Source organism: Struthio camelus, chromosome 5, assembly GCF_040807025.1.
Source record: "Struthio camelus isolate bStrCam1 chromosome 5, bStrCam1.hap1, whole genome shotgun sequence".
In the NCBI taxonomy this organism is placed as follows: domain Eukaryota; kingdom Metazoa; phylum Chordata; class Aves; order Struthioniformes; family Struthionidae; genus Struthio; species Struthio camelus.
The window spans coordinates 28,507,234-28,795,591 of NC_090946.1; the positions used below are offsets into that span (position 1 = coordinate 28,507,234).

The 288,358-nt window shown below is 37.4% G+C and overlaps 2 long non-coding RNA genes across 2 annotated transcripts; one reads left to right on the plus strand and one right to left on the minus strand.

Moving 5' to 3' along the window:
* The first annotated feature begins 10,032 nt into the window (after positions 1-10,032).
* Positions 10,033-231,192, plus strand: LOC104147078 (uncharacterized). Its single transcript, XR_011141417.1, has 6 exons — positions 10,033-10,115; positions 62,837-62,916; positions 137,937-138,062; positions 224,695-224,818; positions 226,416-226,480; positions 229,194-231,192. It is a non-coding gene; the product is annotated as an uncharacterized lncRNA (long non-coding RNA).
* LOC138067314 (uncharacterized) lies at positions 16,535-31,169 on the minus strand. Its single transcript, XR_011141188.1, has 6 exons — positions 30,994-31,169; positions 29,493-29,574; positions 22,449-22,495; positions 21,952-22,066; positions 16,811-16,967; positions 16,535-16,623 (listed from the first exon to the last, which is right to left on the minus strand). It is a non-coding gene; the product is annotated as an uncharacterized lncRNA (long non-coding RNA).
* Positions 231,193-288,358: the final 57,166 nt, after the last annotated feature.

Here is a 288,358-nt window from a genome sequence, read left to right on the forward strand (position 1 = left end):
GAAGGAAAAGGCCCCAAAGCAATATGCAGGCAGCATCAGGCTGGATGAAGAGGCTGAAGTACGTGATGATCAGGTTCACGAGTCAGTGAAAGGAACTGCCAGCTCCCATATGGGTGATGATTCGTCTCTTCCGTCTCCCCCTCGGAGGCCCATGCTTGTCACTCAGAAAAGCTCAGCCTCTTCCACGTTGCCCAAAGCGGTTCTCAGGTGGCGGCATGGAGTGAGGGGTACCGAGCATGCAGGCAAGGGGCTGAGGGGCAGCTCTGGAGCTGTTAGCCAGCCTCTGTGTGCCAGTACTGCTCAGCAGGCATGAGCCTGCTCCTTGTGTAGCTGTAACTGGGCTTCATGCCCACTCAGTAGGAGAGTCAGGATAAAGAACTAAGCATTCGTTGACATTCTTCCTTAAGAGACTAGGCAGTTGTTTCTATGTTATTCTTTTATTGCTGCGTGCTGGGAGGGTGCCAAAAGGGGTAGATTACTGTTGTTGATTTCTGTTTGCTATTATGATAAATCAATGTTTACAGCTGGTGGTAGCTGCAGCTCATTTTTCGCAGCCCACAGTGTCATTGTACGTTCCACCGTTTCCCATTGTCTGCTTACTGTTTACTGTTTACATTTCCTATTTTTATGTCTTGTAATACACTTGTTCTAGGGCCTTATCAAGCAGCATCCAATATCCAAGTTAGTATCCATAACGGCCAGTTGTGGAATGCATTGTCAGTACTAAGGAAGACTGGGATATCAAATTTGGGTGATCTTTGGAATTCTGCATCTGCATAAGGCCAGATATTTCCATCTGAGATGAGGGAGATTTAATTGCGGTTGTAAAGAGCGCTAGCAAGAGCCCACTTGGAACGTTACTAGATAGGTGGACTACTAGACAGGAGAGTGGAATACGTTCTAAGAAGACCCACTATGGTCAACAGAGCATTTCATCTAAGTATAGTCTAAAGGAGTTTGGCCTGTTTAATTCCAGTGTATTGGAAGCAAGATGGCATGTGATTGGGCTGTGTCATTACGGTAGGTTTTTCAGAGGAAGGAAGGAAAATGACTATTTAAATTACAAGTTGACGTAAGAACAAAGAGGTCTAACCTGGTCATGGATGAATTTAGGCCGGAAATTGGAAGAGGTACTTTGGAGCAATGACAATAGTGGATGGACTTGAAAACCATAGTTTTAGGGTGTACCTTGACAATTTTAAGAACATTATCTGATGACATGTGTGTGATAGCAGTGAACAAAAGACCTAGCATATCCTGCTGGTACTCAGCAAGGAGAAAATGGCTTTAGCTCAGAAAGAAGTCCTCTCTAAACTTCCTGGTCTTGGGCAGGGAAATAATAACAAATGAAGACAGATGTATTCTTTCATAGTTTTGCCATTTAGAAACAGAATATGAAGTGCTCCCTCATGACAGCTATTAAGGCATATAATATATGCTGTGAAAATACATCCTTGCTACTCCTGAGAGCATTTTCCATCATATGATACTAAAAATATCTCCACATCCACAGCTGATGAGTTTAATTACTCATCAGCTCTTTACATTACAATTCATTACCCTGAGGTAATAAAGATAAAACAGAGCATTTAGAAGCCATTGTGACAATATGTTCAGCAGAATGTATCTAATCAATGCTGCTTGTTTTTGTGCAGCATAATTAACAAATTTGAACGGTCTTGAACAAACCAATTTCACTGGGTGCCTGAGCTTTTATTCGTTTTCTTTCATTTTATGAAAGCAAGACTAGTTTAATTACAGGAGCATAATGAAAAGCCTTTACTATTTTACTTTATTTAAAGTCCCACTGTAATTATTAACTATGATTATTTTATTATAAATGAAAATAAATGAGCCTTAGAACAGGATACAGTTTAATCTGGAGTCTGTTCTTTACGTCTCTCCATAGTAAAATTTAGATAGAAATTGTATTGTAGATAATGAAGCTCTAAGGAATCAAAGAACATCATTTCCCAGATCAGTTCTATTTCATTGTCTTATGCATAACTAAACGAATTTGTACATGGCAGAGTTTATTCATTTGAGGGTTGGTGAAATCTGCACAGTATATCATAGCTAAAATAAAAGTGGTAGTATAAATAGTAAGACTAAATCTTTCCAGCTCACCAGTGAACTCTGATGCTTTCTTCCAGGTGAGATCACTGTAATCTGGAATCAGTTACTTTCAGCCCCCTATTGCTATAATCCATTACACTGAAGTTGAATAGCAGGTGCCAAGTACAACTAGTGCAGAACTGACTTTGCAGTGTGGTCCATTGAGCACATCAGGCCTTTCTGCAAGTCCCTCTGCTGATCTTACTTAGCCCCTAACACCATGTTAGAACCTGGATCCTCATTTTTAGAGCAAGCAATAGAACAAATACTAGATGCATCAAAGACAAATGCCACTTTGTGAAGCATCTGTGGACCTCTGGGAGAAAGCCTAGGACAAAACGTGAGAATTAGAATCAGTACCATTTCCACCATTAATAGCACAAATCAAACACCTCTTTTATGAAGGAACAGCTAAGAATTATTTTCCTCTCTTAAAACTAAAAGCTCTATCCCAGTAAAATTCTGATTCCTGAAAGAGGAGAGGAGCTGAGACTGCTAGAGCATTAGTTTATCACTTTTGAAATCACTTAAACAAATCTTTCCCTTAATTCTAAATGGCACAGTATACACAGGGATTTAATGCTGTTTAAATAATCCATTTTAGAAATTAATTTAGATTAACCTTGAGTGTAGCCATGAATGCAAGAGACAGCTCAACGAATATTTATTAACAACTGATTTCTTTTTCAGTCAGGAAATCACTTTTTTTTTTAGGCGTAAACTTCTTTACCATAAATAATGTCTTCTTCACCATTTTTAGAGCGGTGTCCTTCCTATTAACTCTCAGCAAGCATGTGCTTACCAATTAAAGGCTGACCTGGTCTACCCGTCTTGCTGTTTCATGCACTGCTGTTATTATATACCATTTACTCAGTCACTTTCAGCACTGAAATCAATAGCTGTGATCCCACCCAAGGATGTTAAATGACTATATGACCCAGATAGATAGAAAATTCTAGGGAATAAAAACCTAACAGTTTGGAGAGCATTCTGTCTTGATTTATTTTGCACTAGGAAAAGTGTTTGCTGGAACAAGCTGAAGATTTTATAGCTTCCCCACTAAAATCCTGAGAGGGTTGTTCTAAACTAGGCTTCTGACTTACTGCGCTGTGAACATATATAAGGGGACTTCATTAAAACAGAGGGAGGAAACCTTATTTTGGCAGTCCATACAAGGTTGCAAAATCCCTAAGATATTTATTTTTCAGGGCTTTTGCAGCATGGCTGAAGCCATGACACAAGGCATAATTCTGATCTACACAATGGAAAATACTGGGCCCAGAAGCAAGCTGTCTCCTATTCCCCATTCCTAATCCCCATTAAAGACAGTAGGGGATGTGTGAGTGGCATAGATGTACTAAATATTGGAGATACAGCATTTGTTATAAAACACCAGTTAATCTCTTTCTGATCCTAGCCTTTTTCATCTGTATTGTGCTCTTTCATTAAACATTTTCACTGTAAATAAAAGACAAATAGTCCTGCTGGGTTACATAAAAGGATATAATTGATAACAGAAGTCTCTACCTGTGCCCTACTCTATGATATGTTCATACTGAGAATAAGTCCATCATTCTGCACTCGGAAATATTGTAGGACACAGCTGGGGAAAATCTGGAAGATACTTGATGTGGCTAACATAAAAGAATGTGATTTGGGGGACAGCCTTAATGTTTTATTTATAAATAGCATGTCGTCATATGCATTATTTACCCTACAGTGATATTATATTAAATTAAAAAAAAAATCGACCATCGTGTAAAGGGCACATGAAAGATTAAATGTTTGGATAAGTTACTTTGATGTAAAAACACAGAACATAGTGCTAGTTAGTCTGACTACTTTGGGTTGAACGTACAACATTCAACAATCTATTAATACTTTGTATAGACATTTGCTAAATTACCCCTTCTGCAGATTGGTAGGTGATTAGAATGTCCCTAAAAATAAAAGCTCCATTTTAAAATCTAGATGACATTAAGCAATTGAATCACCATTAGGGAATAATGCTGTAGAAGAATACATGAATATACACATTGCATTTTCTGGCCTCTTACTTGCACTGAAGGTACCCAAGGAAAGTGCAGACTGGCGCTGCATACAGACCTTAGTTCCTAGTCACCCTTACTGACTTTCTGGAATAAGATTTCCTCTACTCAGCCTCTCCTTCACATTTGATTTGCTCAGCTTACTCCCAGGTACAATTTTCCCTCTCCATTGGTTTCAGATGGAGTATGCAAGAGATTTCCACAAACTCATCCAGGCTGTTTTTAGTAGGTATGTATATCTTCAGCAGATATATTATCAAGTTTGGGATATGTGCCCACATAATAATATGCTGAATTATCTAAGCTAGCTCTAAAAGAGCTAGGTTGGGTGCTGAAAGTGTTATAGTTATGCTACCATGCTCATACACACTGGAGGGATACTTCCTCTGCAATTGTCAGTTGCAGTAATCAAGGTGGCTCATTCTGAGTTAACTGGGATATTTCTGTATGCCGCTGAACTTCTGCTATTAGGCATTTACTGTCTTCTGCACTGATGACTAGTTCTTTACCCAAGGGCAAATCTCCCGTGATCCAAATCATATAGAAATTAGGGAGTATCCCCATCAGCCTGAATGTCTTTGAAAGTATTGCAAAGCCTGGGCTCAAACTGGGGATCCTTAGATTTTGAGTTTAATACTCCCCAAATGTGGCTATTGCAATGGTATACTCTACTTCTTGTATAGGAAGTAAAGAAATATATCTATTGAAGTCAATTTATCAAGTCACTGTAAGAAAAAATGGCAAGTTTCAGAACGTGACTCAATGCTATCATTTTATATTCTGGCCTCTATTAAACTTCATGTCACAGAACAGGCTTAAGGCTTAGTGAAACTCTTGAGTTTATTCCATGAGGTTTTGAAAATATATAGAACTGGGCTCCATATGACATAATCTTTTCTTCAAGAACAATATCTGAAGTGAGTTATTTCATTTTGGAAGTGAACTATTGCATAAAACCCTCTCCAGAAAATAAGAACATAATAAGGTTTTTGGCACATGGATTGGAACAAATATAGTGGTTTCAAGTCATCAGTGAGCTCAGTAGTTCATAAGTTCAGCAAGAGTGAGATTCTCAAACCTCACCATGTGACCACCAAACAAGCAATTATTAAAAAAAAAAAAAAAAGCACTGAATTATTCTGTCCTTGTTAACTGAAACAACGGTACACATCCAGTGCATTGCATCCCATAGAAAATCCATAAACCCTGTTGACTGGTGAGGTGGGCTTGCTCTGCCTTGAGAGAGAAATGGAAACACACTGAGTTTAAACTATGATTTTGTAAGATGTAATTGATCCTGTACCTTTGACAGGTTGTGTTGCAAGGGATGTCTTTTCCATGTAGATTATCCTTTGTTCCTAATTCAAATACATGAAAGACTTTTCTGTTTTTGTTTTATGGCCTGTCAAAGGCCTTCAGTAATTCAAATGGGCACCATGCATTTCTGGCATACATTCCAAGCATTCACAGTGTTGAAACCTGTAGTGCAATTGGACAGCAATGACTTCAATTTTTAATTTCTTTTACGACTAAAGGATACATCTTATCCACTTATTTATAGAGAGGATCCTAGACAGAAGTATATGGTCAAATTCATTTTGATATCAGTAAAGTTCCACTGGGAGTGCATTTTTCATCTCTAGGGTGCGTCTTAGGCTTCAGTCATTAAAATAAGATAGTAGATCAGTACTATTGCAGTTATTAAATGCCATTGATCCTCTTGGATTTTAAAGCTGTCATCCAAAATCTTAATTCAAAGTAACTAGATTTGCCTGTAGAGAATTTATCATTAGTAAGCTAAAATAATTTTACTTACTTTCCAAAAATGATTTTTTTTTGCATTCTATGAAATCTTCTAATTATTTCTTGGTCCTCAAAAGCATCATCTATAGCAAACACCAGGAACCTAACTGAATACCATTTAGGAATATTCACTTAACATGGAAACTTGTGGCTAGCTTGGCTGGGGAGAATCTCATTTTTGGTCATGCTGAGACTGGGTTTTCCATACGGCCTCACAGAAGTTCAGCGCACCTTGGAAAATTTGGAGGCACGCACTTTGCTTCTTACTTGCTGTTACTGCAGATGTATTCTCTTTGCCTTTCACTTTAGCTGGGAACTAACCCACCCAGAGTTAGCCATGGCTAGTACAGTGTGTCATCCCCTGCCATCTGAGCAAATTTTGGAGGCTCTGAAAGGTATCCACCGTTTTCAAAGAGGAAAAGAGATGATTCTGGGACAGGAGACAGAGCGGTGTGCTGGCCAATAAAGTCTGCTACCTGTGTTTATGTGAGAGTGATGTATGAAGTTAAGATAAAAAATATATCTTTAATTTTTTAATTTCAGCATTCTTAAGTTCTGCTGTTGAAAGAATAATAAAAAGAAGAGCTTAATAAGCCTTGTATTTCTGTGCCTAAGCACTATTTTTATTGTAGAAATTCTTGATTTGGACTGTTGACATCTTGAAATAAGTATTCTTCTGACTGAAAAAGAGCATGGTGTTTTAATACAGATATTACTTTAAGCAAGAGAAGACACATAGTTTAAGAAAGAAATGGAAAGGGAGCTCCTTGGCAACAAGCATATTAATGCTAACTGCTAAAATTTGTATGAAAGTGTTAAGAATTAGCCAATATGAGACTGTACAATCACATATTCCTTTTCTTTTGGTTGCTTGTGATGTTACAGTATCAGTGCTTCAGGCCATGTGTGTAACGCAAGGCCTCTTCTGTAAATTCATTTTAGCTGACAGTGTTCTTAACAAGTGACAGCTCTAAATATAGCCTGATGAGTAAAAAAGACATTGCCCTTAGGTTGGGCTGATCACATTTCCACAGCTTTTTTTTCCTCTTCTCTGTTACAAGTTCAAATACCAAAAATAAAAAACGAAGAAAAAAAGTATTTCTCTGAGATTTCTCTCATTGTTACAAAGAATGAGAAAGACGTGTGTATGACATAGTTTTATTCTGGGTTATTTTTGCTCAAGTTTTGCATCAGTTAGCATGACTGGAAATGAAAAGTGTGCTATTGTACAGATGATGAAACGTGCAGTTTTATTGTGTGCAAGTGCATGTTGGGGGGATGAGGAAAATGCACAATGGATGCATGTATATTAGCTATAAACAGCATGAATCTCAAATGGATAGATTCTAAAGTAGTGTTTTACAGATATGGTTTTTCTAACCGTGCATTCATTTCTTCTGGACAAAATGAGCAGCAGTCAAAATGCGGTGGGTGTTGGAGAATTTTCAGGACAAAGCATGTGGGTATGCTTGACTTGGAAAAAAAAAAAACAGGTTCTTAAAAGCAAGCATAAAAAATATGTTTAGAAAATAAAACTCTACAGTTCCTCATGTAACAAACTGTAATTGTACAAATTACTATTCTTTATGCTCTTAAGTGGAAACAACACAGAAGAGATGTCACGCAACTTGTAAACACAGTAATATCTACTGGTATTAAGAATTTATTAATTCTATATTAAAATGTGCTACCAGGCCTATGAAGTTGTCTTTAGAAAGTTTCACTTCAAAAATTAAAAAAGCATGCAGATCCAGCCACATGTGGATCTGTGACAAGCACTGCAAATGAGAAGGCCAGTCTAATTTACCTCAGCGATTACCGTTGCTTACCATGTTAACAGCTGCATACCATAGTCTAAGTAATCTACAGCGGTTGAAAACTTTCCTCCCTTTCCAAAGCTTGTCTCTTCTGAGAAGGATGCCAGGTATGGTTCCTGTCTGTCCAGCTGTAATTTGGGGTCCTAGTTTCTGACCTGTGACATATGGGTTGAATGCAGTGTGTTTGTTAAGCCCCCCATATAAAGACTTGTTGCCATGACTTCTCACTGGAAGTAGCAATGTCCTCTGCAGACTTTCAGGCTGATTTCAGGTTCAGCTCAAACTTTCACTGGATTGGGATTTTGGTTAAGCATTTGTATTTACACAGGGGAAAGTGCGTTGTTGTATGGGAAATGGAAATAATACACTGAAGGTTCAGCATTAAGTATTACGTACTACTTCCCTGCACCATCCCTTCACTGATCCCAGGCGATTCTGCAGAGCTTCATGACCGAGCACTGGACCTCTGGGCATGTTAAGAGCGGATCATGTAAACAACCTAGTAAAAGCACTTTCCCTGCCCCTCGTTTGTGATATGAGGTGTACTTTCAAAAAGTAGTTTCATATGTTGCTGCATAGTCTTGTATTTTTCCATGTTTGGAAAATGTAACCAAACTTGTGTTTAATGTTTAGAGACATATGCATGGTTGGCTTTAGGGGTTGAACAGGGGTAGCATCTGCATGTACACACTTTCTTCTTTAATCATATTTCAGCATCTAACTATAATCCTCCAGAAGAAGGAAGCCTGATTTTTAATTTGCAGATAAATGCTTGTATACAAAAGCTATGTATTTGTGAACATACACATACAGATACAAACCCTTCTGCCACTAGGCCATCTTTTAATTGTGCACATTTCTCTGTGCTCATAAAACAGCGATGATGCCAGAAATAGTAATAATGATAAACTATTTCAAGTTCATCATCCTAACAGCAGGAATTCTGGGGCTATCAAAGTACATTTTTGATTAAGTACCCTTTTTAGCCTACTGAGCTGTAGAGAGGATCTGAGGGCACCCTTGTAATGCCCTGACATAGCTGAAATGTGGTCATTCCCTTCAGAATCCGTCATAGAGGCTTTTGCAGGCTCCAGCTTATGCGTTCGTGTGGAAGTGCTGAGCCAGGTGTAGCTGGCCAGAGGCTTTCAAGCTGCACGTGGCTCACGACCTGAACGGGTGAGATACGCCACCAGCAGCAGGAGCCACCGAAGGCCACAGATCCGCGGCTGGTGGAGGCAGCGCATCCGAATTGGGCACCGAGCCTGACGTCGCCTGGCTGCTGTCAGGCTCAGTCTGTACCCAGCCCTGAACCCTGCCGGCTTGTCTGCCACTCCTGCCCTGGCACAGGCCGTACGGATCTTGTGACTTGCACAAACCGCCTTCCAGTGCACATCCCAGGGAGCGCTCTCCGCTGGAGAAAACTGGGAGTAAGCGGATGCGCTGCTTTGTATTCACAAACATAACCACTCCTCATCTGGTGTAGGCAGTCTGGGAGTGCTCATGGGTTGTGGTCCCGTATGAAAATTTTGTTATGTGGCTCACAGAAAAGCAGGATTGGGTACTCCTGAGCTGTAGGATATAATAGGGGTTATTTTCACCAGAAATTAGTTGAGCACACCTCCTATTGGCCTGACTAGGACTGGGCATTTGATTCATGTGATGAATATCCTGTTTATGCCTCATCAAGAGGATTGAATCAAAATTCAAAAGGATTTGAATTTTGGCTGTGGCGGTACATCTACAACTGCCATAGGCAGCAGATGGGAGGCTCTACCTCTCCATCAAACCTACATAGTGTCTGTCATTTGCACTTCAGTGGATACGAGCTGGCAGAAACAACACCTGGTTCAGCACAAATACGGGAACGGCTCCAGGGTAACAGAAAGCGCTGCGATAAGGTGTCCCTACTGCTGGTACAATTGATGTTGAGTCATTTCCCTGCCATTTTATTCCAACGGGAGCCGTGCCTGCCTGCAGCCGCCGGCGGAAACCTGCCCCGCGGCTGCTCCCAGCTTCGCGCAAACCAGGGCGCGCCGAAAGGGCAGCCAGGCCCCAACGGCCGCCGGCCAACGGCCGCCCGCGCGCTGCCCCGCCGGCCCCAGCCCGCCTCGCGCCGCGGGCGGCGCACGCGGCCGCAGCGCGGCTCCTGCCTCCCTTGCGGGCCTCGGGGCCGCCGAGGCGCCGCTTGGCCCCGGGCGTCACGTGGCAGGCGGTGGCTCCGCCTGCGCCGGCCGCAGCGGCAAGTCTGAGGGGCGTCGGCGGCGCGAGCGGCAGCGACCGTTGGTGGGACGGCGGCGCGGGCGGCTTCGGCGTGGTGCGCACCTTCCCCGCGGTAGGTCCCTCGCCCTCTCCTCGCCGCCCTCTCCTGCCCGGTGTCCGTGGCTGGCTGCCGTGGGGTAGGGAGCTCGCCGTGGCTGAGGTGGTGGGAGGTGGCGCGTTCCCCGGCGAAGTCCCGCGGTCAAGGCGTGGTCAGGCTCTGTTGTGGCCTTGCTGAGGTGTGTGAGAAGCTCTGGGACACCTCTTGCTCTTATATGAACCTCAGCTTCTTGTTTGTGTATGAAACTGGCTGTGAATAGATTGAATGAACCGTTTCTGCACGTGTGTGTACATACAAGCTTTCATCGGTCAAATGCGTGCAGGAAAGCAGGGTGTTGAAAGTATTCGTTTGCAAGTTCAGAACTGTCCCCTGAAGGGGCTGCCGCTGCCGAATCGCAGCTGGCTGCATTTGCACAGTATTGCACCTATTTTGAGATTTTCAATTATGTGGTTTGTAATGGAATATGTTGACCCAAGGTGGAGTACCTGGCAAGTACTCTTCAAAGTCATAAGCTAGAATCTATGTGTAATTATAGTGTACGCAAAGCAAACAACATAGGGCCCTTTTGAGCAGTGGGTAAGGATGGAATAGCTAAAAGGAAAACTAAAAATTGCAAAATAAATATGACTGAATTTACTGTCATAGAAAAGTATTCAACTCTCGAGGAGTTCAGCTGAATTCAGTTCTTTGAGATCAATGGGTCTACTCAAACACAAGTTCTCAAAAAAACTAAGTGTAGCAGAATGTGTCCTTGTAAAAATATAACTCACAGCAGAATGTTTCACACCATTTTTTTTCCAAGTGGTGTTTATAAAACCCACAGTACTTTCCTCCCTGTGTTTTCTTTAAAAAGCCTAGCTTTATACATACCACTGCTGACAAGCTACGTTGTGATGTGTCAGTTTATATTTTGTCAATTGCCTCCCGTTATGTAATGTGCCATGACATGACTAATGCAGCCCAACATGAGTCACCTGTCGTGACAGCTTTATGCTCTCAAAAGAAACTGCTTGCCTTCCCTGCAGAACACTTTTCCCTTTTTCTTAAAGATGCAGTTTTATACAGCTTACTGTTTGTTATTTTGAAATTTTACAATGAAATGGCAAAAGTGGGCATATATATTCAGTATAAAGATATATGAGTAAATGATTATTGAGGTGGTGAATAGCATGGGATGCTCTCACTGTTTGCTGTGAAGAGAGTTGGTTACTTTCACACTGTAATATTCCTACTGTATTGCAGCATCATATCCAAGGAAAAAGTTATGATGGCTGGGTATTTAGAGGTGACTGACTTTAATCAGGGCTTATTTATACCAGGGAATTTTATATAATATTACACTAAATTGTTAAAGTAGGGCTATGGTTATGTCATTAAGGACTGACGTATAGTAACATAAATGCTCAATAGAGACATACTTAAGATGCGTATACAGCATAGATGTAGGTTTTTTGCATGTTACTCTTTCAGAAGGCTTTAGAAGATCTTATTCATCATAAGAAGAAAACACCCCTCGCAGCTCAATATTAAAGTCAGATTTTTTGTTTTAATTTTTAAACTGATATTCCAAGTCAAATTTGTTTTACATCAGTTTCCATAAACTGAGAGATGTTCAGACACTGTAAACCATTGCTTATGAGCAACCACTGTAAGCAACCGTTGCTTACAAGCAACTGTTTGCAGTGCTTTGGTGCTTGAAACAAAACAGGTGGATATTGTAATTTTGCAAAGGTAAGTAGTCCACGTGTACAAATTAAGTCATGTCACGTGCGCTCTTATTACATTTTTCATGTTTTTGGTTCAGTGACATCACTCGTTCACAATGAGATCAGAAAGTGGCTTGTGAGTTTTTTGTAACCATTGTATCTTCCCCCTTCTGTCTGCATTAAAATCAGACCTCCTTCACATAAACAAATACGGTCTCTCTTTTTTTTCCTTCAAAAACACACTGTCTTGATGTCATAAGAAATTAGACTCTTGCTTTCCGTAATAGGTTTAACGATTGGTATAAGTAAGATAGATGGCTTGTGTAATCTTGTGCTTCTCAGGATATACAGAAAAAAGGTATAGCTCAAAACCTACCAGGCTTCCTCAGATGCTAAGGGGTAGTGAAACAAACTTGTGTCCTTCCTCTAAATGGACAAAGAAGACACAAGTAAGTAGAGTCTGATACAAAACCCTCTGAAATCAACTCTGTTGACTTCAACAGGTGAAGAATCAACACTGCTAATTTTACTGACAGTAGAAAAAGTCTAAAGGAGTATGTTTTAACAGATTTTTATCACAAGTTTTATCATTAACTTTTGCCATATCTTATCAGTCCTGATCATCTGTGTTTCAATAAAATTCCATGGTTACCCTCTGATGTCGGAGATCTGGGAAGACTCATTAATTCTTTACCTAAGAGCTAATTGTGAATACCATATAGTACTTTTGTCCTTTGAAAGACTCTTTAATGGTGATGTGAAAGCACTTCAGAAGTAGGTCAGAAAGAGAATGGAAGAAAATTTGGTTATTGCAAATATATACTGCAGTAATGTTAGACCTTCAGATTTTGTATTATGCTAGCATTGATTGTGTGTTCTTAGTTTCCCTGTGTCCAGATAGTGAATATACAGAAAGCTGTAAGTGCAACTGGAAATCTGCCTTGTGCATGATATAGATGTCAAATTGGCCAAATATGCTGAGCATGCAGAAGAGCTATCCGGTATGTTAATGTTGCACATGACAATGCAATGTCATGTGCTGTGTTAAATAGCCCATGAAAATGAGAAGCGATGCAGCATGACAGCTTCTTAACTGTCCAGCACAATAGCATGTCTAGATTTATTGTAAATGAAAGACAGAAAGAAAAAAACATCTAAACTGGTTTATTTATGTACTTGTAACAGTTCTCCAGCTATTCTCATGCGCTAATCTCATCTTCTCTTCTGTTGGTTGTGCTTTCTCTCTGGCGCAGGGAGGCCGGGGCCACTGCTTTGTGTACCCTTTTCAGCAATTGATTGATACCAATACAGTTTTCAGTTGCCATTCTATATTGCCTACATTGGATTCAAGTGTTATCAAGCCCAGTCACCTCCTTTTGGATAAAACAAGCAGAATAATGACACACGTTTGTTCTTTATTTAGATCAGTTAAGCCCATAAAGCTTAGGATTTTCGCCCATTTTACATGAATTTTAGGTCCCATGCTGGCCCTTTAAAGAACACTACTCATAAGTAAATTTATTCCCCCTTCCCTTTTTCCCTCGCTTTGTGTAGCTTTGCTATTTGTTGCTGTAGATACAGAAATAAGTGTACCTGCCTAGTCCTTTTATTTTCTTTTATTTTCCTTGTGTACAGCATACAAGCACTTCCAGTTCTATCATTTTTGTACAGTGAATAATAATACCATAGTTTATTATAATAGAAGCAGCTTAGTTTCTGAATTTTCTGTGGCTATTATGAACCAAATTCATAGCAATGGGAACTAGATTTCTCTGTGGAAATATGAGTCTGCGCTACTCATGTTAAATGTTTACTGATCCTTCTTGTGTCGTTCCCCTCTGCTCCAAGCATGCATGTGCCTTTGAAGAAAGGAGTGAGGCTGTTAATTCACAGCATTAACAGGTTGCGAAGAGTAGCCACCAGAGGCAACGTGATGTGTACTTCGACGAATATACTTATAACCTGTACTAACGAACCTGTGAGATCTTCATGTTTTTGAACAATTTTTGATGACTTGACGTTCATTCCATTCAGTGCTGTCACCGTTCAGCTAACTTAATCTCTGTTCAATTTACTGGTAGCAATTGCTGGGTTTTTACTTATGAACTTCACTTTGTGTTCCCCAGCTCCCTAAGATAAAGTAGATTGCAGTCTGGCCTGATGCAGACTCTTCTGTTCAATAAAAGTGTGCAAAAGCGTTGAAGGTTCTGTTTTATACAGACTTCACTATAATTATCCAGTCCTTTCATTGGCTTGTGAATAGATTCCTGTGACCTTTTTTGCATGAAGATATGCTTAAGAAATGTTTGGAATGGCAGCTGCATACCGTGCTATTAAGATGAGCTTCACACAGCACATTGCACTAGTGCTTTGGGAACTGTATTTTGGTTCAAGTGTAAGGTATAACTTCTGATCCATATAGCCTCAATTGGCTTATGTCCTGCTTATCCGAGAAGCTACTTCTGTTTCCTGTGGAGGAACTGGAAGAGTAACAGGAGTGAGAGACTGAGTATTGACTTCTTATTCAAAAGCAACAGCTAGATTACTCTTACTAAATGTGGAGAATATGGTAATACCTGAAGTGGATGAAGTGTATTGATAGGGTATTTCTTCTGAGGAAACTTATCAACTTGTCCCCATTTTGACAGTCAGATAGTGATAGTTGCATGACTTACATCCTGAAGTCTTTCACAGGGCTTGAGTTTGAGAATTGTAGATATTAGTGCATGAATCTTTGCCACATGATCAAAAGGAACAGCTCTGTCACTAGCAACAAGTCATACTTTTAAGGGGAGTAGCTGCTATATGGTAACAACCATTCAGATCCACCAGATTGCTTTTTTTTTTCCACTTGGCTTGTGACTGGGGGGAGGGGGAACAGTAAAGCAAACCTGGAGGGAAAATTACTTTGTTGAACTTTCTTGTTAGTAACTTCCTCTAGATTGTACTTTTATGCTAAACAGTGTATGCTGACCAAATTTTAGCTAGAATACAATGTTTATATTACTAAAAATTGTGTAATGCTGCCAAACAAAATCTTTTATTATAAAAGTGCTGTGTTTTCAAATGCTACAATTTGGAATAGCGGTACAAAGACTGAACAAGGACTGAGACTATTTTGTAAAATAGTTTTATTCCAATAAGCTTGAGTATTATGATTTTTAAGACAAACCTACAGTTTTGTTTGCATTTTAGCAAATATAGCTGATATGTATTACCTGGTACCTTTGCTGCGAGCTTGTACTTAGTGTGTATTTATGTGATTTAGCAGAATAGAAACAACCTAACTATTTGAAGTAATGGTAGAGGATGACATAGCAGGAGTGTATGTGGCGTTCTTCTGGACGATTGCGGAAACTGTCATATCATGATACGTGTATTATTCAGGGAGTTCTTTCAAACATCTCTCATACCTGGCTATTCCTTTGCTAAGCATCATGAAGTGTGTAACTACATCTGTGTTGTTATAAAGGGCTAAGTATGATCTGGAGACTGGGTTAAAAACGCAAGTTCTTTGCTTGTGATTAGATGCAAACTGTGTGGAAATAACGTCAGCCTTCCACAAGCTGACAACATGATTTTGGAGTCAACTCTTAATGTGTGTGCAGAAAAGGGAGAACACGCTTTTAGTATTTATACTTTACTCAAAATTAAGGACAATGTTACAGAGTGACATATTTTACATACAGAAATGTTATCTGTTTTGATTCATCTGCTGAACAAACAACTCATAAATATTTATCATTCCTAAATATGTATGACTCTTATGCTGTGCTTGTGCTGAGAAATCCATTCAACAGGTGACACTATTACTTTGTTACTCAACTGATGGACCAGTATGGACTAGTCATTGCCTATGAGGAGAAGTTAAATAAACTAGGAGCCTTTAGTTTGAAAAGAAGGTAGCAGAAGAAGAGTATGAAGTGTATAGATTTCACATATAAATCATAATGAGAAAAGTGAGCAGAGAAAAATAATTCCCATCTCTCACAGTATAGAAAATGAAGGTTAAAAGAAAAAAATTATTAAGAGACAAGTTCAGAACATACTAAAGGAAGTATTTTTACACAGCATATAATTAAACTGTCCCATAGGTAAGAATGAATTTGCATGTAGGAAAAGTTTATCAGGGATGTACAAGTAAACTGTGACTTGGGAAGTCTCTAAATTGCGGATTCCATAAGCCTCAAGAAATACTGAAATAAATGTCACTGTATGCTTGCCATAACCATCCCGTACTGGCCACTGTCCTTACTGTTTTCCCTTTTGTAGTCCATCCCTAATAAATCCTCAGATTTCTGCTTGACTAGAGGCAGGGAGATTATCAGAATCTACCAGGGAAAAATAAATTAATTCAGAGGACAACAGATGAACATGGGGAAAGGGTGAGCATTAAAGAGTAACCCTGCACCTCAAAATAGGGCACCAGAAGGGGACTTGGAGTATAACCTCCTGAGAGCATCCCACTTCCCTTGAGGGGCCCATAGAGCTTATGGTCGGTATACAGAGTGGTGTTTACTATCCGGAGAGTTGAAGTATTCTCCACAATTCCTGGAATCCATCTGAATGTTCTTGTCACTACCAGAGACACTGGACTAGAAGGACCTTTTGTCTTTGCCAAAAATCTTTTTATTTCTTTTGTAATAAGATAGAACACCCACCCACCCACCCCAGAGCACTAAATATTAGCATATTTGAATTACTATTCTTGAAAGATCAAGCAATACAAATATTTTCAAGTAGAGATGCTGTTAATTTATTGTGTATCCATAGTGTTCAAAGAATCTCAAACTCTTGACATATTGTAGACACTGTTTCTGGAGAAAGAAATTGGATAGAAATCATGTATCTTCAATAGCTGCCTGTAAAATTAAAAATTTGCGAAGAGCTACCCAATAGGTCATATGGGTAACTAAGGACATTCCAGTATGTTTAGAATGTGACACATCTGTGTTCTGGGCCTGTCCTGCAGGCTGGTCCCCCAGCTATGTGCTGGATACTTACTAGAGTAAGCGATGGTTCTCTTTTGACTGCACGGCTGGGTTTCCTTTCCATGGAAGCTGGCTGTGAAAGGGCAGCGCTTGGCTGCGGCACATATCTATAGCAAGAAGCAGGGGAGCGTTCCATGAGTTTCACAAAATAGCTGGAGACAGCTCTGATCCTGTAAGAAGAACAGAGCTATCTAATTTATGCTTCTCTTGCTTGAGCACATTGGTGCTGCCTGCTACCACTTAGTCAAAAGTTTAAGAACATTGCTCTTGTGCAGCAAAACTGGAAGTATTTCAGAGTTATAGACAAAAATACCAGTAGCTGACTGCTGCATCACCATATTGTGTAATTTATTCAGTGCATCATTGTCCATTGCACGGAAACATCTCTTAGGGGGTAGTTGAGTTAAAGGGGCTTTAGACTGTGTAACATTAGCTAGTGAGCTGTAAGGCACTCTGGAATGCTTAGGGCATGTGTTACACCATTCTGTGAAGAGAACAGCAAATACTGTGAAGGGAACAAATTTTTACTGCAGTGCAGATGGAGAAGATTGCCTTTTTTCTAGAACTATTTTTTAAAGGTATTCTGGGAGCTCAAGCTTAAAAATCCTGTGTTTCTGTCATTAATCAGAACCTTTGCACACTTTGCACAATACATGCCGGCAGGCTTAACGGAAATTTTTAGCTCTCAGTATCCCAGGCCTTTTAAGCTGATTCTTTTCTAGAGTCTCTCAATTATTATTGAGAGCTCAACAACATATATTATCATTTATAGAAAAATTAAAGCTTTTACTCCTAGTTTATCTTCTGCACCTGTGATAGCATAAACCCCACAACATGTATAGGTTAGGTATATCTTCAGTACTCTGCCTGAAGTGACTGCACACTGATGTTTTTGCATGCTCTTTGCTTTTCTTCATACCGTTCATATTGTGCAAAGGGGAAAAAAAGGGCTAGGAGAGAAGGAGTAGAAATGCTTTTAAAAAAAATATTAGAAAAGCTTGCCAAAAATCAGTGGGAAGGAGTGAGAAAAGTTGCCATGACAACCTCCAACACTGTACCTCTGAAGAATTGCTTTACACATTTGACACACTTGGAGTTTTCTCTTTCTGCAGTGATTATGATGCAGTTTCATTCTTCTTAGCTTAACTTACTTCTTTGTAGTCTTTAACATCCCAGAGTGATACTCTTTCAGTATAAAGGCCCTTTTACTTCTATAGCTGTGACACATACAGGAGCTTAATAATTATGGACTTAATTCTCCCTGATTTTACACGATGAAAATGCAGGGTAGTTTCTCTGACATGAACGGATCTGATTTCTATTGCTTTCTTTCTTTTATAAAAGAAAGTTGAGGATGGAGGATTGTCAGTATTTTGTGATCTTACAGAAGAACATATTTAGGAGGAAAATATTTGGGTTTGCCCTAGTAAGATTAGAAGGCTATTACCTTCCATATGGGGAATATAAAGTAGGAGAAAAAGGCAAGGAACTTTGTAGACTGGCAATAGTCAGAAGGTAGAGAGGATAGTGGAAAACTGTGCGAACGAAGATCTGAGAAACAAGTCACACAGGTTTATAGGCCAAAGACAGTACTTAACATTTGATCCTTGCGAAAATGAGATGGTGCATTTGGAAGTATTTGAGTAGGTCTGAGCAAACATTTTTGACATATTTTTTCAGAAAAAAATTATGTATTTTGTTCTTTAAATATGTTGTGTGTTAAATGTATTGCATTCAAGCTTCCCTTCCCCTTGAAACTATATATATATTTGAAAGGCAAATATCTTTGTACATTTACTAAAAAAAAAAAAGTTTTGTTGTTGAGTTTAATTTAAATAAAATTAAGCCCTCATTGCTCCAAAGTCTCCTAAATGTAACTTTCTACTTTGTGTAAAATGAGAATGCTCCCACACTTCAAAACAAATTTTTGTCCCACTTTTAAGTTTTATCAGCAAAGAGTGTTTAAAGAAAGTTTTGGCGTGAATTAAGCTTCTTTTCAGCATCATATTTTGGACAATTAACTAGAGAAATAATTGTGCCTGGCAGGTTTCCACAGCTTAGATTTCTTACTTATTTTTTCACTGCGAGCATAAAAGATCCCTCTAATTTTATAGGCAGAAGCAAGCTTACAGGACAGGTGGCAGCAGTTTACTTATGAACACAAATAGAGCCTGTTCTCCAGCGTCTCAAATTCCAGAGTGCACTGCAATTGTATTTTGCTACTATGGACCATTAAGCTAATAGAGTTGCTGATTGCCATTATGAAATCATGAGCAGCTAGTTTTGGCCCTGATATTTTCCAGTAGCAGCATGCACAGAATTCATTTGAGAATAGCTGTCCTCAATCTCAGTTATAATTTTATTCTTCCCTATTTTATGTCAGGTACATGTTAGAACGTTGAACACTAGGGCCAAATTCTTGGGTCAGAAATTGCCAGCTTTCTCCAGATGAGAAGCTGAGCCACTATTTTTTTTTTTATTTGGATCATTTGGCTTCTTCACAACTTCTAGGTATACAACTAGTTTAATTACCAGCTTAATATTCTTTTTCTTAGAGAATTGTGTCTCCTCTACAATACAATAAAATTATTCACTAGCCCCAAATAAATAAAAATTAATGTGTATTAACTACTGTCTGATTATTCCTGTTATCTGTCATTACTTGGATTCCTCACTGAGCTTTGCACTAAGATGTTCAACACCATATGGTATTTACTTTGGTAAATGAAGGATCAGTATATGTAATGTACTAATGAATGTGATGCATGAATATAAGCAACTCTTCTTTCTCTGATAATCTGTAGGGACCGTAATGTTTCCCTATAACATTCAAATGGCCAAAGTTTGATACACCTTCTTCTTGTGATTTACAGGTAAATTATTCAGCTATACTCATAGTTAATTCCCAGAAAAATGCAGAAAGCTTGCTTCACTTAACGTGATAGAGGCAAACAAGTTGTCAGTTTCCTTGCCGTGAAGGCCTACATCAATCAAATGAGCTCTGTGCTCTGGAAGTCTTTCTTTGCTTCCTCACTTGGTCACACAGAAAACTTCTCCTGAATTTCTGCCTTTGCTGGGAAGCACTTTGTTAACATCCTTTGACTAGTGCAGCACGCTGCATTTCTGATCAGGATACGTCTCAGGCTGTGCAGATAATTCTTCAGTGCTGTCCAGTGCAAGTACAGCTGATGTTAACAGGCCTCGTATTGCTGAAAGCACAGCTGGAGTCTGAGTGGCTCCTTCTGTAAGATTTCTGATGGTTGTGTTGTTCAGACCCTTCCTAAAGAAGTTTATTTTTATAGTTAAGGTCTTGATCTCTCGATCACAGCAGTAAATGGGAAATTTATTCTTGGCTTTTTTGTAGTAAACCTTTTGTAAGGCTTGGCCCTGTCTTTTCTTCTTGAAAATTATCAAATGATACATGTATAACCTATATTTGTAGTTTATATTGTGTCTGGTGGTCTTTGAGATAATGATTAGTCTAATTAAGAGGAGAAGAATCTGTAATAGGAGATAATGACGTTTTATTTTGAGTAGGTAGATAACATTTATAGCATTGAGGGACTCAGGTTCAAACCGTGCACCTTAATCAGACAAGCCGTTGTCTTGTAGAGGATATATCTGCAAATTCACTGAATGTATATAAACCTTGGACATTCAGGATGAACACGGCGGGGGGGGGGGGAATCTACGCTTGTCAAAACAGGCTAGAAGTTTCTTTTAACTAATAACATTGTTCCTCTAGCTGTACTAGCAAGGGTTCTTGATTTTAATCATACGTTCAAACCTCAACAATGATAGAGCCTTTAGCTCAGATTTTACTAGCTATTGTTCTGAGAAATACTTTTTGCATACTCTTAAAAGGCAGACTTAATTTCATATTTTTCATATGAGACACAAATGCCTTGCCCCAAATTATTTTTGCTTACAGATGAATTAATTGCTAGTGCTGCTTTTCAAAGATGATTGTTGTTTTTATACTACACTACTTTATTTTGAAAAATATAATAGGAGTCACATGGTAGATTTTTTTTTTTTTTGAAATAGTTGCTCTTAAAAGAATTCCTTTGTTCAGAACTATTGTTGCTTAGTTAAGAGACAAATTAAACGTTTTTAAGCAGTTTGTCTTCATGTAAGAATTTTCCCCAAAGTAAGCTTAGAACAGTTAATGAGATCTCCTTTGTAGAACTGAGCTAGAAAAATCAGAGAATTATTTGGGAAGAGGAAAAACCTTAAGCATCTTTTACACTGTAATAACTTCGAAATGTCATAAAACTCTATGACTATCTATATAAGTACTATTTGGTAGAAGCGGGGTGTGCAGAATCCCAGTCAGTGTTTTTAAAGATAACGTTTTATATATGCCTATATATGTATGCTTGAAACTTACTGCCTTTGCTACTTAGAAGCTTAGAAATATAGAATATAATTTAATAGAATCAGGTAGCTTTTGTTTCTCCTTCAGGTAGGCCTTATTTTTTTCATTACTGTCAGAATTGTATCATTTGATGTGTTTCTCCACCATGAATACTTTGTAAGTTCACCTGTCTATCACTTTGTCAAACTGTTTTGCATGTGGTTTAGAGATGTGGTAATAGTTTCTTAGCATCCAGGAGGACTGTCAGTTGAAAAAATTATATTTGTTAATTAAGCCTTTGAGGAAAAGATACAGGAGGTCAAATTTAATGTGACAGACAATAGAATATTTAAAAAAAAAACCCCAAACCAAAAACCTAAAAAAACTATGGGCCTCTCTTAAAATCTCAGTATAAACTCATGCAAATTTTAATAGTATATAAATAGCTATTGTTCATATTAGTGGCCTATACTTATCCTTTCACCATAATGACAATGTAATACGAATGAAGATGATTAGAAAATTAACCATAAATGACCACAAAAATATAAATGGAATATTGTGTTCTGTAACCTTAAATAGCAATCTCTGTGAAAAATATTAAGTTTGCTTTCACCTAATGAAATGAAGTGGTCTGCCTAATTTAGGGAACTGTGCATGTTGCTTGCAAAGAAAATGATAATAAAATTGCAGAATTAATGCAGTATTGGAAAGATTAAGCCATTACAATTTATAGCGGCTCAGTATCTGTGCAGCAGATTCCCACAAGGGCTAAGGATCATAACAGCCTACCTTACCTTTTGCTCCAAAAATGAGGCATGCTTCATCTCTAACTGAAACGGGCAACATCACATATGCTTAGACTCCCCTTTTTCTTCCCACTCTTTTCGGCCAAGCTTTAAATGTGGTAGTCTTCATGGAGAGAGAGGAATAGAGAGAAGAGAAACCACATGTGGTTAGTCATGTCTTTTAAAGGAGATTTGAAATACTTAAGTAAAAGATGCAATGTGAAGCTGCACAGAAATGCTTATTAAAATGAAAGGTGTGCTAAGGGCTATTTACAATAAGCAAATCTACTTAAGCAGTCATTTTTTAAAGCTTCTGTGCTGTTTTGAGTACAAATACACTTGACCTAAAGACATTCTCGATTAGCTAGAATGTTTCTCATGAGAGCTACTGTGAACCAGTTTTACAGTGTTTTATATTGCACTCATTATACTTCAAGATGCTCAGATTTCCAGAATGAAATGTAAGAAGAATCCATCAGTACTGGCTAACAGGTGTTAATGCTTACCAGTGTGCAGCTTGAACTTTGTCAGCAGGACAAGAAGAGCAGGTTAGCTGTTAAAAACAAAATGTAAATAGCTTCTGAGGTGCAGAAGTGCAAATAATTTTTTCTCAGCCTTTCCGTGGAAGTAATTTTTTTTCCTCTTGCATTGACTTAGGGCTAACATATGTACTAATGTCACTTGGTGATCTTTCCTTGTAACTGGCAAAACATCAATTAATATGTGTTTATATAGGCATTGCGTTTTCTTTCTTCCATTTATTCATTTCCTACAATATTCAAAAAAGTATATTTTTACTTGAAAAAATATTATGGGAGGAAAAAGCATTTTGAATGCATTTATGGAAAGAATATTTCTCTATATATGTGTATGTATGTGCTTACATGTACACGTATATTTATACTGGAGATGTTTTATTTTCCCTGTCAGCTTAGGAGCAAAGCAGTTAGAAAAGAGAATACTGTGCAATAGTTAAACATACTCTTCTAGGCTGTGCAGTCTATGTCCATAGAGGTTTTCACAAGACCAGAGTGAATCAAGCCCTGAATAACATGATCCAATCTCATAGCTGACCCTGCTTTAAGCGGGAGGTTGGACTAGAGACCTCTTGAGGTCCCTTCTGACCTGAATTGTCCTATGATCCTACGATTATGCCAATAGTAAACTATGAAGACAGACATTATAATTTTTTAAATGGCCAGTAGTTGAAATGGTCTATGAGAATATGTTAATGAATATGAACTAATTAGGCATTTATTAAACAAAAACAAAGTCATTAGCCACAAAATGTATAAAATAAATGAAGGGACTCTCAGTTTCACACAGTTGTGGAAAGAATTCACACATTATGGTTCCTATTTTTAGCCTTTACAATGCAGTCTGTGTACGCTACTTTCCTCATGTTTTTCCACCGTTGTGATGTTGTTGAGCCTCATTTTAGTCCAATCCACTGCTTGAAAGAAGCAGAGGCTAAATTGAGAGCTGAAAAAAAGAGGTTCATACCATATATTTAATTTTTTATTGCCAGGAGTCTGCCCACCCTTAGCTATAGTGTGGCAAAATCCAGTTTTCTGAAGGGAGATGATTAAAAACACCTTAGTGCCATTGAAGTTTTGACTGCTTAAAGTATTTAATGACTTAGATTATACCTTTGTATTCTTAGGTATTCAGCAAAGCCTTATTATTAAGAAAGGTGTTAACGGAACACATTCTAGGAATGGAAAATGTGATCAGAAGTGGTGCTTTGGATTTGTGACCCAGGCTGGGTCGTAAATAATGAAATAAGGCATCCTTGCTTGATGAACACAAGAAGGCGGAGTTATAATATTTTATCTCCAGTTTACATACACGGTTGTAGTGCTTCATGAAGATGTCTTACACCCCAATTCTTCACAAATTGATGTGTTGAGATCCACTAATTGATGGGTTATACAAAATTTTAAGCATTTAATACACAGAATGTATAAACTAGATTAAGGAGTCTCAAAAGACATTCCTGCATTCAGTTTTTCAGCCTAAAAAACATAGTCTTCATATGCTATGTCTCCTTGTCTTTCCACCCCCGTGATAATGTTCAGAGGATTTCAATTTGCTCCAACCCACTGCTTGAGACGCGAACATTTGCTCTTATATAAGACACTTTAAATTGATGTAATTTTCTGTTACATTTCATCATGTTAACTTCCACTACTTTTAGATGATCTTTTGTTGAAAGTAACAGAAGAAAAAGGTAGTGAAGAGGTGGGTTCACCATGTGTTCCTACAGTCATATTTGCAACAGGTGATGCATGGCTTTGCAGCATAACATTTCCAAGAAGAATTTGGTTTAGCACTTAATAAACATAAATAAAATCATCTACATGTGCATTTAAGTGGCTTCACGGATGTTAACTTTTAAGAGTGGTTATGGGAAAAAAATTGGCAAAAATTCTATAAATTTCTATTTGAAAGGCTTTGCTTGAGAAACAAGTGAATAATGGTTGTTGATGTAAATGTGGCTGTGGTTCGTGGATGTGTATCTTAAAGTCTTGAAAGACTGTTCTTGTAACAAAGCAAGGATTCAGTAACCAGTTAAGCTGTAATATGATGAGTACAGACTTTCCATTAGAATTATATGTTTTAATTTAGTAGATACAGAGGCATTTTTTTCTTTTCTTTGTGCAGCTAGTACATACTAACATGCTGTGTCAGCCTATTCTTATGCCCTATTGGATTGACGTCCGAATCTTTTGCCCAAGCAGCTATAGCTGCACATGCTATTGACAGTGATTCTGGAAACGGCCCTTGGTTTTAAGCTTGGCATGCAGCTACCAGCACAAAAGTATATAGTGGAATAAATTAAATCTTAGAGATCCTCATTCTCTAGGGTGTGCATGAGCTGTAAAATAGAACATAGAAATGAAGCAGAGTCCTGAGGTTTGCCACGTGGGGCTCTAAAAACATTGGCTTGAAAAGGACTTCTTCTTCAAGGATTCTTGAAAAGGACTTCTTCCTCAGTTCTCCCCTGTGGTTCTGCCGCCAGCCATAACAGCACAGCTGAGGTAGCAGCTACACCGTAATTACCGTGTAGTCTGTAGTTGTGCTTTCTGACCCTACTGAAGAAGAGAAAAATCACAGAGCATGCAAGAAGAGTTAATGCTGCTTCACATAGCATTAACCTTACATGTTTTACAAAATGCGTAGAGATCTTTGAATGATGTTCAAAGAAGAAAAAAGAGAAAATAGAAATCTGAGAAAAGTCTTTCCCCTCCTTCTTTCTTAAGATGGCATATGCTAATCTTTTATTAGAATTCCTTTATAGACGAGATTGCTTGAAAAATGTGACTTAATTATGGCAGTAATTCTTTCATTACTCCTTTCCTTTTCCTATTCATTTACCTATCTACATCTTCCTTATTTATTGCTTCAGTAGTGAGCAAGTAGGCTTAACTGGAGATGTCTGCAGGTCTTCAGGTTCAGCGGTGGCTTCCGTGGCATCTCAAGGATCTCCGATCCTACGATTATGCCAATAGTAAACTATGAAGACAGACATTATAATTTTTTATTATATCTTTATTAATCTCCGATCCTTGAGATCTGGTGAGTTAGCTGAAAGCGCAGTTGTATGAGGAAAAGGGCCAGCAAAGGCTGCTGAGGTAGATGTCACTAGATTGTTCAAGGAGGCTTTTGCATGCCTGCTTTCACCTGATCCTCAGATTCAGGTATGGGCCTCCTTAGCAGCCGTTCTCATGTCCAGATTGCAGAATGCTCTTGGAGGGATGAGCTTCTTTAACAAAGGCATAAACACCACTGTCCAAGAAGGGCTTAAATTTTTTTATAATTATGTTATAAAATAAATCCTGAATAAAATACCTACCAGTAAATGACTGAAAAGCTTGAGGTTAGTCAATAGCATCCAGCAAAAAGTGAGAAACTTTCTATAAATGCAGGTTAGAATAACCCCTTGAGTATTTAAAAAAAATAAACAAAAAAATGTTATAATGCCCTAGCTTTTCGGGGTAGAGTAATTCAGCTCGTACTTTATAGTAGTGTCCTTTCTTGTGTATTTGCAATATTTCTTACATGCAGTCATATTTTCTGAAACTATTTTTTTTTTTCTATTTTCATTTCAAGCTATTTGGCCAAGTTTACAGAGGACCTTAAAGTCAGAACTTGGCTGTAATGGGTAGGGGGAAGGCATGGTGAACAGAGCCAGTGGCTAGAATTTCCCAGTATAGCACAGAACTGATTCTGAAGCGGGAAGGCCAGATGCTGGACAGGTGCTTGACAAAACCATTTGAAAATCATTTGGAGGCTTTTATAATAAAGGCTCGTTTTGCTTACATCAAAAGTCATTCAGATCTCATGAAAATAAATAACTTGATAAATGTTTAAGTTAGATATTTATGGAGAGATTATTGCCTTGCTTTCTTTTCCATTGTGTAATGATTTTCAGGACTGGTTTTGCTGCTAAATAAAGAATTACTGCCATAACACAGAAGTTTCAGGTTATGATTTGAGGCATGTGGAAAACTATGCTGTAGCTTTTGTGTTTCATGCTCTTTGTGCACAGGGATGTCCCCTTGATAATGTAACCACATGAAAAAACACATTCCTATCTTATAGATGATTGTCTCAGTGTTTGTTCCTAGGCTTTGAGTAGGTCTTTACAGGTGTGAGGGGCTGAAAGATGAAAGATAAAACATATGAGCCCAGAAATTGCAGTCTCTATCAGATGGGCTTTGACACAGTTAGTCTGAGTCAGCCTGAGAAGAAATGAATGTGTGCTTTTAACGTGTATTGCTCCTCACACAACCTCACTTGATCTCTTCAGCTTCATCCTGCTCTACCTTTTCCTATGACAGTCTATTTATTTTTTAAAGGCACTAGTATAATACAAAATATGAAGGCTCATAGCTTTCTTGTTTTATTTTGTCTCTTTATAGCTCCTATTTTTCATTTTTGCCTCTGTTGCTTTTTAACTTTGGGTCTGTGCTTGCAGTCTCACTATGCATTTCTAGTGAGGTATCTGAAAGTAAAAATGCAGTTGTTCCAAATCAGCCTACTTTAACGCAGTGGTCTGGCTGGTTTTCACAGGAAGAATAGGTGAGCTTGTCTCCATGCCCGAATTCCACTGAATGCTGGTGGAGAGCTCTTTTTGGATTCAAATCCTGATATTAATAAAATCTTCACAGCTTGGACACATCCCTTCCCTTTGTAAGAGCTGATTCCTGTAATACAGATTGTCACCCGCTGTAATAATGAGTTGTTTACTTTCTTGTTCTTGCGTGACTCTCCCTTCAGCTCTCACGTTCAAACTCTGATTCACTTGCTTTAGTGAAGTATATAATTCTATATCGTCTCTTTCCCAGGTGTGTTCCTTTCTTTCCCTGATTTCCATTGCCTTGACTTTGTTGTGCTGTACTGAGAGACTGGCCACCTTTCCCAGAACATCAATCGTTTTCTACGTTTTGGGATGGCTTTGGGGGAGAATGGGGATGCCATCTGCTAAGGGTAGAAGAGTTTAATATTCTACCTCTCTGGGATACACTGAAAAATTCTTACCATCTGCTAAGCAGATCCAGGACCACATATGAAAGAGGAAATGAAGTATTTTATTTACAGCAGCTGAAGATCAGACCTTAGCACTTTTATGTTCCCTTGGAGAGATTTCTGTCAGGCTTATCTGCACAGCATTACACGTTCACCTGTCCTAAGACTCCAGCGTATGTTGGAGGATTATACATATAATGTATATGGATCATATATGCATACAAAAGTCATGTACACTTACTAATGCAAATGCAGTAAAATAGCAACTAGAAGAATAATCATGTCTTTTTATCAGTAACTTTCAGCAGTGTTAAAATTACCTTTCCAAATCCGATCTACTTACAATAGCTTGACAGTTTTTTGCTAGCGAGCAACAGTATAATTACAGCTTGGAGGTTGCTACTGATACTTTAAATCTGGAAATTAAAATGAATCAAGAATCTGCAGTTGATTCTTTATTTAGAATGTTACAGTGACAAAAGGTGCCAATTTCATTCTAGTTACCATTCTCCATTATTTAAACATACAATAAGGCAAGGAACAATGTCTGAAGAAGATAAATGACGTGTGTTTTTTCACACCATATCGTGCAAATATCAACGTGTCTCTTGGTCTTTACAGACCTGTGGCTGGCTGCTGAGTGACTTGCGTTTAACTCCTCCCCCTCAAGCATATTGCTTTACTCTTTTACTCTACTCACATTCTGAGTCCTTGGCTGCTTTCTGTCCTTTGTCTGCCAACTTCTCTTCATATCCATGCACAGTGGTGTTATACTTCTGGCTCTTTTTTGATTTCTAGCATGTTTAACTCGGATTTATTTTGTCTGTCAAGGACCAGCTTATCACACAAAATATGTAACTCTTTCTGTTCAGCGTTTTCTATTTCTATGGCCCTTTTACTGAATCAGTCTTCGTTTGGTATCTTCAGGTACCACCATTTTGTTAGTAGTGAATGACATGTTAAGTTTCTTCTCCTATTACCTTTTTTCCCTCACATATTTCTCTCCAGATCAATATCTTATTCTTAACTGAATTTCTTCCTGTAATTCTAACTGTTGTAGTCAGCTGCCAAATAAACTGGTTGACCATGGAATACATGCTGCTAGCACAAGCTCTTCTAGTCCCAAAATATTAGGCAAAATCATTACAAGGACCTTAAAATCATAGGGCCTGTAAAATAAGGGGTATAATGGATATTTCAGTTTCTCCTTCACAGATCTTATGGTAATCTTGTTTGGAAATTTCTTCAGAAAGTAGAGTCCGTATCCAAAACGTATAGATCAAATCAAGAATGTGAGCCATGGGATGTGATACCCCTAGTAGGTTTGCTTGCTTTTCATGATCAAGGACTTTTGAAATCACTAGTGACATTGGTATTTATTAATAGATGCTCTCCATTTTATTAGTAACAGTCTTGCTTTAGTGGAGTATGACTCTTACCAGTCAAGCTAAGGGGCCTGTGTGCTGAATAAATGTACAGTTTATTGTAGACACTCTATTGCAGACAGTGTAAGTTAATGAGCAAGTAAACACAAGGTGTAGAGAGGCTTGCTGAGGATCACGTTTTCATGGCAGAGCTGGGAACAGAATCTCCTGATTTCAAGTTTCTAGCCTATTGTGACTCTGTTGCAGTATTTGACTTGTAAATAATGTTGTCGTCAACTAATAGTTCTTCTGAATTAGAGTAGATGTATATCCAATATAATTTAAATTCTCCTTTTTTTAATGAATCATGTTAACCTAATTTTACTGCTGTACAACATGAGCAGAATATGCATTCATGTTCTGCGAGATGGAATGTGAAATCCTTGCTTACCTTTCATATACTTCTTTCTATAATTCCTAATGACCCTCTGCAGTCTCTGGTTCCTTTGAACCCAATTCCTAATTGCTAAACAAGTAATACATCCTTTTCAGGTCATACCCTATGCGGAACCCACAGTTCAGTGTGTTGTATCATCACAAGACGCTGTTAGCTTCATCATGGTTACTTTAAAAGAGTACAGCCTGCATGCCTACCTGTGAGGGAAAACTCTGAGATGATCTTGATACTGCATGTTCAGTGATTTGATGCAGATTTAGCTCCAGCCTGTGAGAATTCCTTAAGAAGAAAAGAAGAATTCTATCATGTTTATGAAGTTCGTGTTAGATACAGAGTACATATAGAGCGCTTTGGAGAGGGTTAATGACATCTTAAAAAATAGACATTAGAAATGTTTAGCTCTGATATTAATAAACAGATTTAGAGACATAAATGTACATGTCTTTTCACAGACCACAAAAAAGACAGAGTTGATTAGAGTCTTCCTGTGACGTTGTTCAGCCTGAGCTTGGTCTTCAGCACCAAAGAAACTTCAAACAGTTGATGCTTGTAGTAAGACCAGTGTTGCTCCCTGTTCACTCACTGATCCCCTTTAAGAGATTTCTTCCAGTCACCAACAAGGATCCTTAAGCCAAAGAAAGAGGTCAATTTGAAAGTATCAGCCCCTGATTTTCTGTAATGGTCCATTTATGGTTTCAAAGACATGAAGACATTGTATTAGAGAGTGCCACTTCTCCGCTCTTTGTTTTGTGAAGAAGTGCTTCCCACACCCAGTCAGTAAAAGACAGAATGGCAAAGCACCACAAGGAAAAGCTATGGGAGGACAGACAGCAAAAGGCAGCTCTGAATCAGAAGACAGTATAAAAGGCTGATGTGGAATATATCATTGAGTAAAAGGCCACATAACCTTTGCTGCCTTTTAACTCCCTGGTGGCTTTCTAGTCAGGGATGCATAAGCCTCTTGGAATTCCAAGTTTCACAAGCCTTTTGACTCGTATTTGAGCTGCAAAAGTCATTAAATTCACGAATTGTTTTTTCCTCCAGTCATGAAGACACAGTAGAAGCATGATTGGGTCAGATCAATCAGACCTAGCAAATGAGAAACTTGAAGACACATTAGTGCTGAAAAGCCTCCACGTCTAAACTGGCACAAATAAGCTTTAGATTCTCTCTCTGTTTTTCTTTTTCTTTTCCAGAGGTTCTGTGTTTATCTTACTGTGCAATTATTTCATCTTGTTACTGATATTGAATTTTCCTAACATCCTTGTGCAACAGAATGAAAATTGAGTAATTACACTTTTAAGTGAATTCAAAATGATTCAAAATTATTGTTCCTCTCTTTTAAGTTTTAATGAATCTGTTTTCAGGCACAAGTATTAATAACTTGCAGATGAAGCTGTTAGATTGGATGTATGTTTTTAGGACTTAGTTGCATATCTCTTTAGGATAATTCAGGACCCTCCCCCCCCCCCCCCCCCCCCCAATCCCAAACCTGACCCCATCCTTAGGTAGTGCAGGAGGAATACATCGAAATGATTCACACGTACATGATGTTAATATCATTTTAAAACATTATTATTTTTAGTCAGTTATCTTTTGTTAGCTTTGTTTCAGCGGTTCCACATAGCTTTATGAGGGAATATCTGCCTCTTATTAACCACACAGAAATCAGTAACAATTTTAATAGTAAATACTTACATTATGATATCACCCGAAGACACCTTTCAGGATTTGGGTCTCACTGTATTGGTGCTTCAAAAGCAGAGAAGACTGGATCCCTTTTTATGATAACTATTTTTTTTATTTAAAAAGGAAGGGTGGCTGTGTGTAAACACTCAGGAATGTGAGGATGAGTCACTTTACTGGAGGTATGCACTGTAGCTTTGCTTTGTTACTGCTTTTAACTGACTGCCAATAGGGAAGGAGGAGGGCAGGAGCAAAATAGGCGAGAGGTGATGTTACAGTTCTTCGTTTGCTAGTGATTCTAATACATACCTTAAAATACTGCATGTTCGGAATTGAATACAACATTACTGTTAGATTAATAACACCATATTTTCTGGGTACTGAGAGTTAATATATTTTTTTATTTGAAGAGATTTTGTAAGATCTTTTGTTTTAGACCTCTGAAATTTGTACATGAAATTATACTCTGTTGCCCAGTTCTTGGCAGCTCATCTGTTGGATCTGCCTGAGCTGAGCCTAGTTTATTTCCTTATGATTTGGCTGATGCAGGCTGTCAGAAATTGCTCAGACTAGTAGCCTTTTGTGACAGGCCTTATTTTGGACTTTGAACTTACTAATTACTAAACAATAGCATGAAAAGTGAGTAATTCTGTGAATAAAATTAGAATAAGTGAATCTAGCTTTAGGCCCTAAATCGATTCGTTCTGCACTCCTTTATTTTCTATAGTGCAAGTTCCTCAAGATATTATTGGTGGACCTCTGATACTGTTCTGAGCTCAAGTGACCGTTGCTTTTTTTTTTCCCAAATCACTTCAGTAAAGCTAATAAAAAGCTACTACAGCCATTTCAGATCCATTGCCATTCTTGGCTCATTAATGAGAGAGGTGAGCAAATATGATGGGCTGGCAGGAGAGAATAAACGACAGATTCTTCCTGCACATGAAAGTAGGGCAGTCTACCATGACATGAAGAAAGTGAAAGAGGAAAAAGGCAACTCTCTGTGTGTGTTGGTGGTGTGGTTTTTTTTTTTTTTTTTTTTTTAAGTGAGTACAGGAGACTATGAGGACTCTCATGCACCAGTGAAACCTTCATTTCAATGGACAGACATGGCAACTTCTAAGAATAACAGCTTTTAGGGTGGTTAGCGCTAGATCTGAAAATTATCTTTAATGTGCTAGTTGAGAATAAATATATATATAGCCGGTATCTAATCTAGAAAAATACTCTATATTTTACCTATTACATTTTTGTTAAAGATGGGCTGGTAACCCCATAGCCCATTCAAATACTCAAGACTGGAACTAATTAGGAAGCTAGAGCAAGATTTTGTAGCTAATGATTCTGAGAATGCTTTCAGTCTTGATCCAAACCAAAGCATTGTGGCTTACAAGTCCCTCCTACTTTTTTTTTTCCTCACCCGTAAATTTTTTCTGATATTATAGTTGTTATTGTGTGAGATTCTGTATTAGTTTACTAAAGATATAGTGAATTATTCTGTATCAGGCATAATCTAGTTTTCTAATCACAGGACCAGTTCTACGTTTTGAGTCCCAAATTGTCATATTTGATGCATGGGGCTACCTCCTACCAAGTAATAACTCCCCTGATACCTCAGAGACTCATGGATCTTATTGTAGAAGTAGATTTTAAAATATAAATAACCAAAAATATAAACATCCAGAATAATTTTCTCATATACAAATTATAACTTGTATATTAAACCATCGCTCATCTCATGCTGTGGGCAAAATATATCTTGTTAGGAGTCGGTTCTGAATTTTTGTAATTAGTGATTAATTAATTCTTCCTCAGAAAACCTTTCTGCTTCCCTCCCTCAGAACTCATATTAAAAGGTATATGGGGTGTTAGCATCTATTTGTCGGGTGCCATATTTTCCTACTCAGGCCTGGATGTTGTCTTTTCATGTATTAAGCTGTTCATAAGAATTTCATACTTGCTCCTATTGCAAGAAGTTCTTTGGAACTGTGCAGCATATTGTAATTCATGGTACCAAACACAGAAAATAAGATATTAGCAGAACTAATAATATTAAATATATTGTACCTTTCCATAGTCTATGGCCAAGGTATGTTCACTGCACTGGCTTTTTGTACTCCCTCTCTGTGATATGGTATAAGACTGAAATATATCAATGGAAAGAAGCATTAAAATTGATAGTTGCTTTGTTGCACTTTACTGCATTTCATTTCCTTCCTTAATGTATTCATGTCCCAATGTGCCCTGGCCCCTCAATATCCGGGGTAAAATCATGACCCATGCAAATCAACAGGTAGTTCCCACTGCTTCAATAGGATTGTGGATTTGTTTTAACCAGAGGGGTTTTAATAGTCACAGAGTGAAGTAGGAGTTGCAAGGCTATGCAGCCCTCACAGTGACTTTAGTTCCAGCCGCTATTTTTTCCTCTCTTTAGGGTGAATCTGTGGGGGAAATTCCTTTCTTTAGAAGGGAAGTCCAGCATGTAACTTTGCATACTCTGGAGTATGGGCTACAGCTTTCCTTTCAGTCAAACTCCCTTTAAGCATTTATCTTTCAGCATGATGTAGGTGTATGCACTCACATATAATGTATATGCCAATGTTTTCTTTCATCTATCCTCTTGCACTAGAGAAACAGAATGAGTTAGGAATATATTGTTTCAATAACTTCAGCGTAGGGTCTCTTTTTATTAAGCAGTTTCAACAAATAAACTGTTCGTGTTTGATGTCCCTCATGACCCCTTTTTTGTACTTTCCTTACAAGCAGCTATTTGACTCATGTCTTATGTGTGTGTTGCAAGTTCCTTGGGGAAGGGACCAGCTATAATTTGTTTCTGTTTTCTCATAGAGTGAGAGTATATGAACACAAGTGATGAAAGCTCCAAATTGGTGGGAACATACAAAAACTAGTCATAACCATATTCCACTGGTTGTAAAGGGGATATGTTTTCAGAATATGAACACAGCCTTGTAATGGAAGGTTATTTCATGCTTTATCTTTTTTCCACACCTACAAATGTGAGTCTTTCTACAATTGAAATACCTATTACAGGCTATAAACCCTGTAGGATTCATTACTACAAGTTAGACTTCACAGAAATTGCTTGAGCAAATACAAGAGCTACAGAGTCCTAGGAAGGAGGTAAAGATAGATGCCTAAGAAGTACTGATGAACTTTTTTGCCCTTTCTTTTTCTGTTGCTTCTCCAAAGACAGGAAGTGGAAGCTGAATTTTTACATTTTCGATGTAGTAAGAAAGACATTAAGAGGGGGAAAAACGTTTAAGAGGAGAGAAAGTAGAAGTCTCATGAAGGTCTATCTCTGTGAGGTGCCTTTTGACTTGAAAGGGAAAACCGTGGGGGCTTTTAGCCATTTTTCATTTTAGGAAGAAATATTTCACTTTCTTTTTTGTACCCATAAAACTCAGCTCTGAGAACTTTGCTTTTGCAAAGACAAGCTAGGAAGTGGTTCTCTACTACATTTGATCCGGAGTGCTGAATATTTTGCGGTGTGTACTTTAAATAAATGAAAGGTTCTTTTTGAAACAGCACTGTAATCTCTCAGGAGTTTTGGTGCTGAGAACTAATACGTATCTTTCTATAGGGATTAATGTCTCTATAGAAGTATCTCTACAGATTTATTTATCAGACAAAATAAACCTAGGCTGTATTCTTCAGGTGGTGAGTGCTTTTCAGGGTCTGTCACTGATACAGAAAGATGCTCTGCTGTATTCACATGAGAAAATTTAGTTGGTGTCAGAAGTAAATCATGCTTAAAAGGTGCACACAACTTGTAATTCAAATCAAGAACAGCAGAAGGTCTAAAAATAGATGTTTTGTCAGTGTAATTTTAGATACAATTTTAGTTCACTTGAATCATGATTCATTAGGAAAAAGCTATTTACTTTGGAAAATAGAGATGGTAATTAACTAATGCAAAGGAGTTAGTAAATCATAAATGCACTTAGAGTGTTTACAAAGCCTATCTTTGTATCTGCTGTGTAACTGTAGAATGCACTTATTTCTATCGGCCTACTCGGCTTACCTCTGATGTTGTCTCCATGAATAGTTTTCATTTCTTATGATTGTAACTTAAGACTGCTTCAGACAAAGTCTCAGCTCCTGTTTCACTTCAGCCATGCTGAACTGTTTTTATTGCCAGTGAGGCTGTATATCTCACAAGTGTTCCATGTGGGTTCAGGGCATCTTGTTAGTTTGCCAACCAAAACAGCAAGATGACAGGCGTAAGATGTCTGCATGGAAATTATGAAATCAAGAGATCAGCTGTAGTCTTATGTTTTAGTTCCTGTTGCACAAATATTTTTTAACTTAAGTCAGTGTTGTAGATTGGCAGCTTTTACATAGGATTTTGTTGTTTGCTTTGTGGCATTATGTTTTAGTACTTTGATCATTCCTGTCCCCACTGGATCATTTTGCAGGCATCGTTATTTCTATTACTTTATGTCTATTCAGGGAAATAAATATTTTATAATGCAGATAACTTTCCAGAGTAAGGTATGCAGCTGACAAGCTACTATTATACTTTACATGCAGGGACACTCAGCAGGTCTAAATGTTTAGCCTTGTTGTGGATATGCTAAATAATTAATGGATAAAAAGTGGGTGTATGGTAGCGCAGGTAATTATTCTCTCTCTCAGGTATGCATTTCTCCTTTATAAATGCCTATATTGTGAAAGACAGAACAGTTACAACACAGCTAGGTAAGGTATGCTGTCTTCTAAATAAGTCTCTTAAAATTTAATAACTCGGATGTCATCAAGATGCGTGCACACAGGAGGTTGTAGTGCAAAGCCATATTGTATCAATGCCCTGAAATTCAAACAGACCTCTGTATAGATCTTACATTTCTTTTTAAAAATTCTTTGAATTTTATTTCCCTGCCTACGTGAGGGAGCAATAAATAGAGTATGGAAATTAAGGGAGATGTTACTGCTGCACAACTTAGCAATTAAAGGTCAATAATGTGACACAAAAGTCCTAGATAAGATGTCTAGTCTCGATGGACTGTTGCAAGTATTACTGTTGGGATGAATCTAATTCAGTCTCTTTGTTCTGAAATCTGGGGTTACAAAGCCTGGCCAATGTTAGGGAAGTTGTTAATGTGAAAAAGTGTATTTCCCTTGGAGGATCCACTCATGATGTGCCTGAAGGTAGATGCTGATTTACCTTCCCAGTGGAACTTGCCAACTATTCCTGTTGCCAAAGGCATCAAGCTGTCGTAATAGATTTTCTTTCAGGAGCTGAAAGAAAAGGACATGAACCACAGGTATTTGTTGGAAGTTTCCTCTAGCAATGAAGCGATATAACTGAATGGAGTTCATTTAGGGGAGGCAGTGACCAGAGACTGTGTTATGACACTGATGGCTATACTGAAACAAATAAATCTTTTCTGAGTACCCTTGTACTAATATATTTTCCTAGTGCTAGAGTTGGTCCTGTTCTAATCAAAGGGAGCACGGATCCACTAACAAAGATGAGTCCTTTGCCATTCCAGAAAGGGTGATTTTCGCCGCCTAAGTAGCTTCACATGACAAGAAAACATCCTTAGCATCATGTTAACAAAATGTAGTGCATTCAGTTACGAGAACTGATTATTTTACGGTCGGATGGTAACCTGTCCCGAGTGCCTTTGAACTCAGTGAATGCTTTAGCATGAACTTCATTGAAAGAAGCAGCAAGACTTTAAGGTTGTTGTTGCTGTTGTGAAAACAGCTATGTTTATGCACTTGCTGAAAAAATATAGTATAACTGCGGAGCTGGTAGAGGAGAGATATGAACCTAACCCCAAGGGGAAACAAATTATGCTACAAGACAAGTAAAGATGGACTATGACCTTACATTTTATTTATCAATTTTATCAAGTAATCTTCAGCTGCAGTCGCCTTCATCTACAATCTCATCTTAATCATCATCTTAAAGACAATAGCAATCCCATAGTGGAAAATTAAGTATGCCTTAAAATGAGTATCATTACTCTCAGAATCCATGGGACAGGACTGGTATCCTTCAACTTCTTCCCATTTCTCCAGCTTACTGAATCACAGAACGGTTGAAGTTGAAAAGCACCTCTGGAGATCATCTAGTCCATCCTCCCTACTCAGGCAGGTTGCCCAGGGCTGCGTCCAGACAGCTTTTGAATTTCTCCAAGGATGGAGACTCCACAGTCTCTCTGGGCAATCTGTTTCATTGCTCAGTCACCCTCCCAGCAAAAAAAATTTTTTCTTAGATTCAGACAGAGCTTCCTGTATTTCAGTTTGTGGCCATTGCTTCTCGTCCTGTCACTGGGCACCAGTGAGAAGAATCTGGCGCCATCCTCTTCATGCTCTCCCTTCAGATATTTATATACATTGATAAGATTCCCCCTTCAGTCTTGCCTTCTGCAGGATGGACAATCCCAGCTCTCTCAGCCTTTCCTCATATGACATATACTGGTGCATGAGGTTATTCTTCCCCCGATGCAAGACTTTGCACTTGCCTTTGTTGAACTTCATGAGGTTCTTCTCTGCCCCTTTCTTCAGCCTGTTGAGGCCTCTCTGAACGGCAGCACAGTCCTCTGGTGTAACTTGAAGAGCTTTGACTCATCCGCACAGCATTTTTGATGTTTTTATTCCAGTTTTATTTTGTCTAGAATTCTTCAGGAGCAGAATCTGGAAAGAATCTCCCCTTCTCATTCTGTCTCTCAAGTGCTGTGCCTTCTTGATAGAGCTATGTTGCAATAATAGCAATAACAACAACAGTAGTGCAAATCAGACTTTGTGGCTTAGCTCGTTTTATATTGTTATACTGCGTCTTCCTAATACTGCACTAGTTATCTTCCCAAACACAGCATTTTTGTTTGAATAAATTGTATGTAGCTTACCATTCAGCTGAGTCACATAAGATTGAGTTCTGCGTAGCTTTCCTTCTCTCAATATTTAGTTAACAAAACGCTTACACCTTACTCTACACAAAAAAATCAAAAGTGAAATCCACACACTGATATTCAATTGAAAATGAAGAACATCTTTTAAGAGAAATGCTTCCTGTCAAAAGAATAGCAATTATGCTTCTTTCTTATCAATAAATAATTTCTTACCATGACTAACTGGACACGCTGAAAGGAAGATGAGAGAAACCTCTGTGGAGGAAGAAACCTTTGAGAAAGGAAATCCTTCCAGAATAAAGAATGTTCAGGAAAGCAGAATTCCTTCAAGTTGACTGCTGTTTTGTCTGCTTCAAGTTCCTCCATCCGAAGGTGCAGAGAATACAATAAAGGCTCTACATACTGCTTAATTCCCCTGTTTGTATGGCTCCATATTTATTGCCTTATGGCAATAGAACCCTCTTGGGTGAGGACAGAGATGGCACCAGGAAAGGGCTGACGGGGCTAAAGAAAAGAAACTAGCTTACTAATGGGAATTTTTACTGGTCCAATAAAGTAGTCAGGGATAAGCCTCTCTTCATGTTGCAGCATAGGCGGTAAAGAGTTCCCCACATGCGTGTTTAATCTTCAGCAGAAAAGAACACAAGAAGAAGCTAAAGAACAGAAGCCTTTAATACCGGTACTAGGTATGTATCATTATAAATGCAATTCTTATGTGTGTGTTCCCCTGCCACTCCCCCCAGGACTGAGGCTAGGCTTTTTGCCCCTTTGGATCCAATAGTTAGTTCAAATTCTGGAAGGCAAATTTCCCTTTTTTTTTTTTTTTTTTTTTTTATAAAAGATAATGCAACCAGAAGCAATTGCAGTGCTGCAGGCAGCCTCTCAAAAAACAAGACAGAATTTGTTAGCCAACTGTAATACAACATGCAAAGCCTTTAGGGCAGTGTGGCTGAGCCATTGGGGAGGTGATGTAGATTTCAGTGTCATTTGCATACCTGCTAAGTGGAGGACAGGGCATCTCTGCTAGAAAGACCCAGGAATATCCATACATTGACTGTTCTTGTTCTTTTCCCTTGTCCTACGTCCTGAAAACACTGTCCACATTCATGTGACAAAATCAGATTTCTAAGAAGGCATAACTTTTAACCTGGTACTGTGTCATTTAAAAGTACTGTCCATAAAACCCAGTTTTTAAATACAGTCCAGCAAAAACAGTTCAAACTAAGCCATTACTACTTACAATCTGGGAGGCTTAAGCACACTCCTTGCATAGGGAAAAGATGCATTAAAAAAATCTTTCCTTAAAGTAAAACAGTATCATTAGCATGCCCCATGAGGAGGCAGTAGACTGTTCAGGATCAAAGCATCCTGAAAGTTTCTGAACTGTGCTCTCATACCCCTCTGCGAGGCTCTTTCCTTTGCTCGTTCTTGTTTACGGATTGAGATGCTGCCATTCTTTGAAGACCTTGAAAATCCCTGTATCGTATGCAATGGGCATGCTATTAAAACAGAGATACTCCCTTTGAATGAAGATCCGAGGGCTGCGTTTACACGGGTTCTAGGATACTAAAGTGATGTTGTATGAATGTATTGACTCCTTCTATTCAAATACGATTAATGTCAACCAGCTGAAGATACCTGCGTAAGAAACACTAGTGGATTTACTGCCTAACAATTTTTTGTTTGAAGGTGTTATCAGACTGTACTGTTTCAATTTACAACTTGTGCATGTGGTTGCTTTAATGTGTAACTGTATGGTACAAATATAGTTTAAACTGAACTTTACATACAATTACTTATGATACTTAATGTTGTGTAATGTTTTTGATAGAGTTGTTCAAGGACAAATTTTATCCATCTAACAGGCGCAATGAGAAAAAGGGTGGTAATAGTTGCAACTAGTGGTTCAACATCTTCCAAGGCCTACAGTACATCTGGAAAGGGGCAAAGACAAGAAACTCTGGTGAGTTTCATCATTTCTCAGCTACATCATTCAGGATTAGTACTGTTAGTACCATTCGTTGTATATTTTAGGTTCCATCATGTTACCATCATGAATAGATTAATGAATCCCTCTTGGAAACTATTCAGCCTAAACTTGCTGCCTCCCTTTTGCATGCTATGTTCTAAAATGCCTGTTTCTCAGCTACCATTGCAAAATCTTGGCTAGGTCTAAGTTGCTGCTATATTCAAATCAAGTATGCCTTGGGTTTTGTACCTGAATTCCTTCCAAATGTATAGATAAAACCAGGAAGACCATCTCTGTCACTGGCATTAAGCGGAATTACATGGTCACCTCTAGTATTCTTGCTACCCTCCTAGCAGATATGAAAGGAGAACAAATTCGTGCACAAGCACATTGACTACAATGTTAGTAAGCGGCTTCTTGAAGAAATCACAATCTAAAAATGAGCACAATGTGGAAATGTGCTAATAAAACTGCCAACTGGAAGTATGCTCCTGACTTTCAAACATTACATGCGTTTTTCCCCCAAGGCATGCTTCTCTCATAACTCAAGGGATAAGCATTGAATGCTGTCAACAAGACTTTTTGTAACCTAATAATTATTTCTGACTTTACTCTAAGCAGCTTTGTACTGGCTTGTTAACTCTACTAGTTCTATCATTATATATTTCAGGCTCTTTTAGCTTTTGAATATTTACTTTTCAATTACTATTTTAGATGCAAAGCTGTCCCCATAGTACTCCTAAGTATGAAGTTTAGCTGTTTTTCACCCTCATAGTTTTAGGTGATTTTACTTCTGTTTATTTATAGCACAGGAAATCTGCAATCCCAGTCAGGAAATTCTTGGTTCAGAATTCTGAACCGCTTTTCTAAAGCGTTGAGTATGATCAAAGATCTAGAAAATGCCAGCTGCAAAGAATGGTTTAATGAAGGGATTGCTTGGTCTGAAAGAGTATGAATGGAAATCATAACGGTTTTGTAATGTGTAAAACTTCAAAACGACATTAAAATGTCCTTTCTCCACGTCCATACTGGACAGGACAAGAAGCAATGGGGTTAAACTTCAGCAAGGAACATCCAGATTAAAAGTTAGAAAACCTGGCTGATTGATAGTACAGATACTGAAAGCACTGGAAAGATTGTGGATCTCCCTCATTATAGTTTTGGAACTGACTAAACAAACCTTTGGTTGCTAATGTGTTGGAACAGCCAATTATATTACAGGACAGGAGAATGAATTAGATGACCTCCTTCACTCGAGCCAGAGGACTAAATCTAGATCTCATTCAAATTTGGTATCCTGAAGCATATCTCCTGCAAAGCTATGGAAAAAAGTTTCCTCCTCCCTCCAGCCCAGCCTATCTGAAACGATAGTAGTAGCTATTATTGGATAGATCAAGATCATTTGGGAAAAGAACAAATATCTGTGAAGAAATATGTCTAATTATAGAAAGATGTAATCTGATCTAGTTAGAATTTCTCTTGCTTCTTCAGTATTCCCTAAACCATTTAGGCTTATTAATTTGTAAAAGAGGTTCCGAAAGGCCTTTCCTTCGCAGTATTCCAATCTTGTCTGTGAATGGTTGGAGTGATAATTTTCCGGATAATGAGAGTAAACAATCATCGACGTGGGAGCTCTGCAGATAAATTCTCATAAACGAGAATTTTACTTCATCATATCCTCACCACGGTGGCTGATGGTGACACACAGTTCAGTACGGTGATGGAATGTCTTTGCAGCGGTCTGTGGTTCTGTGAAAGGAGGATTTTTGCAATGGGTGGAAGAAAGAAAGGGGGGAACAAAGCTGTGGAATAATAGTATGTTGTGGAAATGTGTGATATGTTATGGTTGTATACTGAGGTACACAGGCTACTACATGTCACTGTAATCCCTTGCTAAATAAAGGGATATCTCCCATAGAAAGATTTCATTAAAACCAGACCCAGGCAAAACCTGCTTAAAACTGCAGCACACAGTACACGAGAAACTTCACACACCATACGATTTAGTTAGCTAATAAATCTTTTCTTTCCCTGACATACTGTTTATTTTTCCTGAAACATACTTCCCTTCGACTTCAGTGGAATCAAGATTTGTCCTTTTGATTCAAGATTTGAGTTATGTCCCTTTGCAAGTTGCAGAACCATATGCAGATAAGTGAACAGAATTGCAAGAATGCCAGTCTTTGTGCAGAGTTACTTTAATAATCCTAATTATGCTGCAGAAATTCAATTCCTGGAAGTACTGTCCTGCATCGTTCAAGCCCAGTCACTGTTTTACTGACCTCAAATCTTACAGCAGTCATACTCTTGGACCTTTGATGCTAATGCCCACTCCGACTTGGGGAGTAAGATAGTGGTCTAACGCATTTGACCTAGTTTACTGCTGAGTAAAAATGAAAATAACACTGTTACATACAATAGTACCTGTTACTTCATCTTTCTTGGGCTCCTTTGCAAAGTTTCATGTCTAACATATTACTTTTCGTGAAGCCTAAGGTCAAAATTAACTAACATATTGTAAGTAAAACATTAAAAATCAAACAATGCTGTTAAGAGCCAAATCCTCATCTAGTGTAAAGCAGCACTGCTCCTTTGAAATTGGTGCACTTATGCTAATGTATAGCAGCTGAGTTCTGGTCTCTATTTATAAAGTCCTCTATATCTGCCTGGTGAAAGAAGAGAGAAGGCTTACTGAGTTTATGTGAATCTCTTCTTCCAAAAAATTACATGCAGACGGAGACTGGAAGGAGATTTCCATTTCCAGGTAATGCTGTGGAGCATATAATGAGAGTTCTGTAAGCTTTAGTAGGGTCTCTTTGATATCACAGAATCGTTTAGGTTGGAAGGGACCTCTGGAGATCATCTAGTCCAACCTCCCTGTTCAAGCAGGGTCACCTAGAGCATATTGCCCAGGATCACATCCAGACGGGTTTTGAATATCTCCAAGGAAGGAGACTCCATTACCTCTCTGGGCAACCTGTTCCAATGCTCTGTCACCCTCCCAGTGAAGAAGTTTTTCCTCAGCTTCAGATGGAACTTCCTGTGGTTCAGTTTGTGCCCGTTGCCTCTTGTCCTGTTGCTGGGCACCACGGAGAAGAGGCTGGCCCCATCCTCTTGACACTCCCCCTTCAGATACTTGTACACGTTGATGAGATCGCCTCTCCATCTTCTCTTCTCCAGGCTGAACAGGCCCAGCTCTCGCAGTCTTTCTTCCTAGGAGAGGTGCTCCAGCCCTCTAATCATCTTGGTAGCCCTCCGCTGGACTCTCTCCAGGAGTGCCATGTCTCTCTTGTCCTGGGGAGCCCAGAACTGGACCCAGCACTCCAGGTGAGGCCTCCCCAGGGCTGAGTCACCCTGGGCAGGATCACCTCCCTCGACGAGCTGGCAACAGCCTAATGTACCCCAGGAGACCATTGGCCTTCTTGGCCTCAAGGGCACACTGCTGGCTCATGTTTAACTTGTTGTCCACCAGCACTCCCAGGTCCTTCTCAGCAGAGCTGCTTTCCAGCAGGTCAGCCCCCAGCCTGTACTGGTGCCTGGGATTATTCCTGCCTAGGTGCAGGACCCTGCAGTTGCGCTTTGTTGAACTTCATGAGGTTCCTCTCCGCCCAGCTCTCCAGCCTGTCCAGGTCCCTCTGAATGGTAGCACAGTCTTCTGGTGTGTCAGCCACTCCTCCTAGTTTAGTATCATCAGCAAACTTGCTGAGGGTGCACTCTGTCCCTTCCTCCAGGTCATTGATGAATACATTGAACAAGACTGGACCCAGGACTGACCCCTGGGGGACACCACTAGCCACAGGCCTCCAACTAGACTCTACACCACTGACCACAACCCTCGGAGCTCGGCCATCCATCCAGTTCTCAATCCACCTCACTGTCCACTTATCCAACCCACACTTCCTGATTGTGCCTATGAGGATGTTACAGGAGACAGTGTCCAAAGCCTTGCTGAAGTCCAGGTGGACAACATCCACCGCTCTCCCCTCCTCTACCCAGCCAGTCATTCCGTCATAGAAGGCTATCAGATTGGTCAAGCATGATTTCCCTTTGGTGAATCCATGCTGACTACTCCTGATCACCTTCTTGCCCTCCAGATGCTTAGTGAGGACCTTCAGGAGGAGCTGTTCCATCACCTTTCCAGGGATGGAGGGCAGGCTGACAGGCCTGTAGTTCCCTGGCTCCTCCTTCTTGCCCTTTTGGAAGACGGGCGTGACATTGGCTTTCTTCCAGTCCTCGGGCACCTCTCCTGATCTCCAGGACCTTTCAAAGATGATGGCGAGTGGCCTAGCGATAACATCCGCCAGCTCCCTCAGCACTCGTGGGTGCATCCCATCGGGGCCCATGGATTTATGGATGTCCAGTTTGGACAAAAGATCTTTAACCTGATCCTCCTCAACCAAGGGAGAGTCTTTCTTTCTCCAGCCTTCCTCTCCTGTCCCCAAGGTCTGGAATTCCTCAGGACTGGCCTTAGCAGTGAAGACGGAAGCAAAGAAGGCATTCAATAACTCTGCCTTCTCTGTATCCTTTGTCACCAGGGCACCCGCCCCTTTCAGCAGCGGGCCCACGTTTTCCCTAGTCTTCCTTTTGCTATTGATGTATTTGAAGAAGGCCTTCTTGTTGTCCTTGACATCCCTTGCCAGATTTAATTCCAACTGGGCCTTAGCCATTAAAGCCTAAATATGCTTTAATGCAATTCCTCTATGCCTGCCTTTTGTTTATTTTCTTTTTTAAGCTGGTTCAGTGTTACTTGAATAGCACTGTAATACTTGATCTAGTGCTAATTTAAACCACTGCTATGTAACTGTCTCACATCATGGAAATGCGGTCAGTTACATGGCATCATAGTTTTAAGTAAAGTCATTATGCAGTTAAATTGCATGATGAATTTTTTAAGCCTGTCTTAATATGATTTAACTAACTAGCTGATGTAATAATGATAAAAATCAGGCCTACTTAACCCCCTAAAAAAATCCAGCAAAATACACAGCGGATCCAGCTAGATGAAATTTAGAAAAATACATATTTATGTAAATACAGGCTAGGTGATAGAGTTGAGGCAACATATGTGACAGTCTAAAAATTAATGTCTTTGACAGATATATGTAGACCTCAGGATACCAGTAATTTGTAAAAAGAGTGAAAGTAATTTAAAAAAAAAAAAAGGGAAGATTTACGCTCTAACTAGTGACTGATTAGGGTATGGAAATGTGCTATGAGTATAGTGGCTTTCTCAATTGAATACATACATAAGTAAGATCTTGGAGTATAGTATATTCTAATTTTAGCAAAATATTTTATTTTTCAGTTCTGCAGCAGAATGCAGTAAATGAGTAATTGGTATACTCAGCGCTTAACCTAGTGCTTGTAGAATAGGAACTACTGAAGGAGTGCGTATCTGCTCTCACCTCTCTTTCCTAAGTAGTGATTGCCCCTTCATTTTATACTGAGATTTTATTTTCATCATAGTATTTCTTACTAGTTTACTTGGACTGTTAATTTGCACTGGAGATGTAGATTCATGATATATGGGTTAGATATGCTTATTAATGCCAGAAAGAGATCCTTTTTACTTAATGAGAAACTTTTTGCACAAGGAATGTTTGCTTTGTCCTACATTTTTCTACACCTCATGCTGTCAAATTGAAAGATAAGAGAAGTAAAAGCCATTATGGAGGTATAAAAATTGCTTTCTCTCTTAAGAGTTTGAGGTATCTGGTAGCAGAACAATCTGTGTATTCCTGTCTGGATCAGGTGCTAAGAGAACAGAATGATTGTATGCAGCCAAAATCCCTAACAGGAACAGATTTTAAATTGTGGAAATACAAAACAAGATTCAGTCTTGTTTCTTAAATATAGCCTATTAAAATGTATGTTTTGTCAGACTACTTTCCCCTGAAACTTCCCTGCCTGGAGTGACTTAGCTTAGTCTCTGTCTGATTGCAGTGCCTTTGTAATTTGATTAATTCACCCTAAGACACAGCATAGTCCCACAATGTTGTATTGCAGCACCACAGCCGTTTTATACATTTAGGGAAATAAATGTAGAAGCTGACTGAGTAAGCAAATACGTATTTTTAGACACAATTAAAAGCAGGCAATATTGGTCTAATCCCTGCAGGCCCTCAGAAGAAAACACTATACTGCTTAATTTGTAGAGAATAAATACAGCTATTTTACATTCTAATTCAGGCAAAGTACTGGTGGCTATAGACCTTACGTTTCCTACTGAATTTCAGCGAATGCTGAGGAAGTTGCTTTTAACTGTGTTTCACAGCGTTGCCTTCACTGAGTTAAGAATTGGAATATTATAAGAAAGTTGTAAACTTCATTCCAAAATCTTGTAATAGTATTAAGATGGCTGCCTAAATGTTTTACCTGAGTTGCTCAGAATGTTGGACTGATGCTAAAAAAATATTGGAGAAAAGAGATTGAGGGTGTCAGTATGACATGCAAGGTCATATGGGTGTTAAGGTTAGGAAAAAGAATGTGACAATGTTAATGAAGTCTTGATCCATATTACTGAATGCTTCTCACTTCTTGTGGGCTTACACTGATCAGCAGATACGTTGCTGTACGTGGTTTATTTTGGTCTACAGAGACTGCTTAACTTTATTCGGTCCAGGGACATGATTGCTGGCCATCACATTTGAGTGCTAAAAAGTGCTGCAAGAAAAAAAGATGAGGGCACTAGAAGAGAGAGGAAAAGTTCCAAAAGCTTTTTGGAATCAATTAGTAGGAAAAACTCCTACTAACTCAGGATTTCAGTGAATGAATGAATTAAAGAAAGGAGGAGCACTGAAAATGGAACAGAACAGGAAAAAGAGGAGGAAGAAGATGTAGAGCATAGAAAGAGGAGCAGAAAAAGCATAAAGGAAGATTAAGTGGTGCAAAAAGCCCTAGCAAAAGCAGTAGGGCTATGAAAAAATAACGCTGTACTAACACACTGATGACCAGGTAGATGAATAGCAGTACAACTCTTTACCTGTTTTTATCAGGAAAACCTATTACTTCTTTAAAGTTAAGGTTAAAGAAGTGTATGTAAAAATAATTGATGATTTTATTTTAAAGCTAGAACCCCCCTAACATTTTACCTATTGAGAATAGCAGTCTCGGGAGAGCACTCAAGAGGTTCTGTGTATCCATTCTGTATGCAGTCATGATGTAAATCCAGAGTTTTCTTGCACAAAATTGTCAGAAATGTCTCACATGTTGTAGAGTAAGGCAGTGGAAAGTTTGTAAGGTGACGGGACTGGAAATGTAACCGGGAGCCTTTCACTGGACATGAGACTCGTCCAGGTTGCTGATGGCCATCTGACAGCTAAACAATGCCTGTGAAACTAGCTGATGGACTCGATCCAGTTTCTAATGGGACTCTATCCACATCACAAGACCTGCTATCAGGAATGGCACTAGTGAATAACAAGAGTGAGCAGTCCCAGAAGAAATGCCAATATTGAGAAGGGATAAATCAATATTAGCAACAGATATCTCTGAAGAACGAGAAACACTGCAGCACTGAAAAGGTGCTGTTGAAGAGAGCTATTCCACATCAGAGGAAGAATAAATCACATGAAGGACTTGACTTTCAAATAACCTGCTGCATGTAGTAGGTTTATTTATTCACTTGCAACCACATGTGTGCATGTGTGTGCACAAAACACAGAAGTTTAGCTGTCGTTGGTAAGCAGATTCAAATACGGTTATAAATGCTAGAAAAGATCTTTAGAAAAGCTTTTGCAACATAGTTGTTATTTCCAAGAATTTGAAAGTCACAATTCTTTAATAGAATGTCTACACTCCTGTGAAAAACTTGATGCATTCGTTCGTGTTGTAATTACTCATCACATTTGATAGCACTTACATGAGTGATTGCAATTAAGCTAATAGCATTACCCACAGGAAACAGCACTTATTCCTGAATGTAAATGAATTTGACCCTAAATGGAAACTGAGGAAGAAGGTTAGGAAGTTGGGAAGAATAAGGGAAATTTTAAGTTTCACAGTTCTGCAGGCAAGCAGATTAGTGGAGAATGAAGAGAACAAAATCCTGAATGGCAAGACAACTTCCTGCAGTATTTCTCATTCTTCGGAGATATCTCTTGCAAATAGTGACTCATCCCTTCTCCTCAGGTTTGTGGGACATGATCACGTTGCAGGATAATAATAGTATTGGTGCTTACGTTAAATGAAATAAAGAACAGAGCTGTCCTGTAATTGCTACATTTGGACTTTATGGTACAAGCTGCAATCAGGGAAAAAAAAAAAATCCTCCTTCAGACTTCATAGAATTGCTCCATTATGAGGAGCTTATGCTATCCTCCAAAGCTGCTATTGGCCTTTTTTGGAAGCAGAGTAGCAGACTGGGTGGACTGTTGCCTCGTTCTGATATGGCAGTCCTTCGGGGTTTACATTCAACAGGATTTCATTTGTTCCAGGGAAATATTAAAATATCATCCTTCTTGCTTAGAAGGTTTGGTTTTCCCTTTAGAGCTTGTATGATAATCTTCTGTGGTTGGAAAATAGCAAGCAACTTGTGAAGAGTTTTCCATGAGGAAAGATGAATGTTATGTTTATCTTGTTTTTGCCAGTGTATTAGCGAACAGCTTTTTGTCCTTTCCAGAAACCGTTCAGTAAGTGGAGCGTCAATGATTTCAGCATTGGCAATGTCTTATTAATGTCATCCAACGTATCTTAGGCACGGCAGATAGAGCAATTGTCATTTGCGCAGAGCAAGTTAGCCACATTGTGCTTTGAGTCAGGACAAGTTGAAACGTTATAGATGATGTCTCCAACGCTATGATCTAACTGCTGTTCTCTATCTTCAAAAAGTACTGCTTGCCAAGTCTCCTATCAGCTTCGTCTGTACAAGCATCAGATGAGTCTACTTCTATTTATGTAAAATTCCCAACAACTTACAAAATGGTTATTTGTCTGTAAGATCTGTCTATATTGGGGGGTTTTGGATCAAGAGTGTGCTTTCGAATTAAATCTCATTGTTTTTGCTACTTCCAGAGCTTTGGTTCACATTGTGTAGTGTTTTCAGCTCTCGCATAGAACTAAACTGGAAAACGCACTCAAGAACATATTTAAGCACCCTAGCTGCAAATGGTCGTTCATGTGGGTAACAAGACCAAAGCCTATTGAAGTAAACTCCTTTAAAACGTGTGGAGTGTGGACACTGGGTCCTCAAGACCAACTGCTTCCTTCTGCAGATCTGTTTTTATTGGTCCTCATTACTTCCTTATATAGATATAACCACTGCACATTCAATAGCAACAATTGAAATGCAGAACAAATCTGGAAGACCAAAAGAAGATCGACGTTAAGCTTAGGAGCTAATGTTCAACTGAATGAGAAACAGTAAATACTTTGAAAAAAGTAATCTATACTTCTGAGACAGATGGCTGCTGTGCAGGTTAAATTCCTGCATTGTGGTCCTGCACTACTCCAGTGCTGGGCTTTGGGAGTCTATTCTGCTTTTAATTAAGGCTTCCTATATTTCTGGTGACTCCCTTGGTAAACAACAGCTGACCAATGCCCTGTTTAGTTCTTCCTGAGGCAAGGTTATTGATTTTGTGGAAAACTTTTCCCCTACAGCCTTTGCAATGTGTTAGCAACTGGCACCAAGTACAGAATTCAGGTTCTTCCCCCATCTCAAAGCCTTTTTAATTATTGATTGCCCTCTGGCTTGAATCCATGAGAGAGTATGCATGTGAACCTAGAATATTAAATAGAGAAGACATCTGAAAGGGATTGTATGCTGTTATTGATGTCAGGAATGAAAGACAGTATGCAGAGGTTCTAGGAATCTTTCTTTATGGTCTCAGTTTTTGTACCAGATATGAAATTCATTCTAAATCTATCAGACCCATGTTCACCTGGGCCTAAATTGTCAGGGATTTGTTTGTGTATGTACAAAGAGTTAACACTTCAGCTGGATTTCATCTGGAGGCTTTAGCTTTTTCCCTCTTAAATTGGAAAATGTACCTTTTTCCAATCATAAATCAAAACTAATGATGGGCCTTTAAAGTGTGACTTAAAAGTAGAATGCTTCACGCTTATTAATCCACATTTAAAATGCTAGATGTTACTGTTCAAATTTTGCTCGTGAGGGGGAAAAATAAAACTATATATTGCTCTATTCCTTTGGGTTTCAGAGGCAGTCAGAACTTACAATTTAGCCTGTTTTTTAAGGAAAACCAAACAGAATTTTAACCCAGTGTCTGCTGAACAAGTCTGGTGTTGTCATTATCCTTCAGTAAGAGCTAAATATTAATTTATAGATATTCTGTTTTCCCAGAGAAACCTAGGTGACTGGCTGTTATATGCGTTCTTCTGAATTTATCTGGCAATAAATCCAGGCACCTTATAATTATCTTTTCCAGCATGGGCATGCTGTTCTGAAACCTTGGTGCTAGAAAACATGATGACTAAGAGATCCTATATGGCAAAAAAAGATATTTAATGTTGGCCTATTTAAATATGACTTCTTTTCGCTTCTATCTGAAAAAAGTTTTTGTTGTATTGTCAATTATCTTTGAATATGTTGTAAGTAGACTCTTCATTTGACCTTTTTTGCAAATCAGTTTTCCCGGAGAACAAGACTTATGATGCACATTTGGTAATTTAATACATAAATCTAGAGGAACAGACTAATTGTTGTCTGCACAAACCACTTGCATCAACTCCGTATGTACAGGCTATACTTTTTAGAAAGCTTTCTTTCTTTTAAATAATAATAATAAAATGCTGATTATATCCGAGCCCCCACTTTTAACAGCCAGAGTAAGATGACCATAAAATACTTCTTGCATTGCAACAATGCCTATAGACTCTAAGAACAGCTGAATGAAGAAAAAAAAAAAAAAAAAGATAAGTTAGAAACAATTTAAAACATAGGAGGATAGGAGAAGGTGCTCGCTTTTTTGTTTCAGGCTGAGGCCACTAAGATTGAGACCAAAGGCTGATAATCCAGAAAGACTGAGAAAACATATCTAAAATACCCCAAATAATTGCAGCTTTTTTTTTTTTTTTTTTAAAGTGGCAGGATAACTCACTCAGATGTAACTCCATTGTGACGTTGTACCATGGACTCCACAACCTTGTACTAGCATCATTTGACTTTGTTTCATCTTGATAGGGTAATGGGTCCTCCAAAGAGCTGTATTGGCATAGGTTTGTTTTGATAGTAGAAATCACCTCCAGAGACTTGCATTAACGATATCTCAAAGGGTTTCTAGTAACGATAGTTGCTTTCGTAGGACGTCTGACACTGAACGGAAGTTTATTACGAGATTACAAACAGCAAAGGCTCAATCCTGTAGGGTTTCTGCATCTTTTGCACCTGCCAATTTGCTCTTATTCTGTCTTTACAACAGGGAAAACATGGTATAATTTGCATGCAAAGGGCCTGTTTCCCCTGCATATGTTCAAAGTCATAGGGGTTTGCATCAGTCTGAGCCAGCAAGATCTACAGTAGTGTAAGAAGTATCCCTTGGGAATCCCACAAAATTGTTTCTACGGTCTCGCTCCCTCTTGCAGTTAGAGAGCAAGGGGGCAGCTGCAACGTATAGTCTCTCTTCAGGAATTATCTGAATAAATGATGGTACAAAATCATACTGAATCAAATTATTCTCCTGCATCTAGGCAGCTAAAATCTCCCATTCAGGCTGTGCTGTAAAGGTGTAGAGTCTTCAGCGGCACTGCATCACTGTCCTTTTTCTCACCAGCTTGGTCTTTCTGCTTGAATGAAGGTCTTGCGAAGTCACTGGTACAGGCAGGATTTCAGTAACCCATCAGTGATGGGAAACCGCGGTCGTCCCAGCACATGCAAAAAGTAGTCAGCTTTCATAGCTATAGTGAAATCATTTTTCTTTCTTGTGAATGACTCACTAAAAGTGGAGGCTGGCTGTAACAAAAATACATATGGTGCCCATGGCTCATTCAAGCAAAAGCTTGAATTGGTTCCAAACATAATTTTTAGTAAACATATACTGTACTTCCAAACAAAAGTCCTGTGTACTTCCAAACAAAAGTCCTTAAACTGTCTCTTGTAGCGTGAAACAGACAACAGCAAGTTCTGAGTAAACTGGAAGACGGAATAACCTTTTTCTCAAATTACTTCCAGAAAGCTGTCGTTAATGTTAACTGCCCAGCTTACTGCCTAGCCTCTCATCTTTAAGCCTTAAACCCTTGAAATTCTCCACCTCTCCTCCGTACCTAAATATAACATTCATAAAAACAAACTCATGTTTCCCAGAATTATTATAACTTCAGTTACTGAGTTCTACACAGCTGCCTAAAGCTTCATTGCTATTTGCAGCACTTAGCAGATTGCTGATACAGAGAATGGTTTCTAAGGAAGAGAAATATTTTTCAATTGTGATACTGAAGTTTCTCTTTATGAACAATTTCTATTGTTTTTGACTATCCTTTGCAATTAAAGTAACTGTATTTAGGGGAAACAGTGGAAAGCAATATTGGTAGTATTCTGCAGCTGTACAACTACTTCCATGTGGTAATCTACAAGTGTTTTACAAATATACATGTGGTGCACCCTTCAGTTGTAAGGAGGTATCATTTTACAGGAGAAGAGAATGAAGAAAGGTGCTTTTACTGTTAACCGTGCTATGCCACACAGTATTTAGGACACCAGATCATTCAGAAAAGCCACATTTTGCACTGTAAGCTAAGATAAATCATCTTACCTGATGTTTATTCATGTTATCTCTTGAGATTTCATGAGAGAATAAAGTTGCTTTTGAAAGTATTCTTAGTAATAGTGTTCTATATGGTAACTTTCAGGGATAAGAATTTACTGGTCAGCTAGGTCAGTGTCTGTTTAATATCGCTAAAGTTAATGCTTTTAAATGTACAAAACCTTGGTTATCTCAGGAAATACAGATAGGAGGTTGTGATAGATGACAGTTTCACGCTTAATAAATCTCATCCATCCGTTGGAAAGAATTTGTTGCTGATTGAGAAGCGGGTATATACATATGTACCAAACAATAAAAAGAAGAATTGGATTCCTTGTAGTCTGTCCATGGAGTATACTGAGGCAATTGAAAGTAGCTCACAGTTACTACCTAGACAGTCAGTTCCTGTGGCAATGCTTGTCCTAGCATTTTGCACGTCACCACAAACTAACATAAAATGACAATGGAAAATAATTCTTGGATGCTGTGAGCAGATATAGCTGCAGTATACTAGGGAGGCCTTACAGGGCCTGAAGCATTTTAGTTTTATGGCTAGGAGATTTCTTGTCTATATATTTTTAATTGTTACCAACAGGTTCATTCATTCATTGGTTTTGTTACTGTTCCTTTGCAGAAATGGATTAAATTTTTAAAATATTGAGAAGGGAGCTACCACACCCCTGAAAGCAGTTTAAAGCTAATTAGTTCTGTGTGATCTTTCTTAGTTTTCCTGCTAGTTAAATGTGGTGCATAGTGCCATGAGTACAGCCAGTTTAAATGGCACAATATACTGTAAAGTTTTGGAAAAGTTTTGATACCCCATTTAGTTTAGTCCATTACAAAAAAAAGCTGAATTTTTGAATGCATAATAGAAGTGCAATTTCTTCAAAAGAATGGGAGCAGAAGGATGGGTATGACTTGGTATTTTTAAGGGCTCTGCAACACAGCTTCAGGAAAAAATAGGTCAAGTGCCTGCTCCTTGCATTCTGTCTGTCTCCATAGGTGGCAAGTACTTTGGATTCAACGTTTTTTCATCTATTTGTGATGAATCTGACAAGCTGCTGTATGACTGCAGCAAGGAAGGCTGACAGAGAATGTGAAGAAGATAAATTACCATTCATAAAATTGATCAAGAGAGGATAGTGTTTTAGGAGTTTGTAAAGCTTGTAGGAAATATACCTTGAATTTGTATTTCTTGTCTGTGGAATGTTATAGGAGTAAAAGGTTACTGTGCATTCAGCTGAGGGCACAGTGAGGCTGATACCTACAAGATGTAGCTCCTCAAAGTGTATTCTTGAAGAACTGTTCCATTTTTTCTGAATTAATATGGTAGAAGCTTATTTAAATGCCTCTTTTTTTGTTGTTTTTTCCCCCATCATAGATGCTTTTTTTAAAAGAAAAAAAAAAAAGTTCAGTGACAAGTAGTTTGGTGAATCTGCTGAACTCTCATAAGAAAAGCAATTTATACCTTTATGCTGCTGTAAATGAGAAGAGCAAAAAATTCTTATTTTTAAAAATGCAGCATACTGTTTGTACTAAGTCAAAACAAAGCATGTGTGACTGGGATATTATATTTAATGCCTTAACATTAAGGCTGGGGATAGCAGGAGAAACATCCGTAGTAGAGTACCCCAGCTAACTTACAAATGCTGAGACCTCCGTGGGATACTTAAACTTTTTACTGAAAAAAAGGAAATTCTTTCAAGGTGATATTCTGACTTGATTGGAAGGAGAGATAGATATGCAAAACCAGATACATGCATGAGGTGCTGCTGGTTATTGTGTGGAGTTCAGGACCATACTTCTCTTGGCTGGTAAAACACTAGCTCTAGCAGTACTGTTAAAGGAAACTGTTTATAAATCTCTATGGGAAGAATCTGTGCCAGTGTAAATGGAAGGCCATTACAGAGACAAGCAGGGAGGAGGAGATTAGACTGTATTCCCTCTGCATTTTGTTTAAGAGGAAAGATCCCAATCAACGTGAAGGAGGACAGGTAGCCAGCACTTCTTTCCCTTGCCTGGTGCATTGAGAAGGGTTGTGACTAGAGGAGTGACAATCTCTTCTCTCCACCTCTGTTTGAGACAGATTGCAAGCTGTGTTATGTGGGGATTCTGCAGTCTTCTGTACTGAGTCAAATTCAATGTCCAGTAAGTCCTGTGTCTGTTCTGTATCGGTGTCCAACATCAGATGCTTCAAAGGATAAAGGAAAAGATTTTGCCTTCCATTAAAGTCTCATCTTAACCCTAACGAGAACTGAATTTAAATTCTGAAGCATGAGGTTTTGTAATTTCACGAACACCTTTTTAGCATTAACGCTTATATTTCTAGATATTTTGAAGTCCACTGAAGTGTCCAATGACAGAATTACATTAATGTAATGTGGCTTTATAAAATATGATAATTGCACCAACACATTAGTTTAAGAGAAAAACCTGAGAGATTTTAGGAATGTCAAAAAATCCATATGAACATTTTCAGAAGGAAATAGTTTTATTGGATGCCTTCTGAATTGCTTTCATTTCAAAACATTTACAATCCTGTGTTACCTATAATAATAATAGTAATAGTAATACCTATAATAATATAATAATGCCTATAATAATTGAATTATTTTCTCACATATTTTCTCACTTGGGGTTTTTTCCAATTCATTTTGAGTTAAAATGAATACATGTCAAAATTCCTTAAATAAACATAGTTATTGTAAATATTTGGATCATAATCACAGAATAGGAAGTCTGATTCAGTAGAAGAAACAACAGTAACAAATCCTTAGCCAACCTCTTTGTTGCTCTTTGAACCAAAGTGTTTTTGAAGATTTGACAAAATAGATAAAGTAACAATGATAAACTTCCAGTATGAATTTTCTGAAGGTGTCAATCAGGCTAATTTAATGTAAATGAGTTCATGCATTTAGATGCATGTTAGGGAGAGCTGCGAGTTCACAGTGCCTGTATATAAATTAAATGCACCAGAGAAGAATGTTTTTTCAGTGAAATATAAAGCTGTCCTTACTGATGTCCATGCTGATGTCAGAAACTTTTTTTATCTTTAGTTCTTCAAATTTAATAATTATTAAAACATCTCATTTCAACATTTTTTTTTTTATCTCTTCTAGAGGGCAGGAAGGTAGTGCCATACCCAGTAGCTTCCAGTGATATATTCTTCTAATTGCTGCTTTCTGTAGTTTCCGTAAATCCTTATAAATAAGGCTTTGGCAGTTCTGAGATAGGGTTGCTGACACTAACCATACCTTCTCCAAACACCATTCTGGATTCTGTAGCCTAAAAAGAGAAAATCAGATTTACTGTATTGCATGGGGTCTGGATTGCCAGTTCTTAAATTTTAAGAAGTCTTGCCATATTGAAAATTTTTGTAAAATCTCAGCTCCTATAGTCTTGTGATTTGTAAGATTCTGCCATGATTTTTTAGAATAAGTTCTTATTTCTTAGGCTTTCAGTGGAAACTTGAAACAGAGCCAGCGTCGGCTAAAAACTAAAAAGCAAATTAATAGCCTTTTCTATTTAGAAAAATAAATCATGATTTAGGGAAGAAGGCACTTGGTTTGTGTCCTATTCATGGGTGGGATGGCGAGGTATGGGTGAAATCAGTGTTTCTGAAGAGTAGATTTGAAACTTCCTGGTCCCTGGGGATGTCCCGAGGTTAGTCTTTTGTATTTGTGCAGTGTCATACACGAAAAACATGATCTCTGCTTGTGGGCGTTGTAGGGGGAATTGTACCTATTAGTGTCACACTTAAGTGATTAATGACATGAGAAGCTACTCATCCTATAGCTTCAGTGAGATTGTTCCACCTCAAAGTCATGTGAGTGGAGTACCATGGTCTGTCTCATCTGAGGCCTCAAAGTATGGATGATGGATGAGGAGAAACATTGCAGTTAGCAGTATCATTTACGTACAACAAGAAGTTCTTGACCCTAATTCACCCAGGACAGCTGGGAAACTTACTTGGCCTATTTTTATACTACCTTTTTTCCCCTAAACCTCGTTTCACAGTAAACACGTACTAGTTTTGTAGTGATCATATGTCTACTAGCAAACTACGAATTAGATAGTATGTTACATATAAGGACCACTATTGTGTGGTCTCTTAATGTACCACCTGTCTGGTTGTTGGTGTAAGGGAGTGTCGTATTTATACTCTTAAATATTTGTGCAGCAAATATGGTGTTAGCACAAGAGAGAGATTGCACAGTCCTCCTGAAGAAGGCAGCGTGAACTTCAGGTATTGAAAAGTTACTGTAAAACTTATAGCCAAGTTACTAGCTAAGAATTATTGACAAACTTTATTCTATGAATAATTCTAAATAAGAGTGTATGTTAGAGAAAATTGTGATTGTTTTGGGGACAACTTTTAAACCGAGATGAAATTCTTTGTAATTTGCTGTATAATCTACTCAACAGTCTATAAGAAATAGTATTCAGTATCTGTTACATATGAAGAGGGAACGTTATGTCTAGCTTCAATGTTTCATGCTTACAATTGAGGCAGTTTACTGTTTATGGTACAAGGCTAATAGGATGTAGTTCATTCCTGTCTAAACAACCTGACCTTTTAGGAAACATCCTCTGTATGTTACATTCTGTAGAGAGAGCATCTCTATGACTTTTAACCCTTTACATTTTTAAAGTATTACATCTGCTGTCTATTCTGAGCAAGATAAGATTCCCCATGCTGTTGCTGTTTGTGCTGGGCTGAGTTTTTGTTTGTATTCAAACAGTTGATTGCGAGTAACTAATGCCAAAAGCATTTAGTATGATTTCAAGTTTCTGCCAATGAAGGCTGACCTTGTTTATTTCTGTGGAAGTAGCTGCAGGGTATAACTGAACGTTTGCAGTTCAGTCAGAGTGCTGGAAGAGCAGTCTAAGCAAAGTGCAGCATACTGGAAAGTAAAGTCTTTTCTAAAGGATTATCACTATCAGTTCCTTTTACCTTTCCTCCAGCACCTGGTTGACAAGCTAAATATTTCACCCATTTGTGTATTTTTACAGAGTTTGGAAAACCCTATACTCATTTGTAGGCTGAGTCACTTCTTACCTTGAACAAACATTAAAGGCGTGGCATATCACTTGAGTGCGCTGGTCAGTAATGCTTTTCTTGAAGAAAAGATATTCCTGAACCGTGTGTGAGCTTTTGCTGATCTTCTAATAATAACTGTATTCTCACTACCACAGCCCAGTTCACAAGACATAAGCAAGCATCTGAATGATTTTTCTCATTTATGTAGAAATAAAGTCAGTAGTAGTCCATCAAAATCATATTTGACCCAGTCTTACCTCAAATTCATCACCTTTACTTTATCTCACAACTATCTGTTCTTTTTTTCCCTTCCTGTCTTTTCCCTTATTCCCTTTCTTTAAATGGACCCTAGGCTTGGCTTCCTTATTTCCACCCAGATTACCATCTTCCACCTCCCTATTGGAAGAAGTAAGATGTTATTAGGAAATATGATATGATACTGCCCTTACAGTATTAATTCTGCTTGATGTTATATTTACTTCCCCTGGCTGCAGGTCTCACTTGCTTCTTGACACTGTTAGCTCTTTGGATCAAGGACTAGCTTCTTACTATTCTTTGCTGCACAGGGCTGTACAGGCTATAAGCGTTGGCCAGATGTATTGTTCAAGAACCGTATTAAACAAAAAAGTAAAATAATCTACCCGTAGTTAGCATGTTAGGGAGGAATTAATGGTAATTCTGAGTTAATCATCTGTCACACAGTAAATCGGGGGCATTTAATGCGATGATGACACTCTGATTTAATACTAAGTATTTTTTTCTAGTTAGTTCTCTTAATCCTTTTAAATTTCTTTCACAGTTGTCTGCTTTTTCACTGTTGAAAGGTTGTTTTCTGTGTGCCAAAATAAGGGTTCCTCAGGCTCTCCATTAGAATCAGTTATCTTTCCCTTTTTATTCTTCTGAATTTTCTGAATCATGTAGTAGAATTAAGAGTTGATTTCCCTACTTTTGAGGAAAAATTGAGACTGACATGCCTCCCATTTGAAGCCATCGCCAGGAATCGAGAAATCTCTGTATCGCTCTGGAAGATAGAACAAATACATCAATGAGAGTAAAATTGAACTGCAATTGACCTCACTGAAACTGAGTTGATTGCCCAACACCATGGGTTCCATTGACCTTCCATCCTGAGAAGCCTATCTTCAGTCAGCAGAAGCTTTAACTTAGTTCCATTTAGCTCAGCCTACATCTATGTTATCTTAAACAGCTTATGAGAGATAGCCATATGACTCATGATGCTTTATATGCCTCACTGGACCAGTGGTGATGCTACATAATCACTGTTAGGGGAATGTTTGCTGGTTAAAGAAGCTGATGAAGAACCCTGGATTTTTATTTTTGGTTGAGAAAAACATGGTAGTTGCAAGTTTACATTTTCTAAAGACTTATGATTTTTTTTTTCCCCCTTTAACCATTTAATGAAATGATATTGCTGCAATGTGCTTTTCTGCTTCATGTTTCCCAATACAAATCATCTTTAGAAGTCAAATACACAGGAAGATTCTTTCAACTTTAAGCCCAGTTGAGAGGTAGGTATATTTAATCCATCTCACAGTCATGATAATGTGACTGTATTGTTTCCATGCTGAAGCTGGCTCATGTCCTGGCACATCTGAACTTGGGCAGAATGCACATACAACTGTCTGCAGCCGTCCAGCTAGGCGAATCCTATGTTAGTCCTATTTAGTGCATTCATCTGACCTTTGGAAACATATTCAAGAGATTTTTTTTTCCCTTTAGCATGAATTTTGCTGTTTTTTTTCTGGGACTTTCAGTTTGTATGCCCTATTTAGATGCTCCATTTCAAACCTGTTTTCATGTATAACTGATTAGAAAAGAATGGGGTTTCATACCCGTACTCGTGAGACTTTCAGGTTGTTATTGCTATTACTTTTCTGTAAATTTCAGAGTTTCAGATGTGTATCTTGCTGAAGAGTATCCTTTTCTTAGTAGTGCTTCACTATATTGAGCTGAAAAACACAAGTTTTAACGTTCCCCCTGTTTCCAGAAATGATTGGTGAATACTTCTGTTGTTGCGTTAGTATTCCCATTGTTACTACTGTTTAACATGTGTATGTACACAAGTTTATAATCTTGAGAAACTCAAAGAATGAGGTTCATTCAGATCAATGAAATTTTATCCGACCTGACTTTTCCCCGATTAAATTTACAAATTCCTTCATGAAGAAAAACAAAAAAATGAAATCAAGACTGAAAAGAGATTGTTGCATGTTCCACCAGTGTTCTGAGTAGGTCTTTGAAAAGCGAGTGATATTCGATATGCTTTCACAACGGCCTCTTTAGGGAATGAATCACAGTGAACTGCCACTGAAGTGTTCCCCCCCCTCCCCCAAAAATGACTCTCTTTAATACACCCTCAACAGGACTGTTACATCCTGCAGCATTTCACATTATCACGAAAACTAATTCAAGCAGAAAATTTACCATTACAGACACGGAGTAATACCCTTATTTTTTAGGAAAAAGTAAAAATAATTCTAGGTCTACAGTCTGAGGTTTTGTGTAGAGGTCCTTTTTATATTCAGCCTTTCCCCTTCCCCTCCATCGTTGTCCAAAGCCAGATACAAAATTTCAGCTAATACCTTTCCAGAGCCTATCAGAAGGAACAAACTGCTTTCTGAATCTTATGCAGAGTGCTGCTTTTTTTTCTCTCCCGGTATGTTTTGCCTTTTCGTAACAGCCTCATTTTGTTGATAAATGTTCAATTTAACTGCATACATGTTCAGTTTAACTCCAGATTCTTTTCTGAGGACTTTACAGGCCTCACTGATGTTGTCACGTATTTATACAGATGATCAGTTCATTCTATGCATGATACTTTGTTTTTGTCCTTCTTCTTCAGGACACTTGCTTAGTCAAGATGAGTTTGAACTCTTACCGTGGCCTTTGAACAGTTAACAGGCCCTTTCAGCTTGATTTTTATCTGCAGCTTTAACATTTGTAGTTCTTGCTCCATCACTGCATAGCCAAACCAAATTGGCCAGACTCATGATCTGGCTGAGATAAGGAGGTGACTCATCCAGCAGAGCATTAGCCATCAGGTTCAGGGTTTCCAAGAAAAGAGAACCAATGTTATCTTACTGTATAGAGGCGAGAACCTTATCTGTAAAATATATAGCTCTCAAGTTATTCATGACGTTGAAGATGGTAGCAAGTACTATACGTTGCTGCTCTAAATGAACTGCTTATCACAAAAGAAAGCAGGACAATTGTATAATATGCTTATTGCTGTGTTCTACATCAGCAGAAGCTTCCTTTTCATCAGTAATTCCTAGTTTGATACTCTATGTTTCGGAGATCGGAGCGTGTGAGAATTGTGACCTACCTTGGCAATGACCAAGAAGGTAGACTGTGGTCCTCTGGCTGGAGGTAGTGTTGTGATGTATGGGAAAGCAGAGCAGAAGCTCTGTAAATCCATCATTTCTGGTGTATCCAAGCAGATCTAACCTGAATTTGAAGTCTCAGCCCAGAGTACTGTGATCTTTGAAGAAAGGATGAGACATACCATAAAGGTGTATACGGGAATGCAGCAACATTATCCTTTTTGTGAGCCCTTCTGAACGCATTAGGGAGGTTGTTAGTAGATTTTGCAGATGCCCCTGACGCTCTCGATTTCACGTTAGCTGCCGTAACAAGGAGTTATGTTTTTAAAGTTTGTTTTCCCCCATGAATTACATTTCCTGCCAATTTGTGAGCAACATTGATAAAAAGACAGTAAATGTCTCATAGAAAGCACAGAATTTTTTTTTTCCAGTGCTACTCAGAATGCATTGGGGTAAGCTATCTGTCATAACCTGGATATGTTACTTTTTGAAGCTGTCCAGAAACATCTGTTTTGAATGCTTTGCTGGTTTCAGTCAGTTTTATCCTCTAGTTAAAATGATACACTTGAAGCAACATATTCATATTGGCACCTTGGCAGCAAAAAGAGGGATTGATATTGCAGTGATCTGAATTACTAGTATTTTGGTAATACTAGACTGAAAGAGAGGCTCCCAGTAACCTGCAGTAGGAGTGAGAGGCACGTTCTCTATGAGGACTGAGGTGCGGTAGGCTTGTCCCAGAACCTGGAGAACCAGTGGCTGCGCAGTTGAGTTCCGTCTATTACAGCACTGCTAATTAAATATTGTAACAGTTGGGGGAGTGGGACAGGTGTTAACAGCAGCCACAGTAGAAGCATTACACTTTTTTTTTCATGTTGCGTAATAAAACAATAATGGCTGTGTTTTCATAATGCCTTTCATTGGCTGATCATGCGTTGTTCTATGTACAGACATCACAGGAAAACTGAAAGTGTGAATAAGTAAATAAAAAGAATATATTTCAGCAGTGTAAGAATGTTGTCTGCAGAATGGAGAAAAAAAAGAAAGAATAGATTGAAATAGGTAGAGATCAAAAGTCAAAGCTTATGATATAGAACGTAGCTGCAGATCAGTTCCATGTTCTTAAAATACTGGAGGTATAAGACCATTTATTTATGAAAGTTAGCACTCAGGATTGTATTCTCTCATCTCAATGTGATCTTTTGGAGCAGATGTTTACAAGGCAATTCGAGGACAGACTAGTAAAGCTAAGATAATAATGAAGGTAGTTGGTGTCAAGGGACTGCTGCGTTAAAAATATAGTATGTACTTGTGTTGCCAGTGTTATGGCTAATTTAGTATTTCATCTTTAGCACCTTGTCTTTCATGCCAGTTTCTATTGTAATCGCCCTTTACTTTTCTTCTTTTATAGCATCACCCACCACTCTCATTGTGCATTCTCCCGTAGAAATCTTCAGATGTGGTGAGCTGGCAGTACAGGAGGGCACAAGAGCTGGGGATTAACACTCTGAATGAACAGCCAGGCTGTCACTGTCTATTTATTGAAGATACACTGTGGGTCTCACTTTTGGAATGCATCTGCAGCCATAACTTTTCTCACTCTTTGATAAATGTTAATTGTCTTATCTTGAATGCATCTCTCTAAAGTCTTCTTAAAGGTATAAGAATAAATAGCATGTGGGTCCCAAGATTGTCCTTTAACTGTTTATGATCACAAATATACAGGTTTGGGAGACATATATGGGGATTGCTGGGGAGGAAGAGGTTGCCTTTAGTTTTCTCTGTACGACCTCTCCTTGACTTTTTTCTAATATCTGCCGAAAGCTAGTTTTAAAACCTAACCGTTTATATGGTTTTGGTTGGATTTTCTTTGCCCGTAATTACTGATTGCTGTTGCTGTCTTTTTTTTCTAACGTCTCTTGTAGTTGTGGCATACTTCTCCTTGTCTTGGAATACTGAAGGCTGCTCCATTGATTCTGTCATCGCATTTGGGAAACAGCAAATTGTGAGTCTTACCCTTCGTTTTATTAACTTTCTGACATGATCTGCAAGGCATTGTATAATCATGGAAATTGCTTCCAGAACGTTTTCTAAAAAAGTGTCAACTGCACTGTGAGCGTAAAACTTTTCTTTAGTGGAGGCATGGCTGTAAGATTATGCAGAAAAGAGTACCCAGTGGTGGAAAAATGCATACCTATAATCTGCAGCTTACAGTTGCTGTCAGACAGGACATCTATGCTATTCATATATAGCTATTCATATACGTGTTACAGACATATCCTTAACGTCTGCAACAATCCACTCAAAATATGGTTCGAGTAGAGCAAGAAGTGGTATATCCAAACAACATGAATGGTATTACTTTATTAATATTAAAGGAAAACATGCATATACCTATATATGAAATAAGTATTTTTTTAAGAGGTCATCAGAAAATCTTATTCTTAATTTATTTGACACTAGGCTCATGAAAATCAAAGGAGATTTAGATGAAGCACTTAAAAAGGAAATACACGTTTTATTGTACTTATTCTGACATTAAATTTGCTCCGAGGAGTATTCAGATACAGGTCTTCTGTTGATAATACTATCTTAATCCACCTCAGTGACAAAGCTTTTAGTGGTCTCACTTTCATGCATTTTTCCAAATGATGGTGTGATGGTAGTGATGGGATGAACCCTCTAAGGAAGCATGACATCCTACTGCTGTGGAGTTGTTTGCTGCTGTCAGGTGTGTTTCTCTGTGGTTGAACTCCATTCCTGTTCTTGCTTCACAGTCGTAGAATTCCCGGGAGGAGTACATAGTTCCCAACGTTTTTATTTTTTTTTAATTAATATTACTTGTATTCATTAAGATAGGAAAGGAAATAAATTTGAAAGATAATTATCAAGTAGCTTCATTTCAAAGAACCATCCTATATAAAGCTGGTTTGGTATCTGAATTATATGCTGTTTACATGTGTATTGTGAAATACAATGATTAGTAGTAGAACTATGAAGTTAACTGTAAATGCAATAAAAACTTGTGTTCTTTGGAAAAAAACTGTGACTTCTGCCTATGCTTCCTATTCCATTTTGCATTACATAAGGAGTAATTCTTTAGTTTAATCATAAAATGAGGAAAAGAGGGTATTTATCCCTTTCACTTTGAGATCCCTAGATGGTGTTAAATTCTGTAGTTTTCAAAATGAATAATTTACTGTAGGATTCCCCCTCCTTGATAATATCTAGCTGCACGCTTGGGTAATTTCTACTGTAACTACAGGTAACAGAGACAGACTTTTTCACTGATAAGTTAAAAAACTTGTCTGCGTTTGCAAGGTTTGCTGCTAACAGAACAAAAAAAGCTATTGTAGCGTTCCCTTTGGAATGGAGTGCAAGCATAGTTTACAGTGAAACAGGGGCTGTTGGTTCGTTTCTTTTCGGCCTTTATAGGTTAAACCTGTTCTTAGAATAGAATAAGTTAATACAACGTATTCAATTTTTGCTGCCTTAACAACATAGCAATGCAATTTGATTTTTTTCATGCTGTCTTGTTATATATCCAGTGCTAATAGCTTGCCTTGAATATGTAGATTGTTTTCTGGTAGCCTGAGCAGTAACTCTCTGGAGGCACTGAAGAACTTTGATAGAAGAAATCATGTTTTTGAGTTCTCTGTGTGTATTCAGGTGGTCTGCACTTCCAGCATAGCTGATAAAGGATCAGGGGACCAATAGTTTGTTCAGTGGTGATCATTTCTGTAAAAAGATCCCACTGCTTCCCCGTCTCCTGAGATGTATTGAATCAATATGAGGATAAGTACTTTTAAATTTATTGGCCAGTGATTAAGGGTCTTAAGAAATTGGACAGAGCTTAGGAATAACAGTGGCCTCACCGGAACCATGATGCAAGTTCAGAGGAGTTCCTCACTGGGGAAAGATGATTGGGGGCAAATCTTGCTCTCCTTAGCTAGTAAAAGTTCTTTATAAACTCACCAGAGGTTTCTGTGGAGTTGAATAGAGTTAGGAGGGTTTGGTCGCATTCAATGTGCATGGTCTTAACAGAATCTATTGTGGAGGTAATATTTTGTTTAAATAGGCCTGCTCTTGAGATTGTTCCTATGCTTGACCCTATCCTCCCCTCCCCGGCACACCTTTGAAACCTTCACAATTTTATTTTTTTCCTGTCTTGGGATAAGACCTATCATTTAGGGGGAGTGACATTAGCTCTAAATTTTATCCATCTCAAAGATGCATATCTAATTTTAGTTCATTGTCATCCTATCCTTGGATGATGCTAAAATTTCCCATTCTCTTTGAGATACTAGTGTCACCAAGTCTTTTTCTCCATTTTGCCACTTACTGTAGAGACACAAGTAGGTGTTCTTTTTTTTCCACAGAAAAGGGAGCAGCTTGAGAGCTAGTACAGGTCCTGCTCATCTCTGCTTGTTAGATAGGAAAATTCATTGCATCTGTAGTTCTTGCTCTTAATACATCTTGAGGAGGGAGGTCAGTGCTGGCTTGCCAGTGTTATGTAGACATAACCAAAGTCTGTTATAGCATAATGATAGCTCCTGAAACAGAACAGAAGGTGTTTCTATTTTTAGGCTAGTAAGCTTACTGCTGCTGGTCAATTGCTCTACTTCATGCAGAATCCAGATGCAATATGCCCTAAAGGCAGCTGAATCTGGCTGTGTGAACACTAGCTCCTGTGTTCACATTGCTACATTTAGTTACAGTATGTTTGAGAGAACAAATGCATAAAAAGAAGTTCAGTGAATGATTTGCAAATGTTTATTTTTGCAAAAGCTTAACATGTTATTGTTTTACACAGCGACGCACAGCCAAGTGAGTGTGATTGCTCATGTTGTTTAACTGGCGGAAAACTATAAACACCTGTTCAAAATCAAACTGTCATTTATAAAGGAGGGTGAGAGTAGTGACGATTAAACTGGGTTGTAGATGTTTATATTTTATGTTTAATAAAAGAAACGTGGATCAGTGGGATGGATGAGTGATCTGTACATGGTGTCGAGGTTTACTGGCTACATCCTGACTCTAAACTTCTGACCTTCAAATACTCATGTAGAACTATTTCTCCTCCTGTGCAACATTAAAAGTAACATTTTCTTGCCTTCAAGGCACAGAAGTTAGTAAAAGTTATCCTAAATCTTCTCCATTGCTGAATGGCACACTGAAGGCCGCATTTGTAACATTTTGCAGGTATTGGAGAATGAATTAACCACGCATGCCAGACAGCATATAGAAGGCCAAAGAAATGAGTTGTCTGCACCTGATCTGATCTATGCATCACTATTTCTGTTGCTACACCAGCTATCCTACTTCTAGCCTGTCTTACTGTTTATTTAAGAAGGGCTGTATCTCTTTTTTTGAACCCATCTTTTTTGATAATTCCTGAAAGGCAGACTGGGGATCTTGGTCCCAGGTTCATTTTCTGTCCATGATCTTAATACAGGTTGACTTCATTAGATGCTTATGTTTTCTGAGAAAGCAGCTGACAAAGGAAAGTGACCCTTGGTAAAGTTAGAGTGATTTTTCAGCCAACTCTTTCAGCCCCCTCGCATGAATCCCATCCAGCCCCACGGATTTGAATACAGTCAGCTTCTCAAAGGAGTCTCTAACCTGTTGCTCTCTCACTGTTGGTTCTTTTTCTTCCCAAAATGAGCTGGTTCACCTGGAGGTATAGGAGGAGGCCTTCAGAGACTGAAGCAAAAAAGGTACTAGGTATTTCAGCCTTCCATGTGTTGTCTGTTACCAGGTTGTCTCTTCCATACAGCAATAAACACTCATTTCCCCCAAATTTGCTTTTGCAGCTAGCATACCTGTAGACTCCCTTTTTGTTATGCTTAGTGTCTGTTGATAGTTTTAGCTCCAGCTGGGCTTAGGCCTCCTTGAGTTTGTTGGCCCTAAGTATCCAAGCAGTGCTTTTGTACTTCTCCTTTATTGTCTGCACTTGTTTCCAGCTCTTTCTTTTCATGTTCCGGTGTTTCGGTGAAAAGCACCTTGCTTAACCAAATTGGCCTTCTTCTATACTCTTCAATCTTCTTCCACACTGAGATGGCTTGTTTCTGAGCTCTTTATAAGTTTTCTTTACAAAAATTTCTACTGGGTACCTTTCTACTCATGGCAGCTTCCCATGGATTCACCTTAAACAAGCTGAAGTCTCACCAGAAACACTGATTTTTGTACCAGGAGTTTTGCACATTTTTTTAATTTCTAAAACCTGGTATCAATTGGTACTTACATCAGAGATAACAAGAAGCTTGTTTTTGTCACTTATATTTGTGAAGTTCCTCTTAATGATATCCACCAGATAAGGAAACATTTTTTTGGATGTGGGGAGAGTCAAATTAAAATCATTAGTGTTTGATAATGAAGGCAACTGTGACACTGAGCAGAAATATAACAGCTCTGCTATTAGCTTCTGTTAATGTCTTGGTTAATATTCACCTCCCCCCCCCTACTTCTTCTAACTCATCACCATTTTCTTTTTCTAATAACTCCCAGCTTTCACTTTCTAAATACTGTCTTTAAAAAAAAAAAAAACCCTCTAGTGTGTCTGCTTTTCCACTGCTTCACATGACAAACTGGAGCAGCTCAGCAGGTGTGGGAAGGATCTGTGTAAGAAGGAGTAGCTGGCTTAAATTAATTCTTACTGTTATATCTAAAGACGTCAGCAGATGTCCCAGGAGCCCACTTTTGCCTGCTATTGCATGTTAATATTGGCATTAATTTGACAGCTTTCTGCTTTGAAGTAACTTGAGTAGTAGTTTCCATTAATGTCTTTATATTCTGTTTCCTGGAAACTTCATTTTTATACCTGTATCACACCTTCCTACCTTGCCCCTGTCCTCTACATACAGCACTGTCCTAAATGCTTATGAATGCCTATTACGGTGGATGGTCTGCTTTCAAGACCGAACCTTTTATAGGGGTCCTAACTAGGCTTCTTATTTTTCACTATCAGTCAATTAAAGATCATAATTTTGTTTTAAAAAATATAAATTGTAAAATCTCAGGCCAGCTCCTCCACTGACAGAAGTTATACTTTCCCTAATTTCATTCTCAACACTCATTTCTCCAACAGAGGCTGTTTGTCTGGTGATTTCATTGATGTATGGGTACAGTGCAGTAGAGTAGACAAGTGGAGTGCTTACCAGTGTAGTGTTCTCATTAATATACAAATACAGTAAAGTAGGGTAGCAGAAGGGTACTTGTAATTGGCCTTAAGGCAAATAGAATTTCATCTTCAAATTTTATAGTTTGTTTATTCTCTGCAGTTGATTTGTTATGCATATGTGAATTTAGCAACTGTCTCTTAGGGACTGGCCCTTAACGTAATGAATAATTCTAAGGCAAGCATCTTCTTTTCCTGCTTTGTCTTACTTTGAGAGAAATATAAATCTTTCTTTCTAACCCTTTTCCATTGAGAGGGGGAGAAGCGGATTTCGAATCACCATCTGGTAATGGCAAAAGTTACAGTTGAAGCTTTGAATGTAGCTTCAATTTTGAAATGAAATGGAACTTTTCATTTTTTCACACAGGCATTTATAACATTATTTTTGCTTTTTATTTATGGGCTTCTTATGCAGTTATTGCTACATTCATCATCTTTGCTGTTTCAAGAATTTCCCTTGGCGCAATCTAATTTTCAGCACCTGTGGTTTTCTTCTTGTGCCCCTACAAAATCCAGTGAGTGAAATAAGTCATGACAACATGATTTCTCTTTAACCCTGTACATGTGCATGCTTCTTTTTATGTACACAAAACTTCCTATTAGTATCTATGGAGTTGGCATCTGGGTAAAGTTAAGTTCATATCTAAACCTTTGCATTGTTGTGATATAGCAGTAGAAATGACTCTAGTTAACACAGTGACTGACTTGATATTTCCCCACTGTGTCAAGTTTGTCAAGAGTAAGCCTTCGTTCTGTTGTTATTTGAACTTGGTCTCTTTTCCAACTGTGAGAAGTTTTCAGTTTTCTTCTTCAGGGCTGAAATTTTCACTGTCAGCTTTAAATGAAAACATCTACCTGTTTATTTGGAAAATGTTTTGGGGAATGTTTTTTGGCATCAGTATTTTTGAAGGTTTGTCTCTTAGAGTGCAAACTTGACCAATTTCTTCAGATACGTAGAATTAAGAGAAAACAAATTTTTCCTAAAATATTTACTTTTTATAATGAGAAATATCATTATAACTTTTCATGAAAAGTTAAAAATAAAACAAAACTAGTTGAAAAAGGAATTAAATTTTTTTCCAAAATTGTTACTGTTCTCTGAAATTATTTTTCTTAAGATGAGGTGTATAAGAGAGCTGGGGCACATATTGTTAAGTAGGCATGTATCATGAAATGTGGACAGTAAGCAAACATATTTGTTTCATATCTTTTACAATCAAATTTTTGGGAGAGAGAGCCTGGAACGTTGCTTGACTTACTGTAATTGTAAACAAGCATTCTTTTTGTGTTTTTATCCAGGCAAAAGGAGATGCTTGCATAACGGCTGGCTAGTTCAGACAGCCTATTCATAAAACCATTCACTGAGGGTTTTTTTTCCGAAAATATAGCTTAATGTTTGTTGATTAAAGCAACTCGCTTCCCCCCAGATGGCAGAGCTGAAGGTGCATAAGAGCAAATGAGAAGTTACAGAAGTGTAGGTCTGTTACATTTCAGGAAAATAACAGTGCACAAAACATATGCTTAATATTTGTTGCCCCAAACCATGCCTCATTAGCCCTGAGAAGTAATGACTGTGGCTTGAGAGTATAAATAATGAATTCAGCTCATTTGAAAAAGGAAATATTTCTTTTGTTATGAGCTATGATATTCCAAATAATTGGTCTGAAAAGTTATATGCATACATATAATGCAGTTATTTAAAGATCTAAAACCAGAAACTTTCAGCTTAGCCCTTTTATATAGCGATATAGAAATATAGATAATAGGAAAATTTGGGCAATTGAAATTTAAGATCTTTTTTGGCAAGGCATCTGATTCAGTTCATATTAAAGTCAATTTAATTTTATCGCTATGAGAGAAGGAAGCCTATTTATGTTGGCGAAGGGTCTTACCCTTTGTGTTGTCTACATGCTTGGTGCATACGTTGCTTTTACCACATGCGAACTGAGACGAATGACATAGAAAGTGACAAGGGAGGCTTGTCTCAATGTTTGGTTGCTCAAATTAAATGATATTACATTTACTAATATAAAAATGAATGTTTCCACAATCATGTAACTCTTGACATCTGCAGAAACTTCTGTCAAAAATTCAGACAGAAGGATATAAATTTAAATACAGCCGGATTCCGAATGAGTGGTAAACTTTCCAAAAGAATCGTGTCATTGGTAGAAGCAAGCAAAGGAAGAATGTCAGTAGCAGAAACTTCAGTATCAATGCTGAAATTTGATGCTAATTCCAAAATTGCAGACTTCCATCAAACCTCTGAACTATTTGAACTAAATTTGCTGATATTCAGATTTTATATAGATAGATTTATTTTTAGAGGAGAAAAAATATAGTCTATCGATGAATATATGTGTATTGATTAATTTTATTTTTTACTGCTAGATATGGAGCTCCATTTTAGGGCTCTGCAACAGTTCTCTCTGTTCTAGAGAGAAAGGAGTGATTTTATAAGTATCTGACAAAATTATAATGCTTTTCAAAATTGTGACATATCGGGGCACAGAAAGATTATAAATTCAATCTATCTCAAGTTCCTACAGTACCTGAACTGTATTTAAATATAGAAGTGAAATATTCCAAGGAGTTTTGCAGCTGCATATTTTATGTAAGTGGCATTAGAAGAAAAACAACAGTTTTCTGTTATCTCTAGTTGTGTCTTGTTACTTCTTATCTGTTATAAATAAGATGGGAGCTATTTTTGCAAGCACAAACCTTTATTTCAAGGAGTCCTTTACTTGGGAGTGGTTTCAGGCTGATTTAAGGCCGAGTACTTTAAGGACTATTTTTGTAAGATAACTCAGTGGAAGAAGAAGGTGAGAGAGAGCATACCTGAGAAGCTAGCACAGAACAAGGTGACTGGGAAAAACTTAAGGTCACTCAAGTCAGACAAGTATTAAGATCACAGGTTAATATAATACTTGTCCACAGAAGGAATTAGTGCAAAATGGTTGGGCCACTGCAAGTTATGAAGTTCCCCAAGGAGAAGCCCTTGTGCGGGGCTTTGGCTCATGTCAACGCTGTAGGGGCTAAGTATGGAGCACAAAATCATTCTTATCCTGTAGTTGCTGGGGCCCCACCTTTCCAGGCAGTCCAGTGACATACTACCAGCCACTAGAGTTTCTGAGTCTATTTTTCAAAAGTTGATTTGGTTTGTCTATCAGAATAGCGGCACCTGGAAAAGCTTTGCCAGAAGCAAAGCTTTTAGTAAAGCTATAAATAAATATTCTAGACCTTTTAGCTGGCAGAAAGACACCTTCCTAGTGGCAAGGTTCTTTTCCCTATAGTGTTAAGATTTTAGGTGAAATTTAGATGTCATCTGTTAGAATTTTTGTTTCACTTTATTGGCAAATGAGGAAGAAAAGAATTTTTCATTGGCCTGTTCTATTTACTATCTCAGGATACTGCAACACTAATTTAGAGTTCCAGAAAAAATGCAATCTTTATTGCAATTAATAAAATATCTGTGTTCTTCTTAGTTATTTTAATACTTTCTTTGTAAAGTAAAACCTAACACTCAGCCCCATGTAACACCTAAAGGAAAACTGGGGCCACGTAATAGCAGAAGAAATGAGAAAAGAAATGATTTTGTTACAGAGTGACTATCATCTGTACACAATAATTACTGTTTAGTTTAAAAGCCAAGCTAATGTTGTTCTTAATCCTTTCTAGTGAAATAATGAGAAATGTACGCAGGAGTGAAGAAGCCATAAAGTTAAGTTAATGTGTTGTTTAGATATTCAGTGTGGTAACAGATGCTGAGATTCACACTTTCAGCTTTGGAATATAATTTTTAGTCATTAAGATGCTGCCTGCTCTGAAGGATGAGCATGGAAGGCAGAGGTGGTCTCTTTACGTGTTGATCAGCTATTTCATGCTGGGTCTACAATGTTGTTCTGTTGAGTGCACTGAAACTGGCACCGCTGTCAAACTTTGATTTTTACTATAACTTTTCTAATAAAAACTTCTAATAGATGATGATTAGCAAATTCCTGATCAACTTTGACTAGAATCATTGTTAATATACGGAAACCCTCTGCATCAGAGGTAGGGCTAAGTATATCAGACAATGAGCTCTGCTGGTGATTTCTGGAGGCTCCAATTTGGACCAAATCTTAGTGATTTCACTGGGCAGCAAGGAGTGTTAGGTGTTTTTTCCAAAGTCTGAGATCTCTTAAAAATCGTACAGAGAGTATTTTTTTTGTAGTTGACAGTTACCTGTTTTTAGCTTCCTGAAAAAGCCGGAGCAGTTTTTCCTGGTGTTTTCTTAAAAATTCCCCAGAAAGAGAGACCAAGCCTGGGAGATGATAACCTGGGAAATGAGAATGCAAAAATTCTAAGCAAGAGATAACTATTGTATACTTTAACTATATACATCACTATCACCCTCAACTATAGTTCTGTACAAACATATTTTCCAAGCATACTCTGCTTGTATAAGGAATAGCATTCTGCAGATGAGCCACAGAGTGCCAGTCAGCTCATGCTGTGCATGCTAATATTTTATAATGAAACACCTAGAGATTTGCTTTTTTTCCTGAAACATGGATATAAATTTGCATCTGGAAAACATACCCATCTCATACTGTGAATGAAGGAAGACTGTATACTCCATATTTTATATTTTTATATATATATATATGTATATATATATTCTCTCTGTGTATTAATCACTGCCTGGAAACCCAATAAAATAAGGCATGCTTTCACCACCCCCCCCCCCCATTTTAAAGCAATGCTTTTCTCATGTTTATGCTTTTTTTTTTTTTAAAGTCATCAAGATTTAATAGTATAGCACCTTTATCTTTAGAAAACAGTTGTCTAAAGATTCAAGTTATTTTTAGGCTACTGTTCTGGAATCTGCAGCTAGGACCAGAATTTATGGTTTTTAAACTAGATTCTTGGTAGTCAGTGAAGCAAAGACATACAGATGTTTTCCAGAAAAATAGGAAGTGAGAATTGGAAACATAAATATAGGGCTGTGGAGGTAAGTAAGGTTAGATGCAACTAAAGCATATATAATGGAGACGAATTCATTTTAAAAAGACTGAGGAAGAAACAAACCTTACTGCTGAAAGAATGAAGTATGCAACCAATTATAATGGGATAAATTGAACAACAGGGTCAGTCATTCATGATGTCACAGTGAAATAATGCTAAATGAACTACTGCACATGTCTTTAGAAAATTATACTTGGTTTTTACAAAGTGGTGAGAGAAATCTGACAGAAAACAGGATGATTATTTATCTAGGTATCTTATCCTTAGTATGGAAGGCTAAGTTTCTGCCTGTGTATCAAATTATATCTATCGGATTGAAAAGAGCCAGGGTGATTTTAGATTTCTCTTATCTCCATCATGAGATTTTTTTCTGCTCACCTCAAGCTAAAGCGTTGCCTGCTTGCCACCTACGTTATCAGCAATTGTTGATGGATATGTAAGATCTCTCCTCTTCAGCGAACCAATTCTGGAAGAAATAGCACAATACACAAATAGGGGATTCTGTTTGGGAAGACATTTCTTACAGTTCCGTATTGTTTGCGAGGTCTGTATGCATGAACGGAAGCTTTTATTTCTTTTGACTGTGGTAGGAAAAAATGGTAGATATTAGGGAAAAGTGGTTCTCACCACAATCTGTGAAAATTTTCATCAAATACATTCTAAGTTTAAATTTTTCTATTATGTGCCTATTGTGCACATGTCAAGATTTGTATATGCAGTAGAAACCACGTTTTCTTAAATATTTTCCAAGAAGCTCATGGAAAAAAAAATTCTCAATTCTTTATCTCCTAACTTTTTTTTGTCTCACTGCATTTATATGCCACAGTTCAAGTTGTATTAGAACAGGGCTGAATCCCTTATGCCTTCTGCTATTTTTTCCCTGAGATATAAAAAGAAGTGCTTATGATGCTGTAAAGGTCAGACTGAGGATCCTGAATTCTCCTTTCACTTGCTTCGTTTTTACTCTAATATTGTTCCATTGCCTTCTGTGTTTTACTTTTGATTTACAATTGTGTGTGAGGAAATTGAAGCCATAAGATCGAATGAAGAAAGTGAAGCAGCTCACTTCAGAACTCAGAGCTCATCTCTACAAATAATTTTTATATGCAGGCATTTGTATTTTTCATTTTGTGTGCCAAAACTTCAGGTGTACAATGATGAAGGCAGCATGCAAACACAGAAAAGTATATTTGTTTTCAGTTGTGGCAAGTGTTCTGTCAAACATCCCACTGGTAATGATAATTGGGAAGCTTATTAATAAGGACACAATTCAGCAAGTATGTCAGAGATTAGGCACACAAGTGATTTTATTACTCTGAATATTCAGGTATGGGACCAGATGTTATTCCATAATGTAGCAGGATGTGGAATTATCTGAAACAACAGTGTTAGTTCAACTCCTGAAAACAGTGTAGTTACCTGAGTGTAACACTCTGCCTTGGCTAATATACCCAGTTGAGAATTCAAGCTAAGCTTTTTTAAGGTTCTGCTTTTACCTATCTTTATTCTTTGGCAATGGACCATGAGCAGAGTGAGCAACACTGTAAGCATTGTAAGGAAAAAAGAACTTTGATCCTATGTCTCCTTCCCCCTATCCCAGCCGTAGCCATTTTCTTTGATGAAATTTAACATTTCCCTTTGCATTCACTGATGATGTCTAGAGATTCAGTCTCTAGATCAGAATCTAGCTGTTCATAAAAGTCAACTAATTAACTCTCAAAGGCCTCTGGTAGGACCCAGAAGTACCCTTCTTCCCTGCCCTTAGAAAACAAAACCATACCAATCACAGACCTTAAAGCAGGGAGATCCAGTCATTATATTAGAAGTTAGTGTTATAGTTACAAATGGACCTCAAGCTTTGATGGAATATGGGCCCCTTGTGATCATCTAACATGCACTGTCATTGATTAATGAGGTAGTTTAGGACAAAGCTCTCCCTGTGGAGTAAGTAATCCAGGTTCTCCTATTGTACCAACCTTGGCAGAGACAAGTAGAAGATAATTCAGCTCCTCCCAACCTTTGTTGTGGAGACTGCATTCAGTAGTTTGAAAGTTTTGAGGTGATAGAAGGCATGTAAAGAATAATTCTTGTAATACCAGTGTTTCTAAAAGCAGGAAGTTATATATCTGAACTATATTTCTAAATGCATTATATTCTGCAAAGGTTTTATGAGTAAAGCCATGAAAAAATACCAGAGGGTTGGGTGTACATTGGCTAGGCTGGGCATCATTAAGCATGCTTTGTCTGGAATCTCAAAACCCAGCTAATATGTCCGTAGCAAGTGTGCCCTTGGGGATGATTGTGTTCCGTCAGTTAAAGGGACCAAAGGTTGAATTTAAGAAGTGACTTTGAGTGCTGATGGCTTGAATAACTGTGATACTCTTAATAGTCTCCTGGTATACTAAAAGCAGATTAAAATAATATTTTAATTCTTACCCAAATTAGGGCTGAATTATCCTTACAGATAAATAACACTTCTAAACTAGCTGTTGACCTACTGACTTGAATAAAATTAGGCTTGATTTCCAACCATAGCTGATTGTGGCTTAGGGGGTAGTCATATCCCTGACACTTGTAAGGAGACCCTGCTTTATCCTTACTTGTAAAATATGTCGATGATTCTATTTTTACTCCTTCTTTTTTTTCTCTAATATCTTGCCTGAATCTTGCTTCTTTCTTGCAGTGCAGGAGGGGATCCTGCTCACTCTGAACACAGAGAAAGATTCTCCTGAAATAGTAGGAAAGGGAATCTCTAAATTGAAATTTTGAGAAAGGGAACACATATGGTTGAGCAACAGGACAGGTAACTGGTGAGCAGCAGAACAGACTCGGGATGAGATTTTTCAGAGAAGCTGTCGGAGTGTGCTACTCCTTAGGGAAATCCATGTTCCTCTCCTGTCTTGCTGAAACTGGAATCTCCCTTCTGCTGGTTTGCCATCCTTAGGATTCTCTAAGATTGTTTTTACTGTTAGCAGTAGGAAAACACTTCATGGAGGCTTAATGCATGGCTAAGGAAGGAAAAACAGGATAGTGCTGGCAGTTCTGCAATATGGTACCTGCTTCAAGGGGGACAGAAACAAAATTTTGTTACAGGTTGCAAATTTCCTTCTGTGCCCTTGAAAATCTCCACGTGAGCGCATACGATGCCCTTCATTTTCATACTGCTGCAGCTGTTACCTTTCTGGCGTTGCCTTATCCTATCCTAATTTCTTTAGCTTATGATAACTGTGGCCTATTTACTTTTAAGGTCTGAAACGTTTTGGTTTAAGAGAGGCATGGTTACCTGGAGCAGTTTCTATTCCCTCTAGAAGCACAGTTTTATGATTGTGATGTTTATAAGCCTCAAGCAAGTGGCTGGGAAGACAGTGCAGCACTCAACTCCAGATAACCCAGTTTTAATGCTGCTAACATATGATTCGTGGATTTGGAACAGCTATTTCTTTCATATTTGCACATAATGTATTTTTTGCAAAAAATGATTTTCCTGTGATTTTAATTTTATATTGAGATATTCTGAATATTTTTTGCTTCATTCATTATTCCTTCTTAGATAATGTGACTTTTTAAGACGTTGGTATCTAACTAATTTAGCTTCTGGAATATATGAGCTGGGTAGCCTGTAAAACCCTTAATGGCTCTCTCTTTTTCTGAAGGCATGAGAACCTTGCCAGACTATTAGAAAATCTAAGTAATGATGTTTTACAGTGTGTCTGCTTTGTCAAAGTGCTGAGCTAGACCTTTTTTTGCTTATGGAATTCTGCCATTTTATGTCTGCTACGGTTAAAAACAAGAGACATCAACTAGTGCTGAGGATGGGCTAATAAACCTCTAGAAATATTTTTCCCCTCATTTTGCCCCCTTAATTTTAATATTTCATTCCTGCTCTCTGCCTAGTTGCAGTCCATTCGTATCACAAAGGTAGTGGAAGTCAGTCACAATCCTTGCTTCCACAAGTGCACTGATTTCTGCCTGGGATGAAAAAAGCAGCAAGAGCACTGGAGAGCTCTAATAAAGCCACGCACTACTGCCGTGGTCTATTAAGAGCTTTGTGTGAGTGGCACAATTATAATTGCTTCTGAATGTTTCCTGGGATCCCTCTCTCAGGAGTAAGTGGAGCTGTTTTGGCTTAAAGACTAGTTCTGATCTTCTGCGTTTCAGTCTTGGTTTCTTATATTCTTAGCTGTATTGAGTTCTTACGAAACTGTTCATATGTTACCTTTTTAAAACACATTAACTCTGCATCTCTTCTCCCTGTGAAAGAATTCTTGAATGTCTCCAGCTGAAGTTCTGTGGATATTTTTTGACATCTTTTTATCAGATTTCTTCTGCAGCTGCTTAACGTTGAAGTAGAGAGACTTGCCTGACAGAATTGTTTTTTTTGTGCAGTTTTAGTTGTATTTATTGTATTATACATGTTCAAATCAAAATTAGAGATGTGTAGTATGTAACCAGTTTCACGCACACTGGATTTACCAACTATTTGTTGTGACATCTGATTAAATTCCCCATTTTCTTAATCAAAGGCTAAAAAATACTGTGCATCCGTGTATGAATAGATCACAAAGATTATTTACTGTATTTTTAAAACCTTTTCTGACATGATGGACTGAAATCTCCACTAAAAATCTGTGCACTACACAGTGTGATTATATATATATATGTGTGTGTGTGTGTGTGTGTGTGTGTAGTGGTCTTTCCATTTGATCATGATCTCCTCTTAGGTTGTACTTTCCTCAACATCGTCTTCAACCTGTTACACAGAGGTCATACAACCTAGTATTTTCTCCTAGGTGTGTTGAAAGATAGCCTTATTGATGAAGTGTAAACTCTAAATCTTGCTTTGGGATTCATTTAGTTTAGGAAGTGGTTTACAAGCCAAAGGGAATTAGTATTACTAAAACAACTCTGCCAGCTGGCAGAAATCTTAATTCTAAATTATTGGTTCTTTGAACCAGTCAAATGATTTTGCTAAAGAGCCAAGTAGCCTCTGGATATTGTTCCTTAAGTAGCCTTTGGATATTGTTCCTTTCAGCATCTCTGTTCTGTCTAACTTGATGAGTTGTATGCTGCTTCAGTTCCGTTTATCCTATGCCTGAGTGGCAAGGTAGTCATCACCTTTGTTTGTGTTACAATTTGATCTAGTCACTAGAGCTAGAGCCTTAGTTCTCTCACTGTCCTTTCTAATCCCTTCCTTTGCCTTTCTGACTCACTTTCCTCCTCCTTGTCTCCAGCAGGAATCACTTGGAATTTTATATCTTGTATCAATTCAGGGGTTGAATTGTTTCTTTGTTTTAGAATTAGCTTCCATTTTCAACGGGGTACCCTTCTGAATAGTTTTGGCAGCCACTGTGTCTTGATGGTTTTAGCTGAGGTTCTGATGTTTGGCACAGGTTATCTCTGTCCATAGTATATCTGTCTTCACTAGGTAGTCCATTATATGAGTTCATTCTACTTCTTTTCTTACCAGCTGCTTGAAAGAAATGACATTATACGTATTCATTCAGTCGGTATTTCCAATGAAAACAAATGTAATATTTATTGTAAAAAAAAAAAAAAATTCAGAACAGACTATTCTTTATTTGATATTCATTGATTTGTCATGTGACTGCAGTGTTCACATTGGAGTACCTTCCTGAATAACAAAGTATGGTATATAAGGAAGAGGTATAGGAAGTGATAAAGAGGTTAGAGGCAGGAACATATTTCTAATTCTGTTTCAAGGAGGAGATAAATCAGAACTGGCTTGTTTAATATTCGTCATTATTTCATTTATTTTTTGTGTGTGAGATGTCATTTTTCCTAGCACAGACATGAGGAGCAAATGAAGTATATTGGAAACCTGACTGAATTAAATAGTCTGTCTTTCATACGTTTGCAGAGAATGAAACCACTAGCTGCCTAGGTTTGAATTCTGGGTTGTCAGTATGTCTCTCTGAGGCAGCTGATACTAGCCACTGTCACTGAAAGCTATTGGACCAGATGGGGATATGCTTATTTTGCAATATTTCTTCATTTCTCTGTGTTGAGGCATGCATTACAAGTGAATTTGAACAGGCATGTTCATATATTAGCATTATTAGAATTACCACAGAGTGCTAAAGATGAGGATAAATACACTCATGTGAGCAGATATAAATTCAAGATGCTGACACGTGTTTTTTTTATTTTAGTATTTTAAAACATCACCTTTTCTACAATCAAAATGTCGAGGGGAAGGCCAACAGCAGTGTTGGCCTTCAAAATGCACCAGAATAAAAATGCAAAATGTTAGCACCTTTTGCTTTCAGATGGACAAGAAAAGGAAAACAAAATTTGACAATATCTTCATAGGTTTCTCACAGCATATTTGGGCAAAAATAATATGTCTTATCTGCACATATAGCAAGGAATGTGGGCAGTAGGATTTTCAGTGTAAATACATTTTAGCAGTTGGATCACTTCTGTTTGGTTACGTTCAATGCCTTCCGGACAAACCAAAGCTGTATTCTAGATACTTTCCCCGGTGAACACTCTGACAACTCACCCTTTGTTCTAAGAAGGGTTTATCAGTGCTGTTGAAAGGTTTCTTTTTTGTGAAGTCTGATTTTGTAGATACTTTCTGAGAAAATCAGTTGTGGTGAGCCTTCCAGGTGTGACAAATGAATGACTACTTGAATTTACAACTCCTGAAGGACCTTTTCATGTGAGGTAAATTCAGTGCCATTTGGTCCTGTCAAGCTAGGGCATACAAGGAATGCTCCTGATCCAACATATAGATTTGAGTTTGGATTGCACTGAAAGCGAGTGCCAGAATATACTGCATCTGCTCCCACTTTACTGGATAGTCTACATAAGTCAGATGCATGTTTAGACCTCACCTACAGGACAGGGCTCCTGCAGTGAGTGTTCTCACTTTGAGAACTTCTCTTCTGGGCCTGCGAGTATCTTACTTGCTGTGATGTAGCACCAGGACATAATAACTGTGAAAAATATCAGAAAATGAGGTTAAAGTGGCTTTTGATTGGTTTTCTTGGGAACGTAAGTGACAGCTAAATGGTGGATTTAAGGTACCCTTGCAAGACCTGTAGTTGCTTCAGCATAACAAGTTCATGTCTTCCATCTTAAATCTTGTTTAAGATTAGGAGAGAAATTAAATGACTCACAGCTCAGATAAGATTCATGAGAACAATCACTTGGCCCTCAGCACACCTTCTTCCCGTTTACAATGTGCCCCAAGGAAAGATGGACTTGCATGAATTGGTCCAGCCTTTCTCTCCCCCTCCCGTTTCCCCCCTCCCCCCCCATCTCCCCTTCTGCTCCCTCCCCCTCTCCCCTCCATTCTCCTCACTCTCCCCCAAGCGGCATTTTAGAAGCTATCACTGCTTGGCTGTTCAACGGTAGCATAATTCTTAGAGGTCAGCAGAAGTTGTCAGTTCTGCTTGCAATCATCTTGTGCCAATTTGTCTTCTCTAAGTGCAGATAGGTCTTGCACAATATAGAAAAAATTATATACCGTATTCTGATTGATAGAAAGATAGATCCTGTCACAGCATGGTTATTTATTTTCATATTTTTAATGTTTGAATGCACACCAACCAAAAATTTGCACTTAAAAGAATGCTTGTGTTTAATATTGTGACACATACATTATCATTTACTTTTGCAGTTCTTCTGGCTAAATTTAGGAAGACAGTTTTAGGTCATGAAATCTATAGAAATGTTGCAAATACTAGAAAAGAAGACTATGTAGAAATAATTTACCATGTATGAATTTATATGGATTTATTGGGATAAAATTTTGAATGGAAATTGTACAGCATACTTCAGATGTACCTATAATGGATCTTCATTCGTTTTGGAGTGTTACACATACATGTGTATGCATGCGCATACACATTTTAACAATAGTGTGTTGAAGAGTCTCTAGTTAAGGGACAGAAAATGCTGGGTAATTTTATTTTGTTAAACTGAAGCTTCAGAACTACATTTGATATAGCATTGTTACAGTTGTTAAGTAGCCACTTTGTGATATTTTTATACTGCTGCAGAAGGCCTTTCTGTCTTGCCCTTATTGAGATGATAATATCATGTGAATGATGCAGATACTGTTTTGGATAGCGTGTTGTTACTGCATTTTACTATGGGTTGCAACCAGCTAAAATGTTTCTGAGTGACTTACTTAATGTGAAAACCACATGAATAGGAAGAAAAAAGGTTGCAATACTCTGACTTTAATTTGAAATATAAACTGAATTTTCTTGAATAACTTCTAATTCATATGTTAATAAAATGGGCTTGATCCCGATTTCTGTTCTAAGGTTATGAATACAAAACTCAGCAAAACAACTGCAAACTGAAAAAGATGAAAACTGAGATCAGAATCTGCACAATGTGGAAGACTTTTGTCTTTAATAGGCAGTAGCTAGTCACTATAAAGCAGAATCAAACACCGTTTAATGGTTATATAGATACTTTCTTTCAGATATACTTGGGCCCAACTCACAAAATTCAAGTCCATATTCTGAGCCGTTCCAAATGTAGAACTGTTCATGGAGACTTAGTTAAGCTGTTTGAAGATACTGTCCGGCTGTGAAAAGCTCTGACATTAAGAGATACCGGGTTAAGAGAATTGAGTGCATGGCCCATTTCTGATGAAGTATTTGAAGTATCAGATTTATATCCCCGTTAAAACACCTGATAGATCCTGGCACTTCTGATACCATTGTTGAGTTCTCTTTATTGCTGTCAGGGTTTAGGATAGATTTAGTGAATCAGGTATTGATTTACCAAACTAGGAATACTCCAGGAAGGATCTGCCATGCCAGCCCAAGAGAAATATGTTAGCCAAAAACTGGTCTTAATTTTTGTCTTACAGCACATTTATGATCTAGCTAGCGTTTATGTCTTAAGAGCAACAGTTACTATGTTCTCAGTCATTTTGTCTGTAGAGCAAAGAAACAGGATAGAATAGACTGCAACAGAACAAATTGAATTGAGAGTGGTAACAGTATTGAAATCAACACTAAATGGATAGTGGTATGTGAAATGCAGAGGTTAAGGACTGTTAGGTGAAACCTAAGATCTTCTTAAATCTTAGACTGCAGGTAGTGAAGTCACTTATAAATTACCTGAGAAAAGGCTTTGAGCTATAAAATCTGCACTGAAATTAAGGTTTCTTCTTTTAGAAGAGATAACTCCAGATTTTTCGTAAGCCCAGCAGTAATAACAATTACTATATTTATATTTAATTCAGACTAGTTAACTGGAAGTTCTTATTTCTCCTCCTGTTTCAGGTCTATGTATTATTACCACTTCATGTAGATTTGTCAGAATCCTCTCTGCGTTACGAAGAACATATATTATCTTCTACACACATGTGCATACACATACATACATGTACATATGTATACACAGACATACCTAGGCATGTGCGTGTCAGATCAGCGTAATTTTTCATATGAGAGAATATTTCATTATGCCTCTTATAACGCATTGTGACCTGCAGAGTCCTTCATGTCAGTTGTAAAAATGTCAAATTCTGTAGATGAAAGATTTTGAGACGAGCATTGCTGGGAAAAGGCATTTGGCTTTTGGAAAGAAGTGCTAGTCATCTTTTATTGTATAAAGGAGTGAAGAAAGAGCAAGGTATTTCCTAAACACGTTTCAGTAAAAAAGAAACTGTTCTAAATGTGTACTCCCTAAATAACATTGCATGAACTAATTTTAACTCAATAGAAAATAGTAGAGGGAAAGAAGCTTCTTTCAAATTTTGAATGGCAGATTATCCTTCTTCCTCTGACAGGCTTTAGTACGGAAGGTCTCCTGCCCTGTCATGTATCCTCAGTTGACTCTCATGTATGTGACCATGAAAGAAAGGACTTCCCTTACTTAGAGGGATAGTACTCTCTTAGGACAGACGTTTACAGTGAAACTGAAGTCAAAATAAACTTTAACTAGCTCTGGCAGGCCTATAGGAAATATTTGCTGTTTTGCCTACTGTGAGAGCTCAAGTGAATCACTTGACTTTGAAATTTGCTTTTAAAAATTGGTTTATGAGCTCCAGAGAGCTAAATATTCTGGGAGACAGCTTTTTCTTCACTCCAGCATCTGATAGTGCAAGGAAATGTCGCACACTTGTATTCTTAGACCTTTCAAATTGAGTCATGAAGAAAAATCATGCAAAGGCATACTGTAAGCTCCAGGTTTTTTTCTTATAATAAATTATAGTTCTCATTTGCATGCTTTCCTTTCTACCTGTCAGTCTGTGCACTGAAGCTTTCAATTATTTGTAGTTTAAATGTGATGAATTTAAACTTACCAGTTCACATAACCCAGCAAACCTCTTCTATGACTGTCACTTACTAATGTTTAATGCAGTACTGAGAACTGTCTCTTTGTTTCCCTCTGCTGCTCAACTGACAGATTGCTTATTTTTCCATGTGCGTATAGGTCTCAAGCCCCATGCTTAGGAAAGCCCACTTAGCTCTCTGACCCTTCACTTTAAATCCAAGTTATACTATTACTGTGTTCTACAAGCATGTACCAGAAGCTCTCCAAAGCCATTACAAACACATGATTTGTGTTCTATTCGCAATATATGAATATATTGTGAAGCAGACCTGCAGAAGAACACACCTAGTGGGACAAAGGTTGACTTTTTTGGACTGTATAGCCAGTAGTGACTGCAAACGCATAAAACTCATGTTCCAGTTGCTGGGTGAAATTTCGAGAGAAGGTGAGATGAGCTTAGAGGAAAGCAACAGAAGCAAAACACCTGTTTTTCCACCTACCACTCTTCCACTGAGGATGTCCAGAGAGAGTCGGAACTTGCAGTTTGCAAGCCCCTGCAAGACCAAGGCAGGATATGGAATGGGAAGTAATGCAAGAAGGAAGCTTGTATGTAATTCCTGCAAATCTGTTGCCCTGTGGTGAAGCTTCCATTTTTTTTTGGTAGAAGAGAAAACTTTCCACCTGAGAAGAATAAAAATGTCCCTCTGATTTATTTTCATTTTGGAAAGGATAAGATATTTAGTGAGGACAGAAACATGAACAGTTATTCAAAATAATCTTTGGTTTTACAAACATAAAGTTTAGATTGGGCTGGTTGCTGAAATTTACCTTGCTTATCTTGCCCCTGCCTCTGTAGTCTGGGTATCTAAACTACTTGTAAAAAATACTGGTTGATAACAGAGCAACTTGCAGATTTCTGTTGATGCCAGCACTAAATATGTAAAAATCTTTGATCAAGTATGTTTGCTCTTGTACCCTGGAATATGATTGTGTACGTATTACTTGAAAGTACACTTTGGACCATCCATTTTTTGAAAATCTTGGTATAATTTGATGTTCAACTCTGTATTAGTGTCTGGTCAGCTCTTTTAAATTTTTTTGGTGAATCTTTTTTTAAGATTGCCAAATATTTCAGTTGGTCATACATACGTGTTGAATCCAGATTTCTATTTAACAAGGTATTTACTTCTAAAAGCAACTTCACTCTAAAGTTATTGTGTTTTTCTACTGCAAGTATAACCTTTTAGGTTTAGCTTGGTGTAATTTAATATTTTAAACTCTTCCTCCTCCAAATTCCAAAGTTTACTGTAATGAATCTATTTAAAAGCTTCTTCTCTTCCTTTTTCAGTATAGGACAAGGTAAGTTTTTTGCCCTTATCTGTCTTGTATGTTTGCAGGTGCAAGTTTCTCCCTTTTTATGTGGAAAAAAAAATTAATGGTGTTTGCTCATTTAAAGTAATGATGTCTCTTAATACTAACACATTTTTTAGTAAGTCTCTAAACCATCCTTATTAATAGGGAAATACGGAATACAGTCTCGACAGTTAACAGATTAGTCTTCAGTAGACTTTAGTAGTTTACCCTCATTTGGGAACTGAATCATTGTTTTCAACCGTCCAGACTTCTGAAATCTTTGTGCTAGTAGTTTTGTTGATAGAATTCTTTTCTTAGTGGCTTTCCTAATTCTTTGAAATTGCCAAAGAACTTATTTTTTCTCCAGAACTGTACAGCTACACATTTCTATCATTTTCTGATTCCTCTATCTCAGAATTGTGCTGAATTCCTTTATATTTCAAAATTCTGTTAATTTTCTTAAGTCCTCAATTGACTTTGATTTGCAAAAATTAAGAGTTATAAAAGGACCTTTTATAGGGTCCTATAAAAGGACCTTAAGTTTCTTGATACTTTGCGAAGAAGTAAACTTCCAGAGAATTTTAAGTGCAGTATCAACTGCTTTTGCAAGACATCTGGGTGTGGGGCAGAACCTTGACAGAGAAGTATGCAAGATTTCAGAGCTATCAAAAACTTAAGTCTGTTCCTTGTGAAGTCCAGACGCTTTACCGAAACCTACTTGATAAATTATTATGTTTCTGAAAAGGGTATAGAGGAAAGGGAATGGTAGTTTTATTTAAACTGAATTTCTGAGCAGATGCCATTCTTTACGAGCAAAGTAATTCAGGCCATTTTCTTCTTTGTAGCTTGAGGCAATTAACTGTTACCAGTATAAAAGATAAACCAAAGTAACTTTTCATGTGACATACAAGCTGATTAAAAGATTGAAGCAACAGTTACAGATATTCACCACTAGATTTTCACAGTGTATATTTGTTGAGTTTTCTTTTGTGCTTGATTGAATACTTTCACTAATGTTTTGGTCAATAGAATATTTAGAAAAATTAGCTGTCATTGAATTAGTCATTAAGCTTTCTTGTAACATATTCAAATAATTATACAATGTATTGTAAAATGATTTTCCACAGACTTGAGCAATTGCAGTGAGATATTTCTTTTTCATGTGTTTTGTTCTGGCATTTTGGAAAGTTTCACATGCCGGAATATTTTTCTGCGGTTGAGCACTTCTCGGGGCCTCAAGCTATGGCAGGTTATAAAGCCTGGCGACTCAGACTGTCTATCCTACGTCCTGTCAGGATCACCAGGATCAGAAGAGTGGGGAGTGGAACGCAGCCACTTGAACCATAGGTCATCCACTCTGACTTTCAGAAACCCGTTGTAGAAAGCTGTTCTCATGTCTTTTGGCTGATGCATGCTTCAAACTTTGAACTGGGAGCCTGCCTTTTCCTCGTTTCTATAACTTTAGTGCTGGCCAGCTAAGGGGGTGGTAGAGAACTCCAAATGATTTGTAGAGAGCTTTAAGGGTGTTTTTGATGGTCATTGCAAGGAGTCAGGATGCACTGTTGGTTGCATCTTAGGGACAGGGATGCCTTCAGACCTGCTAACTGACTCACTTGGAATCATCTGCTTGTGTCCTTACTTGAAATTTCTGTGTATAATTCATGTCTGCTTCCTCCATCTGTCATGTACTGCCTGGCACACAGCCGGGATGCCTTCTTAATGGAGTAGATTGCTGTAGTGTAAGGAACGGAGACTAGCTGCTGTGCCAGGAAATCCCTGTGCAAAGCAGAGCAAAGCAAAACTCAAGGAAGTTTAAAATTAAGAGCAGGAGAAAACGAATTAGAATATCCAGTCATCCTTCTCTGCTTTCTTTTGGTAGGAAAGCACAGTTCTGCTGAAGGAAAAATTTGATCCTACTTTGTTTACATTAAATAACATTTACCTTTCTTTGAGGCACTATGAAGGGCTTGATTTTTCCCAGTGAGTTAGAATTACATGGAGGTTCTCTCTCTCAGTGTTCTAGTAGTTCCACAAAGTATTTAGAAATATCATTTGTACGAAAATTGCTTATTTTAATATTAGTTTATTTAATCACTTTATAGCATTGCATGAAGTGATGCCTAAAAATGAACTTTGGTAATCAGTTTTAAATTAAATCAAACATGAAAAGAAATGTAATCATCATCTTAACTAGTGCAGATTGTAGTAAATAGTGCATTGAGATGTTACACCATTGGCAGTTCAGAAACAAACAGTTCTCTAAAGCACAGACAGCTGCTCTGCCCATCTCTGACTGGCCTATACTAACTGATTTTTAAATAATAATAATAAAAAAGCAAACCTTTAGTTATACAGCCTCCAAAATGTAGTTTTCATTAAGTGAATGGATTAAGTGGATATGTTTACAGAATATAGTGTATAACACAACTGGCACACCTGCTAGTCTGAAGATTATCTGGCACACCTGCTAGTCTGAAGATTATGAAGTCACTGGCTTGGAACCAGAAAGCCTCTGCAGAAGCAAGTCTTCAAAATGTATGTGCATGGTCTTTGCAAGACATAAATATATTTTAACAATAGTAAGAGCAACCCACTTAAGAAGGACAAAATACCGGTCCAGTTCTCCAGACTCCCATGCAGTTAGTCCAGTTTAGATTATTTCAAGGACTAGTCCATGTGACTTAACAAACTTGGCACTAGCAAATAAGTAACAATGAGCATTAGTTATTTTGACCAGAAATAATTTACAGTTTAAAAGCAGGAAAAAAGTTTATTAAAATAGCTCTGACATTTTTTAGGAATATATAAATTTACAAATATGTATGCATCATTCAGGAGGTATAAAGAAAAATGGTAAGTGCATGTATGTATGCATACACATATAGAGGTATGCGTATATTTGTATACTCATACATTCTACGAAAGTAGTACAGTGGTGTAAAATCACTCTGTTTTTATTGAAATTTAACGAAACCATGACTATCTGGGAAGCGAGAAATGTACGAGGTGTTTCAAAGCTGCATGGAAATTAACAAAACAAAACAGAACAATAATCTTTCTTTGCCTCAGGTATTTTGCACTGGCAGGAATTCACATTGGCACATGCACTCAGGACTCCCTCTCCAAGCCAGGTTCTCTAACTAGCTTAATAAACTTGTGATCCCTGCCCAGTAAATCTTTTTTGTTTTTCTGCCACATAGAGTACCTGATCTAGGAAGGATGTTGAGTGATACCTACAGTTTGATATTTGGGCATTGCCAAGTGAGGAAGAAGGTATGTTTTTCACTCCTATCAAGCCCAGAAAGGAATGAACTCAGGTTTTCTGGATCCAGTAGCCGTGACTGCCTGGTTTGCAGTGAGAGAGTGCCACTTCCTTTGTGTCCTAAGAGAAGTCTGGTGCAGTGCTGTGTTTACAAACCATGTGCCTGCAAGCATTAAGTTTCTTCAGTAGAAGCAGAGGACCAGGGGCTCTGACCAAGTCAGAAGCCAGCTATGGCTTGGAAAGCCATAATGAACTGTAGTGAGCTGTTGCTGTGAGAGAAAGCATATTTTGTATGGGCACAGTGTTGTGCTTTTATGGCTGCAGGACTTGCAGAGAAGATCTGGTGGTAGCAGAGGGAGAGGTGGGTCTGACTGCTTCTGACCAGGTCTCTGTGGTGTCTGGACACCAACTAAATTTGAGTATGAGATATAACCCAAGCTATTACCTTGTTGAGACTAAGTTAGTTCTGAGCAAATCACGAAGCAAAACTTCAGATGGTCTTAGAAACAGAAATGGCAAAAATTGTGGTGCTTCTAGACCTTTATTTCCTCTTAGAAGCAAGAGATAGGATCAGTATTTTAGATTTATGTGCATAAATTCTGTATATAGCCTGCTCTTGAGGCTCAGCTCATAGAGAGGTTTGACTCTGACCTTCCTCTTTCTTTCTGTATTAGCGTTTTCCCCTTTGTACAAGAGACCAAGCTTTTAGAAAGTAAATAGATATCGGCTATGAAGCCTTTCTGTCTTATTTCTGGTGCTTAAATAGAAAACACTCCATCTTATGAATTCTTAAATAATATTAATAGACAGACCCATTTGTATCCCACATATTTGATAAATTAATAAATTGTAAAAGGAAGCAGTGAAGAGTAAAACTGGTGAGGATGAAAATTAGTCAGTCTTGAAATACTTTTGATAGAAAATGTAGGCTTTTGAGCTGTCTAGTCTTGTCCAGTGAAGAACAATGAATGAATGACACAATCAACTTGAAACTCTTATCCATCGTTTTCTGTTTATTGCTATTACAACGTATGTGGGGATAACTATACTGCTCTGTTATCTCTATTAGCTTTGAATTTAAATATAAACTGATAATATGGTTTACCTTGTTAAATCAGACTGTAAAAAGTAACATCCTTTACTCGACACACATGCATTTCAGCTAAAAATAATAAAAGTAGTTAAAAAGCAAAATACATATTTTAGAAGATGAGACATAAAAATGATTATTGAAAGTACATCTTCTAAAAATTATGTACATGTATAATCTAGATTTGTATGTCTAAAGGATTTAAAGAAGCCTTTTGACAAATCCAGAAGACAATGGCTCCAGGAAAATTTTTAAGTGTGAATGGAACAGTCATTTAATGAAACAGGCACGTCCTTATGTGTGGACTGTGTGTATACACAACCTTATAAAGACCTATGTTTGTGTCTATGAATGTATTCAAAGAGTCAATTCATATATACATTTTGCTTCTAGCCGTGTATGTTCCTAAGGCTTTTTAACAGGCCTCTGAGGAGGTTGTCACGTAAGACAGCAGCCTGACACAGTGAAATCAAAGTGCTCGTCAGAAGTTGTTTGCGTTACTGCCAATGTACAAATTTAGTAAAATGTTCTGTTTTGTTTTTATATTAGTTGAACAGTCCCATTCTTTTTGTTACTTCTTCCCTCTCCCATCCCCTGAAGAAAGCACAGAGAGACAACAACATGAAAATCCTGCTAATAGATTTAGTGCCTATTTTCTTTGGAGATTTTTCTGTGTAACTGAATTTTTATTAGAGGTGCATTTAACTGCATTTTTTTCAACTCTCCCTTCTAAATTGTCAGTATCTCCATTATTATTATTATTATTATTTGGACTGGGTTGTGCCTTTTGGGAGAAGTTCAGAAGCTGATCATTTCAAGGGAGCTTTTATGTGTGTCTGTGTATTTAGATAAACATGCATGCACACACTAGAGATAGGTATACATCTTAGCTGTGAAGGAATACAACCAAAATAAACAATGAACAGCACAGAATGTCTTTAGTCAGAAAGAGCAGGTAACTTAATTTGCTGTTAATTTTATTTGGGTATTGGTCATTAACATTTTCTTCTTGCCTACCTCCCCCTGCCCCCAATCTGAAAAAACAAAGTGCTCCAATAGCATTTCAGTAATTTTTCATCTGTACGCTATGCTGAGTTATGGTCCCACCACAGCCCAAACAGAATTTCCCTAAATTGGCCACAGTAATACCAACGTGGTTACCATGAAGTGCAAGCACCCTGGCAGGCTTGTTTGAGAATATTAGGTCAGAAAAAAGGAATACGCTTCCTACAGTGATCTTTATCTACAGTTGTTCTCATGTGTCACAGCTCTTTCCTCCTAAAGTGTCTATTACCTTGTTAATACTAGGTATGATTCCTTAGGAACATCTAGGGAATGACTAAGATATTTTAGCAGGGAACACTAACCTATGAGAAGAAGTTCACCTATGGATAAGCAAGGGAGGTTTCTTGTGTTTACAGAGCTATGAACCAGCAGTAATGTATGATAAATTTATTCTTTGTCTTACAACAGGAGCAGACTTGGGTATTTTCTTTTTTGAACTTAAGTATGTAAGTTTCAGCAAATATACGGCTTACAAGCTGTGTGATACATGTGTTCCTTTGTGTAATTTCTGTGGGGAGTGTATGCTATCTAAAGCGCATGGTATTATCATTAGTGTAAAATTCTAGCATTAAAACAGCAGCGGTACCACTTATGCTAGATGCTATACAAATACTTAAATAGGCACGATCCTGATTTCAACTCTTACTGTTATCATAAAAACAAGATAAAATGAGTAAGTGGGGCAAGCAATAGCTAGGAGGAAGCAGGAATTTAAAAAACAAAGGACAAGGTTATGTCTAATATTTTACCAGAAAATACACAGAATAGAAACAAGGACTGATCAGGCTCCCTTTAGGGATGTTTTCCTGCCTCTGACTTTCACTTTAAAGATACCCAACCTCAGTATAGTTATTCTTGCCAGCTCTGGCTTCCTAGTCAGTTCAATTCGCCTTCCCTCAGGGCCTTCATGTTGGCATTGTTACACTGTAGCTAATGCAAAGGGGAGTAGTGGGGTGGGGGAGTCTCCTCTTAAAATATTTTTTGTTCTCCCTTTCAAGAAAGAATTTGGTACTGACAAAGGAGAAGGTTGATTTAGCATCTTGCCTCAGTAGGAGATCCCATTGTACAATACACTGTTCACTAAGAGAAGTCTTTTTCTAATAGAAGGATGCTGGTTGTGTTCTGTGATCTCTTGCAAAGGTATGAACAGAAGACTGCGAAATATGTGATATTCAGAAAGCAGAAATAGTATTTTGAAAATCTGTGACATGCAGCAGATTATGTTGGGTTTGGACTCTAGTGAGGAACGATAATTCAGACCTTTGTGTCAGTGAAAGGAGACTTACTGTTGATGAATACTGTCTATAATACCCAGTCTTCATTAAGCCTTATGGGATGACATTCAAAAGAACACTTTCAAATGCAAATAAGAAGTAAATTATGGCAATTTCTGCCGACCTTTGAGGGCCTACAGTCATGTTGTTTCAGTGCTTTTTTTGCAACTCAGGAAAACATATCTCCTCACGGTGCCCCAGCAGCTGGGGGAACGCGCCAGCACTCTTACTCTGACGTACACAGAGGCACTGGATGTCTCTGCCCAAAAACCTCTGGAAATGATAGTAAAAATAAGTGCCTTCACTGAAGACTCTTTGGGAGTCTTTTGTTCAAGACATTTTAATGACCTGAAATATCCAAGCAGTAACTGTTAAATAAAACAAATAAAAAACAAACTCTCAAATAATGAAGGCTACTAGGGTTGTCTGATTGGTGTGCAATCAGCCACCATGACTATTTGCTGAGAAACAAGAGAAATATCTCCTAGAGGGTGAAAAGGGTTGCTGAGTGTAATAAAAAAGCCATGTAACAAGGGAGATCTCTGCAGAATTACAAGTGCTATTTTGCAGTAACTGGGACACATCAGTACATGAAAACTCCACTGGAGTAAATGGCAATTTCATGGTAATTCATGCAAACATTAATCAGAACTTCTGGCAAGGTTATCTAGGACAAAAGTTATAAAAAGAAGATATTCAGATGGACTGCTTATTTTAGTTGACTGGAGAGCTTTAAAATATCTATCTTGCTTATTTCTTTGCCTTTGTACATAAACAAATGTGATATTAAAATGATCTCTTTTTTGCATTTAGAAGATGAATTAAGAAACAAAGCACTATATTTTATTACGCAGCAAAAAGTTGAAGGGCTACTTATTTATGCTATTGAATGACTCATTGTCAAGCTTAGAAGTAAGTAACCCTTACATATTTGTGAAATAAGAATGAAAGAAATACGAAATGAATTGGCTGGCAGAAAGACTCCTGCTAGAGTGGACTAAATAAATATTACTGTCATTTTTAGATGATTCTTGACAGGTTTTTTTTTCTTACTGGCTCCATTTTTTAAAGAAGAATGAGAAACAATGTTTAATACTTTTCACTCTGCGTCTGCCAATCTTAAGATTATTTTATAAATGTGAAAATGCTTATAAGAATACCAGACATTAACAGATTAGAACTCTTTGCTGTGCAATAATCATTAGCTATTTTAGGAAAAGATGCAACAAACCTGTGGTAGATGTAGATGGAATTACTTTATTTTTCTCCTGCAACTTATTTGACACTCTCTTGGAAGCTTCAGGCTGAACCATTAAAGCACTTTCCTTCTGGCAGAGAAATGCCAATGTTTTGCTATGGAAATGAAAAAAATTAAGGCACAGATTGGCCTCCTCTTCTTCTTTCTCCTCCTCTTCCTTTTCCTTCCCTCCTGCTGCCACTCTTCTCCTCACTTTGCATCTTTGCATAGGTAGATAATAACTGCTCACCAGCATGTTCACTGCTGTCACGTAAGGTAAGCCTAGGGGGCCCAGGTCATTGCCAGAGAGCTCTTGTCCCAAACTGTACAAAGTAGCGGTAACTGAGTGGATACCGCTGATACTTGCTGTGTTCCTTTAGGATTCTGGCTTCAACTGGGATAAGCACGTTCTCTCTGGATGGAAGATGCATCTTTGTCAAATTTAGCATCTTCCTTTCTGGTTGAGGAAAAATCCCCTAAGGTGAATACTTATATTTCCTGCTTCTTATTTCCAGGTATTTCCAGGTACTCAGTGGCACAAATATTCTGTATTCAACCACAACATAACTTTCAGGAGGAAAGAATAATTTGTTTTTAAACAGTCAAAGGATATGTATGAATTGGCCCATATTTCATATCACACGGTATTCATTAGTTTGGCCAAAACTGCTATACTGTGGATAGAATCAGTGTTAACCTTTGGCAATACGTGTGTTCAGTGAAAACTGTTGGATATTTATTCAGAGGGCTTTGACCTCCCTTCATTTGATGCGAAGGTTATTTATTCTAATCCTGAAATGGGTGTGAGGACAGATGAAATAAATCTGTGGGACTATCTTTGTAGTGAGGATCTCCTACCAGTCACCTGCCCTCACTCCCACACTTCTTGTGCTGAAAGGCCAGAAAGTGTTAGCGTAGAAAGAGCTGTTATTTTCTTCAGGATTCCCCTACTGAGAAGAAAGAATCCTCATAAACCTTCTCACAGCAGCGTTAGGATCCCTCTGTACTTTTCTTTTGACCATAATGAAAGGCAGAAGGTGGATCACAGGGCATAGATATATGGCGGTTTGTTCACAATGCCATCTGGTCTGATAGGACCAGAAAACTTGCTCTGTATGCAGCTGACATAGGGTGGCAGGCATGACTGATGTTGCCATTTTACTGAGATCTCGCCCTACTTAATAATTTGCACTCAGACTGTCTGGAGTAGCCTAATGTCTTGAGAATAGCTAAGACGAGTAGTTAATTAGAGAATATCTTTCTTTGGGAAAAAAGAAAAACAGAAATGGTTAATGAGACTGGTTCTTGGTCTTTTAACACAGGCAAAGATACATTAGAGTGATGAAGACTGAAAAACCAGGAGTGTGAGAAGGTGCTTAGGAACTGTGCAAACATGACTTTCAAATAGTGGGCAGGTTATGTCTAGCGCTGCATTGATGGAGGCCACCTTTAGAAATGGCAAAGTACACTATGTGTTATGGAACGTTGCTACTAATTTTGCAGGAGTATGAAAAGGGTGAAAATAATGTCAGGTGATGACAGAGTATACAGATGCCTACTTATAACCTGCACTATGTTATACAGGAGAACTGAAGTGATAAAAAGCTAGGCTTACACTGTGCAACAGGAAGTGAAGGAAAAATATGATAGTAAGCACACCTTCATTTTTCCACAATACATTTTTGGTTTTTGATTCTTACCCTGTTATCTCTGCAAGCATATTAGACAACTTAATACCTTAGAACAGCTTATCTTCATGTATGTTAAAAGGATTTCAGCAGAATTCTTGTGTGTGTGTATATATAGCTATATACATTAATGCAAAATGGGTGTGAGTAGGAGAGAATCATTTCCCACATTTCATTCATAATTTTCACAGCTCTGGGCAAAAGAGTAGTTTCAATGGAGTTACACTATTCCGTCTGAATGCATGTGCACGTACATAGAGAAAACTGGGAATTTTAAAATTGGGTGCCAGTTCCATGACACAGCTCTTTTCCTTCTTTTCTAACGTAACTATTTTTTCAATCAAATGTCTTGAGGAGAGCATTAGGTACAGGAATGCATTAGTAACACAAGCGGTATCCTTATTCTTCTTAATTTCATTTTGCCTTGTGAATCTAAATAGAAATTTATGAATGGATCTATGCCTTTGTGGATTACAGTGCTTTACCTCTCAAGTTCTCTCTCATTGCCCAAGCTATCTATTGCAGATACCTAAAATATATATTTCTGTTTACATTCCCTCAGCAGTTGAGTTAGTTCCGTCTATCATTCTGAACGCTTTATTTCCAGTCACTACACAGTGTTGGACAGCTATGTGTTCTTAGGGTATCCGTGGCACAAGACCTTAGTATCTGAAGGACTTGAAAAAATAATTTTCTCACATCTCTCTCCCAACTTTTGCAACTGGAAAATTGAGGTGCAGGAGTTACTTTACCTGAAGCCACATGGTGTTTTTCCTCACAGAAGCTGAAATTAATATGCAGATTTCCTTACTTCTAGTAGAATGTCTTAATATCTGAATAACTAGTGAATCACACATGACAGCTAATTTTTTTTTATGAAACTCATCTTAAATTTTCTCTCTTTCATCGTACCAGACATTAGTCTGGTATATTAATCTCCATTCTCTGCCAGTTTCCATCCTGAGCTTCATGGCAAACTGCCCTTTCAGCCTGATTTTCTTCAGTATTGCATCTACGTGTTGCCAGTCATCTCTTTTCTTTATCCTTTAAAGTGTTTTGCAAGGCACACAATGGGATCTTTGACTCTTCTGTCTATCACTGAATCCACTATTTTTTTTGTAATATTTGAGACAGTCATGCCATAACATTTGTCATACTTTTGGAGGTATCAATACTGTAATATCTGGTTAAAACGAAACAGTCCAAGTTAGCTGAAATAAGCCAGTAGCTGGCTTTTAGAGTACTGTTGGTTATTCAGGATCACAGTTCCAATTTCTGTTCTGCGCACCTTGCAGGTGGTCTGATTACAAGCTACACAGTCAATCTCTGTCTGTCCCACTCTGTGGAAACAGAGAACATTTATAGCAGAAGAGCCTATAAAAAAGATACAGTATGGCAAGGTATGTTTTTTTTTTTTTTTCCCTAACCAGTTGGTTAAGGAACTTCAGTGTGATTTGCTAATTGGCTTATTCCTCATTTTGACTCAGAGCAGTAATACACCATTAGTTTTTACTCAATCAGAAAACAAACAGTCAAAAACTTGCATAAATTCTGTTTTCATTCTTGTGCATGATCAGTCCCCTACAGTTTCTTTCTGTCTGCAAAGTGTTGTAAAAGAGTATATAGCGGATCTGTAAGGTCCCCTCAAGATATGTGCCTTTCTCTGAGACACCATTGTTACTCAAGTAAGCAGATTCTGTGTCTGACCTAACACTCACTTTAGTCAGTGGAAAGATCAACTGTATCTTTTATCATAAGTGGATAATGAGGGGAAAATACTTTCTGGAATCACAGTCAAGAAACTTGTGCTGCACCCATCCCTTTTCAGCTCCATTAGCAGTATGTTATACACTGTTTTTTTATTTTCCAGTTGTTCATTACGTTGATACAATTTCCACAAGCTCCACAAGAACTGAAGATTAGATTTTAGAGTCTGACGTTGAATAATGTGTCTAATGAATGAATAGCAGTGATCATGCAAGCTTAAAGTAGCTCTGGAATGAATAGTGATTTTCTTAGGCAGGTTTTGCAGGTGGAAGTAACTTCTGTTATAAACATTGTCCTGCTTGTGTACTTAGACCATCACAGCTATAGTAATAGCGTATGGTGATTGGAATCAGATTTTTATTTTATTTCTGCATTGACTGTCTGAGACGATTCAGAAGTCTTTGCATCTCAGACATCTTCTTCAGGCGAACAGAAATACTTCCATAAAACTATTTACTGATGCCAGAAGGATTAAGATCTCCACTGGTTACTAGCTAGATCTGGCTGACCTGTGTTTGGTGCAGGAGTCTGCAGGAAGGGGAAGAGAGGTGACTCTTGCCCACTCTCCTGCTTCCTTGATTCTGAGGCCAAGGAAGAGAGAGATTTGAGGGGTTCATGCACCCAGCAGTCTGCTCCAGTGGGCACATACTCGCGTAGATAGTGGGAATGGCACTCCAGTTCATAATCTTGTATAACAGTCTAATGTGCCTTTCCTTCTATTTACAGTCGTATACTGGACTGTGAATGACACTGAGTGCAGAATAGGCATGTCCCTGCTCTCCTGTTTCTACTGTGGGTTTAGAATATCAGACAGTAAGCACAATATTCCAGTGCATTCACTGAATTCATAAGCAGCGGTCACAAAAGTTGTTAATACCAATAATTGATTCTGACTTCAAAGTACTGTTTTAACCTCTGAAACGGTCTTTTTCTACATCATACCCTTTAATGAGAATAGGAGGTGTGACTGTGGTAGAAACTTGATGGTGTATCTGCCCTGCAAGGTGATTCTTCCAGTCAGAAATAATTTTCTGTGAAGTCACTGTCAGCAGATTGGCAGAGAGCAGGATTATTTTGTCTGCCAGGTCTAGTGTGTTTTTAGTTGTTACAACTCACATGGATAGAATTAGGTTTGCGTACGTGAGAACTGGACTTCCTTTCTCCAGGTCTGAGTTCACACATGTTACGCTATATTCTTTTCCCTCAGCCAGTGTGGGAATAGCTTCTACTGCTTTATCATTTTTTAAATGTAGATAGGTGACGTAAGTTCCTAGGTCTGCCGTTTAGTATGTATCCTGAGCATGTAGTTAAGAAAAAATATAAAACGATACTCTAAACTAGATGGTATTTTATATGGAGAGATTTTTCATATGCAGTTCATAGAAGGGTCTGGAGTTCCTACAGAGGAGAACGAAACCTAGTGATAAAAACTGTATTATAGACTTTAAAAGGCTGTAGATGGCATCTGAGGACTGGAGAGTAAATCAAGGCACTGGGCTAATTCAGACAGAATACAAGTGGTAAGAGTGGCTGTTTTAAATCATTTCTTACTAACTGGAGATTATTTCTTGTGAGCAAGTAAGAAGTTTACAGCAGCAGTATGCTGACACCCCCCTAAGAGCAGAAACTGGCACTAAAATGCATTTATTGTTGTCAAAGTGATTATAAGCACTGTACCTCTTTGTCAGCTCCTCAGGGGTTCCTGAGGTGAGTGAATGGGTGCAGGCAGGGTCAGAAATCTCCTGTAAAAGCAAGTTGTAGTCAGTACCTCAGCAGGAATCTGGCCAACTCATTCATTCAAACTGTCAATATGGTATTCTGTTTAAAGACCTGTTTCAAACTTTGGTTTCCTTAGTTACATTTTTCAAAAGCAGTTGAACAAAAATCTACATATTTTATTGAATATGATAACTGTTCACATTTTTCAAGCTGCAGGTTAGTATGTATTATTTCCTGCCATATCTTTAAGAGCTATACTGTAATAAGAGGCTTTTACAAAAGTAGCAAAGAATTTGTTGAAATAGTTCATATTTCGAACGTCTTCAAGAGAAATTTCAGAAGCTGCCATAGTGGTATTTTTTATTAAAGAAAAAAATACTTAACCGTCTTCGTGAACATTTTCAGAAGTGCCTAGAATTTTTAGTTACTTGAATTTTTGTGGTATAGTTTAATACTCAGTCTCCTGTTAGAAGAATTCCGCAGTAGGGAATGGTAGTTAGTCGTTGTCAGTGGGTATTACTTGCTCTGTATCATAAAACTTTCTAAATTGTGTCACAATTGCTATATTTTCATCACTGAAGCAAAGATACTCAGTTTTGAAAAAAATAAAGGAGGCATGAGGAGATTGGAAATGATTCTAAATGAAAGGAAAGGAAAAAAGTGACATCTCTTAGAAGTTATGAATAAAAGATACCAAACAATTGTGACAGTTTTTTATATTACTGGATTATGGGATAAAAGTGGGTCAAAATCACATTCATGAGTCAAAATCGATTGAAAATCTGTAGCAAGATTTGTGGAGATGAAACTGATTTTTCGCAATCTACACTGAGTGTTCAGGAATCACGGGTCAATTTATGTGATGTGGAATTAGACAGCAGAAGAGTACACATGGTTTGTGTCAGTGACGTGTGTTTTCAAAATGGTGAGTTTCCATGAAAAAGCTAAAAAGTATAAAACATTTTGTATTCCACTCACAATACATGACCATCTGGCTATTTGCTGACCACACCAAGCGAATTTTTTTTTTTTTTTTTTTTTAACATATGGCAAAAAAAGAGCTGACAAATGTTGCCATCAGAGACGAATGTTACTTTTAAGGGAACAGCAGATTTCTGAGTTCATTCTATAATGACATGAGTGCCTTATAAAATCATTCCATGAGTGCAAGACAGATGTAGAGTGAGGTCACCTAGATAAAATAATGTGGATATTTTTGTTTTTATTTTTTAGATGAGTATCTAAACATTGCCCTTGTGATCATGCAAGAGTAAAAGAAATGTTACCTTTATTTGTTAATTGTTAATGTAAAACCATGGAACATTTAAAACATTTGGAATAGGCCTTTTTTCTTGTACATATTGCACATATGTAGTAGTGAGAGCACCTGCGGATGATGTGGCAAGGAGTCGGTGACTGGCAGAGTATGTGATAGCAGCCCCAGAGTGTGCTCTCTACACACTGACTGAGTTCCTGTCAAGGCCAGACATGCACATTCCGATTTGTCAGCAATGTCTAGCTGCTTCTCAGACAGTAGTTTCTCATGTTTAGCCCAGCGGAAGTAAGGAAATAGTTCTAGGAGATTTAAGGGGCCCTTAGGATACAACGAGCTGAGTCCCACCTGGGCGTCCAACCTGTGCCTCCAGCAGCCTCTCATCAGCGACCCATCTGCGTGGTTCCTGGGGCTCCCCGCGCAGTTTGGAGTGTAAATGCTCTAGTAAATCTATCCTGTTTAACCCCTCATGAATTCTGAGTGTCTCTCTTTGTTGGTATCTGACCCTCTCTTGCCCGCCTTGTGGTCATATATGTAGGGATGATATTGCCTTGTCTACAGTAGTTACTTACAGTATAAAGGATAAAAGTGAGTGTGTTTTCCAAAACATATATTCGGTTTTTTTCTCTCTCTGTTTGGTTGAAATGATTGTACACAAAAAGAGTGTAGCAGTTCTACAGGCATTCCAAACAGAAAGGATTAAGAGTGCTAGCTCCCAAGATGTTATTTACATATAGCCCAATATAACTATGATATTATATGTAGATTTTAACCAAAACCCCAAATGATGAGGCCCAGAGGGAGTAACTGTCTATACAGAAAAGGAACCAGTGACAGAGGTGGCAATTAACCTTAGCTTCTTGGCAGATTACATAAATTACATACATTCACAGATTCCAGATTTTTTAAATCAGAAATTATTAATTCAAATATTAATTTCTATCAGGAATGCTAAGAATACTTTTTCTATTAATTTTGGCTTTATTCTATTTTAAAGTGTTGTCATCTCATGGAACAGCACAATTTCATGCAGTTTTGATGATGTGTGACATACCAGTAGTAGGAAATATTCACAGAGCTGCTTGAAATCAATTCTGGCCTGAAAACTTCTTGGGATATTTAATAATGCATATATCTGGAGAAATTGTGATCCTCTAACAGTCATTTTAAAATGGAAAAACAAAGGCTGAGCTGATTGTAAGTATTAATGGCAAGAACGATTCAACTGTGATTGTATTTTATGTTCTGGATACATACAGTATTCTACTTGAATAGATGAGAATAAGAACTTGGTTTTCCATTGTGAAATGATCCCTTTTCATTGCTTTAATGTTAAAATTTAAAGTAACCCCAAGAGATCGAAGCACCTAAGAATTGCTGGCAGAAGAAAAACAAAGATGAGGTAAAGACTGACATAAAGTTGGTAGATTGTATCTAACTTCTCTTAGAAGCCATCATTTCATTCAAGTTGACCTAGGAAAGGGGATTTGGCCTGAGAGTCATGTAACAGCCAGTGATGATAACTGCAGATTAGCACGTTAGCTTTTTCCTTATCATATTAAAAAAAAGCTTCTCCGAAGTTAAGTGTGTAGGAAGTGCAGTTCTCATGGAACCAGATGTTCTCAGCCATATGCATTCCAGTGAATGGAATGGCTCAGAATGTATGCTTTCTGATAGGACAGACTGGGACCCAGTGATGCAACTTTATTGACTGTAATTTTCTCTGTACATTTCAGATAAGCGGTTCCAAAGAGATACCCATATTTGATTGCAAAATTTATTTGCTTGTTATGCTTATGGGAAATATCATGATATGTACATCATACTATTGCCAAAATGTTTCCTGCCACTTTTTCTTCATTCTCCTACTAGTCTGAAATGTTTACTTACAAACAAGAAAATTCTCAACTTTGTGATCATTTGTTGAGTAGATGATATCAGTTTTTTCCACTGGACCTGTATCTGTAGGGATATACATACTGATATATATATATATATACACACACACACAATTTTAGTAAGGAGCGTAAGTCACCTTTAGAAATTAGATTCATAACTGACAAGGAAAGACCTATTTATTGGTATGCTAGTTGAAATCAGTGAGGCTATATATGTTCTTAAAATAGCTCAGTACTAACATGTCTTATCGTTCTCATAGTGGGAGTATTTTGTTTCTGTGAAAAGCAGGGCTTTTGCTGAATTTGGAGCTCAGTAGGAGCTGTGAGCAGGGACTGCCAGGAGATGCTTTTGATCAGCTGCCTTGCCTCTGTGATAGGCAGCGATGCCCAGTCAGGAGCTTTGTCTCTGACCGTGACTTGAATCACGGCTATATCTAGCATGCAATGGTATGCAAAGTTTGTGTCTGGAGCTCTGACCACATCCCCTAAGTAAACAATAGCTTCTGCTCTTGAATTTCCAGTTAAGTATGAACGGGAAGTTTCTCCGTTTAAATGCAAAGTATGTTAGAGAATGTGTGGATTTAACAGTCTGTGTTGACTTGTCCTGCAGGACGTTCAGTCAGACTCCATTTCTTAGTACGGAGGCATCCACATCACAGATCACTACCATGACGCTACAGGCTTACACGTGTCAAGGAACAGCCTTCAGTTATCAGTTATTTCATTTGACCTAGATACTGTAGATCTGGATCAAATTTTAATTAATGTGAATTAGTCACCGATTCTACAAACACTTGTGTTATGCTTGTGTTCAGCCTTATATACGCTAGTAGTCCCTCTGAAATCGAGTGGTATTACTGAGAAGTCTCAAGAGTGTAACTATTTGTATGATGAAAGTCTTAATGGTGCAGGCAATTTGTACTTATTAGTCCCATCTGCATCCTTTTTTATTTTCCAAAATGCAAACCTCAGATAAGGAAATTTTGAACCAGGCCACTGGGTCAAAATGCAGATAATGGAGCTTTCACCTCTGGCCTAATGTGCAAAGAGGCACTCTAATCTGTTTGCTGTAAGACTCAAGTCATTGAAGATGTCCTATCCTAGTGGTGATATGTTACCAGTTATCATGTGTCCCCTATGCACCTAGCAAGGTATCAGGTACCTAACTCTCATTGAAATCTACTCAAGGCCTTGGCCAGATATTCAAACAACTAATAGAAAAAGTCTTCCACTGACACCGTATGACTCATCTTCTGTATGTCCTCCAGGCAGAAATTTGGAATATTATACTCTGCTTTAAAGACGAGAGTAGAACATAATTAAAATATATAATCACAGAGTGCATAATACCAACAGGAAGAGGAAAATATTAAATGAATAAATATATCTGGAATTAAAAATTGTCTAAAAATAGAACGAATAGTACAGAAAGTAAAAAGTCAAAATTACGGAGATAGCATATAGAAAGCCCAGGATTACAAACGCTGTATTTTATTGAAGTAAGAGCTAGTAAATCATAGAAGATACCACAGAAGCAATTAATACAGGTTGTAAATAAAACTAGACAAGTTAAATTTTTTGAAGAGCCAAAACATGTAGGAGTATTAAAAGTAATTTATAAAGACCTAATGATGCATGTATTAGCCTTTCCATCTGTCTTGTATAATTATTTTCATAATTTAATTTAGATTAAAAGTTCTTTTTAGGGGGGAAAAAAACAAAATAGAACTTTTCCTCCACAGCAGAATAGTTCCACGATCTTGATTAAGGATTTTTAACCATACCCCGATGTTTTACGTTATAGTACATAGAAGCTGTGGTCCTTTACATGAATACAGGATCTTAGTGTAAAGCCATGTTAAAGCATGTTGCTACCCAACACAGAGAGATGCTGTAAGTTAACTTTCTGTGTAGTCTTCCTGGAAACAGCAAGCAACTGTGGAAATTAAAGATAACCTGGACAGGTCTAGTTGACACAGATCTCCATTTCAGGTCCATGGTGGCAAAACTTCCTTACTTTCAGACAAAGTAAAATGGTTTTTTTTTCTTTGCCGTAATTGTCTATTAATCACATAGACGCAGGCCAGCATTTAGATGAAGTCACAGTAATACAGATTTAAACCACATACTCCTGAATGTTTGTGAAGTGAAACTCGGCCCCCTTTTCTGGAAATACTGTCTGCTATTACAATGGCTGTGCAGTCAGGGTCCAAAAACGATTTATTTAGTCTGCAAGTACTTGCTAGACATGCTTGCTTTTGTGATAATGTGTTTTTCCACTCATACAGCTTGGGCATAGCCATTATTCTTCATTAAAATTGTTAAGAAAGGATTATTCTTGTTTATCTTATTATGTGTTGAAATATTGTGGCTTCCACCCCAGACAGTTCTCCCTATTTCTCCCCTCCCTTCCACAAGTAGATGTATTTAACGTATGTGTAGATGGGGAGGGTTTGGGGGCTATTATTTTCTGAGAGAAACAAGAGGAACTAGAAAAAGGCATGGTAAAAACCTTTGGATTAAGGACATGCTCGCATTTGCCAATCCATACACAATATTTGAATCGTAGAGTCTGACTATTTAGCAACTGAGGGCTAAGCATAGTTCATCTGATGCTAGCTGTTTATTTGTCAACCATCTTTGCTGTAATAATAGATAAGAGGATTTGGAAAAGTCATTCTCAAGAGCTTATGGCAGTGGTGGAGCCATCAGAAAAAAATGGAAGCTTTATCTGTAGTACAGTCTTGATACAGTGCAATAACTGATAATTTCAGTAGCATGGGTCAGTAGCATGAGTGATGTCCTGGAGATGGATAATGGCATCTCATTGCTGTCTGTGACCTTTAGACTCTCAGCCTTTTTGTTCCAAGAGAGCAAAAGGAGCTAGGTCACAAGTGCCCTTTACTCCCGTCCCCATATCGGTATAGGATTGCACAGACGTTTACCTCAGAACAAAGAAAATTTAGGAGAAATATAGGGAAATCTTGCTAGGTATGCAGATAGCATTCATGTAGCATTAACTTCACTGTATACTGTCAATCTGTTTGTACTGCAAATCACCAGTAATGTTTTACAGATATTCCCTCTGTACCTACATACCAGTTTTTTCTTTTTAGCTAACTCAAGTTATTTACTCTGCTTTCAGAATTTTTTTTCTACTGCTTTATTTTTCTAGTGAAGTATTTGATAGGAGATAAATGCAGTTCTGCCTATGGAGTGATTCAATTCATGAATAATATTCATTGATTAGTGGTCATAAAGGAAACTTCCAAAATTGTCAGCCTGATTATGTGAAGCAAGGGGAAATGGAGTAATTTGTATTTTATTTTTATTTCTGCTACTAATACAATCCAATATCAGCACTGAACAAACACTTCAAAAACCAAAGATGTATCCACCATCACAGAACAAGATTTAATGCCAACTGTTTGAGCTGACATAAAGCAAAAAACCTCTTCCTTTTGTTTTGAAATGATTGTAAAGTGCAGGGTATGCTAGGATGCGTGGATCTATACCTTTTTCGCTCCTTTTTCATTCAAATGTCTAAATGCCAACTTGCAAAGCAATAATTATCTAACCTGCACAACAGAAATGTTATATTTGATTAGTAAAGTGAGAAAAACATTAAGTAATTTGATATTATAGTTTTAAAACTGTTCTAGTCTGTTAATTATAGTACACGGTGTGAGAAAACCTTCAGGTTGTACTTCTCAGTAGTTTGTAACATACGATGGCAAATGGGAGGTTTGAAGTTTGAAAATCACAATGCATTTCCTGGCACAGAAAGCTTATGATGAAAATGTATGTCGATAGGTGGATGCAACAGAGAAGTGGAACAGAGTATTGGAGAACAAGTTAGCAATGAAATGCTCGTCTTTTGTACACGAAACAGCGGCAGTAACACAACAGCTGCTGAGAACTACTATAAACAAGACAGAGGACTTAGGTATTGCTTCTGTGCCTGCACAGCACAGCCTTATGAGTCATATATACTGGATGTGCATAGGTACACAGAAAACGTTTACAATGTGTGAATTGCATGTGTACAACTAAACTTAATGCTCATGTGATGAAGTCTTACATGCATGCATGAAGAGTGTGTGTAATGCATACTACAGATGTCTCGCATCTACCTGCAGACCTTCAATGCTGGATGTGGTAGCCCATTCAGCCTGGGGGAAAAAACCTGGGTCCCAGAGGCCCATGCCTGAAGATGGTAATTCCCAAGCTTGATAGGCATCAGGGCAAACGTGACACCGGAAGATGAATTTGAAGAGGAAAAATCATTTTGCTATTTTTGTAGTTGAATTCATCACACGTTTAGGGGGAAGGATGGAAGAAAGCGTGAGGGGGTATGAAAGAAAGTTGGACTTACAGATTATGTCACCTATCTTGAGTGGAGATGGAAATCACTGAACGGCACATAATCATACCACAGTCTATACTATTCTATAAGTCACTAAGCATATTGAAAATGAAAATTCTGTTTGGAGCTTGAGTTGATGACAGACTGAAGAAGAGAACAGTCATAACATGGTGACACAGCTAAGAAAATCAGTTTCGTAGTATAAAAATGAATATACTGAATATGGTCAAAGCGACATGCATCAAGGTGAGAGAGTAAGATGCAGCAGAGATCAAGATGACAAATGGTGTTCCGATTTTCAACTTCAGCAATATGAACTGAGAGGAAAAGCTGGTCTTAGAGATGTTTTTTGGAAAAAAAAAATTAGATTTGAGTTGGATCTATAACACTAGAGAGGGCCAAGGTGAAGATGGCACCCATGTTACAATCTGAGGAACTGGAACTGTGACAACTCTAGTAGTCATTGTTGCAGATCTGTAGTATACACTTTCCTGCTTTCATATTTAAACAACTGGGAGGTTTTTCTTCTATACTAATGTAGTAAGCCTCTGCTTAAGAAAACATTTGGATAGCAAAATCTAAAAACCTAAGGTCTACCATAGTAACTTACTACACTATTTATTAAATATTGAAGTGGTAGGAGGAAAATAAAATATCAAATCTGTGCCACTTTACTGTGAGGTATTTTTCTTTCCACTTTTATTAGTGTGAGAAATCAGAGTGCTTATTAGTATATGTCTCCGAAAGGCCTGAATGGGGTTAATTAGTAGTTTAAAACATGCAGGTATTGAATTTTTTGGAAAAAATTATTGATAAGCTTGATAGCCTCTCACTGTGAACCTAGTGATAATTGTCTGTTGGTGGGACTTTTTAGCTGTTTTTATGCTTTTCATGAGACAAGTCTGTTTATGCAGAATGATGTCAGTATGATTAGAATGTGTATTTGCTCTGGTGGGCCATTTACTTTAACCACACCAATAACGTTAGTCAAAAAAACACAATTTGAGAGAGCATAAGTCTGAAAATACAGATATATTTGTTTTTATTGTAAAATAAACATGCTTTATTCATGTTCTAGCCTTTTATAAGCAATTGTTTCCTGTCCTCCTTTGCATTGGCTCTTTTAATTGTTATTGGTTTAGAATGCAGCACTGAGGTAAGTGTTTATGTGTGTTTACAAAGAAGAGCAGTTAAAGAGTCATTGTGATTTTGAATCACCAGTCTGGATTCCAGTTTTAAACTGCTACCCTGTTGACTCTATGGCTGTCAAGTTTCTCTAGCTTTTGAGCAGGTGAATTTATACCAGGACAGCTGAGGTCCTTAAAGCAATTCATGGATTACAGTATTTGCAAACTAAGGATCTGTGTGAGATCTAAAATCAGGCGAGTAAAGTGTGAGTGAGGCCTTCTTCTGCTTGACTGATTAAGAAAAAGCTGCAGTTCAGACCCTAAGGTATCTTCTGGTGACATGATCAAAGTGACGTAGATGGGCACAAAATTATGTACAGTGTTTGGAAAAATACCATTATGTGATCCTCTCTGCTTCCTATGTCATGTAGGCAGTGAAATCATTTTTCTGGATATTGCAGAAGAGTTATCAAAATTAATCCTTGGGATACTCTGTTTTTATCTAATGAATTAATATTTACAAATGAATGTAAGACTTATTTTCTTCCTCTTAAGTTTGTTTGCTTATCATCTAGGACTTCCTACTTTACTGAATCACTTCTGACAAAGGATTTTCCTAAAGCATTTTCAGATAGCTAAGTACTATGGACAATGTTAACTACATTTCACTTGTATGCTGTAATGATGAGGAAAACTCTAGCATGTCAGGTAGGAGGAGCTTTTATCATAAATCCACTGTAAGCTGTTACCAGCCAAATGCTATTTTTCAGCATGGTTGGTGATTGGATCTTACAGAACTGATTGAGCCATTGTTTCCTCTGTCATCAGTATTATTTTTAATAATGGCCTGAAACTAGATTCTTAGCAGGTTTGAATTGGCACAGCTACAAATAAGTCAATAAAGATACTCAAATTAGCCTTGGGTGATCTTATGACCCTTGTGTTTTATTATTGTTTGGTCCTGAGGTATCTGAAATACAGAAATAAAATATTAAATACACCAGTAATAGGTTTTCTTGAAATTCTATAGTAAGTTGGGATACACTGGCAAAGTTCTCTGTATTCAGAGATCCAACCACAAACCTAAAAACTTGTATCAAGTCAACGCTGATCGCTTGAACTAGAGAGTTAAATGTAATGGGATACAATTTTGGCATGAAGACTTGGTATGCTTTAATTACACTAGCCAAATAGGAGAAGCACATTTTTTGCTTTTACTGACGTTATCACGGTTTGCTACTGGCACTCACATTAGAGACAGTAATTCACTTCCTAAGTTTTAATGTCTGTGGATATCTGCTTGATACACTAGGAGCTATGGGGACCAGAACAGGAACTGGATGACAGGACTAGACTTTTCTTCTTCAGTGCATGCAGATGCGATGTACCATAAGGTGTCCTTTCATCTGGAAACAAGAGTAAACAGTAAACAAGGCTATGTAACGAATGAGTTAACATATTGTTATATACTATCACAGGGCAGGCTGTCCTCAAGTGTGAACTTACCTTTGATCCTCTTCTGTCATTTTTTCTAATCCTGTAAGGAAAGGAGTTGGGAGCTTGACGTCCCAGACAGCTAAGATAAAAGGTATTTTGTGATGCAAGAATGTTAAAATGTAGATTATCAGCCAGTTTGAGAAGGAGTACACAGAGACTGAGAAAGAGTTGTTGATCACAGCGGAGGTAGTTACTGTAGTTGTTACTGCTGACGTGAGGCATGGGAAAGGTAAGAAGATGTATGCAGGGCGTAAGTGCAACAACTGAACTGTAACTCTGAGAGCACCCTAGCAAAGGGATGCTGTTTAACTTGAAAATCCTTCAGAGTTGCTTTTGACCTGCTAACAGAGGAAACTGGGTAGGGGAGGATGGAGGAGGAGCAGCATCAACAGAAGCAAAACCCAAACTCAGACTTTTGAAGAATTAGCATGTGAGTTTTACCCATATTTACTTTAGAGCCTGAAAAGTAGATCAAGTGGTATAGGTGGAACAGCACAGGACTATACCACTTTCCAGCTTAGACTGCAGCGTCTTTTGCAAGGAGGAAGATACCTTTTCCTGGTGATAAAGGGAAGGCTCCTAGAAGGGTGTGAAGTTCCGTTAATCAATGAATCAAAGAGCATTATTTCCTGGAAGGACCAACAATCTTTGGTTTTAGACTTTATGGCCGAGTATTTTAGTCACAGCTACTGAAGTGGCTGTTCAATAGAAAGACACTGGATCAGAAGGCATTTCTGCAACTGCAAATAGATTGTATTTATTATGGTCTGAACAGGTGTCCTTATATTGTCCTGGCATAGGATTTGAGCTAATACTCGAGTCCAGTTTCTGATTTCTCACATGTTGGCTGGCACTCTTGCTGGAGTTTGAAATGGTCTAACTGTCTTTCTGGACAGTGAAATGTAGGCACTGTGCAGGAGAGAGCTGCAGGGAGGAGAGACCGGCTTATGCTCCAACTCTGTCCCTGCAAGCAGTGTGGACATAGCTGACTTGAAGCACTCATGTCTGTGAAGAGGAGTCAAACTTAAGCACGGTATCGAGTGAGGTATCAAGGTAGCCTGTAATAAGGATGTGGCTTGTAATTGGTTTAGACTGTACGAAAACAAATGAAGCCTCTTATATATCTGTTATGTGAAAGGTTATCACATTTCAGTAAGTTTGATATATATATTCTTTACAATTACTTTTCCCTAAGTTTATATGTTTTAAACCTTGCAGATGTTGCTTCCATTTGTTTCAAAGAGTACCTTAAACATCAGCAAAATCTCCATGAAGTCAACCAGCATAGTAAGGTTTTCTTCAGCTCACTGTACATTATTCCTAGAGAACAAATCTTTCAGCACGTGCCTAATAGAAAGATAAAGCCAACACAAATTCAGTTATGGTGTTGGTATTTTTCAGACGGTGAATTTTATAAAAGAGATGGAAAAAATTAAATCCACCTTTCATGAAACAACTCTTTTTTTTTGTCCCTCTTCCCATAAGGTCTTGCAACTCTTTAAATTAGACAAGTGTGTTAAATAAACAGTATTCTATCAACATGGGTCATATATCACATTGATTGTGATAGAAAATTTCACAACCTCCCCTAATATATATTTCTAGGCAAACAAAAATTGAATTTAGCAGCAGACCTGAACAAAACTAGGTGAAAAACCTAGTAGCTTTGTCTATGATGGAACAGTTGTTAAGTATTGTGGGTATGTCTTGGTGTACGCAGGAATCTATCTTAGAGAAGAAGTAGGCAGTCTTCCAGTCCTTATAGTATATCTGTTGTTTCTCTGGACTAAGAAAGGTCAGATTTGTAGAGGCAAATAATATCTTTTATTAAGTCACCTGGAAGAGTTGGAAAAACAGGCAAGTTTTTTGAACACAAAAGCTTTTCTGCAGATCTACAGAGGCTATGCCCAAAGGTATGTTGCTCCTGTTCATTTTTTTTAAGACTGTAGCAAAGATCTCTTTTCCTACCAAACTTGCATTTATTGTACTTCTACGCTATAGTCCTTAAAAACATTACTGCTGTAATACACTGGGATAAAGGGAACACATCTGGAAGTGTAAACACTACAGACGCACAGCTGGAATTTTCTTGTACAGGGATGGGCAGACAAGGGGAAAAATGATGATACACGAAGGAGATTAATTCTGATGGTGATAAAAGTTGCTGTTCTTTATTTTTCAGTAATATAAATCATAAAATGTGCACAGCAGATGAAGATAGGGCTGGTTAAATTTGAAGAGAAAATTAAGAACATAGTTACACTCCATTCTATACATAAGGAGCACTGAGACATCATGATTAATCAAGTAGCATTATTAATAATATCATTTTCTCCATGAGGGCCATATTTTCATTTTACGCTTGTCGTTGAGTTTCTTCTGTTCTTCTGTGTCATCTACAAGTTCTAAGGATAGCTGTTAAAAAAAAAAAAAAAGCCAAGCCAAAACGAAATTCCACGACAGACTGGTAAGGATTCTGCTTGTTGTGGAGATTTTATCCGAGTTTGTTTGACTGGGATTCCCAGAACTGAAGAGCTATAATGAGGTAGGAGAACAACCAGTGAAAATAGAGGACAGCTGCCAAAGACAGACCCTGTCCTCCCTTCCACAAAGGGCTGGAGTACTCTAATATAGCAGATTTTATGCAGATGCACAGAGGATGGATTGATTGCAAATTTCCTCAGTTTCTTGCTTGTTATTACAGAATCACAGAATGGTTGAGGTTGGAAGGGACCTCTGGAGATCATCTAGTCCAACCTCCCTGTTCAAGCAGGGTCCTCTAGAGCAGGGACCCCTGTTCGTGTCCAGGCAGGTTTTGAATATCTCCAAGGAAGGAGACTCCAGCACCTCTCTGGGCAACACTGTTCCAATGCTCAGTCACCCTCACAGGAAAGAAGTTTTTCCTCATGTTCAGATGGAACTTCCTGTGGTTCAGTTTGTGCCCATTGCCTCTTGTCCTGTTGCTGGGCACCACGGAGAAGAGGCTGGCCCCATCCTCTTGACACCTCCCCCTTCAGATACTTGTACACGTTGATGAGATCGCCTCTCCATCTTCTCTTCTCCAGGCTGAACAGGCCCAGCTCTCGCAGTCTTTCTTCCTAGGAGAGGTGCTCCAGCCCTCTAATCATCTTGGTAGCCCTCCGCTGGACTCTCTCCAGGAGTGCCATGTCTCTCTTGTCCTGGGGAGCCCAGAACTGGACCCAGCACTCCAGGTGAGGCCTCCCCAGGGCTGAGTCACCCTGGGCAGGATCACCTCCCTCGACGAGCTGGCAACACTCTGCCTAATGTACCCCAGGAGACCATTGGCCTTCTTGGCCTCAAGGGCACACTGCTGGCTCATGTTTAACTTGTCCACCAGCACTCCCAGGTCCTTCTCTGCAGAGCTACTTTCCAGCAGGTCAACCCCTAGCGTGGCCTGGTGCCTGGGATTATTCCTGCCTAGGTGCAGGACCCTGCAGTTGCGCTTTGTTGAACTTCATGAGGTTCCTCTCCGCCCACCTCTCCAGCCTGTCCAGGTCCCTCTGAATGGTAGCACAGTCTTCTGGTGTGTCAGCCACTCCTCCTAGTTTAGTATCATCAGCAAACTTGCTGAGGGTGCACTCTGTCCCTTCCTCCAGGTCATTGATGAATACATTGAACAAGACTGGACCCAGGACTGACCCCTGGGGGACACCACTAGCCACAGGCCTCCAACTAGACTCTACACCACTGACCACAACCCTCGGAGCTCGGCCATCCAGCCAGTTCTCAATCCACCTCACTGTCCACTTATCCAACCCACACTTCCTGATTGTGCCTATGAGGATGTTACAGGAGACAGTGTCAAAAGCCTTGCTGAAGTCCAGCAATTGTAGCAGTTAATTGTTATCCAAGTTGGGTGGCTCATGAACAAGCATGAAAATGTTAATTATCTTCCAGTTGTATAGCCAAGGTTAATACTCAGGTCCACAAATGTGACAAATATGGAGCAAAGAAGCCTAACTGATAACAAAATAGCTTTATTTCGAGCAATTATATATAAGCAGGAAGGAAGTTACCCTGACCTTTGCAACTTAGGTTGCAGTTGGAGGATCACATATGAAAATTAAAACATATTTGCATTGAAAATCATTAATTACCAAGAATAGCTCTGAAACTCTAAAGTGCCATTTTAAAATCAGTTTTGTTACTCTTTTAATATTTGGGATGTAGATTCTGTCATTTTTAAATGATGACTCTATAGTAGAGTTTTAAGGCAATGGTGAGTTTCGTCTGTTCCATGGTCTTTATAGAGAGTTGCTATATCTCTCAGCCTCAGTTTTTGCCTTATCTTTTCAAAATGTCAGTTCTTTGGATAGGTGCTCTCTTGTTTTCTGTTTTTGTACTGTCCAGAAATGTATACTGTAGAAAAGTATCGCCAAGCAAGCTAGCAAGAATTCTGAGTTACACCTGGTAAAGGCCTTATCAGGTCAGACCAAAAGTTCATCTTCCATAGCATCTTATTAGTGGCAGTGGACCCTAAGTTAACCATGAAACCATATAGACCAGGGCAAACATACTTTGTCTGTGTACTCACTCAGATGTTCAGGGGATGGTCCTACTCTCTCCATTGTTCCATCCTTGTCTGTCTTCTTCCAGAAACAGCCTGTACTTCCTCAATTTGTCCACTGATTGCAATCTGTCAGAGCCAGTGATTGATGTAATCTATGAATGAGGCAACATACTGACAGGGAAACAAAAGACTAAAGTGCTACTTAGGGGAGTACTTGAGTCAGGAGCTGTACTTCAGAAGAATTTTAAATACTGTTAGATTGTGGTGGTGTTATCAGTCCCTTAAATATTTGAGTAACTAGCTTTCTTGTTTTGCCCTGTCTAAGCAGTATTGTTTAAAAGCTCTTAAAGAACAGTTTCTCTCCCTTAAGAAGACTTGCTAGTTCTTGACAGAGGAAATTTTCTCTAGTACTTAAAAAAGTGAATAAGGTATCATGAACATACTATACTGAATAGAAACGTCTAAACATAGAGAGAAGTACCATTAATTCATAATGTGCAAAGGCATTTAGTTGGTATAAGGTGCGGTGCCAGGTTCCATGTGCATGGGACATGTTAAACTCAGTGGGGACTAATTTCAAAAATGAATAATTCTGTTTAATTATCTTTCTTTGCAAACCTTGGAAGAGCAAGACAATATTAATGAAAAAGGTTAGGACAAAGACACTTAGAGACACAAAGACACAAAGAAAGTTGAGACAGGCTTATATGCACAAAGCTTTGTTAGCATATAGCTCATGGCATATATCAACTTCAGAGTTATCTTAATTAAAAAAAAAAAAACGGACAGAGAGAGGCAGAGACACAGAGAGACGGGAAGATTTTCTGTCCAGTGGAAGATGAGTGTGCTCAGAGGAGAGGCAGCAGGCGTCTCTGTTACATTTTCCCCATAGTAATTATACCGATTTCAGCAGGACTTACTCAGAGTCCCTGTTAGGTGTTCCTGACGGTGATGCCATTAAGACTGAGCAGAGCACGTAGGTGTGCAAGTGTTACAAGCCAACTGGTTGTTAAGCTTTGCTCATGGTAATATCATTGGGTAATATTATTGGATGTGTGAATGACTATTACTTGCTGTCTACTAGGCCCTACAGTTATAAATTAAAAGCTACCGGTGGAAGGGTTGGAAGATCTTATTATGACGTGATGTTATATAAGCTACAAGGTGAGGCGATGGAGGGATAAAAGGGTAATTTAAACATTGATAGCAATCACTTTCCATGAGAAACCTGACATAACAGACATAAGCATTTCAGAATCTGCGAGTTCAAGGCCAGGAGGATAAGATGACTTGGAAACCAGAGTAAAGACACTACCAGAGTATTGTTAGGATAAAGGTACAAGATTACAGGTGAAAGGCAGGCTGCGGAACTGGAATGGAAGGCCCTCAATACTTCAAAAATTAAAGCACCTGAGGCACTGTGCAACAGTGTGGAGAAGACAGAAGAGATACACGTTCAGATAAAGATCTGAATATAAATCTTAGTAACTTTTATCAAAAATACATCCAGATTCACCTTTCATTTTAGCAGGACTAATTAGATCTCTGACAGTGATATGCAGCCGCCATTACTGCTGTTCTTTAATTGAGAGGAATAACTATCTAAAGCAGATAAATTGGCTAGGATGTAATGAAAGGGCATCAACAGAAATATATTTCCTGTTGGAACTACAGATTTTACTGGGGATGACTGGGAGGAAAGCAATATTTTTCTTAATTAGTTATTTTTCATGTAAAAATTTTGTGCTGGAAGAACCCTACAGACATGCTAATACCACACATTACCAATTCTGAGTTTGACTTAACAGCTGAAAGTCTGAAGATATTACTCACCTTCCAGTAGCATTCCCTTTAGGTACAGCTATGTTTGTACAGAACAAAGGTGCAGCTAGACCTTTTGCAGATGTTGGTTCCCAAGTGAGTCCTGATACAACTCGATATAATATTTGTTACAACAGCGTGAGCCAACAGCCTGAATACAGCCCAATGTTGCAGATGCGTTTTGCAGCCCACAACAAGCAGCATGCTGAACTGTTACTGATACTCACTAGCTAGTCAGTGATATTTACATGCCCTGTAGCCAAGGTTTGATGCAACATAGACAGACATCGTGGGAGGAAATGCCAGTTATGCCTCTAAATTCTTATCTTTGGCCAAGTGGGTAAAAAGTGACAGCCAGCTGAAGCTAATTTAACATGCTTATAATCTTAATTAAAAGAGAAGTTTATCTCTATTCCTAAAAATGTGGGTGAGTTACTGCCTATACATGCAAACATAACTTGAACTTCAGCTTTTTGAATATGTAGAGAAAACAAACACCTTCTACCAGCATGAAGCAATTTCTGCATTCTCTGCAATGTAACCACACAGATTTCAGTGGACAAACCCTTCTTGTTTTATTCACCTTTGTCTATTTTAAAAGAACAGCACTTTGTGACCCTAGAAGTTGGGCTGATTGTTTCAGAAATAAACAACATAAGTATAATCTGAGCAAACATGATCAAGTACCTGAAAATCATAAATTCCAGACAGATGGAATCCATAATGGGCAGAAAATTTCAGACATTATGGGGACTGTAAGACGAGAATTTCTGAATTTTTAAGAATTGTGCAGAAATTGTTGACTTCCTGTATGAACTCTGTCCAGAGATGGGGTTCTTTCAGTAATGCTAGGAATTCCATTCCTGGTGGCCTCAGTACTGTTATGACTCCTGCCTGGAGACATTGATAGTTCATAAAGTTGGCAGCATATCATCAGTTCATCTTCCTGCCTTTCCTTATCTCTCTCCTTGAAGGAACATGCAGGATGGTCCTCTTTAAAACTACAGCTTGGTGTCTTCACAATCTAACCTTTTTATTATCAAAATATATCATCTGACTTCTGTAGTGTTTTATGAGAAGAGTGTTAGGGTTAAAATAATCCCTTCAGTGGCATTTGAAAAAAATCAGTAGTGCATGTGATTATTTTGGACTGTTTGTTTTGAGAATTCTGAGGATTAAACTTAGTGCATAAGCCCATGAATAGGGTAAATCAGCCCAACACAAGTGGCATGAAATAAAAAGATGTTTCCTATTTTAGAATCAGACTAGCCAGCAGGGATTACCACCTACCCTGTTGCAATCTTCACAGTGCGAAGCACATTGTCTTCTTTTTACCGCAAAAAAGAAACTGTATTAACGTAGGCTGTATTAACATAGTCAGAAGCTGAATCTTACCACATTTTGTTTCTGTTTAGCTTTAGACTAAGTAAACATTAGCGGAGAGAGAAATTGCTTGTTTTCATGCGTAGAGAATTTTCAGTGTCTGTAACTCTTCACAACATGTGAACAAGATAAGCAGTATGTCCCCAAGTTCTTAAAATACAGGGGTCAGAATATATGTTCCCTTTGTGTCATTCGGGTGGTGGAAAGGAAGTAGAGCTTAGCTACACCCACTTTATCATGCACCTCCTTGTTGTCACACCACACAATGCCTGAAAAAACTTACAATGGATAAAAAAAAATAATTGTAAATAAATGCAAAAATAGCTCGAACTCTTGCCTGCTATATGTTTCTTGAGTCATAGTCCTGCAGTCTGCCATATGAGTGTCACAGGCATAACGGATTCATTTTTTTTACTGCTTGAATCAGTTTTCCCTAAAAAAGTACCAGTTTACAAGAACTGGAATGATAATTTATTTCAAAAATGTGAATGTGTGGACATACCTCCCAAAATGGGGCAGTATCACCTTTCATTATGGCAGTTTCTAGAGTAGACAGCGTCATGTCTTCTTGGGGAGGTCTTTCTCCTAGGGTCTTATTAGGGTAACTGAGCCTGTCTAGCCACTTGCTTTTAGGTGACTTAAAAGTTACTTAAAGTTTGACTCAGTGGCTCAATACCTTTGACAAGTGAGTCATAAATCCTTTCTGAGTATATGTCTCATTTTCTTCATCCTAAATTTGAGGATGCTGTCTTACTGCTCCACAAAAATATTAAGGCTTATTCATTACAGTTGGTAAAGTGCATCAAAGGCCTTCAATTTAAAGTATGAGGGCTGCTGTTAAAATGACAGAGGAGACCAATAGGGACATAAATGCCAGTGCTTTCATAGAAAAAGATCTTCACTTTCTTTTTTTATCCCTTTTGGCTTCAAGGTTTTTTTTTTTTTTTTTTTTTTTACTTCTGAAGTTATAAAGCTTGATTCAAAAATTGCCTAGAATTCATGCTGCCAAAGGCTAAGCTATAAATAATTCTTCCTCATTAGTTTTTTTAAGTTTTAACAGTTGAAGTAGGTCTGTGGAGCCGATGTCAAGGTTACCTATCAAGTTTCCCAATAAGGAGGGAAAATGTGCATGCAGTTTTTTCTGTAAACCTGTAAAGTAAAATTTCTAAAGAGGAAATGAGTTCTTCTCGATTTATATTTTCAGGGAAACCTGGATAGCCTTGCAACTTTCTAACACTGTTTAGTATTTGTAGTCTTATGCTTTCAGTACCTATTAATGAAAGTGGAAAAAAAATCAGGGATTAAATATTAAGCTTTGTTAATTAAATTTTCAACTAATTTTCATGAGTTTTCTGTTTTCTTAGCAACACCTAAACTAGCTTGATTAAAAAAAATATTTTCTCCCACAGCGTAGCTTGGATGAGAAACTGGGGATTGGAGCAATGAAGATTCCATGGAAAACCCTTATTTTAAATGTGTATGTTAGTATGCAAATAAAAAAAACTATTTTGATTTAGTGGAATTTGGAAGTTTTAAAAGTATAAGTTATTTCTCTTACCTTCTTCAAAATTTTTAGTACCAAATAATTGTTACCAGCTTAATCTGTAAGAGAGCGTAGTCAGCCCAAGAAGCTATAATACTGGGATTCTGAATCCATTATTGTTCACTGTCATCATCTCTCTGCCAGCCTTTTAAACTTGTGTCGCTGCCTCCACTGTTTCTGCTGCAGTGTACAATCATAGCTGTTGTTGCTGATCCTGAGAATTCTAGAGTGTGAACTCATACGCAGAATTAATCTGGACCATAGTAACTATATGTTTTTTGGGTCATCTCAGCCAGTTGTGAAAGTTAGGAAGTTCAGAGACAGTAGAGTCTCTCATTGCTATCCTGAAGATCTATGAGTTGGCCTCATGAGATAGGAAAATTATAAGTCATATCACAAAAAATCAGGAAAAATGGGACATGACCTAATCGATCAGTGAAGATAACTTTCTCATCTGTTCCACGGATCAAAAGCAATATAAGGTTAAATGTATACAGAGTGATAACAAGAAACATCAGCTATTGACTGGATGTTATTGAAATGTTATATTTTCAGTTCTTTCAGAAAGAAAAAGAAGGAATAAATTTATACTGGGCTGCACTTTAAGAGATCTTGTTAGTCCAATAAAACATCAAAGACCAAAAGACTAAGTTGATACATAACTTTTTTTCATTCTTCTGAAACTTGAACTGAATGAATTCCTCATCAAAGGGTCTACTCTGATTATAAAAATGACCATCTGTTGTTCAAGGTTCTTCTCCTTTATTTCAATATGATAGTAATTCTGAGCAAGTTCTTCATTTACATACATGGTTAGGGAAGAACTCTCTGTATCTGTATGGATGATTTCCCATTGAAATTTTCAGGTTAATATCAAAACTGTACATAATTTTGAGTCCAGATATTGATTTTAGGGCTGGTCAAATATCTTTTAGTGAGATATTAAAACAAAATATTATTTCAGAAAAGCTTTTTGCTCTATGTAGGAGACCTGGGATATAAATGAAGATCTTAAAATAGAAGTATCTCTGTCAAAATGTGATGCTGCAGTTCCTCATGGAACTTGACATCTGGGATCAGGCATGTTCCAGTTGCTACTCTTCCCTCCATAAAGACATTTAATCTGATTAAGTACCACGTCTTAGAGAGTAATGTGAGCAATCCCTGTGGAAACCCAACAGTTGCTGTCTCAAATTGTGGGAGTCTTTCCATTTAATCTGTGAAGTGGAGGACTGGAAAAAGGAGATATCAGAAGGCAAAGCCTAACAAAACAAGGAGAGCCCGCCCAATCTCCGCTTTTAATTTGTTTGCTGTTGCCAGAGAACTGAGCACAATTTTTTACCTTACATACCCACTCCTTTTTTTAAAAAAAATTTATTAATGCTCTTACCAAACATGGAAAATGTTGAAAAACAGTACTAATAATGTTTTTGAAGTAGTGGTAACTTACTTAACTTTCTGTGCTTTAGATTACAGAACAGTAGTTCTCACCACCACCAATATACCTCTTACCTGGCCCTGCTGAGGGTATGACTTCAAATTTTTGTAACAACCTTTGAGATGTCTAAATGGAGCAAACATTACTAAAAACTTCCCAGGAAGAGGATGTATATAGATAGGATAGAAGCAATGGGAAGTGCCTTAGCAGCTTTGGGAATTTCTGGAGAGTGATTTATTCAGCCAGACTTTCAGACCTAGCACCCAAACAGATGTTATGTTTATTTATAGATCAGGCACTGCAGACAAGGTTATTCCTCAGATGGAGTCAGAAATCAGGATGAATTGCTGACTTTCAGTTTGTGCAAAACAATACTCTAAACTATGAATGACTGCATTAACTTATTTAGTGATTACAGTCTGCAGAGTGTTTTCGGGAGCAAGCATGCATTCCTTCAGCCTGATGTCCACAGGAATTGAGGATGCACGTCTTTCTCTCTCTTGCTTTGTCTGAAGTGGTAGTGGAAAGTAGTAGTGGTACTGATCAATATGATTCCTTTTGGAGACAATCTAATCGTAAGATCCCAAGATTTTCAGAAAAACCCCACAGCAATTTGTGCTTCTACAGAAATTATTTGATGCTTCCCCCACCATAACCTTTCTACTCAGTACCTGTCACTGCATCTCCTCTTCCTTAAAGTGACTGATCTTACCAGAATCAGGTCAGACTTTCCATCTATCAGTCTGTATTCTCCATTTCTGTAGCCACTCGCCCTCTGCTTTTCCTTCTATAACCAGTACAGTGGACACTCCGCCACAATATGTAGTTCTTTTTGTGGCTTTATGGCATACATGTAAATAGAAATTGAGTGCTAAGTGATCCTGTTACTGTTGAGAATGAAGCTGATGATCCATTGGGCTATAACATGTGGGAATCTCTGCTTTCGTATAGGTTCATCAGGGTCTTAGTGTCTTTACAATCAAAGTATTTTTAAAAATTGAGGCATTTGTGTATGCCATGGTTTCAGGGGGTAGATTCCAGGATGTTTAAAGAACTGAACAGAACAGAGCGCATGTCGCAGTGTGGCCCGATTATTTCTGACCTATTAGAATACAAAATGAAAGAAAAGTAGCCTGGAACATTTTAACATATAACTAATGGAGTATTTCAGCATCCATTTCATCTGACAACTTCCAGTCAATATTGACTAAAATGCCTTATAATAAAAGAATTATATTTAATACACAAATAATAAATGATTTAATAAATAATTTAAGGCCATACTATAACCGTAATTATAATGCTTACAATATCTGAAAAGTAATGCAAGTGGGAGAACCCAGAAAGCCACTGTAGACAGGATTTTACGGCCTCAGTGCTTATTCAGAATTCTTACAGAATCAGAAAGATGTTTAGATACTGCTTTGGGCAGCATTATGACATGTAAGTGAGAAGCTCAGGTGTCCCTTTCCAAGTGAATTGGGTAGTTACTGTAACTCCTGAATTCGGACTTCTGGGCTCTACTGACTGCCTTTCATGACTGAGTATTTAATGCAATATTTGATCTCATATAAAGAACGCAAGAAGCAATCTAGAGACAGAATAATTACTGTAGGTGGTTTTTTAACATTAAACACATCAATGTTCAAGAGTCAGAGTTGTGATAAAAAGGCACCTCCACCCCAAATGATTTTCCCCCATATTTGCTAACTTCATGTCAACAGAAGAGAATGGAAAATCCATTTCTTCTTAAAATTCCAAAATTTGATAAGATATTAGAATAATGCAGAAAAAAAATAACACCAGTAATACTAGACCAAGACACATGCCCTGTCAAAATTACATGCATTTGTGACATCAGCCAGTCATTAAAAAGCTTAGCTTCTAATTTTAGTTTGCTTTATGAACAGCAAAGGACCAAAACAATTCATATAATTTCTTGCTATGAAATATATAACTTCTCAAGTTGTCTTCACTAGAGTTCTTCCCCAGTTTTTTTTTTTTTTTTGGTGGAATACAACTGCAGTGCAGAAGTATTTATGACTTAAAATAATAATGGGTATTGTAATGATATCCAGAGTAGCAAAACATTGAAAGCATTTGTATTGATAACTCTTTGTGATTAATTCATAGGATGAAAATGCTGTTACAAAGATAGGATGCTACCTCCTGAAAAAGTGAAAGCAGGAAAGCCCAAGTGACTAATATCTCTTCTAAAAATGTAGCTCATTAACCTTGATTCTGCCAGGAAACATGTGTGGTCAAGGTTGCATGCAGAAATAGATGCAATACTTCCACTGTATGTATCTTCCCATTCAAGTAAATATGTAGTTCACACTGTAATTCATTCAGTTATGTTTAGAAGGCTGAAAAACTATGAGACTTTTTAAGGAGAAAAGAATAGAAAAATATGCCATACATAAACACTTGCACAGCATAGCAGAATGTGAACCAACTCATCTAATGCTGTTTCCTGTTGTACTGCTAAAAAATTGTTTGTACCAGTGTGTATGAGAGGTATGTATGTCTATAAATTGAGGCCAGCTGATAGGTTTAGCCCTGGTAGTTTATATATCTCAATGTAGTGTCTAAACAGTAGAAGGTGTGTATATTTGGTAGAAATAAATTTATAGTGTTAGTTTGTTTACTTCTAATATCCACAAATATCAAAGATTGACGTATGACAAGCAGACAAATTATAGTTGAATTGCACATATGTAAGCAGCATTTCTGTTCCACCTTCTCTGGATAATATCACATCCTCCTTAGAGCTGTTGTTGCCTAGTCCTTTGTGTTGGAACTTGGTTTCACAATGACTTCAGTTCAGTGAATTTCCTTGTTTCATAGCAGGAATTTGTCACCGTCCGGTGTTGGACCAAGGCCCACTTTATATTCTCCAGCACACATCTTGTAGACTTGAAGGATTCTGTATCCAACTATCGTTTCCATGCCATTCATAACCTCTTCAGAGAAGTAAACCCTTGTTTTGCATCAGAAAATAAGGAATCTGCATACTTCAAAATCATTTCTCCACTTATTAAACTTATTTTTGCAAACTTTTTGTTCTGTCAGAGAGAAGGCAATATTATCAATGGATTTTAGCCTCTGCCATTTTTTGAGCCCCTGTAAAAAATTTCCCAGTGGAAGATCTAAGTATCCATACAATATCTTTGCTTTTATTGATTACTTTTTGTAGATCCTGCCAATAGTCTTTGGATCCATGGAAGGAAAGACTGCAAACTGAAAACCACTGACTGCATTTTTTCCATATCAAAGAATTTCAGATCTTTCTTTGAGGCCATTCAATTTCAAATTTTAATACAACGTAATACAAGTTTTTCTTGGCTTCAGAGTATTATCTAAAATAATCTGATTTGGCTTTCTATTCTGAAAAGAAAACACATTACATGGTAATCGCAGTCTCCTTTGTCTCAGGGATCCCAATGAACATTGTTCTAATTTTGCAAATAGTGCATATTATCAGCAGCTGTATATTGAAAAAATAAATTTGTAATATTGATGCGTATCATGCATATACATGCACACGCACACACACGCACACGCACACACACGCACGCACGCACATGCACTACATTTTTAAGGAACTCTCCAATTTTTAAGAACTCTCCATTTGTAACCCAGCAAGATAATTAAACGTTAATCATTCTGTAATTACACTGAGGGGGATATCTGCTAGAACATTTCTTGTCATTTGCTCAATCTAGAATTGACTGAATTTTTTGGTATGCTTTTTTTCTAAGATATTTTAACAGTGTATTGACTCAGGAATATTCAAAGAAAAAGACTAATTTAAAAAAAAGAAAAAATCTTTGTGACTATTTATAGAATAATCCTTTCATTTCATCAGATAACAGTTGTTTTCAGTCTTTTTTATTAAAACCTTTTTTTTTTGAAAACTGTATTAATCCAGTCAAGAGACAGAGGAGATTATATTGTTCTTATGTATCCCAAATTTCAGCTTTGGAGTAATGAATGAAAACAGTGAACTGCTCCTGAGGAAACTGTAGAAGAGACATTTATTCATAGGAATGACTTCAGTGGGATTCTCTGTGGAGATCCAGTTGCAAGAACAGGAACTTGTTATAAAAGGAATATAACTGGTGGAGCTAGCAAGCAGGAGTAAGGGGGCAAGGAAGACTGATTCAAAGTCTGCTGGAGTCAATGGTGAGACTGATGACAATGGTCAGATGACTAAGAATGGAACTGATGCACTCGATAGCAAAAATAAACTCTCGCTAGGTAAGAGAGGGAGTATAGGGATACTCCCTTTAGAATTTATCTGTAGAAAATACTAAAGAGTATGCTTCATGCATATATAGCAATATGAAGATAATAGTATAAAGCAATATGGAGATAATAATAACCCACTGTTAAAACATATGCTGTTTCATAATCAGTAAGAAAAACCCTTTATTTATGCAGTTGTCTCATTAAGAAAACATGTTTTTGTGACTAACCTTGTATATTGTGTAGCTGATTATAATTATCAACATATAACATGTAGAATTACTATCTGATTTTCTCTGGGAATGGCACACGGTAATCCCTTGGCAACCTCATTTTCAGGGTGAGGACTACATACACTAATGCTGAGGTTTATTTAAATGGAAATTCTTTAAATCTTCCTGCATGGGCAGTAGCCATAGCAACTTTGATATTTGGAAGAATCGTAGAGAAATCGGAAATTTTGCTAGCTGGGAAGGACATAAGATGTCTTATAGCCTTTTGCATTTCACCTATTTTATGAAAGAATATGTATTGTCGTTCAAGACAGAAAGTTAATTGTTTCATATGCAACGGTTAAATTGCAGAAAAAATCTGTGGAAAAAATAACACATATCATACGTATGAAGGATAAGCATGGTAGTTTAAATGCGTATTAGTTCTTCTGAAATAATAATCTTCTGCTACATAGAACACGATGCATTAAAGATAGGTACTATAATGGATTTTCATTTAACTTCAGTTAAGCAGTATTAGTGGCAGAGTGTAAAGGATGAAGAATTCTTAAACCAGGAGTAAAACATATTAAACATATGTCACGCTAGCTGAGCTGGAGAAAGATCAGATGCCTTTTGTGTCAGTACCATTCCTGGAAGAGGTCTGCTCACATGGCTTAGGGAAGCATCCTCAGATGACTTCAACCCATTCCTTTTTAAGGGTGTAATAAAGCTCCTGGGCTCAGTAGCAGCTGCTGTATTGCCTTGCCCTCTCTGAAGTGTTTTAAATTGAGACTTTCTGCTGGTGTGCAAAGGTTGAACGGGAGTGTTTTTACCCTCTGCTCTCTTCAGTGTGCTCTTCTAGTGTGGCATAACTTGCTTTGAAGTATGGGAAATAGGTAGTAGGAAAAATGCATTGCTTCCCATTAAAGTCTTGACTCTTAATGTCCTTGGAAATACTGAAAATTCCTTCAGGATTGTTTTCTAGGTTCAGATCATGACGTAAAAACTTAATTACAGCACTGATTTCCCAACAAAATCAGTTTAATACACGTTTCTGATTTGAGTGTTGTAATGAATGCTTGATATGAATACAAAATAGCACAACTATCAGGAAATGTTTCATCCATTTGCATCAACAGACCCAATTATGTATAATGGATTGTGACATGAAGGGCTTATTACATTTTGTTTGCAGAAGCACTGAAGAATAGATTTATCTTTGTTTGCCCTAAAAGTACTAGTAGTCCCTAGGGTCACACCTCCCAGAACAAATGGTTGGTGTTAAGTAGGAGAAAGCTTAGAAGAAAACTGTATTCTGTGAAGTCTGTTCTATTTGCAGCATTCTAGGAAATCATACAGTGGTTTTAATGGAAAATAGTTCTCATAAATATACAGCATGGAAGATTGTTTCTACAGACAATTTCCGTTATTTATAAATGGCATTACATCTACTCATACAAAGCGAAATCCTGGAAGCTAGTACTTAGCCTGAGCAGCTGTACGATAATAAACAGGTTTTCCTCTGAGGTTGTTCCCCCTGTCTCAGCTAAATTCCATCCTTCCAGGTATCTAAGATGCATCGTGATACTGCTTTTAACCTGGTTTATGCAAAACAGATTATATTTGTATTATATTCTGTCTCCCCAAAGCAATCTACCACCCCAAGAAATGTATCTGATTGATTAGTGTTATTTTGCACACAGGTATGTGCGCATGAGTATTGTGGGTGCGATGGAAGATTTTCTAGGTAGTCTATATTGATGAAGTGACAAAAAAATATGTATTGTATATGTATAATGTACATAAATTTCCTTTAAGCAAGAGGAGATGGATTATACCCATTAGCAATATGAGAAAGAAGGGCTGTATGCAGCCATGCTATGGATGGCAGGGGCTGCACACATACCTTTATGCTTTCTGGAATACAAAAGGAGAATTTTTGTTCTTGATATTTTCTTTCTGTGTGATTGCTACACTGGCCTGTGATGATACTGTCGTTCACTGGTCACTTCAGGTCACTGCTTTGTTTTTTCCCCCTTCCGTTTTACAGCATCAACAATTAAAATTACAGGAAAATCTGTAGAAGCCCTTTATAAACAGTTGGTACTTAATATAAAGTTTCAATGCCTGTATCAGCTACTGCAGCTATGGACCACGGGATTTGTGTAAGGGGCCACTGGAGTATCTCCACTCCCACTACAAATATTAAATATGATGTAAATAGATACCAAAACATGACAGTAAACTTAAATGACAGGGAAGACCCCAGGAAAGCCTTCTGAAAGGCCAATGGAAGTATTTATCTGATAAAAGAGTATTTCCTGCTGAGAACATCAAAACTGCTGGGGCGGGGTGCTTGGGTGATAGGTGAGATGCTGTGGCAGTCTGAGTTTAAGAACTTCTCATGCCTTAATTGAGAACTCTCGGTGCTCAGTACTTAAGATACTGAAACTTTTACTTGGGTGTATAAATAACAGGCAAATTATAACAGATTTTTTAAGAATTTGTTTATTATTATAGACGCATCTAGAAACCTAGATGCCTCTACTAAAGTCTCATTTTGTTAGTCAAAGTACATGTGAAAGACTGAAAATATTTTTTATGCTAACAGGTTTGAGTCAAAGATTTTGGTGATTTCTCTAAAAGCATTCAATAGGACCATGCAAATATTTTCATGCAGGCTGCTGCTATCTAACCTCTCTGAGGGGGGATTGTGGCCTTATTCAGTGTGGGGTACTACTGGAGTGCCTAGTTTGCTACTTAAAAGACCTGTTATGCAGTCTTTAGAAACTTGCCTTTTCACTAGTGTTTTGAAAAGTTTCATTATCTTGCATCTCTTAGTGCGGTTTTGTGCAAACCAAAGACAACGGAATGAAGCGTGCAAGCCCTGAAGTACACGTTCAGAGGGATTTTCCTCTTTGGAGCAATAATCTGACCCCTTCTGTTGTGAAATCAAAATTTCTGCAGTTCAAAGCTTACTCCTGCTTAAGGATCTTGTTTTACGTTCTAAATATTCATTCATATAAATTATTCAGAATATTCCATAAGGTTTGTTTCGTTTTTCAAGAGATTTCCATTGCTGCCCCTCCCTCCCAAGGTATAATGAAAAAACCTTTGGAAATATAAGTGCTGGCAGACATATAAACCCTTATTACCCTTGTTTCAGTTTCGGCCTAATGACATAACTTGATTACTTGTTCAAGTGTTCCTTCTCCCAGCTGCAGATTAAAGCACTGTATATTTATTTCAGCTTGCAGAACTACTGCCAATTCATGCAGCACTTCTGTCATCTTGATTTTTAAAAAATTTCAAATGCATGTGCAAAGGACTGGGGATTTAGCATCATTCACATATCCTTTTACCTGAATGTCATTAACATGGGATCGTGAGCAGCAGAGTTTCTTGTTTACAAAAAAGATGGTTATAGAATATCTGCGTACATATAAAGCTTGTCTGTTGCAATATTTGCGTACTCTCTAAGGAAAAAAGCCCATAATTCTAAAGAACGTGGCAGATAGCAAGCAGTGGGTGAGTGGTTTTCCACAGTGGATTAGATTGTACGCTAGTTTAATGCAGCAGAATCAACAGACTTAGTTTCTTTGGTTTACACCTTACCCAGTGCCTAAATCCTTTAGAAACCATTCATTAGGGTAGCTGCAATTCTCCTCGTGCAATTTAGGAGAGGCAATGGATAAAAGAGACAATCAGAATGTGACTCTCACTTTTCTTTGAGAAAATAAGATGCTTGGATTCTCTTTCTTTAAATGCATGCCCAGGGTATTAGACCCCTTCAGAAGTGGATACCAGCAGCTTTCTTTCACATAGATTTTTCTTTCACAGCTTTTTTTCTGGATGCATTCTGAAATTGTTGGCCTGCAATGACCATGAATTTGGAGGTTTTATTCCTCCTTTTCCTGTGCAAACTGTTCTCAGGCGGCAGCACTTTCAGAAGTGAGAATGGAATCCATGAGGTAGCAGGATCTCACAGCGTTATATTAGTGGGAGCCCTTATTCCTGTAGCTGAACATACTCTATAAAAGCTTCACTGGGAAAAGGATGGAAAAATTCGTGAGTGCAGAAATAAGCCTCAATTTGGCTGATACTAAATAGAGCAGTGGTTCACAAGAAGGTAAATATCTACAACAACTGCTTGTAAAATCATTGCCATGTGGTATTTCTAAGAAAAAAAAACTTAACCAAGGAGCTGCTGCTCTGTTATTACCATGGTGTTCCTGTACGTGTTATTCTCCTGACTAGAGAACTGAAGATAGCAAAGGTTCTGTCATTGGTTGTGTTTACATTCCTCCTTAAAAAAACATTTTAACACAGCAGCAATGACACATTTGCATCTGGGATTCATCCTCCACCTTTTCCCACTGGGGCAGGTCTGGGCCTGGATAAGTAAAAAGGGGTAGGCCTCTGTTCCAGACCCATTCTGGCTGTGGTACATGGGGGGACTGGGATCAGGTTTCTGAAAGTCCAAATTTAAACCAAATGCCCTTGCTATGACCATTTCTAACATTTCTAGCAGCACATTGTGTGTGAGTCGTAGAAGTTGTGTGTGCAACACGGTCATGTACTTCCTAGAAGAAGGAAATAATTTGTCTCTCTTTAAGAAGAGGCTAGACTAGAAAAACTCATTACTTTTTTTTTTCCCTCGAAGATGTCATTCTTCTAACACCAGCTGCATGGTACCTTCTGTTAGCCCAGTTTTAACTTAGTAAGAAATATCTGAACCAGGAATTCTGCTACTTGCAGTAAATGTGGTGCACTTACTATTTCTAAAAATGAACCTGGAATCTAATCATAACCATTATACATCCAGGCTGTAACACTAAATCTTCTTAAGTGTATCACTGGGATAAAATCTGTGGCCCTTAAGGTACTGTACCAGGAATAGAAGAAATCTAAGAAATGATGTTGTTTGTTATGTATTGTAAGATATTTTAAAACCCCCAACATGATGCAGATAAGGCAGATGTATTGAACTGAAATGTCTGATCTGTACTAGATATAACTGGAATACGTTCAAAGGAGCCGCAATCTAAGGATTTAATAACATGCCCTAAGATATGACTTGCAGAAATCGTCTTATTCTTTAAATGCTAACTAAAGAGCTGGCTGAGGACAGAGCTGGCTGATTGAGAATACGGGGATTTGCGGGGTTGACGTTTTTGTTTTCATATTTCCTGCAATACAGGAAAAATATTGTTATGAAACCCCAATATGTGGTGTTTCTTAAACAAATATCCTCCCAAGTCCACTGCAGTGAACAAAAGAAAGTGGTATTATCAGTGTTATTGTTGTGGTTGTGGTTAGCTGCCTGCCAAAGCTGGAATTGCAATTGATATTGAGAATCCAAGGACTTTGGCTTCCTAGTGTTATGGTAAAAAGTTTGGAAGGCAATGGCACAGTTATCTGATTCCTAGTCACTGTGACTACCAGCCCCTGGGTCTATGGTTCCTTTGCTTAAAACATCATCCTAAGATTTTCCCTGAGTTGAGACACCTAAAAGCCAAGAAATATTTCTGTGGAAATCCACCAAGTGAATCTACCCTGCCTACCCTGTTTTAGGATAAGCTTGAATCTCAGCTTTGTAGCAGGCTATCCGGCAGATGGTTCCTGAAACCAGTTCATCATTCATACCTTGATTCTGAGTAGATTTTCTACATGAATCTCGAACCTGAGGCATTTGAAAGAATCCATGCTTAGAAATTGGAAATTTTGCCTTTAACTCAGTGAGAACTCATCAAACTTAAGATTTTGGGAAAACCCTGTAGCTATTTGCTAGAGAAACTTTATTTCTCCATGAAGTTTCAGTATGCTGCAGTAGTGGTGCAGAAAGAATCATGGTGGAAAGAGGAAGCCTGAAGGAAGTTTTTGATTATGTTGTAAACAATGGAGGAATCATATGACTGACTGTTGAAGTTCGATAAATCAACCTTTGATCCAAAATATAATTTGAAGCAATGAGATTGATGAAATATAATTGATGATTGAATTCACTACAAAGACGGCGGACTTGTTGCTTGAAATTCTCAGGGTCAATGGATTCTCTCTCCAAATTGTTTGATTTATTCGTTGTGGGGATGGAGAGCTTAGTTAGGATATGTGGCTATGGCATTGATCCTTTAAGGAAACAGATATTATGGCCTTGAGTCTGCTTCATTTTGCTTTCTTCATGAGCTCTAGGCAGCACAGGATTGTTTATTTTGCTAACACCAGTTGAGGAAACACATTCAGAAAGTGAATACAGTGGAAAACAATGTCTCATATAGGCACCTATAACACAAGAAGAAAAACCATTTCTAATCCATTTTTTGTGATGCATAGTATGTTTTTGGATGTCCTGCATTCACAGAAATGAAGATCACAATCAATCTGTCAGTAGCAATCAGAACATATTTTCCAAAGTGATACTGAGAAGAGCAGCTATAATCCTTAAACAATGATGAGAATATCCTTTAGAAGTGAGGAGGCAATATTACACCTGTATTATCCTGGTAGTAACAAGAATGTTACTAGAATTCCTTCTCTGGTTCTGCATGTCAAAAATGAGAGTGAAATATTCAAAGGGATTCAGAAAAGAGCTATGAAAATGATGAAAGGTCCAGAAAATAGGGCTTGCTGTAGTAGATTGGACTTCTTTCAGACTCGTTATTTGGGAGAGAATAAGAAATAAGTTGACTTTAGTCAAAATCTGTCTATACCTATTAAGGAGGTTTGAAATCTGACAATATGCATATATTTTATTGTGATTGTACTTTTTGAACTTCAGCGTTATTTGTAGTACTAACTTCCTAGCATGCACTGTAATATAGTATGCTGTAATTTAGTCTTCTGAATCAACCAATCTGTGATCTGCTGTTAGCTACAATTCAACCCTATTTATGCCTTATTAATGCATTTTAAATAGCCTTTAAGAGATTTGTGTGAAATTAGACTATTAAGAGCATCTTCAGTGTAACAAGCCAGTGTCACATGCTTTTCCATCCTTATGGAATGGTATTTTCTTCTCTTTATGGTAATATTTCAGTAGAATGAGGAGAGTACATTGATTATTTTAAAATTTATCTCCTAGATACCTTGTTTACATGTAAACTGATTCAAAACTTTCCTTGAGGGGCAACTGTAATATTTCGTTTTATTATTCGCCTGATAGAGTAGTAGACTGAAAATGTACACTGAAGGAAATTCAGTTCTCTGATATTCTTTACACTTGTATCTTTGTGGTAATATCATTTGATTTAAAAGGGTCTTTTTATATTCCTTCTAATTCACTTTATGTAAGTCTCTGCTATAGCAGTTGAACAGAAGCTATGTATACATTTTTATATAGATAAAAAATCAATATATTGGTTATAGTTTTTTTCACAGTCCATAAAGTTTAATATTACCCCACATTTGAAGAGGTATTACCAACTTGAAATCCAGCAAACAGGAATGTAAATGTAAATAAGAAAATGAGATGGTGTTTCAGCAGTGTATATACAAAACCATATCTTTTCTAATTTGTCAGGTGTAATTGAATTCCTCAGGGAAATCATGCTTAGTCAGTCATTCTGGTGCGTATTGAAAAAATACAGAGAAAAATAACAGAAACGACTGGTCTTTTGTTGGTAATGTTTTGGGTTTTTTAGTTTGTACTGGTAACAGTATATTGCAACTGGCTAATTTCAAACTGTGACAAATATGAAGCCCTCTCTCCCTTAGTGTTCAATGCCAGATTATTTCTGTTTGTATTTTGTATTTTCCATAGTCAGTTTTCTTTTAGATAGTTGCTTTGGGTGTTGCCCATCAGAATGCGATATTAAGGTTGATTATTGATAAATGGGAGGTCACTTTTTGAAACATAATTCCCTCCTTAAAACCTTGTCTGTATTCATATGCTGTTACCTTTTATTCATTTTTAACTCTTCAATGACCCTTGTCAGCTGTCACTGTCAACTAGGGATCACTGCTCTTGACAGTTGCTGTCAGGTCTAGAGAGATGTAAATCCCTGTACCATGCCCCACAGGATTGGAAAATCCAATGTCTCTGCACTGTGGAATGTATCAAGAAATGAAAAACCCACCCACATGCACAGTAAACAATGGTTTCTTCAGAAAATATCTTGCCCTACTTACTATCTAAAATAGTGACAAATACTTAACGTGCCACGTGTTTAAAATAGATCAGACTGGCTTGTGGATCACATAATAAAAGGAATGGTGAAGAGTCCATATATTCTATCTTGGTTATTGATTCCGTGTAGCACAGTTAAACACAAAAATGTGGCAGATGATTATTGTTGACTGCTGGAAGTAATTAATTAGCTTTTTGAGAGAGGAGTACATTTTCAGGTAATCCATCTGTTTTTTAAAAGGATTGGTAAGCAATAGAAAGATTCCTAATGCTTATTGTCAGATTATTTGAATAACTCTAATATGGGGATTAATTTAAAGTTAAGAAGTCATATTAAAAAAAATAGTCTAGTTGAATAATTTATTCATATCCTAAGCTTGTAGTTTCTGATTTCTGCAGTCAAAAATAGTGAATAAAGCACAATACTATCTTTGTAAAATTTACCAAAGATTTTTTTCACAAATATGTAGTAATTAAAGAATTTGGGCATGTTATATGATTATACTAGTTGATATTAATTAATAGTTTTGAACATGTATCTGTGGTGTTGGCATTTGACCAAGAAACCTGCAGTTCAGCAAATCATCACAGAAACAGACTATTTTGAGAACTCCCCTAAAATATTCACTAGGTTGACAAATTGAAGGACAAGTCTGAATCAGGACTACATGATTCTCAATATTATTTTTTAGTTCCTTAGCTTGAAATAGAGGCAAACGGTAGAAGACAATGGACTAGTTGTTTAATATGATCATAATTTAACAAACCCTGTGGCGCATGAGAACATATTGAGGAGGTTAGGTTCTTAAATGTAATGATGTTTTGGGACCAAATGGTACAGCTGATATACATGTCCATACATGCATACATACAGAGATACCTGTACTCACAGATATTCAATAGATTGATTAATTTGTGCGTTCTGATTTTTATTTTTTTTCCTGAGTCAAGGCTGCTAGGATGAATCAATGCCTTTGAGGGCTGTTTAGTCCCTCTATTCTGGGCTTGAGATTCACAGCAGGAGAAACTCAGTGATGAATTTTCTCTTCCTTCTTTTTGTTCTGTATGTCTATACTTGAGCAGTAGTAGAATATGAGGGGAATGGGGATCTCTCAGACTTTTTCTCTGCCCTTTTTCTCTACCCTTCTAATTATCTTCCTATTCTTTCATCTCTAGGTTTACTATGCAATCTTGGAGAATCAGGGAGGCAAACTGTGACTCATTAAGTGATGAGTTTTCTTATTCATTTGCTATTCACTTCTTCGTTCATGTGCCTGCATAAAAGTAAGGACTAATCACAGAATCACAGAACGGTTGAGGTTGGAAGGGACCTCTGGAGATCACCTCGTCCAACTCCCCTGCTCAAGCAGGGTCATCTAGAGCACATTGCCCAGGCTCGTGTCCAGGCAGCTTTTGAATATCTCCGGGGAAGGAGACTCCACCACCTCTCGGGGCAACCTGTTCCAGGGCTCAGTCACCCTCACAGGAAAGAAGTTTTTCCTCATGTTCAGATGGAACTTCCTGTGGTTCAGTTTATGCCCGTTGCCTCTCGTCCTAATCTGCCCTTAATGGCAAAAACTCTTTTTCCATGAAGAGTCACACAAAAGGTAGAACACAGTTATTTCTGTAGCTGCTGAAGAATACAATAAACATAAGATTCCATCAGGGAAAGTTGTGTTAACAGCTGATCCACTGTTCTATGAATATTGCGTCCTGGAAGCAACAGGGAGTTTAAAAATCAGGACATGAAGACTTATGGAGTGAGGAAAGAAGCAACATTTCTTTTTCTTCTCCATCTAGTGAAATGTCTAAGAGTTATTTGACTTTTAAGAATGAAACTCTTAGCAATTAAGCCTGAGATTCAGTTGAGATATGTAAGTGGGGAACCAAGGGGGAGTTTTATACAGTTCTGTTGCTGTGCTTCATTCAGGAATTGCAAACCATGAAAGAAGTCAGATCTTCAAAGCTTCCACAGGCTGACATTACTAATTATTAAGAAGCCACTTCTGCAGCCCAAGAATACTAAAAATGATGACCAACCTAGTCCCAAGTGAGCAATCTTCATGCTAAGGCTCTTATTCTGCCATAAATCAACAACTATGTCTTTCATTGATGTCAGTGGAAATTCTCCATTGTAGACTAGGATAATACCTGTCCCTAAGGAATGACACAATTTAGACCTCAAAGTAAAACTACTAACAGAAGCGTGTTACAGTTCAGACAAATTAGTCATTTCACAAACATTAAGTGCCTTTTATGTTGGTGAAACAGATGTAAAATGAATATGATATTGATTTCAAAGTAAAATTCTAGATGGTGTTTTCTGGAGAAGCAATCTGAAGATATGTAAACAATGCCATTAATATAATTAACAGAGCATGAAAACTTAGTTTTGATTATGAAGCAGAGGAGGCTGCTAACAATCCCCAAAAGGAAAGACACAAGCCTTTGTCCCCCTTTTCCCTGCAGATGTGCCTTTTACTATTATCACTTCTTTAATACACCACAGACTATGTACCACAGCCACAGCTCTTGTCTTCTCTTTAACTTTCCTGACATGCCTATTTATTAGGTTGTTGGCAAATTTCCAGCCACTTCCAGCAGAGGTAGCTGCTTAACTGTCTAGAGCAGGGCACTATTTCAAGTTGTGAGATTAATTTAAGTGAATGATGAGAAAATGTTTCAGAATTTGGATCCAAAATCTAAATGCCTCTCTCTTTAACGTTCAATTTGAGGTTGACACTTAAACTTAATGTTATTCGTCTCGAGTTCAAAGTTTGAAGAAAACCATAGTGAAAGTTAGAATGAGTACCTTCAAATGCCTCTCCCTCCAGCTCTCTCTCTCATTGATCTTATGATAAAACTTAAAATAATAGTCACAAAAAGAAAAAAAAAGTTATTTGCAATATATTTTAGGTTCATTTCCTATTTTTTATTATTTTTACACAAAAATTTCTATATGGACCTGTTAGAAAATCTCTTTAAAATGAAAAATAGGTATTCCCTTTCAGTCAGTTTTGACATCTTTCTAGCGTCCTAATCAGTCTTAGAGAACTCCGGCATACTCCCAACGGCTTGCTCCTCTTGAAGGAAAAAAAAAAAAATCAAAATAATGAAAGTGTTCTTTGGCCTTGTAACAAGCTGAGAAAGGGAGGCAAAGAACAGGAGCAGAAAATATATCAGGCTAGAAACAAAGATGCTACTTATAACGTGGTTAATTTGGGAACTTTGGTGCTGAAAATTATCTTATCTTGTTGGAAAAGAACTACAGTGGTGTGAAAGGCAAATAAGGAGCAAGACTTAAAGTGGGACAACTTCCAGTCTTGATTAAAATGATGAGTCACCAGAGTAGAATCAGACTTGCTCTACTACTAGTCTGGAAGGAAAAATTTCAGTCAGCATTACAACAAAGTATATTTGTGTTTAGCCTCATTTTCTAAAAATTTCTAGATGCCAAACAATGGAAAGTTTGGCAAAAGTCACAGTAGTCATTCTTTTGAAAAGTTCGGAATTACATGTTTCTATGACTAGCGTTAAAGCAGTTGTACATCCTTTTGAAATTAAAGATCCTACATTAATTTGATGAAATGCTTATTCTACAAAATCATCATAGAGACTGAGCCAAATTCAAGCAGTTCTGTAGCAATAGCAATTTGAGTATGATTGTTTCAGTACCCAGTTAGTTAAGAAATATTGTTTAGGGATGGTGAACTTCCCAGAAACACTTTTCATAAGAGTAAAGAGTGACCGATGCATGGTACTGAAAGAGATAAGACAGAAGATTCATTTATCTGGTTTTGTTGGAAGAGAATGTGTGGGCATGTAGTCTTCTAGGGATCGCATCGCCTTGTTGAGTACGCACTGGCCTTTAATTTATGTGGCTCAAACGACAGAGTATTAGGCTGAAATTTCATAATGGAAAGGGAAATGCATTTATTTTATTTATTCGTCTATAATTGCTATCCTCAGCTCTGCCATCTTCTTCTCATGTATAAGAGTTTAAAACAAACATAAAACCAAATGTTGGTTACAGAGACTACTTTGACACCGTCAACCATGCAGTATGCATCTCTTCAATTAAAAAGTACTATTTGCAGTTTAGGGTGGAAATATAGAATGCAGACTGATACATTTCAAATTCTGTGATTAATGCCGTGATACAAACCATGCATAACTCCTGTGGCACTATCCTTGCACTGTTACAGTATTCATAAAATTTATGCCGTGTTGAAATGACTGGTTTCACCTAGGTTCCTGTGGCTAGATACCTTATTAGACTTTTGGAGAGCCCTAACTAGTAGGAAACACTGCACACTGGAATTAGGTGAAGTGCAAGCCACTTAGACCCTGTCCCAGCTTCATAAGGAAGAGCAAATAACAGATAAACAGGTATGTTATGCTGATTCTTATAACCTGCACATCCCTCTGAACTTTCTGCTATCATCTATCATTTTATTAAGTGATGATGTAAACTGTGATACAGGTAACCTTTAAAAATGTCTTTACATTTAGAAATGTCTGTGTAACTGGCAAAGTAGTGTAATTTGTGCTTTGAATTTAAAAATAAATGGACTTAGATGCCTAGGGAGCTGAAGGGAGTAGAGCAGGAAAGAGGCTATTGTAGTAACTTGTTTGCCTGCTGTTCCCCTACCTGCCTTCTTTCTCACAGTGAAGACACTTCCGCTTTCAGATGCCCCGTTCACAGAACTGTGGTTCTAGATGTTAGTTGCTAACCTTACCACAGATGTTTACTGATACGGTGTTTTGTCATGAATGTCTCCTAGGTGAAGATACCTCACTGTTCTGTTAGGAAGCATCTCTAGAGTTTAAATAAAACAGTTTTGTTCTCTGAACCTGACTCACGTCTCTGGTTTTTGAAATTATGAGTGTGAGGGTAACAGCAATGCCTGAGTTTACCTGTTGTACTTACATGAAGTGTAAATCATATTTGGGCTAATATATTTTGGGGACTATCTAGAAGATCACAGTGCCTCTTTGAACTAAGCAGGTGTGTTACAACTTAGGTTTTTTTGCCAGACCAACAGCAGTTTGAATTCTGCGACTTCAGTTCAATATACCTAATGCTATGGAGGTGACGTCTGCTCCCAAATGTTTTGACAGCTTCTTGTAATGGCACTGAAACTGAGCTCTGACTAAGTAGTCGAACACCCTTGATCTGTTTCATTAGACTTGTCCGTTGCAGACAAAGCCTGAAGAAACCGGAATACTTTGATAAAGTTGCAAGCCTTTGGCAGATAGTGATTAAAATAAATTAACTCTTAACTAAAGCCCATACTATTTTTCCTAAGAAGGGATTCCTAGCAGATGCTAATTTGTTGGCTATTTTATCATCATATTTAGGAAGCTGCAAACTTAATATTATTTGCGGTAGTGTAGTCAATGAAAATCATCAACTTCATTAAATACCATTTTTTAAAAAAATCAATCTTTAGCAAGCTTGAGAATTCAAAGATATGTTTTGGATTTTTTACATACTAGGATAAAACAGGGAAAAAATTATACGAAATTATAAGCCCCACCACTATTTCCAAGAACACTAGGAAGTTTTGCAAAGCTTTTCAGGTAAGTATTTCAGATGATTCTGTTTCTCTGTTGTTAAGTGTTGTTGTTGAATAACCAGTTCTGCTGATTAACCCAAGGCAACTGTCACTTGTTTCTCTTCCAGTTCAGTTGATCAGTGGCTGAGATGACTTGTTTTCACCCATTTTTAAAATGAATTTAGGCTTTTGAAAAAGATTTTCAGAACACTAAATCACAAGAGATAGAAATAGATCTTGAAGTGTCATACTGCGTCTCAAATATTTTCCTATTCAGAAATCTATAGAGAAGAATCTAATGATGTAAATTTCTTTATTTATATGTGGCCTTCTACATACTGTGAAATGACAGCACATTGTAAACCTAGAGAGCCACTTCTAATGCCTATGCCACTGTTCATGATAATGGCATTTCCTTATAGCGAAAATAATTTTTCTACAACAACTGCGTTGTTATGGTCAAGCGTATTTGGTATATACCCCAGTTATTTTTTCAGCTGCAACCTACATATTTCAAATAAGATAACAGAGAGTATTTTTAAATCTCGTTTAGTAACCATGGAAATACAAAGATGCATGTAATTAAACTTTTTTTTTTTTTAATCTCCAGTAGGTTACATTGACCTAGAACTCAAACCTTAAAACATGAAGCTTCTTTTTCTCCTGCAATTTTGTTATCACATTCATGGATATTTCTATAACTGTACAGTTTCATCTTGATTTTTACTAAATTCTTGGCCTTTGTAACAATGATTTCCACATTTATTTTCAGTTTTCCGCTTTTCCTTTTTATTGAATGCCTCCTTGTAATTCTGTTGAAAACAAGAAGAGCAGAGAGTAATAATTTTATCTTCTCTAAACCATTTATCCTGCCATGCTATTTTATTATATACCTCCTTTGATCATTTTCATCGGTTTTCTCTGACTCTTCTCTTCTTACAATCTATTTTTTTTAAAGAAGTAGTGACTGGAACTCCACAGGACAATCTATATGAGTCTTTACAATAGGTCATGATAATGGATTATGATAGAGGACTGTTGTATTAATGTTATAGCTTCATTTGAGCTTTTTTTTTTTTTTTTTTAAATTTCAGCTGATCATTGAGGAAAGGTAACAATCATTCCCTGACTTGTTCCTTCGGGTGATATGGTCACTTTTCATCTGAATGTCAAGATGACAAAATATATGATTGAATACGTCTTTCAGTAACTCTTATTAGGTAAGTTTTTTTTTTTAAATAATTTGGAAACAGATATTGAGATGAATGTTACGTACAAGTTAGAGGTCCTATTCTTGACTCACCCGTTGACCTACTAACTTTCAAGTCAAAGTATTCCTCTTGGAGAGCTGAAGTTCCATATGGAAAATGTGGAGACTTTCTAAAATTTATTTAAATTAATAGGTGTCAACTTCTTCATGTTTCATTTTAGCCATGTATTAGAGTGTTTGAATGAAACAAAACAGAATAAAATTGGAGAATTAAGAATTTTCGACAAGCTGTCCTGGACCCAGTGCACTAGTTCATCTAGTCAAGCATCCTGTCTTTGTCAGTGGCAGAAAATTCACAAGCACAACTAAAAATATTTTTGGCAGACAAGACTGGAAAAAATTGCTCCCAGCATAACCTTCTTTCTAAATCTCAGTTGTTAGATTTCCACTGATATCAAAAAAAATAATGGTTTATGTCTCTTCTGAAACATTTTCTTAAAAACATAATTTTTTATATTAGCAATGAGAGGTTTTATTTTAATTAGTTTCCAGAAATGTGAATATACCTAGAATATATGACTTGAGTTGCAGCTGGTTGCTCATCTACAACTGAAGCTGATCATTTATAGGAACAAATGAGTGTACCTTCATTTGGCAAATGTCTAGGGCTACTTGGAATATTCTCATGTTTATTTATCCTATTCATTTTTTTCAGACAGTCCCTATCTGAGAGGAGAGATGGGGGATAGTTTCTCTTAGATTGTTCACAAGCAGATTGCAGAGTACTTACTGCAAGACTCAAGTTATGAATTTATGTTGGGTACTTGCTAGGATGGGATCATTTCAAATTAGCAAAAAAGAGCAGGTCATTAGCAATGTTTCTACAAAAAATTGGCAAAAATATAGTAAAAGTAATGTCTTGTTGTGTATGCCTTGGGAATATTTTGTGAGCTTTAAATTAGGAAGAATAATCCAGAAGATAAAGTTAGGAGAATGGGACCTGTGAGATTTGAGTTCATTATGTGGTTCAGCCACAGACTTCCTGTGTGGCTTTAGACCAGCTATAACTTACTCTGCTGTTTAAAATGAGTGTATTACTTTCCATCTCAGAGGACTAGTAATTAGATAAAATTCATTAATAACTGTAGGATGCACAGATACTCTACTGATATGCAATATAAATATCTAGTTTGGCATCTAACTCTGTATTTGCATTGTGTATGCAGAGGCATCATCTGATTTAAATGGGTTCAGCAGTGTGCATGAATGTCCGTAAATGTCTGCAAGGCTTTAGTTATGGACCGCACTCATTATCTCAGTTTGTTGTTTCATGGAATTGTTCCAAGTATTTGATCTAATCAGATCTTCCTGGAGGCACAAAACTTGCTCTCAAAAGCATGAGCGAAATATAGCTCCTTGCACGATTATGAAAGATCAGTGGAACATTTTTATCACCAGTGCACGTATGTGTCTGTGAATTATCCTGTAGGAATTAAAATCTCTTAATGAGATCACATTGTGAATGATAATGGGTATAAAACTGGTGGTAAAAGTGTCATTTTTAAGATAAAAATGGTATAATTAGAGTATATGAACAGATATATAGGAACATAATATAAATTATATATAATTATATCCTCCAAGTAGTGTAATTCAATTAAAAAGTAAGCTCTCTGTCATGTACTAATCACAGATATGATCCATATAGAAAAATGGTTCATTATGATGAATGAAAATCTGCCAGATGTTCTTTAGTGAAGATGTTTACCCCAGGAGTAAAGTATGTCTGTTTCAGGTACTTCGTAATGAATAACGTTTGATATTTCAGCTTAAAAGGAAGATGGCAGGTAGCCCAGGCAATCCTGTTTTCAGTGATGTTGTTGTAAATCAAATTGTTGAATTACTCTGTATGATTGAAAGTGGAGTAGAAAGTGTCAAAAGATTATGGCCTACTTCCGGTTCCCTTGTTGCTTTCATCTGCAAAGGCAGCCATAGGAATCAATGAAACCATGTATAAAGTATTACTTGAAATGAGTAAGCAGAGCAGAATTTGATTCTTTAGGGCTTGGAAGTACCCAATATTTTTCTTCATTTATCCACCCTATTTGAACTGTTTTCAACAGCAGAACTAAGAAAATGTAAATCTTGTTGTAGAGCTGGCTGTAAAATGCTGATATTAGTATTAATAAATACCTTTACCTGCTGAATGGTTTAAGCAGGAAGCACTGGAGAATTACTTGGCTAACATTCAGAATTTTTTAATCAGTGTTACTATCTTTGTTTCTAGAAATACAATCCCCTTTTGGCCTTGCCATTCAATATTTTCTTTTTATGGCAGCTGAGAAAATGGTGCTGAGATAATAAACGTTACACTTTTTTTTCCTTGTGATCATATGTCACTTGGAAATTTATGTCAGACAAAATTCAGAATAGCTAGATGGAAGAACTGAAATACTGTTAAGTCTTCCAAGCAGTGGAGAGTATCAGGGAAGGCAATTTCACATGAACTTGAACTCAGTCTGTCTGAAATGCCAGGTGCAATATTAGTGGCGGTGGTGGTGATGGTGGTGGGGAACTAATATAGTTTATGGCGGTCTTGAATCTCAATGGCTTTTTTATTTAAACACTGTGTACAACTATACAGGTATGGCATATTATGCTTGTATGTTTTACATACATGCATATAGATACACACACAATGCACTTTATTGAAAGGAAACCGGTTAGATAACATAGTCAATATTGTTATTTTAGTTGCCATTCATGAAAACTCTGAATGTCAGGTGAAAATTATACTTAGCTCCAGATACTCTATAATTTTCAAGCTAAAATTCAGATAGATAGGTTTTCAAAACTATTATTCAGAAAAACATACTTGCAGTGCAGTGCAGGCCTCATTTACTTCATTACCTGCTGTGTTTTCCTTTGAGCATATCTCTGCTTGCAATTACACATGCAAATGCTAAACTGCTGGAAGTTGCAAATGAATTACAGGCAGCAAGAGTGCAAAATATTAGACAATATAGTTTCTTTATCTAAAATATAAGGGCGTTTATTCACTATCCATGTATCATCATAGTAGTTGGGAAAGCTTGGCATTTTTATTATGTGAATTTGCCAATATTCAGAAGTTTTCCAACTGTATAACTGAAAACAAAGCAGTGAGCAAGATTAAAGCCTAAACTTTGCCTAGATTGGAAAAGTTACCTTGTTTTTACCTTTCCAGCACTTAGAGCAGTGTCAATGAAAGCAGAATTGGATGATGTGAGTATGTGATTCAACTTCATCCATGTACTTCTGGTGCTTTCCTCTACCTTTTTGTATCTGTAGGGATGCATATGAGACCAGAAGAATATTAATAATTTGAGTACATCCTATCTTTTATATGTCACCAGTTATTCTGCAATTCCAATCAATAATATTTACATCCAGGGACGTCATATTTAATCCAGAAATCCACCTCAAAAGATAGAGTTTTGAACCTATAAATAGAAATGGCACCAGTGAGAACTAAAATAGAAAAAGAGGCTCCTGGCATTGGATCTAAATCACAATGCATGTTAAAAAAAAAAAAAAAAAAAAAAAAAAGCACTGTACAGGGTATCCAGCAAAACCAAATTAAAAACTCTGATTTTGATCCTTCCAGGCATGTTACTTTGTCAATAACTATACTTACAATTTATGCCTGCTAATTTCATTGTAAACTGTACTGGGTTTGTATACATCAGCTGCTGATGTTTAGAAGTCATCTTTGAATAAGACAATATGTTATACACAACCAAACTATTTTAAATATCCCTTCAAGACTACTGAAATGATCATTATTTCCTTCTCCAAGTCCATAACTTTCTATCTTCCTAATTTCCTCCAAGTGTCAAGAAATAAGAGGAGTAAAGACTGCTTTGTTCTTTTTCCTAATTGCAAGTCACTGTCACGTGAAATCCCTTTGTAACATCTGGATGAAGGTTTGTCATTTACAGAGCTTCTGTTACTGTTTTAATGCAGGTGGATGCATTAAAAGAACCGGGTATTTTTGGTGCTAAGTTCTAAGTTATATACATGCACGGGACCATTGCATGGTAAAATAGAAAGACCCTGTCAGCAGCATAGTTTTCCTATCTCAGGCACAGTAGGAATTCCGCATGTGATAGCAAAGAGTGTATGAACCCTTGTTATTGTCTTTGCAAGTTTAATATGCATAGCCAAATGAGAAGAATTCCCATGGCTTAAGTCTAGAGCAAGTGATAGTGAAATAAAATGCAGTCTCTCCTACATGGGCACGCACGCACAGAATAATTTTAAATGTCCGAACTACAACTATTGTGAACATTTATTGGAAGATCCGTCCTTAAGATCTTTGGGGTACTGAGTATCTGACCAGTGCATTTCTCTTCTTGTATTTCTCTTGGAAAATTGAAGATATATTGTCAGAAATTTACAATCACTTTTGAAAATAATCTGCAAGAGTGTCTCTGAGTAGTCTATAGCAATTTATAATTTGTAGTTCTTAAGTCATACATTTTTAAAGCTATCCAGTTTATCAAAGCTTCTGCACACCAGCTGTTCTTATTGTCTTTTTGTGCTGCATTAAATGAATTAAGCATACTCAGGAATCTCACATTTCAGAAAAGCCTGTAAATATTTATTTTTCACATTTGTTTATAGTGACAAATAATCACTACTTAAAAACAGTTGATATTTTGCATAATATAATAACATTTCATTTAGTGCTGTTTCTCACATTTGTTTTGTTTTATACCAGTAAACAGGCAAAATATCTTGAAGAGCACCAGCTGAGTTGGAATGAGATGTAATGTAACATTAATCTATTCATTAATACAGCTTTTAATTGGATTTATAGGATATGTAATCTTCATTAGTTGCTTGCCTATAAAGGTTGCTGCATCAAAAGCGATAGGTTAAACATATAGACACCTCACTGGGTTACAGTTTAAGAGCAAGGTGAATGTGACATACATGTTAATACTTTTTCCACAATGCTTGCCTAATCAGCAGGCAAGAAGAGTAGATTTACAAGACTAATGTTGTTTCAGCTGGAATCCGGAGACTCGTCCGTTCCCCTTTGGTACCTGTATACAAACAAACAGGGAGGACAGGCACATTGATGAAAACGCCCATGCATGAGCACACTGGCACCGTGTTTCGACCTGATTATCATCAGGTCATGACAAGTGCATTAACTTATGTTGCAATGGAGTACAAGTGCAATAGTATTTCAGATGGATGACAAACCACAATTACGTTCCATTGCTCTTAAAAGCACGCTTATAGAGATGTCAGTAACTGATCTTATTAAGCAGTAATTAAGAGCTGTTACCAAGAGATGTGTGTTGAAAACCATTATGAAATGATCTGAACGAAATACTCGTGGCTCCGCTCCTACACAAGAAATGTATGCAGACCCATAGCACCTGGACTACTGTGCAAATTTTGGGTGGCAAAAATTTTATGTGGAATATCTGTCTATCCTGTTACATTTTATAAGCAGGAATGCCAGCAATTAAGGAAGTAGATACTGAAATCCTGAATGATATCCTGTATGATGTGAGCTGCTCTTACAAAGAATGCATAAGCAGGTACATAGGTACATGAGCTTACCCAACTGCATACACAGAAATTTAGGTCAAACCTAAGTCTTGCTGTCTGTCTACTCTTTCTTCCTAATGCTTTTTTCTGTGCATGTCATCACCATGGCAGCAGAGCATCTTCAAACTGCTGAGGTATTTCTTAGGGGTCATGAGTTTCTCTCCGTTCTTCAGTCTTTTCACTCACTGTCAGCTGAGAGAGTTCTTATATGTAGTTGTCAATTGCACTGGTTATTATTAGAACCATCCATGGGTTATTTGACATTTATTTTATTGCTGCAGGAATTTTATATATATGTATTTATAAACTGACTGAAAACCCAATTGCAGAAAAACTTTTTTTGTTGAAATGGTAAGCGAACATTTTAAATCAATTTTACTTCTTTTCATGAGCTGTGCAGGTTTCGGTGCCTAAATAGTCACTATGTTTTGTGGACACTTAAAAAGGAAACTCTATCAGAATAACCCTTGTACATTAAGAAATTTCAAAGGAGAAAATGGGACTAGATGTAACTGGAATGATGTAGCAGTGGAGGGATTTATAGATGAACGTTAGTTCCTCAGTTACCAATTGCATTAAAGATACGGAAAGACATTTAACAAGCCCAGCAGTAAAATTCTGATTTTTGTAGTGAGCTAGAACAGAGTTGAACAATGGGATTATGATTTTTCTGTCACTGGGTTATTAACATTTTATTTTATTCCATGTAGTCCTTCACTTCTTTTTGTTCAACCAAAGCATCTTTAAGAAGTAATTCAGATTTAAGTTACAAGCAACTGTGAACATGTTTTGTTGCCATCAGTGGGCCTGCATACTAGAATTTCTCTGGATATAATCTCAACATTTGTTATAATCTACAAGAATGTTCATTACATCCTTTAAGAAAGACAGTGTTTGTGGCTGTAGGCTATTGATGAGCACCGCAGGACAGTGTGCATAGCAGCAAATAGCTAAAACTTCTGTGCACTGGTTTGTAAAGGAGGAGGAAATTCTCTGAGATTAGTTCATTGAATGTTGGTAAATTTTGAATTTGATTTAAGATACAAATAATATGTTCTAATCAAAAAACATTCGGATCGTCTTCTTCCTCCAGCCCTCTGGTAAATAACCTTAACACAATAGGCACAAAAACAAATGTTTCTCTAATTCTGCCAGCATGATTTTGGAAGGAATTTATACCCTGAAAGAAAATATTCCAATCCCTAGATTACTTATAAATGAACGTTTCACATAATTGAAGTATGGCTTGCTGTCAGAGATGGTATTAAATATGTAAGCAGAGGGCATAATTTGTCTCTTTTCCTTGATGTGTGCTTTATCTCTACAGTTTATGCTGCCTTCTGGAACACCAGAGACAGTCCACAGTTAAGCATGTTGCTCTGATAGTGGTAAGAAGTCTTTTAGGCACCTGGTTGGTGTGTGTTCTCACACCCATCAGGGTTAAAACACCTTCCAGATTTGAAATCAGGACAGAGTTATCTTCAGGGAGGGAAAAACTGAGTTTTGTTTGTTTGTTTTGGCATGTTTCCTATCATATTAGCATAGCATAATCTTCCAGGTTCCTCTATGCTTTTTCACCGTGATTCCTTGTTGCAAGAGCTTCTGCAAAATAAAGATGCCGTTACCTCTTTTGATCTCTTCCGACGGCATATTGTAATTTGTAAAGCTTGGAATCTTTTCCACAAGATACCTTAATTCTGATATGGGTTATTGAGGATCTTTTAAGGTAGATAAGAGGGCTGCATTTCCTATGATCCCCTCTTTAAGCTGTGATCTGTTTTCCTTGCCTATGCTGGTTTTATTCTATGTAGAATTATAACAGACATAAATTATAAATGAACTCTGAATTGGGGTTTCAGTCCACAGATGTAATTAGCAGATATGACCACTTTTTTCAGGTTAGGGTTTATGTAATCTGAAATGGTGTGTTACCACATCATAACCCATTTCAAATGCTGTTTTCATAAATGGCAAGCATGAGGTTCTAGGATATTTCATTTTACCAAACCAATTCACAACACTTTGTTGTTAAAAAAAATAATGCAACTTTTCAGCCAAATCTATTTAAAACCTGGGCCAGAATATTCCCAAGTTATATCAAATGATGACTGAGTCTGAGTGATGTGTGCTAAAACATTGTAAACTATTTAATAGAGGTAGGCAGCGAATTTTTTTAAAAAACTTCTCTGTAGGTGTTCTGCCAACAACTTGTGAGGCAGCGAATTTTTTTTTAAAAACATTGCTGTAGGTGTTCTGCCAACAACTTGTGACGTCGCTTTAATTTTTTTAAATTTGAGCTATTTAATTTAGCAGAGAATGTTACCACTTTGCCACTGCTCCTTTGAAATACTGTATTGACCAAAGAATGATTATTTTTTCAAATAGAACTGCACAAACATTTCTGATAAAATTTCATAGCATGAATAATTATAAATCTGTACCCCATATAAGATCTAATGTTCTCTGCTGACTGCTGTCCTGCTGGGATTCTTCTAGCTACAACAGTAAATGACAGGAATACTCAGTAAACATGCACACGGACTAAACAGATGGACACTATTTCATTGATGCATCCTACCTACTCCTGTCACTTTAGCGTAGAATGGCATATCTAAATCATCAGAATTTCTACTCATGTATAAGATGAGCTGTTCCTTAAATCTGCGAGTTGATTTCTAAGTTCTCATTGAGTAACATCATGATGACATCAGCTGTCTACCTGGAGCAGTGTGGTATATGTATCTATCAGTGGAATTTCCCACTTGTGGAACAGGGCTTCACTAAAGCTACCATAGATTACTATTTTTGAATATAATTGTCAACTGATACAACCCATCTGCAATTTTTGAGCTAAAAAATTAGTTTGCATACATGGCATGTTTGGTGTGGATTCCAGTTAGTGACAGAGAGATGTTAGTATTTGAGGTACTTACAAGCTTGCCTTGCTAGTCTTTTATTAGAAAGCTTACTTCCTTACCGTCGTCCTACGTGATTAGTTTTTCTAATCAACGCTACTTTGTAATTTAGATTCTAACACTCCAGCTGAATGTATTGCAATACAACATGACTCTTAACACATACTATTAGATACAGACATATATAATTAGACTAATAATATTACTAATACTAATACTATTAGAATAATATACTACTAGACATAGACGTCTAACATGGCTATTGTCTAATTCATAGTAACTAGTACTGTATTTTTATAGACCAGTAGACAATTTGTAATACTGTATTTATAGGCTTACTGTATTTATATCTTTATCTGTGGTTATAGCACAGATTAGCGGTCAGAATGTCGTCCCTTAGATTTTTTTATTGCAGAAAAATTAGAAGCTGATATGACTTGTCTTGATTCTGTTTCCTCTGACAAATAATTGGAACTTTCTGGTTGAGAATCAAGCTTCGTTGTCACTTACAATCTGTTCAGCAGCTTTGTCCTGGAAAACAATGGCCTTCAGCTGTCACATCTGCACTCACCTAAATTAACTCACAGGAGTATTTCATATGATCATATACTGAACTTTTACTACTCTAGCATATGCCTTATGTAAATTTTAATTTTAATTTCCCTTTTCCTAGACCTCTGGGATGACTATTTCACAATGTTTTCTTCCACATTAGGCTCCTCTACCTGCCGTTAAGAACAGGATAAAATCACAAAGGCCCATTGGGTTTCAAATAGTTATCATGACTGTTTATAATGCCCCAGATACATGCAGATATACAATATTGTTTTGATGGGGTTCATTTATTCTAGAAAGAGAAGGATGCAATGCTATTTAAAGAGCTCCCATATACTATATAAATAGTAATTCTCCAACTTCTAGTTGTTACATCACCTTTATCATCTGTATCATCAAATAATTTCATTACCATTGATGCAGAAACACTGTGAGAGGCATGGTATAGGGAATGAGTCTCATTTTCTTTGAAAGGAATGTGAAAGAGTTTTTATTTGAGCTGCAACAACCATAAAGGAACAAGACGTAGTGACTACCAAGATGAGTTGATAGCACCGATGTGTTTGGCCGCTAGTGCTATTGTAAACTAAATACTGAAAGGGGTTACAGAGCATAGTATCATTTTGTGATGCTGTTTAGGAGTTTATATTCTGTAAATTATACAAACAAGTTTAATCATTTATCAACCTTTTAATCAAGTTATAATTTAATAACAAGGGAGCTAGGATTGTGAATTCTCATTGTGGGGAGGTTAGTTCAAGGATTCCTGTAATTGAATCTCAGCCTGAGTTTTCCTTAGTTATAAAAATTGACTGTAGTGTGGGCTACCCCCAAAGGAATGACTGCTGAGTACAGTGCTGACATGCACCACTGTAGCTTCCATGCTAATGGGAGATAAAAAAAAAATCACTTTCTGGCAGACACCTGGGAGTCATCAGTTCCGGTTGCCACTATGTCGTGGAAACAGTCCTTCCCATTTGCCGTGAGCCTGTGTCGCATGGTGTGCAGTGATAACGCTAACTGTCATGTCATGACAACTGAAAAGATAATAGTTGTTTCCAGTATAGCCTCAGCATTAGGGTATGCCATTGTAAAATCAGATCAATCCGATTCAGTATAAGCTCAAAGAAGCAGTCTGACAGTTTCTTCAGAAATAACATTTAACTGTGAGTTTGAAGCTTAGTGAAAAAGAAGTTCATCTTAGAAAAAAATATAATTTTCAGAAGTGTCATGACTTACTGGACGTATAACCACTGTGTTTCCTTTCAGCCCCTACATAGCCCCTACACAATGACTAGTATCAACTCAAGCATGGGCTTCTGTAGGACTCAGGTTTGTCCTTTGCCACATGTCCCAGACTGGACTAACAGCTGAAGTTCTGGAGTCCCGCCTGTAAGACACAAAACTTTCTCTATCCCTCTGAAGCTTCCTCTAATCACCCTTGCAGCAATTTCAAAAGAGACTAAGGCATCCATTATTTCTGTCACCAGAAGGGCTGGTCAAAAAATTGAATTTTTATCAAAATTTCGAAGGATCTCTTGTCTGTAATTGGGATAAGAAGTCAGAACACTAGGATTCTGGGGAAATAAAATACTTTTATAGTGACTTATTGAGGTATGTATTTTGTGCTTCTCAGAGGTATATTCTTCTGGAACACTGTCTGAGTGTAATATTTGCACTATACTCTTCTCCGCACTGTTGGCTTATTCATCCTGTGTAGAAAGAACATTGTTTAGCCTTTTATTTATATTTTTCCTTCACATATGATTTCCTACCTACTAATAAACATGATTATAATAAGGCAGGCCCTGGTCCTTCCTTGGTTTTCCCTGCCCTTTGCACGTTTATGGATTTTGATCTTTTAATACCTATCTTACAGTTGTTATATTGGTAAGGTTTTTTGTCACCTGCAGGTGGTTGATTTGTTAAGCATATGTTCAGTTGATCTTTGTGACTGTAATGTTTAATGTATTGTCCATGATTAATGGAAAATTGGATCAGCGATGCATGTACTCATTTTCACTTCTCTTTCTAAACTACACCTCAACTAAATAATGCAAAGAATAAAAGTCAGCAAACAGTTTCCACTTGTCATGTCTGTCTCTGGAGAGATAGTTTGAATAAGTAGATAAGCTTTGCAGTTAGCCCTAAGTGTCAATTTTAATCAAATTAATACAGTGGAGATTGAGTCAAGGATCTGTCAGCTCAGCCAACCAAACTAATCTCAAATGGCTAGTTAAACAAGTAGAAACAGGTAACGAACATATACAAAAGGTAAATTAAAGAAGGTCTTGTAGAAACTTTGCAGGGCAGAGAAAGAGTATGCATGCAGTCTCTCCTGTGCAGGTGCAGTATACGGCCTAGAAAAAAAGCACTGATGATAAATCATCTATGCTTTAAAGGATGAGTACAGAAAATGTTGCATTTGCCTTGACGAAAATGGAGAAAATGGAAAAAAGAGTGTCTGATCCTACTGCTGTGTAGGAACCAAAATACAAACTATCTAATTATTTCTGCCATTTATTTCCTTTGGTTTCCTCAGGCTTATCAGTATTATTTCAGTCTTCCAGTCATGTACTTCAGTGTACAAGCTATTAACAGTCCAGCCTTGGATGAGCGCTTTAGTTACAAAACCTCACACACATTCAGAACAGGAATAGAAATAAATCTACTATTCAGTCAGGGGAATTGTCATTTTCTGATCTCCTCTAAGTTGTTTTATTCTGAGCTTTTTAAAATAACAGTGATTATTTCATTTATAAGCAATTGCTATTCTATTTATTGCCTTCACTAATTAAACATAATTCGTGCTGGTTATGAAAGGCTGTGAATGCCCTCATATCGAGGCCTGAAATTAGGGGAAATATTCACTATCAGTAAAAAGGGTAATTCAGCGAAGATATAAAGATAAAAAAGAAATAACAAAAGAACAAAGAGTGCCTTTTCATGACATTTCATGCAGTTAAGCAAAGAGCAGAAACTTTTGACATGAAATTGCATCATACCCAAAACAGAAATATGTGAAAAAATGTTTAGTGCTTTATTTTGTGAAAATAATCAATTTTTTGAGAATATTAATACTACGGCATTCCTACTATGGGATTTTTCCCCCTTGTTCCTAGATGTCAGACTTCAAAATCTTTTATTATGATCTGAATTTGATTTTATGAGCAAAGATGTTTGTATTTTCCTCGTGACTTCTTCCTTTACTTGAAGGAGAACTAGTAGTCGCATTGACAAGTTTATGTTCTGGGCATTCTAGAAGCTGACTCAATAGTATTTGTGTATTCGTGTCTTCTGCTGTCACCTTCTGTCTTGACATTTACTTTACGTGGAGTTGAAATCTTACTGCAGGAAAAAAAAGATTTTATAAATGCCCACTAATTGAGCATGAGTGAGATATTTATTCTACTACCTTTACTTTGTTGGCTGGGGTCTCGAGCTGTGATCGGTTCTCTGGACCTCAGCAACTTGGGAATAAGTGGTGGGTAATATTCAGTCAAGCTAGTTCATTTTTCTCCTCCTCATATCATTTATTGTGAGTGCTATATGAAATTGTAAATAGCTGGCACATGATCTGCTTAGAGATTTGCCTATTGGATTGGCCAGATTTTCTCACTATTTGGTTTTGCTGTGCATGCAACAATTTAGGCACGGGAAGTCTTCCTAATTTAAAAATATTGTCGATTCAACATTTTGTGTGATTTCTCCTTTCATTTAAAGTGCACATGAATTTGGCAAAATGTTTATGCATTTTCCTGTTGTGATTATTCTTTCTTCTCTCAGTTAGCCACTTACCTGATCATTTTGCAGCACTTACTTCTTTTCAAGGCTGAAATTCATAATTCAAATACAGTTCTTAGTGTAGAGAAAGCCCTCTATGATCTATTGTTTATTCACCGCCTGCTTTGAGAAGTAGTCGTGAATGCTTTTACTATAATTTGTTAGAGAAAATATGTTCAAATTCTGCCTTCCTCTGGCAGTGTTAGGAGTAGCAGTGAAAAAAAAAAGAGCTTGAACTGAAACTGCAGTATAATGGTACCATATCATCACTCTGTGTTTTTGTAAATCAGCAACTACTTACTGGTACAACTTAAGTAATTGTGTTTAGGAAAAAGCAACATGAGCATATCTTTTGAGCTTGGAAAATAAAATATGACCCTTCTAAACTGGGGCACAGTTCTGGAAACACAGTAGGTTTGATCTGACAGTTCTTACTAATCAGAAGGCTCCCGCTGTGATTTGCTAGACTATATATAAAAGATAATACTTGCAATATGAAGGCTTATAATTGTTAATTTTGTTATTCCTGCACTTAATTTACACTCACTTTCCAGACAAGATATGACCTGTTTTCTCATCTCAATGAGAAAAGGTAAATGTATAGTAAGTTTCTTCCTGTACTTTCAAATGGAAAGGAGGTAAATTACCAGTTATGTATTTTTTGAAAATGTGCTTGTTGATCATTGAAAGCCCCTAGCCTGTAATTCACACTGTCACTGTTCTTAGGAAGGCTCCATATACCTAAATTTTAGCTTTTCTATAGTTAGATAAAAAGAACATGGTCATAATTTTTTTTTTTTTAGATACCATTCTTAAATAAGTATTTACCTGACTATTTTTTCTCAGTTACATTTTGTGTGATGTACAAATAGGAAATCAAAACAAAAAGCAGAAAAGACTGGAGACATGACTCAAGGTAGAAGAAGAACTACAAATGTCGTTAGTGACTGTCATTCCATAAGTTCAATGGCAACTTCATGGCCCTGGAAAAATCCTCTTTCCTGTATCTGTGCACCCTACATTCCTCTGCTCCAGCCTCCCAGTCTTCTCAAAGATAAAAAAAATTGCATAATAGAATAGGTGAGTAAGGAAGAATTTTCATGATTTTCTGAAAGGCTGGGATGTGGTTTTGGTTGTCCAGAATACAGTGGGCTGTTGTTCTGCCCTGGTGTGATATGTGCTTTCTTTCTATATGCAGCAGTGAATGCATTTACCTGGCATGTTGCACTGGGAAGGAAGCAGGGCTCAAATTCTAAGTGGCATTCTGGGTAAAATACAGCTCAAAAACCTAATTCCTGAAAAGAAGTAGGGAACTGAAAATACTGGGAGAGCCTCTTTCTGCTCTCACAGTCTAACACCAGGTGTCTTCTGGTATAGTGCTGGCCATGTCGCAGAGGTAGTGAATCAGTATTTGGTGGGCCATCCTGTGCAGTGTTTGACTGGACTCATCCCTCAGAGGAACTGGGGCAAAAATTGGGCTATTGCAGTAGCACCATAAATGGTTCCCACAAAGTCTGCAAACCCCTGAGGAGTAAAGGCCATGATATTGGTATTTTCCATTGATATTTTCAGTTTGTATTATTTCAAAAACAGGTTTTTGAAGAACGGCCTCCAAGACCTTGATCACAAGTTTGCCATTGGCAGACGTGCCCAGTCCAAAGAGGGTAGCCACTGCCTAGCAGGAGTTGGGGGACATGATACACTATATAGAGGGTCTCATATAAAGTAATAGTCACTCTCTTGGACACAGCTATGGGCTCCAAAATGTCATGAGGATAGCAGAGTCATGGCTAAGGTTCAGCGTCAGCTCATGAACTCAAAAGTATCTTTCTGCACCTGAAAGGAGGTCCATGAAACTGGATCTCAGTTCATGACAGGTTCCTCCCAAAATAGCCAGTGCAATTAAGGGATAAAATTCTTATTCCCTCCCCACCCTACCGCAGTCATTAGGTTACGTGGAGCACTGTGCAAAACCCAGAGTGGGGAGATGAGTTAGAAAGCAGGCACCATGGTGTCACTCAGAAATGCCATGAACAGCAACAAAAATAAGGCTTCCACATGCGAGGCCTTATGTGGGCTGTGGTGGTGAGAGCACTGACATTCTGCTGTCATCTGTGAGAGACAGATGAAAGGTCAGCCTGGCACTTCCTGGAGGTGCCTGCAGCCTGGAAAGCAAAGGTTTGCAGACTTGTTTTCCTTAAGAAAGCTTTGAATCACATGTGTAGCAAGAAGTTCAGGATACCTGAGTAAGTCTAGTCTGAAATAACTTCCCTCTCCCTCTATGCTGCATATAAAGGAGGTGTGAGGAGTCTCATCAACAGTGCTCCATTGCATCTGTCCACTTTATCGTGCTGCACCACTTATTTACAAGGGTAGTTAGAGTTGAACGATCCCAGTTCTGTTTTGATGCACAGACAGTGGATCTCTGTCAGTGTATCACATTGCTTTCATAGGCTTCATTTCACTACAACACAGTAAACACATTCTAGTGCTCTAGTAATTCTGACTTTCACAGAATATAAATAGCTTTGTTCTTTCTACCTCCATTTCCATCCACAGTGCTGAACATAAAAAGGGAATCTATGGTTACTGCTGCATCAGTGCCTAGGTGTGTGACACTTAAAAGTGGAAAGGATTTTGCTCATTACGTCTCATCTCACTTGTTACCAACCTGACTTACATGATTTTGTATCCAGTGAAGTGCAAGAGAAATGAAATCAGCGGTAGTTCTCTGTGGTCCCAAGTGCCCAAGATAGGCCAGTAGCCTAGCTAGGAGAGAATTTCAAAACATTTTTCACCCCCTCACTCTTGCAGTAGCTGTTAAAGGTTTATGACTGTTGAATGTCAGTAAGAAATGGAAAGCGATGAACAAAATGAAGCATTTTTATTCACTTATTCACACAAAGATCAATCAGTATTGGGACATAACTGTTGCACTGTTTACTGTAATGCATAGCAAGATCAGATTTTTAAAGGTTTCTCCTGCATTTTCATCTTCTCTCTCTCTCTACATGAGGCAGCCCGCTTAACCTTTTTAGTAGAAACAGTAACTCTTCCAGTGCTTCCCTTACAGCCAGAACATTTCTTTCCACAGATAGTTGTTTTTCTAGAACAGTTACATTCTGCTCTATACAAGGTTTTGGAGACTTTGAAGTTCTCTTCTTCCTCAGATACTGTTTCCATTGATTTCCACTCAAAAGTGAAATACAAATATTCAAGCTAAAAGTGGAGGTGTGAAGTATTTATGGTATGCCTTGGACATGGCCTTTTTACAATCTGATTGAAAAAAAGAGCGCTATTTTTTTTTTTCAGAGTTTTTATCAGCACTTCTAGCCTCAAAATAGCTGATGATTTGTAATTCTTGTGACCAGCTCAAAATAGCTGATGATTTGTAATTGTTGTGACCAAATGGAAATGTGATAGCCAGAATCCAGAAGGCTGAGCTTGGGGCTAAATAAAATAGAGTTAGACCTAAAATGTTTTCTTCCAAATGGTTTATTTATTTAATGCAGTACTGAACAGTTAATCAATACATATCCATCTGCAAAATAAATCTTATCCAACACATTTATCTTCTACCCAGACCTGTCTTTGGTCTCGTCATAAAATTCAGTAACCAGTGAGTATGACTGCAGCCACTCAAAACGGAACGCCTTCCTCTTCCCTCTGCCGTCCATACTAAGTGTATCTGGAACTAGCCCTAAATTCTCCCAACTGTACACTTCTTCAGTTTTTAGCCCAAAGGCACAGCTAAGAGGTAAGACGTGAATTCTGCCATCTATTTACAAAATTTGGTAATGATTGAAAGACTCTGGCATTACATATTGCTCATTCACATTTTAACATCTCACTTGAAAGCTGACCTTTTTGATACGATCTGTCAATATTCCAAGTAAATATTGCACAATTCTTCAGTTTTTAGTGACTGCACTAAATGTCACATGCTGTGTAATTCCTTGTTTCTTTCAAAGAAGGAAATTTCACATTTTTAATTGTGTTTTTTCTGTTCTAAGTTACTTTTTAAGTGAAAGGGTGTTTTTAAAGTATGACTTGCATTTGAGATGGCAGTTGTAGAGTTTATAATGGTTTCATGCACAGCTGAGGACTAACCTTCTGAAACAGGCCTATATCCAAATGAAAGTAGTTTTTACTCTGTGGTACACAATGCTATAATGTTTGAAGTTCTGTGCTGCGATGTCATCATCATTAAAACTCAACATTTTTCCTATTCAGATTAAATTCTTAATTTCATTTTGTACAATCTAAGTTCATCAGATTCAATATCTAATGAAGGTTATTCCAGCCTAGCGCAAAGATATTAAAAGCAGCTGTTCCGGTTAGTAAATGGAGAGCTCATTTGCCTTTCTAGTGTCAACCTCTTTGAACACAAACAGGAGATGCTGATACAAGAAAGAAATGGTTTCCCTCAGTATTAAATAGCATTTGCATTAAAATGTGTGTGTTTCAGCAAGAGATCATAATATACTATTACTGAAGACGTGATAAATAGAAAAGGAACTTTCATATATTCTTAGAAACAAAGCCTTAGTAAAATGATTTTTGTTGGCTAGCTTATGAGAAAATTAATTTTAAAATGCTAAATTAAACAAAAACTAGAAACTCCCAAACCATCTCTAGATGCTGGTACCACGTAGACTACATTTTCATTGATCAGACTGTTAATGTAGTTTAATTTCACACAGGTTTCATAATCTGAAGATTTGTCCACATGGGATGGCTCATTCCTCTGTGAGTCTTTGTGCATTAGATATTCTACAGTAATTAACGTCTCCACAGCCAGCTGTTCCCTATTTCCATCTGAACAACTGTGTATTACTAGCAGGAATATATTTCTAGAATAAGTACTCAGTGTGAACTTCATTGCAGGGTACTTAAAAAAAAAATGGCTGCTGAAATCAGAGGCACACTAATAATTTTCCTTAAGAACTTGTAGAGGTTTATGAGGAATTAGTAAGCTGGAGAAGGGTAACAGTTGTATCTTTAAAAAGGTGGAAGAATAAGAGTTGGAAAATATAAGAAAGTATCTTTTTCTTACTAAGGTATTTGACATCACTTACATATAAGAATTTCATATACAACTCAGGAAATAAAGTCTAGATGAAATTCACTATAGCACAGATAAAAGTTCATTCAAAAACTGTACTCCAGTTTTTCTGCAAAAAGTAGAAACAAAAGACCTGAGAGGATTCTGCGTGATGATGTTATTTGGTGCTGTCCAATATTAACATTAATAAGCTAGGTTGTGCAATAAGGAATATGCGTGGGGAAGAAGTGTAGAAAAGCCTGTTGGAGCAGCATCTGGATGAGAGCTACTGCAAACCTTTAATGTGACTACTTCACTGCCATCTTAGAGACTTAAGGATTGGTCATAGTTTGGCAAAGTGCCAGTCTCAGGAAGGATTAGGTGTCAGGGAACAACCCTGTGAACTCCTGGTGTTTTGCGTCCTCTGGATTGCCCAAGCTTGTCTCTTCTAAACAGCTAATTTTGCATTTCTCCTCTTTGTATTGGGAGAATAGTGGTCATAAAGCATTGTTATACAAACATCTTCAAATTTTATTTTAAGAGAAACCCTTGCTAAGTAGCATGAGGGGGAGAGAGCTGGAAGTGGGCAAGGGGTCTGAAATAAAGAAAAAAGCCAAAAGAGAAAGGTTTCTGCAAAACTATTTAGAAGTCTAGTAAGAAAATTGAAAAAGTCTATTAGAAAGTAGTGAGGATGAAGTACTAACAGGTACAGGCATAGTTATGCATCTGTATAGACCCTGATAGAAAACTTCAGATCTTCTATCCTAAATTCTGATGCTAATGAGATTTCTACATATAATAATATAAAGTCACGTTTTATATAAAAGACTATTTTAGGGCGAACCCTTGCTCTCAAGCCGTACTGTTACTTAGTCAGATAACAATGATTTTGGCAAACATCAATTCTCAAAAAGAAATTGCAAACACAGCTCTGTGAAGCCTTATCATTCCACTTTTAAATCTTTCCTTAAATTCCGAAACTCTGAAATTCTCTGATGCATCATCCCATAACATTGTTTGAAATCATGGCTTAGACGGTCACTAAATTAAAAGTCTAGACCTTTTCTTTCAGAAGAAAAATGCGGGTAGTTTCCCCACTGATTACTCTCATTCCTACAGGCGTACAATACTAACCCTAAAGGAATTTTCATGCAGCTTGGAATAAACCCTACACATATATTTTTGCAAAAATTATAATTTAAAGTAGTCTGACCTTGAAAATGCTTTATACTATTAAAATCAAACACTTAGCTGATGCAAATTGACATATATCTATAGATCTTAGGCAATCATGAATGTATATTAGCTCCCTACACTAGATTTTCTTACCTGAAAGTAGTGCTTTCCTCTCTTTTTAAGCCGCTATGTAGTGTTGTAAAAACTGCCAAACCTGTAAAATCCTAAATGGCTAAAATTCAAGTGGTGGAAACTAGTGATATTCTTTAATTTTAAAGTGAATATTATATAGCATTAGTTAAAGTAAACATTAGTGAACCTAAGAATAAGGCTGTTTGTTAGTATAATTCAGAAATGGTACAAATTCTCAGCTGTGATTATGAGCTTTTAGCATAGGACAACTAAAAGGAGACAGTTGCGTTGTCTAATATAATATTAAAAGGCAGTACGCATCTCTCTCTGCAACCATTCTCTATCATTTCTTGGAGAAATACTGTAATTTGTACAATTGGCACAAAGTGTAGAAGATGGCTTTGGCAAATTAGTAGTTCCTACCATGGTGATAGTCCAGTATTCTACATCATTTCATACCTATATTTCCTTATATTTTAAAGTTGAAAAATACAGAAGACTTGTTTGCCTGTAGCCCTGAACCTATGCTTAAAGCATGTGTCCGATCACATTCTGTAGATGAATTATGTGAAATTGATGGTCCTTATTCACTTGGTAACTCATCTTTCCATGTCCACAAAATTTCCACTATAGTCCAGTCTTATTTAGTATATTTTTTAGTATAAAACGTCCAATCTTGATCTATTTACAAAACTATTACTAAGATTTTTGTTTTGTATACTTAAAATAGTGTGATTATTTCATATAAATATTACAGAACTGATCTTTACAACATCTCATGGTAATAAAAGTTACTGTTACATCTTTTTTACAGTGAAATGCCTAGGGATTAATGCCTAAATAGATTGGTCAAGTAGCTTTAGGACACAAATTTCAATAGTCTCAAGGTCTTCAATTTTCAAGGTCTGTGATGTCATAGCCTGTATTTAAAGCACATCTGAATTGAAAAATGATAAACTTGGAGTCAGAATCACTTACAAATTCTGAGACAGAGGAGAAGAGGTAAGTATTTTTTTCCTAACTTTTTAGAATCTGTGTAATGGTATCCTTCCAAAATAGGTGAAGTCATCCCAAAACCCTGTTCTTCAGAGTTATTAATTACTGTGTGTCTCATCTCAGTAAGGAACCCAAGTATGAGCCTTATCCCTGTCCATATTTTATAAGTATATTAACTGTTTTTGGTTAGTATAGGGGTCAAAATAAAATAAAAAGTTCAATGAAGAAGGACTCTTCAAACTGAAATTTTTGCACTGCTGTCAGGTGGAGAAAAAGCAGTGAGAATTGAAACAGGTAATAGGCCAGTCAAGTAGAAATCATAGCACCAAACCCTCTCAAGCTGCATTAATATAACCGAATATTTCCAAAGTTGCAGTATTTCCAGAAAGCGGCAATTTAGATTTTGAAGAAAGGGGAAAACGCCTCAGTAAGTTTCTACTTGGGTGAATAGAAGTGTGTGGTGTGGAAAATGCTTGATTCTAAATGGAAGCTCTAGAGGATTCCAACAAAGAAATAGATATAAAAGCCAGTTTGGTTTACCAGGGAAAGGTTTCTTTCCAGTCGATCCAGCCTAGAATATGGTCTATAATCACATCCACGATGTTTCTTCTTCCATGTGACTTAACTGTCATAAAATTTTAACACTCATAGTACCTTATGCTAATCTGACAGAAGTATCAAAAAATGCCTGTCCTTTTATTTTGAAAATAGTAATTATATGTGTGTAATTTATATTATTACTGTAGTGACTTGAGCAGTGCTGCAATTAACGGTCTATAATACTTCCTATGGTAAATCTGTTTTTCAGAGATTCATCACACTATTTGCTCTGCATTCAAATGAATCTCATTCATTAGAAGCAGCTATTTACCACTCACTGATCTAGAGGCAGTGAAATCATTTTCATGATTCTGTTACTCCAAAATAGCATATTTTGAAATGTTCACTACTGGTTTATCGATGTGCATTTAAGCAATTATGGAAATGATAGCAAAGAATTGCTTGAACTCCAATTTAATTCAACTATGCTTGATCTATATTTTCACAGAACTGCCTGTTTCCACCAATTTATATTTTCACTTATCTCTTTTAGTGCAGGACACAGATACTGCTATATTCTTCCTTTTCCTGGAAGAGGTGTTCCAGTGAAGGAGGAGCGATAGGCAAGGGCAGATAAACGGTCTTTCTTTTTCGTCATGTTGTTCTTATTTTCTCTTTGTTTTTTGTTGTTGTCTGTTATCAGAGCAGCATCAGTTTTCTGAAGGGTATGATTATTTCTACAGCAGGTCACACAAGTGAGACAGGCAGGGCCAAAGCCTCTTGCCATCATGAGGCTGGATCCAGCCCATGGATCGCCTTTTCCAGTGAATTATCAGCATCTGGAACTTAGGGAACAGCTTATGCATCCTTCCTTCCTTGCGTTCCCCTCACCACTTCCACCTTCTCTTACTTTTCAACTGCTTTCTTTCTACCAACTGCATCCCCGAAGTGTGTGTATTGTGCTGCTCGGGTGTTTTCCTCTTACTCCTAGCTCTCTTGCGCTTGCTCTCTTCCATCAGCCACTGTTCTACTCCACTTCTGCTTATCTTCCTCATTTGCCTCAACTTCTTTCACGCTGTATCTGCTGAAGCTCTCTGTCTCCCTGTATCTCTGCTCTTCCTCTAGCGCTTCCTTCTCATTGCTGGTGCCCATGGAGCAGTGGAAGACACAAACAACAGTCTCCTACAATCTCCCACAATCACAGAGTGGACATTGTCAGGCAAAGCATAAGTCATTAAAAATGAGTTCTTATAATAGAAAGTTTCGAAACCCTTAGCTCTGCATGAGGCTTGTTATGCTTCCAATAAGTTATGCATATGCTGAGAAATAGAGGAAAGGGGATTTTTTTTTCTCATTGAAAGAAAACCGTTCTTTTCCAGATAAGTAAAAATAATAAAATTGTGTTATTTAAAAAAACTTATTATGTTACTGCCAAAATGAAACGTTATAATTAGGGGGAATAAAATCCCCCACTATTCAGCAAGATCAATTTGTTCAACATTTTCTAAAACTTTTCTCTATTTTTTGGGTCAAAACTATTCACCGATTTCACCCCAAATTCATAAAAACTTTAATTTCCCCTAAAAATTGATTTTAGTGAATTTACTCTCTGGCTAGTTCCATGGACACGCTCACAGATATGAAAAATGCCATGAAATTAATCTGAAAGTGTTTTACTGAGAGTATGGAGGGAGGGCATTGTGATGTAACACCAAATTTTCAAGTATTTCCATTCCTTAAGTTTACTAAACGTTAGGCTGCCTGCTGTTCTTTTATATGATTTTTAATAGATAGTTAGTTTCTAAATGAGTATTTTCTTTCAAGACCACTTATACAGATGTATCACAAAACTCAATTTTTTTCTGTGAAGAACCATTATAGTATAAGCTGTATCTCAGCTCAGTTAAGTGCACACAGCTCTGAAGCTCTTATCTTAATCCCTGTGGTGATAGAACAATAATTGTTCTGAGAGACTACAAGGGAAACTGTGACTCAAGCAAGGACACGGTGTTGCAATTGATCTCAATTACTGTCATGTAACTAATTCTTCACCATTTAAATTTTAATGCTCGTGTTTCACTGAGGATTTGTCACAAGCTCTTTTATATGAACTGTTTTCATGCTGACCTGTCACTGTCTAGTCTGCATTCTCCACTAAACTGAAATAATTACATTAATTTACCTGGTATGACAATTCTTTTGAGATTTAAATGTATCAAACTACTTTAAATGTTTGAGTTCAAATCACTAGTTCCGGGCATCTTTAAGATCAGATTTTGATCTACCTATTTTTTCTAAATACAGACTTGAAGGGCCATACTTCTGCTGCAAATGACTCATATTTCATCAAGACTTCATTTTAGTAAGAGTTTACTGGGCTTACAGCCTTCAGAGAAGTTACTCCAGATTTACTTATATCCTAAAGCAAATAAAAATCCATCCTTTAGTTTAAATCGTCCTAGTAGGATAAAAATATATTTAATTGCAAACAATTTGTACTACCTTTCTGTATGCGATATACAAGATAATATGCCTCAAGATACTAGAAATGTTATATTTCCATTTCTGTCGAAACAGCATTTAGACATGTATATGCTTTTCTGGAGCTCACTGTGTCATTCTGTCGTGTTAAGTACTTATTATCTCTTTCTCTCTGCCTAAGGGGTAACTGTATCCAGTAGTATGAAGGACAGAATTAGGATAGAAAAGTTTTCAAAACCTGAAAGTATATCATATTTTACTTTGGGAATCTCATATTTCATTAGTTGGTGGTTCGTACTGGTAGGGTTCATACTGTGCATCTCATCCTTCTCAGGCTGTACTTAAAGAGTGACAGTGACAATCATAACCCAAATCACATCTCAGTTACTAACTTAAAAGGATGGGTGCACTTCTCCCAGTTTGTATTGTAAGAGAAATCCTAAAGAACCAAGGTTTCCTGTACATCAGGTACAGTATCTCAAAGAAGAATTGCAAATAAAGTAGATAAATTAATGATTGTTGCCATTATGTCGAGATGCTATTTCCGAACTTATTTCCAGGATAAATAAAATTTGCAGGCAGTATGGAAGAGAAAAGGTCGCTTGAGACAGAAATGCCCAAGTGGAAGTTCCCTAAGCGTCTAGGCTGCCATCAGTAGTTATTTATATGTTCTGTGATCATAATTAAATGCAGCAACTAGTGGTGCTGGAGATAAAAACATCTGGGATGTCATAAGGTACTGGCTTGGAAGTATTGAAAGGTCCAAGTGGTCCTTGGTGCAGGGCAAAAAACAAAGAGGTAGGATGGAAAAAAAAAATGTAGTTTGAAAAGTAAGCCAGGACTGTTAATTTTATTGTCCTCTCATAACTAATGACATAAGGAGAAATCCAGTTCCTGTTGAACTTGGGACCTCCCATATCTGTAATCACAGACTTTTGCTCGGTGTTTCTGGTGCTATCGTAGGGGAAGTTGATATCAACAGCGGAGGCTATTACAAGAACTCTTGAGTGTTAGTGGGTCAGATTTGCTACTGGGCAGTTTTCAGATAATCCCCAAAGGATTTGGAGCAAGGAGTGCTGAGTACTCTTGGAGCACCATAGCTGGAGCACCATAGACTAGCAGAGATTATGGCTTTCCAGTGGTGAGTTGGTCAAAAAATGTAGTAAAGACAGGTTGTAATGGAGGACACAAATCCGATGCGATAATAACTACGAAGAAATAATGACTACAAAGAAATTAGCTAATAGACTGTGCCTAAGAAGCAAATTAAGTGCTAACAACAAGACCAAGCAGTAGCTTGTGCAGTTAGAGGTGCGAGTCTGTGACTGTTTGGATCTAGGCCTAAGAGAGGGTGAGGTAAACTGGCTGCAATAAGGATATACCTTACCAGTGTGGTAAGAGAGGAAGCCTGTGTTGCCAGGTTGTATGGGGGTTAAACAGTAATTCACCATGGCTGGAAGCTTAGAGGACTGTGATTTTAAGTATCTAATAACTCTTTTCCCTTTTTAGTGGAAATGCAATGATGCCTTACAAAGAAAGAGGTTGCAGTGAGAGTAATGTTTTACTCTCCAAACACTAAACAAGTGTTATAACTGAGCAGAACTCTACTTGCAGCTGGATCAAAGGGTGAGTTTGATTAGAGAAATTAATTACCCATGAGATGCAGCTATTAAAAAAAATTGCTAAAGCACCTGGCAGCTGACTTAAAAGCATCTGTAGCAGGCTGCAAAAGGAAATGTTGGAACATCTGCTCGTGTGGCAAGCTGTTTTCATCCCCGAGAGCAACAAACAGGGTGGTGATGCAATGTGGTTATGCCACTCAGTCAGCCAGGAACAAAGAAAAATCCTTGTGCTTTTGGAGTGGTCCTGATCTCTAACCTCATGAAAAACCTTCAAATTGTAGTTTTAACTGCAGAAGGTCACTGAGGACAGAAACTGATTGCATTTAGTGAGGATGAATTGCTTTACTCTAAAGGAAGTGTAAGAGGAGGAGTTAAGGAAGGCAACTGTTGCAAATAACTTATACAGCTTGGCTACATAACTGCTCAGTTATAAGTAGTTATATGAATATTTTCCTCATTAGAACCATCCTTTACAAGCATGACTCTCAGGAACAGTCTTCAACTGAACAATCAGCTGGAGGGCTGGACAGATTGATAAAATGAACACTAGCCGATTGACCCAAGAACGTGAAAGTGAAACTACTACTGCCACATCTCTTTGAGGCTGCTTAAGGGAGTAGGTACTAGTATTAGCAAAATGATGGTGCTAATTTTTAATAAGGATTTGAAGAACAGGAGGAGGAAAGTAGATCTGACAAATTACAGATCTTTTCAGTGTGAAATTATAGGAAACTGAAATAAAATGGAATTAATTAGTAGATACTTAGATAACAATGATTTAGTGTAGAAAAACAAAACACAATGTCTGTAGAGAAAAATCTTACCTTAAAAATCTATTAGGATTCCTTGGAGAAAAAAGTGAGCATGTGAATATGGATAAATAGTTAATAGTATCTTTAGATACCTGATGGATGCTTGATAAAGTATCTCACCAGAGAAAAGTAATTGTCTCCTTCCTATGGATTGATATACATTAGGCTTAAAAAATAGCATATGAAGCACAGAAATAGTTTTGACCATAGAGACTGAACAAAAATGCTTCTGTTAACACATAAATAAATTAAAAACACATGAATAGTAAGATGAGAGAGAGTTCTGGTGATGCAAACCTTAACAAAATGTTGGCCTGTCTTTTACCATAGGAAAGAATTATTAAAGTAGCTATAAAGAGATGTTAAAGTAATTATAAAGAGTTCTCAGAAATAATCGACTCAATAATTAATGGCAATCAAAGTATGTAAAATGCTAGGAATTTTAAGAGAGGAATTGAGAAAAGTGGAAAACGTTGTGCAACATAAGTTCCTGAATGTGGTCACTGATCACTCCCACACTCTTAGTGTAAGTAAAAATAGCAGAGAAAAGGCTAAATAAGATTTGTGTTTTCAGCCTTGCAAAGCAGCAGTAGGTGGGGAAGTAGTCAGGCCAAAGCTCTAAAGGATGAAAAAGGGGGCGGAACAAAGCTCTGTTGGAGGACTACTAAGGTGATGGCTGATACTGAGATCTTCACTTGAGAATTCCCTTAGCCACAATTTACCCTGCAGTCTTCTGGAACAGTAGGGACAGTTTTTCTCTGGATCTTCCCTGTTCTCTGTTCTAAGCAAATGTTGTTGGCTGCTGTCAGACGATTTGATGAACTGTCCTAACCAACTGTCTTTGGTTATTAATTCTGTCTTATAAATGCAACTAATAATTAAATACAGTGGTGAATAGAAACTGTTATTTGTTTATAGTACCACCTGCTAATTTTTGTTTCTATTTCTATGATCTGCCCTGCTGTGGCTCTTTCTACAATAATGTACAAATAAAGAATGTAGTATCTGTCAAAACCTAACCCAGCCTTGGCAGCCTGTGCCAGCTCCTTCATGTACTCCAGTCTAATGTTTAACATTAGTGTCCAACATGTGGTTCTCAGCCCAATCCATGACGTAGCCGTCCTTGATGGCATCCTTAATGCTTTTTTTATTTCCAGCGTTTTCTGATATTCCTCTCTAGTCGGAGGACTGAATTATCTTGGCTAGGCTAGGGCAGAAGCAGTAGAAAGGACTACTCTGGGAGGACGTCTACAGAGTCATGCTAAAAAAAATGATAGAGCCACAGTTATATCCCCATACTTCCATAGTGATAGAGTCTTGTTTCTGTCTAAACTGTGCAGGAAAGTAGGAAAAACCCAGCCCTGAAGGATGCGATTCAATGCAGTGAAAGGACAAGGAAGGGAGGTCCCGTGTCAAATGTCCTCATGCAGTTGGAATTCCCTCACCACCACCTTGTATGACTTATGTATTCCAATCCAGTCACACTTGTGAGGACTTCCATTGTGCTAAGTCTCCAGAGTCTAGAAAGCAAGCAAGGACCACAGAGAGAATCTTGCTGACAAGTTCAGCTTAAATTTTGTCCCAAGGATTCCAATGGAGTGGAGTGAGTGAGTAAATACTGACCTGTTTTCAAAATATGGGCTATCTTGTAGTAATTTACTCACGACTGTTTTTTTCTCTAAAGGGCACAAAGTTGTCAGCAGGAATAGAGCAGAACTTAAAATTGTCCTTTCAATTAAAAAAGTTTGCCAAGAGTTGTGCTTACTAGAAAGTTACACCTGGAAGACTTCTTCAGTGGATGCCAAGGAACAGTAAAAAAGCCAGAACTTCCACAAAATAATGGCCACAGCCATTATTGGCCACCTATCTCATAGTACATGGTGGGAGTTAGATATGCTGCTTAGACAAGCAAACTGAACTTTGTGCTTGAGCAAAAGATTCTGAACTAGCACTGTCCTTACTCATGTGAGCAGTGTAATCCCTTTGGAGGCCAGGCTCACATCCTTTAAAATTTCAGTAACAGTGTTTTCAAGTCTCCTTGAAGCCTTGTGAGAACATTTATCAATACAGAGCACAGTTACAATAGAGTAGCCTTATGCACCCTCTAGTGGTATCCCACAGATTTTAAGATTTTATTCAAACCTCTAACTTTTATGTAGTCTTTTTCTATATCCAGTGTATATGTTCTGTATATTCAAGTGTAGACAACGGATTTTGGATTATGTTCTGTTAACTCCTGAGTTAACAAAGCTAGGAGATGGATAGGAGATGAATAACAGTGGCAAAAATGGCTAGCAAAAGCCGTTCACACAGATTTTCAAAAGTTGGTTAGTGGCTACAATTGGGTCGAGATGGCATAAATAAAGAAGACCTGGTATGGCATAGCCTCTTAGAATTAACCTTATCCTCCAGCTGTGGATTTCAGGAAACGTTGAAAAAAATAGTTTCTTTATCACTCTTTTGAATTGTGTATATAGATCATTGTAGTTCTTAATGGACTGTGCCATTTTTAACCTAAGCATCTGTGATTCTCTTCCATCACCCTAGGAAATGAATTAATCAATTAGACCTGAGTTGGTTAGGAGTAAGAGGGAGCTGAGTGCAGGATTATGGAGAAATCCAGGCATGGAGAGTGATACTGTTTTCATTAACAGCCATATTTTGTCTACCTTTGCAACTCTACATCTACCTGCAAGAATGTACCGCTCCCTCGGGGTTTGTTCCTCTAAGATTTCAGAGGAATAATTTTGCTGCAGAAAGTGTCAGGCCTGGATACAGCTACCAATCCTTGAAATGTATTATATGAGCGGTAATGTCTATCTTGTGCTTGTCATACAATTAGCCTGTGAACTCTGCCTGTCTTTATCATAATGCTTTTCCCAGTCGGAGTTTCTCAGACTTTGTTTATCTCAAGTTTTGATCTAAATTCTACCCTGAAGGAGGCCCCATATAAAACTTCACATAAATGCCTTGAGTAGGAGCAAAACATGTTGCCTGGATCTCACTTAATTTTGTTTAAATGGTCAGTTGGCAAGCAGCCAATCTCTGTCAGTGAAGATTATAAAATATTAGCTCCTTACTCTTCTGTAAGCGTGGATAAATGTTGTATTCAATGATTCAGCCTTAGGCCACAAGGCAGGTGCAGCCTCAGACCAATTTGAATAGCAGTTGCAGCTGTGCTTCAGCTCAGACACTGTAGTAGGTCCCAGGACTGCAATGAATCCACTTGTTTTTCAGCCAGCTCTGTTCGTTACTTGGAACTGGCCATACAGCCCTGGGCAAAGTTGTATGAAATATAGGCCCACATCTAGAAGGTTCAAGAGAGAGAAAGGAAAACTTACCTATTTCCTTATGGAAAGAAAGGGAACTATTTTGTTAGGTTTCATTAGTATTCATGAATAGCTGAAATATATGCTGCTCTTTTTTTTTTTTTTTTTTTGATAGGCCTAATCCGTTAATTGGAAGTGTTGAATTTTCAGTGGAGCTTGAGTCTAGTTCTTAGTGACAGAAACGTTAAGTAGTGTGTCGGAGACTGCTGATTTGTCTGCTGTTTGATGAAATGCTTGCTCTGCAGTCTGTCCTTGCTGTTCATGCTGCTTGCTCCGCTCCCTTTTTCCTTTACTCTTTTATGCTTTTAGAACTATTGTGTCTTTTTGTCTTAATGCTAATATATTTAAAATTTCTTTTCCGTTAGCCTAGTTTGCCAAGTTTGTGTCTAAAGGCAAATGAGAGAACAATGCTGTTCCTTTTGATGAAAAGGAGAAGTAAACTGATCTTAATCTAAATAAATGCTATTTGATGGAAAAATTGTTGTTACATTTAACAATTACACTTGGTATGAATTAAATTATCTATCACCTTTAGCTATAACTGGTAAAATAGCAAGCTATGACAGGACAAAGTTCTGAGGTAGCTAAATAACACTTAAAATTGCTGTAGGAACAGATCTGACTTTAACACAGGAGAGAAATGGTGCAGAGAATGTGAATGAAGAAAAAGTGAATTTATATAAAAATAATTTAGAAGCTTAATATGGAAATTAAATAGTATACTGAGCAAGATTTTAGAACTCGTATTTGGTAACAAAATAGCTACGTAGTAGTTACTATAAAATAAAATAACTCTGGTAACCGTTGTACCTAAATGTGGGAGGAAATACTCTCTCAGTCATGTTGGTGAATATTGATTTCTCAAATGACGTCTGTGTGACACTATCTATGTTATGATATATATATGAGATATTGGCAGTATATGTTTATTCTTGTGTGTATGTAAGTTGCTTACATTAGCAATAGAATTTGTTAATACAGTGATGACAGCATACAGGCTCTGACTACGCAGTTTGGATGTATTCTGAAGTTTTCTTGAGTTACAAGGTTGTTTTCTGAAATAGCTAAGACACTTGAATAGGAATCGTATTTCACGGATTCTGAGAGATTCCTCTTGATAAGATGCTATAATAGGGAGATAAATGCATTATTTATATTTTACTATCTAATTGTTAGATCCTCATGTACTCGGCTCAAGATGAGTAGCAAGTTATGCAGTGGGACCCCTTCTGCAATACAGTGCTATTCGTTATCAAGGCAGATGCCACTAATTGGTTCCACGCGATGGAATTTAAAAAGCAACTTATAATGGCTAGGCTTAAAGAGAGTGTGAAGCTGGCAAGATCAGCCTTAACTTTGACGTTTTGGTACTCAAGTGAAAAATTAAGTACTCTTTTTGGTAAATTATATTTAACATATAGATTTTAACACCTCCCCCATTTTATATGGTATAGGTAAGCTTGAAGACTGCTAGTATTTCAGGAATAATTTCTATAATTTAAGAATATTCTTATTTCAGTGTGGAAATCTCAGTTATGATATATTTAAATTCTGTAGTGATTTTCTTTCAAGATCTGTTTGTAAAAACCGGAACAGTTATGCTTGTCAGTCATTCTCTTTTCATCCTTTATTCTCTGTATCTCTTGCAACAGCACTGCAGTTGAAGTTCCTGATGCTACAAGAGCTAACTGTGTTCTCACAGTGACCAGGAAAGAGGGTAAACTCACAGACGGTGGGAGTGACAAGTAGAAAGTAACCAGTTCTTAGCCTGACAGATTTTGCAAGTCTTGTGCGTGGACTGAAAGGCTGATGATAACGGCCCTCCCATACAAACTGTGCATAAGCACTGCAGTATCTTTTGCTTGCTCTAGTCACTATGATCTCCAGCCCAGCATGACTTGTGTCTAGGATGTGCAATCAAGAAGTATGAGAGAGAGAGAGAGAGAGTGGTTAAAGCACTGTACTGAGGCTAGGGTATTTACCACTTGTGCTAGTATATTCCCTAATAGACTTAGCTTTTTGTGCTAGTCTATTCCCTAATAGACTTAGCTTTGTGGTCCTTCCTCTGAGTCCTCAGGCACCGGCACATTTTTGTCATGTGACTCAATAACATAAACAGAAAATCAGTTTTTTTTCATCCTGTTTCAATTGTCTGAGCTAGTGTTTGTACTAGTAGCAAATAAAATGCTTTAAAATAAAGGTGAATTTTTCAAGCTGAGAGTTTTCCACTGAACAATTATTTTTTTCTTATTATTTCTGCCCACATGATGGCAGTATATGTTAATCTAAAACAAGAAAATTTTAAAAAAATAGATACCTTCCAACAACAGAGTTTTGTTAGGTTTGGGTTGTTGTTGGTTTTTTTCTTTTTCTTCTTCTTCTTTTTTTTTTTTTTTGTAAAATCTTGAGAAGCTGTAAGAAGTGTCTAAAATGCACGGTTACAACTTGTGAAAGGATAACTCCTCCTTATTGTAAAAACCCCCGTGACTTAAGAGGCAGTGAAGCACTGTAGCATGCAAAAACCACATGTAACTAATTCTGAATGGGTATGGAATGGTGCTGTGTTATAAATAGAAGTGGTCAGTAAAGCTTTGTCAGTCCTGCTTGGCTTAATCATTTGGAGTCAATAAAGTCATTGAAGTATAATTACCGCTCCCTGGCATCAGTTTTGCAAGTGCAGAACTGGAGTTCGAAGGCTGTATGAGCAGCTAGATGCTGATTGTTTCATCTGTGGTAAGAGTACGGAAAGTCTAAACAGACAGGCTATTGAGATACTAGCTACAAACAATTTAGGCATTACTTCAGAAAGATCAAGATCTATTGAATCTGTCAAGCTCTTCATGTATTTGTAAGTTGAATCAAGGGAGGTACCTATGTGTGGGGTCTAGTGTGTTTACTGGGTGGAATCAGAACATTGCCAGCAGTCACAGACAGAGGCTATAATTTTTTTTTTTTTTAAGTAATCTAAATGCTTGTTTTTCTCAGCTTTGGCATATCTGTAGTAATTTTCTATGTGTTTTTATTTAAAAGTATATCAAAGACTTAATTTTAAACTTCAAACTTTATTTATGCCAAGATTAGATAAGCAGAACAACATAACTTTGTGTTTTCAACAACAAAAAATAGGAAACTAGGAACAGATATTCAGTTCAGCCCCAAAGGCATAAAATAGAGGCATCTGTAAAGGTGACCAGCTTCCTTTGATTAAGGTCTCTGATGAGCATCACCTGTGACCAATTTACCTCCCGGATCCAGTTACAGAACATGTGAGCACAGGCAGGCACTACTCTTTTTCTTTTTTCTTTTTTCTTTTCTTTTTTTTTTTGGGGGGGCTCTGTGTTCAGTCTTAACAGATGTGGTTTTTCCTTTCTTTTCCTTGATGTTGTATAAATGAGAAATTGGGGCAGTGCTATTTTATTTGTATGACTTTTTTTCCTGAAAAATGTGGACTTGATGATGTGGCTAGAGAGCTGTTTTGTGACACATACCTGCACCTATGAAGCCAAAAAGTGGGAACTGAAACAGATAAAAAGCCAGAGTGAGTAATTTGTTGCTACCTTTTCTTTTTGTAGTTGAAGCTTACATTTCTCAGATTGTAGAGATTATTCCTATGATTCATTGTAAGAAATACCATGGTTAACCTAACTTCTTATAATGTATCTCTTCTACTTGCTATTGTATGTTACATGCTGGGTAAGTCCTTGCCTTCGTTGTTTGCTCGTATACAAGAACATATTGTGGCATGCTGCGTTTCTGTATATTTGGAGTTACCACTCAAATTATACCTAAAAATAAACCCCCAAAAGAATATTGTGGCAACTTACTCGGTCTTGTGCCCACATAGGACTGGTATCATTAGTGCGAGTAATCCAGAAACCTTTAGTAGATAGGGAGTTTTCTGACTGTAATTCCCACAGGTGTAGGCTTCATTTATTTTGTTTGACCCTTACTTTGGTTTATCTCACTCCTATTAGAATAACTCACTTTCCTCTCCGTGGGTAGCCGACAAATATCACTTACTTCTAGAAGCTGCCTGTCAAAACAATATACATTTATTATTCTTCTCTTCACCCACCTGCTCTCATGTGTAAGGAAGTATCTCAGTTGCCCGCCAGTATGCTCCTCTATGTGGTCAGACTAGAACTAGTTAACTGGCATTCCTGTGGCTCAGTTTACTGTCCTGAGCTATTCCGTAAGGAAGTTCTCCTATTAATTTAACCCATTTGAAAAATACTGTTTATTTAGTAGCACCTAGGGATTATCCAAGACTAGAGTCCCCTCTGCTGGGCCCTGTTCATATGAATAGGAGAAAATCTTCTCCTTGAAGAGGTCAATTTAAAAAAGTAAAACAAAGCTCATATATAGTTCCCACCAAAAGGTAGGTAAAAACGTGACCACCGCAAATTGCCACGATATTTTGGGGAGGACTGCGATTATAGGGGACGAGCTCTCTAGAAAGATAAGGATGGGGGAAAAGGGGATAAGTTAGACTGGAATGAAGAGAAGTGAGACCAAGGTGGCTATTTGCTTCATTTATTTCCCACACAGTCAGAATAGTGCTGAAATTCAATTGAAAATGTTATAGAGTTTTCAGAATACGACATTCTTGATTTATGATTGCTCCGGCTGTCTGATTTTTTTTGTGTCTTGTCCTGACACTATCTGAGGCAGCTCTTCTATACTAACTGGTAATATTGTGAGAAGTCTTAAAAGAAGCCCTGTGCTTGTTTTGGCTTGGTGTGTGATTGCTGGGCATAGTAAGATGATGATTTGAAGCTGCAAATGAAGCTTTTTGGAGGAGAAAAATGATGTAACTGATGGACTCTAAGGCACAATTATTAAGCTAATTCTTTGTGTTCTTTGGGGAAGTGCATTTTGCTCTTGTTTTTTTAAAACTTCTTTAGAAGTAAAAAGCTAACTTTAATACTTATGAACCATAACGCTAATGCACAGCCATAGGTATTCCTATAAAACAGCATATGTTGTGCTGCTTTATACAGGCATATAGGGCTGGTCAGTATCTTAGCAATACTGTGTGGTTATAAATATGACTATTAAACCACAAAGTACTACTCTAATGTTTAGTGTAGGTATATGTGGCCTACACTGGCTGGGGTATTAGGAAAATAATGTGAAGGGAAGACAACAGAATTAGATGAGTAACCCCCACAGTGGTATGTCTATGAAACGATGAAGATGCCATTACCTGATGCATTCTAAATTGCTGGCTTCTTATTTTGCCAGGGTTGGTGAACAGAAGCATATTGGGGAAATGACGTGGTTGAAAACTAACTTATCTTGGCTGTCTCTGGAGAGGGCCATTAGGGTTGCTGAGTGGGAGTGGATTGGTCCAAGCCAGTCAGAGAAAGATGAAGCAGTTATGCTGTCTAGAGCTCCTAGGGAGGAGATGCACCAGTGCACATCTAAGGAGATGGACCTGAGGGATCTGAACGAATGAAGAAAGTACGTGGGCTGAATAGATCTCGGGTCAAATGTGACACAAGCCTTATCACTGGTACCTCTTCATCTGTGATTTGCCATTATGTCTTCTTCAAGAAAACATTCCTCTTCTAAAAGCTACGTTCTTATGGTAGTTTCCTGCTCTGGAATATGAGAAAATGTTGTTCATGGAGGTAGTCTGTGAAATAATTTATGCGGTTAGCAAATGTTTAAATCATCTATGCTGATGTTGAAGCCACTATTTATCCGCATCCCAGAACATAAATTTATTAACTTCTCAAAGTAGGTTCCTCATTTTTATAGAATTATTGAATGGAGTATTTATGCCTGTATATTCTACAATCTAGAGGAAAGTTGCCTTCTTACATAAAGAGAAACCAACCACTGCTTTCTAGAGAAACCCCCTTGTTTTGAGGGCTGCTACTCTTAGCACTCTTAAATTATCTCGGATATAAAATTATTTGCAAGAAGTCTTTTAAAAGCAAGCCTTTCAAATCACCTTTAAAACTGGGGAAGCATAAGGAAAGCTGAAATAACTTGTTTTGTGAACAGTACACTGTAAGGTAATTAAGTAGGGAGAATTAATCCTGGATATTGCTGTGCTTAAATATTTCAGTCATGGCTGGAAAGGTTTTGTTTATTGATAGAACTCTCTGGCATGTAGGAGGCAGCGCTCCTAAAGATGATGCTGAAGTATTTGACCATCTATGCATCATTTCCTTTACGTGTAGTTTGGTATCAAGCTGCAGTTGTGTTTTCCTTGCAGTATTGAAGCCAAAGCTCTACTGGATTCTGAGGCTCGAGAACTGTTTCCTCCTTCGTGCCAGATAATATATTATTTTTCTTTCTCTTTTATTTTCTTGTATATATGCACTCCTACCATTAACAGCATTTAAGTGAACTCTAAATTGCATTCAAAGTAAATTGCATCCTTTAGCTCACTGAGCAAGTTTCTGATAAAATTCCTGATCCATTATGACCTGCCATAAGAAAATGTAGCGGAGGATTACTGGCTGGCCTGCAACATTGACTGTGGGATATAGAACCTTCTGGCTGCTAGCTGCTGTGTAAAATTCAATGAAGTACATTGCAACCAAAGAGTAATTGGACTGTAACAATTCTGAGAGATTAGTTTGGTTTCCTTCCAGTCCCCAGCGGGTAAAATGCTTGGCTATTGCTGTAGTTAGTTGGCAGTAAAGGGTAGCCTGGGGCTCTCTTCTTGCATCCATTGGGATTTCTTTTGTATAGACTTTTTCCCCCCTCCCTAAACTAGCTTAGTGAGCCAACAGGATGTTCCTTGAACTGAGGATTAATTTGGACGTTGTCCTTCCTCCTGCCATCCAGTGCATGGGTGTGTCTTGAAAAGCGTTCATTAATTGGCTGTTATTTTGCATAAGGGACTCTCAGCTTCCCTTCACAGGCCTCTGCTTGCTTACGTAGTTCGGAGAAGCCGCAGGGCTTCTTTGACCTAGTTCCCTGTGTAGATTAATGGGAGTACTGCTCTTGGGCTCAAAAAGTGCCTTTGTTGATAGTTTTCAGTAGCGAGTGGATCTTGGCATGGAGAAGATGACTGATTGGGCCATGCTTTTGCTCTCAGTGGTACGACCTTTAGGACGGAGGCCCTGCATGCGGGAGACCATTGCTTAAGTTCAGTATGGTGTCAACTAAATCTAGTTAATATGGTATAGAACAGCAGGATGTCTACAGCACCATAGTCTGAATTGTCCATGCCAATGCGCATAACTTTAAATACTTTTTCTGGGCAGCATTTTTACATATAACTGATCACACATAAATGTTCTACTTCAGTGTGTTCTGTGTACTGAATTCAGTGCGGATCACAGAATACAGTGTTATGGCTACATTTTATAATTTCATGATTAAAAACTCTAGTGCACACCATGCACAAACTGTTGATTAACTCTTGACTAAGTAACAGTGTAATAGCATAAAGATGATGTCTTCACTCTTCTGGCTGTGAATTTCTTTTTGTATGTTTGTTTTAGTACTGAAGTGAAGGTGGGTCATGGAATGGAGAGGGTGGAGTAAAGCCAGCTTTCAGTTCCAGTGATCCTGCTTCAGGCACTGACTCCGTAACGCCTGCTCGTCACCCGGAGGAGTCTGCCTTTGCGAAGTACACTTCGTTACTGAATTCTTAACTAGTTTAACATGAACTCACACTTGAACTCAGTTTTCAGTCTACCTGCAATTTCACAGAAGAAAACATAGCTAAAATTCTCAGGCTGTGACAAGCTAGTTTGCCTGTAGTATCCTTGTAGCCAGTTAAAAAGTGATTGTATGCCTACATACAGTCAGATTTTCTCTTATAGATAAATTTGCTTTATTTTATTTGAAAATTCTGAAACAAGGTACTTTGAATGTAGAGGACTCTGTGAGCAGGTTAAATGGTTCTAGTTTTTTTGTCTTGTTTCTAGTATTTTCTTGTGACAATATATGACAGAATCCAATGCAGTATTGAGTAAAAATCTAAATGAGCATCAGTGGTAAAGTGAGAGATGGGTTATGTGCATTGCATAATACTTGCATATATGCATACTGGAATTTGCCATGTTAAACTTAACCTTGTTACAGTCAGCTAGGTAGACATTGATTCCGGTGAATTTGCTGGAAATTTCAATGTGCTAAGAGGAGTGTGGCCACTACCATGCATTACAAAATGCAGCTTAATCCTCTTTACCCTAAAAGGCAATTGCTCGGTTGTAATGGCAAAACTACCTTTAGCTGTAGAAAAATGCTAACAGTTTTAGCTAAAACACCCATTGGACTTGAATGCATGTAGCCATGTCAACTTATATATTCCTCCGTCTTCTGACTCTTCTTTTCCTACTTGTCTGTACTGCATTTAAAGTTTTTTTAAATCAATGTTAAATTTTATTTCAACTTGATTTTTTTTTTCCAGTAAAACATGAGGCGACTTTTTGCTAAATGTTGGGGTTTCCTCTGCATAGAATAGTTTGGGTAATACAATGATTTCTGTCCTAATGTTGCTGTGATTATTCTGCTTAGAAATCAAAACCAAAAACCCAACAGCAGCTCTGTTAAAAGCCCCTGAGCAAAAAAGGATAAAGGTGACGTGCATATCAGGGCTGCTTTTTGCAAGGCACTGCTGAGTAAAATTCATTTACGTTTATTTTAAATAATGCTTTCGTTAGCTGGTTTCTGATTCTTCACCAAGCAAAGGTGGCATGCTGCCTGGTAAATGTGGTCTCACTGGAACTGCACTTCCTGCATTCAAACAGAAGCCTCCCTGAGGGACAAGTATGTTCCATTACGGATGAGGATTAAAGATGGAGAGTTTGATTTCTTTTCTACACCTCTTTAAGGTTAGTACACAGGTCAACAAAGACTGATTAGTTAGTAGGTCAATTAACTGTGTCCAGTTAGGAATTAATGAAGAAGTCTCATGCAATCATGCACATTTGATGCAAATGAAAAGCATCTTTAGCCAGTTCTGATAATAGCAAAAAATCCTAACTTTTTCTTCTTAGTTGTTCTGGCTCCAGGAATACATCTTAGCCACTGTGTCCAGGCTGTGATGAGAGCGTTGTCTTTCCTTCTGGAAACAGGCAGCATCTGCATGCAGAAATAACATTACAAAAACTGTGAAATAGAAGTTGAAGCTTCTAGTGGTTTGGCTAGATCAAACAGTGAGATGTACTCAGATGGAGAGTGAATAGCCTTTTCTTAAAGAAAACTTGACGCTTTGCGTATTGTCTCATATTTTTAAAGGGCCACTGTAATGTTAACACCTATACCCAACTGTAGTTTCTTTATTTCTTTTTCCCTTTGCAATGACAACTTAAATGTAATTTGCAAAACAGGCTCCCAGCAAGTGAGCGTCCCTTATAAGCAACAGCCGAGTACAGATGTAATGCACATAGTTGTCATTCTCTTAGATTGCCTTAAGAATATAGTGTGGTAACAACCACAGGTTAAAATCAAGATTTTTAAAAAATATTTTCTTTAAATATTAATCCATACCTCTTCAAGGACATAGAGAAAACCTGAATGAAAGTAGCTGCAAATGTTTGAGATGTATAGTTACTTTCAGGCTTAATGGAAGAGTATCTCTTCTGGGACAGCGCTTCCAGAGACTGCAGATAAGCACTAGCTGGACTTATTCAGGCCAAGCTTAGATTCTACTCCAGTGACATTCACAGAACTGCACTGATGTAAACTTCTGTTTCACTGTGGTATGAAGTGGGAATATCTTTCAGCTCTAGGGCACTACTGCCCTAGATAGCCCACACAGAGTTTCCTGCCAAACAGCATTATTTTGTTTCACTGATATTTTGCCGCTCTGGGTAGTTACTCATGAAGGTGGTGATGGTCTTGACCACGTTATTTATTGCCTTTGCTCTCTTTTTCCCTTCACTTTAGCAGTTTTAAATATGACTTGTTACACAACAGTCAGATATGATCCAAAAAAACCAAGGTAGGATTTTAGAGATCAGCATTGATTTTAGTGTTTAACTATTGTTGCTGGTGGGTGGATAATCAATTATATTAAACACAAAGTATTTCAATTTTGTCAAATTGGGCAGAATAGAAGGGAGGGAATAAACCTTCATTATTTTGTCATATTGAGGATAAAACTTGCAGAACAGAACAGTACTGTATTGCTCTCGGTGTCATTCAGCTACCTAACCATCATAACAATATGACTCTATTAAAAATGCAGTGCATCATACTTGTAATAAGACCTTGTTTTTACTTCTGTATATACCTGGATGGATGGCACATGAAGCAATTGGATGCAATGAATTTTTAACACAAAATGGTTTTGGCACAAAACTTCAGCAGTTGTATTGCAGCGTTGTTAAGTAAGGCCACGTTTGTTCTCTTAACGGCATTAATCTGGTATAGTTTGAAAGTTGGGGTGCCACATTGGTTTATACCAGCTAACTATTTAGTCTCCGTAGGAGAATTTAATTGGGATAAAACACTTGCATAGAATCTGAAACAACAAGCTGAATTCTGCCTCAGGTCTTCATGTCAGTAAGGAGTGGATCATTCGGAACTGGCGTGTGATGATGTGCCTTGGTCCACAGCCTTAATAAAAGGATCTTGTGGACAAAAAGAATGCTAGCTCTTTCGTGGCAACCTGGCACTGCAGTAGTTGTTGGTGTCTGGCAGTTTATGTATATATAATAAAATAAAAATATCTTTGTCGCTTCATATAGCAAGCACTGCCTGAGAAGTAGTTCACTGAATTTAGTTTTAACAGTGTTTTGGTTTCACTGTGAAATGCTCCCACACACAGTTTTACAGGAATGTCTGTCTTCCAGTTAGGCAGAGTAGTAACTAAAGAATTTCCCTCTCCCATTAGTCCTGCCCGGTGGGAGAGGACAGCGTATGTACGGCAGGATCTTTTTTATGTTGATCTGTAGGTGGAAGTGCCCTGCAGCCAGATACTGGTTCTGTGAGGAGACTTGAGTAATAAAAATACTTTATGCTTTTACCAGCCCCGTTATTCAACAAAGATATTTTTGCAGGTGTAAAGTGGCTTCTCCAACGATGCTTCCTTCAGAGACAGATTAATAAGAGAGACATTTCGCACTGTGAAAAGAAGGGGTCAGGTGGCTTAGGTTGATAAATTTTCTGTGCTTTTTTGAGGCAAGACGTGACCTTGCTGTTGTCTCAGCATCTTCTGTTTGCAAGGAGGATAAGAGTATAATTGCAGGTTACAAATACTGGAATTCTAGCTCTGAGAATTCACTTAGGTGTGGTAGCACCTTCAAATTTGGGACTTTGAATTTGAAAATGGAGACCAAACCATGGAAGACGAACAGCCAAACGGTTTGTTACCTGACAGAATACTGTGAGACATTCAAGACCTAGACAGTGTACAATCTAAGATGTTGATCAAGTAATAAACAGTCAAATAGAGTGAAATTCAGTCAAGCACAGAAACCAGTCCCTATGCTTAAGAGTAGGACTAAACAGTGCTAGTTTAAATGGTTCATGGACTTGCTAGTAAGCGAGTATTTAGGAGTGGATGATGTCAGTTCTATTTGTCTCTGTCAAAGGAGAAAAACTACAAAGCATAAACATCAGTGCCTACATCTGTGTTAAAACATGCAGAGATTTGCATCTGAAGGGAGGGAGATGCCAGGCTAGCTTAAACCTCATCCTCAAAAACCCACACCTTACACTTTGTATCCCAACTGTCCTGTTAATCTCCCCATTTCTTTAAAAAGCATTATTTTTCAGGCAGCTGTAAGCATAGTGTATGATCCTGACTACTTCACTATTTTGTGTGCTGGCTGCAGGGTGGTATATATAAAAGCCCTCTGTGTAAATGAGTCAGCCTTAAAGAATTTGCTTAGTTATTGACCCTCTTTCACCTAGGTTCTTCCCTTTCAAACCTCTCTAGCAGTAACATCACAGTGTTTCACCAGAGATGCACATACCATACTATAGGCACTTGCGATAGTGCACAAATGATTATTTTTAGCGACGCTTAAAAGCAGAATGTTGTTCAAAAGTTCTTGGGTGTCTTTTGTTTGCTGAGTAGCCACAGACTATAAAGTCTTTTCCTCTCAAACAATAAAACGCTCCTCTGAATTACTGTTTATATAAAGCTATGGTTGATTGGGGAGGTGAAAAAAAGGGAGAAATCAGCCTTCTGTGCCTTAACTTTCCTTTGACCAGCAAGGGTATCCTGTACCCGCTGCAGTCGATGAAAATCAGTGAGGGCTGTCAGTTGGGCTGCATTTCATTGCACGGGCTGTCCACCCCCCAGATGTTAATGGAGCACTGCCATGGCCAGAACCCCCAGGCTCTGTCATGGGCAGTGCAAAGAAAAGCAAGATTGTCTGACTTGCCCAGGAAACCTTGCGATGGAAGCAGCATGGTGTTTCTGCAACTTCATATATTTATTTGTAGAAAGGCAGAAGAGTCAGCTGGGTTTTTTTCCTTCTGGAACATAAGCAGTTCATGAAATATACAAAAACGGGACTTCACTTGCATTTCCTTCCTCCTTCGCTTCCCCCTGCCCCTCAAGCTACCTGGGTCATGATAAGAGCATGCAAGGGGAAATATGATCTGCAAAACTGTTGATTTTCTACCTGCCTCCTAAACTGGGAGTTAAAAGACAGTGAAGTCACTTCACCATTTCCTCCTAACAATGCTATCTAACATGTCCTGTGTTTACTGCCAGAGTGGTTATAGATTCCTACTCACTTGAAGGATTTATGTTTGGGTGACTTTTTTGCTGGTCTCTGTGGCTTGTAACCTAGCCCGAAGGCATTAGTAGGAAGCCAGCCATGAGGCCTGAGTAGCCATTAACAGCTGCTCAGTGTGCCTGGCAGGCGCTGCCAACCCCAGGATAACTAAATCTACTGGTTCATCTCTTGTCTAAATGTTATGTAGATGGAGTAACAGTGATGCGGGGTGCAAAGCTCTGTGAAGACTACAGGTTTCTGGGACAAAAATGTTTCATACAGAAACTAGTCTGCTTTTGTGCTGAAACCTGGTATGATTGTTTTAAGCAGCCTATGTAATTGCAAGTCTGTGTAGGTAAACAAAATTAATGATTTTACCTTGCCTTGTGAAAAAAGAAAGGCTACCTGAACAGGAAGAACAGAAAATGTAGCTGTTTATACTATCATCAAGATGAAATAAAGTACTTAGTACCTGACTGTGGATACAGGACAAGTTCCAAATGCTGGATTTTTGGATTGGGTCTTTGAATGGGAAAAATATCCTACCAAGGTGGTTGGAAACCTCATATTATTTTCATGTCTCCTTTCTTTAAACAGATTAGTGTGTCTTGCTGATTATATAGTCTTTAAAAGATTAAATACCTAGTTTTATAGTCTACCTGGACTTTAGATGGTACAAATCCTTATTCTAGGATGCTTATTCTAGGTCTTGTCAAATTAAGAAATATACCTTTAAAAGTTCTTCCCAGTAACGTTCCTCAGAGAGCACAACGAGAACTGGAGCACTAATAAAATCTTAACTGCATATTAAGATATATTTTAATAAAACCAACTTTATTTTTAACTAGAATTATTTCTGAATACTTCCCTTCTGTTAGGGCTTGCTTAAATACAAAGGGAAGCTGCCGTTTACCTTTTAAGAGAATTCAGATAATGACATTTGGCTAGCCTCATAAGAAACTGAGTTATAAAGTTGGGGAAAAGTATATAAAGAGGGCAGTGGGAAGAATCCAGAACTTCTTTCAGGAAGAAGAAAAATCCCCAAGTTCAAAAAAAATCCAAAACCTTAAAATAAACAGATAATTTTTGTCTATAGTGTTTCCTTTTACTATCCTTTACTTGGATTGTTTCCACATACCTCATCTAACTACTAGACAGAAGGAGAACCTGGGCTCCTTACTTTCCTCTGCAATGCTGTTTATTCTTTCATTTTTATCTTACTGGAAGCGTTTCTTCAAAAGGTGGAAAGGTTCTCTCACATTTCCTAATGCTTCTGTCCATCTATCCACAGGAGAAGTGCAGAAATCAAGAGGTGGAGTGTAATTACAACTCCAGTCTTATTAAGCTCTGGGCCGTAACTTGTACAGTGCTGTTATGACATCTGTATTTGTTTCCCACTTATAAAGTGTTTCATTGGGGAATTAGTTCATCTACAGAATGAGTACTGTAGTGGGATTCTGTTAAAAGGAGGTGCTAAGAATGGTTTTCTTCCTCTTCTTTGAGGTGCTCACATATTTTGATATCTCTTGAATTTTGACTAATTTCGCCCCTAGTTAATGAGGTGTACGCCAGTGTTGTAAATCTTCCACCAAAACGTTTGGTCCTGGTGACTCTGATATCTCTGCTATTATAACTTTACCAGTTTACAACCTTGTATATGCCTTAAATCTCTTAAGGCAGTTGCAACTTTTTCTAACCCAAGCTCAGGGATTTCTGCCCATCTCAGACTTAATCCTAGCCTCTGCCAGCATAAATTCTTGTCCCAGACCTGTGGCATTTTCAGCCCTGTGATATAAATCTAGCTCTTTAATCACTGAATTTCACAGTCTTAACTCCATTCCCATCCTAAACTGTACAACCAGCCTAACTGCTGGAGTTACCCGTGCTTACCCTGTGGGATTGACTAGTAAGTGCAGCTATTGTTCGTATGTTTTCATTTTGTTAATTGTAAGCTTCTTGACTCCACACCTAACCTAAAGGCCTGCACCAGCTTTAGTCTTCAATCTCCTTTAAGATTCCTATAAGGATGTAGCAATTATTTTAACTTGGGGACCAAGCTGCCTTATGCTCTGACTCCAGACGAGCCTGAAATCTGGTTTCAATGCCTATGAGTGCCAGACTATACTATGTTCTACTTTTAGTACCCATCTAAGCTGCATGGGGTCTCTAAGCAATTAATCTGTCCTCTCGGCCTCTGTTCTCCTAAGCGGCAGATCTTACCTGTGCTTCTTGTCTACCTCTATATTATATCTTAACCCACTTGTCTACTGCACAAGGCCTCTACAGTGGTTCAAAAGGCTTTGCTGTAAACATAGTCCTTCAGCTGATCCTTACCCCACCCTTGCCTCTAGCTTTAACTCCTGATGCAACCAGCTTTTACTCTTCAAGACCTCTAAACTTAAAGTGAGGACGACAAGATAAATCTAACTGAAATGTACCTAGGTGTATTCTAGGTCCCCTATCCCTCACTAAAATCAGATTTTCTAGGCCCTGGTACATCTACACTACATCACTTTGTCAGTCTCTGCTGCACCGAACCCAAGACACTGCTCTGACTCTAGCATTAATACTAATCGTCAGCCCATGCTTACGTCTTGTCTAATCATCAGTCATTGATTTTCATCTTCACCACCTCTTTTTAGACTTGCTTGCTCTAAGCAAGCTGACAAGCATTCAGCTATATGTAAGCTGTGGTGTTAAAACTCAGGATTAATCCTTGGACTTTTACCCAAATCATATATAGAACCTTGGCTTTTAAAGAAATGATCTTTGCTGGAAGAGGGCCACTGCAAGGTGCTTAAGGCAGAAAAACCCCTGTGAAAGAGAATTATAGACCCAAAGCAAGATGTACAAAAATGCTTTAAACTTTTCTAGTTACTTTCATCTTTTAAATTATGTAAACAAGTATGCATACCAGGATCATGATGAACTTGAAATGGACTTTAACTACTGAATTTGAACTCTGGGGACTGAACGGACATCTCTGCCAAACTTCTTTTGGGTAAACTTTCTTAACTTGTCAGCCTTTGCTGATGCTTTTCAGTTATCTTTGGGTTGTTATTTTGTTCACATTTGTTACTTTTGATACGTGGAAGAAGACAGATATGACAGAAATAATTTCCATGAACATTTGTTAAGATCTTAAACATTGGTTTAAAAGATTTTGTATCGCTTGAATGGACTGCATTTGAATTACTGTTTCTCTTTGTTTAGAAAGCTGTCAATAATTTTGGGTCATTTGAAAGTGTAACGTAAGACTTAGATGGCATCAAAGTCTCATGCAAAATTTTGGCACAGAATGACATTAATTTGTAAAGAAATCTAGAATGACCAAATTTTGTTTTCATGGCTTTATATTAGCTGTGTTTTTTCCACTTCTTTAGAACGCTATCACTACTCCTTTCTTATTGCTGAAGATCTAAACTAGCTTTCCCTTACTTTCTGATTTTTTTTGTTTGTTTGTTTGTTTGTTTTTTGAGAGGTCTTCTGAGCCTGGACTGTGTGAGGATGACCAATAAAAGACAGTTCACCTCCTGGAAGTTCAGGTGACTTCTTCATGGTCTGCAAGACTGCATCAATCCCTCCCTTTGACAAAAGCATTCAGCTTCTCTGCTGCATAACAGATATTGCCTCTTCCCAAACTTAGAGCACAGTCTGTGATTAAAGATAGATTTAATAACAAGTCTTCGGATAATTCATTTTGAGTTGAAATTAATTGAAAGTAGATCCTCTAAGTGTTGTAGTGAATCACATCTTACACTCTTGAGAGACTTTTTTTTTTTTTATCTGAAACGCTAAACTTTAGATGTATCTATAGTTTGAGAACCTTTTGTTCCTTGGAGCGAAGCTGTTCTTATGTTCTTATGCAGTGGCGCCCAGGCAGACTGTGGCCTCTAGGTGCTTACAGCAGAATGCCCCAAATGTATTCTTTTCAAGCACCTTAAAGCAAAAATATTTAGGGTTAGATCCTTTCCTTATACATTTAAAAAAAAAAAAAAACTATTTTCTGGATCCAACCGTTAAGCAGCCACTAAAATCCTGAGGATTTCAGTAACAAACACTGAACAACACTGTATTTAAGGGTGATTTTTGCTTTTGGGTTTTTTTTTTTTTAACAAGTAAAACGTATTGTATGTTTTTTTTTAAATGTGCATATCCATTACTTAAGCATTTCTTCCTTCTTAGTGCAGAACGCACCTGCTGGGGTTAGTACAGAAAAGTGTTACTTCATTACCAAACTTGGAGCCTACTATCTCCAGCACGCAATTAGGGTGGTTACTATGGCCTTTCATCCTTTGAGAAGAGAAGCCTGAGTTGTCCTTAGCCAAGATGGTCACTCTCCTACATTGCTTCTTGGAGGAATGAAGAGAAGCTGCTTCTAGGAAAGATGGTGGCAATTTGCAAGAGCGTGGGAAGCTGGGAGGAGAGGGTGGAGACCCAGGAGGTGTGCAAAGGAATGCGAATTGAGAGCAAAGAACATCAGTAACGGTGGGGAAGGGCAAGGGATGTCAGAGAGAGTGGCAGAGAGACTTAGAAGCAGAGATGTTGGTTGGAGGGGAGTGAAAGGAGGTAGGGGAGGTAGGAAGGAATCTAATAAACACAAGTGGAGATTTGTGGGAAGCTCCCAAAGTAATAAGCGATGGAAAACCCATCAGATACTGGGCGAGGATGCCTTAATGGAAGAGTGGTGTACTGGAAGATGTGAGATTCTGTCAAATACATCTATTAGTGTTAAACTTTTTTTTTTTCTCACCTAAATGTACCTGAGAAATCAAAATGGGGAGAGACATCTGTGTTTGGGGAAAAAAAAGAAAACACTTTTTAAACTACTTCAGTGGTATGGCCTCGCAAATAATCCAACTTTATTCTTCTTCTGAGGTAAGGCTTTCTCTGAACTGTAAGACATTAGGACTCTTTGGTTTCTAACAAAGGGAATGCTTTTCATCTCCAGTGTAAGAAAATGTTGTCCAAGCAAAAAGGTGGTCCAGATGCACAAATCTCTGTATACTTGCGTCTGTCTGGCCTGCCCTCAGATGATTCACGGCAGTTCTTTGTTTTTACCCCTAACAAGTCCATAACAAAGTCAGTTGTGTTTATATCGCAGTCACTTGCTCTGTTTCTCTCTCAGCTTTAAATCGGGTAGCTGATCTAGAAAACACCTCTTTGCTTAGTCTTTTTTTTTTTTTTTTCCTCCTTTCTCCCCCACCCCTTCCCAGGCCATACTACCCAAGATACATTTAGTTCTTGTCCCCTTCACTAAGCCTTCAGGTTTCTGCACTGCCTGACTTCGGTTCCCTGCAGAGAGCTGCGTTGCCGGTTTTTTCTTGATCCCTGGAGAGCCTCCCAGCTTGCCACTGTTTTTATCAGCACAGAAACAAGCTGTCTCTTTTATCTTGTTTGCCTTTTATCCGTTCTCAGTTCTCTAAGTTATGACCTAGAAGAAAAAACAGGCAAAGCCTAAATTCATGCTTAGGTGAAAAATCAGGCATTATGTATGCTAGCAAGTCCATCTCTGATACAAGCTCACGTGACAGTATGAGGGCACTGCTTTCAGTGCTATTGCTGGGAGGGCTGTCATTAATGAAATGAAATCGTCGTTAACAGTAACTTCTTTGATGGAGAAGGCTTGGTTGCTTCATTTGTTGAAAAATGTTTTAAGAATGAACAGAGAAATGTGCAGTGATAGAAAAACTACTTGGTATACTTTACGTTGTTTACAACTGTAAACTCCTGGATGTAGAAGTGTAGAAACAGGTAGAAGTGTATTCTGTGATAGTACAGCTATATGAAATGATGCAGTGGATTTAAATGATTTCAGAGCAGTAATGGACCTGCATTAACAAGACTTCAGTCCTGCAAGATGCTGTGAACACCTGTAAGCTTCAGTGCAAAGCTGGGAGTTCTTGCATTTTGCAGGATCTGTCATTCAGTTCCTGTGCTGGAATCCCTGAATTTTGGAACCTGAATGCTTCTGCTACTGCTTGGGGTTAAAACATTAGAACTTCTCTTCTTGCTCTCATCCAAATTTTGTCCAAATACCTCAGCAAGTTGTTCCCTAGGGCTTAATTAGCACCAAAGAACAACTGTCTTTCCTGTGCAATGAAGCCGTCCAGAGCAATTGCAACCCCAAAACAGAACCTTTCTACCATTCCACACAGTCCATGCACATGGCCCTGCCACTCCACAGTGCACTGGTACACATGCATCAAGCACAAAAGTCTAATGCTGTCTTGTATCTGTGGTAATTAATCAGTAAAGGTAGCTGCTTCTGTTAGTGTGTAGTTTTCTTGAAACCTTCTCTGATTCTGGGACTTACCTTAAAATTATCTAACTTGAAGCATGTTAAAGGTGATCTGTGCTCTTTTATTTTAGCAAGTAATTATGTCTCACTAACCTGCAATTAATGGTGGTTTAATTGCTAGGTCTGTGTTTGCAGTGTGCAAAGAACTAAGAGCAGAAATAGTGAACCTACATCAAAACAGGAAATAGGGTTACTTAGAGCAATGGCATCTCATTAAATAAACCAAGGAAAACGGGAGACTTTCATGTGAACAAAAATTAAGAATGCTGTGTTGTTTTGTCAACTCAAAGATGCATGGAATCATCCAACAGAAGTTATGTTGTCTTTCATCAATTTTAATGCAGCTTCTGACTGTAAAACTCTGCCAGCATACAGATGAAGGTGTCTAAGGCACATTGGTATGCTAAATCATAAGCTCTCTGTTCCTGTTCTGCATCGCTTGGTTAAAGTTAAGGTTCCAGAACAACCTGCGGAAAGTGAAAACTGTGTGAAATTTGTTGCTATCTGGATACTTTGATCAAATTCTTCCTTGCCTATTTTCAATCAATTAATAAATGTCCCAGGGTCTACAATTAGAACTGGCCCAAAAATATCAATAATTGACGAAGAGTTACTTTCAGCAGTATATTCTAACTGTTAAGTAACTGTCAGGAAAGAATGAACGCACACTCCTATGGATGTGTTGTTGTTTTTTACTTGAACCTTTTGTAGAAATTTAATGAAAATAGTAATGTAGGATGCTGCTTCTTTTAATAGGAAAATAATCTTCTCACTCACAGTTATGGAGTTAAAGGCATATGTTAATATCATTGCCTCTGATAAGAATTTCAAGCCAAGAGACCACTGATAAATTTTACCTTCCCTGGTTAGGAATTATCCGATAAGAATAGAAGACCACTTCTTTTGCAGTGAAGACACTAGATCTCTACAGGTTTGCTGGAAAATTTGTATCATGTGCAAGTTGTAATCTTGATGCAACTGTATATACGGTAAAGAATCTGAAATAACAATTTCATGTTCTTAATGTCGTTGTTATCAGTAGATGGTATAGTGGCATTTTCATGAAGGAACCTGTAAGAGATTTTTTTTTCAAGATAATCTTTGTTTCTCTGATTCATTACACTTGAACTGTTCTTTTCTGAATAACTAAAGAAACTGATTAAATCAAGCTCTTAAAATAGATTTTTACTCTTACTGGTTTTAATTTAAAGATCACTGACTACAACTGATTTTTGGATCAAGTTAAAACATGTAAAATATTTCTTGGTTGTATTTGAAATTAGTCCTAAGCTAGAGTCTAGGTATTTTAAGTCATTTTCATAATTAACACATGACAAATTTGAAAAGTGGAATATAATAGTCTTCAGTGAAACATTTATTTGAAATTCTTCATATTGACTTTTAATCTATACTAGGAATGTACTTAGGTCCTTCTGTTTGTTCTTCCTTGCTTTGTCTGATATGTAAAATAAAAATCTGATCTTTCCAAAAATAAGATCACTGTTTTTGTGTAGAAGCAAATATGCTCTGACTTCAGAACCGTCTGGCTAGGTTGCTGTGTCGTCATATACATGGTCTGACCGCCGCATTCTAAATACAGTCGACCTCAGTGGGAGGAGGTTTGAGCAATAATAGGCATTTAAAGTTTTGGAAATTGAGGAAAAGATATTGAGAGATTTGAAGCCTTAAAAAGCAATTACAGATCTGTAAATGGTCCGTGTATCACAGTGTTTTTGGAAGACTAAGTTTGAAACGCAAAAGCTGCTTGTTAAATTGGAGCCATAATTTAACAGATTTTTTTTTCCTTTGCTGCTGCTTTTTTTTTTTTTTTTCCACTGTAGGTGTTACTATCAGCTAACTGTGTGCCAATGGCAAGTGTTTAACTGAACTAATGAATGTAAAGAACCTGAAGAATGATAATCCTCATTTAGTCTATAGGTTCCTAACGATGAAAATGTCAACATACAAATGCAGCTTATATGGCTCTTGATGCTTAAAAAACAAACAAAACCCTTCCCCAATCAACTAAAACCAAAAAAACCCCCATTGACTAATATTGCTAATTTTAGGCTCTGTTTCTGGTAGCCTCCATAAATGGTCTTTCAAGTTTCTTTTCCTCAGGAACGAATGTACAAGTAATCTTGTGTTTTGCCAGTAATCTTGGTATTACTTGAAAGTTCTTTTTTCTTTAGATGCTTTTGCTTATGTTGGCAGTTGAGGGTATGTCACTGGAAGTAAAATTCATATTTTGCGTGTGTGCTTTCTATAAGAAAGAAGAAAAACGTTAATACGAAGACTGCTTATGTGCAACTACCATGTCATCTTGGGTCCGTTTATTGGACTGAATTATTATCAAATAAGTGACGAAGAGCATTTACTGGTAAGGTGTAAGAGTTGGGATTTTATCTCTGATAGGAAAAGCAGAAGTAAAACAGGCTATAAAAAGTAAGGTAATACTCAGTCTTCTTGCTTAAGTGCAGTTTCAGGTACTGTTGAGCTCAGAAACTTTTGAAACTCCGGAAATAATTTAAAATATCTGAAGGCTATGCCTGGGTGTTGGTCTTCTGTGAAAATACACTTTGGATAATAAATTACTGACTATTCCCTAATGTTTATATTTCATGTTATTTATAATATGAAGATTGCAAATCACTGAGTGGAAGTGCTGAGGTCCCTCTCTTGTCTTGGTGGGATAAGTGCACACTCATTATTTGCTGAGTTTTTCTTGTTACTAGTTTGGGCCATGATGTCAAACTGATCTTTAAATGTGTTCAAAAGCGGGGATGATAATGCCCATCTTGTCTCCTGTGTACTACTAGGATAAAATAGACATATTTCTGGGTTAATGAGTACTATGTTCTGCTTTCACTAAGACATGTGAGTCTGCAGATGAGAGATATTTCAGTTTCACAATGATGCTTGCCTGTTCAGAATTTAACCCCATTACTCCAATAGGTCATGTATTCTGTTTTATTCTTTCAAATTGCAATGATACCATACCAAAGGTCTGAAAATTCAGTCTTCACCATAAGTTAATAGCAGGGTTTTGGGGTGCTTCAACATTTTACAGTGTTAGGTAAAGCATTACTCTCGCATCATGTTGGTAACACCTCACCAATCCCTTTAGGTTGTCATTTTGGTGCGCTGGCATAGGAGCCTGAGCCTATTCAGTGTCATCTCAGTCATAGCTCATCCGTCTGGCAGCCTCTTTTATTTCTACCGGCAACCTTGAGCTTTGAGCTTCAAGTCTGACATCTTGTTTTGTCCATTTGAAGTGCCCACTTCTTACTGTTGATGGGGAAATCTCTGTCACTAGCAGCAGAGACATGGCTTAGATGATTAAAGTAGTTTTGATCGACAAACTAGGCCTGAGTCTGGTGTACTGTGGAAAGGAACCAAAAGGCCAAACTGCAGACCCTCCTTTGCCATCATACTGCTTAACTGAAAGAGGCTGCAAGTCTACAGTTCTGTTAAAGCATTTTGCTGCTAGGCTGCTCTTTGAACAATAATGCCTTAAATGAGCTCACAAATGAGGTCTGCCAACACGCTGGACATATTTAGTCTTTGTCCCTTTTTATCACTGGATTTCCTTTGTCTAGAAAGTTCTCGGAAAGATTAAATTCAGTTGGGCGCCATGACTGAAAGAAAGAGTAAGACAGTATACTCCCCAGTTCCAGAATAATGGTTTAGCTTTCATACTTCACTGTGTTCTTTATGGTCATGTTCCTCCTTTGTGCTAAAAGTTGTTTGTGTGGCGTTTGAGGAGGAAAAAAAAAAGAGATCTGTTGAGGAAGACATCATGATTTATGTCAGTGGGTAGCATTTGGGAACGCAAGTTTTTTTCATTTTTAAATTAGCTTTGAACCAAATGTTGCCTACCTCAGATTTAAAAATGGTAAAATGATAGCATTCCTTCATGAATCTGCTGATCGTGTTTGGTAATGTCAGGAGTGACTTGTATCTGCTTCTCTGCTATTTAGCTTTCTTTGAAAATATAGGTAGACTCTTTTTTAAATTGGAGTTTTGCATATTTTGCTAGTTTTTCAGTGAACAGGTAGTGGCAGGGGCAGAAGAGTGATCAGCAAAATGAAGAGACAGTTATTTTGAAGAGGTAACGCAGATTGGAAAGCTTACAATATCAGCTGTAACTCATAGGAGCTCACTTCTGCCTTTAGCGTTCTAGCGTGCTACAAGTGCAAACTGCAAGCCTCTAAAGAGTTAAAAGTGTTTGTTTCACAGGAAATTGGAAGAAATTTATGTGCGCAAGTGAAACTGAAAGGTCGAATGTGTGACTCATATCTATTGACAGATGGAATGAGCATAACATAAGAAGACAGTGACTAGAAAACAAGCAGGTTGTGTGAAAGTATTTTTAGAGACTAATTTCTACCCAGCTGTGTCTTCTATGAATGGAAGAAGTTTGTCAAAGTTACCTAGAAGTTGTCTGATATCTGCCTACTGAAAATTAATTACGCTGATATGACTTAAATGGATACTTCATCCCTTGAAATGAAAACAGAGTTAACATTTTCTTAAGAGCTCCACCTGAGATGAAAGATGCTGGAAAACATGATTTTAAAAAAAATCAAAGTTCCTATTAGTGCTCCTTAACTTTTACATACCCACTTACTTTACCTCAGTTCCCCTGTTGACTCCCACTTTGTGCTCTCTTCCCCTCTCAACCTATCTCTTCTTCAGCTTAAAATATCAGAACGTATCCAACTTGCTTGTTATATAATAATGACTCACACTTTCATTGGCTTAAACTTTTCCTGATCTTTCTTTCTTCATCTCTTTTTATATTGGATAGATTGAAATTTAACTGCATGGAATTAACGTGCTATGTTGCAGATTTTTTTAGTAAGTTCCATCAATGAAACTTGAAAAAACGATGCTGACACTGTCTATATATAATTTATTTGGGAATGTGAGGATAAAGAGCTAGCGGTGTTTCATGAGATACAATTTTTTGCTTATCCAGCAAAATGATTGTAATCTATAAAGATCTATAATCCTATATGATATTTGATAATCATAAAATCTTGGGCAAAACTTATAAAAAGTATAAGCATGAGCCACCCAGTAAACTGCATGCGAGCAATCACATGCATGTTAGGGAGAAGAACTTGGACCTTAGAGCAACAAAATACACGTGTTACTTGCCTTGTGTATTTTGTAGACCATGGGGTTTATTTCCAAGGCAACAAACTCGCAAACAAATTTAACAATTGCCATTTATTCTGTTGTTACCCAATATACTTTTGCAGCCACATGACCAGAATATGATACCTATCTGAAGAAACACGTTTTCCATTAATGAGTGAAAACCCTATGGCAAGAGTTAATGTGTTTTCTACTTTCTGGGCCTCAGTTCCCATCCAGGTGAAAAGGTAGCTATCGTTTTTACCATGAACTACACAGAAAGCTGTGGGCTAGGGAAGCAGGTCTGTGCCCAGCTTGTGGAGCCCTTTTCTGTCACCCTAAGCTGTTGGGCTCTTTTAAGAGCCTAAGAAACCGAGATGCCTTAAAATATTTTCCCTTGCATCCTAAATATGAGTTAGGCTCCAACTCCAAGATCTCCTGCTCTGTAGCCACGTGGAACAGTGCAAATGCCATGCATTGCAAGCTGGTTAACTTTGTTAAAGAGGGGGAAATGGAGAAGAGCGAAGAGAACTATTCATTTACCCTGAACAGAAGTATTTCAGCAGTGTCAAAATCTGTTTTTTTTTTTTCCATCTTTTATTATGGGATCTCTATAGATGTAAGCACATGTCAGTGCATCATTTCGCATTTGTGTACAGTTTACCAGGTTCTCATGGGAGTTAGCAGGACATGAAGTATAACTTAATGCAAAGAGGAAAAAAAAGAAGTGATATTCTCTTTTACAAGACATGAAACTTGCAGTAAATTAATCTACAGATTCACTAATATGCTAAATCACTGAGTAACACTGTAAGTAGGGGTATATATAAATCCTTCTGTTAGTATGGCATGTTGCTGCAACTACTATATTCACAGCACTAGTCTCCTGGCCTAAAGCAGGATCTATAAAGGTGAACAGAGTAACTAACTTGCTCATTAGAGTGGGCAGCAGGGAGCAACAGTACAAATGTGTATATTGTAAGAGCAAGATATCCTTTTGAAGTCAGTGTATGGACATAGTGTATCCCATTGTCTATAATCCTTCTTCATCCAGCATCTCTGTGATGTATTAATCTACCTCTCTTCCTGGAACGCATCCAAATAGTTGCAGCGTCGTTTCCTGCTTAGAATGGAAAACTCACGGGGGAGTGGGGCGGGACGACGTCTTTCGCAAATAATCCTACAGTATCAGCCTAAAAGAATTATGTATTAGTGACAATCCTTAATACAAAATAATACATTGAACTATACAAACTAAATGATAGAACTCATGGCACAAATTTTATGATACTGACTCTGGTGGAATTACAACAGCAAAAGTATGAATGAAGATGTTAAACAGGATTTGGCCATTCTTCTCTCTTCAAGTACTCCTTGTCACTGTTTCTGTGTTAAATTATTGTTTTCCCAGCATTATAAAAAATATTTGCTACCTCTTCTCTTGCATTCTTACAGAACAGAGTGTTTTCTCAGCTTTCCTTGAAAAGTTGGTAGGAGAAAAGACTCTCTCATATTACAGAGAGAAACTGAGACCTAAAGTCTAACGTACCATTAGAACTTTAAATAAAAAGGAGAAGCTGGCAGGTTACTAAAAATGTAAAGATTACAATAGTGGGTGCCTAAGTAAGGTTTTGTTTGGTTTTGTTTTTTAGCTGTGGCAAGAGGAATGTTCCGCTTGCTACCAATAAATGGTAGAATACGCAACCTAACTTCATAGCTCTTGAGCAGAGAGTGGTCCAGTGTTTGACGTAAATCAGTGCTATTCCTGTGCTGTAGGGAGATTTATGCTGATTTAAGCCATTGATGGGAGACGGATTATTAAGGCTAGCATGCTTATTTCCTTCCATGTTTGTGTAATCATTAGTGATGCATACAGAAAAGAGCACCTGTCTATAGTATTATTTTCTATGCTCCGCCAAGGCTTTCAAAGTTTTGTCTGTCTTGAAATCGTATGTACGTGAAGTTTTACCAAATTTAAAATCCTCCATTCACTCTTCTAGCTAAAAGTCTGATAGTAGTCTTGCATACATGCTGGGAAACGTACACAGCTACACAGCATTGCAAGTTTTGTGAAAAGAACAGTAGAAATACTATAATTAAATTTTAATAGGTCCTCTCACTTTGTACAATGACTTGTCTTCAGTATTCCATTATAGGTATTGAAAACTTCACAATCAGAGTATTATTATACAGGTAACACAAGCTCCCACACATTCCTTTGGGAATTTTCAGACTGCTGCAGCTCTTAGAAATGCCAAAAAAAAAAAAAAAGCTTGTCCTGAAAGACTGTGCAGTGAAATGGATGGAATTTGTATCCAATTAATGGGGTAGCCAGATTATGCTTGTGTAAATCAGCCCATAGGTAGACACACAGGTAGCCTGCTACATAGGTAAAGGTCACTGGTGCAGAGGTCATATGCATGCAAGTGAAATTGTGTTGATTCAGATTTGCCCTTGCTTATCAAAGAAGATGGTGCAATGCGTGGATGGGCATCATTAAACTGAAGATTTGTCTGTGTTTAATTAGTTTGTTTATGCTTTTCTGAGGGCTTACCAGCTGCTGGTGTAGGAGTAGCATTGCATGTTAATAGTATTTCTCTTTTAAGCTGTGCTCCTGCCTTCAGTGAGTATTATCTGATTGTTTGCTTAGCTGTACGTACAGTAGTATTTTGGATATTATGTTGGGTTTGGGGGAGGGGCAGAAGAGGAGCCTTCAGGTTTCTGTAAACCCACCACTAAATCCTAATGAATATGAATTTATATGGCATGGAAGAGGATTGTAGTCCTATCACAAGAAGTTTGTCTGGGTACACCTACCTCTTCTGACTCTAATGCCTTTGTTAGAATAGGAACTGCTAGCCCTCCTCATTGTGTAGGTCACCTGAAGTATAATTTTTTTTTTTTTTTTTTAATCTATGTTTGTCAGAAGACCTCCCCGCCTGTGCTGGTTTAATAAGTCAGCTTAGACTTTGATGCTGATTTTATTTGGTAGGCTGGAATTAACATACCGCTTTTCACAGGACAGAACTCGGCACTTTCAGAGAAGAGTATTTTGAAACAGTGTAAGGAGATGAGCTGGAAAGAGAGAGGTGTGAGGAAGAAAGGCATCTTGCTGCTCTTTGTAGAGCCACCTCCGTCTGCACTGTTGAGGTTCCCTGAGAAAGCTAAGTCTATTTCCACTCCTTGGCCTATAATTTCATAGGAATAATTTTGCTTTTCTTCCTGCAGCAGGAATGGTGATTTAAAGAAGGCTGAGTAGAACCACCTAAGGGCCTTATTTAGGAATGGTGGAACAAGAGTAGAGAGAAGCTGGCTTCGTTAAAGGAGTGATTCTAAATGTTAGCTCTTTCCCTGGAAATACTCTTAAGATCTTTGTAATTGTGTTCCAATTCTCCCAGTTCTTTCTGGTTGTTGTTTTTATGGAGTTTGTTCGACACTTAAGGGGGGGGGGGGGCTGGAAGGGGAGATGGCATACAAACATTTACGAAGGAAGCTTTTAGTTCTTAGAGGATCAGTAAATAGATACTTTTGAATAGGTTTATCTCTTCAGCTCAGTAGCAGCTGACTAGTAAGCACTTCACCTCTTTGGAAGAAGTGGCAAAACTGTTACTAGTATCAAGGGGAGCTGGATTTATTCCGTAGTTGTAATAAGGTAACTGGTGATGCCTAGATAGATAAATGGTACTTTGGGACAAATAGTCCCAAATATCTGATAGAAGGGGGAAAAAAATTAACAGGCTGTAGTATTGTGAATCCAAGATTCAGAACCAGTAGTAATTGTTCTCATCATGCACAAAAAATACTTATCCTGACCTGTACTAGTAGTAGTTACATAATGCTTCAACGAGTACTAGAAAAGGTGTATGAAGCAGCTTAAAGGTAATTTCTTCTTATCACAGTTTAGAATAAGGCTGAGAGAAGCAAGAAACAATAGCAGAGAATGACTTAATATAAACATTGCTGTGTTTAATAATGGTGCTGCTGAAAGGCTCAGTTCTAGCTGATAGCAGGCTAACTGTCTTAGTATGTGACCTGACCATAAAAACACGTAACTACTGGTCTGCTAGCTCGTAGTTGTGCTGTGCGCTGCACTGTACCACTCTCAATTGATGCTTCCAGTAGCTCGCAAAGTAGCTGGATTAAAAATGTGAGTTATTTCACACACTCATAAAAGAGAGAGAGAGATTTCAAATGATTTTTCCAAGGACAGAAATGATAGAGTCAGGAATTTGATCTCAAGATTTCCATAATTGGTTTGTTCTGCTAGATCATTCTCAGCTAAATTCATAATCAGCCAGGAAAGACATTGCATGCTCTTTGTGAAGATTAGTAATAATTCAGAAATCAGAGTAACGAAGCCTGCAGAGCCTAGCAGCTCTTAGAGAGGCAAACACGTTCTCCTGTACTTTTGCACATCTGCTATTTCAGACCTGCCAGTATTCTGCTTCCTTCTACTTCCCACTTAGAGACTTCTTCCTCTGCCCTACCCTTCCTCAGAGGCCAAGTGTCTCTGCTCTGTGGCACTGTAGAGCAATGTTAGCCTGCAAGATGAGCCGTTTCTGACTGGAATAAGAGGTGAGTAGGAAAGGGACAATATTCCTGTTAACAGCATCTCTTAGTGTGTTTTTCCTTCATATCATACGCTGCATCAGTTTCCCATCTTCTCTGAGCTAACACCTGCCAATTTAGCTTCGATACAGTGTTAGACATCTCATGTTTACCTGCCAGATCTTCTTTTGTTTAGCAGTTGCACTGTCCACAGCTCCTCCGAAAAACCTCTCACAGCTCTTTTATTGAGCTGCGGCACCTATTCCCATGACCCTGTACTGGAAAATAATTGTGACTAGGCAAGCTTAGGGATGTTACTAAGTGGTAGCAAGAAGGAGCAATGGCTTTTGAGAATCATGTGGAGAAAGGCTGAAAAGAAAACATGTGAAGTCCATATTACTGGGTTTTATGTTATTAACAAACATGAAATCCAGGTACACGCGTGCAATACTGAACAAGGCTGAAACAATAACCCACAAGTTATTCATCTGTGAACTGGAGCCTCCCGTTGCTTTTAATAAAAGATACTGGAAGAAATTCATTCTATCTAAAATCACTGTGCATGTTATGTGAATGAAAGCAGACATCCGTGGTTTCTTATAGCATCAAAAGTCCCTTAGTTACAGCAATAAATATGCTGTTTGCCTAATAAGTCTGTATGTCTGCTATTTTTTTTCCTTATTATTTTAAGTGAACTTATTCATTTAATTAAAAATGCCAAATGAGTAATGTATAACTACATGGAGAATACACAAGTTGATCATTCTGTTAGAGGAATAATTTATGCTCTGTGCACAAATTCTAATTTTCAAGTGCAAGTAAGAGACATACAATGTATTGTCGATAATTGTGAGTGTTTTGGAGACCTAGAGTTTGTCAGAAAATCAGCTGTCTTACGAGTATTAATGAAAACAAAAAAATATAATGGTGCATTTATTAATAAGCCATACACAGAGTCTGAAACTAACTCGTTTGGAAAAGTACCATATTGTTTATAGTAATAAGGGCAAAGAAACACCAGAGGAAACACCCCTGTGGCTTAATCAATGATCAGCACATGAACATAAGTCAAGATTGTCTAAAATTGCTCCAAATGAGGAATAACTGACGTCAAGAGCTTGTTTGACTTCTTACCAGCTTCACACTCTGGTTGCCTGCAGTGACAAAAGTAATAACAGAACACTTACAAGCAGTTTTGGACAAGCAAAGTTTTTTTTAATGTTGCCTTTCACTTAATTTATTTACAGCACAGTCACAGAAGCCCTTAGAGGGCAGAACTGTGATACACTGGTCAATCTATATATTGTTAGTATCAACTGATAATAAAGCAAGGAGCAAGTAATCATGTATTGTTAACATGGAATTGCAGTTACACACTGCAAGCCGCAAATGACATTTGATCAGTAACCATTTTCCTTATGTTAGTAGAATGGCACAGGTACAGGGCCAAATTCATTGTGTTCAGCCCTCTTTGTGCCCTCAAGGCCAAAAATGTTCATCAGAATCTTCTCTGCTGAAGGTGGAATCCCTCTACTGAAGGCGAATGGATGGTCCCAGGGTGGTGCCGTCATGGTTTGCCTGTGCCAGCCTCTGTCTGTGGCAGCGCAGGGGGAACGCGGATTATCTGAGCAAAGATGGCATGAGTCCAAAACTGATGCAAGTGCTATGTCGGTGCTATCAGGTGCCCCTGGACTTAGCTCCCTGGTGACTGCTCTAAAGCACATTGGGAAAGGATATTCCTGAGAATAACAGAGGAGAAATTAATTTCTGAGTGTGTTGTTATATTCTCACCTTCCGTGGACACATTAATTAATTAAAGCTCAGAGTTAGGAAACAGATGATTCCATGAAATTTTCCTGGCTACTTCTTATTCATGTGACTATACATCCCTGACTTTTAAGAGTGTCATTTTATTTTTCTTTTCAAAGATTCTAAAGCAAGCCTGAGGTCCATCTTCTAGAAACATTATGCACAATAGGGAAAAAAATTGTCTTGAAGGAAAAATAAATGTGATGTGTCTGTGACTGTTTAAAAGTATTGTTTATGCAAGAGTTATGAAGTTTTCCATTGAATCTATTAAATGGAAAGGGAATGCATTTACAGCAACTAATCTGAGAAAAGGAAGAGTGGATTGTGTCACCCATGGAAAGGGTGAAAGTGCAGTCAGTTTTGTTCCAGCAACACATCTATTTTCATGACTGATATTTCTCATTAGCAGTGTGGAAGCATGGGGCAGAACAGTGAGCACACAGCACTGCATAGACAAAAAAACTGAGCTGTAAGGACAAAAAAAAATTCCTTGTGTGGTACATGAATAGATTCTGACATAGTGTCTGTTGTCTGTTGCTTGAAAGAAGAGACCAAAAAGGACTGTATAGGTCTTCTACCTGTTTCATAGACTTGTTGTGTGAGACCTTCGAAGTTATCTAATCCTGCTGTCCTTCAGCTTTCCACTCTTCTGCAATTTCTTCCATTTTCAACCTGCATATTTCATTTTTGCTTCAAATAAAGCAAGATTCCAGTGGGCAACAGGCTCTTTCACTGTATAGCCATAATACATACCCTGAAAGCTATCCGTTGTCGGGAATATAACGGAGTCATCTAAAGAATAGCTTATGATCACACTTAATTTTTTTTTTTCTTTTAGTGTATCACCTGTTATTTAAGACTCAGAACTGTTTCAGAAATGCTGAGCATAAATAGGTAGAGCTGCCTGGACTATTTTCTTCATAAAATGCCGAAGGTATGGAATAATAATTTATTCCAAATCCAGGTTCTGGATAATTTGAGTAACCTTTCTCTGTTTCTGCATCACTGATTTTAAATGGAGTTTTATTGGGAATAATCAGCTGGCCTTTGGGGTTTCGAGGCCATTAAATGAGTAAACACCTGAAAAAATTTGCATGCAAGATTTATAGCTTACTTAATTTTGCTTTCTCTATTTCAGTCATTATCATTGCCTATAGCAAGAAATGTAGATGAGAACATACTAAGTACCGCTACAAATCCTTCAGCAAATTATCTGAATGACTCTGCTGTCTTGCAGTGTTTCAGCTGTACACGTTCTGGTAGGTCTACTACACACGTCCTTCTTGTTTTGTCAGAATATAGCTGAATCTGTTTCTTAGTTTCTCAAATAGTTGAAGGTCTCCCAAACTAGTTTTCCATCCGTCCTTCCTTTCTTCCATCATATTAACTCTGTTAGAGAAGTCTCTGACTTCCCTAGCTTGGGAACTGTGATAATGGGCCTGGCAAGATTCTTAAGTATATTTTTAAAGGGGAGGAGAGGGTTTGTTTCTGAAGAGAAGAGCATTGATGAGATGCATTTCTTTAACAGATAACTTTGCAGTGACTGACATTCTCGAATAGAAATGTCTGGGCATGACTAGAAATTCAGCTAAAGCCTAATGTATACATGGATGGTTTACAGTATTTCAACAAACCAGACAACTGTACACATTCAAGCAAAATGAAAGATGGCTTCTTTATTTTACTACATGATAGTCAAGAGTTTATAATGATCAGTAACTCCTTGGAGATAGTGGCATTCACAGGTGTTTGCTCTCCCTAAGAGTTGAGGCTTTTATGCCTTTCAAGCACTAGAGTTTGTTTTAATGTTTAATGGAAAAAAAAAAAAAAAACCTCTCTAGAAAAGATGACTGAACGGAGTTCCCGTGAATATTCTTTCTCCATGGAACAAACCAGAATTCTTTTTATTTATTTGTATGAGGGGAAAAATGTGAATTGCTCTGTTTTTCCACGAGAAGGCCATATGGTTATACAATAGTCCCGAAACCTTTGTTTCTAGAAAAATGATGGCATCTGGAGTCTGTCTATCTGTGAAGGCAGACCATGGAGAAGTTAGTGAAAACTGACTCCTCACTTTTCAGCAGAGATTCTACAGAATTGCGTTCACCTGACAGCTGTGTCGCTTGCCTTCTCTAGTCAAGGCTGAGGTTGAATGGTCTACGAAGAGACTTGATTCGTTTGATCTTGTTTCCGTTTCAATAGGAAAAACGAAGCCGTTGTTCTTTTTCTGTTTTTTTTCTTTATGCTTATCTGATGAGATCATGAGATGCATGTTTTTATGGCAGTATAAACACTTACAAAAGCTTTCCACATCTAATACAAAATACAGTGAGTAAAGGAGTGCATGTAGTGGCTGAAGGGGTATGTGTGCGTCTATTATGATGCAGGATAATGGTATCGAGGCCTGGGCCATAATTACAGATGAACCAGCAAGTACAGTTAGAACTAGAGCTATAAAAAATAACACTAGAGAGCTGCCACCCTTGTTGTATGGAATCCATATGCAGGATGCTGTACTCATTGGTCAAAATATTGCATTTATTTAGAACAACTAGTTTAAGGTCTGACGTTATAGCTGAGTTCTCCACGTGTTGCCAACTTGCAAAAACTAAAAGGAGCACGTCAGACTTTTGCTGACCAATATATTTTTGTTTCTCATTGGTTTAATGATAACGCTGTGACTTCTCAATCTTGGGAGATAACATCTGCCTGGATCACAAGGGTGCCCTGAAATCATGCAGACAGAACTTTCGTACAGTGTCCTTTTTCCTGCATATAAGTTCACTGTTTCTTGAAAATATTTATCTGCTTGCATGGGCTTCTCCCTTCAAAAATGCACTTCAATACAAGTTTAATGTAAAACCTATTTCAGAATAAGTGCCTACATCATTTAAAGCTTATCCGTTATGGACTTCAGCTTGATAAGGTAAATCCTAGGTAAGTAGATTAAATATTCCTACCAGTGAGAACCATACAGGATATTAAAGAATTTATTTTTATAGTGCACCTTTTTCCATTTGACAGATGGGGGAATGAGGCCATGGGGAAAAAGAAGGAAGAGAGTAAACTGTATTTTCAAAAGCAGTACTTCATAGGGTTATTCCTACCATGTAGCAAAGTGTAAGACTCAAAAATCTCTTCATGTGCTAATTTTTCTTATTAATGTTTTTAAACTAAGCCATAAGGCGTTTGCTTCGGGTTTTAGAGCAACATGGTGTCAGAGCTGAGAATCTAACTCTCATTTCCCAATTTCCAGGTCTGTTTCTTCCTTTAAATCGTCATTTAGATCATTTCTGTAATGCTCTTTTAGGCAGAAATAATAGCATATCAGCATGAGTCTAGAAAGAATCCTTGGTGAAAACAGGGTTTACAATGGTGTCTAGCTCCTGGGAGAGTTTCTCTGGTGAGAGCGTCTGTTTCCTGTTTCATCCTTTGCACTGTACCCAACCACTGTCTCACTGCAAATACTTCAGCCTGTGTGCGGAATGAATTATTAAAAGTGAAATCTGGCCCCACTGATACCAGACAAAAATCCCTCTGACTTTGGTGGAACCAGCATGTATCACCCTACGACTTGTAAACATGCAGATAGAGTGCCGGTAGCCAAAAGACAGCGGACCTGGGTGTAAAGATTTGTTTGTTTTGTAAAATACGCCTGAAACAGTTTTCCTCACTGTGGCTGAAGACATCTGTTTGTAACTTTCCAGCTCTCTTCTAACACATCAAAATCAAGCACTGAATCTTACGATCTCTATTTTACTAAAACATCTTTACTATTCCAAAACAAAAATGGAGACGTTACATAGGCATAGTTTCTGATGTAGCCGAATAATACACAGACACAGTAAAACAGGTTTATTAGCAGTCTGTCTCACGCTGTATGTTGCTTGGGTGAGGGGAGTTAACAGCAAAGATGGTGTAATCTTACAAGCTGACTAGGGAAAATTACAGAATCCCTTCAGAATAAACAACACTACAAATGCATTTTTTTAATATACTTCTTCGTCCTTACTAAAAAGATTTAAAAATCTCCAAGGTTTTGATTAACTTTAATTAAACCTGTAGATAACCACAGTTTTTTTTTTATTGCTAATTAGTCATAGTGAGGTGCCATTTTCATAGGATGCAGAGTCCCTAAATTTAGCTGTGGAATATTACATTGATCACACACAAAAAAACATCATTGATTCTCTGGGGAAAGGTTGGACGTCAGTGTGTGCGTTTTGGCTCAGACCACCTTTCACCTATTAAAGGGGGTTTCAGAAGATTTTTATCCTTGCTGCACATGGCAACAAAATGTGATTTGCCATCCTTAACCCTTTGAACGTTTTCAGCATCTTAGGAGGATGATTCACGCTTACTCAGTTACCTTGCTTTCGTGCCCTGTATTGTATCTGAAATCTTTATACCAAAAGTGCTGCATTTCTATGCTCTGCTGCTCTGTCAATCTTTTAATGTATGGTATACAAGTTTAAATATTTAATATGCACTGAAGCCATTACAGCATAGCTGTAAAAAGCTGCAGTACTCTGCCTTCATACTATAACACTTCTTTTCCTTAAATGAGTTGTGGCATTTGTAAATAAAACTCTAAAATTAACCCTGATAGAATAAGTAATACTGTAGTTCGCTTTACCTGTTTAAATTTACCAGTGACAGTGAATCGAATTAAACCATTGTGCTGAATATTCTTTATTGCTGTGTAGGTCTTTGCTATTATTCAATATGATACTTCCCAGATATTCTTTTCAGCAATAACTAATTAAGCGTAACAGGCATGCATCCAGAAACTCCTGAATTTTAATCTTCATCTTTCTTAATCAGTTGATCAAATATTACAGAGGATGTAGAAAAAATAAGGGAGTAACTTAAAATACAAATACATAATTTGAGTAATTGTCCAGCTCATAAATTATGTCTAAATATTATGATTGTTTTTGTACTTAGGGGTGGTGTACATCCAAATGGTAGAAATTATCCATGTACATACATGCAATTAAATATTTTGTATACATAACTGTCTATAATGATTTTCATAAGCATGCCTAAAACTGCATTTCTAAAATACTTTTGAGTATAAACACAAATCTTGCTTAAAAGGAAAAACAGAACAAAAGCTAGTTATATTCCAAACTATTAGTGTCATACAGTAAAGTTTGATATAAGGAAAATTTAGATAAAACAACATCCAGTACCACTGCCACTTGCCTGTAGCACCAAATTCCAATTCAGCCTTTCCTGGGTTCTGAAATGATGGAAGAACTTCTTTCCTCGCCATTTTGGCTTTTACTGATGGGAAATTCCTGGCAGCTGAAGTGCCTAATATTTTACCTGCTTTAAAATGTCTTGCATGATTTTGCAGACTCAAGGAGCTTCCAGTAGTTCAGATAAGCTTTCATCAAGGAGCTAAACATACAGCTGCTTAGTTAAAGTGATGTTTTGATGTTGAATGCCACTTAATTTTGCTTCATTCTTCTCAATCTGAAAAAGCATCAGTAACTAACTCAGTATTATTTATTGAAAGAAAACTGAAAGCAAAAAAATTGTCAATTGAGAGAAACATCTCTTTTTCCACATCTCAGTGGCATAAGCACAGTATTGTGTTTCTGAACTGAGGGCCAGCCAGAGTTCTGTACAATATGATTTAGTTGGGTTTAGTTGATAGCCTTTATGAGCCCAAGGATTTGGAAAATAAAACTAGGAGGACTGCAGAGACAGATTGCTCAGACACTGAAGAGAGAGAATGTCTTGTGCTGTTTAGCAGTAAGCTCTCTGCCTGATTTTGTGAGAGAGAGACAAAAAGAAGAATGAGCGTATGCAAGAAATGCTAGTCGTATAGCTTAACATATAGTTAGCAGGGAGTTGGGCAACATCTATATTAGCAAGTGCATAATAAGAAACGCTTCTACAGAGTAAAAGCGCTGGTGCTGAGGACCTGCCATCACCACTCTGTGTCAGGGCTTCAGACGAGCTCTAGTCTAGTCCCATGGACGGACTGACTGCCTCTTTGCGGTGGAGGGCGGTGAGGGAACTCCTGCAGTGCAGCTTCCAGATCTGAGAGCCCACTCCACTATGTGAAACAGAGCATGTTCAGTGGGAATGATCAGAGATTCGCCTCAGAACAAATCTCCTTCACTCTCGCTGGGTGCTGGACACAATATGGAAACCTGGGTTGCTCTTTTGGCTGTTACAAATACCCACAAAACTAAACTAATACAGGGAATCTCCATGCTGAGAGATCGCGCTTCCATTTTTACAAATTCCCCTCTATACAGTAGTCACAGAGCTATTTATCTATTGCAAAATAGCTATGCATAATTGCAAGCGCTTTATAGATAGGACAAAATAGGGGAAGCAATTGAGCAGAATAACAGAAAAAATAGAAAATTTAAGAATTTTTTTTTTTTAGATGTTGTGGACTACTTCTTTCAACAATTCAGTTTTCCATGTGATATAAAATGGATGTGTTCTTTTGAGTGACAACTTGATTTAACAAAGTAAGTAAAAATAATAATGTAAAGTTTGACTTTGCAGTTTGAGTACCAAAGAACAAAAATGCCCAGCAAAAGACTGTTCAGCTGGAAGAGGCAGAGCCTGAGAAATCAGAAGATGGAACAGGCAAGAACAAAAGTAACTCATTTCCACTGCTGCCTTACCTGTAGCGGTGAAATGGGTAGCTTGGGAGACTGACAAATGTTCCCTTCCCTCCGCTCTCCCAGTCTTCAAATGCATGCCAATGCCTGAGCATTTTCCTGAGCTTTTCCTATTTATTTTGGTATTCTTTTATGCCTTAAGTGAGGTACTAGAGGATGTGAGAGATTTTAGAAATGACAAATGCGGTAGCTAAAAGTTGTAGCCACTACAAGGGATTTCGTGCTCCTGCTTTTTTCTTCTGTCCTTATGAGTATTGTATGCCTTTTTGCACAACGGCACAACTTCACGGGTACAAGTTGTAAAGGGTGCCCCTTAGCCAACCCCTTATCATTCTGTGATTAGAATATGTCCTTGGGAGTTTGGACCTGTGAATTCAAACTCCCTTAATTTGAGGAAGGGACCTGAGCTCGTCAGTAATGAAAAAAAGTCAAGTTTTCAGCACTATTTGTGAAGCTCTTACCTCAACTATCAGAAGTAGTTTTATTTGAACTAGAAACCAGCTGTTTGAAGTAAGATTCGGTGAAATGCAGAAGGGCAGACTAAATATTTACTGGACAGAGTTGTTTTTATCTAGAGGATGTATATGCATCCATTACACGTGGCTGCAAAGGCTGAACTGCCCTTTTTAAAGGACTCCATCTGCAGTATGTCAAAAATAGTAATGTCCTGTACGTGTTTAAATTCTTGGCAGCAAAGTAACACCTTAATTTCTTTTACAGTAAATATATAGCTGTATTACATAGTGACTTATAGAGCAGATGTTTCTGAAAATGCAAAGAAATTCCAGTCTGTTCATGTTGATGCGATAGCTTCAGTCTTTGAAACCAGAACTAGTTAGACAATGCAGCCATGATAGAAGTTTGAATATTTAAGAGTCTATGTACAAAGTAGACGCCTTTTATTAATGGGCATGGCCATGACATCTTCAAATAAAAGGAGAGCATATTTCAGATTCCCTATAGAAACAATAAAGCATTCCTTTTCAAAGTTTTCAAAGTGAGGGACCATTCTTATATTCAATGTTGCAGCATAACAGGCTTGACTCATCGACAGATGACACATCAGGCACAGGGAATTTGAAAAAGCACTGCTTGACCTCACTAAAAAAATTATAGTTTTGAGAACAGGAAAGAAGGAAAATTGCTTTCTGATCCTTGACTCCACTATGCTCAAAAAGGGTAATGAATGTTCTGATAAAACATACTTCATTGGGTAAATAAATCTCGTTCCAACTGACAATGGTATGTAAAGGGATGTCTGAGTCTGTTTAAAAATCATTTTGAAGTGTAAGAAAAGCATATAAACTGAAGTCCATCAGGAAGCTAGAAATTAAATTTGCCTGTGCGTTAATTTTTTTGGTCTTTTATCTTGGAAAACTTTTAGTTTTTAGTTTAAAAAATACTTTACCTAACAGGATGTTTGACACAGCTGGGCAACTCCTGTTGTAACAATTTATTGTGAATGTGAAAAGATGTGTTTTAATTACAAAAATGGTGAATGATTGCATCTAAATTTTGCTTCTCTAATGTTTTCTCCCTGTAAATCCACTTAGATAGAGGTTTGAAAACTTTTGAGTGGCATCAGAGGGTGCTAAATGGTCTCTGTGTTCTAAATCCTGCAGGAGTTACTAGTCTGCTTCCAGCTAAAATTCTAGCAGCTGGTTGCCATCAAGTCATATAAATGGCCTGTAAGTACATTACTGTAGGTGGGTTTTTTTCCCCCCCTCACTAAGCCATTCCAGCATGTGCTTCAAGGGGTACATATGAGTTGTAAGCAGGGCAGTGGCTTCTTGGCTTTGAAATTAGCTTGTTCAGGAAAATAAATTTTTCATTTACTCACCATACTGTTCTGAAACTTCAGCCACGACAGAGAACTGGGCACGAGTCTCCTATGTACACACACTGATTTAGTGCTTACCTCAGATACTTTGCAATTTGAAGGCTTGATTTTGATCCCCTTCCTCATTTTCTATGGTTTTGTACACTTGAGATAGTCCTGGTTAAGTGAAGGAGGTTATTCGGAGCAGTTATTTCATGATCCAAGTAATAAAATTCTGTTTTGCCCAAAGTAATTGAGATGTAGGAGAAAATGAAGAACTGTTAATCCCAGTTAACAATAGTTATTTCCAGAACACGTAGCAATTGCCTGTTTTTCTCCCAATATTTTAACTAACATCGATTCGTTATTTTTCTCCGATACGTTCTCTCCGTTTCTCTTCCTGTCCTGCAGGGATCGGGTTTGTTGCTTTTATTCTGGTGAAATTAATTTCTTCTTATGCAAATATATAACACTTTAACCAAAAATAAAGTGATATATAAAACATAGTGATGTGTAAACTAGAGCTGAGTGGGGGTAGAAAATATTTAAAAGTGAAACTTAGACTAGAGATTTTCTTTAAATCCTCACAGGACAGCCTTTCTCCTAAGTTTGTTTTACTGCATTCAAAAAGCGTCAGATCTGAGCTAAACAGAGTGTATCTGCTAGAGCTGATTTTGGTTGTGAGAAATAGATTTGTGGGTGAGGAGCTCAAGTAAAGCTGTGAGTTAAAACTCCACATGAACTTCATATCTGATTTTTAGATAAATGGGCACAAAATGTCACTTCATAATTCAAAACAACAAAGGTATTGAATTTTTTTGGTTAAGCAATCTGCACTGTTAAGTGTACAATGTAGGTACTAAATGCTGCATCCAGGAATAGACAGTGCTTAGGAGAAGGTCTTTCCTTAATGTCAGTATTTACTAGTCATATGCCTGTTGCATATTGCCAGTAAGGGTAAGTAGCTTCTGGGAGCATCTTTTTTTTCCACTTTTTTCATACCTTTTGCTTGTTCTGCATAGGGAGAATAACATTTAGTTGCTAACTGATACCAACAAAAACTCCCCACCCTTTCTTCCCGCTGCCAGCTCAGTAATAGCTAGAATGGAGGACAGACGGCTTAAATGTTTTAATTTGAGGTATTTGTAAGAAAATCAATAGTGAGTGAAAAAAGCATGGAAAATATAGGCGTTTAGCCCCACCTCCTTCTTCTGATATGACCATGTTACATCAATTGGCCCGTTATCCTGATTAGGTTGTCTTGAACATTACTGTAGCGTTATTAAAGAGACTGTTGGCTTTTGGTGAAATTTTCCAGATTTTTTATCTGTAGTTTGGGGAAAGCAGAAAGGTGAATATATGTGCTTTTTTTCCAAGTATAATTCAGACTGCATCTACTACACTTAAAACTAAACTACTGCAGTACAATCTGTGGAGAATTGTTCAAAAAAACCGCCAAACTAAAAAAAAACCAAACAACCCAACTCTGTTTTCCACACTCAGCCATTCACAGGTGTGCAGTCTCAAGAATTAGAATTCCTTCTGTCCAGCAACCTGGTGTCTTACATCTTGCATACAGCTTTGGATTAGTTAGAAAATTAAGAGATGTAGCCGATTATTATTACTGGCTTGATTCAGTTGCTTAAAAATAAATGTCTTCTGCCATTTGAGAATGCAATGTAGTATCTGAAACAGCTGCACGGGGCTGGCACATATGATCTGTGGAAACCTATGACCTTCTGGACTAGCAGCTGGAGGCTAGTGGGGATATCATTGGCCATGTCAAGAGGCATTAGATACCTGTTAAATACATTGAACCCTATGTTTTCAAGGTTTGAAATGGTTTCATGATTTAAATGTCAAAACACCTTTTGGAATCAAAGGGACAGCTTCAGGCTTACTTCTCCAAGTACCTTGTATAAAACTTTGAAATTGTGTCAGTCTGCATAGTGGAATTTGTGCGTCAACTTCATATCAATTTTTCCTAAGGTGACACACATATATTAAAGTGAATATAAGTTAATTGCAATTGGATGCTTTATTTGGGATTAATAATTTTTCTCACACAGCTAGATCTTTCTTGTTTATGCATGGTCTGTGAATTGACCTGCTTTTAAAAAAATGGGATCTGTATTTTGCAAAATATTTCATTTTTGGCATACCTTCTTGCTCAGGCTCCCCGTTCCCTCCCCGTCCCCTAAAAAAAGACTTATTGTATAAAATGGTCAAACATATAAATGTTGGTGATAATTTTAGATTTTAAAAAGCTTTTCTCCTTGGGTAGATAATGTGTGGATTGGTATATAAAAAAAAAAGGTAAAATAAATGTGTGTAGGGGGGAGGGAATGATTATGCGTAGGAATATTGAGGAAGCCGTTCACAGGAATGCAAGGAATGCAAGCCCTTCTAGGAAACAAGGCTATTACAGCTTAGAAATGTGTCCATTGCCCCTGAGCTTCTTGAGAAGAAAAATGTTCACTTGTTCCAGGTGGAAAAAAAGTTTTACCAGCTAGGTGCTGCCTGTTTTAAGAAACACATGAGTTTCAACTCTTAGTTTTTCAGCAGAGTATCTAAGTACAGCATACAAGATCATCCATTTGGGAGATCTCCTCGACTCAGTGAAGTCTGCCAGCATTAGACAAGGCTTGGAAGTGTTCGCATTTTCTTCACACTAGCTGAGCAAACTGACAAAACATTAAGCATCACAAGTGTTAACACTCTTTGTTTATGATGAAATACTCGCTTTTGCTGCAAGGGTAGAAAATAGCAGTAGTGGAATATCACATGGTACAGCTAAAGAAGTTCTTGGGAGACTGACAAAAAAGCTAACACAACAAGAATCAGCAGGGAAAGATTTTTCAGCCAGCTGCTTACTTCTGCGTTTGTGATGTACATGTAATATCTTTCTTCCTCTTCGTGAAAGCAGGGATTTGCACATGTCTGCTAACATGTGCTGTAGTATTGTTATCCAGAACGTTATTGTATATAAGTAAAACAGTTTAATATAAAAATCAAGACCGCTGCTTCTGGCTGTCTGGGTGACATTTCTGGTACTACAGAGATGGATCCACACGGGTGGAAACAGAGTACCAAACATGTCTACTTTACACAGGAGAAATAAGGAAGAACAAACTTTGTTATTTCCTTAACACTTTGTATGAGAACAGATGGTTTGAAACAAATGATTTTTTTTTTTTAATCTATGCCAAGCTTACTTTCTCTAATATGTTAGCCACAATCCATAAAGCTTAACTTTCTCATCATCTCCTTAAAATATTTATTTTCTCAACAACTCACAACATTTATTTTCTCCTCCCTTTTGAAGTAAAGAAGGGTGTAAAGGAGTACCAAGCTAGTCCAGGCTTATTTAATGTCTGTAAGTCAAGCAGGAAATTTAACTGGAGAAGCTGTGCTCTGTTGGAAGTCTCTTGGAACTCAGCACTGCATATACACACAGTATAAAGATGATCCTGTTTTGGAGTTGTGAGATTTGTGGAGTTCACTGGGAAGTGAAAATTACACAGATGTACAGTTGAAAATTATGCCTTATTTAATTGTGTGTCTGGAGATGGATTTTGACGCCTGGTTTTGGGTACTGACATTTTAAAATGTTAACCTTTGCCTAGAAATTATTCTGTGCTAAATCTGTTCAATTAAGAAAATATTCTGTCCAAATATCTGTCACAGTTAACAGAACCAACATTGATGTAGTGTTCTATATTCCAGTTATTTCTTGTATTTTGTGAATTTCTTTGTGTTTGGGGTTTGGGTTTTTTTTTTTTTTTTTTGGCTAGGAACCAAGGTGGGTAGTGGAACTGTGCAAGAGCTGTTTTTCCAGTATTTCTGATCAAATGAATGAACAAGGGTTCTAAGAGTTACAAGCAATTTCTTAGATAAGCCAGAGGCTTTGTAAATATCTGCTCAGTGCTAAAATGAAACTTGCAACTTTTTCTTCTCAGTAAATTTAGTAATTATGAAAAGTTTGGGCTATATTGGGATTGAAAAATACTAAACATACAAAAAAAATTTAATGTATTTCAGTTTTGCAAATGGAAATTCTAAACTTCTGAGAACCTTTCCAAAAATTTATTATTGATTTTTTTTTTTCTTTGCTTCCCATTTGTTTTTCCTTTTCTTTCAAGGAGATGGATGTAAGAGACTAGACAAGTATAAAAACAGATACAGGAGAGATGCGAAAGGAAACACAGTAAGCAGAGAGCAATGGGATGTTTACTTTCTCTAGTTTTTTTTTTTTTTTTCACTGAAACTACTTGTAAGAATTTGCATCTTCAGATAAAAACGTACTTCCTGTACTTTCTCTGGAAATAGTTCTCCTGAGTAGAAATAAAACAGCCATGTCAGAAAACAATATCCTCTCTGTACTTACATATAGCCCAGCACGAGGGAAGCCACGCATGCTGTGGGAGGACAAGAGACAACAGACATAAATTGAAACAGGAGAGGTTCCAACTTTGATAAAAGGAATACCTTTTCACCTTTAGGGTATGGAGTATTGTGTGACAGGTTGCCCAGAGAAGTGGTGCATTTTCCATCCTTAGAGGTTTTCAAGACCCAACTGGTTCAAGCAGTGAGCAACAGGGTCTCATCACATAGCTGAACCTGCTTTGAGCAGGATGGACTAGATGAGCTGCCAGGGTCCTTTCCAAATGAAATTATTCCCTGTCTTTAAGACACTGTGATCAAGTTTTTATTGGCTGAATCTCCACCGTACTTTTAAGACTTTCTTCTTCAAATTATCAAGAAATATGCCGGTTAGAGTGGTTGTTTTGACAGTGTATATGCACAAGAGAACTGAATGGAAATGACTGAATATCTAGGAAAACAAAACTTTACGTAGATCTTTGAACATAGACCATAATGTGTTTTAGTAATGAATTTAGAACGTTTGAACCTGTGCTCTAGCAGCATGATGGTATGTATCCATAATGATACCATTACCACTTTCCTAAATCATACAGGGATGGCAAATTAGTTAGAAAGGATAGCATTAGTTGACTGCTGGTCATCTCTGCTGGTTCCATCTATAGCAGATGAAAGGAGAGAAATGATCCTGCTCAGAGTTGCTTTCCAGAGGAGCCTTGATAGAGGGAGAGTATTGAAATTAGATATGTTAAGCTACAACTAGTCTTTTTGGTTACCTCTCAAGTCTCCGTCTCTGAATTTCTTGATACTTGGATATCTTTAAGGCAATTGCCTATTTTATCTCATTCTTTGTTTTATTTGGAGACCAAGCTACATGTGGAACAACACTAAATGCAGATAAAAATACAGTTACATAGATACAAATAATTCACAGTTAAGTGACAAGTTGAATCTAGAGTGACCCTTCATGAATGTTTAATGGAGATAAAATGTGCCAGATTAATACAATACAGCCCTCAAGGCTGCAAAAACAATTTTGTAACTCTCCTTAAAAAAGATAAAGATTGATTTTTTTTTTTTTTTAAAAGAAAGATTTTTTTTTTTTCGGTCCGTCCATTAGACTGACTTCTGATAAAATGCAGAAATGTTTTCAGGAAATCCTAAAGAAGAAAAACTTGGAGAAGCAGAATATGTTAAGGCGATATGTTACTAAGGAAAGTGTATAAGGACAATTCTGTTTTCAAAGAGAAAGTAATAATTTCAGCTGTCACAACTATGAAGTGTGTCTGTGTATGCGCAAGCGTTAAGCTCAGCAAAGAAAACTGTGTGTACTCTTGTGATAAATGTATATATTTGTCATGTTCAGAAAACATAACTACTACAGAAGATATATTGAAGACAGTAGTTGATTTTATGCCTTCATTTTTAATCTGTTTCTTTTGTGAACTTTTACAGAGTTGTCGCAGAATTACTTACTTTTTAATGAGAAGGGAATCCCATATTTATTTTTTTTCCTGTCTACAGATCAATAATTTGATGTTCTTTTTGACATCGAGTGGGGTAGATTTGTATGCCTCCCACAACCTTAGTTTTAAGTCTCTTTCAATGTCATAAAACAGAACATTCTAAACACAAAACAGTGAATTTCAAACATAAATGTATGAAAAATATTATTAAATGGTTTACCACCTCTTCTGTTTCTATTACCTAGAAACACTAGGTAATAGTGGTGAAATTGAACTTACTAAATTTGTTCTGTATTGCAAAGTTCAGTTTTCTATCTCAAACCCAGAGTGAGCCTCCCGTACTTGTACATATTTTTATTCTACTGCACTATACAAATTTAAGAATAGAGGAGATATAATTTTATGTTTTTGTTGTGGAAATGCAGATTTGATTCTTATCTTTTGGGGCTCTATATCTTCTGGGAAGTAGCCTTTGTGCTTGGTGATAGATGGGGGAATTACTGTCTTGTATTAAGGAAAATAAGATTTAGCTAAGTTATGAAAGTTATCTCAAGTTAAAATAATGCCTAGTTACAATGAGAAAGACCTCCTTCCATTTTCAGTCCGTAGCAATTTCCCCAACTTTGATTCATAGCAAAATTTTTACTTGTATGTGTGCGTATGTGTGTGTAAACATACTGTTCAAATACATTGAACTGTTTTATTTGGGATCTGAATACGTTATCAATGCTAAAAGAAAATCTTTTTTTCCTTCAGTGGAAACCATATACTGTTAATCTGATTTTGAATCAATATTGCTACATCTACCTTTGAAGTCCCATTATGTTTACGACCTAGCAATATAAATGTTTTGCACTGATTTTAGTTATTTCATCCCAGGTCATCTACTGCGAGCAAGTAAGCTCCATTTTACAAATGGGAGACAATTTCCCCCCATGCAGTAAAACACACACAAAAAAAACCTCTCAAGGAATTGAGTACATATCTTCAGAGCTGTAGAACATGTATCTTATTTTTCCTCTTGTTCTGTCGGTACCTCCCAGTGCTGATTGTTCTTTGCGTTCAGAATGTTTCTCTCATCTTGCTGTATCAAAAAGGCAGCTGTTCTTTTCACTGTCTGAATCATGAGCCTTTAGAAACAAAGGATCGCTGGTGTTGGGTAAGCAGGCCTGTGTTCTCTGTCACATGAATGATGAGCAATTCCGGTGAACTGGGTAAACTGAAAGAATTCGTCGTGAAGTGCAGCACTGATCCCACCTCTGCTTTGGTCTTCCAACCCAGCGGGTGTCAGTATGGCCAGGAAACTTGTTGTACAGTAAACTGAATGGAAATGTTGGGAAAGAATAGCTAAAATAAATCACTGCTTTATGTATATGGCATTGTAAAGATTTCTTTCTTACATCCTTATCCCTATATTATTGTCTTGCATCAAAAATTTCTTTCAGCTCTCTCTGGAAACACATTTCATTTCAGTAGGTTTGGATGAAAATATGTACTTGACAGGGTTTGCTTACTTCCCTGTCATGTTAATGTTTTTAGAGTAAACTTAGATAGAATCATAGAGAATAAATTGCCTGAATTTAACCTGTACAGATATGGTCTACCTTATGTAAAATAAGTCTTTGGCATTGTGATCTCATATTTTGACATTTCCAGAGGTGGAAATAATCTCTGTCCTATCCTTGGACAAAAAGGATCCCCGAATAAATAGAACTCAGATTGCACAGCTCAGGGAACTGATGCCAGATGATCTTCGCTGTTCTCTCGTTTCCTGATGGGAGGTCAAAATAGAGCTAAAGGGAAGCAGACAAAAAGGAAGCTCTGTTGTCTCATTCATTCCTGCCACTTTCACCTCCTAAACGAGTGGAAATGATGAAAGCCTAAGGCCTGTTGCCAGTCTGAAACTGGAGAAGTGATTTCTTTCCTGAATCATGTCAGTTGCAGCTTGACTTGTGTTTGTTTAACTTGAAGCTTTGATGCCATATCTGTATCACAATGAAATATGTTTGTGTGCCAGACACTGGCTTCTAGCCTAAACAAAGGTAACCTGCATGAGATGGACAAAGGGAAGAAACTGTTGGACTAAAGCCATAATTAGAACATAGTATTATGAAAGATCTTCTGGGTCATCAAATCCAAACCCTTCTTATTGCAGATGCTTACACCATCTGGCTTCATTAAGTTAATGAAACCCCATCTTAAAATAAATATTTTTGCTGCTGTTGGGAATCCTTTTCAGACCTTCATGCCTTTGATGCATAGAAGGCTTATTTTTAAACTTACTCATGGCTACTTGTTCTGTGGAAGCACTTACCTTTCACATAGCCTGGCTCATTTCAGTCCTCTGACACGTTTCTAGGGAACAGGATTCTCTCCTTTCCCTTACTTGTACCCCTTCCCCAAGCTTTCGTTCTGTTGAGCAAAACAGTCTTTTTCATCTTGTTTTTTTTCTCTTGACTATTCTATCAATTCTTTTCTGTCCTTGCTCCGGTAAAGCTCTTTCTGTTAATGATGGATAAACGTATGGCGCATTCCAGGTGAAATATTATCTTTTGAAAATCTCATGTTCAATATTCAGCCAATGCTGATACTGTATGGAAATGCATTCCTTCCTATTTTCGGAGAGACTAAAGTAAACTTCAGTGGATGTTTAGCAAATGAATGGTCTGTTCTTGCTAACACTGATGCTGGCATACATAATGATAGTCATTGCCATCAGTTAAAATTATTTCTGCTCCCTAAAACAAAGCATATGTCTAAGTGTGCCAGTTGAATCGTGTGTAAGTTGTAATTTGAATGATGAGGATTTTAAAAATATTTTATGGACATAAAGATATAGCTCCAAAATACCATCATAGGTCATGTCCCTGTGTGTTATTTGCACTTAAAAATATTTTACTTCCCCCACAGATAATGTTCGTTGGTCTCAAGAGGAATGTTATAAGGGAAAAGAGCATATTATTCTGGTCAGCATGATGATGGGGATTCTCAATATAATATCTACCTATAGTCAAAACTCTACTTATAGTCATTCCAGAAAAATGGTCCGAAGGAGGAGGATGGGTTTGAACTACAAAAAGTTTAGGAGATAACTCATGACATGGAAAAGGGCAAAATGTGATGGTATGACTATGGGCAATTCAGCCTGTTTAAAAAGGTTTTGACTCCTGGCTGGAATTACTACTTTTACTCTTTTCTAAATGCCAATACTAGGAGAACTGCCTAAAATGACCATATAGTAAAAAAAAAAAAAAAAAAAAAAAAAAAAGGTATTGTTTTGGACTTGTAGGAGTAGTTATATCAAAAGCAGATAAAGTTTAAAAAAAAAAAAAAAAAAAAGAAGGGAGCAGTGCCAGTCTCGTATCAGGATTTAAGCTAGCCTTTTATCTTTCTTGAGGCAAAACTAACGCAAAACATTTTGGAAACTATCCTTGCTTTTGAGACTGTTGAAACTGATTTAATAGCCAAATAATTCATGTTCTTTTGAAACACAAATGCTGTCTCTTTGCCGAATATGCCACTTGGACAAGCCAGTGCACAATATCTAATATGAAACTTCAGTGGAAAACAACGACATTTTTGCTGTGAATTTTACCTGCTCTGTCTAGACATACTGATTAAATTTCCCTTCCTCTGAGGTATTTTTGACTGCTAGTGCTCTAATGCAAACAATCAGAAATACCTATGTATCTCCGTGAACCCAGGGCACTAGTTGCATTATAGCTGATACCCATCAGAAATGGTAAAAAGCCTGACAGGAGTTCTTGGAACTACATCACCTACTGAGACTCACTAGCTAAGGGGGAAAAACAGCACATATTTTTTTTTTTACCTAGGAGAAAATTTAAGGCCTCTTAATGCCATATTTATAATCTCCTTGAAGAACATTGCTGACTTTGAGTGCTTTGTTAAGTCTTTGATGTTTTTTAGGATCAGCTGTTCCTTTCAACAGCTTCCTTAAAAGCTCGTCAAAGACAGCTTAGTTTAGTAGTTTGCTTTCCACAAATATAGATTAAAGTCAAATGGCAAAGTCGTCAGATTTTCATATCCATCTAGTTACAATGTATTCTAGTAAAGGGAGAGACTAGCCCCTTAGCTTGTATAGGTTGCAAACCTCTTTTGGTGCAACCTTCTTTGATGATCCAGTGGAGGGTCTGATCTATCAAGTGCAGAAAATGATGAAGAACAGACCTGTGCAGGCATATATGGAATGCAGCTTCTCAGAGAAGCATAAGGAGAACAGTTTCACTCTTGAGCAAACGGTAAGAGTATAGATTATTCACGCAAGTAAATTTTGAAGGATTAGGCAGAAAAATAAATGCTGGCATAAGAACATCAAAGTTAACAGTTATGCATGTGATACATTTTTGTTAATGCATGTGCATGTGATACAGTTTTGTTTGTACAAACTATTTAGTCTTTCTCACAATTTAATATATTTATAATCTTGTTCTTATTAATTTGCAATGCTCATTTGCTTTTAGAAAAGGTTGTCATTGATACTTGAAAGGTCTAGATGGGGACTGTGTTATTTTCCATCTTACAATTCCATCTTGGTGGCTCAACATACCATCTGTTCACCTTCCATGCCACCCTATGCTAAAAATTAGAATCTTGTTATTATAATATGAATTTTATCTGTTAGACATATCACTTACAGGTTTTACCCTTGTAATGGGCTGAAGTGACATGAGAAAACTGGAAGAACTGCACTGTATTGCCTGCTTGTGTGGCCTGCTACTTTCTGTGGCTTTCCACTTTCCCTCGTTGGTATTAGGACATGCAATTCGTTATACATGTTTTAGAACATATATGAATAATTTTGGACTTCTACTCGGTCCTTCTTCCATAGACGTATATCTATTAGACGTATGAAAGATATATCAGCAGCCAAAGAATAAGTGCAACACAGCTTCTTCATTCTAAATTAAGGCATAGTAAAGTTACCTAGCTAACTAACTTAGCATCTTTGTTGTGAAAGAGGGATTCGTTCCTGAGAGTGACTGAAATGTGGCAGCTGGCTGGAAAAGAGATTAGGCAACTATTGGTAAGGAAAGGAAGATATGCTGAGGGTATGTCCTTCTGAGCCTAGAGGAGAGGGTTTTATTGTCGTAGCTTACTGTACATAAGCATCCTGCTGTACGTACTGTGCCATGCCCATTGGGAAAAAGTTGGGTTCTAATACTGACAAAAAAAGAAAAATACTACAGGAAAGGAATAAACTAGCTAGCCAGTGAAAAATATGTATTTGCCCAGAGGAATGCACTTTGATGCTTTTGTTCTTTAAACAAACAGAAGAAAAAACTCTATGATAGAAAACCTTGAGGTTCCTGTGTTAGGGAACAGAAGAACAAAATGTCCCAGCCCAGATCTTGCTTATTGAATTTACTTGAATACTGATCTTTCTCTTATATCCAGAAGACCACTTCTAGAAAGTTGATATTCTGTTTGGAAATTACTATTCTACTCTGTGTGTGGTTGGCAGGGGTATGTGCCTTTGTGGTGTTAGATTATTTTGAACACATGTTAAAACGTGGATGCTGTACAAGATGTGTCTTCAGTGAAAGATCAGCTTGACTTCTAGAAAACGGAAGTTCAGCAACGTGTTTGGGAAAGTCTCCTGTATCAAGGATGTTCAGAGGAAGTATGCTCGCTGTCCTCTGTCTGAAGAGTCTGTAACCCATAAAATGGGATTTGGTTATCGCTCATTGCAAGCAAGGCATAGAACAGTTTACTGGACTGGATTAGACCACCTGAGGAAAGGTAGTACCACTGAAGCTGTATTAGGTTTCGAGTGAGGTTTTTGTGTGCATAGCTTGAGATGAAATGGCTTCTTGACTTATATGGCCTGCTGGTAAGAGCGCTAGAAATTAAAAAAAACACCGAGGCCTTTCTTACTCTGAGCGTGCGGTGTTTTCTTTGTCCTCTTAGAACAAAAAAGCTCAGTTTTTTTCCTCCTTTGAGGGTATTTGTGTTGTTTTTGGCTGCTCAATAGAATACATTCATATATAAATAAATATTTTTCAGTCTACTCTACGTTCTGGTATGAAAACTAACAGACGTTATACGTGCTATGAAGATATTTATTTTGTTCTCTTCTGCAGCCTATACCATGGTTAATTCTGGTCTGTGGTCCTACTTCCCCTGAAATTTGCCTCCTGAGGCAGTCTTTATTAGCAGTTTTTTCAACTGTTATTTGATGTTGATTAGAGGATTATTAGCAAATTACAAGATTATATTTTCATGTCTAAAATTTGTTGCCCTCAGTCACTGCCTTCTATCTATCTGCCTGTTCCTCTGTCAGGAAGGGTGATTTTTTTTTTTCCTTCAAGACTCCATAGGAATCCTGCATTGGTGAAGTCTGTTAATCCTTCATGTGCAGACTGTTCTGCTAAGCTCTTCTACCAAGGTAGTCAGTACAGAAATACTGTTTCTAGTCTACTTCTGGCTTCTGTAGAAGCCTTCTTTTTGAGTTTTAGGAAGAACAGAACAGAACATTGCCAGAGTATGCGATCTTATGGAACTTTACAGACCATATTAATTGATATGACTGATTATTTTGGTCACAGATAATCAAGATTTAGATTAAATAAATCATCTATAAAGACAGATTCAATGTAATTCAATTATTTTGATTGTTGTGAAGAATTATCAGCATTTTAACATCTGCTTAACCTGTGCTCAGCGTTAAATTAATTCTAAAATTCCCTAGGAGAACGTTTAGAACACAAGTCTAAAATATTGGTGCTAAGTGTTACTTCTTTCTTTTCTCTAACATGTCAAATCTGTACTTACTACTATCCCTTTGCGGGGACCTCAGTTTGCATTGGTGATATTAGTCTGCTTCTGCTATGTTGCAGCATAACATGCAGGCATGTTATTTTCAGGTCATTTTGCCCTTAAATCAAATTTGGTGCCTGTCCCCTTTATGACCCCTTTTGAGTCATGAATTAACTCTTGGTCTTTGTTTAGCAGCAGCAATCGTTCTGCAGTCTGTAGTAACTGTGCTGATATTTAGCCAATAAATGATGTGAGCAACACCTCCTCTGAACGTATCAAAATGCCTTTCTCCAAAACATATACCGATATTTTTTAAAATGTAACTAGATGTGTTGTAAAGGTGGCTAATTTGCCTTCTTTAAGTGGGCAGACACAAGTACACTGAGATCTAAATGGGTTCCATATATTTACAGCTTAACTATATTTAACATTATTCATGTCTGTTTGGCAGTGTTTAATTTTTGTATTATTTTTTACTCTATGTAATTCAAACATTATAGTTCATCGTGTTCAACAGCGTTCCACAAAGTGTTACCACTGTGAGAACAATGCTATAGTCCTTCAAAACAGTTATGCATATAAGCAGCTTTATTTCTTTCAGTGGAACTGTTGAAGTTCTTATTTATGCACATGTTTTAAGGTTTTGCTAGAATAGGGCACAAATCAGAATGGAATTACAGAATCTTGAATAAAGGTTTTTCTTTTGTTTCGTCTTGTTTTCTTGTCTCTTGGAGTTTACTGTGAGAACTGGCAATAGTTTCTGGTGATAAACTTGTAAGAGAAGTAGCGCACATCTTTATCATGACCATAGTTGTTAAGAACAGATTATAGTGATTATTCAGAATTATACACTGGAGTGATAATGTGAACAGAAATTCACATCACATGTCTGACATTTACGAAGTGGTAGAAATCATTAAGAAGTGCATCCAGATCACAAAAAAATGTCATTTACCATACAGACATATAATACACTCTGCTGCACAGAGAACTGACAGTGTCATCTGCAGTTGAGCTTTACTGACACTTGCAGTTGCCAGACCCTTTTCGTTTGCTTTATTGTAGTTCAGTCTTAAAGCTGCCCCCCCGCCCCCCGCCTTGAGATGGATAGGAATGTCTCAAACTGACATTTTGGGGTAGTTTAAGATGAAACATTGCAGCCATACCTGACAGCAATCCTGGCACAATTTTTTCTTTGAATAAAAAACATTCTTCTGGCCATTTTATTGGCAGCAGCTGCATACTGAGGAACAAAGATTAAAAATAAGTTAAAAACCGCCGAAAACTCTGTTCAGCATTCTTTGACATGAGTGTTTGAGCGCTATCTTCACAAATGATTCAGCACAGCACTGAAGTGGTATAGTAATAAGATACAGAAGCTGATGAGAACTTTCCTGTGAAACTTACGTAATGGATCCTTACTTCATTCAGATTTAATAGTTCCCTTGTGCTATCTGGGGTCAGAAATAGATTCATTTTAATGCAGCCGCTGCCACTGACGTGCTGAGCAAGTGTGCCTTTACTTCCACCACAACTCTCAAGTCTGTAAATCAGGGAATAATAGTGTTTATTACTTGCCGTTTTTCATAGAAAAATTGTTGTAGTAAACCAGTAAATGTGAGTTAACATTTTCTGCCTTTATATCATGTTAAATTGCTGCATTGCTGCAGCAATTTTCTGTGTGTAATGATTTTTGCTCCGTTCTGTTCCCTAAATATCACTCTGTATTTACATGCTGTGAGTGGTCATCCAATTTTTAATGCAGTTCACCATATATAATAATTATCATACACAGAAATTTGTCTTCAGTGAGACATGTATTGTTTTGCCATAGCAAGACCTCCACTTGTTTTCATTTTTTGTAAAAGAAGTGTGTCACCAAGGTACAAGGGAAAAGTGCAACTATTGTCTCGTAATTAGAAGAAGTGCTATTCAGCAATTATTTTATCTTTTAAGGATTACAACGTGTCTAGACAACTTAATAGGTGATAAAATGTAGCAAGAAAATAAACTGTAAAGGACCTTAATGTGTATTTCGAATAGCCATAGAAGACCAAATCATGATACAGTTCTTAGTGTAAGTAAGTAAGGTACAGTCAGGTTCATATTCGGAACACTATATTTTGTTATCTATAACTTAATTTTTCAGAGTTCATTTTTACTACAGTATGTCTTTGTTTTTGCAATGGAAAGTAGAGAAAGCTATTTGATATTTGTCATTTTGTCACTGTCTGATCTTGTTATCCCAGGGAGAAAGAAGCTGCAAGAGTTGCAGAGTTCCAGTGGGAAATATAACACACACTATGTGAAAGGACAAAAGAGAAGGTTGAAGGCCTTTTTCTTGATCTTGACCTGGAGTGGTCTTTTGTACAAGAATGTGGGTGAACGTGTTCTCCCCTCATTTCTTTTTTTTTTTTTTTTTTTTTTTTTTTAAAGACTGGAAGGTGAGAACATTTGCCTGCTGACCTGAACAAACGTGTAGAAAATGCCTTGCCCTGAGAGGTATTACGGATAAGTTTGGTTTGTGAAATGTCAGTGTGGGTGGATGTGAGATGATTGAAAGGAGGTATGTCATGAATTCTTTATAAAGATAGACTTGCCCCAAACTCCTTAACATTTGTGAGTTGTTCATAAATGGGACGAATAATTATCTTTGGAATTGGGATCTACTATATGTCCTATTATTGTAGCTCTCCAAACTCTCTTCTGAGAGAGAACTGAATGCTTCATTTCTTGTTGGGGGCATTTACTCGTTAATCATTGGCATGCTGTTGAGCTACAGAGTTGTCGTTCTTGCAGATTTCTTGTTGGTGTAGTGGAAAGAAAATATTACTACATTGGTGAATTGAAATTCTAGTTGAAAGCTTATTTTAACAGAAATAAATAGAGCCACAATAAAATACCAGCAGTAGTAAAATGAAGTTTGTATATCTAAGAGTATTGTCAAGAAAACCAAAGGATTTATGTACAAAGAAAAACTTTCCACTAAACAGGTATGAGAATGATTCAAAATATCTGGTCTGTCCTTTCCGGCACGTTGAAAGTTAATAATAGAGTTAAGTTGACTTCTATCTTGTGACATGTGCTCTCCGCTCAGTGAAAGAGTTTTCATCTTCAGTGACCCAGTGGATACGTGTCTTTTTCTGGATTTTTTGCACAGCTCTGACAACCAGTAGGACATGACCATTTATGAAGCATTATGATACATGTGATAATCTGTTCTCATGTGTGATTTACATCTCAGGCTGAGATAATCTTTTGGCCCTCTTTGATGAAACTCACTGGGGAAAGTTTTCCTCATTTTCAGCTGTATTTAAACTGGGAGATAAATATGGAGAAATGGAGTCATCTGGAATGATGACTCTTTAAGCAGCTGTTCACTATTTATGGCTGGACAGGATGGTGCAGCCATTTCTATTTGTTTTCAAAAGTACAGCAATCTCCTGTTCTTCGCGATTGCTAGGCTAACAAAGTAATATGTCCTAGATTGTCGTAATACACACTGTAGATAAAGTCAATTAGAAGCTAAATTGGAGCAAAAACCAAGAGGATCTTTGACTTTCATAGTGAGGTAGCCCCTATGATTCTTTAGAATATGTGAATTCAGACACCTGTGCTAGATTTTTCTGGATGAAGTAGACTAGCTTAGGGCCCTGTGAATGTGATGATAACCAGATAGTGCACTTTTAACTATTTCATGAATACAGAATTAGCCCATTTATGAGTACATCTGTATTGCTGTGGAACAGACTGGCTCATATCTGCATTTTTTTTAGGGGTAGCACCCTCGAGATTAGTAAGGCCGCAGCTGTATTATTTAATGATTGGCCTGTGTGCTGCCTCTGTGGCCCTGAAACATAATTATTATTTTTCAGCTCAAAACCTCTGTGTTGCAGTGCAGCAAAATGGTGGTTTTTACAGTATGAAACGGAGTGTGGTGGAAAGACATGTTGCTGAGTTTAGGGATGGAAAGTCTTCTGGGACAAATGATTTGAGACTGTGAGGTTATAGGCAAGACAGGTCTTTTTTTGTTAGGCCCTAAAATAATCCTAAGAGTCTTGTATTACAACTCTGAGAATTGAAATATTATATAAGGTTCAGGAAAACAAGTGAGTTTTGCACCAATATAATGTCCTAGAGTGAGCTTAAAATGGAAGAATCACTAAGGCATCTGGGAGTGGTATCTGTGATAGTGAGTTACTCTTCAGTTATCATGATGTATTGAATATTTTTGTCAGCTCGGCATCACTATGGAAATATGACTTTCAGAAGGAACCAAAAATACTTGCTCTTTTAGTGAGTAACAATTTGAAACATCGTAACTATATATAGGACAAACAGCTCTTTAAAAAGCTTATACATCACGTAGGAGATGATAGTATATGGCAAAAATCATTGGAGAAGTTGCCAGAAAGCAGATCAGAGTTAACTTAAATTTATTAGCTTTAGTATCAGTTAAGGACCTGAGCTGAATCCATGTTTTTAACTGTTATCAAAATACTTCATTTTAAGAGACAAAATATGCTAATGTAACATGTCTCTCATAGATGAAGAGGCATGATAGAGATCCCCATCAGAGACTTCTGGAGCCATTAGAACAGAGAAAATGTTTTTTTGTGGGTTTTATGTAGGGCTCAGGGTTGAGCTTTTTAGCATTGGTTGGCTAAGCCCTTCACCTTTCAGGTTTCTGTAGAAACCTTTTGTATGATGCTTTAAGTAGAGGCTCTGCCTAGAAAGTAAGAATCCTCTGTTTCTTTGATTACAGGATTCTTCTTTCACCCAAAAGTCAAATCTGATAATACCGAAAAGATCAGAGATACCCTGGGAGGTAAAATGCTGTGCAGCTATCAGCCATCTGTATTAATATCTTTTTGTGACCTTGCTATTTATTTTTATGCTTTGTATAACTAAGCAGTACAAGCATATGATCCCAAAAGCATGTGATCCCAAAAATTCATATGCCCCAGCTGTTGATCAACATGTACATTAACTACTTTGTCATTTCTTTAGGAAAAAAAAAATCTACTTATTTCTTGAAGCTCAGGATGTTTTGCTAATAAATGTTTTCTACAGTGAATTGTCACTTTTGGTTCAGTTCTGATCCGAGACCACTAGGCAAATCCTGCCTTGATTTAGGGAGATAAGATTCCCCATGAAAACTGACATTTGGGCCTGCGTATGCCATCTATCTTCTTTCAAAAGCTTTTGAGTCTGTGTTCTGAAATGTATTTTGTATTGCAGTTTGCCCAGAAGGAAGTAACTATATTAAGCTATACTGAATAAACAGTTCCTCCAGCTAATCTGATTATAAAAAATAATGACCTGTGGTTCTTTGGTCCGAGCCGGATAAGTCTTTCCACCTAAATAAGTTCAGTCAGCTCCAGCTCTACAAAATACTTTGTCTCAAAACGAGTAAATGTTTTTTACAGTTTTTTATTTGTGATATTTCCTCTTGGGATCTCTTCTGCTTGGATGGCCCATTTTTCATGGAAGAGATGAGGAAATTTTTTTTCCCTTTGTTTTGCTAACCTCACTAAAAAGTAAGTTCAATTAGTGTTTTGTTTGTTCTTGCCTCCAAACGGACACTATGAAAGTTCTCACTGTTTAATTTATATAAAAACCTTTAAGTTCTGATTGCTGCTTTACATTTTTCACTTCTCTTTCCAGAAACGTAAAAACAGAGCATCCAGCCTTCTATTGAGACACAATCATGACAGCCACAGAGACAGTGAAAAGTGATTATTTGTGGTTCACTAACTCACTGTACTAGGTTTTGGCTACAGAATTGCTGTGTCTTCTAAAATTTGTTTTGAGAGTTGTTTATATCTCTTACTGAAATAAGTTTTTAGTTATTTATCATATTTATCATCATATCATATATTATAGTTATTTTTCAGCTAATAAACGCTTTATTTTCCTGTTAGTCGCTAAAGGACTGTGAAATGATACTTGATTTTTCTGTGGCAGCTCCTGTGTGTATTTGAGTGGTGGATAAATGGCACATTTGTGTTAACTGGACTGGGATTTTAAAATAATATTACACTATTAGATGTCCTTTAAAGTAATCCTCAGCTTCCCATTAACTTTTTTTTGTTGTTTCAGAAAAATCCAGTTTGGTCACACAAGTGATTTACATTTTTCTGCTTGGGAAGTCTTTAATGACTAAGATGAATGCCAGTAGTGGGTGTTGTACTTGGAGTTGGGAACCCTTCGGTACTACTGAAAGGTAAGCCTTAAAGCAAGGAAAAAATCTTTTTTTTTTTAGTGTTGCAATTGTAGCGTCAGTGAAGCTGCCTCAAAACAGCCATGTTTCTGGATACAATTACATGTCAGTTATTCCATAAAATTCAGTAAGAGGCAATGAACAATGAAATCTTAGGTTAGTAACAGTTGGAGGGGCGGGGGGGAATCATTAAAATCAGTCTACTGGAAAGACAGATTCAAAACTAAAACACTTGACATCAGACAACTCAGAATGTAAACCAGGTGAGCCCTCTGGAGCAAATCCAGAACTACCTGGAAACTGCTCAGTTAATAGTAAATAGTGTAATTACATAAGTCATGATGCTTTACAAATATTTAAAATCACATGGACAACTGAGGTCCCTATTGCTGGAACCATTCCATATTCTATGGAATTATCATTCATGAGTCCACAGAATAGCTCTGTTTACAATGAAAACACTAAGTATTTGAGAGATTACTCACTTACCATGTATATTAGGAAAAAAACCAAATTAATATAATTTTTTTCTTGAATGGCTTTTGGTTTTTTTTCTGGTGTTCTTTTCTTGTTTTAGAAAAATCCTGAGAGTCAAAAAATGTTACAGTCATATATCAAAACACTTAATAAAACACTTCCAAAAAATCAACATTTTCAAATATTAATTACTTGGTCAGTCTTGTGTATGACTGTGCATGCTTCTCAGCTCAAGGATGAGTATGAATTTTTCAGACTTTGCCTGTTAGCTCATCCTCATTTAAAGATAAGATTGTATCTTCTATTTAGAAGATGAAATGACCAAGACAGTGTCAGAGAAAGGCACAAATTAATTTGGATGAGGGTTCAATAGCACATTGTGAGATAGGATAAAGGCGTATCCAGCACTGTTTTGAATTATACTAGTTAATTTTATGCTGTCTTCAAAATAATTTTCAACCTTCTAATTTGGGGCTTCTATTGCCATATGAATGTACTTCCTTCATTTTAGAGGCATCCGAATAAGATTTTTACCTTCATGTGTCATGTGCCAGATTTCTCTTACGTTCTTTGGTAGAGCTTTCTCTTATTCTTTGTTTATATTTAGTGCTGTGCAGGTAGAAGAATGTCGGAGGGAAAGCCTGAAATGCCACAGTCCCAGAAAGATAAATTAACTCTTTCTTACATGCAGTGTTTTCTTGAAACCTGAGGACCTACATAGGGGAGGCATGGCCTGGCTTGTTTATTTAAAAAAAACAAACAACAAAAAAGTATGCTCCACAAGAAAGCGCTGGGTAAACAGTTCTGTTTATGGTTCTGATAGCTCCTCAGCTGGCATAGTAGTCATTTTCCTTAAAACTAAGTTTCCTTTGGTTAAGTCCCATTTGGCATGTTTTAGATGAATCCATGAAAGTAAGCTTAGTGTTCAGAAAAAAAAAAACTTAACCAACTACTATTATTCTCTATTTACACCAGTCTGAATTTAGATAATTTTTCGGCTTTATGTGTTGTTCCAATTCAACCCTAGCAGAAGTTTTCCCTGTGTAGATCTTAAGAATTTGGTTGAAAGTTATAGATAAAAGGGAAACATCTCAATAAATTATTTTTTCTATTTGACCTTCAGGATACAGATTACAGTGCCTGGAAAAGGTGGCAAGCTTTGAAATAGCGTTTGCCATCTCTAAAAAGGTAAGTGAACTATAATTGAATTATGAGTAGTTCTTTGCAGAGTTGTAGTACGTTATATTAGAGTCAGACAATTACAATCTTTCCAGACATGTCATCTCAAACTTTTAAGCCTGCGAGCAAGGGCTTTGCAAACAAGAAATCTTAGATCTTGAAGAAAAATTTTTATTACTATTCTCCCCATGTAGAGTGAGATTTCAGGATGTTTCCTGCATCTTTTATGACACAGATCAACTTTCTGCATTCATTAGAGACAGTTGATTGGATATGACTTGAATATGTTTCCACTAAAAATGGCATATATTGTTCATCTAAGGATAACATGATCCAAAGCTTTTAATTGAGTTGGCTTTGCCATGTTCACATTTTTGCTTTTGCTGGAGAGTTTCTTACAAGTATTGAGTTTTTTCAAAGTCATAATTTGTTTTTCACTTATTACTGCCTATGCTATCTACTGACTTGATAACTATTGAGGTGATTCATAATATTATTTCATTTGTAACTGATTGCCCCTTGGAATTTGCTGCTGAGCAATTCATAGAAAGAATAATTTTGCCAACGTGACCTTAATAGAACTGTCCACCGGGGTAAGGAGTACTTGCCTGAAAGCAGTTACAGAACAAATTCTTTTTAGATGACAGTTTCTGTTAACTATATCCCATTTGAATTTGCTTAAAAAAAAAAAGGGGGGGGGGATGGGGATATGTTTTCAAAGCATTTTTGAAAATTTAGTATAAACGTCTTTATTAGCAGTATCTTTGGTTTATATTATTTTTTTTCAAAATGGATACAGATAGGAAAGAAGCACTGTAGTTATGCAACACATTACTCTTTCAAGTGTTTCTAATTCCAAACCGTATGGGAAAGCTGAAAACTTAATATCTGCTGAGCATTAGAAGAATTATTTTGCAAACCTATAAGTAAGTGTTGCATTTGAATGGCCAGTGGCACGTTTGATGATATAAATAGAACAATAATAAAAGTTTAAATGAAAAACGTCATAAATAAAATGCACAATAGCTTCAATTAATACTATCTCAGACAAACAGTGTATTATTTAAAAATTGTATAGCCACCTGGGTCATAATGAGCCATTCTTTTAATCAGATTAATGAGTCTACAATTCAGCACTGTTCATGACTCAGAATAAAGTCCTTCCCTACAGCACAGCTTCATAACAGCCCTTCATGTATCATTCATTAAACACAGACTAGTGGTACTACATAAGACATAAGGACATACAGGACAAGTGCTTTTGATAACTTCAGCCACAGACACCTTTGGAAAGCTATTTAGAACACTTGTTATAATAAATTATCTCTGTATATTCACCCATTCTGTGAAAATGTTCAAGAATTGAATGGGGAATTCTACAAACATTAGTCTTGTCACACAATGAAATTCTCTTTTGAAACCTGAGAAATAATTTTGAAAAGATTATTGTACAACTATTTTTTTAAAACAAGTTTGAATATTGACAAAAATGAGCAAAACTATCAGACATCTGAGATGGGATCTACCCCAAGAAGACACAATCTTCTGAAACCTGAGCTGAAGCAAACATTAATAGCGATAGCATCATCAATAAGAAGAAAACCTCTCCTGGAAGAGTAATTATATTTCCAGAAAGAAGTAGATGATCTGTTTTGGATTCCAGATGTAGTTAATTCTCTTCTGCCAGTCAGTACTCTCTCCTGCTTTTGATAAGAATTTAATTACTAAAATAATCATATTGATTCCTAGCATATGGATACAGTTCTACAAATAGGGCTTCCTTCTCCAATGAGAATGAATAACATGTAGCAGGCATTTATTCCTAATACCAGGTAACAACCTTTCTTTTCAGCGTGACACTCAAGCATGGCACTCAGAACAGAAGCAAAGTGAGTTCGGTTAGTAATTGATGAATTATTACCCTATGAATAATAATACATTAACCTCAGACATTACTAGTGATTGAAATACAATGACTTTCAGCTTTCCAGTACTACAAAAATTCTAATTGGAAAATACTTTGAACTCTTTTTTTTTTTTTTCCAAATGTATATCTCTTGTGTTTCTGATCACTGTCTAATTTTGAAATATGTAATTGTTTATGAGGAGAGGAAGAATAATTAAAAAAAAAACAAACCTCAAGCTACTAAGATTATTCATGCCTTTATAAGAGCTGAATTTTAGATTTGTTCCAGTTTTGATCAAATGCTATTTTTTTAACCCACAAAACAGTGCAGGTTAGTAATTGCTAATCTATATCCCCTCAAAGAAACATCTTCATTTCTAAACAAACACAAGTTCTATTTGACATGTTTCCTTTCTGTTGTAAGCAGACACAATTATAGTAGGGCATGCTCCTAGGAGAAAGTGGAAGAGCTGAGTACCTGTCTTTCAGTTGAAAAGAGGTGTCAGAGCTACCATCAGAGATCCCAGAATCAAACTCTTTCTTGTTAGCACTGCTCTGATAGACATAGGCTTGTGATGGAATTTAAATACCAAATATTTAATATAAAATTCTTCTGGATCAAAAAGTGCCAATGAGCTTTGAATCTGAGTCCATATTTAAATCATTCTGAAAGAAATCATTTCATAAGCATCAATATCACGTATATGGTTTATGTACCCCCTCATTATTTTACTTGTCAACTTAAATATCTGTTTCTCTTCAAAGTTAGCAAGACAGCATCCTGCAACGTCTTTGAAAATATCACTGTGTTTACAGGTACTCCAACAAACTAGATTTGACATCATTTCTGATACTTGTTGTATCTCCTACAAGACAGTATTCATGGGAATGGTAAAGCAGCATTTACAACTTTGCGACATTATTCCCAAACGTACTTCCTGACTCATGTTCCATTTGAACGAATTTTCAGCGCTCAGGAAAATTACAGAGTGTATTGTTGTAAAGGACTCTGCTCGCAGTATCAGTGTACATCCAAACAGGCTTCTGTTTCTTAGAGAGTATTACAGAAATAAAAGGCATTTTCTATATAGAAAGATTAAACAGCATTATATACATGAAATTTATATGGATCTGTAACATGCCATGGTCTTCAAAAATAGTCAGTTATGAAAAACTATTTTAATTAAACTTTATTGTATAAAGACTGTGGCACAATTTTAAGAGGAAAAGAAGAGCAGATTTTTAGGGTGTTATAAAATACATGCTCTGCTTCATCGTCTTCTGCAAGCATGAAAAGTTGTGCTATGATTTTTTTAATATCATTTTAATAATATTAAAATGGTGTTTTTAATTATTTTACTAGTGAAATTTGGAGCAGTAAATTTTTGGAAGTGTCAAGTAACACTTACTAATTTTGAAAAAAATATTCCTAAAATGGGAATGCAATATTCTTCACAGTGACATCCACTCTAGACTGCCATTTTGTTGGTGTTTTTTGTGTTGTTTTGGCTGGTATATCTATCAAGAATATCTATTCCAGATAAAAGTATATCTATTCAAGGTTGTATTTTTCATCTGGAACCTAAGTTAACCATTTGTAAAACGCAGTGATGCATTACGGTGATGGTTATTCAAACAAAATAAGACTGAATGCTGTATGCGTATACTATTAACTACTTTTTGTTTTCCTAAGACGACTATCTCTCTCTCTTAATGTAGGAATGCTGTTAAGTAGTTGTGCCCTGCTTACATCAACTGTACGTAGGACAACTGTGCTTTAGACGTAGAGAAATAAATACGGCAGATCAGATGCTCAGCCTGTGTGACATGGCAGTGTCCTATTGAAATCAGCAGTGCTGTACCCTGACTTGCAGTTAACTGCAGATTTGATGAAATGTCTTCAGCAGGTGACTTTTATAAACTGTTACAGGAGGCCAGCAGCTTGACGCTCGCTTTAGTAAGTCTTACAGAACAGATTGGACTAAGTACAGCTAAGCAATATCTACTTCTATGTGTACCTACTTACATTAGGGAAAAGTAAAAGAGTAATAATAACTGTTCTTACATCTTGTCATCCTATTCATTTTTATTGTAAACAATAAACTGAAACTTGAAACAAAGGATTATACTATATTTTCACAGGTCAAGTTTATATTGATGTAATGGAAACAATGGTGGTTTCATTCATTGACAGAATATAGGATAGTCCCCCTACGTTATAGGTAAATAGATTCTTCTGTATTTTTATTCTGAATATCTTTACTCTGGATTAGTATGTTTTCTGCCCTGTGTTAGAAGGGATTACCTCTCTTCTATCTCACAGGCATTAATTAGTCTATCAACATCACTTTCAGGAAGGTAAGAATTAACTTTCTTATCCCAAATTTTAATTGTAAATTGTAACAATTATAGGCAAAAAAATGACATGACAGCTAAACAGGAAAAGATATACAACTCAGAGAAAACAGTATTTTGAAAGGAGAAATGACTTTGCTTATGTGATGAAAATAAATCAGTCAGTCATTCTGTATTTAATGTAGGAATTTCTGAGAACTTACTTATCTCCCTTTTTCTATGGCAAAAAACAGTGCTCTGAAATTTCATTCTATTTTTATTCTTTACCCTCCTAAGTGAAAAAAAGTAAGTGAGCATAAACTGCTGTCTCACATAGTGTCTTGGTATGTTGTGGTTGTGCTGTGGTGGGTTCTTTTTTTTCCTGAAAATAATATTGTATTTTATTATTCATAATCTTCTCTGAATGGAACTCTGTCCTAATTCAAGTACCACTAAAATAAAGGTTAGTTTCTCTGAGTGTACATAACTTCAGTGGAAAAAGCTTTTATAAATTACCTTATTGTTTCACAGGCCTTGGAGAGTGCTGTTGTGGATGGCAATGAGCGTGACTCATCTGGCTCTAGAGCTGGAAATGTAATATTAAAGAAAATAAATAACAAGACTGAAAAGAGCATTAAATGAGGAAATGAGGCATGAATGCATGAGACAGAGGTTAGTCTGTCTGCATGTAAGCAGATACCACCTAATTACTGGGGAAGCAGAACTTAGTGAAAACTGCAAGAACATGAATGAGCTAGAACACTGTAGGCTATGGCTGGCTTATCAAATCTAGCAAGTTCACTTAGATTTAATTTCCACCAGCAGGTTGCTATTTTATTGCCATTCTGTAGCATACAGTTAGAACATCTGACTCTTTGAAAGAAATGTATTATGATTGGTAATGTACGGTATGGTTTACATATTTGATGGGGTTTTGTGTGTGTGTGTGTGTGTACGCATAAGTGGCTTACCGCATTCAGATTTCCAAACTTAAGTTTTGTTTTGTTTTTTAAAAAAAAACTTCTAACAGGCAAGGGCTGGAAATTATAACAGTTTGTTGCATGAAGAACTGAAGTGAAAGCTAGCTATGCAAACAAGACAGTGCCCACTGGACCTCACTTAGCGGAAGCTGGATAGCCTTCCTTACCCACCAAGAGTATCACTATCCTCACTTTTACCCTGTGTGCATTACTGCTGGGGACCCCAAATATTTCCTTGCTCACCACTTACTACATATAATTTTTCTAGAACTTTTATTTGGTTATGTAAGGCAAAAATAGCTTCTTCCTAATCTTAAAGGCAGCTGAGAGTGAATTCAGTGTCCAGATTTGCTTTTTTTAGTATCACTTGACAAATGACTGTACCCTTGACTGATGCAGGACTACTTTGCCTTTCCTATATCAATCACTCACATGTCTTTATTTTGTTAGGTTAAAAAAAAAACCCAATCTTCCCCTAACTGTATGCAAAAATTGTTTAGCCAGGATGATTGTGTTAAGCTATACCTGCAGTAACTGTATTATATTATACCTGTAGGAAATGAGTGATTAGGATATTTGGGCATGCTCTTGATCTATAAAGGTGTGCTAAGATTCATAAAAGCTTTGGCATTGCCAGATCTCTGAGAGGTAAAATAAGTAAGACACAGACAGTAACATCTGGCTTCCAAAATTCAAGGCTTACATATCCAAGACAGCAAAGGATGTAGAATGAAATTGTCCAGTAATTTTCATATGAAACCTTGTTAACAACTTGTGTCAACAAAATACACAAAGCTTAATAGGAGTGCGCTCATTAACATTTTGCTCTTTGCGCAAATAGTTTTTACTAGTAGAGAAAAATGGTATTTTGCAGTTTATTTTATGGGACTGTGATAAGGACACTTCCATATGCACCTCTTGGGAAAACTAAGCATAGAAACTGCAAGCCAAGCCCATTGAGTGTACCTATTAATATATTAATTATATATTAATACATTTAGATTCTATTTATTTTTATCAAAACAGAATATAGAGAGAGAACTCCCCCCCCCCCCCAAGTTAGATTTTGAAGGAAGGGAGAATGATACAATTCTTAGGGTTAGCCATCTAAATACTATGTCTCAGGTTTTAGGACAGCTTTCATGGCAAGGCAGAGGCTGTTGGGCCATTCCATAGATGGAGAATAACTAGAAGCTGCAAGTCTCTAGCCCTGCTCTCTTTTTTTTCTAACGCTCACACCCACACTAGTCATCTGCCAAATATCCAGACATATACATAAGGTCATATAACAAATCTGCTTACTCGGACATGTGCCAAAGCCATGAGTGATACTGGTAATGTGGTGGCGTGAGGAGAGATTAGTGCAGCTAGATCATGCACAAATCTATAAACCCGTCTGTTTAGCGCCACACTCGTGGAAGGCACAACTGCCATTGATGATACTGTAACACGAAGGCCTTTGTAATAACTGGAAGGAGAGGAATGTGTCTTTTCTTAATCTTGAGTAGGCTTCTTTTCCCATCTAATTTTTTTCAAGATGAGCTGTTTGGGACTTAATGCACTTTCCAAAGCTCCTTCATATCAGCTATGGGCGTATTACTAAATCATCTGGACCACTGACAGATAAAAAGAAAGGCTAAGATCTGGTAGTATTTGTACTTGTGTTATACAAGAAGGTTCAGTTCTTGTATAAATGAAATAATATAAATAAATAAAGTAAGTAAAATAATCTAGTGTTTTGATTCAAACCCTTTTAAATGAAATGTGCCATTTGAAAACTAAAGAAAGAACTGAATAACTCAGATTCCTTAATGTTTGGTCCAGACTGTAACCTGGAAACTAAATTTAGAGAAGCCAAAGGAAAAGAAATTTTTTACTAAAATTTTAATAGTGGTTTAGAAAACAACCTTGGTTGTAAAGCAACGTGACATACTTATAGTTTAGAGTTGAGTATTCCCATAAAAAGTACTGTTAGAGGGAAAGTGGATGAGCTTAGTCGGGGGGGGTTGGACAGAGCAAGACCGTAGTGGCTGCCCTCTTCTTCCACCCCCCATAAGCCCAGTAGTCTAACTGTCTGAATGGTGAATATTAAAAAAAAAAAAAAAAAAAAAAAAACACCTCTTTACACCACAATTATGGAGGAAAATTTAGGTTTCATACTCCCTACTGTAGTTTAGGGTAGGCTGATGGCAGTTCGTCCTACCTTCTTATCCCTCAGGACACGTTTTTATAAACAAGGATAGAGTCAGGTAAAAGGATGGCTTAAGCCCAGCACTCACGTTGTGGATGGTTCTTACATCATCTAGAATTTTTGTCCCTTTCTCCATGCCATAAACATCTTCTTCCACTATCTTGAACTGCCAGCTGAGAATCTACCGAAGAGCGGGAAGGAAGAATAGGAGAAAGAGTGCAGCAAATGTATTATAAGCTCAGTTATTACATCATGTAAGTATATGACTTTTTATTTTTTTTTTTTAATTTCTACTGCGGTTCTGACATCAAGGTACAGTTGCCCATAGGTAATCCATTGTACAGCTTAAGCAAGAGACTGATGCAGTCAAATATAAATTTAACAGTCCTGATGATTGGTCCAGTTGAAACAATGAAAGAAATAACTCAAACGGTGAAGTAATAGATATAAGTAAGCAAATTTTGCCTACAAGAAAGGTAGATGTTGATCCAGCATGTCTTTCCATTTGGGAAAATGAGGAATTGATCACCATTTCAAAAAGCACAAAATTTCCCGGTTTAGATAGGCACTGTGAATTTTCACTAAGCTATCTCTACTGACCTTTACAAATACCTTGTATCACAAAGCCCCATTCCTTGTTAAGGTGCCATAATACACAGTGGATAACACAGGACCCTTAAAAGTTTCTGTGTTTCCAGGTACATTACCTGCCCTTTTTTTAATTTCACTCCTTCCTCCCTGAACTACAAAATAAAAGGCAAATGTATTCTGACCACCTCAGACCACTCGATCTTTCTTCCCAGAAAATAAACTGTGACTCAGCAGTAGTGTAGGCTACAGCTATATATTTTTCTTCTTAAAACACTGACTACAGTTAACAAATCAAACTTGAATGCAGTGTCTTTATCCCCCCCCCCCCCAAAAAGGAACGTATCTATTTTTATGGCTTTTGCCTGAAGTGGTGTCACCTATAAAAGCATAATATTCTAAGAGAATGTAAGTAAGTGCTAGGTAGGTCTTGACTCTGGTTCCTAAAGTCTTTTCTCCCTCTGTTTCATACAGCAAATATTCTTTCTTGTGTTTGGTAAAGAAAAATACTATTAGTGGTAAACAGAGCTCCCGACATAAAGCATTGTGTACAAATCTGAACTCATCAACATATTCTGAAACAGGCATTTGAAAGTTGCAGTTAGTCTCTTCCAACAAAAGATGGCAGTGCTCAGTTTACTTCCAAACTGTGATGTCCATCAAGAAAATAAAATGCTCCTAAAAAAAGCTCCTCGTCTTTGTCTAGACTCTGCACACTGGGATCAGTATTTGTTGTTACTGATCAGCTAACACGTTGGCCATAGATCTTTATATATGTTTCAACAGGAAGTCCCAACTTAAAAAACGAAGAGCAAATAATTCAAAAAATCGTCCTGCAATTTTAGCAATGCTAACAACATCTGACAACCCAATTTAGATTTTTTTTTTAATGAAATCTGTTTTGCCACAAATAGAAAATGAAAGGAAAAATAGTTTCCAGGATTCTCTAGGATTTGTCTTATTGTGTGCAGTATATATTAACTTTTCAGATATTAATTCAATTCATATGCCTATTCATCAAAGTATGCCTTTTCCGTGAAAGTTTCTGCTTATATTACACCTTTACCACAAAGCAGAGCTTTTACATATATTTGAACATTTTCTATTGGCGTATACCAAATTAGGTAGCTTTATATTTTAGGGCTTTGCTAAATTTAGGTATGAGTAATAATCCCATGAAATTAAGAGAAGCAATGACTAGAATTCCTTTAGTGTAAATATGGTACTGCCAGCACACACAAAAATTACAAAAGAAGTCTGCAGTAGATTTATGATGCAGATCACAACTTCTATCCATTACTATGCCTTAAAGTTAGAGTCAAAACCAAAAACAAAACAGTAGTAATCATGGTAATAAGAACATGCAAGAGTGAGACATCAGTTTAGATAACACTGAAGAAAAAAATGAAATACCTCAGCATAATGCAGAAATAAACAAAATCATGCATGTGTGGGGGCATTTTCTTATTCAAATAAGTATAACATATATAAATTCTAATAAAAGTATAACATATATAATGGTAAGCGTTTAGCCTGAATGGCAGCATCAAGAACTGAGATTTCCCAAGGCACCCATAATATTGTATGTTCAGTGAAACCAAACAGGTTCCGATAGGTTTGGATAAAAAGTACAATTTTCTTTGATTTGGGGGGGGGGGGGGGGGGGTCACCCTCTCAATATTTTGTGACTGGTGAAGAAATTTCTGTATACCAGAACTTGCATTTCAGGTTTTTTTTTTCTGCTTGCTTGCTTAACTTTGTTTACTTGCACACAAACAAAAAGTTTGCTTTACAAACTTGCTTGCTTTATGTTAGTTTTTTTTTCTAAAAATAACACAGTCACGAGACTGTGACTCACTAAGCCATGAGAATGCCTTTCTTGCTCTTTTTCAATTCCTTCTATACTATTCCCCTGCAAAACAAAGAATTGCCCAAAAAAAAAAAAAGTGCTAGCGCATTTCTTATTTTTTCTAAGAAGTTTCTTCTACATGTGAGCAACATTTGTACTGAAAGGAATTATTTCATTCTACCCATGAGAAACTATTTAAAGCATTGCAAAACCCCAGAAAATCTCCCACAGTTCCTGAAAGTTGCCATTTTGAATGCGGTCAGCAATAGTGATAGGGACGTTTAAGAAGGGGGGGGGGGGGAAGTCATGACAAATTCAGCTTAAAACTGTAATTAAAACAAAAATTTGGAAGTTTATGATAATGACATTACAACAATTCAGCTAGACAAATAATGCAATTTCTGAAAACAGTAATACTAATCTTTCTATTTGTAGAGGCGTCCCTCCTTATATGTGGCTCACTAGGTCAGTCTTACCAGCAAATAGGACAATGATGCATTGATAAACACTCATCGTTATCCTCACTGGGAAGAAAAAAACTGCATTTTCACAGGTCTAGGCATATTTGCACAGCAAGAAATCACCTTACCTCATTAAAAACACATTACTGCTTTGTTTATCTGTTCAGAAAGAGGGTTTTTAATGAGATTCATCTTAAATTACTGTATTGAGAGAAGCAGCATATTACATAGAACGTGGATTTCAGTCATACGTTCAGTGCAGTAAATCCAAAAAACCCTTGAGTCAAACAAAAAAATCATAATACACTAAAAATTAAGATTTAAAAAAATATCATCATTGTTACGATTTTTATTCCCGTGTATATTGACCTTGTTGTAATAGGCCAGTCTTGGAGCGGGCAATTCATCCAAGTTTATAAAGCGGATCTTCACTAGATTTTTGTATTTTTACGCCTTTTTTGTGTGTGTGTGTGTGCGTGTGTGTGTGTTAGCCTGTCTCCCACATGGAATTGCACAACAGCTTTGGCCCAGCGTCTTCTCCCTTCCTGTCCCTGAACTATTTGCCCTTACTGTGTTCTGCCTGCATCACTGCTGGGCTGCCTGTCTCCGCATACCTCTGTCATGGCAGCGTTCACTACAGTTGGATATGAAAAGGAAGCACGTACCCAAGGGACACTTCAGGAAACCGTCTTCCCAAAGAGCTGAACTTTCTGCTCCCTCGTTACTTGCAGCGAACTCTGCTGACTCCTGTCACAACCCCGAGTGGCAGCTCTTTCCCAGAGGTAACCAAACAGTTCAACTCAGGAAATGCCTGTAACTGCATTACATTTCAGGTGCCGACAACATTCATTTTATTGCCACATTCTTTTGAAAGAAAAGACAAATATACAGTAACATAACAGAACCTGTGGGAGAGGGACTGAATGTTTTGCTCAAGAGTGATGCAAAAGTGTAACAAAAATGAATTCTGTTTAGACCATGAATGGTAATCAACCACACTGCAAACTTCCCCAGCATGACTTAAAAATGTATTTGATTCTTAATGCTACTACTGGCTGTCTGCTACATCAGGAAGTAAAATGGTAGGTCAGTTATATGAGCTGACATGGGTTGTGGATGTCTTATCAAATACGGTCTTTCACACAGGGTATCAGAACAGACAATGATACATAGTATTAAAATATTTTAAGATTTCCACAGGTCTTCCTTTTTAAGATACTAACTTGGATGTGCTACAAAGGTACAACTACTGTTAAGCTTTCATTCATTAAAAAGGATATTTTGAATACAATGTGAGATCATTAAGGTATTTCAGGTAAAGAACGTTTTATTTTTATATTTTCTGCAAAAATACCACATATTAGAATTTTGAGAAAAATCTTTTAGACCATTTTTTTCAGAATATTTAATTATCGACCAAGATACCTCACCACACATCTAAAAATACAGTAATTATGTATTCCTTAAGACCTCACCCAAACCCATATGCTAAAAGGCTAAACACAGTAAAATAAAACAGAAAACAGATTTCAGAGTACAGTATCCCCGTTGTATGGCCAAATTCTTTAAAATAAAGGCTATAAGCTCTTATCTTCAATTCCATTTATATGCGAAAGTATTGTTTTCAGAGCCTGCTGTAGATAATTAAGAACCTTGCATATGAGACGGTTAGAAGCCCTGTTTTTGGCAGTTTAAAGACTTCTGCTGCTTGTCATAAGATTCATTACTCTGTTAATGAAAAATAACTTCTTTGAAACATGAGCTATGCCTTCTTTTATGCTGACAGCGTATCAAACTTAGGGGCAGAAGAGGGGAAAAAGTAATTATTCTCAGGAAACACTGTGTAGTGGTGTGATCTTCCACTAATCCCTTCTCTGTGAGAAAGATCTATCACAAATATTTGTTAAGTCATCAGAGAAGACTCATTTTAGCTCTTCTCCCCTCTACTGCTGCCTCTCAAATCCTGAAGAGCTCTTTCTCTCTCGCTCTCTCTCTCTCTCTCATATTTGGCTTGGCAAGCAGCTCCTCCTCTTCCTCCCACCATATGTTTTGGCTTGAACACAACGGCTTCTTGTTTCTCTCAATAGAATGAGGTTGACACATGGTCCTGCCTTTCCCTGATACTTCCTGACCCTACCACTGGAACCAGTTTTGATTTGTTCTACTCCTCCCTCTCTCCCACTTCTGTTAAATTCATCCTTCATACATGATCTAGGTACAAAAATTAATTAAAGGGCTTACCTGTCCAGGACATAACGGAGTATTTAGATGCCCAAGTAAGTCCAAAACCACTGCTTAGTTGTTGACATCAACTCCTGAGAGTGCTTAAACTCAAAGGGCTTAAAGTTTGTGAGATGCCCATTGCATCTTGGCTCATAGCAAATCTGAAAGGGAATAAACTTGGACTCTGCTCTGTGTTCCTTTGCTTGTGTAGGCATTTGTATTACAGAGTCATTGGATAAAAAGTGAAATCAAGGATAAAAATCCAAGACTGCCACTGCTCGGAGAATGTCCTGACCAGTGGCTATTATAATATTGATGAATAAATGGGTAAAATCTGCTCCAGTCTCTGGTAAATGATGGTTGTAGGCACTTACCTTCAATTTTAACTACATCTGAATCTATAGTTTTTGGAGCATGTTGTGAACAAGTCAAGAGTCTAATAAGGGACTGTCCAAAAAAAAAAAAAAATTTCTGAAATGAAACATATTCTTTGTCCCCTAAACCTGCCAAGTGAAACTGAACTTTTCCTTCAGTTGATAAAAACTAAGATCAAAGCTGTTTAATGTCAAACATAGTAGTATTTGTATTAAAACTTCATTTCATTATAGATTACTGACCACTCAAAACTTTTCATCAATAGAGGAGAATAGAACAGTTTTCAAGATTAGATTAATTTAATGTAGCTAAGAGCTTCTTTAGTACTACAATTTCAATTGTTTCAGCATTTATTTCAAACAGCATGTTATTTAACATTCTTGGAAATAGATCAGAAATGCCCACTTCTATTAATAGTGTAACACCATTTAAAAATAGTACGAAAATGTTAATATAATCTTCTTCCATCTGTGTTTGTTTTATAAATGTCAATAAAAGTAATGTAGAATAGAAGTGCAGTATTTAGCTCTCCATTTCCATTTAATACATGAGGTATATTCATAACGTCTTGCAAAATAAGGCAGCTTTAAGAGTATGGGAGTCTCAACGAATTACTTTATTCTGATTTCCGTGAGACCAAGGAGAACCAGACCCTGATTCTCACGCTTCCTCAAGCTTTACATCACTGTAATTCAAAAATAATACTATCATCTCCTAAACTTACACTTTTAAAATGCTGTCAAATCTATCGTCCTTTCTTTAGTTTTATCTTAGGTCTCCTTTTGTATTCCTAAATTTAAGGACTTGAGTTCTATCATCTGAGCAGACGACCTATGTAAGAAAGGAAAGACAAAACATCCAGTTGCTACTTTGCAGGGTTCTCACAAAATTATTCCTCTAGTTTTGAAGCTTTTTGACAGCCTGTAGGTGTAAAGATCTAAGACTCTAAAGGATCCACTGGAAAACAAAATAATTATCAAATGCTCTATTCTGGCTATACCTCACAAACGTGGCTCCCTCCTAGCAAGAGAAAAAAAAAGAAGTTTTTATTATTCTAGCATAGCCTTTAAAATGAAGGACATACATACTGTATAGATTGTCTGCTACCCAGCCTGTTTTTTTGGAGCCTAATTGTTGTATGGAACTGAACGTGCCCTTTCTCTACATAAATTGCACCTCAAATATAGCCTTTTTTATGAAGTAATCCCACATGTTTACTTTTATAGGTACTATTTTAATAACTTCATGCCAACAAATTGCAGTCAAAAAGATACTCTGTAACTCATGTGAAAAGAGCCACATAGTCTTAATGTTTGTACCATCTCACATCCGGCTGTCCTTTCTCCATATGTAGTCTGTCCAGTTACCTATTTCAATTTTTAGTGCTATCTATCTACCTTCTGGTTGTCCTTCTAGATGTTCTGTAGTGTTCGCAATTTGCTTATCTGCTCACATGGTCAGTTTGTATAGCTGCTGCAAGTGTAGGATCAGTGGTTGTTTAATCTCTCAGGGAGAAAAGAGTAAGATCCAAATTTGAACGCATTCAAAGTAGAGACTGGACTAGAAAACTATAACGGACGTTCTGATCTGAAATTCCCTGATATAGATATGACTGAGAAGTAGCAGTACTATTAGCCTTGCAACTTGTTTCAGATCTTAACATGTTAAGATGAAATCATGTTAAAGTTCCTATCCTATCTCCTTGATAATTTTATTATTTGAGTTCCTTGATTTTCTAGCTATATGACTCATAAACAGTCTTCTTCTCTTCTTCCTATCTTATGGAAAACATATTGTGTAGTTTTCTTTTATACTGGCTTTCATTTAACTAACACCTGTTTCTAATTTTAGTGGTTGGGATTATAAATTACTAAAGAAAACTTAAGCAGATGTGAATTTCCTCTTCATGGTGAGATGGCAAACCTGGCCAGACATGGAATAATAAAACTCCAAGTGTGGCAATGGCCATTCGTTTCTGACTGGTCCCTCTGATGTTTATAAGAGACATTTTTGGTATTTTTTTATACTCTCTTTTACCCTTATTCGCAGTGCACTTTTTTTGAAGAAGCAAAGGTTAAATTTGCTCCCATCTGTACTAAGCTGTTTCTTTGTATTTGGATGGGTTATAAATAAAATTCAAAGAATACTTCAATCCATGGCATACAACATGAGTTTTAAAAGTTCTGTGCAATATCTTCAAACATTTCAGTTAAATAAAATTCATACTGTAATATCTCTTATTCTTTTCTTTCCCATTTTTCTTTGCCTTTTTTCTGCTGAATATAATAGAATAAAAGATAATTATTTTCTCTGTTTTGCAGGTTGTTTTATATGTTAATCTGTAGTATTTCAGAAGTTTAGAAACACTTCAGTAAAAAATGGGGAATATGGCTATATAGAGAGAGATCTAACTCATTAGTCCTCTTAAATTGCCCAAAAGATAAACTATGCAGTTGTGCAAGAATATGTTCCATTTGAAGTAGTACGCTACAGAGTACATAAAAGTTGTCAATTTCCTATCTGGTATTTAATTTATAAATTTTGGTGAAATAACTACTCAGAAGATTAAAATAAGTGAGTTTTCATTACAATTATGTTAAAGAAAAGAAGCTTAATTACCTTCGTATGGGGTTCAGAAATACCAAAATGCCTCAGACGATTCCTGAAGAATGGATCAGGGCTATCCAAATGAATAGCTGATCAGTGCATATAATGGGATTAATATGCAGCATCTTCTGTGGGAATATTTGCTATCTTAAAGGAAGAATTAGAGAAACATCCAGATACCATGTTGATTAGTACCAAATAAATGTTTCTAGTCCTGATGTTTATTTAATCATATGATAAAAAGAATGGCTATGTTTGTGCTTAGTAAAATCAAAATAGTTTTCGTAAGGTGTGAACATAGCCATTTCCCTATATCTCTTTTGTCCAAGAGTAGTAAAACGATACTGAAAATCCAAACTTGAGATGAAATTTGGGTAATTATTTTTTCTCTGTCAGGCAAATGAAATAAGAAAAATGACTACAGATACACAAAATTCCACGCACGTAAGGGCAAAGACGAAATTCTCTTCTGCAATAACAGCTATGTTTTGTCTAGTACAGTTAAGTCTTGCTTGTTAAGAAAGTCAGGCCTAATATTTTCAGTTCAGTTTCAGTCTTACAATCATTTACCTTATTATCATAACCTTTCTTTATGGAAGTCCTGTGCATGCTCTGGAAATTAACAAAATAGTCAAAGGGTTAACGCTGAGGTGGATCCAAGTTCAATGTGTCTTTTCCACAGAATTCCCATATAACCTCAGACTAGTCCTTCTTTGTAGTTCAGATCTCTCTCTGTAAAATTGACAAAAAAATGGTATTTTGGACAAAGCTGGTTTTGTTCTGTTCGTTGAATAACCACACTAATCAGGACCCTCATTGGGAATGTTTTGTACTGGAATTAAACAGATTTATTTCCCAGTGATTAGTCTATAATAGTAAGACACACTTTAATACAGTTGGGGGGAGGTAAATAACATGAAAGAATAGGTTTAAGGTTTGTTTGGATCTTCCCCCACCCCAGTTTAAATATCAAAGAGAATGACAGCTGGTAAACATGGGGTTACGATGTTTCATAATTCTACATTCCAGAGTGTCACGGATGAGCTAGGAGAGATGCACTTCACTCCTAAGAGGGAAGCAGCAATATGTTTTGTTGATATAAGACAGTGGTTTAACAAAGATCAAAGGTAAATAAGACAGTGGTTTAATGAAATTTGATGGCAAGGTTCACTTGGTTATTTACTGCATAGAGGACAGGGTCAGACGAAATCATCAGGGAGACCCTCTCGTTGAGTCATGGGGTTCAGGGTGGACTCCCTTGCTTGCCAAACTCCTACCCAGTCCCAGACTTAGTCCGCGGTTCACAATCAATCCTAGATGCACTTAGCAAAGTGTGCAAAGTCTCAGCACGCTATTAGTCACATACCGAGGATCTGTCGCAGGTACAGAGTCTCTCGACCTTGAGAGGCATCCCAACTCAAGGGGAGACTCACTGCTGTGCAGCTAGCTGCTGTGCAATAGAGCTCAATGGGCTCTAGGCTGCAGCGCTATTTATGGGCATGGAGTTTGACTCATGGTCATAGAATATTTGGTGTGGAGGTATACTTTTTTGCTGAGCTCATGCCAGGTGTGGGGGGCAAAGATACCTTTTTGCTGATCTCATGCTGCATAGGGGAAAATATACCCACTTTTGCTGTTTTCATGCCCATTTCTGGCCTCACCATTTGCAACCAGTATCTCCTAGTTCCTCCTGATCAGCCCTGAGCGCTGTCAGCTATTAGTGGTCAGCTGGAGCCCGAGATAAGGGAGTTGTGCTCTGCCACAGTTTGGGCTTGAGATCAGGGCGGGGGTACTTGCGCTCCGCCACACAGAGTATTACAATTCTCTCACAACTACTCTGCCGTTATTCACCTGCACATACATCAAAATGATGAAACAAGCGCTTATGATAGAGTTTCTTTCTGCCTTCAACTATTATGCTAGCTCACATCTGCAATACTGTAACAACAGCCAATATAATTAAGAATTCGTGATGGGTGAAACTCCTTCTCATGAACCAAATACAAATGTCAGCAATAGGAGTTTTGTCTTTCACAAGATGTTATGTGATTCAGCATCAAAATTATGATTTAAAGCAAAAGAAGTATCTTTTTATAATCCATAAGAATTGATTTTTCAAAGTACAGTCTTATTTCAAAAGCTCCCAAAGTCAAAATTTGATTTCAGTTTCCCCCTCAATATGTAGATTAAATAGCTGCCATAATAGACAAAATACTATAACATGAGTAACATGTACCTTTGAAGAAGTGGCGGGGAGGGTTACTGAAAATTTATTACAGACTCTTCTTCTGGGGTAATCTCCAAGGACTAGCATTTTCCTTTGTTGGGCCAACTCCAGAACAATTGTGTCTCTGATCACAAAACTGTACTTTGCGTATTTTTGGAGGAGGAAATTTAATTGAATCTGTTAGGGAGATAGTTAAAAATCCCTGAAAGATGCTGGTAGTTTTGTTAATACTACGAATCACTCTGATTTTGATTTGTTCTTAGCCCTTTTTTCTAATGTAATGACTATCCACTCAATTCTTGGAAAGAACTGGACTGTGAGTTAGAATAGTTATTCACCTCTTTGATAGTAAGACTCGGACTATTACTTAAGAATGGGATTTTTTTTTCTTCTACTTGATTAATTCCACTGAGAACTCTCCTACAGCTTTTTGGTTAGCTGCTACCATACTGCTCTCTGTTTAGCTGAGAATCAGCCTTCAAGTTGTGGCACTTAGAATGGTCTACCTGTCTTCTGCACACATGAATCACAGTCCTTCATTTGACCACAACATTTTTAGGCATACTTTTTAAAAATGTCAGATTTGGAAACCTTTCATTTGACATTTATCCGAGCAACCATAATGTAACTGTATGTAAATGTCAAACGAGACTAAAACTTTATTCTTATCTATATAAATATCAAATGAATAGTTGTTTCCTCTGATATTTAGGGTTCTGAAAGGGTAGAGGTCAAGTGAGGTGCCTCCCCCAACCAAGCTTAATGGAGGTGATGAACAGGGCTATTGCAAAACGCCAAAGAAAATAGCTATCACCTGTATGCTGGAGGTTGTTGCCCTGAGCAGCTCAAGTTAGTGACTCAGGGACAGAATCCTTCTAAGGCATCTTTAACCCTCACCCTACACAACGTTTAATTCCTGCTTCCTTCCCCAAACACTGGTTGTATATGACAGTCAGTGTTCAGTATTTCTGTTTATTTGGCTTTGCCCTGTGAATAAATATTCCACTTGTACCTCTTAAAAATAAATAAAGCTTGCTTCCTGCTCTTCCCTCTCCTCCGAATTTTGCTCAGATACCTGTTATGACGTATGCACACATGCACTGCTGTGTTTCAGAGGCTCAATAATTATTGTAAGCATTTTCTGCGAAATAAAAATGCAGTGCACAGGGCAACATGTATGGAAGTTTGCACTGAAATCAGTAGTCATTTGTACCCTATGTCTGTTTCCACTTAGATCCTAATCCTCTAAAAGTACGTAGGTGCCTACTTCTCTCGGACGTAATTCTTCACTACATAGCCACGGTACTGTTCCACAGCTCTGCCTAACATTCCCTCTGCAACCTTTTATCCATATGTTAATGTTTGCTTCTTTCAGGGTCATTAAAATTAAGGGGATATCCTGCTTGCCTGGCTGGGTAACTCCAATCCTTATTTGATTGTGGGTTGAAGAGGTATCTTACTGCTTACAGTTCCTTTCATAAACCTCTTCTATATTAAGCTTTACTATTGGATCAGAAGGTTGTTGCTATAACAATGATCCCTCTTTGCTCAAACCTACTGATACTCAATTATTCCAATAATATTTACTCATTAAAAAAACCCCGCACCATTATATTACTGCAGTCAGTGCATTACAAGGTCACCATTTTACAAATCCCACATTTAAGCACAAAAGAGGTTCTCAAATTGATTGTTTTGCTGCCAGCTCCCCATGCAAATGCTGCTGCAGCCCTGAGCATTGCCACACATAGATGTGTGTGGACTTCATGCTGCCGCATTGTTCAGTGAAATTTCTCAGGCCTAAGGTCCTGAGGAATCCTCACCTGCTTTTTTCTAGACCCTATCTTTCACATTGGGCGACTCGCAACAGATCAGCGCATCAGGATCACGGGGGCTGACTGACTGGTAATGGTGTGAATGCATGTATGATTTATCTCACCGCCCTGTGGCTGAAACATGATCTGGGGACGTTTGCTCTCCTTATTCCTCTGGATTTGGGTATTCCACTTTCCAGGTAAGCACTCAAGTCAGTAAGCCATTAGTTATTTCATAATATGTCTCATTCTCACACTTGTTTGAAGGAACAATGCAAAACACTTAAAAATGACATATATGATCATAGGAGCAATCTAGATATAGAAGAAAATGTCCAGATTCTATTTACCCCTTGTACTGAGAACCATAATATTTGCACTTTGTCAAACCTGTCTAGTTTTTCCTCAGGTAGCACTAAAACAGTTATTATACAAGCAAATTTTTAGTTAGCAACCAAATGACTCTGCTATCAGTAATCTAAAATTACTACACGGATGACTACAAGATTGCAACAGTTTTCCAAAACTTGTCCTTCGATATCTGAAAAGGTCCAAAAGTCATTCTGTCCAAAAATAAGACCAAAGCGCATTAGATCTCTCAGCTTGGGAACCCATAGATTACAATACATGTCAATAAACCAAGCAAACAGATTCTCCATCTGAAAACATAAAAGAGCTCCTGATGTGTTTGACTTTCCCTCTATACAATCTTTTTAAATGCAAACATAAACATTCACATTATAAATACTTCCTGTCCATAGCCATCACTAAAATGGTAAGTAAAAAACAAACAAAAGGATAGTTGTTTAGAAATGCATACGATATGCCCATATAGATCCTAAATAATACATGCTGGTGGCATGCCTAGCACGATTATTAAGCTGGCAGTGCTGCAATTCACAATTCCAAATGCTGATTCTCTTATACGCTGTAAGTGGAGATGGTAACATTTCAATGTAATAAGAAATGCTGTATCAGAACATCTGCTTCATGTACATTATCATCCTGGAATGATATGGGTTGAAGAGAAAGCAGAAATTAGGAAAAGGGCTGCTGTATCATCTCAGTTGCCACCATAACTACAAACAAACAAACAAAAAATCTTGGCAGGTAAATCACGGTGCAGGGAAAAAAAATCCCAGCCTTCAGTAAGAATTAAAAAATAAAAACTTGAAAGTTGAGGAGAACACTTACTGTATGCCCTGGGTAGCAGTCATTTCACTTATCCACTGCAGCGGCCTAGAAGAATGCTTCTAATGTGAAAGCCCTTCACAGAAGCCAAATCCTGATAGACTGCAACGACTTGTACGATTTCTTCCTTGGGAGTTTCTCAAGAGATTTAGAACTGGGAAACAAACACCTCTGGCCCCTCCCTTATGTCATTTTTTTCTTTGCCATTCCCTCATTGGAAGTAGAATTCCTTTTATATTCATTGGGAGGAAAAGTGTGGGGCCCTATTCAGAGTCTAAAAAGTGTCCCTCTTCTCCTGAGAACTATACAACGCACTGAGGATCTGCCTGCAGCCTGCGAGCTGCATCTTTCGTTTAGAGTGCTCCTTGTCCAGGTGGCAGGCCTGGGAGAATCTATGCTCAGATAACCAGCTATCCCCAGGATAACCTGGGCATTAAACTGAGCAAAGGATTCCACTAGGTGACAGGGCATTTAAAATTAGATTTTGTAATGCTGACTAGAGATACCCAAATCTACTTGTGTTTTCTTTTCTTGCTCTTTTACATAAAATAATTGTTTTCTGTCTCGATTTCACCAAAATTTCGCTACTGTACAAGCAAGGGAGCTTCGATTTAGACTGGGCATAGTTAAAGAATATCTCATGTTACTATTTTCAAGCAAGCATCGAGTAAGGGTGACATAGAAGGGTCTAGATATGGGCTTGCATCTCTTCTTTCCCATAAAATACAGTCAATTCAACTTCTTTTTCTATGCAACTCGGCAAATATAGGAAGATGTGTAAAATGAACAAAGTATGTGTATATAAGCGTGATGGGTAAAGAGTGTTGATGTTGAACCTGAAATGAAAGTAAGGAAAGCATATGATGTGTAAAACATATGGCAATGCATATGTATGAAGTTTGGATCAGGATATGCATCACAAAATAGTAATAGGATTTTATTCTGGGAGAAGAGAGTGATAAAGCAAAGGGGAATAAAAATTCACACTAAAAACAAGAGAAACTGGAATCCCCTTCCTCTTTGCTATTTGGCATTTCCTCTTGCGAGAAGCGGAGGAAGTATTTAAATATTTTATAACCTTCATTATTGGAACATACATCTCTCTATTACATTTTTGGAAGCATGTGTTCTATCTGAAATCAATAAGGATATATAAATATTCTTAGGAGATCATTATTCTCTGTATGTAGGTGGAGAAGAACATCGAATTAGTGAGATCCTGCTTTTGTGAGTAACAGAGCAGCTGGCATTATCCCTCCTTTCCCTCTGCCTCCCCGGTGAAGGGAAAACACCTCTTATCCTCCACTTTAATTCCCAGAATAAAATAAGAAATGCTTTTGGCCAGGTAATATTGAAATTGCATTTGCCACGTTTGCAATTCTTTCTTCTATCAGGTCCTCGGGAAAACGTAGAGGAAGTAAAAAGGAATGGCATGCTAGTGCCACAGAACTGTAGAAAACAGAGTTGGACAAAGATCTTCTAGACCACTTTCCTGCCCAAACGTCTGTCTGACTTGTTCTTAAAGACCTTCAGTGATGGAGACTTGAAAATGTCATCTAATCTTCTGTATCTTTTACACATAAGCACACCAGTTCCACACCATAAGCTTACCAGGAGGACCAGCTCCTCTTTATCTGAAATTCAAAGAAAGCTACTCAGGATCATTATTTGGAAAAGGTTTTGAAGACTTTGTTTTCCCCTGCTCTATACAGAGATGTGGCAATAGAAGAACGAATAGCAGCAGACACTACAGCTCTAGTTTATCTAACCGAAGCCTTGAAATCTTCAAATTCTTTTTTTTTCTACTATTTCATAAATTTTTTTAGACATTTAATAAAGTTTAAAGTTTAAACTTCATAAGGCTCGGAGGCCTATTCTGTATGCGGTCTCTCCCTGACTGCATGCTTTGTGTGAGTATTTAAAAAAAAAAACAGACTTGAGAGAACATCACTAAACTATTGTACCTGAAAATCTGGCCCAACATTTTCTCTGAGAAACCAGTACCAAAAGATAACTTCATCTGTTCAAAAAGTATGACCTCTCTCTCTCTTATTGTTATTCATTGGTAACAGAAAAGCACAGTTATTTAAATCTGACCAGAAAAAAAGACATTGTCATGATTCCGAAAAGGTGTGAGTCTAGGTGAAAGTGAAAGTAGACTATAAAACAAGTCATAAAGCATATGCTATTACTTTTTTCTGTTCAGCAAACTAATTTTACTGGGAGATTGTGACATGGAAGTATCCATGTTAAACTGACTGTGGTTGACATTGAGGTATATTTTGTAATTGCTCCTGTTATAACTCAAAGCATTTGGAGTTTCTTCTGAAGGCTTAACTCTACATGATTCAGGCAAGTAGGGATAACCATGAAATCCCAAAGATATTTGACTTCTTCATTCTAAACCAACTAAATAGATTTATCTGTTACTTAACAGACTGTAAACTATTTTGCTATTTCTTATTCATCTGCCATCAAAGCTTTATCTTGAAATTTAAACATAAATTAAATTTAGAACCAGATTAGACCATTGCAAAAAACGCATACAGTTAAAATTTTTGCTTTGTGTGTCTAGTTTGTTATTTAGAAAGATAATGACCAGCTACATTCAGAGGCATGAATCTCAATTTTGAATGGCCTGTATGCTTTGGAGGAGTTTAAAGGAGTACGGGGACCATACGCAAATTTTTAATCTAGAATAATGTTTGGGATTTTGAATGCTGCCATATTCAATGCTGTTTGAATTATGTGCTTGGATAGTAGCCATGGCAATCTGCAGATAATGAACGGTGTTAATAACCACTCTGAAGAGTCTCTAATGCTTGTGTATTTGTAAATCCTTTCTGAATGACCATCTTGTCCCTGTTAAAAAAACGTTAAAATTGCGAGTGATTGATTCAAGTTAAATAATCATCTTTTGACTTGTCTTACTCTTCTTTTTACCTTACTGGGCAAATATGTAGTTCTTGCTCCTTATGTCTTTCTAGCTTTCTTACTGTTAACTGATCTGGCTGCTCCTGCTGTCTCTTCCTTCCATTATGTCTTCTCCCAGGCAGGAAAAATGAAAAACAAAAAAAACCCCAACCAAACACCAAAAATAGCTACAACACGTAGCTAGTAAAACCACACGAATCCTACTTTTGTTCATTTGTTTACATGATGCATTTCTTTTTGCACTTGTAATCTTACGATGTCTAGAGAAAAGGAACATGACTTTTTTATTTGTACAGCTCCCAGCACAACAGGAATTAGACACTGATTAAATCCTAACGTCATATAAATACTTCATCATCATCCTCCATACAAAACAAATACATTTGCTTAACACTAAGCATACTGAATAAGCAACAACATTTAATAAATCCTCTGCCTTTTACTTCACTAACAACAGCTATGTTAAAATAAAGTGACACTGATGTAACTCTGGAATGATTATTATTTGGAATGACTTATTTTTAGTAGTGCTAATCCAGATTGATATAGATGTTAAATGAGAACAGAAAAGTTTAGAATCCATAGGAAAACAATACAATAAATGGGTGCTAGCTATACACGTTTATTTTGCCCAGGCTGCAAAATACACTTGAGGCAATTCTCTAGAACGTGAAGCTCACTGATAATCCTAAACAGCAATATACTTTAATTTTAGGAGAGTTATTCACTGCCTTTCTGTAGATGCACATGTTAATTAAGTTGATTTTGATGAATATATTATTTATAAACCCACAGTACTAAATGGTCATGAACTGCAAAGGCCTAACTTCTTCAGATTTTGATTCCAAACTAATTATCAGATTTGGCTACAAGAAAGAACTGACTGCTTGGGGGAGAAATGTCACTTTCTGGTCATTTGAATCCAATTACAAAATATGTACCCATAGAACATTCCAAAATAGCATAGCTGTTGCTATGACTGCATGCCACCTTTTTATCCATATCATTGGTTTTAGAAACATTACACAAAATGAATTGCATCGACCTTTTATTTCTTTTTCTATCCTTTTTTAAGGCAGCCTAGGAAGTTCCTGATAGAGTTGAGACGGAGCAATAAGTACAGATTTTCCTGAGTGTCCCACAGACACGTAAGTCATTTGGTTCATATGTGGGTGGTCTTTGACTTATTCAGCTAGCTCTGTTATAGACTCTCTAACACATCCAACCCAATTAGATAGATGCACAGTATGGTCTTTACAAAATATCATTCAGCCATGTATCCCTTCAACAAGCAATTACAAGCCAACTTAGGGCATTGATTTATTTCTCATTGCCCTACCAATTTAATGACCTTATGATTTATTCTGATTATGGAAGTCTCTCCTTGGCAAGCAAAGTAATTACCCATCAATCTTAAATTCTTTAAGGGAAGAAAATGTTTATTTTCTGTCTACATAATAAGTTTTATGTCATTTTTAATGTCATGACACCCACATGCACTGAAGATATATGTAGTGACTCCTAATGTCTCACAGAATGTCAATTGAAAATGCAGTTTGACAACAGGCATGGTTTCTATTGTCTGATATTTGGCATTATATAATGAAGATGGTTAAATCCTCTGGAAGCTTGTACATTATCCTAGTACAAGAGAAGAGACAAGTTCTGTGGTCCAGTCATGAGGCCCTACAGAAAATTCAGCGAGTAAAATAGCAGATTTGGAGTAAATAGTGGATTTTGTTAGAGTACATTTAAATATCAACTGTACAAATAGAAGATGGGGAACGACGGGATGGATCACGCCTCCGCTCAAAGGGACGAAGCACATGACCTCTCATTGTCCCTTCTGCCACTGTTTTTCTATGATTGTTTGATTCAGAGTAAGGACTCCAGCACTGTTTGCTTGCTTGTTTATCTATTTTGAATTGAAATAGGTTTAATTTGACTGTTCATAGGAAAAATCTAGGTTCAACACCATTCATTGAACCAAAATATTCTATATGATCTTCTGGAAAGGTTACAGTATTTTGGATCTTCTTTATTTTTAGGTGAAGAACTATAAATTGAAAGGTTCTTAAAACTGAAGACTACGAAAAGCCTGACATCCAAGGAAACTGAGTTTGACACATGTGCCAGTGAGGTCCCCAAAGTTGACTCCTCCCTACTCCTCAGAGATCAGTCACAAACAGTAAATCCAATCCATGCTGCTTACTGCTTATTTCCATCTTTTTCATTATTTCCTGCAAGTCTTTGCAGACTGATTGAAATGTATACTGTGTTTCAACCTTTGTGCTTTAATACCCACAGCACAGCAGCTATTTAAGAGGAAGAACTCCCTTGCACACGTTTTGAGCTTGATGGGAAGATTCACATTTGGTAAGAGCTACTATGGATGGATATAACGGCTAAAGTTGGGCACAGGAATGAAGAGAGTGGACTATATTAGTGGTACAGATGAAATCAGCATTAGTGACACAGAAGAAATACTAGTATTATTTTTGCCATACTTTCAAGTTACAGAAAATTATAAAACGAAACTCTTCCACTGCTCCAAAGCATAATGTCAAGGGATTTTGGATTTTACAGCCATGCATCTGCACTAAACCCATGAAAAAATATTCATTACTTGGGCATGGATATTGTTTGCATTCTGGGGAGTTGATTCATTTCTGAGCCTTTCATTCCCTACTGCTCAAAACCAAGATCCATCAGAGACACAAATCACACAGAGAGTCAGATCCTGTAGAAAGTTAACAAAGCGTCACCCTCTACAACTCAGGGAACAGTGATAACTCCATGAAAGAAGGATGATTTAACTTTTCATGTTTGACTTTTGGTGTTAAAGAAGTGAAGAAAAAAAAATAGACAAGCCAACAAATACTCTTCCTCCCTGAAATCGCCTGTTAAATGTTTCTCTTAATGCCAGCAGAAATGACATGCCACATGCACCTTGTAAGTCCTTCTGAAAAGGAAAATCTTCATGCTATGTTAATGGAACACTACTTGTCTTTGGACTGGCCTGGTGGAGAGGTGATGACAAGTGAATGAGTCCCACCCTCACCTTTCATTGCATGGGAAAACTTCTTCTTCCAAAGAGCTTTAGCACACTTTTTTTTCCCCCCCTCCTAAACAAAAGTTGTTTTTAACTAGGAATGAGACCAACCCAAGATTTCTAATTTAACCCACTTCCTCTCCTCAGAAGTCACTGAGGTAGAGCAGAAGACTAACACATTGAAATAGCTAAACAGCTCCAAATTTTGGAATTGACATGTCATCCATGACATGCATGACATGAAGTATGACATGATCTCCGAACACTGTAGCTTACCTCCTCAGCAGGATCACGCACAATTTAATGGAAAACTTCTAGTTCATGCAAATTAAGAATACTGTCCATTTGCAGGCCTTACTAGTTCCTCAGCTATGTAAGAAAAGAGGTCATAGAGATCTATGAAACATAAAGGACCTGCCTTCCCTTCCCCCACTGCTAGGCCTATGTGAATGTAATTGCTAAATCTTTGATGGAATCACTAGCTACTTATCATAAGTATTTCCCAGATCAAGCCTAGAGTGACATGTACAATTAAACTACAAGAACTACAAACTTGTTTCCACCATGCTCATAACTTTCCTGTGTTCTGCAGCATCAATGCTGTAAGGCTTATCCCTAGATTTTCCTTGAATGAATAAATATACACGAGTGTATATTCCACTTTTTTGCCTTTTTCTTCTCCCGCACCAAGAAACAAATTCCCGGTATCTCCCTGTGCCAGTTTGATTATCTGAACATTACGAGGCCACAGTGAGGACTCTGCCCCAATTCTTGTGCCCTTACATTACATCTTCTTGCACTAGGGAATTAAGAGAATAGAAATCTACTTCAGTGTTTACAAAGGGGAATAACAGAGAGCCAAGAACCAGTGTCCGTCTTCAAGGCCAACTGGAGCAGATTAATTTGTATCTGCACTGCTCAAGGCTAGGCCCTTCTGTAGATCCACATCCAGACCAGCTAGCTTTTGGACCTGGGTACCTTCCGAGGTGCCCCTTTGGCCCTAATACATTATCGCTATTGTGCATTTTTTAAATTTGAAAGTGTCTGCAATAACGTAGTAGCTCTGTTGCAGTCCATCTGGTGATTTTATAGCACAAAGCTGAGGCTGTGGAAAGGATTAAGGGCATGAGGGGGCATTTGAGGGTGCTAAACATTCTGAGGGAGTTTTCTTAAAAGACTGAGTAGGTGGAGGAAGCTAAATTTCATGCACTCTCATTCAACCTGCTTTTTGGGAGCACTCCAACTCCAGCTTTGGAGTGACCCAAAGTAAAGCCAGGGACCAAGTGGACGACCAGAGATCCAGTGCTTGAACCTGCTTCCTGGCCATCGTTCAGGTATATCAGTTCAGATATATCACGTATAACTGGATCTAAAATGCACATAACACATTTGAATTCAGCAGTTTTTATTTCCTATGTATTTCCTAAACATATACTGAGAAACAATATCTAACTCTTAGAAAATATTGCAGTATTAAAAACGACAGCTTTGAATCAGGCCCAAAGAAAGTATAGAAAATTCAATTTAAATTTTTGTGGAGTCAATGCAATAAATATTTAAATGAACTCAAGACTATACTGGAAAAAATATTTTGAAAATTTGAAAAAAAACCCTGAAATTATTGAAAATTTCTGAGGTTTTTTGATAAACTTGTCTTTTAACACAACTACATGCAAGATGATGCTTGCAGGAGCTTATATTGTAGGCCTCATTCGCAGAATGCATGAAGATAGCTTTAAAGATGTGAATCTATAAAAGGCATCTGGGGTTATCATTGCTCCCAAAAGTGATGCTTGACTAAGATATCTGATTTAATCCTGGCATTCATAAAATGATGAGCACTGATTAGGATCGAGGATGCAGTATCTTCTGAGATTAGTGGATTACTGCATTTAATTTTGATGGTCATTTTTCCAATGATTACAAAGTAAAAAAGAACCACAAGAATGATTTTACAGTTAGAAAATGTGGCCATTCATCACAGATTAAAAGTACTATTGAAAAGAAAGACTGGAAAACTTCATCCTCGTTCATACGTACTCATATGCTTAAGATCTCTAAGCAGCAGACAAGACACTGATAAATGAGAAATTGTACCGTGGCAATTTATTTTTTCTCATCCCTATTCTGCTTTGAGTTATCTCCCTGCAGCAGAAGCTGCAGGACACTTCTGCTCTTGTCTCTGCGGTTTCAGTTCATAACTCAGATCTGAGTTTAAAGTCCTTTGTTATTGGTCATTCAAATTAAAATGCTAGTTTGAACAAGGCTGGCTAAGATGAGACACGTTCCCCACGCACTGACTCTAGAACAGAGCAATAATAACCTCAAGCAAAGGAACAGGGCGCAGAGCTGGAATGGAATGGAAACGGCTGAAAATACAGAGGCAAGATTTCTCAGTTACTCTGGTCTGATCCTGAACACACATTGTGGAAGTGACAAGTCAGCAATGCTATTCTTTTGTGATGCTGTGGAAAGAGCATTTTAAAAACAAAATCTAATGCAGCTCTGTGAAAATAACTGCTAGGTAAACTGAAAGTAGTTGGGAATTACTTTTTTTTTTTCCCCCTGAGTCAAGAGAAAACAGTATTTCATTTTTCTTGGCAAAACGAAAGCCAAAATAAGTATGTCACACAAAAGCTTTATTCATACTGCATTTTTTGTAGGTTTCAATGAGTTGAAGTTTTAAATTAAATTCAGGCACATTTTGTAACAAAACACAAAAATAACATGCTTAGAATATATAAATATTTCACACTTACAAATTCTGCATTTTTTCAGAAGAGAGTATTTGTGTACTGTGACATGGATTTGCAAATATTTTTGGACAATCTGTAAAGCACTTATTGTCCAACTATTTTAATATGTCTTTAACAGTCAGTACATTCTAATATGAGACCTCCAATAGTGAAATGTCTGTAAGTGTGTGATGAATGCATAATCAGAGTCAAGGGGGTTGTATCTCTAGTTGAGAATTTCTACACCTCCCAGAGTTGTAAAACCTTGTATACACAGACCTAATCTTGTATGCACCATACATGTAATCTAGAAAATTTACAATATTATTCAAATGCTTTTCCCATTAGTAATTAAAATGAATTCTAAACCTTAACTCTATCTTTAATACTCTAAACTTAAACCCCATCTTTCTTGGAATACATTAATATATTGCAATTGGCAGCAAACTGGAATAGTTATTTCTATCTATATTTCTGCATTTGTAATCTTCCTTCAGAAATGGATTCCTACACCATAGATAAATTCCACTGAACATTACTGAGTTTCTGATTTTGGAAAAGTTTTCCTTGAAAGACAAGTATATAACCATATTCGCAAGACTATCCAGTCTGCTTAACATTCCCACGTACCTTCCAACTTAGGTATCTCATTTTAGGCATTTCTAGCGACCCACCACTTCATATCTAAAAGCAGAGCAGAATTTTTCAGGGTATAGGATTTTACTATAAAACAAATCGTTGCCTTGTAGGGCTTTTTCCCTTTTTCCATGATTCGCTCAGACCTCCCATAAGGCACACAGACTTATGCAGCTTCCCCCACCCTTTGTCACAGCAGCACATCATACCCCAAGTGTACAAGACCTAAAAATGGATTGTTTTTGTAAATGCACCAAAGAGATAAAGGAAAACACAATGGCATTTAAAAACATGCTTGAGATCTGCACAGTGATTCACCAGTTATTTTTATACCAGAAACAGAATTGATCTGAAAGTTAACTGTGTCTCACATACCATACGTACGTGTTTTTTGCAACCATTCATGAGGACAGGAGAAAAGGAGGAAAAAATACTACTATATTTCGTTTTCACCTACTATTTCTCCTGTCCTTCATCTTGGAGGCAAGAAAACTAAGATAACAACTGTGGTATGTTTTTTCTCCAGATCTTGTTTGTTTGTTTGTTTTTTAATACTAATAGCATTCCTCCTATTTACTGTTTCAAGCTACTTTGTCATGAAAAATATAAGAAGGTTTGGTTATGTTGAAAATGTCAAGGCCTCTGGGAAGAAAACACGGAAAACAGATGTTTGTTGTTTAAGGTTACAATGTAATTAAACCAATGGGACTAACATTACTTATATGTCATTACTTAAGAAGCAGCTGTTCCTCCCACCTCCTGCTTCACTGATTGGATCATATACACTTTCCACCCCCATAATAACAGTGTCTCCTTGTCAGCCTAAGTCTCTTCTTTCTAGCAAGTTGGAAAGTGATCTTAACATAAATTTAAAGGAACCATTCTCAAACCTTTAACGAACAGAAGGACGACAGGAGACCACAGAATAGTCATACAGATGTGAGTAGCATCAGGAAATGGCTTATGCTTCCAGGACAAGGCTAGCTTGAGAAACATACGGACTACCAAATAGTACCCAGTTTATCTTCTGCCAAATCCAGTTGCCTAACTTTCATAATGACCAGCATCTGATAAAACTAAATCCTGAACTACAAAAGATTTACATTCCCTTTATAAATCTTTCCTGTCTAAGAATTCCAGGACTTGTTTACACAGGGAAATCAATGTGGAGATAGCTACAGTAGGAATGGTTAAGCAGGCGGCTTAATTAATACATCACTCTTAGATGATAGCATGACTCTAAATGGACTAAGCAACTTCCTTTCCTACCTGTCTCTCTAGGGACTTAGTGCATGGTTGCTGGCTCATAACAAAATTCTTTTCTTAGCTTTCTGTAAATCAATTTGCTGTTATAGAGGCAGGTCAAAACTCCTCCTGTGGTCAAGACAAAAAGGTGCTCTCCTTATCTGTTAAGCAGCTGCCATTTTTTACTTGCTATGAAGTTCTTGATCTCAATGTTAACTTGAGCAACAAAATGTTAACAAAGAGAAACAAAGACAATTCAGAGGTATTTTATCATTTCACATATAAAGCCTACTTATGATTCTTTACAGGTCTGACTCACATATTTTGAAATATTGCATATGGACAGAGGGGTAATATATTTAAATTACATAAAAAGTTGGAAAGTAGACTACAAGGTATAGCCAAAATTTTCCTGATCACAGTTGATAGAAGGCAGAGGCTTCTTCTCTAATATAAGGAGCAAATTAATTTGATTTGATCTGTTTTACACTTTTATATTGGTGCCTATAATGACAGCATGACCTAAATGGCAGGATAGACAGAGGACATTACAATGAATGAATGAAGTGGAAGCGGAGTACAGTGCACTCCAGCAGTCCTCCACAGGAAAGTTGTTCCAAAAGGTAGTCTTGAGCTTTTTAGAAAGTGTCTTAAATGGTGGTGAGCATACAGAGATCAGAGTAGGCAAATTTGTCTACCATTTCTGACCTTTATCCGAGCTGAAAAAGCAGTGGAGCATAAGTAACTTTAGGCTGTCTTTGAGTTAAATACTCAAAAGTTGTTTGAGATATCTGCTTACACAGGGAAAACTAATATATCAGAAAACGTTACTCTTTGTGCTGAATATGGGGTTACAGAGTTGCAAGTGAGGTCAGAACCTGGTGCTCAGATAATACAAGTTTTCAGAAGAAACCGCCCAATTCATACATAAATGCTGTGAATTTGCAAGTACAGTCTGTTCTTTCAATTCATTAGCTCATACTTTACACTCTGCCAAATTGCCAATTATAATACTCAAAAAATATATAGAGCAAACTGTAGAGAACAGTGACACTCATAACAATAGATTAATGCCAAGTATTTTAGTATCAGCAGAAGGATATAAATTACGCAGTTTGGTTCAAGGAAGTAATGAATCAGAAGATTTTGGGTTGGTTCATTTTGGTACTACTTGTTCAGGTTTGATTTAAATTTTTGTTTTATTTTTAATGCCATAGACCAGATTCTTTTCAATTGTGATTTTGCCCTATACAAAGCCCCATTCTGGGAATTCCAATTTTTGTCATCCGCCTAAGGTACTTAAAGTCTGATTTTCAAAGATGCCAAGAGCCTTCCCTTTCCCCTGGTTGTAGTGGAAGCTTCAGGTTTTCTGCATTTCTTTTGTACCTTTTTCCAATCAGCAAGAAGCTGAATAAGTACCCTCGTATCTCACAGAAGTAAAAGGGAACGGAAGATACATAGCATCAATCAAAAGTGGACTCTGCTACACAACCACAGAACTCTAGGCCCATCTCATGCTTCTCATCAAATTGCAAAACTCTCATTGATCTCAGTATTCACCGTGTCGCTGCTGAATCCTTGATTTTCTTAAAAAGAGAGAAGAAAATGGAACGTCAGCTTTGCAGCCTAACACGAGCAGATGTATTTTGGGGTCATGAGAAACAGTCCTTTGCAATACTATCATTCAGAACACTGTAGTGCTTGGCTACCGTAGTTGACAAGAATTTGCTTTACAGGTGCTCAGTAAACGTTTATACACATCTGTTGGTATGCACAGAGGCTTAAAGAGAAACACAATCTCATGAAAACAGGAAATAAACCTACCTCAGCTGCAAAATTCTACTGAAGTTAACAAAGCTACATGCATTTATACATGCTGGGGATTGGGCCTACGGATTTTTGCTAGTAAGGTCTGATGCACTGAAGTCAGTGAGATGATCAGAAGAAAATACCTAGAAATGCATAATTACACAAATGCAACATATACGGAGGGAGAAAAAGGACATTTTCCTTTCCAGGCATCAGAAAAATACTGGATAAGTGTGTGAAAAGGTTTGGAGAAATTTCTGTTTTATCCACACCACTGAATCACCCTTATGTCAGGCTCCACCTCTAGAATCCTTACTCATGTAAATAATACAGGGCTTCATGTTTTCTTCACTAAATGTTAAACCTTTGCATTTCTCTTGAAAGTGTAAAGTGGAAGAAGAAAAGGTAATCTGAGGAGCCTGATTTCTTTCAGTTTCTACCAAAGGAGACTTTTATTTGTGGCAAGGGACAGAAATAGGAGGAGAATTGTTTTTAAATGAAAGAAGATGCAAGGTTGTAATGAGTTTGCATGAATGTCACTGTTACTTGCATCAGTAAAATTAAATGTGTGTTATTGAACATTTCCTGTGAAATAAGTACGAGAAAAAAGATTGAAATCATTTTTCCTGTAAGAATATTGGATAGCCAAGAGAATTCTCACATTTACAGTAAATCAGTGCATACTTTCAAAATCCTATAATGTAAATCACCTAAGTTAGTAAGTTGACTGGAAGAATGGATCTGTTTTTCCTAAATATTTCTCTTACATGAAGCAAAACATCTGACTGCTCATTTGTGCAGGGAGATGCAAACTACAGGAAGTAACTGATGCAGTATAATCAAGTGGTGAAGAAAGGAAAGAGAATGGAAACAGAGAAAATTCTGCATGATGTAAAAGACTGGTATTGCATTTCCTTCACATTCATTCTATTGAAAAGCCTGAACAATTTGTCTCGAGTATGGCATGTGAAATGACAGAAGGAAGGGTAAGCCAGTAACATAAACTTTTTAAGTGGGTGACTGTGAAAGCAAGGGATCTTTGAGATCCTTCATTGCACTTAAGGGAGTGATAGATAGTGTGGCTGGGTACTATTTAAGCTTCTTGAGTCTACCAGCATAGCTATACCATCACCACAGTTGTTTGTACAATGTGCTAACCTTACCAAGTAGCATAATGGTTTTGCAGAATAAAGAGGGATTCAAAACAGATTCAAACTTTTGCTTGAGATAACATCATATGAAGGTTTCTGATTTAAAAGTCCATAGATTTTCAGTGCCGTCACCAACAAAGGTATATATTGATTAATACTACTGAGCCATCTTTCTTATGACCTGAAAGGCCATAACAAGTTCTGCAAACAGTAGCCACTTATGCCTTGAGGCAGTCCAGTGAGTACTATAATTATGCTTTATATATGAAAATGTTGTGATACAGTCTTACATGTAAACCATTTTTGCAAAGCTAGAAATTTCTCTGGGAGAGCTAAGAATACTAAACCAGCATAAGAAATTATTTTTTATTGGTGATTGGGTAGTTAAGCCAAATGCTATATAATGCGTGGGCAAAACAAATTAGGTTCTTTATTTAACGTATGGATTTAGGTTCCACTTCATTTAAATGACTAGTTATTTTAGGTATCAGAGCATAGGCAATGGAATTGTTGAGGGTGAGAAGAGATTGTGCTGATGTGAAAATAAATTGGGGGAAAAATGAATGAAAATATTAAACCAAGGCAAGGTTTTTTTTGTAACTATAAAAAAGAACGTGGCTGCCTGTTTTTGAAGTGTAAAATAGAGCAGTTGCCTGCAAGGCTATACAAATGTCAATCCTACACAATGCAAAATGACTCAGGAAAATGTAACATGGTGGGGGCAGGGGCAGAGTAAGAGATATTGTATAGAGAAAGTCAGTGATTCTAGTAGGGTCCCTTCTCTTACATTTTGCAGTAGATGGGAAAATGAAGGTATGTGACAGCTGCTCACTGTTGAGCTCCACAGCCCAGGCAGCCAGTATTACAGAACAGGGCACTATGTGCATCTCTAAACAGCATTTAATAAGCAGCACGTGCACAGGATGAAACACGGTGTCTCATAAACTCCAAGGCCTTGCTAGGCCAAGAGCAAGGGACCAAATCCTGATTCCAACCTTGGAGTCTTCTATGGCAGAAAGTATCTCTCTGTCTAATGAAGAAAGAGGACTGTGTAGCTCTCGCCCGAGTGATATAATCCTTTTCTCCCCCCTCCCATAAGCTCTACAGAGCACTTGTTTGTTACAGATTATTTTGACACCTCTTGCCAGGCAACACAAGGTTCAGCTCATTTTGGTTATTTCTATTAGCCAATGGAGGAGGAATGAGCAAGCACCTTCACAGTACCTTACAGCTTAGAAACATCTCTCATTCCTAGATATTCCACAGACTTTTTGTATGATCCTGAAAGAGTTATCCTTTCTATACCTCAGTTTACCACCTTTTAGATGGAAATAATAGCGCTTTACTTCAAAGGCCTGTAGATTTGGAAGATAAAGAATGATTAGGAGGTGCTTGCTGTGATGATTGGAAGCTAATGTACAATCAAGACAGATGTCAATCCACATGTCTTTGGGCATTAATTTCTAACCTTTAAGGGGATTCCACATGTGGAAGTCTTGAAGAACTGAAATATTGGATTATTACATTTGAGAAAGCCTTTTAAATGCTCTCTTTTACATGTTTTACCTGTTAGCTTTTTTTTTTTTTTTTTGATTACTTCTTCCAACTACCAGACTCACGATCTGTAGAAATAGCAAAGAATGCAATGGAAATTGTGAGCCAGGCTGTTGATACGAGTAACAAACTTTGCCAGACAAGAAGCAGTATCAGAAGCTATAGGAGATTAGATAAAGAGAAGCAGCAAAGCTGAACAGGTGTTTTACTTCTGCATGCACCAATAGCAACATGAATAAAATGACTAAATATTGCCATATATCTCTAAAAATGGGTAGTGCTGAAAAACAGATGACAAATTATTACTTTTTTTTTTTTTTCTTCCTAACGGACTTTTGGAATCTGGGTTTAAATTTTAATTTTCACAAGAAGAAACACAACATTATTACAATATTGCACTAATCATAAACTGACAAAATACACTTCTGCGTTTCATATACCAATTTCCACCTTGACCACTGTTTCTTGCCCTTGTGACAAAATGTATTGCCCCTTGAATTGTGGCAACTCAAACTACTGCTTTGTAGATTCATTTACTTAAAACTTTCAGGTTAAATAGCAAACCAGAAAACTCTGGAATATTTTTCTAAACCAGATCACTCCACAAGCAGGAATGCTGGCACAACCAAAACTGCAGCACAGGATAGAGAGTAAGTGCCAAGGAACAGAAACCTCTGATTTGGCTTTCTGGCTTGAAAAAATGAAGAATCATATCCGAGTGTGTAGGTAGGAAGGCTGTATTAAACAGAGATCTTGAAAAAGCACTGTAATACTCATGCACTAATACAATCTGTACACAGGTCTAAAATGTCAGCATAATTCACTCAACTGAAATCAAAGAAAATCTCTGGCATGTCACAGATATACTAAAAAAAAAGAAAGAAAGGAAAATTTTCTTCCTTTATAATGTCACCAATGAACACCTAGTATCATTCTTAAAATCACTTTCTTGTGCACAGAAGTGAATAAACAAACAAAAAAAATGCCCTTCAATTCTTATAATTTGATTTGCCTTGAACTTCATGCAGAGAACATAGATAATTGATTCCTCCCCACCTTTTCTTTCTTTCTTCTTTTCCTTTTTTTTTTTTTTTGGAGTGTAGGGGCATCTGGGAAGTTATATTTATAGAACAAAAGAATGCACTATGGAAAGAAAAAAGCTCTAGACATATACCTATAGTAGATAAAGCAAAGTGTCAACTGAAGTTACATTGACAAAATTAGCTCAGCTCTTTGAAAGGATGATTTGTGATTTTCCTATGTCTAGTTTGATTAGTCCACTCTTTTGTAAACATTTAAAATATATATTAAGAGTTCTTTAAGTGAAAATAGGAAGTACATGTAAGAGTAAATGCAGAATCTTTTGAGCTTTACTAACAGGGGACAGTCTGAAGAAGTTTCTTTACCATCAGTAAAGCTTCTGACATACTTAAATCTTTGGCCAGTTAAAGCATCCTAGCTTTTCTTTCCTGCCCTTTTATTGTCTCCTCTGCTTTCCTGGCAGCAGTTTTCATGCATCCAGACTATGACAGACTAACCAGAGAGGGGGAACTGGTGTCACTGACAGTAAGCCAGCGGGGAAAAAAATGTTTTTGGTTTGGTTGAATTTCACAGGCCTATTCAGTCTTGAACTGCACAACTAGCTGCCCTAGCACAAGGAAAGGAAAGGGGGAAGAAGTAGCCGCTGAAGGTGCAGACTATTTAAACGCTGCTGCTGAAAAAATGTACTTTCCAGTACAGCCTCAGTCTTCTTGAATATTGGTTTAAGTGGTAATCTGTAACCACTTACTTTGTAGCTTACTTTGTCTGCTTTATTTTTTGCAAGTAGATAGCTTGATTCTAATACACACTTCTCCATATCATTACTTAGTTCAATTACTTCTGCTTCAGGTTGCAAACACTGGGTAACTGTGTAATTTTTACAATGTTATGATACTCATCATAGGATTATGTAGGCCTGAACTAAATGGAAATAGTTTAGATTTTCATGTTTTAACAGACAAACTATTTAAATGTTTCCATGGTTTAACCACAACTTGCTTGCTTTTTTTCCCTCCCCTCTGTGCAGCTGCCTAGTAAACTGAGAAAGAGAAATTAAAAGAATATTCAATGGTCATTCAAAATCTGAGTTTTCCTTTGATGACATATGGAACTGATAAATATACTAAGAGCAAAGCTGAGAATGCCTCAGGATTTAGGAAGCAGAAAATTCTTACACAGACCAGCTGAGCCTAGGAAGTGAACTATACAAACTTTTGGAAAGTTGAGTATTGGCCTAACATGGAATACATTGTGTCCTGATTTGACTAAAGGTAATTAAAAACGTACCTTTCCAGAGACTTGGAATGAAAGCATTAGAATTGTTTCCCATGCTGACTCTGGGACTTACATCAGGTCTCATGCAAATATCGTATTTTTCAACATGAAATGCCTTCACCTAGAGTTATTTCATTTTTTAGTCTTTTCCTTTTAAAGCGCAAATGCAAGATGCAATATGTCTTACAGATTTTTTTCCCCAAAAGGATATGTATTTGCAGTACAATATATGCCTGAACAAAAAATAGTTTTACTTTTCAGGGTTAACAAGTAATGCTACCTATTAATTACTAAATAACGGGACACATGCTTCTTTCATTGAGCTCCTCTTTATCTTTAAGAAATCTGCCTAAAAGGGAGCATTCTCCTGTTAATTTTACTGTCTGCATGTAGGTTTATGTAAAATAATAATGTCCTTTATGGAATTTATGGAAGACTTTTTATAATACCTACCAAGATTACAACTGTCTAATCTATCTAAAGTTAAAATGAATATTGTAATTTTATACTGTAATATTGATCTAATTGGCATGTGAAGGGATTAGGTACTATAATATTGGATGCTATAGAAACCTCAGGTTATACAGATAATTAGGGATTGAAGAGGACTGTGCTGTTTGATCCTCCAGGGCATGAATAAGAACAGCTATGCTAGGCTTCTGCTCTAAACTGTCCCTTGGAGAAGCTCATCGTTTTTCATTGACTATAGTGAGAGTTTAAGGATTTAGCCTAAGCTAAAATTAGCCCCTAAGTACTAATCTGTAGACTTTCATCAACTTCAGTGGATCTTGAATCAAATTCTTCATCCAGCCTCTGCTAGTACAGTATAATTTGTGACACTATCTCACAACAAGAATTCTATTGTAAGGCTTGCTCCATAGAAAGAGATTCATAGCCTCAACTCATAATTCCCATTTAAATTTTATTTTTAATATTAATTATATAAATCTTCTATCCATACATAATGCTAAAATGTTGCTACAATGATATAATCTCCACAAGGGAAAGATATAAAATGTGTTTGCATCAGGTTTTGGAGGGTGAAATCTATCTGAATACCCACAGTGTCTGGCATAAAAGTATATAATGTTTATTTCAAGCAGCTTGGAAAAATATGTAATAGGCCATAATGTAGTACTGAAGCTAACAGAAAAATATTTGATATTCTTTGTGAAACACAGCTTGCTTGTTTCACCTGAAATATCAGACAAGAAAATCAATTCACAGAATTAGATTAAAGAATAGTCCAGAATGTTGTATATAAAGCAACACCAATCAGTGCAAACCTCTAAAATCTGAAAAGGAAGTATTAAATCTTAGAAAACATATAAGAAATCAATATTGAACACAGACTATCAAACAGAGAACACAGGGCTTATATGTACCAAAACACCTGAGCTGAATTCTAAGATACTGCTTTTTACCTAGACAGACTGTAAGATTTAAACAGGAGGCAGCAATATCATCGTAGCAAGGACAATTTTGAAGTCATTATTCCGGTGGCCTCTCCTCCCACATACCCTTCTCTTCTCCTCTCCTTGTTTTCCCTCACATTGCTCTCCTGCAACTGTTTGTGGAAGCTATGTAAACTGCATCAGGGAATTGATCTGGCCTAAAAATAGATCTGCAGAAAGTAACTACACAGGACAGGAATGAGTTTTTGAGTGTGTGGCAGGAGCAGCCTGACCTGGCACTGTTACTGAGAGAAACAGATGAAAAAATACAGCCTAAATGAGCAAATAATTGCTTAATGTGCTATTTAAATGTAGAGTGTTTGGTACTCAATGAACGGTTCCTATACAAAGCAAACAGAAAAAGCCATTTAGTTTAGCTACCTTGGAAAAGATCTCACTTATTAGACTACGAATGTGCCATATACTTATACTTCTTGTTTCAGAAGAGAGAATACTAGTTTTGTGCTGTTTCCTACATTTTCAACGGGGAAGCTAATGCCAATATTTACATTGGGATTCCAGGTCTGTAATAAGCTGGTCTGGCACAAAGCAGAACTTTGAAAGGGGTGAGTACTTTCTTCTGAGCTAAATCTGAATATTAATAGGAATAAAACTGATTCATTCTGGTTGCTAAACCACATACCTGTTAGCTCTTCAACCCTGAGGGAAAAAACAGGGTGAAAATACAGCGAAAATTAATCAACCTTGATGGCTGATTTTCAGAACCTGTAGAAACTAGTCTTTTAACCTACCTTGTGGCAATGAATGTCGGAAGAGTAAGTGTGCGTGAAAAAGGACAATCAATAAGCAACATAGTTCCTCCAGACAGAAACCAGAAAAGTGTATGCTCACCTCTAATAGGTTTGTAATTCATAAAGATGGAGTGTGATATTATTTAAGTCACGGAACCTTCACCTCCTTTCCCCCAAAGTGCTCAGGTCTTCTGCCGTTAGACAGAACCTTTGAGTATTGCTTTTGTTTTCTACTTCTTTGGAAAAAAGGAAAAACAAATGATGCATTCTTTCATGATTTTTCTTTCTCCTTATCCAGTTCTGAAGAATTTGTTCTAAAATTTTATATGCCTGCAATTAAACATAGATACCTGTGCAGAGTCCTGTAAGCAGTGACTACCAGCTGCAACACTTTATACTTCGAAGTGCTTGGGGATTCTCCAAAATTCTTACTACAATTGAAAAAGCCTTACCCACATTTAATAAAAACATTCCTTGATACTTTAGCAGGTAGGAGAAATGAAGAACATGTTATGTGGAAAGAATAATAATATAGATGAAAATATGAAAAGTATTCTGATTCTAGAGATATTGTATGGGAAAAAGAGAGGAAGTCAGTCAGTGATCCTTACCCATTCCTCCAGACAGTGAGCAGTGATAAAGAACTCATTTATGAATTCATCTCTGCTTCTACCACAGATTTTTCTTATATTTGAAATACATCTATTAAGTAGATAGTAAGAAGGTATGTGTTTTTAAGAAGGTCATGACTAAGAAAAAGGGGAAAATTCTCAGAACATTTTGAAAAGGCCTAATCTTCACCTCTTATCCTTCAGTTGGGACTAGGCCACTTTATTTGCTCAGGAGAACTCTCTCCAGCTCTTTCCAGCTGAAGTCATGACAACAGTGGTATGACTAAATGCTAAGGAACCTGTTCCTCTCTTGAGGAAGCATTTCACTGAAACTTCTGCTGTCATTTTGAAGGAAGGTGATGGTTGAGGTGCCACAAGCTATACTAAACTGACCACATATTAGCACAAGGTACTACCCAGACACAAGTATTCTGCATTGCAATAATAACTAAAACTCCAACACTGAAGAGCCTTCTCTTTTTTCTAACTGGCATTTCTTTGTCTAAGCGCTAGCACATGCTTATTCACGTTTACAGCAAACACTTTTTACAGTCACTCTACCCGATTAATTCTGGGTTAGTTTCATAAAACTAAAGCAACAGTAAAGAAAGAGATTTTTAACTCAGCCTGAGCACTGTGTGCAGGCAGAGTTGGTGCTTATAAAAAAACCCATTCAATTAATGGCAGCTTGTGAGGACACAACTCCTATCTTGGGGGGCTTAGAATGAGACTATGAACTTTACATTTTGTACCTTCCAGCATTTTGTCATCTGTTATACAACATCATAATGGAAATTTTGCTTGTGTTCATCTACTAATCTGACCAATTGCTGGACTTCATTTGACATATTCCTAATTTGCTTATTAAATTACTTCATTTAAAGTTTTGTTAGGCATTTAATAGATTTGTGATTATTTGTTCTATCATTTGAAATGCACCTCAGAAAAAGCATTCATATCTGTTTCTTTCAAAATTACCAGAAAAATCACGTACTTTAGATGGCAAAAAAAGAGGGTGGGGAAATTTATAAGCAATATAGCAGGTGTGTAACCTGCTATGCCTCAGCGGGCTTCAGAAGAGAAACATGGTGGCATTGTCCCCAGCACAGCTCTCAAAGTAATTCAGAACAGATGAAAATATAAAAATGTTTTGACCGCTTATCAAAGATAATACAGATCGGGTCCCATGGTTACAGATATAATAGCCCTTTAGCAGAGTGTCTAGAAAAGGTAGCCGCCTGTGATGGAAACCAAGAGACAAAGGAAGTGACTGTCCTTTGGGAAAGAAGGGGCTTTCATGAACTGTGATCTTTCCACATCAGCCTTGGTAAATCCTTTGGCTACTTCAGCAAGTTTGAGTGAAAACTGTCAGAGTGTACAAAGACCAGAGTGTTTTCTTGCCAATGAAGTACAACAGGGCCCAATGCAGACTTGGCAAGACAACCAAGATACACCTGCTCACACTTAGCCTGAAGTGATATTACCACCAAACAAGCACCATCTGAAACAGAGCTTTAGGCAGCAGAGTTGCACACTAGGAATGAGACCAAGAACACACCGAATGCTAAACTGCTCTGCAGCTGGGTGCTACATGTATTTTTTCCCAGGAACTCATCGTTGGTAACTACGGCATAACACAACCTAATGATGGCCCATTGCCACAGTCAGCGATGTAAAGTCTGACAGCTCTCTGCCAGCAAAGAACCTCCTTGTGCCAGAGGGATTCTCTGCCGTGAGAATCCAGTTGCTTTGCCAGCTCATGCAGCTATACAGAACTGCTGGAACACATGTTAAAAACTAGTAATATGCAAAAAAGGCCTGTTTAAGCACGTTGAAGCACGGAGCAGCTCTGCATCATGCATAAACTTGCTAGCATGCACACGTCCCTCACCAGAAAGGAAGGGTGGTAGAATACTGAGGCACTAATACTCCAACGAGAAGTGGGTCGGAGGCCCACTGTCATCTTATCAGGCTTAGAAACGACTCATTTTCACAGTTCTAAAACGAGCCTGAAAGAGTAACATTTGGTGGGACCAGGGGATGTCTTCTTGCTCTATACTTTGGCAGCCAAAAAGCTGTCCTTTGAAATGCTTGTCACTGAGCTGATTAACTGAGTTGCTGAATGATTACAGTGAAAGTAATAATTACTTGGAATTTGATAAGATAATTAATTATCAAGGCAAAAAGAAAGGGGGCTGAAAAAGAATCTTTCAGGAGTTACTGTAAACTCGTTTGCAAAGGTGTGAAGAAGAGAAGCTATAGCAGCTAAATGTCTGTGTGATCATATAGTTTTTAAGCTATTCAAAAACAATGGGAGGCATGTCTGCAATCAGAGACGACCTATATCTTTGCACTAATATTTGGAGGGCTTGGATTGGGACTACAGAGGAGATTACCAAAGGAAACTGCAACTGCAACAATTCGTAGGAGGCAACCGTAATCCCTCATAAACCAGTTTGTGCCCTGGACATGGAGGACGAAGATCTCACCTATCGCTCCCAGGAAGCAGTCTCTTCCCCTGTCACCTGGCAGGGCACAGCAGGTTCCTGCCTCACAGCACAGTTATGCTCCTTGTAACACAAGGACTGAAATTCTGCTTTGCTTCACTGGGATGATGCTTCAGGTTATGTAGCTCTTTATTCTCTCCTTCTTTGAGAAACTGAGCTGACCCAATCTTGTCCCTAGCAAACTTTCGGGAGCACATGTAGACGTCTGACATACGAATTTAGTAAATGGATTTCCATCAAATATAAACCATTCAGCAGAGGAACAGCTTGTATAAAGCTATGCACATATGTGCCGTCATCACAGACCACTCGGGCTTTGCTCTCATGGTTACCATGATATCATCAGAGTCCCTCAGAGTGCCTACTGCCTTCTCTCTCACCACAAATGTCAATTATTAATGCCTGTTCATCATAACAACACATAATCTAGGAACTCTTTCTTTTTTCTCCTTATACATCTTAAAAAAGATACCGTCTCACACAATTTCTAATAGAAAAGTGCTTGTGGAAAAAAATACGTGTTTGCAGATGTCTGAAAGAAAGTATCTGCCGCTCCTGAATTAACTGGCTTGCTAATTATCCATGGCAAGTGTACTGATATTTATCACTGAAAAGGAGATAAGCAAGGCAGGTGGGAAGTATTTATACAGGCTAGACAACTAACTGTTTCTGGTGCCAAAACAAACAGGTGCAGATTTTATTGATGCAACAAACACGGAAACAAAACCAAACAAACAGAGAGTTGATGGGGTATATTTCCGTACCATATACACAATCCCTACAAAGTGAAACAAAAGATGCTCTTCTCTTTCCATGGTGGAGACACTTTCAACATTACTCACGTAAGGACTTCTCCTTTACCTTTTGAATTCTAACACAGAGGATTTATGGGATTTTTTTCGCTTCAAAGTTGTCCGACAACAGATGTTCCAGTTCTCTGGATAGAAATAATTTGCATTATTAATCACCATTTTTCTTGGTGGTCTCACCTCACATAGCCTGAAATGTGCACTGGAAAAGCCACCTTAGCAGCATCTTCCCACTCATCCTATAGTTAGAATACATTACTAGTGGGGCCTCCCCCCATCAGATCCAAATGCTAACACAGATGCAACTTCAACTCTCCAGCTTCAATTGTCTCCATATTCCTGCTTTGGTTCACATAGCAGAGCAGTGTCAGGCCATACAAACTAAAACTAAACCAAAGATGCGCACCAGCTTTGAATGGTATTCTGTTTACAGAAACAGAGTAGCGCTCATCTGATGTAACCCACTCCCAAAAATGGGTACAGCATTACTGTTTTACGCAACAAATTCATTCTTATTGCACCATGTTACTCACTAATGTAGACAGCCAATTTTATGCTTCTATTTTGTTTTAATCATTTGCAAAACAGATTTTTTAAGTGATAACTCCTATTGACTGTTTTGAGAAACTCCAGCCTAAATTTTTACCATCTATGCTAGGCTGGATAAATTTCATCTCCTTTCCACTGCTAGCAACTTTGACTAATAATTTACTTTTCTGCTAACCTGTTTGTTCCCTATCAGTCAATATAAAACATTTGCTTGTTAAGCTTATTTTCCAAAAGAGAAACAAAACACAGCAGAAGGTAACAAAAGCTGTACCAACTCTGAGGTGAAAAATGCATACTACCAAACAACAGAGGTGCAACAAACTCCCCTTTTTAAGGTGTTTATGGTTTGCATGATAATTTTAGCTGTTTTCTAAAAATAGCCATTTAATATATCTCATCAAAGCAGTTTGAAATTGACCGTGCAAGTAACTATAAAATGTTTGAACAACATTCCAGGTTCTTTTGTTGCCATTTCCTTATACCCAACTTTCAAAATTATGCACAATTTACCTAAAATAAAGAACAAAAAACAAGAGTTTTTTTTTCCATTTTCTTTAAAATACACTTACATAATGGTATGTATTACCTTGTACGTGTTTTAAATAGTCCTGTAAGCTTACAGGAAGAAATATTTGAGCAATTCTTCCAACTGAAAGTTTGGAGTGGATGGAGAGGGGCAGCTGTTTCACGTTTGAATAATGACATGCGACACAATGGTGTCATTTCTGGGGAGCAGAGAAGACAAAGGAACACTGCATTATTACTGTACTGTGCTAACTGCTTTTGGGATCCCAGCCACAAATACAGAAATATTACTAGTTTAATTTTGGAATTCAGAAATTGCACAAAATTCCTAGCTTTAGGTTAAAAAAGGTTAGCCTGTGTGGTTGCAGGTGTAAAGGTTAAGTGGGAGAATACCAAAGAGTCAAAAAATAAAATGAGAAATTCACATTTATAATTTTTCAAAAATTATCTTTTTTTTTAAGCTAACGTCAGGATTCTTGATTCAGGCATTCTTAATGTTAAATACAGGGCACTGCTGCAGGCAAAATTATTCAAAAATCTCATCTGCATTGTGATAATTGAAAATTAAACTGAGTTAAATTTTAGTGTGGAAAATGTACCAAAAGATGACTGCAAGATCTTTTAAACACCAAAGTCCTTGTCTCTGTATGGTACTAAGATGGGTTTAAATCATATATATAGTGAAATTTAGTTTTTTTTTTTAAATGAACAATGCCTAAATCTCATTTTTTTCACTTCCAATAGTGTGTTTAGCTACTGGAGCTGAATGGATTAAACTCTGCTTTGATTAGAGAATGGTGATGGGGGGGAAGAACATTGTTTCCATGGTCCATCAATAAATGAACAGCATGAACTATGAATAATAGAGTAGAAGGGTAAGGAAGAGACAGTGGAGGGTCTTAGTGATTGGGAACTAACTTTGAAACTCGGTAGTCAAAGAGCTTGGAACAAAAGACCCATATGAGAATTTCAAGCCTGTTTTTCAGATTGTTTGTGTACTCGGGAGAGGGGTGGACCAGTAGAACACAGACAACATAGGTCCCAAGGAAACAGTACGATGGCAGGTAGATGCTCCATGTTCAGCTTAGTGTCTGAATTCTAGCTTTCTTGTTTTAGAAGGACTGTGTTAACGCAGTCATTGGAGGTTACATTATTTCACGGTAAATTAACGGCCAGTTGGGTGTCCTGGTCAGAGACAGGCAGCAAGATTATCCCTGACATCTAGTCTCATAACTGAAGGTCTCATCCTGATGAGACCACTAATAATAATAGCAATAGCTGAAGAAATCTCTTGTGTATTCATAACCATGTTGCTTATTGCCTGTTCTGCAGCATATTTACTCGCTGCTTCATTTCGCGAGTCTGGGGCATGGAGAGGCTAGGGGCTGAGGAAACTGTGGGGCAGTCTGCTAACACTTCTGTGGAGCTTAGGGCATCCACTCAGTACCAGACCCTTTGTGGGGCTTGACAATGGATGAGGTTAGTGTATACTAAGCCTTCTGATGTCCTCAACTAGGCGAGTCAATTACACTTTCAAGAATGGCAGAGCTACATTATGATGTCTTATGGTGGTGCAGGTCATGAATAGATCAGTGTTTTACTCTCTTTGGATGCATAAATCTCCATACTCTTGAAGGAAGGGAATGAATTCTATGGGAAAATTAATGTGCCTAGTATAGCAGGTAATCGCTATAAAGTGATGGTCTGATATTTTAAATCTTAAACATTGCATAGGACCAACTCTGTAAGATACCTGACATTCTCAGTGAAGTCGAAATTGCCTTTAAGATACTAAGCTGTGAAGGCCAAGTCTAGAATTCTCAGTATTTTCAAATATTTTTCATTGTTTTTAATCTTTACAGCTCCTTTACTGTTGTCATTGCTGCTAGAAATATCTGCAAGTTTATCCAAGGTTCACTAATTTTTTTTATTCACCTATTTTTCAACTCACGTGCTGATCTGACAGGCAGCAGACAGCTGGTTTATTTAGTGATCTTAGTGATGAGTTATTTTTAAGAGCTCTTGCATGTGAGGTTACTGCATTTTACTTTAATAAGTTTTGCCTGAATTCAAGTTTCACCTAGTATACCCTATAAGCTTTGGCAATTTTCTAAGTTATACTGATAAAAATCCTCTCTTGTTTCCCTTTTCATAGAAATTTTATTATAAATTGAATTTTCAAAAATATTCCCAAATTCTCCTTCCTGTTGCTGTCTCAGTAATCCATCTGTGATTAGTTCGCAAAACTTTTCAGTGTGCTAATCTGTGTAACTTCACTCTATTCATGCTATTTATCATAGATTTTTTTAAAATCTATTGTTTCATGTATTTCTTGAGCATCCATCTGAAAATGAAAACACGAAATCCACATTTCAGAGTGTGCTACCAGCATATACCAGTAGACCTACAAATTTTAGCTTCTCTGTCACTGAGTAAATCAGAAAGGCCACTGTTTGAATATGTGAATACTCCATTCTTACTAGTCAGCTCTTTTGTTATATCAGCAGTACTTGGGAAATGCTCGATTATGATGCCTTTAATTTCTTTATGCAAAATAGAAAACCTGTGGCTCTGTGAAACATTCCTTCAGATTGCTGACTGCATAATTAATTCTATGGAAGGAAATGAGCCAACTGTTGTCCTGTGCCAACTAGTTACTATGACAATGGTGACTGTTCAAAGAATGGACATCACTTAGCATAAGTGTATTTACTCATTGCAGACATACTAAAGACTACTGTTACCTGCATGATGAGTCAAAGTACTTCCTTATACTTTGATTACATGCCTGAAAAAGCGGTGATATTACCTGCAGCTTAAGCTACAGGTGAAGGCATTGTAACCCTTTGCAACTTCTCCTTTGATACCCTAGAAGTGCACTTTTCAATTATTATTTCTATTGTACCTATAAAATTGTAGCAGAATACCTGCAGTAAGAGCTTTCAAGTCAAATTAATGGGCTGTGCACGCTGTCTCGCTGCAAAAGCACATGAAGACGCAGCTGAACACCTCAGCGGGAAGACCTGCTTGAAAGTCCTCCTCCATGGCCACAATGCGAGAACATTCTCTCAGGTAATTGTATGTGCAATGGGAATGCCAAGTTCTGGAAACTGCTGCAATCTAAATAGCCACAGGTCTGAAACATGTATTTCACCATGCCTAGTTCTATGGTCCATAAAAAATGCCCTCATGCCACATCCAGATATTGCAATACCTGTCTCCATGTAAAGCAGGCTTCTTCAGAACCCTTAGGCCTTTTTCATTTACTGGTTTAGCCACACCACAGAAATGCAAGCTGCCTACAAAGAAAGTGCCTGTCTTTTTTAATAAACCTTTATAGGACCAGAAACCTCATCTGCTTTCTATGAGAGGCCCTAGCGAACATAGTTTCTCTCTGGACTGAGGAAAGAGAAAGAAGAACATTTGGGAGGGGGAACAGAAAATACCCTGTGTAGAGGCACTCTCTCCTTTGCGGAGCAGGATATTGTAGATGATGCATGTACAGCTCTTCCCTTGCAAGAGACATGGTTGCTGAGACCACGTCCAAGGCAATGCTAGTTACTACATGCAATATTGTTAGACAGTCTCATACCTTTTTTCATGTTAGCGGGCAGACAGAAATTGCCAGTTTGGTCTAGAACGGTTGCAAGTTCCAAAACATTGTGCAAATAGCCAGAGTGCTTGACCCTGAGCATCAGGCTCACGCTGATGAACTATAAAGTTATGGCTTCCATTGAGGTGGTCTCTGTTGACATGCAGGAAGGATAAAACTAAGATGTTATGGAGACAACCCAGGAGCATGTATATTATGAGAGCATTCCTGCCTGGACTGATATCACGGGAAAAAGTTTTGGGAACACTGTAATGGAGTGAAGCAGCAAATCTGGCCTCTGCTTATGTCTCCTATGAAATGAAATCTTGAGTTTATCTAAAGTTCTCAAATCTAACTTCATCAGAAATATTACTGACATGAATGAGATATCTTAGCATGTCATCACATGCTACTCATGCCACATGCCACAGATCAGGGATTCTGTGAACGTATATCACTTATTCCTTCCTATTTTCCAAAGTCAGTCAGTACTTAAGATTGTTTAAAAGCAATATCATAACTGCCTTTATTTCCCTTCTAAATAAAAGCATTAGGGCTCTTTTCCTAGAAAGAAGCAGTATAAAATTAGAGTCTCAGATCACATTTAAGTAACACTGGCTTTTAGTGTTAGCTCAGCACTTTGAAGAACTAGGCCATTATTTAGGTGTCTAAAGATGAATAAAGGAGCACAATTTTAGGCAGCTGTTAGACATGATTTTCCTATTAGTGTAGAATGACAACATTCTGAATGGGGACTTTATGTTGCATCTTGTATAGAATAAAGCATATTAATAAGACTAGGCTACTTATTACAATCTTGATTTTATCTCTTGTTTTCATGGCTTTCCCATATTGCCTCATCTATAGCTTTTCATAATAGTCTTTCTGTGTCTGTTCTTACATTAGAAAAAGGAAGTATTTCAGAAACATTTCAGAAAGTCTTTTCTGTTTGCCGAGTTCCTGCCCAATGATAATTTAATTCTAACCAAAGCTCTTAGAAAGTACTATAATTAGTAGTAGTTAATAACAGTATAAGGCTTCTATGGGTTCTATTCTCTGTACTTCCATTGATTTCTGTATTAAAATTTCTAATCCCTTCACACCTTTCTTCATCCCTACTCTATGATCTAGTTATTTAGATGGTGGAGCCTTGAAGTCTTTCATTACATGCTTCTAACTGCCACCACTACTTTTATTATTGGGATAACGTAACATTTATACTATTGCATATCAAAATAGCAGTAGTAACTAGAGATACAGTTATGAAAGAAAAACCCCAAGTAAAAACATACAGTGCATATAAAACCTATGACCCTATTCATAGGTAGGAGGATTTCTTTACCATCTTTTGGTGATAAATGACTCATCCTAGCTATACCACAGCATCCAGGAAATTTTCCTAAAATGATACTGCATAACTAGGAAACAGCATTAGGAAATTCACTGCAGTTTATAAAATATTTAAAATAATTATATATGATTATGTCAGTAGTTCCTACAGCACAGAGCAATATTCTAAAGTTACTGCATGAGTCATTCAAACACCAAGTCCAAATTTTCTGTGTCAATTGATTGCTGCTCACTGATTACAGGTTTTTATTAAGTTTGATGAATATAATTGCTGTTAGTCTGGTGGCAGAGTGATACAACAGGTCTGTTTTTCACTTCATAATTAACTTTTGGGTCAATTTAGATATCAGCTTATTAGTTTAATAAGTGGCCTAAACGTCCATACCTCTTGCAGGGTACCCAGCGCCTCTCTCAAAGGTGCATTAGGTTATATGTAATTCGGCTTCTTAAACTGATCCTGAAAGCTCAGCTTTCAAGTAAATGATCATCATCCCTTCAATGAAATGGGTTGGTTTTGGAGTGTGTTTTGTGGAAGACACCCCGCTCACTAACTGAGGAGATGAGCCTGAGCAGAGCTCTTGGCTGCTGTGACTAGACTGTGACCTGCGTGTCTACCTAGCTCCTTAAGCTTCATTTGGGCATCTCTGCAATAAACTGCTATCCTCACAGTAGGCGTACCTCAACTCCTACTGCTATACTCATATTCACGTGTCGTGCCATTTTATCTTTTAAAATTCCCTATGCATTCACCATATGCTGCTTACATGTTCCCCTCCTTTTTCACTAGTCCTATCAGAAGAATGAATGAGACTGACTGACTCTGGAAATGCTGTGATAATGCACTCATCTACAGTAAGACAGTCAAGTGCAGGTCCTTTCTCCAGTGAATTGCTGGTTATTTATTTGAAGTAGAAAAGCTTCAGAGGACTAGAAGGCACTCACTATATCGCACATCCTCAGGGCGTTTTGGGAATCAAAAGAATGCAGAGATTGGGACTCAAAACTTTCCTCAATTTAAGCAGAGTACTTGAAAGTAGTTATTTCACCTCCTGGTTAGGCACCATCCTCAATGAACTATTAGTTTTATTGGGGTAGGAATGAGAGCGTCTATTTACAGTTGAAAGGGATGTCATGTGGCCTGGTTGCCTAACCTCCATGAGAATTCAGGCAGAAACAGTTGTTTCCCAGTGGTCCAGAGCTAGACATCCAGCTGGACACAAGCCCACTTCCCTTTTCAGTTTCCCACAGATGAATTTGGGAAGCTATTAAGTTTATGAGCTTCTTTGCATCCCATGCTTCAATATTTATTTTTCCAGTGCACTTTATAGAGAATCTACACATACAGTATAGGGTGAGGAGTTCCTTATGTGGTAGGAAGACTAAAAGCTAAATTATGTGATATTGAGAGATTAATAAAATGCAGGAAAAAATTAATTTGTTCCTTAGATGTCTTGGAGCTAGCATGTTGGAGTCAGTATCCCTTACATTTTATGACCTTAAAAAAGCCAATTCTAATTTGGGTGGGTTCACGTGAGGGAGAGAGATGGAAGAAGCCCAACACGTCAGAAACATCTGCCCAAACCTGACCATTGCTGCAGGCATCTCCTTCCTGAGCTCTAACAAATCGAGAGACTCATACGCACAACAAATAGTATGGGGCTAAATCAGCAATTTTCATGATTAATCACACATTATTGCTCTCGTTCGTATCCTTCAGCAGAAGTAGTCCCTTTTTTAAAAGAACAATAAGCTATCCTACAACTCTCAGATATTCAACTACTGCTACTAATTGATTACCTCAGGAATCTCTTGCTATGTAAAAGCCACAGAAAGCTGAAAAATAAACTGGTAACCCATCAGGTTCCACAAATTTAGCAGGTGCAATGATTCCTCCCCTGAAGCCTCTATTTTTCTGTACAGATCTGTGCGGGGCACAAGAGTTCAGTCCAGGCCTGTAAATATACGGTAATACTCATGCCAGCTTTCAGTACATTAGAGGCCCTTGCATATCCTTATCTGACTATAGAACATCATTACTTTTTCACTAAAGGTCCTCTAGTCCGCCACACACACAGAAAATCATCCAATTTTTTGAAAGATAAAGAGAACTGACATCTCGGTAGCTTGTTCCATTCACTAATCAGCTTTATAATTAAATCCTTAGGTTTATTATTTGAATTTGTCTTGCTCAAATCATTAGATCCCATAATGTTTTTTGTACCTTGTGTTACATAATCCTACAAGTTTAACATCATCATTTAAATGAAGCACAACAAAATTAAGTATAACTTCAAAAAATATTATTTTCAACTTGTTAGTTTGCTCCTTGTAATAGGTGGATGTCTGCAAACATTTTGCTTAATATATTGACGCAAGTGCCAAGGCATCCTCTGTTACATTTAATATCAATACTTTAGTTTTGCTTTTCCTGTGCTGCTTCTTAGAGACTGAAAATAACTGTCAATCTAAAACAGCAAAAACATATTTAATCTTTGATTTTCATAGATTAGAGTGCTACTGCTGCATTTACTACAACTTTGAAAACATACTGCAAAATAACAGAACTTTAAGAAATTAATATGTAAAGAACTGACATACTTAAATATACACATACTTCTTTGTTGTGACACATCATAATAGGAGACAGCAATTTTTTGAGAATTACCATTTAAAGCTGTGACTCTTCACATGTTCATTATGCATAGAAGTATTATGTTATGCCTGGTACTTTGACAATAAAACCACAATAGTTAGGAATTTGCAAATGATTGCTGTAAGTTTGAAACGTCAAAAAAATTCAACACAGAACTTTAACAAAAAAACTTAAAATGTAGTTTATATTACTGCTTTCATTCTTGACAACTTCACTATTTCAGATTTGGATGGTAGTAGAAATATCAAAAGTTAGAACAGTACAATTGGATTTTTTGTTTTTTTGTGGCAGCAGTGGTTTTGCTGCAAAATATTTACAACCTGGTTAGAGTTACGAACTCTCCTATTGTCATGAGATCCTGAGACAAAGTATGAGCTTCCCTAAAAACGGGACAAATTTGCATTGATAAAATTTGTAAGCAGATGCTTTAAAAGAATAGAGTTTTGGCCTCATTATTCCTGAAACCAAAAGAATCAGAGCTTCCCAGTACTAAATACTTCAGAGACATCTAATGCAAGTCTGCTGATCATACTGGTCCTGTTACAGATATATTTTTTATTCATACTACTGGTGTTTTTACTTCTATACTTCATGGTACCGAATAATCTTGGCACTTCACCCTTCTTAATTAAAGGAAGAATGACTCTTAAATGTTTCATTAGTTTTCAAGTTATATCTTTTATGTTTTCTGTACTCAATCCTTTGTCAAAGAATATTTCCAGCAGTAATAGTGGTATCTGATGACAAATAATGAATTGATTTATTTCATGTTTCTGCATCTTAAGCTTTACAGTAGTTCTGTATTTGCCTTGTCTTTTGAAGGGTTGGAGGGGAAGAATATTTGTTTTTTTTTTCTCAAAAATATGTAAACATACTTAAAAAGATCTGCACCACTATCTATGATAACAACACAGCTAAGTTACTTTAAAACTTTGTGTTCATATGTCATATTACGTCGGTTGGGGACATATTTTATAACATTGTTTTTCCTAGAAAGCTTGAGTGACACTTATGAACTATAATACTTCCTATTAAGGCCTTATGTCTATTCCCATTTTTTCTATGGATTTGTCTGCTCCATTATTTCTTCCACCGGTGTCTTACTAGCTTAGTCAAAGTAGTATTTGGGATGCAATTTTCTATCACATTTGCTGCAGCGTTATGTTTGTCTAGCCAACTTCGTTAGCTTTATATATATTTATACATGTAATTTTTTTTTCTGTTTTCTAGATGTCACTAAGGAGATTTTGCCAAGATTTCTTTTTCCATAGGCAAAAATACAAATAACAGCCCTGTCTACTTTCTGTAATGCTTTTCACAGCGTTGCCAGTTTTCCCTAAAAGGCACAGTATTGTATGCATATGCCTTGGGGGCAACACTACTCTAACACCATTGCATTAAAGTAAGGCTGGATACGTTTTCAGCAGGATGCTATTTATTTTACTCTAGTCATATAATCACTGAAATTGCTAGCCTAACTCTATTATATTCAATAAGGAGCTGACATTTTCCCTGGTTAGTGTCAGTCTATACTATTGACTTCTTTGTAGTGCTTTAATTAATCTGTGCATTGCAAACTTTGATCCCATAAAATATTGGCACAGACATCCAAAATATCAATGCTTAACAGATAGCCTTGACTGCCACTCCCATTTTCTGCACAGAAATTCCTACCTTGCATTCAAAAGGAAACAAATTTTGCTGTGCAACAAACAAATAGTCAAATCTGACCTACTATCAAACATAATTAGCCTTGCAGATAGACTCAGTCCTAAATTTGGAGAGGTGAGCAAATTTAAGTCTAGTTTAAGTTTAGAATAGCATCTTCCACAGCCTGACTTCAGGATAACTAATACTGGATAAGAGTTTTACTTTCACAGTCTTGAAGAGCAGGCCACAATAAAGCCATAAGAGCACAGAGATCCTTCCCTACAAAATATCAGCCAGGCAGATTGATCAACATTGCAGGAGAATGGATAGATGTGCCAGTGAAAAACACATTACTTCTATGGGCAGTTCAGGGCAAAATCTTCACAAGGCTTCAAAAGAGATTCAAACAAATGATGTTTTCTGGCCACTATGCAAGCATTTTTACATACAAGTCAAATATGTTCCACACACCTCTTCCCACATGCTATGTAATAGTTGAGTTGAGTAAGACTACATCTCTAGGAGCTGGAGAGCAGGATTTTTTCAGAAAAAAATAACCTGTTTTGGAAACAAATCCCCCCCCCCTCCCCCAGTATACAGATGAGAAGGACCTGAGATTCTTCACTGCTGACTCATTTACGGTACAGGACCATCTATTTTCACTGTCCTTTAGCATAAAGCTATGGAGAAGTAAGGGGGCATTCACGATAGCATCAAAGTTATCTGAAGGAGGAGACTGCAGAAAACTTGGTTGGTGCAGCGTTGTATCTGGGACAGATCATCTTTATGTCAACAAAACAGATATGTCTTTCTATTAAAAATATTAATGGAAAAGTGTCATTTTCTTTGGAGTTATTAGTATTTCTCTCAGTCAACCAGCAAGAGCTGGGGGAGTGCAGACAAGAGGCGCGTGGAGGAGAAGAGTATCCTCTTGCTGGAAGCTGGATAAGTGAGAATGAAAGCAAAAAGCACCAACTGCAATACAATTACTCCTCAGGCATGACTGTGCTTAGAGTGCTACCCACTCACCGACTGCACTTATCTGTGGGTTGACTCTGGTTAAGCTTTCTATAGCTAAGGATATGTTGCCTTACTCGTGGTTCAGATACTCTGACTGAATTTAAGTACCACACTAGTTAAAAGATGTGCTGCTTTTAAAGCTTTTAAAGAAAAGCACAGTGAAAAGAGTGAAAATAGAAGGTTTAAGACTGCAGAATATTGTTCTCAAGAACTTGCTCAATATTGACATAGTATTACAGAGACACACCAGGACATGTTAACCATGGAATATCATCATATATGTTTACAAGTTCCCAGCCTTCCCAGGTATAGTTCTAAATGCTTTAGTACAGTGTCAGGTTTAATGTAATTCAGGAGTCGTGGTCAAATATGGTTTAATACCACTACATATCTGAACTTGTTAGAAATATGTCAAAAAAATCACAGGGCTCAGCAGCTGGCTCATATCTTTTTTAAAAACTTATTTTAATGTATTTTTACCAAAAATTAAACAACCTTCAATAAAATGGTTTTAAGTATACCATCACGAATATCAATTGTGCTAGCCTTACAGCAAATACTACCTTACTGTCCTGTTAAACCAATCAAAATAAGATTGTGAATGTTAAGATACTACCCAAACTGTCAAGAACATACCAACAGCAGCCATACGTGCTAGGTACTACCATCAAATTCCATCAAAACCCCTACCCATTTTTCACTTTCACCGTTCTTCCTTTTCTCTTATTTGCCCTCTCTCCCAATTGTTGATACTCAGTTGTGTGATAAAACTTTACGAAAGCTAATACAATGTGGAAAAAAAGATGAGAAAGAGAAATGCTTACATTAGCTTAGAATATAGTTTTACTACTTCCATGACTCGCATGTCAAGGAACATTTATGTTGTATGGTGCCTATACCGTATGGCTTTGATTGAGGTCCTGTAGGACTAGATCTCATGAAGCCATATAGAAGAGTTTTTTTTTTTTTTTTTTTTTAAATAATGGAAGCTTTTTAGGTCAGGACTGTTTAAATCTAACGGTGTGCACGCATTATGACTGTAATATGCCAGCTGGCTTATTCTAGTCATCAGAATGATAAGTTGTCAACTTGCCTAACTACTAAAAGGAAACTAATTACTTGTTGCCAGACAACTTTCTTCTATTTTTTCCTTCTGATTGAACTGATTGTTCATACAGCTAGATAAATAGATATTTGTCTGCATCTGTCAATGTAAAGGGAAGAAAAACATTTCATTAAAACACTGAAATATTCCAAATCCTACCTTCTCTCTACAATTCTAAATGCTTATCTTTCCTATTTTAATCCTTTTTGTGTCCTCTTTTTTCTACTCATTTTATAGATTCCTTTAATTCCCTTTCCCATGTTTGCCCATGCAAGCCACTTGTATAAAGGGAATAATAAATAACAAGAGACATGCCCATGACATTTTACTGCATGAGAGGCTAAAACGAGTGGAGAATTAGGAAACTCCTACAGAGATGCTTTTTCCTTTCTATACAGAAGGATGGAATACAACAGATTGGTCTGCGTCTGTTTTCTATGCTAACAACGGCAGATTACTTTCTTCCAGGAACAAAGAAAGGAAGGAAACAGTAACTCCTCATTTTTTGTCCATTCATCTGCATGCTCATCCTTCCATGGGAAGGATAGCACCCCTTTCCCTCCTCTACATTTATTCTCTATTCCAGAAACCCTGCAGTTTCTTCTTTTTTCTTCCATTCTGTTACTTCATAAGGAGAATTTACACTAGGCTTTTAAAAGAACAGTAAAAGATACTTCTTCTACAATAGCACTTAATGTCTGAAAAAGTAGATCTTTGCTTATAAAAGGAAAGGGCAGCACCTACCATGCAACAGTGTAATCTACTTAGGTGTGAGAATTAGAAAACGCATTGTGCTACGAACCTAATGAGCAGGCAGTCATTTCAGTAGGACTTGGTGACGTCAAATATGGTCTTTTGAAGGTCAGCAGTTGAGATGATCTACATTACTACAAGTTTAGAAAAGCACCAAAGTTCTTTGATCTGCATAATATGCCCCATAAATTATTTTGATGACCTTTGCAAATAATTAATTTTAAAACAGTATATGTTTTGGTGATCTACACCAAGGAAAGAGCAGTCCATGATTAAGCACCAGGCTGCAGCCATTTTTCACTGTGTTCTAATTATTTACAATTAAATAGCTACAGTGAAAATGTACATTTTTTCAGATAGATTGTTAAAGCAGATATATACTCACTTTCTTAAGAGATAATTTTCTGATACAGAAATATAAAATCTTTGGATCTTCATTTTATAGAAATAGCTGTAGTTCTACAGGTGGGACCTCTGTGGGGTTTATTGTTTTGTTTAAAAATCAAGCTTTATTAAACAAACTAGTCCTAAGATTGGGGGATTTCATGGAAGTACACTAGGATAGAAACATTTTGAGATTCTTAGTTTTAAGCATAACAACAAACAATAAAATGCAAAACAGGTTTAGAAAAGAGACTATGCAATGAACTCAGCATGAAGTCTGTGAGCTGGTCTAGGTATGAAGGTGATATATTTTCCCTTCTGCAAGTGTCATGGAGAAGCAAGGTCAAGTTTTGAGGAAAAAGGTGGAGAGAGAAATGGCCAAATAAACTGTGTACATTAACAAGAAAGAGAGAAAGCATAAACAAAAAGGTTAGAGTATAAGATGTAAGTTAACACAAGTGAGACAGGAAAGGGGAAAAGCATGAAAAAGAAAAGGTGCATAAGATAGTTGTATAAAAAGAAGAGGAAAGTAAGTAGCAAAAGAAGCGCAAAAGAGAAAAAGATAACAGTCACAATAGGTGAACTTGATTCCCTCAATCAATGAGCAGAAAGCAGCCTTCGCAGCTGACCAGAGTAGGGATTGGTCATCATAAGTAAAGGTTATCTTAAAAAGCAAAGCTGAATCACTTCTGATTCCACTTAATTATCATACAGAAAAATAGAGAAGAGAGAGGGAGGGAGGGGAGAGAGAAGGGAAAAAGAAAAAGAGTGTATACCACGACAGAATTCTGCTTCAGACTAGGCAAGGGGCAGAAGTTATACTGGTATATCACCTTGTCTAGTTCATACAGCAAAAAGGTTGTATTTTGGTACTAGCTTTGGTCTTTCTCAACTGTTCTTTCCATCTCAAAGGTACGCAGTGACTCCTTATCAGGAAACACAACAGAAACCAAACAGAAGGATGATGCTCCTTTTCTGCTAGTTTAATGGTTAAGAATCTCACCCAGCATTTGACATACTCAGGTCCAGTTGCCTTCAGTGAGCAGTTGCATCAGGTCAATAAGAGACATTCAGTTTCAATGACCTTGCAATTATTCACATAGAAGTTATTTGTGTGTTAGTGAGACAAATGACAGGTAGTTACTTGCACATGCAATTGTTAACAAGAGCTTGGCTTAATCATTGTCTAGACGCTTCTTAAAAGAGTAAAACACTCACAAAACAGTGCACTTCGTAGTATTTTATGTTATTGAATGAAAATAATTTCAAATCAATAGCCATTTGGAGTGGCACTAATCAGCAAAAAAAGTTGGGAAGAAAGGTATTTCCTGATTAAGGTTTTGTTTACGGCCAGAGGCTGTTATATTGAGTAAATTTGAAAAGTCCTGTATTTTTTTCCTGGAAGGGTTGGTTTGTGAAAAATGAACAGTAATGAGTTAAAACTTCATCATTTTTCATAATTTACTCTGTTAAGGGGTATTATAAGCCCCATGGATTTAAAACTATACAATTAGGCATGCTGTAGCTATTAATACATATAGATATGTACATGGAAAATTATGATTTGTTATCTAAAGATAATCTTGTAATTTAAAAGTATAAAATCTGATCTGTTGTTTTTCTTATCACACAGGGCTTTAGGGTTTAAAATAATTTAATAAAGATTTTAGATGAAGCTGGAATAGTTGGTGACTCATAGGTCATCAGTGGGTGGCAGGTGAGAGAAGGGAAAGCCTAAAGCAGTTAAGGTTTTAATGAGACTCAGAGCTAGTTTTCAATTCAGAACATTATTAGTTATTATTTTTTTTCCTGTTATTTTACCCATACACAATGTTAAATACATTCTTTTCTAAACTTTTGTTTAGTCTAATTTGTTCTTTCCCTTTTCTCCAAAGGTCTTCTAAAAGCAAAAAGATTATATCAGAGTTTTGAAAAACTAAAAGATTAGTAAATATAATAAAATTTTAACCATAAAGTTATTCCTAACAGGGAAGCTTTAAAAAAAAAAAAAAGGAACAGTTGCAGTTACCAATTTTCATTCTTATAAACTTCATAAGTTTTGAGTAAAATTACTATGGAAAAATTGTAATTTTAGACATGCACCTTATCTTATACAGCATATATTTATTTAGAATTTAACTTGTGAAGAGGAGCCAGAATTTGACAAGCTTGTACAATTTCCCAAGTAAATTCAGCCGAATATGTTATCTATTTTTTATTTCAAGAAAGCTGTCTGCCCCAGTTTAGCTGAGATTACAAGGGTAGGATCCAAACTTCTGGAGACCTGTTTTAAACATCCCAGACAGATTTGCCTGAACCACTCAAAAGTGTGTTCTCAGGTGAACTGCTGAAGCTCATCCTTCTCACATCATTTTGTTCCAGCCCAGCCCCAGAGAAGAGGAATCTCACTCGCTCACTATGTGGAAGGGAGGCAGCCATATCTACAGTAACTGCTCCTTCAGAGGGGCTAATGAATGTATGAGCGAGTTCACTGGTCAAGTAGCAAGATGGTAAAGTGAACACGTAGCATTGTCCCTAGTGTCAAATAGAAGCCAAAGATAAAGTTTATGCAGTATCTGACTACATGAACTTCCTTGAATAGCTTCTGCTCATCACTTTTCATAGGCCTGTGGTCTTTCCATAGAGAAAAACCCTAAGACCTGGTTCCAAGCTATATTAAAGCCTCACTTTAAAGCCTATATGCTCAAGTTACACTAGCAAAACATCTCATTCATTTTCTTTTCTTTGAAATACCAAAATAATATGGCCCTAGTACTTTCCACTCTTCATCCACTCTCTCTAGCTTCTACAATCTATTCTGCTATTCTTTGCCAACAGCCTTAAGGAGCAAACGCGATTGCTCATCCTCACACACAGAAGCAGCAGAACCTCCTGTCAGTTCTGCGGTGCTCAGCAGGACTAGAGGACGAATAAGGGATATGTCCCACAACTTGCCAAAATTCAAACAGTTTTATGGAGCTTTTAAGTAAGAACAGAAATTGAGTGACAAGGCAAAAGAAAGTCTGAAGATCCATTAATGCACACCTCCTGCATCCCTTCTATTTTCACAGAATGAAGAAAGTGCTGAGATCATTGAAATCTCTTTGGCTCTGCTCTTTCTGTCTGACAGTCTGAAAAGATGCTATTTCCTCTCCTTCCAGTTGCATAGAGTTGCAGCCTACCTACATTCCTCAGCCTCTTCATCTAGAAGAGGTATTTTTCATATGTATGTTCTGCATAAGAGAACACACACTGTTTTTCACTTTTGGTAACAACAACAAAAAAATTCTACCACAGAACTGTGCTACCTCCTCCACAACATTTTGTGTGGAACTGACAGCACAGTGTCCCCAAGTTTTTTATTCTGTTCCTAATTCATAAGGGAAATCCCTGATTCTGCAGAAAGATGATAGCTTAACTTTTGTATGATGCTGAACTCTTCTGCACTCTCAACTTATATTAAAGAACCTCTATGCTGAATATCACCGTTCTCTCCAAACTGAATAGAGGCAGAGGACTATCAGAACCTACAAGACTAATCTAAGACCCCGTGTGATTAGATCCAACTTGAATTTTGAAAAAGCCCTGGATTTAAAAATAGCGGGGCATAGTTCTCAAATTAATAGTCATATAAGGTGTGGTCGGTGGACCTGAATCTGTAACTGTGTATTTTTATATTGGTACATTGACAGAATTCTAGCCAAAGACAAGAATATGGGAAAATATTCATCCCTCCTGTGCTTCCTCATTAGCATCTACTATGTCTCATATGCAGACTCTGAAGGCAAACATTAATGAACTTCATCTTTTAAAATCTCTAATGTGGAAGATATGCTTGGTCAATTAGAATGACCCCAAGGCTATACCTGCTGTTGGCATCAGCTTAATAATCTTTGTGCACAGTATTTCATAAAGACCTTAGAGGCAGCGACGATGATTTTATGTTTCTTGATTTTGATATTCTTTTTCTAGAGAGCTTACACTCAGTCATTTTA